This window comes from Homo sapiens, chromosome 10, assembly GCF_000001405.40.
Source record: "Homo sapiens chromosome 10, GRCh38.p14 Primary Assembly".
NCBI classification, from domain to species: domain Eukaryota; kingdom Metazoa; phylum Chordata; class Mammalia; order Primates; family Hominidae; genus Homo; species Homo sapiens.
This window is the reverse complement of record NC_000010.11, coordinates 37,724,867-37,941,637: the sequence shown is the minus strand read 5'-3', so window position 1 is coordinate 37,941,637 and position 216,771 is coordinate 37,724,867. Positions and strand designations below refer to the sequence as shown.

The 216,771-nt window shown below is 41.0% G+C and overlaps 1 protein-coding gene, 2 long non-coding RNA genes and 4 pseudogenes across 74 annotated transcripts, besides 5 other annotated features; 4 read left to right on the top strand and 3 right to left on the bottom strand.

Moving 5' to 3' along the window:
* Positions 43,887-44,415: an enhancer, noted in NCBI's record as "H3K27ac-H3K4me1 hESC enhancer chr10:38186151-38186679 (GRCh37/hg19 assembly coordinates)". NCBI's record gives its function as "activates a minimal SCP1, AML or CMV promoter by ChIP-STARR-seq in primed H9 embryonic stem cells {active_cell/tissue: H9 hESC(primed)}" and the evidence as "EXISTENCE:reporter gene assay evidence [ECO:0000049][PMID:30033119]".
* ZNF33CP (zinc finger protein 33C, pseudogene) lies at positions 44,703-47,043 on the bottom strand (annotated as a pseudogene).
* ZNF37CP (zinc finger protein 37C, pseudogene) lies at positions 57,540-58,018 on the bottom strand (annotated as a pseudogene).
* On the top strand, positions 67,705-68,678 carry LOC124902413 (uncharacterized). Its single transcript, XR_007062116.1, has 2 exons — positions 67,705-67,745; positions 68,439-68,678. It is a non-coding gene; the product is annotated as an uncharacterized LOC124902413 (long non-coding RNA).
* A 12,293-nt stretch (positions 68,679-80,971) lies between these two features.
* Positions 80,972-83,889, bottom strand: ZNF248-AS1 (ZNF248 antisense RNA 1). Of its 2 annotated transcripts, none has more exons than NR_186560.1 (2): positions 83,106-83,889; positions 80,972-82,560 (listed from the first exon to the last, which is right to left on the bottom strand). It is a non-coding gene; the product is annotated as a ZNF248 antisense RNA 1 (long non-coding RNA). The 2 variants fall into 2 exon arrangements; NR_186559.1 differs by having other exon boundaries at positions 83,137-83,889.
* On the top strand, positions 83,535-183,100 carry ZNF248 (zinc finger protein 248). 70 transcript variants are annotated; one of them, NR_147994.1, is made up of 10 exons: positions 83,554-83,873; positions 85,106-85,203; positions 85,301-85,342; positions 103,527-103,653; positions 103,926-104,021; positions 108,522-108,613; positions 165,063-165,372; positions 166,106-166,294; positions 181,573-181,790; positions 182,136-183,100. NR_147994.1 is itself a non-coding variant. In NM_001352494.2 (8 exons), the coding sequence occupies exons 3-7, from the start codon at positions 85,328-85,330 to the stop codon at positions 137,698-137,700; spliced, it is 336 nt and encodes a 111-aa protein (NP_001339423.1). In that variant the 5' UTR covers positions 84,028-84,453; positions 85,106-85,203; positions 85,301-85,327; the 3' UTR covers positions 137,701-137,805; positions 165,063-168,070. The 70 variants fall into 70 exon arrangements, 40 of the variants coding, with proteins under 40 accessions (NP_001339406.1, NP_001339407.1, NP_001339413.1 ...); NR_147995.2 differs by lacking the exons at positions 83,554-83,873; positions 85,106-85,203 and adding exons at positions 84,028-84,453; positions 110,326-110,406; positions 137,695-137,805 and having other exon boundaries at positions 181,573-183,100; NR_148007.2 differs by lacking the exons at positions 83,554-83,873; positions 181,573-181,790; positions 182,136-183,100 and adding exons at positions 84,028-84,453; positions 115,750-115,814; positions 167,392-168,070.
* Positions 83,536-84,085: a silencer, noted in NCBI's record as "silent region_2309". NCBI's record gives its function as "represses an Ori minimal core promoter by ATAC-STARR-seq in GM12878 lymphoblastoid cells {active_cell/tissue: GM12878}" and the evidence as "EXISTENCE:reporter gene assay evidence [ECO:0000049][PMID:35858748]".
* Positions 83,536-84,158: a biological region, named in NCBI's record as "ReSE screen-validated silencer GRCh37_chr10:38146408-38146784".
* Positions 83,782-84,158: a silencer, noted in NCBI's record as "fragment chr10:38146408-38146784 (GRCh37/hg19 assembly coordinates)". NCBI's record gives its function as "represses an EF-1alpha promoter that drives an FKBP-Casp9 reporter gene in an ReSE screen in phorbol 12-myristate 13-acetate-treated (for megakaryocytic differentiation) K562 erythroleukemia cells {active_cell/tissue: K562(+PMA)}" and the evidence as "EXISTENCE:reporter gene assay evidence [ECO:0000049][PMID:32094911]".
* Positions 84,476-84,535: an enhancer, noted in NCBI's record as "active region_3270". NCBI's record gives its function as "activates an Ori minimal core promoter by ATAC-STARR-seq in GM12878 lymphoblastoid cells {active_cell/tissue: GM12878}" and the evidence as "EXISTENCE:reporter gene assay evidence [ECO:0000049][PMID:35858748]".
* On the top strand, positions 120,651-123,232 carry TLK2P2 (tousled like kinase 2 pseudogene 2; annotated as a pseudogene).
* On the top strand, positions 146,463-147,700 carry ZNF33BP1 (zinc finger protein 33B pseudogene 1; annotated as a pseudogene). The gene has a single exon (NR_051997.1). The product of NR_051997.1 is annotated as a zinc finger protein 33B pseudogene 1 (transcript).
* Positions 183,101-216,771: the final 33,671 nt, after the last annotated feature.

The window sequence follows — 216,771 nt, the reverse complement described above, 5'->3', positions numbered from 1 at the left end:
GCCCTTCCATACATGATTTCAAAAGGTGAAAACCCAGCCCAGTAAGTGGTGTATCTTACTCTAAGAAGGGCTAAAGGAAGGAGCTTTACCCAATTCTCACTGGTCTCTAGGATTAACTTAGTAAGAGTACTTTTTATTGTGTGGTTCATGCGTTCTACCTGTCCAGAGCTCTGGGGTCAATAGGTGCAATGGAGTTTCCATTTAATGTTTAATGCCTTGCTGACTGACTGAGCCATGGACGAGGTGAAGGCTGGTCCATTATCAGACCCTATGGCAACAGGCAGCCCATGTTGAGAGATGATTTTAATGAGTAAAAGCCTAACTACCATGGTGGCAGTTTCGTTTCCAGTGGTAAATGCCTTAGTCCATCCCGAAAAGGTGTCTATTAGCACTAGGAGGTATTTATACCCTGCCCAGTGTGGTTTTATTTCTGTAAAGTCAACTTCCCACCTTTCTCGGGGAGAGCCTCCCTGGAGGCGGTGGACTGAGCTGGGCTTAGGACCTTGTTTGGTGTTTACCTGAGCACAAGCCATACACCAGAGAGCTGCTTGGTTAGTTAAGTCCTGAAGGTGGGGGATGTTGAAATGGCTCCTTAGAAGCTGGGCCAGTTTTATTCCTCCCAAATGGGTGGCAGAATGCAGATGATTGATTAAAGTTTCCCCAGGGGCTTGGGGCATAAAGATTCTGGAATCAGGAAGAATCCACCAACCTTCCTGATATTTACTGGCCCAAAGATCTGAAGCTTGTTTTTCTTCCTCTGGGGAGTATTGTGGGTGGTCTGGTAGGTCAGGTTGCGGAAAGGACACAGTGGGCAGCAGGGTCAAAGGCGTGACTGGGAGCCAAGCTGCCTCTCGAGCTGCAGAGCCTGCTTTTTGGTTACCACAGGCAATAGCCATGCCTTCTGTTTGATGACATTTGCAGTGAATTACAGCCACCTGCGGAGGAAGCCAAACAGCTTCAAGCAGGGCCAAAATTTCTTCTTTGTTTTTAATAGTCTTTCCTGGTGAGTAGCCCTCACTCTTGATAGATGGCTTTGTGTACATGTACAGTAGGAAAAACATACCTGCTGTCAGTGTAGATGTTAATACGTTTGTCCTTACCCCATCAGAGAGCCTGAGTGAAGGTGACCAATTCAGCCTTCTGTGCTGAGGTACCTGCCGGCAGTGCCTGGGCCCACAGTACATCTGTCTCCATAGTAACGGCTGCACCAGCCTTTCCTACTCCCTGTTCAAGGAAGCTGCTGCTGTCAGTAAACAGAGTGGAGTCCACCTCCTTTAGAGGCACATCTTGGAGATCAGGTCGGCCAGTTTATGTAGTCTCTAACAGTTCTTGGCAGTCATGGACAGGTGTGGTAAGGTCTGGATCAGGGAGAAAGGTAGCTGGATTTAAACACCTTGTGGGAGAGAAAGTTAACCAAGGCTGATCTAACAGTAAACTCTGATACTGCAGGATGTGAGCATTCGACATCCATTTGCCAGAGGCCCTTTGTAGCAAAGTCTCTATGGCATGAGGAGCCATAAGGGTTAAATTCTGGCCCAGAGTCAGTTTATCAGCCTCCTGGACCAGGCTTGCTTTTGCCGCTATGGCTCACAGACAACTTGGTCACCCGGAGGCCACAGGGTCCAGTATCTTAGACAAATAGGCCACCGGGCATCACCATGGTCCTAAAGTTTGAGTGAGTACCCCTTTAGTGACTCCCTGGCTTTCATGAACAAAAAGATGAAATGGTTCTGAGATATTTGGGAGGGCAAGAGCAGGGACCTCAGTTAATGCCTTCTTTAGATTTTGAAAAGCCTGTTCTTTGTCAGTCCAAACTAGTGGGCCATTCCCTCTGGTAGTGGTGTACAGGGGCTTGGTGATTTCTGCGAACCCCAATATCCATAAACGACAGTATCCCACAGCCCCTAAGAATTCATGTACCCATCTCCTAGTGGTGGGAGTGGGGATTTGCAGGATGGCTTCCTTTCGAGCAGTGGCAAGTGCCCTTTCTCCCTTGTTTATCTTGTATCCTAGGTAGAAAAGTCTGGGAAGACAAAGCTGGGCCTTCTTGGCTGAGACCCAATACCCGAGTTCCTGAAGGAGGTAAAGTAGGTCCCTAGTATGTTGCAGGCAGCTGTCAGTGGTTTCAGTAGCCAAAAACAGGTCGTCTATGTACTGGAGAAGCGTGCAGTTAGGGTGACTGGCTCAGAACGGTATAAGATCTTGTTGGAGGGCTTCCCCAAAAAGGGTGGGGGAATTTTTTAAACCCTGGGGTAACCAAGTCCAGGTTAATTGAGTGGTGTCTCCTGAGCCAGGGTCCATCCATTCAGAAGCAAATATAGGTTGGCTTTTAGGGGCCAGAGGAATAGCAAAGAAAGCATCCTTTAAGTCAAGAACAGTGTATGCTGTATGTTCTGGTGGAAGCAGGCCGAGTAAAATATAAGGGTTAGGAACAGTTGGATGGACAGTGACTGTCCACTTGTTAACTTCCTGCAAGTCCTGTACAGGCCGGTAATCATTTGTTCCAGGTTTCTGGACCAGCAAAAATGGAGTATTCCAGGCAGACTGAATATGGGGATTGATTCCCTCTCTAGCCCACTGACTCATAGGATATTGTTTTACCTGGACTGGCAGGGCAGTGGCCAGGAGTTCTACAACTACTGGCAGATGGTGCTTTGCCAGTCCTGGGGGGGTTTGACTTGGCCCAGACTTGAGGAAAGAGAGTCTGTAAATCCAGTAGGAGAGGATTAGTTTTATTCTCCAGCGGTTGTGAGGGTGAAACTAAGAGATATTCCTCTGACAAAGGGGTGGTTAGCAGGAGCTGGGTGGTAGAGGGTGTTGGGTCCCCTAATGTGAGGTGAGCTTATTGGGCTGAGAAGGAGATGGATGCCTGCAGCTTATGAAGCTTATGAAGTCCCTTGCACAGCCACCTTTTTTATTAGAGACACTGCCCAAGGGTGTTTGCAGTACCAAGTCTTCCGCCCCAGTGTCGATTAGGAAGCATACAGGCTGGGCCCCCACTGTGGCAGTCACCAAGGGCTCCTGGGGGTGAAGGAAGTGGCAGCCCCGGCCCTGTCAATCTTCAGATTCATCCACAGCAGGGAGGGTGAGGACCTTTTTCTTCTCTTGTTTTTCCTCTGGTTTTAATGAGCATTCTTTTTTCCTGTGTCCAATTTGTTTGCAATAAGCACATTGGTTTCTTTGTAGGGGAGCCTGCTCACCTTTTTGGCCTTTCTGGTGGGGACCTGGGGTCCCCTGGCTGGTGCTCTGTGATGGGGGCCCTGCCTTCTTGCTTCCTTGGATGGCAGCCACTAAGATCTTTGCCTGTCTTTTTGATGCTTTGTCAGCAGCCTTTTCAGCTGCCTGAGCTACCTGTTTTTGCCTTTCAAACTCTCAATTGTCAAAAACTTTCTGGGCTATTTGAAAAGTTGGCTGCTGTTCATTCCAGCAAATCCTTCCAGCTTTTGTAATTTTCTTATAATATCAGGGGCTACCTGAGTCACAAATGCCAAATTAATAGCATGGCTATTCTCGGGAGCCTCCGGGTCAAAAGGGGTGTAAATCTGATAGGCCTCCAGGAGGCGTTCTAGAAACACTCCTGGTGACTCATTAGGCCCCTGGACAGCTTCAGTTGTCTTGGACAGATTCATGGGTTTTTGAGTGGCTCCCTTGATACCCACAAGGACATACCAGTGAAAATTATCCAAAGCTCTCTTCCCACCCGAGGATTTTGTATCCCAATCAGGCCAGGTAGAGGGAAAAGTCTCCTCAAGGAGGTCCCGGGCTTCCTCCTCTGGTCTACCAGCTGATGTGAGGAAATACTTTCTGACCTTTCTTCGGATATGGTCCCTCTCTTCAGAGGTGAAAAGGGTTAAAAGAAGTTGCTGACAGTCATCCCAGGTGGGCCGGTGATTCCGGAGCACGGACTCCATCAGTGAGGTCAAGACCTGGGGCTTTTCAGAAAAGGGGGGATTATGAGCCTTCCAGTTGTACAGGTCAGAAGCAGAGAAGGGGACATAAACTAAAAATGGAGCAGAGCGCTCATTGCCCAGAGGGATTTGGGCCTCTGTCAGTGGGAGAAGGAGGGCCACCTCCTCCAGCCGATGCCGTAATTGGGTGGCTATAGGTGGAGAGGCCACAGGGGATGTAGTCGAGGAGACAAGGAAATATTCTGGGGCGGGGCGGGGGGTGGGCAGGAGGGTTATAGGGAGGCAGAAATGGGTGAAGAGAACTTTCCTCTTCTTCAGAAGGAGACTGTACAGGAGGAGCCGAAGGCGCTGAGGGTTGGGGCAAAAGTGTGGTCCAGCTCAAAAGGACCTTGGAGGTGGGATCATGAATGGCACGTGAGCGGAGCCATGGAGGAGGGCTCTGGACCAAATCTAGCCATTGATCAATGTAAGGAAACTGATCAGGGTGTCCGGGAGTTCCAGCCATGACCCGCCACACAGCCTGAACAGTTGTGAGGTTTAATGACCCTTCTGGGTGCCACCCAGTTCCAAACTGTGGCCATTCTACTTCACAGAGTGTCTGGAGTTTGCCTTTCTTAAGGTGGACTCCGTAATCCTCTGAGAAGCCCAGAGAGAAATTCTGCAACATACATTGGAGAGGGCTGTAATCTCTACGGGGCCAGGAAGAAGAGTTTCCCATTCTGGAGGCAATTAACAAGGTTTAAGCAGAAATATTAAACCCAGCACAGACAGAGATATTCATGGCCTGGGGGGCTGTAGTATTGGAAGAACAGAAGTATTATAACCAGAAGAAGTAGGAAAACAACTATAGCCAACATTTCTTGCCACATAAGATCTGTCTCTTTAAGCTTTGAGATCTAGAGAGAGGACAAGAGGTGGGTCTGAGGCCAGTGGGACCTATGTGACCCCCCCCTTCCTTTTTGACTTATAGCCAAATATCTTTGGTGTCTCCCCGACTCAAAGGCAAAAAGTTCAAACTCAGCCCTTTCTTTTAAGGGTTTTAGGATGGAGAGCAGAGCCAAGTCTTGGAGGTGCTGGACTTGCTGTGACACAGGAAAACGAGCTGTGTGGGTTAAGGGATGGGGGTAAGGAGGAAAGGGGCCACTCAGATCTTTCCTAAGGTAGGAGAGTAGCCACAGGGGGATAGAATAAGGGTCCAGACAGAGTAAAGCAGCACAGGCATAGGTTTCTCTACATAGTGTGTTATTTAAGGGCACTGGAAAAGTTATGGGATGACAGAAAAGGTGAGCAAGGAAGTCCGCAGGGTGGCTATTTTGGATCCATCACTGGTCTAAGGAGGAGGTAGACCAGTCATTGGGGCATGGTGTATGGCAATCTAAATGGCAGCAATCTTTATGATGCCAAAATCCCAAATGGGCGAATGTCTTCCACACCCCTCCCCATAACAACATCTGATTAGTTTCTGACAGAAAAGGCAGGACTGGGATGGCCAGCCCAAATGACTGATGAGAGACTTGACCTCCTGGGATAGAAAATCTGTACTGAGGACCTTGAAGAAGTCCTTGCCCAGTCATCATGGGCAGTATTGGCGACCGGACATATAAAATTCAGACAGACACAAAACAGGACAATAGACACTAGGGTATAAAAACAAGTATGACAATTTTTATACACAGACAAGGGGAGGGAGTCTCATGATGGGATAATCAGATGCCCACCTGGCCACTCTCCTTGCAGGGACTTAGGCTCCTCTTGGCATTGGCAGACTGGTATAAACCCCTGGCTCAGATCGAGCTATGCCCCATGCTGCCCTAAGGCTTATAGGTCACCACAGAACTGCAGGTGAGGGCCCTCTCGAACTCCATAGCTTTTGCTGTGGAGCTACAAACTGGAAATTCAAGCACAAGCCCTTGAACTCCAAATTCACTCACTCACTCACACAGAGTTTATTACAATATTTTTTATTCCCATTCTAAAACAGATCTCCTAGAGACCTGAACAAGAGAAGGAGATAGAGAAAAAGAGAGAGAGACAAAAAGAGAGAGAGAGCAAGAGACTAGACTTAACAGAGAAGCCTGACGGAAACCAGGACCCTGCCTTCCAGCATCCTGGAGTGTGGACAGAGTCTGAGGGAGGACCCTCGTCAGGGCCATTTCCCTCCCAGAGAAACAGAGTCAGATCTGACTTACCTTTCTGGGACCAGAGACTGAGCACTCAGGAGTTGGATTTGGTTGGGCAGTCAATCCCGGCAGTCAATCCACTCCCCTCCGGAATACAGTGGCCCACGGGGCCCTGGAACGTCTTCAGGGGGTGCCTCCCCTATAAGCCCTCCATCTGTCCAGGGGAGCCCGGAACAAGTCTGGTCTTCACCCGGTGGCGCATCTCGCTGGGGCCTCCAAATGTTGTAACCGAGTGAGTTGTAGAGAAACGCCACACTCTGAGACTAATTCAGGAGTCCTTTATTGCTGGTGACCGAGAGACGGCTAGCACTCAAAATTCTCTCGGCCCTGAGGAAGGGGCTAGATTTATTTTTATACCTTGGTCTAAATAGGGGAGGGGGAGTTTAGCTGAAACAATTTTTACAGAAGCAGAGTAGGCAAAAAGTTAAAAAATTAATGGTTACAGAGATAGTTGCAGAAACATAAACAGTTCCAGATGCAGGGGCTTAAACTATCATAAAGAGATGATGTAGGGGCTTTGGGTACCATCCAACAAGCACGTCCCCAGGAGCTGCTTATACAGCTTGCCTCTATATCTTATCAGCAAGTGCATTCCTGGATGTGCTTGGAGTCAGCTTGCATTCGTCATACCTTTAAGGAAGGGGGGCTGTAAGTGAAGGAACTAAAATGGAGTCTGTCTGGCTCTCTCAGCTAAGAGAAACCATCAGGTTAAAACAATGTAGGGTAACACAAGATGACCATTTCCTATATTTACATCCTTAATCATGAATAAATATGTTACAAGAATAAAACCATGGCTAAAAATTACCACAATGTGTGGTCCATTATTTATTTCTTACTTTGGAACAAATAATAAAACAAGTTAAATTGTAAAGGCCCTTCAGATGAAAATAAATTCATTGACTAAAGTAATCCTTAAAAAATGAAATTGAGGACTGTACTGAGGTGAGGGTCAGATGACTCTAGTCATGGACATTTTATAATGGTTTTACTACATAAGGGTAGAGGACTCCTGACTGATGTGCTACCCACAGGGCCCAGGGGACACCAAAGTGATAAAGAGTGCACAAGTGCGTTGACTGTCTTCTATTGGCCACAATTCATAGTGACATGAGATGCGTTGTGAAACGGACTCCCAAATGCCAGTGGAGATGACAAAATTCTATTAGGAAGCACTAACAGTCAAAAGCAAAGTGGGTAGAAATACTATAAAGGACAGCAGGGCCAGAGTGGTAACTATGGGGACAGGCAGTAGCCAGTGAGGACATTGCTTATGTGACTGAAAAAGATCAACAATGCTTCACTTGGGTGAAGAGCAATATATACTTATCGTCTTGTCCCATGACTATGTTAACTCTCCTTTTCTCCATCACAAATTATCCCTCAAGGACCTTATCATGCAATTTTTCAGAGCATCAGGATCCAAGTACTAATGACATTACATCAATCTGACCTGAGATACAACAAGTGGCAAGTACTCTAGATGCTGCAGACAGAAACAGGAGCAGCAGAGGGTGGGGAATAGATGCTAAATATAGTCTGGGGCTTAGCACATCAGTGAAGCTTTCAGAGATACAGGGTTCTAGGACCTGCTAAGACATCCATCCAAGGCAAAGGACAAGTCACTGCACCTGCACTGTCTACTACTAAGAAAGAGGCAGGGCGATTGACAGGCCGCTTTGGACTTTGGAAACAGTGTGTGCCACTCTTGGCAATACTGTCTCAGCCCATTTACTGCCTGCTATGAGGCAAAGAGGACTGTTTCAGAAAGGAACAGGCTGTGCTGTAAGCCACTTTACCGCTCAGGCCATAGATCCAGTGGTTTTGTTAGGTAAGAATGCTGTCTGGAATCTTTGGAAACCACAATAGGGACAGTCACAGTGCAAACTCCTAGGTTTCTATGGCTGGTTCTTTCCTCAAATGGAAAAATCTCCATTTGAAGAGCAGCTCTCGGAGTACTACTGGTACTCTTAGTGTTTGACCAAGACAAGAAGTGACGCTGCAATGACATGCCATCATGCACTGGATATTGTCAGAGGCACCCAGCCTTATGATAGAGCTCATAGATGAAGCAGTAATTTATTGTATGATGGAAATGGTACACTCTGGAGGACAATACATTAAGTAAAAGACAAATACCACATAATATTACTTACATGCAGAATCTAAAAAGTTGAACTCATAAAGTAGAGAATAGAACAATAGTCACCAGGGGCTGCAGTGAGGGTTGGAGTGTGGTTAGGGAGATGTTGGTCAAAGGATACAAAATTTCAGTTAGTTTGGAAGAATAAGTTCAAGAGATTGACTGTGGCTGGGCGTGGTGGCTCATGCCTGTACTCCCAGCACTTTGGGAGGCCGAGGCGGGTGGATTGCTTGAGGTCAGGAGTTCAAGACCAGCCTGACCAACATGGTGAAACCCTGTCTCTACTAAAAATATAAAAATTAGCCAGGGAGGCTGAGGCAGGAGAATCGCTTGAACCTGGGAGGCAGAGGTTGTAGTGAGCCAAGATTGCACCACTGCACTCCAGCCTGGGCGACAAAGTAAGACTTCGTCTCCAAAAAAAAAAAAGAGATTGATTGTAAAACATAATAACTACAATTAATAATATATTGTCTTCTCAAAAAATGCTAAGAGAGTAGATTTTAAGTGTTCTTACCAGAAAATAATATCTATGTGAAGCAATGCATGTTAGTTTGATTTTGCCATTCTACAATGTGTGTGGGTGTAAACGCACATATATAAACATATATATACACACACGTAAATGTATATGTGTATATATACACACACACACACACACATATATGTTTCAAAACATCATTTTGTACACTATAAATATATACAATTTTGGCCAGGCATGGTGGCTCATACCTGTAATCTCAGCACTTTGGGAGACTGATGTGGGTAGATCACTTGAGTTCAGGAGTTGAGACCAGCCTGGCCAACATGGTGAAACCATGTCTGTACAACAAATAAAACTAGCCAGGCGTGGTGGCACGTGCCTGTAGTTCCAGCTAATTGGAAGGCTGAGATGGGAGGATCAATGGAGCCCAGGAGGGCAATTTTGCAGCGAGCCATGATCACTCCACTAAACTCCAGCATGGGCAACAGAGTGAGACCCTATATTAAAAAAAGGGGCAGGCCGGGTATGCTGCCTCATCTCTGTAATCCCAGCACTTTGGGAGGCCGAGGTGGTCAGATCACCTGAGGTTGGGAGTTTGAGACCAGCCTGACCAACATGGAGAAACCCTGTCTCTACTAAAAACACAAAAAAATTAGCTGGGCTTGGTGGTGCATGCCTATAATCCCAGCTACTCTGGAGGCTGAGGCAGGAGAATCACTTGAACAGGGGAGGTGGAGTTTGCAGTGAGCTGAGATTGCACCATTGCACTCCAGCCTGGGCAACAAGAGTGAAACTTTGTCTCAAAAAAAAGGGGGGGGGAGGGGCCAGGCACAGTGGCTCACACCTGTAATCCCAGCACTTTGGGAGGCCGAAGCAGGTGGATCACCTGAGATCAGGAGTTAGAGGCCACCCTGGCCAACATGGTGAAATCCCATCTCTACTAAAAGTACAAAAATTAGCTGGGCATAGTGGTGGACACCTGTAATCCCAGTTACTTGGGAGCCTAAGGCAGGAGAATTGCTTGAACCCAGGAGGCAGATGTTGCAGTGAGCAAGATCATGCCATTGCACTCCAGCCTGGGCAACAAGAGTGAAATTCCATCTCAAAAAAAAAAAAAAGGGTGGGGAGGTGCTGTGGCTCGTGCTTGTGATCCCAGCACTTTGGGAGGCTGAGGTAGGAAGACTGCTTGAGGCCAGGAGTTAGAGACAAGCCTGGGCAACACAACAAAACCCCATCTCTACAAAAAAACACAAAATAGCCAGGCAAAGTAGCATGTGCCTGTAATCTCAGCTACTTGGGAGGCTGAGGCACGAGAATTGCTTGAACTCGGGAGGCAGAAGTTGCAGTGAACTGAGTTGGCACCACTGCACTCCAGTCTGGGTCACAGAATGAGACTGTCTCAAAAATAAATAAATAATTTGAAAAAAAAACAGTGTTAAAAACAAAAGCAGAAAAGAACTTGATATGGTTTGGCTGTGTCCCCACCCAAATCTCATCTGAATTGTAACTCCCACAATTCCCACCTGTTGAGGTAGGGACCCAGTGGGAGGTAATTGAATCATGGGGGTGGGTCTTTCCCATGCTATTCTCATGAGAGTGAATAAGTCTCACGAGATCTGAATGGTTATAAGGGAGTTTCCCTGCACAAGCTCTCTTCTCTTGTCTGTTGCCATGTGAGACGTGTCTTTCACCTTCTGATTGTGAGGCCTCCCTAGCCACGTGATACTGTGAGTCCATTAAACCTTTTCTTTTTTTTTGTAAATTGCCCAGTGTCAGGTATGTCTTTATCAGCAGTGTGAAAATGGACTGATACAGAACTGATCCACGTCCACAGAGTGCATTACGCAGAGGTGGCCCAGTCCATGTTACCTACTACTGCTGCCTCACCCCTATCTCACACTCACACATGTGGCCTGTAGGGGTTTCCTGTGACAGCTGATGGAGAAGGGACTCAGGCCTAATTTATGGATGGATGAGTTCAATGGAATAGTGAGGGTTAGATAATGAACTGTTGCTGTCCTACAATCCTCTGAGGGCTGAACCTGACAGTGGTGAGGAGATGTCCTCTCAGTGTGCATATCTTTCAACAGTAAACCTTGTTATCAACACTAGGTGTAGGAAAAATTGGTGGAAGTATGAATACACATGAATTGTTTGCTGACTCGGAGTGAAGGAAAAGTAAGTTTGGAAAATTGGAAACAGGATAGCCTGGGTGACTCATAGGAGTGGACACAGGTATATGGTTCTTTGTATCTTATGTCTATTGCCACGAGAAGGCACTCACCAGAGAGGAGACACCAAACAACTAGGTCAACAGAATGGCTCACCCAGTAGGCATCAGCCAGCTGTGTCATCAGCCACCCCAGCATTTGCACAATGAGCCTGTTACATGAATAGTAATGGTGGGAGAAATGAAGGCTGGGCATGGACCTGACAACTTGCACTCTCTCTCACCAAGGCTGATCTAGCCATGGCTGCTTCCATATATCTGACCTAGCTAGTAGCAGAAACCAAGCTCTCAGTATAGTACCATACCGCAGAGAGTCACTAGCTAGACAGTGGGTAGCAAGCTGATTACATCAGACCCCTTCCACCCTACAGTAATTCATTGTCCTTGACTGACAAGTATTTGAGGTATCAGCTTCCTTTTCTACTTGCAGCTTATTTACCGGTACACCTATTGAAGGGCTCACAAAGTACCTCATAGACTGACCTGGGATCCCATGTATATTTTCTTAACCATTGGGCCCATTTCAAAGCAAAGGAGGGACAACATTGAGTCCATGGCTCCATCATCCAAAAGATGCTTTCATAATAGAAGATTGGAATGACTTCTTAAAACCCTGGCTAAGTTACTAATCCCCAATGTTTTGGTATTTAGAGACAGAGTCTTTGGGAGGCAAGGTGGAGCCCTCACAAATGGGATTAGTGCTTTTATAACAGAGGCTCCAGAGAGCTCCCTTGCCCCTTCTATCATGTGAGGTCACAGCAAGAAGGCCACCTATGAAGGCAGTGGGCTCTCAGCAGACACGTGATCTACCAACACCTTGCTCTTGGACTTCTCAGCCTCCAGAACTGTGGGAAATAAATTTTGTTTAAGCCACCCAGTCTGTGGTAATTTGCTACAGCAGCCTGAGATGACTAAGATGCTCATCAGCTGGAGATGATACCCTGCAGGGTCTGTATGTGCTCCTTCAGAATGCAGGATATACATTTAACCTCTGCAACCTTGAACTCCTGGAGCTCAAGAGATCTTCCCACCTCAGCCTCCCAAGTATGTGGGACTACAGGGACACACCACAGCACCTGGCTAATTTAAAAAAATTTTTTTTGCAGAGATGGGGTCTTGCTGGAAAGGCCCAGGCTAACCTTTCTAGATTCGGCTCACCATTTTCTAGCATATCAACTGGTCTAGGTTGCTTGCTTGGTATGATAACCTAGAACTTCATTTCTGAGAGGCAGAGGGCTGGTATCATATTGAGTATCAGTGACTGTATATTTTGCTGTCAGGCTGAGCATTTGGCAGTGGCAGTAGCTTTCTTTGTTTCTGGAAATTTGTTACAGACATATGGGAGCTCACAGCAACCTCTTTAGTGCAAAAAGATTGTCTGATGAATTAAAAGTAAATGGATCCGGCCAGGTGCAGTGGCTCATGTCTGTAATCCCAGCACTTTGGGAGGCCGAGGTGGGTGGATCACGAGGTCAGGAGATCAAGACCATCCTGGCTAACATGGTGAAACCCTGTCTCTACTAAAAATACAAAAAATTAGCTGGGCATGGTGGTGGGTGCCTGTAGTCCCAGCTACTTCAGAGGCTGAGGCAGGAGAATGGCATGAACCTGGGAAGTGGAGCTTGCAGTGAGCCAAGATTGCACCACTGCACACCAGCCTGGGTGATAGAGCGAGACTCTGTCTCAAAAAAAAAAAAAAAAGTAAATGGATCCAATGTTACTAGCAGCATTATTGATTATAGTCAAAAACTAAGACCAATCCAAACATTCATCAGCTGTTGAGAGGATAAAGAAAATGTGGCATATTCATACAATAGAATATCATTCAGCAATAACATGTAATGAAGTACTGACACATGCTACAACATGGATAAACCCTGAGGACATTAAGCTAGTGAAGAAGCCAGACATAAAGTCCCACATATTGTGTGATTCATTTATATGAAATATCCAGAGTAGGCAAATCCATAGAGACAGAAAGTATAATAGATTAGTGGTTGCCAGGGTCTGGAGGCAGAGGGAATGAGGAGTGACTGTTAATAGGTAGGGGTTTCTTTTTTGGGTGGGGAAAATGTTCTGGAATTAGATAATGGTCTGGTTGCACAACTCTGTAAATACCCTAAAAGCCACTGAATATCACACTTTAAATAGGTGGGCAAGATAGCCATATGTGTGTCATACTTAGGGTACTCAACTCTGCCCAGTTTGCCAAAATTTCCCCAGTTTTAGCACTGAAAGTCCTGAGTCTTGGGAAAACGTTTAGTCCCAGTAAAAATGGGACAGTCATCCTAGGCTGGGACTTAGAAGACAATTCTAGAAAATCTACTTCTTGGGATGAGTTTTGCGGACCCAACTGGAAATTTTAGAACATAAAAATATAAAATATAAAATTCACTGGATAAATTTAATAGTATAATAGAAATGGCAAAGCAAAAAGTAAGTAAATTTGAAGCACAATCAACAGAAAATGCCCAATGTATAGATGAGATAGAAATAAACAATTAAAAAAATAGAACATTTAACTCTGGAACCAACCAAAAGGTCTAATTTATACGGAATTAGAGTTCTAGGAAAGGAGAGAAAGAATTGTACAAAAATAATATTTAATCCCAAACAAGATGAATGAATATGAAGAAACCCAAGACTAAAAATATGAGAGTTAAACTGAAAAAAAAGGAAAAACATTTAAATCATAGGTAGAAGACAGTGCAAAAACATATTTTTAGTTCTAAAAGAATGAAAGGTTGATCTAGAATTATATAGCCAATAAAAGTATCTCTAAAGAATGAAGGCTAAAAACAGACATTTCAGATAAAGGAAAACAGAAAATTTGTATCCAGCAGATCTTCACTATATGAAATGCTAAAGAAAGTTCTTATAGATGAAAAGAAATGATATTAGAAAGAGACTCAGATTTTAAAGAACTAATAAACAGCATCAGAAACAGTACATGTTTGGGTAAATATAAAAGGTTTTTTTCTTCTTGATTTCTTTAATATGTATATGACTTTAAAGCAAAGAATATAATATTATCTTTGGTTACTCCACACATTTTGATAGGTTGCATTTTCACAATTCAATATAGTTTTGAATTTCTCATAAGACATTTAATCCACATATTATTTAGAAGTCTGTTTTTTTATTTTTATTATTTTTTACTTCATGAATTTTTTTTCTTTTTTTGAGATAGAGTTTTGCTCTTCTTGCCCAGGCTAGAGTGCAATGGCACGATCTCAGCTCACTGCAACTTCGGCCTCCTGAGTTCAAGCGATTCTCCTGCCTCAGCCTCCTGAGTAGCTGGAATTACAGGTGCCTGCCACCATGCCTGGCTAATTTTTTGTATTTTTAGTAGAGGCGGGGATTCACCATGTTTGCCAGGCTGGTCTCGAACTCCAGACCTCAGGTGATCCACCTGCCTCAGCCTCCCAAAGTGCTGGGATTACATGCATGAGTCACTGTGCCCGGCAGAAATTTTAATTTCAGTTGCATATATGAACTTAGTTATTGTAAGATATATGTAAGAGAATGTAAAGTATATTTCTTCTACACACCTTTTTATTGTGGTAAGAACATTTAACATGAACTATACCCTGTTAATATTTTTTTTCTTTTTTTGAGATGAAGTCTTGCTCAGTCGCCTAGGCTGGAGTGCAGTGGCGGGATCTCGGCTCACTGCAACCTCCGCCTCCCGGGTTCAAGCGATTCTCCTGCCTCAGCCTCCCGAGTAGCTAGGATTACAGGCAAGCAGCACCATACCTGGCTAATTTTTGTGTTTTTGGTAGAGACGGGGTTTCACCATGTTGGTCAGGCTGGTTTCAACTCCTGACCTCATGATCCGCCCACCTCGGCCTCCCAAAGTGCTAGGATTACAGGTGTGAGCCACCGTGCCCAGCCGACAAATTTTTAAGTGTACAATACAGTATTGCTAACTGTGGATACAATGTTGCATAGGAGAGCTCTAGGATTTAATCATCTTGCATACATGGAACCTGCTGCATAGCATCTCCTCATTTCTCCATATCCCCAAACCCTGACAAAAAAAAATTCTACTCTTTGATTCTATGAATTTGACTATTTTAGATACAGTAAGTCCTCAATGTCATTGATAGGTTCTTGGAACTGTGACTTTAAGTGAACCGAGGTACAGAAGGTTCTTGAATAGTTGTTCCCCTACAATGTTGATGGGAAAAAAAAAAACCCAAAAACTGGCTTTGTTATACGTCCTTTACCTTAATGTTACATTTTCCAAGTACCTATCAATGATGTTAAGGGAAGACTTCCTGTACCTCAATATAACCGAAATCATGCCATATTTGTCCTTCTGTAACTGGCTTATTTCACTTAGTGTAATGTCCTTACAATTCATCCATGTTGTTGCATATGGCAGAATACCTTTCTTTAAGGCTCAACAGCATTCCATTTTATGTATGTACCATATTTAAAAAATTTATCTGTCAATGGACATTTAGGCTGATTCTACATCTTGGCTATTGTGAATAATGCTGCAATGAACATGGGAGTGCAAGTATCTCTTTGAGATCTTAATTTCAATTTTTTGGATACATACCCAGAAGTGGAACTGCTGAATCATATGGTAGTTCTATTTTAAATTGTTTTAGTAACCTCCATGCGGTTTTCCATAGTAGCTGCACCATTTTACAGTCCCATCAACAGTGAAAAATTGTTCCAGTTTCTCCACATCCTTGCCAAAACATGCTATCATTTTTTTAAGCTTAGTAATCCTAACAGGTGTGAGACAATATCTAATTATGGTTTCAATTTGTATTTCTTTGATGATTAGTGATACTGACCAGAAGTGTCTTAATTAATCACCAAATACTTTAGGATTTCCTACTTTTCTGCTATTGATTTTTAGTTTAATTCCATTGTGTTGTGAAACCATATTTGGATGTTTATCCTTTTAAATTTGTTGTATATTTTATGGTTCAGAATGTGATCTATCCTGGTGAATATGCCATGTGAGCTTGAGAAGAATGTGTATTTTGCTGTTGTTATATGAAATATCTTGTAAATGTAAATTAGTTAGTTCAACAATACTCTTACTGTTTTTCTGTCCACTGGATCAATTACTGATGAAAGAGCACTGAAGTCTCCAATTATAATAGTGAATTTGTCTTTCTCCTTGCAGCTCTTAACAGTTTTTGCCTCATGTATTTTGACACTCTTGTTAGGTGCATACACATTCAAAATTGTTATGTCTTCTTGGACAGTTGAACCCTTTATCATTGTGTAATGCCCCTCCTTTATCCCTGATAATTTTCCTTGTTCTAAAATCTACTCTGAAATTAATATACCTACTCCAGCATTCTTATGATTAATATTGGCATGACATAGCTTGCTCCATCTCTTTACTTTTAATTTATCTCTCTTCTTATATAATGTGGGCTTCTTGTAGTTGTTTCATGATCCACTCTGATAGTTCCTTAAATTGCTGTATTTAGACCACTCACATTTAAAGTGATTATTGATATAATTGGATTAATATATACCATATTTCTTTCTTAACCTTTTAGCATCAGAGGTACATGTACAGGTTTGTTACACAGGTAAATTTCATGTTGCAGGGGTTTGCTGTACAGATTATTTTCTCACCCAGGTAATAAGCACAGTACTTTACAGGTAGTTTTTCTTTCTTTTTTTTTTTTGAGACGGAGTCTCACTCCGTCACCTCAGGCTGGAGTGCAGTGGCACAATCTCCACTCACTGCAACTTCTGCCTCCGAGGTTCAAGTGATTCTTGGGCCTCAGCCTCCCGAGTAGATGGGATTACAGGCACATGCCACCACGCCAGGCTAAGTTTTGTATTTTTAGTAGAGATGGGGTTTCACCATGTTGGCCAGGCTGGTCTCCAACTCCTGACTTTAAGTGATTTGCCTGCCTCAGCCTCCCAAAGTGCTGGGATTACAGGTGTGAGCCACCACGCCCAGCAATGGGTAGTTTTTCTACCCTCACCCTCATCGCATCCTCTACCCTCAAGTAAGCCCTGGTGCCTATACTTCCCTTTTGTGTCCATATGTACTCAATGTTTAGCTCCCACTTATAAGAGCATGTGGTATTTGCTTTTCTGTTTCTGCATTAGTTTGCTTAGGATAATGGCCTCCAGTTCCATCCACGTTGCTACAAAGGACATGATCTTATTCTTCTTTGTGGTTGTGTAGTATTCCACAGTGTATACTGCCACATTTTCTTTATCTAGTCTACCATACATGGGAGTTTGATTCCACATTTTGCTATTGTGAATAGTGCTGTAACAAACATATGCACGTGCATTTTTTTTTAAGTTTTAAAAAACTTCTTTAATTTTTGTGGGTACATAGTAGGTGTATATATTTATGGTGTACATGAGATGTTTTGATACAGGCATGCAATGTGAAATAAGAACATCAGGGGAAATGAGGTATCCATCCCCTCAAGCATTTATCTGTTGAGTTGCAAACAATCCAATTACACTCTAAGTTATTTTAAAATGTAAAATTTCTTATTGACTATAGTCACCCAATTGTACTATTAAATAGTAGGGCTTATTCATTCTATTTTTTATTTTTTTTTGAGACAGAGTCTTACTCTGTTGCCCAGGCTGGAGTGCAGTGGCCTGATCTCAGCTCACTGCAACCTCCGCCTCCCAGGTTCAAGTGATTCTTCTGCCTCAGCCTCCTGAGTAGCTGGGACTATAGGCACATGCCACCAGGCCCCCGCTAATTTTTGTATTTTTAGTAGAGACAGGGTTTCACCATATTGGCCAGGCTGGTCTGGAACTCCTCACCTTATGATCCAACTGCCTTGGCCTCCCAAAGTGCTGGGATTACAGGCATGAGCCACTGCTCTGGGCCTGTTTTCTGGTTATTAATCCTTTGTCAGAGGGGTAGTTTGCAAATATTGTCTACAATTCTGTGGGTTGTCTTTTCACTTTGTTGATTGTATTTTTTGCTATGCAGAAGCTTTTAAACTTGATGTGGTCCCATTTGTCCATGTTTGGTTTGGTTGCCTGTGCTTGTGGGGTATTGCTTAAGAAGTCTTTGCCCAGATTAACATCATGGAGATTTTCCCCGATGTTTTCTTGCAGTAGTTTCACAGTTTGAGGTGTTAGATTTAAGTCTTTTATCCACTTTGATCTGTTTTTGTATATGATGAGAGATAAGGGTCTCGTTTCATTATTTGCATATGAATATCCAGTTTACCCAGCACGATTTGTTGAGGAGACTATCTTTCCCCCAGTATACATTCTTGGCATCTTTGTCAAAAATGAGTTTACTGTAGATGTGTGGATTTGTTTCTGGGTTCTCTATTCTGTTTCATTGGTTTAAGTGTCTGCTTTAATGCCAGTACCATGTTATTTTGGTTGCTATACCTCTGTAATATAATTTGAAGTCAAGTAATGTGATTCCTCTAGTTTTGTTCTTTTTGCTTAGAATAGCTTTGGCTATTCCAGGTCTTTTGTGGTTCCATATAAATTTAAAGATTGTTTTTTCTTTTTTCTTTTCTTTTTTTTTTTTTTTGAGACAGTCTCGCTCTGTCACCCAGGCTGGCATGCAGTGGCACGAACTCAGCTCACTGCAACCTCCGCCTCCTGGGTTCAAGTGATTCTGCTGCCTCAGCCTCCCCAGTAGCTGGGATTACAGGGGCCCACCATCACACCCAGCTAATTTTTGTATTTTTAGTAGAGACGGGGTTTCACCATATCGGCCAGGCTGGTCTCGAACTCCTGACCTCAGGCGATCCACCCACCTTGGCCTCCCAAAGTTCTGGGATTAAAGGCGTGAGACACTGCACCTGGCTGTTTTTTCTATTTCTATGAAGAAGGTAATTTGTATTTTGATAGGAATTGCATTGAATCTGTGGATTGCTTTAAGTAGTATGGACATTTTAACAATATTGATTCTTCCAATCCATGAATATGGGATATTTTTCCATTTTTTGGTGTCCTCTTCAACTTCATCAGTGTTTTATAGTTTTCATTATAGAGATCCTTCACTTCCTTGGATAATTCCTAGGTACTTAATTTTATCTGTGGCTATTGTAAATGGGATTACCTTTTAAATTTCTTTTGCAGATTGTTCACTGTTGGCATATAGAAATGCTACTGATTTCTGTATGTTGATTTTCTATCCTGCAACTTTACTGAATTTTTTAGTCCTGTCAGTTTTTTGGTGGAGTCCTTAGGTTTTTCCAAATACAAGATCACATCACCTGCAAACAAGGATAATTTGATTTCTTCCTTTCCAACTTAGAGGCCTTTTATATCTTTCTCTTTTCTGATTGCCCTCGATAGAACTTCCAATACTATATTTAATAACGGGGTGACAGCATGTGTCCTTATGGTAGAATGATTTCTATTCCTTTGGGTAGACATCCAATAATGGGATTGCTGGATCAAATGGTAATTCTGTTTTAATTTCTTTTAAAAATTGCCACACTGTTTTCCACAATGGCTGAACTAATTTACTTTCCTATCAGCAGTATATAGGTGTTCCCTTTTCTCCACAACCTTGCCAGCATGTTAGTTTTTGACTTTTAATAACAGCCGTTTAGACTATTGTGAGATGGTATTTCATTGTGGTTCTGATTTCTTTTCTCTAATGATTAGTGATATTGAGCATTTTTTCATATGCTTTTTGGCCACAAGTATGTCTTCTTTTGGAAAGTGTCTTTTCATGTCCCTTGACCAATTTATAATGGGGTTGTTTGGTTTTTGCTTGTAAATCTGTTTTAAGTTCCTTACAGATTCTGCATATTAGACCTTTGTCAGATGCATAGTTGGCAAATATTTTCTCCGTTTCTGTAGGTTGCTATTTGCTCAGTTAATAACAGAGTTTCTTCTACTGTGCAGAAGCTCTTTAGTTTAATTAGGTCCCATTTGTCAATTTTTGGTTTTGTTCCAATTGCTTTTGGAATCTGTCATGAAATCTTTGCCCTGTCTTGTGTCCAGAATGATATTTTCTAGGTTATCTTCCAGGGATTTCGTAGTTTTAGGTTTGTGTTTCTAATCTATCTTCAGTTGATTTTTGTATATGGTGTAAGGAAGAGCTCAAGTTTCAATCTTCTGCATATGGCTAGCCAGTTATCCCAGCACCATTTATTGAATAGGAAGTGCTTTCGCCATGACTTGTTTTTGTTGACTTTGTTGTAGATCAGATGGTTGTAGGTGTATGGCATTATTTCTGGGCTCTCTATTCTGTTCCATTGGTCTATGTGTCTGTTTTTCTACCAGTACCATGCTGTTTTAGTTACTGTAGACTTGTAATATAATTTGCAGTCAGGTAATGTAATACCTCCAGCTTTGTTCATTTTGCTTAGAATTGCCTTGGCTATTTGGAGTGTTTTTTTTGTTGTTGTTCCATATGAATTTTAAAACAGTTTTTTAAGTTCTTTGAAGAATGTCATTGGCAGTTTGATATGAATATCCATGAGCACAGAATGTTTTTTCCATTTGTTTGTTTCTTTGAGCAGTGTGTTGTAATTCTCATTTTAGAGATCTTTGACCTCCTTGGTTAGCTCTATTTCTAGGTGGTTTTTTTGTTTGTTTGTTTGTTTGTTTGTTTTAGACAGAGTCTCACACTGTCACCCAGGCTGGAGTGCAATGGTGTGGTCTTGGCTCACTGCAACCTCTACCTCCCAGGTTCAAGTGATTCTCCTGCCCCAGCCTCCCAAGTAGCTGGGACTACAGGCGCGCACCACCACACCTGGCTAATTTTTGTATTTTTATTAGAGAAGGGGTTTCACGATGTTGGCCAGGCTGGTCTCAAACTCCTGACCTCGTGATCCACCCACTTGGCCTCCCAAAAAGTGCTGGGATTACTGGCGTGAGCCACTGCACCCAGCCCCTAGGTATTCTTTTTGTGGCTCTTGTGAATAGGATTGCATTATTGATTTGGCCCTCAGGTTGGATGCTTGAATGTTGTGTTGAATATCTACCATGTTTCTTTTTTCTTTTCTTTTTTTTTTTGAGACAGAGTCTCCCTCTGTCGCCCAGGAAGGAGTGCAGTGGCATGACCTCAGCTCATTGCAAACTCTGCCTCCCAGGTTCAAGTGATTTTCCTGCCTAAGCCTCTCGAGTAGCTGGGATTACAGGAGCCCACCACTAAGCTCAGCTAATTTTTGTATTTTTAGTAGAGATGGGGTTTCACCACCTTGGCCAGGCTGGTCTCAAACTCCTGACTTCAGACCTCCCAAAATGCTGAGATTACAGGTGTGAGCCACCATGCCCAGCCTGACAGTGGCTGTATTATTTTGCATTCTCATTAGCAATGAGTGAGAGTTCTTGTTGTTCTACATCCTCAAAAGCATTTGGTTTTATTAGGGTTTTGGACATTGGCCATTATGTTTGTAGTGGTATGTTATTGTTTTTGTTTGCAATTCCCTAGGGACACATGATGTTGAGCATCTTTTCATATGCTCATTTGCCTTCTATATATCTTCTGTGGTGATGTGTCTGATCAGCTCTTTTGCCCAGTTTTTAACAATTTTGCTTGGTTTTTACTGTTGAGTTTTGAGTTCTGTGTATATTCTGGATAACCATCCTTAATCAAACATGTATTTTGCCAATATTTTTTCCAAATCTATGGCTTTTCTATCTCTTCATATACATTCAAAAATTTTTTGAAATAAATTCAAATGTTGTCCTAGAGTTTGCAACATACAGTGTAAACTAATTCAAGACCACTTTCAAGCAACACTATATAATGCTTCACAGGCAGTGCATGTAGGTACTTCGTAACAGAGTGATATGGTTTGGCTGTGTTCCCACCCAAATGTCATCTTGAATTGTAGTTCCCATAATCCCCACGTGTCATGGGAGGGACCCAGTGGGAGGTAATTTAATTATGGGGGCAGTTACCCTTATGCTATTCTCATGATAGTGACTTCTCATGAGATCTGATGGTTTTATAAGGGTCTTTTTCCCGTTTTGCTTGGCATGTCTCGTTGCTGCCACCATGTGAAGAAGGATGTTGTTTGCTTCCCCTTCCACCATAATTGTAAGTTTCCTGAGGCCTCCCCAGCCATGCTGAACTGTGAGCCAATTAAACCTCTTTCCTTTATAAATTACTCAGTCTTGGGTATGTCTTTATTAGCAGTGTGATAATGAACTAATACACAGAGTATCCCAACCTGTTCTCTTTCATCCCCTATAACGCTGCAGTCATTAATTTCATTTATCCATTAGCTATAATCACAAAATGCACTTGAACTGCTGTTAGATCAGAATAAGAAAAATAAAACATATTATTAGACTATTATTTATTCCTTCTCTAACTCTCTTCCTTTATGTATATCTGAGTTTCAACCCCATACCATGTTCCTTCTCCTGGAAGAGCTTCTTTTACAAGATAGGTCTACTAATGACAATCTCCTTCAATTTTGTTTATTTGAGAGTCTTTATTTCACCTTCACCAGTAAAAGATAATTTCACTGGATACAGAATTCTAGACTGGTTTTCTTTCGCCCTTTTAAATATTTCACTCCACTCTCTTCTGCTTGAATAGTTTTTGAAGCAAATTACAATGTAATTATTATCCTTACTTTTCTATGGGTAAGTTGTTACCACCCCCACCCCCACTGGCTTCTTTCAGTGCTTTCTCTTTATCTTAGAATTTTCTGTAGTTTGAATATGATAGGCCTAGGTGTGGGTTTTTTGGTGTGTCCTACTTGGTGTTCTCTGAGCTTTCTGGATGTGTGGTTTATGTTTGTCACTAATGTTGGAAAATTCTCACTCATTATTATTCCTTCAGTTCCTTTTTTCTTCCTCTGTTATTTCCAATTTACATGTGTTACACGTTTTGTAATTGTCCCATAGCTCTTACGTTTTTCAAATTTTCATTCTTTCTCTTTGATCATCAGCTTTGAAAGTTCCTAGTGACATCTCCATGTTCACTGATTATTTCCTCAGCTATGTTTTATCTACTGTCTTCATTTCTGTTAGAGTGTTTTTTATTTCTACCATTTCCTTTTTGTTCTTTTAGTTTCTAAGCCTTTGTTTATATTACCCATCTATTCCTGCATGTTGTCCACTTTCTCCATCAGAGTTCTAAGTATACTAATCACATAAACTTTAAATTCTTGCTCCAATAATTCCACAACCTCTTCCATATCTAAATTGAGATCTGATGCTTTCTAGTTAGAGGGTTTTGCTTTTTTTTTTTTTTTTTTTTTTGTCTCTTAGCATGCCTTTGATTTTGTTGTTGTTGTTATTGAAAGCCAGAAATGATATATTGGGTAAAAGGGATAGATGGATATGGGCCTTTAGTGTAAAGTTTCATTTAAACAAATTTTTTTAATCTTTGTTTTTAAAATTATTCCTGAAACATCAAAGTTTCATTTTATCTGGCTAGGAGTTGGGCTGCATTTACTGTTTGCTGTAGCTGTGGTGTCAGAAGCTAACATTTCCTCTAGTGTTCTTATTTTTATCTTCCCTGTCATCCCTGTGTTTCCCTATTCCTTCTTAAGGCCTGAGGCTTGCAGTTCTTTTACCCATAACTCCATTATTATACAGGCAGCCGATTGGTGTGTGTTAAGGTGTGAGGTGAGGGGAAACGTTCTATACTGATATCATTGGGTCTCAGTCTTTTACTGAGCATCTGTCCTTGTAGCTGATGTGGAAAATAGTTTGGTAGTTTCTCAAAAAGTTAAACATAGAATTACCTTATTGAGAGGTAAAAGTTACGTGGTTAGGGTGGGTCCTTGGTAAAACTCATTTTGTTTTGTTTTGTTTTTAGATTGAGTCTCGCTCTATTGCCCAGGCTGGAGTGCAGTGGCACAATCTTGGCTCACTACTACAACCTCTGCCTCCCAGGTTAAAGCGATGCTCCTGCCTCAGCCTCCTGAGCAGCTGGGATTACAGGTGCCCACCACCACGCCCCGCTAATTTTGGTATTTTTAGTAGAGACAGGGTTTCACCATGTTGGCCAGGCTGATCTTGAACTCTTGACCTCAAGTGATCCGTCCAACTCAGCCTCCCAAAGTACTGGTATTACAGGCGTGAACCACCGTGCCCGGCCAGTAAAACTTTTTAAAGGAGAAACAGCCTGAGAAATCAGGCTGCCGGCACAGGTAAGGAAACTTGCACAAATCTCCAGCCCACTCAGATGAAGGAACTTGTTCCCAACACAGAAACGCCTTTGTTGTTTGTGCCTAAAGACATGCCCACAGCTATCTTGGTAAGAGAACGAGACCTAAAACATAGAAATGCCTTTGTCCTTTGTATAACCAGTGGGCTTCCAGGAAATAGTCTCTTCGTTTTTGGGCATGTACACAGTGGGTTCCGGTGGGCACTTTCCTTTCCTTTTCTGGACATGCTTTGGATTGTGAGCCGAGCCACTGTGAACCATCACTTCAGCCTCTGATTTGTCCCAGGCCAAGCTTTCCCTTCCGCTCCTGATTGGTCCCAGGCCAAGCTGAGTAGCGCTCTCTTCAAGACTACTTAGCATGTCCTTTCCCTTCCCAGTCCATAAAAACCCCAGCCCCCAGCCTCACAGTGGGCAACCCACTCGGGCCCCCCTCTTTGCTGCAGAGAGCTTTCTTCTTTCACTTATTAAACTTTCTCTCCAACCTCTCCCTTTGGGTCCATGCTCCTTAATTTTCTTGGCCCCTGGGTGATACCTCATAATGAGAGACTGCTACATTGTGGTGTATTGGTAAGACAGCAACATTATGAGGCAGCAATTCCACTCCTGGTTAAAAATAAATGTTCGCACAACAACTTGCAACATAAATGTTCATAGCAACATTATTCATAATAGCCAAAAAGCAGAAAGAGCTCAAGTGTCCATGAACTGAAAAATAAACAAACTGACATATCCATAAAATAAAATGTAATTCAGCCATAAAAGGAACTAACTAGCATTTCTCTCAAATGCTAAAGAATGTTTCTTAGAAACATCATGCTAAGTGAAAGAAGCCAGAAACAAATAGCCACATAGTATATGATTCCATTTATATAAAATTTCCACATTAGGCAACTCCATAGAAATACAAAGTAGACGTAGCAGTTGTCAAGAATAAGGGTGAGGAAATAATTGGGACTAACTGCTAATAGAGATGGGACACTGAAACAGAAATAGGACATATAAGGAAAGTTTTGTTTTGTTTTTGAGATGGGGGTCTCACTCTGTCACCCTGGCTGGAATACAGTGGCACAATCGTGATTCACTGCAGCCTGGACCTCCCCAGCAGAGCGTGATCCTCCCACATCATCCTCTCAAGTAGCTGGGACTACAGGTACATGCCACAACATGTGGCAAATTTTTTTGTAGACACGGGGTTTCGCCATGTTGCCCAAGCTGGTCTTGAACTCCTGGGCTCAAGCAATCCACCTGCCTTGGCCTCCCAAAGTACTGGGACTACAGGCATGAGCCACCATGCCCAGCCCTATGTAGAGTCTGAAAGAAATCTCAAACTATGGACTTCAGTTAACAAAAATGTGCCAATATTGGTGTGCTAATTGTAACATACTAAGGTATGACATCAACAACCGGGGAAACAGTGTGAAATAATATATGAAAACTCTTTGTACTATCTTCACAATTTTTGCAAATCTAAATTAAAAGTTTTAAATTCTTGTAAATTTAAAATTATTCAACAAATGGTGAAAAGTATAAAAAGTGACCCATAAAAAGCAGCAAAACAGCAAACAATGAGAAAAAGTGATTGAGTTAAAGAAAAAACCTTAAATCACCAATTATAAATATGCTACATGTTTACCAACTAAAAAGAAAATGATTACAGAAAAGAAACATATAACATATGAAGCAAATGGGAATTCCAGAGATTTTCTTAAAAATCACTGAATGTGGCCAGGCGCGGTAGCTCACGCCTGTAATTCCAGCAATTTGGGAGGCTGCGGTGAGTGGATCACTTGAAGCAAGGAGTTTAAGACCAGCCTGGCCAACATGGTGAAACACTGTCTCTACTAAAAATACAAAAGCTAGCTGGGTGTGGTGGCACATGCCTGTAATCCCAGCTACCTGGGAGGCTGAGGCAGGAAAATCACTTGAACCTGGTAGGTAGAGGTTGCAGTAAGCAGTAAGCCTAGATTGCACTACTGCACTCCAGCCTGGGCAACACAGTGAGACTCCATCTCAAAAAAAAAGCAATTTCTAAAAATCCTATAAACAACAACAACAAAATGTTAAAAGGAGACAGAGAAAAAGCATACAACATATCCTGAGGAACAAAGATTTAAAAATTATCTTAGACTTGCATCACAAAGTATCCAAGCCAAAAAACAAAGGAATGAAACCTTTGGAGTATTAGAAGAAAAACACCCCTACCAATATAATCCTATAGCCATCTAAAAAATCTCCCATAAAAAGGCAAGAAATACCTTTTCATGCTCCCAAAAAACAAAAGCTGGGAACATTTATCACCAGGAAAATTGCATTACCAGAAATGTTAAATGGAATTCTGTTAAGCAAAAGAAAAAGAATACCAGATGAAAATCTGAATATCTACAAACGAATGAAGAATTTACCAAAAATGGTAAATAATGAGACAAATATAAAATATTTCTCATTCAAAAATTACTCTAAAAGGGCTGGGCACGGTGGCTCACGCCTGTAATCCCAGCACTTTGGGAGGCAGAGGCGGGCAGATCACAAGGTCAGGAGATCGAGACCATCCTGGCCAACATGGTGAAACCCGGTCTCTACTCAAAACACAAAAATTAGCTGGGCATGGTGCCTGTAATCCCTGCTACTCGGGAGGCTGAGACAGACGAATTGGTTGAACCTGGGAGTCAGAGATTGCAGTGAGCCTAGATCGCGCCACTGCACTACAGCCTCCATCTCAAAAAAAAAAAAATTCTTTAAAAGGTAACTGTTTAAAGCAAGCAAAATAGTATAATGCAGGATTTATTGGAAACACAGCAATGGGGCCGGGCGTGATGGCTCACACCTGTAATCCCAACACTTTGGGAGGCCAAGGCAGGTGGATCACCTGAGGTCAGGAGTTCAAGACCAGCCTGGCCAACATGGAGAAACCCCATTTCTACTAAAAATACAAAAATGAGCTGGGCATGGTTGTGCACACCTGTAATCCCAGCTACTCTGGAGGCTGAGGCAGGAGAATTGCTTGAACCTGGGAGGCGGAGGTTGCAGTGAGCCAAGATCATGCCACTGCACTCCAGCCAGGGTGACAGAGCAAGACTCTGTCTCTCTCAAAAAAAAGAAATGGAAAGTATGACAACAATAGTGCAAAACAGGAGAGGGGAAACTAAGTACACTCTAAGTTAAAGATCTATTATTATTTGAAGGTAGATTGTGATAAATTAAAGAAACTGATGTAAATTTCAAAGAAACACCTATATAATAATGTTTTTAAAGTTGATCCAAATTGTGAAAAAAATGGAATACAAAAATACATTTAAAAAGACAGATAAAGAAAAGAATAATGAAATAAATAAAAAACAATTAGTCTAAATAATATGGCATACAAACGTTTCTCCCTGTTCCTCCTTTCCTCTGGAAATAACAAGGGACAAGAAAAGGAAATTCTGAAAAGTGGTAAGAAAAAGGTAAACTGGCATATGAGCCCAGAACTGGAGGAACAATGCAACAGCATGGCACTTTATCTACACAGAATAAGGCATCCCAGACCCAACATTTCCTGACCTCCAAACTAGCAACAAAGCAGCCCTAGTAAGCTCATTCCTCTCCCTGAACTAAAGGGAGTCCCCTCTTACAGTCTCAGGCAAGCCTGAAACCCCTGGCAAAGGCGACTGACCTGGAGAATCCTCCAACAATAAACAGGCGGAGAAGTGCTCCCCTCCCCAACCAAGAGACTGAAGTAGGTGAGGCCCAGCCAAGAAAAGGTCTCATCCAGGAAGCCTCTTTGTATCCACAGGCCTAAGAATTCTCCATCCCCACCAACAGATACCTCGTGGAATGGCCTGGAGAAACTCCTTTGGCTCCTTCAGGCAGCACCAACAAGAACCAGAGGCAGGCCCATCTGTACTAGATAAAAGGAGTAGACTAAAATAACACCAGAAAGACTCTGAAAACTGTCACTGGAACCACAGCCCATAAAGGTAAGCCAAGAACTGCAAGCTGAAACCTAAAGAAGGTATCTGCCTGCAAAAATAAAAGATTGAAATAGGACTCACAGTTTCCAAACCTAAGTAGGAAAAATGTACAGGATACCTTTAAAAATCACACATCCTAACAAAAACCAACAACAACAACTTGAAAAAGAGAAGAATCAAATGACACTAACACTGAGATGGATCAGATACTGGAATCATCTGGCAGACTTTAAAGCAGCCATTAGAAATAATGCTTCAGGCCAGGTGCCGCAGCTCATGCCTGTAATCCCAGCACTTTGGGAGGCTGGGGGCGGGTGGATCACTTGAGGCCAAGAGTTCGAGACCAGCCTGGCCAACATGGCGAAACCCCATCTCTACTAAAAATATAAAAATTAGCCAGGGGTGGTGGCGCACACCTGTAATCCCAGCTACTCGGGAGACTGAGGCAGGAGAATCACTTGAACCCGGGAGGGGGAGGTTTCAGTGAGCCAAGATTGCACCACTGCAGTCCAGCCTGGGTGACAGAGTGAGACTCCATCTAATAATAATAATAATAATGATGCTTCAAAATCAATAATACAGGAGTGACATCACCAAGGTGGCTAAGCAGAAGTTCCTAGAGCTAGTGCCTCCCACAAAAACAACTAAAACAACTTCTTTCAATGAAAACAACTAAAGGAGATCAGAATAAAGCACAGGAGTCAAAGAATCTTGCAAAGCACAGAGACACAGAGAAACTCAGGCGGGCTGCACAGAGAAGGAAAGGAAATACCTCACCTCTGCCACCCCATACCCCAACTGGGATCAACTTGGAACCAGGAAGGACTTCTCCCTGTAGGGAAAAGTCATGCAGGAGGATGCCAGCAACCCCCATTACCACATGGACACCTGCAGTCTTTGCCACTGGGGACTCCTACAGGCCATACAGGTGCTGAGCCCACCTGAGGGAGCTGCTCAGAGCTACGCTTCACAGCTAGACCAGTGAAACAGCATAGACAGCCCAGAAAAAAACCAAACATATATGGTGAACTAATTTTCAGCAAGGGCACTACAAGGACACAATGAGGAAAAGGCAATCTCTTCAATAAATGGTTCTAGGAAAGCTGGTTTTTCAAATGCAAAAGAATGAAATGGGACCTTTTTCTTATATCACACAAAAATCAACTCAAAAATACATAATAGAACTAAAAATAAGACCTGAAACCATAAGACTACTTGAAGAAAACACAGAGGAAAAGTTCCTTAACAGTGGCCTTTGCAATGATTTTTTGGATATCACACCCAAAGGTCAGGCTACAAAAGCTAAAATAAATGGAACTAAAACTAAAATGCTTCTGCATAGCCAAGGAAACAATCAACAAAATGAAAAGGTAACATATGGGTTGGGAAAAAATATTTGTAAACCATATAGCTGATAACAGTTTAATATAAACAATTTATTTAAAAACTCATACAGTCAATAGCAGAAACAAATAACCTGGTTAAAAAACTGGACAAAGGACCTAATAGACATTTCTCCAAAGACATAAAAATAGCCAACACGTATATGAAAAGGTGCTCAATATTAGTAATCATCAGGGAAATGCAAATCAAAACCATATGAGATATCATCTCATACCCATAGGATGTCTATTAACAACAAAAAAAGACAAAAGATACTAAGTATCAGCAAGGGTATGAAGAAAAGGCAGCCCTTGTACACTGCTGGTGGGAATATAGATTGGTGCAGTCATTATGGAAAGCAGTATGGAGTCCTACAGACATTAAAAATAGAACTTCTGGCAGGGCGCAGTGACTCACGCCTGTAATCCCAGCACTTTGGGAGGCCAAGATGGGCATTTCACCTGAAGTCGGGAGTTCAAGACCAGCCTGACCAACATGGGGAAAGCCCATCTCTACTAAAAATACAAAATTAGCCAGGTGTGGTGGCGCATGCCTATAGCTACTTGGGAGGCTGAGGCAGGAGAATCACTTGAACCCAGGAGGCAGAGGTTGTGGTGAGCTGATATCACGCCATTGCACTTCAGCCTGGGCAACAAGAGCGAAACTCTGTCTCAAAAAAAAAAAAAAAGGAACTTCCATATGACCCAGCAATCCCGCTTCTGCCTACACCAAAAGAAGATGAAATCACCACCTCATAAAGATCTCTGCACTCTGATGTTCATTGCAGCATTACTCTAAGTAGCCAAGATATAGAAACAACCTAAGTGTCCGTCAGTGAGCAAACAGATAATGAAATTGTGAAATATTTATACAATAGAATATCATTTAGCCTTAAGAAGGCGGCTCTGCCATTTGCCACAACATGAATGAAACTGGAGGACATTATGCTAAGTGAAATAGGCCAGATACAGAAATTAAAATATTGCATGATCTCACATGCATAGCTTTTTTAAAAAGTCAAATATTGAGACAGAGAATAAAACAGTGGTTAACAGGTGTAGCGGCAGGGGCAAACAAATCAGGAGAGGCAGGTCAAAGCATACAAAGTAGCAGACATGTACGATGAACAAGGCTAGAAATCTAATGTATAATGTGAGGACCATAGTTAATTATACAGTGCTGTATTTGGAAAGACTGTAGCTGCTCTTGCCACAAAAAAAATGGGTAACTACACATGATGGATATGTTAATTTACTATTGTAAACATTTTACTACCTATATGTATCTCATAACATCATGTTGCATAACTTAAATATACAGCTGGCCCTTGAATAACACAGGTTTAAACGGCAGTTCATGTAAATGTGAATTTTCTTCCACCTCTGCCGCCCCTAAGACAGCAAGAGCAACCTCTCTTCTTTCTCCTCCTCCTCAGACTACTCCATGTGAAGATAAGGATGAAGACTTTTATGATGATCCACTTCCACTTAATGAATAGTAAACATATTTTCTCTTCCTTATAATTATCTCGGTAACATTTTCTTTTCTGTAGCTTTATTGTAAGAATACAGCATATCATACATATAACCTTCAAAATATGTGTTAATCAATTAATACTGGCAAAGCTTCTGGTGAACAGCAGGCTGTTAGAAGTTTTGGGAGAGTAAAAAATTATACATGAATTTTAGATTATGCAGGGGTCTATATTCTTAAACCTCACATTGATCAAGGGTCAACTCCACTTATAAAAGAAAAAAAAAATAGCTGTAAAACAGCCTTGAGCAGGTCCTTCAGGAGGTATTCCAGAAGAAGGCATTGTCATCATAGAAGATAACAGCTCCACCCAAATTACTGCCCCTGAAGACCTTCCAGAGGAACAAGATATGGAGATGGAAGACAATGATATTGATGACCCTTTGTGTACACCCTGGATAATGTGTGTGTTTAAGTCTTGGTTTTTAACAAAAGAGTTTTAAATGTTTAAAAAAATAAATTATAGGTCGGGCACAGTGGCTCACAACTGTAATCCCAGCACTTTGGGAGGCCAAGGCAGGCGGATTGCTTGAGCCCAGGAGTTTGAGACCAGCCTGGGCAATATGGCGAAACCGTATCTCTACCAAAAAAGAAAAATAAAATCAGCCAGGCATGGTGGCTCGCAGCTGTAGTCCCAGCTTCCTGGGAAGCTGAGGTGGAAGGATCACTTGAGCCCAGCTGAGACTGCATTGGGCCGTGATTGCACCACCGCACTCCAGCCTGGGCAACAGATGAGACCCTGTTCCAAAAAATAAAAATAAAAAAATTGAAAATAGAAAAGAGCTTAGAAAACAAGAATATTAAGGGGGGAAATGTGTACTGCTGGCTGCACAATGTGCTTGTGTTTTAATCTAAGTGTGTTATTACAAAACAGGCAGTAAGTTAAAAAAAATTAAAAGTTTGGTCAGGCACGGTGGCTCACACCTGTAATCCCAGCACTTTTGGAGGCCGAGGAAGGTGGGTCATGAGGTCAGGAGTTTGAGACCAGCCTGGCCAACATGGCGAAACCCCATCTCTACTAAAACTACAAAAATTAGCTGGGTGTGGTGGTAGGTGCCTGTAATCCCAGCTACTTGGGAGGCTGAGGCAGGAGAATCGCTTGAACACAGGAGGCGGAGGTTGCAGTGAGCTGAAATTGTGCCATTGCCCTCCGGCCTGGGCAACAAGGGCAAGACTCTGTCTCAAAAATAAATAAATAAATACATTTAAAAGTTTATAAAGTAAAAAAGTCCCAGAAAGCTAAGGTTAATTTATTATTGGAAAAATAAAAGTATTTTCTATAAACTTACTGTAGCCTAAGTGTCCAGTGTTTATAAAGCCCACAGTAGTGTACAGTAATTTCCTAGGCCTTCATATTCACTCATCACTTACTGACACACAGAACAACTTCCACTCCCACAAGCTCCATTCAAGGCAAGTCCCCTATACAGGTGCACCATTTTAAAAATCTTTTACAATGTATTTTTATTGTACCTTTTCTATGTTTAGTTACACATATACCACTGGGTTACAACTGCCTTCAGTATTCAGTACAGTAACTTGCTGTATGGTTTGTAGCCTAGGAGCAATAGGTTATATCAGATAGCCTGGGTGTGTAGTAGGCTATACCATCTAAGTCTGTGTAAACACGCTCTGTGATGTTCAAACAATGACAAAATCACCTAATGATACATTCCACAGAAGATATCCCCTATGATTAAGTGATGCATGACTATATACAGAAAATCTCAGGGATTCACAAAAGATATCAAAATTAAGTTTATCAAGATCAATGGAAATAGGGTCAGTGTACAAATATCAAGTGTATTTCTAAATACAAACAAGGGACAACTGGTAATTGAAATTAAATAATAATATTTACAATAGCACCCAAAACCAAGATATACCTAGGGAAAAATTTAACATGTGCAACATCCATACACTGGCAATTAAAAGCATTGTTGAGAAACAATTAAAGACCCAATTAAATTAAAGGCACACTTAAATGGAGAGAGATATCATATTCATGGATGAGTCAATATCAAGATGTCAATTTTCCCCAAAGTAATTTAGAGTAAATGAAATCCTAATCAAAGCAGCGCTTTTTTTTTTAAGAAACTGACAAGCTCATTCTAAAATTTAAGTGGAAATGCAAAGGACTTAGAAAAGTCTAAATGATGCTGGGCGCATTGGCTCATGCCTGTAATCTCAGCACATTGGGAGGCTGAGGAGGGTGGATCACCTGAGGTTAGGAGTTCGAGACCAGCCTGACCAACATGGTGAAAACCCATCTCTACTAAAAATACAAAAACTAGCTGGGTGTGGTGGCAGGCGTCTGTAATCCCAGCTACTCAGGAGGCTGAGGCAGGAGAATCGCTTGAATCCAGGAGGCTGAGGTTGCAGTGACTCGAGATTGCGCAATTGCACTCCAGCCTGGGCGACACAGCAAGACTCCATCTCAAAAAAAAAAAAAAGTCAAAATGATTTTAAAGCAGAAAACAAACTTGAAGAACTTATAGGACTTCATTTAAAGATGTACTTTAAAGCTAAGACAATGCTCTGTAAAGAAGATACAAAGGTCGATGTAATACAGTGGTCTCCAACATTTGGCACCAGGGACTGCTTTTGTGGAAGACAATTTTTCCAGACCAGGGTGGGTGGGGGAGGGGATGGTTTCGGGATGAAACTGTTCTACCTCAGGTCATCAGGCCCTAGTTAGACTCTTATACAGCACGCACAACCAAATCCCTTGTATGCTCAGTTTACAATAGGGTTTGCCCTCCTGTGAAAATCTAATGCTGCCGCTGATCTGACAGGAGGCAGAACTCAGGCAGTAATGCTTGCTTGCTCACCCGCTGCTCACCTCCTGCTGTGAAGCAGGGTTCCTAACAAGCCATGGACTGGCACTGGTCCGCTACCTGGGAGTTGGGGACCCCTGGTGTAAAATTAAGAGTCCACAGGTACATAGCATCCCCCTCCCATATACAGGCAAACACACACAAATAATTAACTGGATTTCAACAAAGGTACTGAGGTAATTCAATAGAAAAAGTTAAACTTTTCAACAAATGGTGACGAAACAACTGAATAGTCAAGTGGGAGAAAATACATCTCAATCCTTAATTTATACCATACACAAAAATTAACTCAAAATAGATCACATTTACTCAAAATAGATCAGACATTTTGAATAAATTTACTCAAAATAGATCTAAAAACAGAGTTAAGACACTGAGAAAACATGGGGAAAAAAACTTTGCTAACATTAAAGATTTCTTAGACAAGACCATTAAAGAAGAGCACATGCTTGTTGTCCCGGCTACTTGGCACGCTGAGGCAGGAGAATCGCTTGAACTCCAGGAGGTGGAGGTTGCAGTAAGCCAAGATTGTTCCATTGTACTCCAGTCTGGGCAAAAAGAGCAAAACTCTGTCTCACAAAAAAAAAAAAAAAAAAAAAAATTCCACAGACTGGGGAATAATATTCACAATGAATAGAGAATTCCTGAAATTCAATTAATAGCAAGACAAAAAACCCAACTAAAAAGTGGGGAAACAATGTAAGCAGACATTTCATAAAATATGACATACAAATGGCTAATAAGTGAAAAACGCATAACATCATTATTCATCAGGTGAATGCAAGTGAAAAACACAGTGAAATGCCACTATACACTGATTAGAGTAACTACATTAAAAACAGTGACAATGGCAAGTATTGGCAAAAATGTAGAATTAAAACTCTCAAACATTAATGACAAAAATGTAAAATGGTACAACCCTAGGTTTGCAAAGTAAGTATATATAAAGCCAAATGAAAGCTTTGCATGTACTTATCCTACAAACCTAGAAATTTTACATCAAGTATTCACCCAAGATAAATAAAAACACATGTCTACAGAAAAATACACAAGAATGTCCCCTGGCAGCTGTTTTAGTACATTTTGTGTTGCTATAAAGGAATATATGATATAATTTATAAATAAATTTTATTTTTAAAGAAAAGAGGTTTATTTGGCTCATGATTCTGATGTCTGAGAAAGCTTAAGATTGGACATCTTGTGAGGGCCTCAGACTGCTTTCGTTTGGCAGAAGAGACCCAGTGATCACTGTGCATGGAGATCAAATGGTAAGAGAGGAACCAAGAGAGTTAAGGGAGGTGCCAGGCTATTTTTAACAACCAGCTCTCATGGAAACTATTGGAGCGAGGACTCTCTCACCCTTGAGAGAGGGCATCATCTATTCATGAAGGATCTGCCTCTAGGATCCAAACACCACCTATTAGGTGCCACCTCTAACATGGGATCAAATTTCAACATGAAGTTCAGACAGGACACACATCCAAATGATAGCAGCAAGTATATTCCTTGCAATCAAAAACCAGAAACAACAGAATATATAAGTCAAAATATACACATACAATAGAATACTAGTTATCAATAACATGAAGGTGTTACTAACACATGTTAAAACATAGGTGAATCTCAAAATCATGCTGAATCAAAGCAGACAGACACAAATGAGTAAATCCTGTATAACTCCATTTATGTGAAATGCTACAAAAGATAAATCTAGCCTGGTGATAGAAAGTGGATAATTAGGGCCAGGCACAGTGGCTCACACCTGTAATCCCAGCACTTTGGGAGGCCGAGGCAGGTGGATCATGAGGTCTGCCTGGCGACAGAGCGAGACTCCATCTCAAAAAAAAAAAAAAAGTGGATTAATTGGTTGCCAGGGCCAGGAGGGGAAAAGGGGAAGTGAGTGACTGGGAAGAGGAATGGGAAATCTTTCTGGGTAATGGGTATGCTCTGTATCTTTTTTTATTATACTTTTTTTAAAATTATACTTTAAGTTCTAGGGTACATGTGCACAACATGCAGGTTTGTTACATAGGTATACATGTGCCATGTTGGTTTGCTGCACCCATCAACTCGTCATTTACATTAGGTATTTCTCCTAATGCTATCCCTCCCCCAGCCCCCAACCCCTGACAGGCCCTGGTGTTTGATGTTCCCCGCTCTGTGTCCAAGTGTTCTCATTGTTCAACTCCCACCTATGAGTGAGAACATACGGTGTTTGGTTTTCTGTCCTTGTCATAGTTTGCTGAGAATAATGGTTTCCAGCTTCATCCATGTCCCTGCAAAGGACATGAACTCATCCTTTTTTATGGCTGCATAGTATTCCATGATGTATATGTGCCACATTTTCTTAATCTAGTCTATCATTGATGAACATCTGGGTTGGTTCCAAGTCTTTGCTATTGTGAATAGTGCCACAATAAACATACATGTGCATGTGTCTTTACAGTAGCATGATTTATAATCCTTTGGGTATATACCCAGTAATGGGATGGCTGGGTCAAATGGTATTTCTAGTTCTATATCCTTAAGGAATTGCCACATTGTCTTCTACAGTAATTGAGCTAGTTTATACTCCCACCAACAGTGTAAAAGCATTCCTATTTCTCCACATCCTCTCCAGCAACTGTTGTTTCCTGACTTTTTAATGATTGTCATTCTAACTGGTGTGAGATAGTATCTCATTGTGGTTTTGATTTGCATTTCTCTGATGACCAGTGATGATGAGCATTTTTTCATGTGTCTGTTGGCTGCATAAATGTCTTCTTTTTGAGAAGTGTCTGTTCATATCCTTTGCCCACTTTTTGATGGGGTTGTTTTTTTCTTGTAAATTTAAGTTATTTGTAGATTCTGCTCTGCATCTTAAGTGTGGTAGTTACTACATGAGGGTATACTGTTGTAAAAACTCATTGTATTAGTCCGTTCTCACAGCTATAACGATACTACCTGAGACTGGTTAATTTAAAAACAAAAGAAGTTTAATTACTCACAGTTCAGAATGGCTGGGGAGGCCTCAGGAGACTTACAATCATGGTGAAAAGTGAAGGGGAAGCAGGCAACTTATTAACAGGGCGGCAGGAGACAGCAAGTGAGTGCAGGGGAAACTGACGTTTTTGAAAATATCAGATCTCGTGAGAACTCCCTCACTATCATGAGAACAGCACGGGAGAAACCACTCCCATGATCCAATCACCTCTTGTCAGGTCCTTCCTTCAACACATGGGGATTACAATTCAAGATGCAATTTGGGTGGGGACACAGAGCCCCAAACCATATCACTCATAAAATTGGCTAAACAGGGTATCTTTTACCATGTTTAAATTATACCTAAGTTGATTTATAAAAATTATCATACATTGTTTTAATAGTGAAACAAAATTTTGAAATTTCATAAACAGGAAAATGGACAATATTTTATAGTTACACAAAGTCATTTATTATACCTTATTAAAATAAGTAAAGCTAAACATATCAGCAGGTAAAAAGGTCAAAACCATGCATTTGAAGACAAAAGCTGAATAACTTCAACTTTTGCAAATACTTGCAAAACAACAAAATGTTATTGTACATACACAATAGTATATGTGTTATATGGAAAGAAAGAATAAAAGTAATGAGATGTGGTATCAATAAAAGCCAAGTTGAAAATAAGGCTTAAAGGTGGTAAAGGTTATAGGAAGTTAAAGGAATTTGGGAATGATATGCAGATGCTTAAACTACTTGTGTAATACTTTACTTCCAAGCTGCAATAAGTACACTGATGGTTATGTTATGAAATATTTGACTAAAACTACACCAGCCCACCTAAAAGGGTTCACTAAAATTGAGTCAATAGGCTTGGATTCAAAAAAAGTAAGCTATACTGAGCTTCCTGTGGCTCTGAATTGGAGACTAAGGTCACATGGGCTAGAGGTTTCTAGGTGGTCCTCTAGCTTTGTACACACACTTAATGTGGTTTCCAGTCTCTGCACCTAGGAAGAGGGGCAGATGCAGCCTCAAGGACAACGTATATCCCACTGCCTCTGGCTGGTCCCAGTGTACGTTCTGGTAAGAGGGTCGTCCATCCTGAGCTCCCCTAAGGGTAGGTCCACTAGGCAGAAAACGCAGAGGCAACAGTATAGTTGGAGGGCAGACTAATCAAGGACAGGAGAGGCTCATGATAGGAAGGGCCATGGGGTAACACTCTTTCCCCAAAAGTGGACTCAGAGACTGAAAAGGTTATTGAATTTATTTGTACTTTATAAAAATCTTCATACTCTACAGTTATTATTTGTATAGAATTCTATTTACAGTTATATTTACATTTAAAAATTTGGGGTCAGAACAAAACATGACTGATTTTTTTAAAACATGACTTTCAGTATAATATTGTATCTAGAAGAAAATTTCTATTCATTATTTCCTAAATTGACACATTTCCTTTAACACAATCTTCAGATATAATAAGGTCTGAATTTTTGTTAATGTCTTCACATTCAAAATATCTGTTATAACTTTAACTCAATATGAATTATCTTGCTCAGTAAAATGGCATTTCTTGATATAGGCTCAACAACATTTGCTGCATTCTTTGAGTGTCTTCCCTATTATTTCTTTAATACACAATGAGTAAAACTTGTGCATAAAGTTGTCACAAGAAAAAAAAAACCCACAGAATGTTGACGGTTTTTTCTAAATGTGGTTTATCTTATTTTTATTAATGGTCATTCTCTGGAAGAACATTTTCATATATCCATGTGAGTCATTAGATTATTTCCTATGTAAGTTCTTTAATAAACTCCAAATTATAGCAAAATATTTCCCCATATTCCCTACATGTATTAGTAGCATTTCTTCTACATGTATTCAGTTACTTTGTAGTTGTCTTTTACAGCAGATTTTCAAACATTCATTACATTATTAGGAATTTCCCCTATGTCTATTCTCTCTTTTTTTTTTATTAAGTTTTAGGGTACATGTGCACATTGTGCAGGTTAGTTACATAAGTATACATGTGCCATGCTGGTGCGCTGCACCCACTAACTTGTCATCTAGCATTAGGTATATCTCTCGATGCTATCCCTCCCCCCTCCCCCCACCCCACAACAGTCCCCAGAGTGTGATATTCCCCTTCCTGTGTCCATGTGATCTCATTGTTCAATTCCCACCTACGAGTGAGAATATGCGGTGTTTGGTTTTTTGTTCTTGCGACAGTTTACTGAGAATGATGATTTCCAATTTCATCCATGTCCCTACAAAGGACATGAACTCATCATTTTTTATGGCTGCATAGTATTCCATGGTGTATATGTGCCACATTTTCTTGATCCAGTCTATCATTGTTGGACATTTGGGTTGGTTCCAAGTCTTTGCTATTGTGAATAATGCCACAATAAACATACGTGTGCATGTGTCTTTATAGCAGCATGATTTATAGCCCTTTGGGTATATACCCAGTAATGGGATGGCTGGGTCAAATGGTATTTCTAGTTCTAGATCCCTGAGGAATCGTCACACTGACTTCCACAATGGCTGAACTAGTTTACAGTCCCACCAACAGTGTAAAAGTGTTCCTATTTCTCCACATCCTCTCCAGCACCTGTTGTTTCCTGACTTTTTAATGATTGCCATTTTAACTGGTGTGAGATGGTATCTCATTGTGGTTTTGATTTGCATTTCTCTGATGGCCAGTGATGATGAGCATTTTTTCATGTGTTTTTTGGCTGCATAAATGTCTTCTTTTGAGAAGTGTCTGTTCATGTCCTTCGCCCACTTTTTGATGGGGTTGTTTGTTTTTTTCTTGTAAATTTGTTTGAGTTCATTGTAGATTCTGGATATTAGCCCTTTGTCAGATGAGTAGGTTGCAAAAATTTTCTCCCATTTTGTAGGTTGCCTGTTCACTCTGATGGTAGTTTCTTTTGCTATGCAGAAGCTCTTTAGTTTAATTAGATCCCATTTGTCAATTTTGGCTTTTGTTGCCATTGCTTTTGGTGTTTTAGACATCAAGTCCTTGCCCATGCCTATGTCCTGAATGGTAAAGCCTAGGTTTTCTTCTAGGGTTTTTATGGTTTTAGGTCTAACGTTTAAGTCTTTAATCCATCTTGAATTGATTTTTGTATAAGGTGTAAGGAAGGGATCCAGTTTCAGCTTTCTACATATGGCTAGCCAGTTTTCCCAGCACCATTTATTAAATAGGGAATCCTTTCCCCATTGCTTGCTTTTCTCAGGTTTGTCAAAGATCAGATAGTTGTAGATACGTGGCGTTATTTCTGAGGGCTCTGTTCTGTTCCATTGATCTATATCTCTGTTTTGGTACAAGTACCATGCTGTTTTGGTTACTGTAGCCTTGTAGTATAGTTTGAAGTCAGGTAGTGTGATGCCTCCAGCTTTGTTCTTTTGGCTTAGGATTGACTTGGCGATGCGGGCTCTGTTTTGGTTCCATATGAACTTTAAAGTATTTTTTTTCCAATTCTGTGAAGAAAGTGATTGGTAGCTTGATGGGGATGGCATTGAATCTGTAGGTTACCTTGGGCAGTATGGCCATTTTCACGATATTGATTCTTCCTACCCATAAGCATGGAATGTTCTTCCATTTGTTTGTATCCTCTTTTATTTCCTTGAGCAGTGGTTTGTAGTTCTCCTTGAAGACGTCCTTCACATCCCTTGTAATTTGGATTCCTAGGTATTTTATTCTCTTTGAAGCAATTGTGAATGGGAGTTCACCCATGATTTGGCTCTCTGTTTGTCTGTTGTTGGTGTATAAGAATGCTTGTGATTTTTGTACATTGATTTTTTTTATCCTGAGACTTTGCTGAAGTTGCTTATCAGCTTAAGGAGATTTTCGGCTGAGACAGTGGGGTTTTCTAGATATACAATCATGTCATCTGCAAACAGGGACAATTTGACTTCCTCTTTTCCTAATTGAATACCCTTTATTTCCTTCTCCTGCCTAATTGCCCTGGCCAGAACTTCCAACACTATGTTGAATAGGAGTGGTGAGAGAGGGCATCCCTGTCTTGTGCCAGTTTTCAAAGGGAATGCTTCCAGTTTTTGCCCATTCAGTATGATATTGGCTGTGGGTCTGTCATAGATAGCTCTTATTATTTTGAAATACGTCCCATCAATACCTAATTTATTGAGAGTTTTTAGCATGAAGGGTTGTTGAATTTTGTCAAAGGCTTTTTCTGCATCTATTGAGATAATCATGTGGTTTTTGTCTTTGGCTCTGTTTATATGCTGGATTACATTTATTGATTTGCGTATATTGAACCAGCCTTGCATCCCAGGGATGAAGCCCACTTGATCATGGTGGATAAGCTTTTTGATGTGTTGCTGGATTCGTTTTGCCAGTATTTTATTGAGGATTTTTGCATCAATGTTCATCAAGGATATTGGTCCAAAATTCTCTTTTTTTGTTGTGTCTCTTCCTGGCTTTGGTATCAGAATGATGCTGGCCTCATAAAATGAGTTAGGGAGGATTCCCTCTTTTTCTATTGATTGGAATAGCTTCAGAAGGAATGGTACCAGTTCCTCCTTGTACCTCTGGTAGAATTCGGCTGTGAATCCATCTGGTCCTGGACTCTTTTTGGTTGGTAAGCTATTGATTATTGCCACAATTTCAGATCCTGTTATTGGTCTATTCAGAGATTCAACTTCTTCCTGGTTTAGTCTTGGGAGAGTGTATGTGTCCAGGAATTTTTCCATTTCTTCTAGATTTTCTAGTTTATTTGCGTAGAGGTGTTTGTAGTATTCTCTAATGGTAGTTTGTATTTCTGTGGGATCGGTGGTGATATCCCCCTTATCATTTTTTATTGCGTCTATTTGATTCTTCTCTCTTTTCTTTATTAGTCTTGCTAGCAGTCTAACAATTTTGTTTATCCTTTCAAAAAACCAGCTCCTGGATTCATTAATTTTTTGAAGGATTTTTGTGTCTCTATTTCCTTCAGTTCTGCTCTGATTTTAGTTATTTCTTGCCTTCTGCTAGCCTTTGAATGTGTTTGCTCTTGCTTTTCTAGTTCTTTTAATTGTGATGTTAGGGTGTCAATTTTGGATCTTTCCTGCTTTCTCTTGTGGGCATTTAGTGCTATAAATTTCCCTCTACACACTGCTTTGAATGCATCCCAGAGATTCTGTTATGTTGTGTCTTTGTTCTCGTTGGTTTCAAAGAACATCTTTATTTCTGCCTTCATTTCGTTATGTACCCAGTAGTCATTCAGGAGCAGGTTGTTCAGTTTCCATGTAGTTGAGTGGTTTTGAGTGAGATTCTTAATCCTGAGTTCTAGTTTGATTGCACTGTGGTCTGAGAGATTGTTATAATTTCTGTTTTTTACATTTGCTGAGGAGAGCTTTACTTCCCAGTATGTGGTCAATTTTGGAATAGGTGCGGTGTGGTGCTGAAAAAAATGTATATTCTGTTGATTTGGGGTGGAGAGTTCTGTAGATGTCTATTAGGTCCGCTTGGTGCAGAGCTGAGTTCAATTCCTGGGTATCCTTGTTGACTTTCTGTCTCGTTGATCTGTCTAATGTTGACAGTGGGGTGTTAAAGTCTCCATTATTAATGTGTGGGAGTCTAAGTCTCTTTGTAGGTGACTCAGGACTTGCTTTATGAATCTTGGTGCTCCTGTATTGGATGCATATATATTTAGGATAGTTAGCTCTTCTTGTTGAATTGATCCCTTTACCATTAAGTAATGGCCTTCTTAGTCTCTTTTGATCTTTGTTGGTTTAAGTTCTGTTTTATCAGAGACTAGGATTGCAACCCCTGCCTTTTTTTTGTTTTCCATTGGCTTGGTAGATCTTCCTCCATCCTTTTATTTTGAGCCTATGTGTGTCTCTGCACGTGAGATGGGTTTCCTGAATACAGCACACTGATGGTTCTTGACTTTTTATCCAATTTGCCAGTCTGTGTCTTTTAATTGGAGCATTTAGTCCATTTACATTTAAAGTTAATATTGTTATGTGTGAATTTGATCCTGTCATTATGATGTTAGCTGGTGATTTTGCTCGTTAGTTGATGCAGTTTCTTCCTCATCTCGATGGTCTTTACATTTTGGCATGATTTTGCAGTGGCTAGTACCGGTTGTTCCTTTCCATGTTTAGTGCTTCCTTCAGGAGCTCTTGTAAGGCAGGCCTGGTAGTGACAAAATCTCTCAGCATTTGCTTGTCTGTAAAGGATTTTATTTCTCCTTCACTTATGAAGCTTAGTTTGGCTGGATATGAAATTCTGGGTTGAAAATTCTTTTCTTTAAGAATGTTGAATATTGGCCCCCACTCTCTTCTGGCTTGTAGGGTTTCTGCCAAGAGATCTGCTGTTAGTCTGATGGGCTTCCCTTTGAGGGTAACCTGACCTTTCTCTCTGGCTGCCCTTAACATTTTTTCCTTCATTTCAACTTTGGTGAATCTGACAATTATGTGTCTTGGAGTTGCTCTTCTCGAGTAGTATCTTTGTGGAGTTCTCTGTATTTCCTGAATCTGAATGTTGGCCTGCCTTGCTAGATTGGGGAAGTTCTCCTGGATAATATCCTGCAGCGTGTTTTCCAACTTGGCTCCATTCTCCCCGTCACTTTCAGGTACACCAGTCAGACGTAGATTTGGTCTTTTCACATAGTCCCATATTTCTTGGAGACTTTGCTCATTTCTTTTTATTCTTTTTTCTCTAAACTTCCCTTCTCGTTTCATTTCATTCATTTCATCTTCCATTGCTGATACCCTTTCTTCCAGTTGATCGCATCGGCTCCTGAGGCTTCTGCATTCTTCCCGTAGTTCTCGAGCCTTGGTTTTCAGCTCCATCAGCACCTTTAAGCACTTCTCTGTATTGGTTATTCTAGTTATACATTCTTCTAAATTTTTTTCAAAGTTTTCAACTTCTTTGCCTTTGGTTTGAATGTCCTCCCATAGCTCAGAGTAATTTGATAGTCCGAAGCCTTCTTCTCTCAGCTCGTCAAAGTCATTCTCCATCCAGCTTTGTTCCGTTGCTGGTGAGGAACTGCGTTCCTTTGGAGAAGGAGAGGCGCTCTGCTTTTTAGAGTTTCCAGTTTTTCTGTTCTGTTTTTTCCCCATCTTTGTGGTTTTATCTACTTTTGGTCTTTGATGATGGTGATGTACAGATGGGTTTTTGGTGTGGATGTCCTTTCTGTTTGTTAGTTTTCCTTCTAACAGAGAGGACCCTCAGCTGCAGGTCTGTTGGAATACCCTGCCGTGTGAGGTGTCAGTGTGCCCCTGGTGGGGGTTGCCTCCCAGTTAGGCTGCCCGGGGGTCAGGGGTCAGGGACCCACTTGAGGAGGCAGTCTGCCTGTTCTCAGATCTCCAGTTGCATGCTGGGAGAACCACTGCTCTCTTCAAAGCTGTCAGACAGGGACATTTAAGTCTGCAGAGGTTACTGCTGTCTTTTTGTTTGTGTGTGCCCTGCCCCCAGAGGTGGAGCCTACAGAGGCAGGCAGGCCTCCTTGAGCTGTGGTGGGCTCCACCCAGTTTGAGCTTCCCGGCTGCTTTGTTTACCTAATCAAGCCTGGGCAATGGCGGGCACCCCTCCCCCAGCCTCACTGCCGTCTTGCAGTTTGATCTCAGACTGCTGTGCTAGCAATCAGCGAGACTCCGTGGGCCCAGGACCCTCCGAGCCATGTGCGGGATATAATCTCGTGGTGCGCCGTTTTTTAAGCCCGTCGGAAAAGCGCAGTATTCGGGTGGGAGTGACCCGATTTTCCAGGTGCCGTCCATCACCCCTTTCTTTGACTCAGAAAGGGAACTCCCTGACCCCTTGCGCTTCCCAAGTGAGGCAATGCCTCGCCCTGCTTCGGCTCGCGCACAGTGCACGCACCCACTGACCTGCGCCCACTGTCTGGCACTCCCTAGTGAGATGAACCCGGTACCTCAGATGGAAATGCAGAAATCACCCGTCTTCTGCGTCGCTCACCCTGGGAGCTGTAGACCGGAGCTGTTCCTATTTGGCCATCTTGGCTCCTCCCCGTCTATTCTCTTATTTACTTTGGAAGATGACTTATGGTAAAAGGTTTGCCAAATTCTTTACATTCACAGGGGTCATGTCCTATTTGATTTCTCCTACGTATTTTCAGGTATGAATTGCTTGAGAAAGATTTCTCTCATTTCTACATTTATAAGCTTTTTCCCATGTGTATCCTTGGATGTGCTATGAGACTTGATTTCTCAGAGGGTTTCCCACACTGGTTACATTCATAGGGTTTCTCCCTTGTACTTCTCTGATGTACTTTGAGGCCTGAGCTGCAACTGAAGCTTTTCCCACACTGATTACATTCATAGGGTTTCTCTACTGTATGTGTTCTCTAATGTTTAGTGAGATCTGACTTATGATAGAAGGACTTCCCTCATTCATTACATTTATAAGGTTTTTCCCCTGTGTGTATTCTCTGATGTACAGTAAGGACTGATTTCTCAGAGAAGGACTTCCCACACTCATTACATCCATAGGGCTTCTCCCCTGTGTGTGTTCTCTGATGTGATTTGAGGACTGAGTTGCAAATAAAGGTTTTCCCACATTTATTACAGTAATAAGATTTCTCCCCTCTGTGTGTTCTCTTATGTACTGTATAGTCTGCCTTATGGTAGAAGGTTTTCCCACATTTTTTACACACATAGGGTTTGTCTCCTGTATGCATTCTCTGGTGTATTGTAAGGTATGAATTCCTAGAGAAGAATTTCCCACATTCCTTACATTCACAGGGCTTCTCACCTGTGTGTGTTCTCTGATGTTTGGTTAGGTCTGATTTATTGTAGAAGGTTTTTCCACGTGCATTACATTTATAAGGTTTTTCCCCTGTGTGTATTCTCTGATGTACTGTGAGGACTGATTTCTCAGAGAAGGATTTCCCACACTCAGTATATTCATAGGGTTTCTCCTTTGCATGTGTTCTCTGATGTACTTTTAGGCCTGAGTTACGACTAAAAGTTTTCCCACATTGAGTACATTCATAGGGTTTTCCCCCTAGGTGAGTCTTCTGATGTTTAGTGGCATCAGACTTGTGGCAAAAGGTTTTGCTACATACCTTACATTCATAGGGTTTCTCGCCTGGGTGAGTTCTCTGATGTATTGTAAGATATGAACTCCTAGAGAAAGATTTCCCACATTCATTACATTCATAGGGTTTCTCACCTGTATATGTTTTACGATGTATTGTGAGAACAGAGTTGCTTATGAAGGTTTTTCCACATTGATTACATTCATAGGGTTTCTCCCCTGTGTGAATTCTCTGATGTACTGTAAGATATGACTTATGATAGAAGCTTTTTCTACATTCCTTGCATTCACAGGGTTGCTCTCCTGTGTGAGTTCTCTGATGTATTATGAGGTGTGAATTCCTAGAAAAGCATTTCCCACATTCCTTACATAGGGTTTCTCTCCTGTGTGGACTCTCTGATGTAGAGTGAGGAGAGATTTCCTAGAAAAGCATTTTTCACATTTATTACATTCATAGGGTTTCTCCCCTGTATGGATTCTTTGATGTTTGGTTAGCTTTGACTTTTCATAGAATGGTTTTACACATGGCTCACATCCACAGACTTCCTCTCCTCTGTGTGTTCTCTGAGTTACATTAAGTACTGACTTCTCGCACAAAGCTTCCCCTGATTTGTTACTTTCAAATATTTTCTCTCTTGTGTTAGGAAAGCTTGATCTGTTAAAATTCCTACACTTTCAATATGTTTATAGTGTTTCACCTCCAAATGAACTTTATGTTTCAAGAAAGGGGACTTCTCAAAGGTTTTTTCATATTCATTAAACTCATAAAAGTTTTCTCTTTTTTCTGACATTTTATGGACCATGAGAGTTGAATTATTACAGAACACTTTATTACATTCATTGTGTACACAAGGACTCGCTCCTGTGTAAGCTTGCTTATATGTAATGAAAACTGCCTTTCCATAGAAATCCTTTTCACATTCCTTATATTCAAAAGATTGCTCTAAATTTTGAATTCTCAGATATGAAATGAAGTCCTCCTTATGACTGAGACATTTTCCATTTTGAATAAACTCATAAGGTTTCTCTTCCATATGAGTTTTTTCATGGTTACTATTGAGGAATAGTTTTCCATATGCACTGAGGTCATGAGGCATCTTTCTTAAATAGTTTTTCTTACTATTAAATAAATCTGAAATGTATTGCAAACTCATACCACATAAGTCACATTTACAAGGTATTTTTATGGAAGGAAGTTGGTGTATGCTGAAATCAAACACTTTTCCTACTATGTTACCTCTCTCTATAGTCAGTGTTCTATTGTTGATATATGGAGCTTGCCAGATATGTCTGTCCTGGATTTCCTGACAGTGCTCTAGTTGATCATCCACTTTGCAGACTTCTAGAAATAAGAAAAAATAACCACAACTTATGAGTCTTGTGATATTTGTGATGAAATTACACTTACATACATACGCGCTTTTATATGTAGTTGACTTAGTTTCCTGGAATAAAGTAATCCAAAAAGTGTTAATCTCCTCCAGCCCTTTGGCTAGAAGAAAATAAACATGAAACCTTATAATGTGGAAAGTAGGGTGGAAATTTAGAACACACAATGGGCAATTTACAAATACGTACTTTGAAACAACACAGAGGTTACAAATAACCATAAAGCACAGTGAATATAGAATAGACACAAATAATGACATAAAACATTAGATATAAAAATGATACTAAAAATATATAAAATAAATAATATAAATATAAAAATGGCTAATCTAGAAATGGGACATGCAGAGAATGAGGGGGCAAGGAAAACTAGTAGTTAACAGTGTTCTAGAAAAATATCAGAGGAGGCCAGGCGTGGTGGCTCACACCTGTAATCTCAGCACTTCGGGAAGCCCAGGAGGGAGGATCACCTGAGGTTGGGAGTTCAAGACCAGCCTGACCAACATGAAGAAACCCCGTCTCTACTAAAAATGCAAAATTAGCTGGGTATGGTGGCACATGCCTGTAATCCCAGCTACTAGGGAGGCTGGACAGGAGAATCGCTTGAACCCAGGAAGTGGAGGCTGCGGTGAGCTGAGATCACGCCATTGCACTCCAGCCTGGGCAACAAGAGCAAAACTCTGTCTCAAAAGGAAAAAAAAAGAAAAAGAAAAAAAGAGAAGAAAAATGTCAGAGGAATGGTTTTATTTGTATGAAACATATCAAGTTTTAAATGGTGTTCTTCTACCACTTGAACCCACAAGGCAGGGGTTGTAATGGTTAGTGTTTCAGGTGGTATGAGTGAAAAGTGAAAATATAAAATATAAAAATATTTAGAAGACAGTTTACAAAAGTAAAATAGTAATAGATATGTTTTGTTTTGTTTTGAGATGGAGTCTGGCTCTGTCACCCATGCTGGAGTGCAGTGGCGTGATCTTAGCTCACTGCAACCTCTGCTTCCTGGGTTCAAGCAATTATCCTGCCTCAGCCTCCCGAGCAGCTGGGATCACAGGCACCCGCCACCTTGCCCAGCTAATTTTTGTATTTTAGTAGAGACATGGTTTCACCATGTTGGCCAGGTGGGTCTTGAACTCCTGACCTCAGATGATCCACCCCCCTCAGCCTCCGAAAGTGCTGGGATTACAGGTGTGAGCCACTGTGCCTGGCCTTTTTTTGAGATGGAGTTTTGCTCTGTCACCCAGGCTGGAGTGCAGTGGCATGATCGCAGCTCACTGCAACCTCCATCTCCCAAGTTCAAGTGATTCTCCTGCATCAGCCTCCTGATTAGCTGGGATTACAGGCATGTGCTACCACACCCGGCTAATTTTTTATATTTTTGGTAGAGATGGGGTTTCACCATGTTGGCCAGGCTGGTATCGAACTCCTGACCTCAAGTGATCCACCCACCTCGGCCTCCCAAAGTGCTGGGACTACAGGCGTGAGCCACCACACCCATCCCAATAACAGACAGTTACTTAACATCATTAAGAAAGGATGACGGAAAGACAAAAGTAAAATAACATTATGAGGGTCATTTGTGAGAGCAGCAGGCTTATAGAATGTAACAAATAAGATAAGTGAGGAAGATTTATGATTTGTCAGTAATGATTTTAGTTTCAGTTCTTGCCAATTTGCAGGGTATCAGAACATCCTCCCAGACTCCTGACCGCAGGTAAAACACTGCGTGAGTGGCCAAAGGCACTGGAAATAGAAAGGGGAAGGTCATCAGACCAAAACTTTGTATCATGGATATAGCAAGAGCTTATTATTATTTTTTGAAGATTCAATTTTATTGTTTTTCAACAGGTAATTTATGGTGATTACTGAAAACATATCAAGTTGTCTCCTAAATGTTAGTTTGTATCTTGTATTTGTCAGAGTTTTCCTACGATATCCACTGCACCTTTCTTCTTTTTGTACTTTGTTTTTTTGATATTTTCCCATTTTTTCTTCTTTACATCTTTGGAAGTTATACTATACCAGTTTCTCAATGGTTGGCTACCCATTAAATTTTACCAAGCTTTCTCACTCATCAAGATCCAGAGTTAGTTAACTAATGATACAATATCCATTATATGCCACATACCAAAGTGAGTTAATATCGTAAACCTCTTTTCTGAATTACAGAAGGATTTTGAAACACAATTTGATTATCCCCACCTCATTTATATGCAACTATTGTTTATTATATAATTGTGTCTTTTTTAGCGCTACAAAGTAAGTATCATTATTATTTTATACAAACATAATTTAGATTTACCTATGTTTCCTAAATTCCTATCACTTATTTACCAATACTCCCATCTCAAGCATTCTTTTAGGGTTCATTTTCTCTCTTCCTGTATTTGCTATTAGAATTTTACTAAAAAAATATGCAAAAGGTATGGTTTTTATAATTTATTGCAGGATCAATCCAATTTTAATTCTTTTTAAATGTTAAATGTAGTGTTCAGTAATCTGTACTGACAGACATTCCTTCTTCCTTACTCCTTTTATTTCCTCTTCTACTACTCTGAATGTGTCTTACATGGTTGTTTTATAATTACTAATAAATCCATGGTCTTAATTAATGGGTGTTTGAAAATATATTTTCCATTATTTCTGTTTACTCTCACAAATGACTTATTTCATCAGGTTTTGGTTTTAAGCTCATGTTTTGTTTAACTGTAAGTGAGAATATTGGGGATGCTTATCCTTGAGAGGAATTATTTTCCTTTCCTTAAAGCAAGCTACCAACCTAAGGTGACGGCCTAGAGTCTGGATCCCCTAGTGTGGGAGTATAGGAGAATAAGGGTGCAAAAAAGCCCTCTATCCCTACAGCAGGAGTGCAGAACTACATTGGGCCCAGGATCCTTTACTGACAGAAAAATAGAGGTCTCATAACACTGAAGAAGAAGCAGGTACAGTTATACCTCAGGCTCTGCAGGGGATTGTTTCCAGAACTTCCCTCAGATACCAAAATCCACAGATGATCAAGTCGCACAGTTAGCCCTGCCACACCTGCAGATACAGAGGGCTGACTGTACATGGTGAAAGCCTCCATGCTGAGGCCCAGGCACACAGGGCCTGCCTATGACTAAGGCTGTGTTAGAACAACAGAGAACACCCTTGCCCCCACCACAAGCATGGCATAGAGTAACAGGGAGCAGCAGCCTATTGCTGGCAGAGGGGCAAGAGCAGGGAGACACAGGCTTGGAGGGATAGCTAACAGCCGACACAGAGAAGCACGCGGAAAATTCTCCTAATGCAAAATATCTAAGAACTATGGGATAACAGACATATACAAGCAACTGGAGACCCAGGGAAAAAAGATGAAAAACATCAAACCACAGTTGTGAAAAGTGAGAGAACAGCAAGAAAGAAAAATACCACACACACACAAAAGGCAAAATCTATAAATATCATAGCCAAACAGCTAAAAACCAAGGATAAAAAGAAAATCTTTAAGGTAGCCAGAGAAAACAGGATATTAAATGCAGAAAAACAAAGATTTTTAAATTACAGCAGGAAATAATATCTAAGTCAGAAGACAACAGAATGAAATATTTAAAGTATGGAGAAAAAAAAATGTCAACCTAGAATTCTATACCCAGAGAAAAAAAAATCTTACAAACAAAGATAGTTTTTTTTAGACAAACAAAAGCTCAGAAAATTCACTGCCAACAGAGCTTTGCTTTATGAAATACTAAAGGAAGTTATTTACACAAAAGGAGGAAGATACACAAAGATATTAAGAATGCCTAAAATGTTTTCAAAATGGGGGGCAAATATAAAAGACTTTTAAATCATTATAAAAGACGACTGGCTTTATAGAGCAAAAATACTACTGATACATTGTGGGGTCTCTAAGTAAAAACATATGTCTACAATATCACATACAAAGGGAGGAAGACTTTAGCCCAGGAACTCAAAACCAGCCTGGGCAACATGGTGAGAGCTCGTCACTACTAAAAATACAAAACAACTAGACAGACATAGTGGTATGTCCTGTAGTTCAAACTACTCAGGAGGCTGAGGTGGTAGGATCACCTGAGGCCGGGAAGTTGAGCCGTGATTGTGTGACTGCACTCTAGCCTGGGCAACAGATCAAAACCGTATCAAAAAAACAAAAAAGAAAAAATGGGAGGACGGAATGGAGCTGTATCAAATCTTAAATCTTACATTGTTGTAAGATTCTAAGGTTATATGTGAAATAGTATAATACCACTTGAAAGGAGACTGATAAACTGATAATGCTTATTGTATATCATGGGGCAACCACTTAAAAGAAAAATTAAGAAAGAAGTACAGGCTGAGTATCCCTTACCTGAAATGCTTGAGACCAGAAGTGTTTTGGATTCCGGGTGTTTCTGGATTTTTTATTTTTTCAGATTTTGGAATATTTGTATATTGTCCTTTGAGGGAGTACTTGTGTGAGGGAATCTAGGTGATATGGTTTGGATTCGTGTCCCTGCCCAAATCTCATGTCGGATTGCAATCCCCAATGCTGGAGGTGGGCCTGGTGGGAGGTGATTGCATCATGGGGGCTGATTTCCCCCCTTTGGTGCTGTTCTCGTGACACAGGTCTCAAGAAATGTAGTTGTTTAAATGTGTGTGGCACCTCCCACCTCTCTCTCTTCTTCCTGCTCTGGCCACATAAGACGTGCTTGTTTGCCCTTCACCTTCCACTATGAGTGTAAGTTTCCTGAGGCCTCCGAGTTATGTTTCCTATACAGCCTGCAGAACTGTGAGCCAATTAAAACTCTTCCCTTTATAAATTACCCAGTCTCAGGTAGTTCTTTATAGCAATGCGAGAATGCATATAGCAATGCGAGGACTAATATACTATGCATGTATACAAAGATATATCACGGCTAAAGGGGGTTGAGAGAGTCTTTTTCCCTTAGGGACACTGAATAAACTATGTGTTGTGCCCCTACACTTTGTGCCCCATCACATAAGGTGTGGAACTTTCCACTTGTGGTGTCCTGTTGGCCCTCAAAAAGTTCTGGGTTTTTTAGCATTTCAGATATCAGATTTTCAGATTAGGGATGCTCAACCTGTAATACTAACAAGAATTCAGCGGAGATAAAACAAAATAAAAATTATCAATCCAAATGAGAGAAAACGAGGAAAAAAAGGAAAAAGAACAAATGAGCAAGGAGGAAACACTCAGCAAAATAATATGAATCCAAACATTAAAAAATTGTATTAAATATATGTGGTTGAAATATCACAGTTAAGAAGTAGAAGTAAGACTGGGTGCAGTGGCTCACGCCTGTAATCCTAGCACTTTGGAAGACCGAGGCAGGCAGATCACTTGAGGTCAGGAGCTCGAGACCAGCCTGGTCAACACGGTGAAATCCTGTCTCTACTAAAAGTACAAAGTTTAGCTGGAAATAGCTTGAACCCGGGAGGCGGAAGCTGCAGTGAGCTGAGATTGTGCCACTGCATTCCAGCCCAGGCAACAGAGTGAGACACTGTCCCAAAAAAAAAAAAAAAAAAAAAGTAGAAGTTTCACATGAATTATAAAAGCAACATCCAACCACATGCTATTTTAAGAAATTCATGGCTGGGTGCAGTGGCTCATGCCTGTAATCCCAGCACTCTGGGAGGCCGAAGTAGGCAGATCACAAGGTCAGGAGTTGGAGACCAGCCTGGCCAACATGGTGAAATCTCGTCTCTACCAAAAATACAAAATATTAGCCAGGTGTGGTGGCACGTGCCTGTAATCCCAGCTACTCGGGAGGCTAAGGCGGAGAATCGCTTGAACCCAGGAGGCAGAGGTTGCAGTGAGCCAAGATTGTGCCATTGCACTCCAGCCTCGGTGACAGAGCAAGACTCCATCTCAAGAAAAAAAAAAAAAGAAATTCACTTTAAATATAAACAGATTAAAAGTATGGAAAAAGGTAAATAAAAGACAACTGGAAGAGCTAAATTAATATCAAAGTAGTGTTTAGAACAAAGAGTATTACTAGGTATAAAGAGAGACATTACATAATTATTAAGTGGTTAATTCATGAAGTGGACATAAGGATCCTAATATGTACAACTTAATAATGCTCCAAAATTCATAAAGCAAAAACCAAAATAATCAAAAGGAGAAATTCAATCCAAAATTGCAACTGAAGACTTCACTGTTGTGTATCACTGACACAGAAAGTTTTTGAGTGTTAGACCTTGACCTCATTTTCCCATTAGTCCTATGATTTTTATTGTACTCATTTGCAAAGATCAGTGATTCTTAGGAATGTATACACTGCATTTTAACATAATTCGCTTTATTAGAATACCGTCATTCTTCCCACTTGTTTTTAGCCTCCACTTAATCAAATTAAATACAGTCTATAACGCCCAGGTTTTCAATAACACATTCTCACATTTGCTTTAGAATTAGTTCCTCAATTAAATTCAGAGGCTACCACCAATATTTTTACCATGCTTTTTGTGTCACTTCTTGGTTATCTGATATTCATCCTCTAATAAAAGGTCTTAGGGAGAAAGGGCCCAGAATTCTTGCCTATTCAAAAAAAGGTTTCCTCTTTTTTGTTAAAGAATCGCTCTTTAACCTGGTATAAAGTTCTTAATTTGACCCACCCTAATGATTTTGTAGCAATTGCTCTGCAGACTTTTATCAGTTTTTTTTAGCAAACTTTGTTATGGAAAAGGCTGAGATCAGCTGGACTTTTTTCTTATATTGACTGGCTGTCAAAATGATTCTTTATCTTTGAAGTCTAGTAATATTATTAGGAATATATCACGATGTTGATCATTGTTGGTCTGCCTTCCTGAGGGATGGTTTGTCTTTTTATGTAGATTCAATTGTATCTTCTTTTCCCCAAAAAGTGTTATTGGAATATTTTCAATATTGGTTCTATTTATTTCATTTTCTACTTTGGGGAATCAACTGTATGTAATAGCATATATGTGAAATATCTTTTATACTATCTTCTTTATGCAATATTCACCTTTTATTTACTTCAGTTTCTTCTTGCTTGAAAGGCTTTCCACATTTATTTCTAATCTACATTTCAGCAATGCCTATTCTTTGGGAATCCTCCAATTTGCTTTTATTTTTTTTGAGATGGAGTTTCATTCTGTTGCCCAGGCTAGAGTGCAGTGGTGTGATCTTGACTCACTGCAGCCTCTGCCTGCTGGGTTCAAGTTATTCTCCTGCCTCAGCTTCCTAAGTAACTGGGATTACAGGTGTGCCGCCATTCCCAGCTAATTTTTTGTATTTTTAGTAGAGATGGGGTTTCACTATGTTGGCCAGGCCTGTCTCAAACTCCTGACCTCAAGTGATCCACTGGCCTTGGCCTCCCAAAGTGCGGGGATTACAGGTGTGAGCCACCGTCCCTGGCCCCAATTTGTTTTCTTTACTGTGGTTCTTATTTTCTCTTCCAATTCTTTTCTCAGCCTGACATCCCAGAATGCATTTTATTAAATGAATTAAAACATTATACTGTTGCCTTAACATCCTTCTTGAACTCTCATATCATGCAGGTAATCAATTCAATTAGTCCTTTTTGAAATTCATGGTTTATTATTTGGCCCAATTATTTATCTACTTTATGTCCACTTTGATCAGGTGACATTTCATCACCTACTTTTTTTTTCTAATCTTTTTCACCTCTTTTTTCTTGCAGTAGTTTTGTGGGGCATTTTATGCTGGTTCCTTTTGGATTACTCAGCTTCAAAGGACATGAGCTTTTACACTCCATCAGTTTTACTAGGTAAAGGGAACAGAGCCATGTCTTAACCTAACAAGAGAGCTTCTTATGAACAAGTGTTTTGCACATACACCAAACTCAGTTTATGCATCAACCCAGATTGTCGCTCCTTTCTTGCCAGAGTAGCCTTAGTAATGGCTTGCTCTGTTATCACCCTCTTGTACTTTCTCTTTGTCCTAACCAGCCTTATTCCCCATTTCCTCACTTCTGCAGTAGGTCTGCCCATCCTGACCAATAGTTATTGAGTAAATTTTTATTTCAAATTGTTTGTAGGAATACAAGCTAAGATAGCATGTAAGTTTATTTCCCCACATACAGGTGTCTGTAACATTTTTTTTCTGAAATGGAAAGTCTCATCTCTTGCATTGTCACAGAAAAATATGACTTGTGTGTCTGTTTCCATACGTAACCCTACATCAGCTTCACAGAACCAAACTGCATTCAAAGGAGCTCCAGCTGTCCTGTGCACAGCACTGATGTTATTCCAAGAGAGATTTAAGCTTTGCACCTCAGAGTATGTACTTTATCTCTGTCAAGTATATTACCAGTTCCTTCAAGCACCAGAAATGTTTTTGTTTCTTTTCATCTGCTGGTACATATAGACCTCCTTAATTTTTCAGTGATTCTGGCAGCATTTCCACTTGTATTGATTTGGGGTTTCAGATATCCTCTATTGTCATAAGATAAAGTTGTGTTGCTCTTTTTCCTTATTGCTTCTGGATGATCTGTAGACAGAGACAGAGAAAATGCTGACTTTACACATCCTGCTTCAGAGAAGCTCACTTTCTCCATGAAACACTGTGTCTTCACTTTGCTGCAGGATACTACATTCTTTGTTTTCCACTCATCCCCAAACTGCTTTTTCTTTCTTCTTTGCTCAGTCTCCTCACTTTCATGACTTCTGAAAGCTAATGACCCAGGGGACAGCCTCCAGTCCTACCCCAAAAGAGAGGTTATCTAATCCATCAGCTTTAAATACTAAACTTAAAAACTGTTAACTACTGCCATAAGCTGATAATTTCCAAATAAATATCTTCCTCTTGGACTTGCCCCAAACTACCTGCTTATATGCCCAAATGCTTATTCGCCATGTAAACCTGGATATTTTATAATCACCTGAAACTTTATGTGTGCAAACTAAACACGTAACAATCCCTCCAAAACTGTTTCTCCTCAATATCCCCCAACTGGTACCCACTTATCCAACTGCTCTGGGTGAAATCTTTAGAGTCACTCTTGACTCCTTTCTTTCTTTCATGTTCCATATCCCACTCAATAGCAAATGTTACAGGTCCCACATTCAAAACATATTGAAAAGCCAACCACTTTTTAATTTTTTTTTGAGACAGAGTCTTGTTCTGTCACCTAGGCTGGAGTGCAGTGATGCAATCTTGGCTCACCTCAGCCTCTGCCCCTCGGGTTCCAGCAATTCTCCTGCCACAGCCTCCTGGGTGGCTGGGATTACAGGCGCATGCCACCACGCCTGGCTAATTTTTGTATTTTTAGTAGAGATGGGGTTTCACCATGTTAGCCAGGCTGGTCTTGAACTCCTGACCTCAGGTGATCTGCCCACCTCAGCCTCCAAAAGTGCTGGGATTAAAGGCGTGAGCCACTGTGCCCAGCCAAAAGCCAATCACTTTTAATAATCACCACCACTCCAAAGTGTAAGCTACTATTGCCTTTTTGCAGACGGAAATACTCTCCTGACTCATGCTCCTGCTTTCATCCCTCTGTCCCCAATAGTATTTTCTTTGCTTACCAGCCAGAGATATTCATTTAAAAGACAAATCAGAAAATGTTCCTTATTGGGTCAATAGCTTCTCATTTTACTCAAAATAAAATCATAGTCCTTATCATGGCCATATGGCCCTACATAATTTGGGCTCCCATTACCTCTCCAACATCAACTCATACCACTCTTGCCTCATTCATTCTTTTCAATCCACACTGATATTTGTGTGTCCTCAAAGACCACACGTGCACTCCTGCCTCAGTGCCCTGCACTTGATGCTTTCCCTGCTATCAAGACTACCCCCAACTCCAACCCTCATATCATTCAAGTTCACAGCATCCAAAAGCCTACCTTTCTAAAGTTTAACACTCCATCATTCTTAACCTTCTTTAATTTCCTTACTATTTTACATGACCACTTGGCATTTCTGTGCATGTGTGGTAGTGCTGCCATTTTTGATCCTTATCTTTTTCTCCCAATCAGAAGGTAAGCTCCATGAGGTCATGGATAAAATTCAGTTCACTACTCTATTTCCAGCACCTAAAACTTGAGTGACACACAGTAGGAATGAACATACGAGCAAACTCTTTTTTTTTTTTTTTTTTTTTTGAGACAGAGTCTCGCTCTGTCGCCCAGGCTGGAATACAGTGGTGCAATCTCAGGTCACTGCAACCTTCACCTTCCTGGTTCAAGTGATTCTCCTGCCTCCGCCTCCCAAGTAGCTGGGATTACAGGCACCTGCCATCATGCCCGGCTAATTTTTGTATTTTTGTAGACATGGGGTTTCACCATGTTGGCCAGGCTGGTCTCAAACTCTGACCTCAGGTGATCTGCCCATCTTGGCCTCCCAAAGTGCTGGGATTACAGGCATTGAGCCACTGTGCCTGGCCATGCAAATTCTTGAGAATTAAAATAATTCATACCATGTCACTGGCATCCTTCTGCTTAATACATGCCAATTCACCTGGGTATCTCTGGCCTGGGGGCTCTTCCTCTAATGTCTATGGCTGCTCTCCTTGTTCCAATTTGAAGATCACTTCTGGTTTAGGGATGCAATATCCTGTGAACGGGAAATGACATGGAAACTAGGTGAGGATAATGGACTTTAGGGCCTCTGAAAGAGGGAGAAAATGAAACTTCAAAAGCCAATTTCAACCGTGTGTGGAAACAGTAAGAAAACAACAACATTCTTTACAGCACCCCAAACAGTTCTTCTGCTTAATACTCTGAATATCAAGTTTAGTTTAATTAACCTTAACAAAACTTCCACAAGTTTCAGCAACCAAAAAAATATGTACACACTAGGAGTCTACATGAAAAACAGTTCCTACCTACCCACTGAGACGAGGTGGCTGTAGTTCTCTAGCATCACATCCCTGTACAGGGTCATCTGAGCAGGGTCCAGATGCTGCCACTCCTCCTGGGTGAAGCCCACAGTCACATCTTCAAATGACAAGGATCCCTGAAACAGTACATTCCATTCAAATTTGAGCAATCAAAATTTAAAGACATAAACGCTGTAAGAGAATTATTATAATGTTCACCATTCACAGTTAATCCAAAAACGTGTTATAGGATGTCTACTTTTGCACTGTACTTGGTTGGAAAAAAGAAATCATAATAGATATACCCCACCGCCATGATAAGTAATTGGTGTCCCACCATGTGCCTATGTGTCACAAAGAATTCTACTTTGGGGGAATATGAAGACAACTAAAACAATGTTACTGTTCTCAAGGAAAATATAGTCTGATAAGCACAGGCAAACCTATAATCACATAACTACAATAAGATGTTGCAGGTACTATAGTGAAAAGATGTAAAAAGTTATCTAAGCTTACAAAGGGGGAGAAAAGTTCTATTCCTGCTATTTGGTTGGGTTTCACTGCGGAGGTGAAGATTTGAATTCTTAAACAACTAGAGTGTTATTCATGAACTCAGGCAATAGCATAAGAATGGATACAGCTATCATATGTAGTTAAAGGAGTAACAATAAGCACATAGAATAGTATTGTTTGGGACGCTGATAAGATAAAGAGCTATAGAGGTATTCAGGGAACATCATTGAGTAATTTTGGACTTGTTCCTATAGAATTAGGGGTATCCAAAATATTTGGACATTTTTCAATCCTGGGTAATCTTTTTTTTTTTTTTTTTTAAGATGGAGTTTCGTTTTTGTTACCCAGGCTGGAGTGCAATGGCGCAATCTCGGCTCACTGCAACCTCTGCCTCCTGGGTTCAAGCAATTCTCCTGCCTCAGCCTCCCGAGTAGCTGGGATTACAGGCATGCACCACCACACCCAGCTAAGTTTGTATTTTTAGTAGAGATGGGGTTTCTCCATGTTGGTCAGGCTGGTCTCGAACTCCCAACCTCAGGTGATCTGCCCGCCTTGGCCTCCCAAAGTGCTGGGATTACAGGCATGAGCCACTGCTCCTGGCCCTATCCTGGGTAACCTTTTTGTTAATTTATAAATTATAAACTTATATTGCCAACCTATATATTAAATTTCACTCTTTTTCTTAGATTATAATATATGTAGGTAGGCATTTGAATATTTTCTTCTTTAATCCAGTGGACTGTTTCATCTAGCTCAGAGATGACTGACTGCTGCGGGTAGTGGGAAGCCAATAAGTAGACACAAACCAGCAGAGAGAGAAAGAAGCACCATTCCCAGGTTAGCAACACAAACAGCTGGTAAATGTTCATGGCATACACCGAGAACTGGAAAATAGGGGAAAAAATAGGTCAGAGCGTAAAAGTGAGTGGAATAAGGCAAGAAAAGATATAAAAAGTTATAAGAATTAGAAGAAATTAAATAAAGCTATCAGTATCTGCAGATGTCATAATTCTGCATGAAGAACATGCAAGGGAAGCTACAAATTATTGTAAGTAAGAAGTGAATTCAGTAAGTTTTTGGATACAAGATCAATGTGTAAAAATCAAGTGGAGGCCGGGCACAGTGGCTCACGCCTGTAATCCCAGCACTTTGGGAGGCCCAGGAGGGTGGATCATGAGGTCAGGAGATGGAGACCACCCTGGGTAACACGGTGAAACCCCATTTCTACTAAAAATACAAAAAATTAGCTGGACTTGGTTGCATGAGCCTGTGGTCCCAGCTACTTGGGAGGCTGAGGGAGGAGAATCGCTTGAACCCAGGAGGCGGAGGTTGCGGTGAGCCGAGATCGCACCACTGCACTCCAGCCCAGATGACAGAGCGAGACTCCGTCTCAAAAAATAAATAAATAAAATGAAGTGGATTTCGGCTGGGCATGGTAGTTCACGCCTGTAATCCCAGCACATTGGGAGGCTGAGTGGGTGGATCACCTGAGATCAGGAGTTCGAGACCAGCCTGACCAACATGGAGAAACCCCATCTCTACTAAAAATACAAAATTAGCTGAACGTGGTGGCACATGCCTGTAATCCCAGCTACTCCAGAGGCTGAGGCAGGAGAATCGCTTGAACGCGGGAGGCGGAGGTTGTGGTGAGCCAAGATTGTGCCATTGCATCCCAGCCTGGGCAATAAGAGCAAAACTCCAGCTCAAAAAAAAAAAAAAAAAAAATCAAGTGGATTTCTATATACCAGCAACTAATTGTTTCAAAGTACCACCTATAGTGCCATCAAAAACAAGAAATACCAGCCAGGCACAGGGGCTCACGCCTGTAATCCCAGCACTTTGGGAGGCCGAGGTGGGCGGATCATGAGGTCAGGAGATCGAAACCATCTTGGCTAACACGGTGAAACTCTGTCTCTACTAAAAATGCCAAAAATTAGCCGGGCGTGGTAGCAGGCACCTGTAGTCCCAGCTACTCGGGAGGCTGAGGTGGGAGAATGGCATGAACCCGGGAGGCAGAGTTTGCATTGAGCCGAGATCGCGCCACTGCACTCCAGCCTGGGTGACAGAGTGAGACTACATCTCGAAAAAAAAAAAAAAAAACCTCAGAATAAATCTAACAAATCATTTTTAAGACAATTACACAGAAAATTATAAAGCATTCTCAAGAAAAACAAAAGAATATCTTTAAAAAAACAGAATATCTTTAAAAATAAAGGAACTAATTATAGTCATGGATTGGACAACTCAATATTACAAAGTTCTCAATTCTCCCTAAATTGGCCTATAAATTCTAGGTAATCCCAATCAAAAGCTTAGCAAATATTTTTGTGGAAACTGACAAGTTGATTCTCAAGCTTATATATAGAAATTCAAAGAACCAGCTCGGTGCGGTGGCTCACGCCTGCAATCCCAGCACTTTGGGAGGCCAACCCAGGCAGATCACAAGGTCAGGAGTTCGAGACCAGCCTGGCCAACACGGTGAAACCCCATCTCTACCAAAAATACAAAAATTAGCTGGGCATGGTGGCGCGCACCTGTAGTCCCAGCTACTCGGGAGGCTGAGGCAGAATCGCTTGAACCCCAGAGGCAGAGGCTGCAGTGAGCTGAGATCATGCCACTGCACTCCAACCTGGTGACAGATCTCAAAAAGAAAAAAAAAAAATTCAAAGAACCAAGAATGTTCCCATCATCATCAAATGAAGGCAAAAGGCCCGGAGTGATGGCTTACGCTTGTTAATCCCAGCAAATCTGGGAGGCCGGGGCAGGAGAATCACTTGAACCTGGGAGGTGGAGGTTGCAGTGAGCTAAGGCTGTGCCACTGCACTCCAGCCTGGGCGAGAGAGCTAGACTGCACTTGAAAATAAATAAATAAATAAATAAAAATGGAGGCAACATTTTTAAAACTAAAAATAAATTTTTTTAAACCACCAAGAATGGCCAAGGCAGTCTTAGAGAAGAACAAAAAAATGTGTGAACTCACACTAATTGTGGTTGTCAGAATTCTAAGATGAGCCTCAATGACTTACATCGTTATGTAATCTCCTCCTGTTAGTGTGAGAATTTGTAGCTCCAGTAAAGATTATATTACATTATATGGCAAATGGATTTTGCAGTTATAATTAAGATACCTTAATCAGTTTATTTTGAGTTGATCAAAAGAAAGATTGTCTTGGTGGGCCTTACCCAATCAGGTGAGTCCTTAAAAAGAAGGTAAAGTGGCCGGGCATGGTGGCTCATGCCTGTAATCCCAGCACTTTGGGAGGCCAACGCGGGCAGATCACGAGGTCAGGGGTTCAAGACCAGCCTGGCCAACATGGCGAAACCCCATCTCTACTAAAAATACAAAAATTAGCTGGGTATGGTGGCGCGCGCCTGTAATCCCAACTACTCAGGAGGCTGAGGCATGGGAATCGCTTGAACCTGGGAGGCGGAGGTTGCAGTGAGCAGAGATCGCGCCACTGCACTCCAGCCTGGGTGACAGAGTGAGACTCTGTCTCAAAAAAGGAAGGTAAAGTATCAGAGAAAAGTTCCTACTGGCCTCTAAGAAGAAGCAAACTATTATGGGTTCTCATTTATGGGAAATGAATTCTGCCACATGTGTATGGGGGACTCTGAGCCTCCATTAAGATTAGGTGTCTCAGGCAATATCTCGGTTGTGGCCTTATGCCTGAGCACAGGACCTAACTAACCCATTCCCAGACTCCTGATCCATGGAACCTGAGGTAATAAATTTGTGTTGTTTTGTGGCAAACTGTGGTAACTTATAACGAAGCATTAGAAAACTAACACACTAGTGGATATAAGAATTTATTATAGAGTAATTTAAGACAGTGTGGTATTGGTGAAAGAATACATTGAAACACCAATAGAAGAAAAGTATGGTCTAGAAACAGACCTTCAAACATGGATACCTGATTTATTTTTAAAAGTTTCACAGCTGAGCAGTGAGGAAAAGGACAGTCTCAATAAACTATGCTGATTAAATGGGTTTAAATATGGGGAAAACTTGACTTCAATCTCACACAATATGTGAGAATCAATTCCAGATGAATTGTAGGTTAAAATGTGATGAGTAAAAACAACAGAACTTCAAAAACATAACATGAAACTATATTCACAAGCAAAGTTTTTTTTAAAGCAAGATACAAAAGCACTAACCATAAAGGAGAAGACTGAAATAAACTGGACCACATTAAGAATGTCAATTAATCAAAAGACACCATTAATGCAAAAAAAATGCAAATCAGAGAGAAAAAAATATTGACAACATATCGAACTTTTAAAGGGACTATACCCAGAATATATAAAATACTTCTAAAATCAATACAAGCAAGATGACCTAATAGAAAAATGGGGGAAAAGATCTGAACAGTCATTTCACAAAAGACAACACTAACATGGCCAATAAACATGCTAAAAGTGCTCACCCTAAATAGTCAACCATTGGGAAAGATTATTGGGAAGAGGATGTTCACATAGTCTCCATATTCCAGCCAAAGATTATTAGTTTAAAAAAAGGAAAAGAAAGGCTGCTTTTCAAATGGAGATATTTGGTACCATTACAAATAGTGGTACAAAGAGATCATATAAAAATTACATAATAAACTGGCATAAGATAAATGTATAGGCTGGGCGTGGTGGCTCACGGTTGTAATCCTAGCATTTTGGGAGGCCGAGGCAGGCGGATCACGAGGTAAGGAATTCGAGGCCAGCCTGGCCAACACAGTGAAACCCTGTCTCTACTAAAAATACAAAAATTAGCCAGGTGTGGTGGCAGGTGCCTGTAATTCCAATTCCTTGGGAGGCTGAGGCACAAGAATCACTTGAACCTGGGGGGTGGAGTTTGCAGTGAGCCGAGATCGTGCCACTGCACTCCAGCCTGGGCGACAGAGCTAGATTCATTCTCAAGAAAAAAAAAAAAGAAAAATGTATAATCTGAATCTAATTGTGAAGAAAAACAAATCAGTCAAATACAGATGTGCAGGCATTCTACAACAGTGCTTCTAAGCGTGGTTGCATATCTCCTGGGTATGGGAATATTTAAAGAGCTTCAAATGATTCTAAAGAGCAGTTAAATTCAAGAATAACTGTTCAACAAGACTCCTGACCAGGACTTATTTTAAATGCCCATTATTATGAAGGAATAAAAAAAACCATCTTTGATTGGCTCTTGGGCCCAGCAAAGCTACAGAGGACATTTTTGGGGAAAATGGAAATTTTGTTTTGTTTTTTGAGACGGTAGCTCATTCTGTCACTCACACTAGAGTGCAGTGGTACGATCATAGCTCACTGCAGCCTTGACCTCCCAGGTTCAAGTGATCCTTCTGCCTCAGCTTCTTGAGTAGCTGGGACTAAAGGTGCACACCGCCATGTCCAGCTAATTTTTAAAAATTTTTTGTAACATGGGGTCCCATTATGTTACTCAGGGTGGTCTTGTACTCCTGGGCTCAAGCAATCCTCCCACCTTTGCCCCACAAAGTGTTGGGATTATAGGCATGAGTCACTGTGTCTGGCCTGGAAAAATTACACATAGATAAAGACAGAGAGAGAACGTGTGGAAGAATACTTAAAACTGTTGAATCTAGGTAAACTGGTGTTTATTGTCCTCTAAAAAGGACAAACTGGGAATAAGTATCTGTAACTTAAGTGACAAAGAAAAGGCAAAGCGTTCCTAAAAATACAGAAGGGAAGGCTGGGCGCAGTGGCTCACACCTGTAATACCAGCGCTTTGGGAGGCCAAGACAGGCGGATCACCTGAGGTCAAGAGTTCGAGACCAGCCTGGTCAACATGGCAAAACCCTGTCTCTACTAAACATACAAAAATTGGCCGGGCATGGTGGCTCATGCCTGTAATCCCAGCACTTTGGGAGGCTAAGGCGGGCAGATCATGAGGTCAGGAGTTCAAGACCATCCTGGCCAACATAGTGAAACCCATCTCTACTAAAAACACACAAAAAATTAGCCAGACATGGTGACAGGTGCCTGTAGTCCCAGCTACTCACCAGGCTGAGGCAGGAGAATCAATTGAACCTGGGAGGCAGAGGTTGCAGTGAGCTGAAATCGTGCCACTGCACTCCAGCCTGGGTGACACAGCGAGACTCTGTCTTAAAAATAAATAAATAAATAAATATACAAAAATTAGCTGGGTGTAGTGGCAGACGCCTGTAATCCCAGCTACTTGGGAGGCTGAGGCAGGAAAATCACTTGAACCCAGGAGGCAGAGGTTGCAGTGAGCCAAGATCGTGCCACCGCACTCCAGCCTGGGCGACACAACAAGACTCCATCTCAAAAAACAAAACAAAACAAAACAAAAAACAAATGATTACCCTTTAAAGTTAAAAAAAAATGTAACTTAAAATTGCATTGAACCATTCACTCCTATCAGACTGGCAGAAACCCAAAAGAATAACACATACACTTAGTTTGGTTTGCTACAGGCATAAAAGCATACTCATATCCTGCTCGTGAGAATACAAAATAAGCAGCCATTATGAAGTGAAATATGGCAGTATTCAGTTACATTATATATGTATGAATTTACCACTGGACCTAGAAATCCCACTTCTAAGAATCTACCACAAAGACACATTAGCCAAAAATTGAAAAGATGGGGCCGGGCGCGGCTGCTCACACCTGTAATCCTAGCACTTTGGGAGGCCAAGGCGGGCGGATCACCTGAGGTCAGGAGTTCAAGACCAGCCTAACTAACATGGTGAAACCCCATCTCTACTAAAAATACAAAAAAAAGTTAGCCAGACGTGGTGGGCACCTGTAATGCCAGCTACTCAGGGGGCTGCGACAGGGAGAATCTCTCGAACCCAGGAGGTGGAGGTTATAGTGAGCCGAGATCATGCCATTGCACTCCAGCCTGGGCAACAGAGCAAGACTCCATCTCCACAAAAAAAAAAAAAAAAAAAAAATTGAAAAGATGTAGGCACAAAGCTAAAGCAGTATTTATATTGCAAAAGACTGGAAACAACCCAAATGTTGATTAGCAAACAACTGGTTGAAGGTATGTCGTACACTCACACTACAGAGTGCTAAGCGACTGAAACAAGACCTGAGGAAGACCTGCATATCCCACTGCAGAGTGAACTCCAGGTGCTATTATATGACCAAAGGAAGTCTGAGAAAATCAAGTATAATGTGGCAGCTTTTATACACAAAAGGAAAATATGTGTATCCCCATACAGATCTGCTTATATTAAAAATAACAATAAAAAGATAAGTCATAAAACAAAATAAATCATTCTTCATAAGGTGAGGAAAGGAACAAGGAACCAGATGGAGGGAAAGGGATGAATCCCAGACTGATCTCTGAATATACTTTGCTTTACAGATTTGTCTTTGGAAACATTTAAATATTTTTCATAATTATAAAAAATGATTTTCAAAATAAAAACTCTAAAAACAAACAGCAATGAAACAAATAAATCTAATTATATCTAAAGTTGATGCCGTACCACTCAGAGAATTATTTCTGCTAAATTTAAAACAAAGGAATCTAACTGTATGTCACAATGGGGCTGTGCCTTAAGGACAAAAGAACTGCAAAATAAATCTTAAACTGGTTTCAAAAATATTTTGTTAACAATAATATTGGTATTGTTATTTTGGTATATTATGCTTTACAGGATAAAGCAAATAATCATGTTAATGCCCTTTGGAATATAGATTTTCAAATTAAGAAAAAAGGCCAGGTACGGTGGCTCACAACTATAACCTCGGCACTTTGGGAGGCCAAGGCGAGTGGATCACTTGAGGTCATGAGTTGGAGACCAGCCTGGCCAACATGGTGAAACCCCCTCTCTTCTAAAAATACAAAAATTGGCTGTAATCCTAGCACTTTGGGAGGCCAAGGCGGGTGGATCACTTGAGATCAGGAGTTTGAAACCAGCCTGGCCAAAATGGTGAAACCCCATCTCTACTAAAAAAAAAAAAAAAAAAAAAATTGAAATTAGCCAGGCATGGTGGTTGGGCACCTGTAATCCCAGCTAATTGGGAGGCTGAGGCAGGACAATCGCCTGAACCCAGGAGGCAGAGGTTGCAGTGAGTCGAGATAGCACCATTGTACTCAAGCCTGGGCAACAAGAGTGAAACTCCGTCTTGGGGAAAAAAAAAAAATTAGCAGGGCGTGGTAGTAGGCGCCTGTAATCCCAGCTACTCAGGAGGCTGAGGCAGCAGAATTGCTTGAACCCAGGAGGCAGAGCTTGCTGTGAGCCAAGATGGTGCCACTGCACTCCAGGCTGGCTGACAGAGTGAGACTCCACCTCAAAAAATAATAATAATAATAATAAGCCGGGCACAGTGGCTCACGCCTGTAACCCCAGCACTTTCGGAGGCAGAGGCAGGCAGATCACCTGAGGTCGGGAGTTCGAGACCAGCCTGACCAACATGGAGAAACCCCATCTCTACTAAAAATACAAAATTAGCCGGGCATGGTGGCACATGCCTGCAATCCCAGCTACTCGGGAGGCTGAGGCAGGAGAATCGCTTGAACCAGGGAGGCGGAGGTTGCAGTGAGCAGAGATTGTGCTATTGCACTCCAGCCTGGGCAATAAGAGCGAAACTCTGTCTCATAAAAAAAGAAAAATAACACAAAGATTACTATAAAGGATTTCAAATTTATAAATTAGTAAGAAATATAGAACAAAATCAATAGAAAAGTACGTAAGGTATATGAACAAAAGAAAACTGAAAGGCTCAACCCTACAATCAGAGAAATTGAAATCAAAACAGTGAGATTTTCTTTATCCACCAGATTGGCCATAATTTTAAAATATGACTATATTAATTGCTAGGAAGAAGATAAAGAAAATGGTACTCTCGGCCAGGTGCAGTGGCTCATGCCTGTAATCCCAGCACTTTGGGAGGCTGAGGTGGGCGGATCACAAGGTCAGGAGATCGAGACCATCCTGGCAAACATGGTGAAACCCCGTCTTTACTAAAAATACAAAAAATTAGCCGGGCGTGGTGACGGGTGCCTGTAGTCCCAGCTACTAGGGAGGCTGAGGTAGGAGAATGGCATGAACCCAGGAGGAAGAGCTTGCAGTGAGCGGAGATTGTGCCACTGCACTCCAGCCTGGGCGACAGAGCGAGACTCCATCTCAAAAAAAGAAAAAAAAAAGAAAATGGTACTCTCATAAACGGCTGTGGTACGGTAACTTGGTAGACAAACTGGTAGCACCAAGTAACTCTGGAAATCCTTTCTCGCTCTGTTGCGCAGGCTGGAGTGCAGTGGCTCGATCATAACTCACTGCAGCCTTGAACTCCTGGGCTCAAGCAGTCCTCTTGCCTCAGACTCCTGATTAGCTGGGACTGGAAGCATGCACCACCATGCCCAGGTAAGTAAAATTTTTTTTTTGTAGAGACAGGGTCGCCCTATGTTACCCAGGCTGGTCAAAGACTCCTGGGCTCAAGCAATCCTCCCACTTTGGCCTCTCGAAGTGCTGGGATTACAGGCATAGGCCACTGTGCCCAGCCTGGAAATCCTTTCTCTTTATGCAGACAAAGTAAAGGATGTTTACTGAAGTATTACACACAATAAGGAAAAACGGAAATGACCTAAATGCCTTTCAATGAAAAAATGGATAAATGCAGTATGGTCTCAGAATATATGGAATAAAAAGGAATAAACTAATCAACTTGGATAGATCTTCTGTGCAATATTAATTTTTTTTTACAAGCTGTAGTAACATATATACCAAATGAGATGGGCTATATAATTCTAAAAAACATAATAAACAAAAATATATACTCTTCCATGATACAAACATACATCTCCACGTACTTATACAAAGAGAGTAAGAATCCAATGCATGTATGTAAATAGGATGGAACAGGGAGTCAAGGATCAAAACCCAGATGTGGTGGGCTGAACAATGGCCCCACAGATATCCACGTCCTAATCCCTGGAACCTGTGACTATGACTATAAATGGCAAAAAGGACTTTGCAGATGTGATTATGAAACTTGAAAAGGGGAGATTGTCCTGGATTATCCAGGTTGGCCATAAATGTAATCACATGTCTTTATAGAGTCAGAGGGACATCTGACTACAGATGAGAAGGCATTTTACAGACAAAGGCTGACTGAAGTCATCACGTGCTTTGAAAATGGAAGGGGCCATGATAACCTGAAATAAGCAAGAAAACAGATTCTCCCTTCACAGCCTCCAGAAGGTACCAGTCCCGCCACCACCTTGATTTTAGCCATATGACTAATTGCAGACTCCTGATTTCCAGAACGCTAAGATAATAAATGTGTGGTTTATGCTACTACATTTGTGATAATTTGTTACATTCAGAAACAGGAAACCAATACATGGGGGATATGTTATTTACCACGAGGTTGAAAAGATTCCTTGAATGAGATGTCATTAGAAGGAAGGTAAGAGAAGAGGGTGGTGTGGCGCCACAGGAACCAGCAGCACAGGCTGTGCAGAAAACAGGCAGTAGGGTCAGGTGCTGCAGAAAGGTCAACTAACTCAAAACCTGCAAAATACTGGTGACAGACCACAGTCTGGGAAAATGGCAGAGAGGGGAACGCCCAGGGTCCATCCCTCCACAGAAATACGGGAAAAAAAAGTCAGAGCAGCTTTATTAGAATTCTGGAATATAGACAAAGGTTTACAGCAAGTAAGCAAATCTTAATCAGGAGAATGGCAGCTGAAACCTGGTAGGAAAGATCTATGTTGTTTTAACTCACCTTCGCCCCATCCCCCTCACAAGCTGTATGAGTTTGCTAGCGCTGTCATAATAAAGTACCAGAGACCGGGCAGCTTGAATGACAGAAATGTATTTTCTCACAGTCTGGAGGCTAGAAGTCCAAAGTCGAGGTGTCAGGAGGGCTGCTTCCTTCTGAAAGCTCTGAAGGAAGGTTCTGTTCTAGGATTCTCTCCTTGGCTGGTAAACAGCCACCTTCCCCATGTCTTCACATGGTCTTCCTTCTGTACATCTCTCTGTGTCCAAATTTCCCTTTTAAAAGGACAACAATTGATATGGTTTGAATTTGGGTCCCCGCCTAAATATCATGTCAAACTGTAATCTCCAATGTTGAAAGAAGGGGCTGGTGGGAGATGACTGGATCATGAAGGCGGATTTCCTGCTTGCTGTTCTCATGATAGTGAGTTCTCACAAGATCTGGCTGTTTTTAAAAGCGTGTAGCACCTCCCCCTTCACTCTCTTCCTCCTGCTCTGGCCATGCAAGATGTGCCTCTTTCCTCTTTGCCTTCTTCCATGGTTGTAAGTTTCCTGCGGTCTCCCCAGTCATGCTACCCGTACAACCTGCAGAACTATGAGCCAATTAAACCTCTTTTCTTTATAAATTACCCAGTTTCAGGTGTTTCTTTATAGCAGTGCAAGAATGGACTAATTAATACACCAGTCATATTAGATGAGGGCCCACCCTCATGACTTCACTTTAACTTTATTATCTCTGTAAATAATCTATCTCCAAATAAGGCAATGTTCTGAGGTACTGTGGGTGGAGCCTACAATGAGTGAAATTTGCAGGAGGCACAATTCAACCCATAACACTGACTCAGTAACAGTCCTTAAGATGAAATCCCGTATTCCTGGTATGAGTTCCCAGTGCTTGAAGGAGCAGAATAGAGCTGGTTCTCAAACAATTGGGGTTGACTGTTTTGCTCTGTCTGGTGGTGGCCGAAAGAGTAACACACAGTGCTAAGAACTCTCAGACAGAGAAATGACAATGTGGCAGGCACCTATTGAAATCATTTAAAGGTAAATGAACCAGCTGTGGCCTTTGGGGCAAAGGATATTAGTTGGGGTGAACAACAGATACATAAAAATAAGCCTGGGAGGAAGAATGAGATGCTTTTGGGCTTTGGAAAAGCTTCTATATACTCCTGGGAATCCAGATGATGACACAGCAATCTAGGACAAGGCCCATGCTCAGAAAAGACCTGAGAAGGCCCTAATCTTTCACCTCTGTTAAGTGGTAAAACTATCTCTGCTTGTAGATGACATTTTCTTATGAACAGAAAATCCTTGAGAATCCACAGGGAAACCATTAGAGCTAATAAAGAAATTCAAGGCTGGGCGCGGTGGCTCATGCCTATAATCCCAGCATGTTGGGAGGCCAAGGCGGGCAGATCACAAGGTCAAGAGATCGAGACCACCCCTACCAACATGGTGAAACCCTGTCTCTACTAAAAATACAAAAATTAGCTGGGTGTGGTGGTGCATGCCTATAGTCCCAGCTACTCCAGAGGCTGAGGCAGGAGAATCACTTGAACCCAGGAGGCGGAGGTTGCAGTGAGCCGAGATTGCGCCACTGCACTCCAGCCTGGCAAAAGAGCAAGAGTCCATCTCAAAGAAAAAAAAAAGAAAAAAAGAAAAAAAAGAAATTCAATAAGTTATAAGACCAAGATTAACACAGAAAAATTAGCCATTTTTCTATAGCAATTAGAATCCAAGAAGTAAATTTTAAAAACAATTTATAATTTAAAAAAAATTCTAACTACAATAGCATCAAAAGAATACTTAGGAATAGATTTAACCAAGTAGGTCTGAGACTTATACACTGAAAACCATAAAACTTTTGCTGAAAGAAATTAAAGACCTAAATAAAGGGACAGATATTCCTTGTTCATGAATAGAATACTTAATATGGTTAAGAAGGCAGTACTTCCCAAAGTGTTCTGCAGATTCAATACAAAATCGAATAACCTTTTTTGCAAAAACGGACGTGACCGTCAAACTCATGGAACTGCAAGAGACCCTGAAGAGCCAAAACAATTTTGACAAAGATAAATAAATTGGGACTTACACTTTCTGGCTTCAAGACTGCTACAAAGCTACAGTAAACAAAACAGTATGGAACTGGCACAAAGACAGACATATAGATCAACTGAATGGAATTAAGAGTCCAAAAAGAAACCCATACATCTATGGTCAACTGATTATCAACAGGGGTGCCAAGACAATACAATGGGAGAAATAATAGTTTTTTCAAAATTAGTTTTGGGACAACTGGATATCCACAGGCAAATAAATGTGAAGTTGGACCACTTCCTCACACTATAAACAAAAATTAATTCAAAATAGGTCAAAGTCCTAAATGTAAGCGCTAAAACCATAACACTCTTAGGAGAAAATATAGAAGTAAATCTTCATGACCTTAGGTTTGGCAATGGATTCTTAGATATGACATCAAAAGTATGTGCAACAAAAGAAAATATACATTAACCAGACTTCATCAAAATTAAAACCTTTTATGAATTAAAGGATACTATCAAGAAAATGAAAAGAAAACTCATAGAATGAAATATTTGAAAATCATATATCTAACAAGGGTCTAGTACACGAGAGTACTCTTAACAATAAACCCAATTTAAAAATGGACAAAGGACTTGAATAGACACTTCTGCAAAAGAGATATACAAATGGCCAAGAAGCACATGAAAAGGTGCTCAAATGCATTAGTCACTAGGAAAAAGCAAATCAAAACCACAATGAGATACCACTTAACAAACACTAGAATGGCTATAATTTAAAAAATAAACAATAACAGGTGTTGTCAAGGATGTGGAGAAACTGTAATCCTCAAACATTGTTGGTGGAAATGTAAAATTATGCAGCGCTGTGAAAAAGTTTGGTGATTCCTCAGTAAAAGACAAAATATATGATCCAGCAATTCTATGTCTAGGTATATATCCAGAAAACTGAAAACAGGTGTTCAAACAGAAATTTATATACATATATTCATAGATGTACTATTCGCAATAGCCATTAGGTATAAACAACCCAAACATCCATCAACTGATGAATAAACAAAATGAGGTGCATCCATGTAAGAGATTATTCAGCAATAAAAAGGAATGAGGTCAGATACATGCCACAACTCAGATGAACTTTGAAAACATTATACTAGGTGAAGGATGGACATACAAAACACATATTGGCTAGGCACAGTGGCTCATTCCTGTAATCCCACCACTTTGGGAGGCGAAGGTGGGAGGACTGCTTGAGCCCAGGAGTTCAAGGCTACAGTGAGCTATGATTGAGCCACTGCACTCCAGTCTGCCCTGTCTCTATTAAAAAAAAAAAAAAAAAACAAGCAAAACCCATAGTGTATGATTACATTTATGTAAAATATCCAGAATAGGAAAGTCCATAGAGACAGAAAGTATATTAGTGGTTGCGAGGCAGTGCATTTAGGGGTGAATGGAAAGTGACTGTAAAGCATATACGTTTCCTTTTGGAATGATGAAATGCTCTGGAACTAAATAGTGATGATGGTTGCACAACATTTTGACTATGCTAAATGCCACTGAATTGTGCACTTTAAGTTGTTAATTTTATGTTATGTATATTCTACCGCAATAAACAAATATATCATTGGTGATGTTTACAGACAAAAGTCCAACAAATGGTAGGAAATAATCCATTCTGCATGAAGCATGGGTTGAAAATTTAATTAAGTGCAGAAACATTTGCCAGAAAATAATCTCTTAACTGAATATTCTACAGATTAAGCGACTTAAGAATTTTGGAAAGTTATTTTAAAGACATACCATCAATTTATTCTCTATATGTTTAAAGTTTTATCCAGAAAAAAAAAACAAAAAAAAAAAACAAGACTAACTGAAAGCCATTTACATGGTCTCTAGTAACATGGTCCCTAAAAAACTTCATTAATTCAGTGTGGCTGAGTACCTTGCTTTTTGCTTTCACTAAAGAATAATTACAGGTGTTTATTTCATGGTTGCCACCAGAAGGCTGTCCATCATTGTATAAAAAGCAAAAGAAAGGCCAGGCACGGTGGCTCACACCTGTAATCCCAGCACTTTGGGAGGCCGAGGTGGGCAGAGCACGAGGTCAGGAGCTCAAGACCAGCCTGGCCAGCATGGTGAAACCCCGTCTCTTCTAAAAATACAAAAAATCAGCCAGGCACTGTGGCACTCACCTGTCGTCCCAGTTACTCAGCAGGCTGAGGCAGGAGAATCGCTTGAACCCTGGAGACAGAGGTTGCAGTGAGCTGTGATCGCGCCACTGCACTCCAGCCTGGGTGACAGAGCGAGACTCTGTCTCAAAAAAAAAGGAAAAAAAAAAAAGCAAAAAAAAATATTTTTTCAGCTTTAATATCAGTCTTCACATATGTACCAAAAGGAACCAGGTAGCATCATTCTCATCAGCAATGAAAGCCATTAACAGATCATCTCTCTTTGCCATAGTTACCAGAAAGGTCAGAAATATTTGCAATTCAAATCTCATAACTAACTCCACATGATGTGTGTGTGTATATATATCAATATATACACATATATAGATATATACACATATATACAGATATCAATACCTGTGTATGTGTATATATATATTGCATATATATACACAATATACACACAGATAGGTGTATATATACACATATATACATACACATATATATGTGACATATATATGCCAACTTTGCCCTTGTGATCTGCTATTCCAATGCTATTGGCCTATAGACCTGAACCCTAGCATCATCGCCTGTAATCTTGTTAAAAATGAAAATTCTCAGGCCCTGTTCTGTTTTAATAAACTTTCCAGGTTACTTTTATGCACACTGACATTTGAGAATCATTGTGTTAACCCTGTTTCTTTGAAGTTCATTGTATCTATTTCGACTTTTCCAATTTGAGTATAAGGGTCAACCTGCTAAGATCCACTGTAAAGCAAAGTACAGAATTACTTCATCAACTCACATAGGATTTCTTCATTTTATGCTGATCCTGGAATAATGTAGAAATCTCTGAAGGTTTACCTGGGATAAAAAAAAATGAAGCAAGTCACTAGAAATATGAAATGCTTTGGATTTGCCTACTTAAAAAACTGCAAACATCACTGGGCGGGGGGTAGGGGGGTTGGTAAAACGTCTCTCTGTGGGAGAACATCCCTTTCAACCTGGAGAAGAGGCAGGAAGAAACCCATCAAGATGCACCCACGTGTATATTGGTGACAGTTACATGATCACATGGAGCTTGGATGTGTCCTTTTTTTTTTTTACTGAGTGGATATAACTGTTTTCGGCTGATTTTTTAAAACATGTGTACCACTTTGTGTTCTCAAAGAAATAAAACAATTATAACAAAAATGATTAAACAAATCACAACACACTAAATGCAGTAAAGCTATGTAAGCCTTCATCAGAAGTTTCATCGAACACGGATTTTTTTTCCTCGTTTTACTCCTTAAGTTAAAAGAACTCAACCAAAGCTATGAAAGAAGGATTGGAGGCACTTTAAGGTAAGGTCACTTAAGCTGTTTTTCTACAGTATATGTAGTTTCTCAAAAGACTGCCTTTTAAAGATGTCTGTTTTAACAGTGATAATGTGATTAGCACCGGCCTGGGTGTGAGGAGACTCAACGTCTACTCTCAGCTCTGCCACTAACACAAAGCCAGGGAAATTCACTTACACTCTCAGGGCCAATTTTTCCCAAGCTCAAACAAGACAAACAGAAAACCTTTCTTGTACTACTGTCGTACAATGTCAGAAGAAAGGAATTCATCAGCATATCTTTAGATGCCAGATTCATGGAGTGCAAAGATCTTGGGATCTGGGAAGAGGGAGTGAAAAAAGAGTGGGGGCTATACTGGGATTGGTGAAGACAGAATATGCTCAGCTCTAGCTCTAAAACAACTTTACCCACAGCACATCTCCCAAACTCCTCCAGTGAAGCTATATTTCCTGCATGGCCTAACCCTCCTTCATTCCTCTCAGCCCACTTTCCTACTCTCTTTTGAAATCTGGTGCAGACCTTCTCTGTGGCCTGTCTTCTGGATGTGGCAACATCATCCAAATCTTACTTATTCTGAGCCTTGTGTGCAAATCTAGTATCTGCTCCTTTCTGGGAGCTATTGCCTCTGCTCAGAAACTCCGATTTGGAGTGATTCTTTTCCACATGGATCTTGTTCCTCAAGATGTCTTATTTCACATGAAAGGGTCGTGATTGAGCAATCTAGGGGGTACGTGACAGGGGCTTCATGCACCGGTAGTCAGAGTGAAACAGAACAGAGCAGGGAGTTTCACAGTGTTCTTCCACACAATGTCTGGAATCTATGGATAACATCGGTTGCTAAGTCATGAGTTGATTTTTAACTACTTGGTTTAGGCCAGGCAGGCCCAGGCCTGGTTTCAGGTCTGGTTTTGGGTCTGGTGCCTGGCGCCGGGCCGCCTGCCTTTGGTTTCACTTCCTTGTTTTTTTCTTAAAACAGGTACTGAGTATAAAACAATATAAAACAATATGAGAGGGTCTCTCTCTCTCTTCCCTCACCATGATCCAATCACTTCCCAATAGGCCCCACTTCCAACATTCGGGGTTACAATTCAACAGGAGATTTGGTGGGGACACAGATCCAAACCATATTCCCAGTCAAAAGTATATTGCGAAAAATAAAAGAAATGAAGATATTTAAAATATCACATAATATACCATTATGACATCTAAGACTGGAAATCATTTTAAAAGTTATATGAAAAGCTTAATTTAAATACTAGGAAATATTCAAGCTTGATGTAGATGTGGGAAAAAATGTTTACTTCTATCAAATTGTATTAAGTTGTGTAAACTTTCTAGAAGCTTCTTGGTGTCATACTTCAAAATGAGAATATTCTTTAGCAATCTTACAGTTAAAATAATCCCAATAAAATAATTGTCAAGTGATTCTATACATTAGTCAGTTGTCAGAGAAAAGGCTTACATAAATATGAAGGCTTCCTTGGTTCAAAAATCTGCAGGGTAGGCCAGCAGGGAAGAGTTGCAGTCTGAGTCACCGTGCAGTCCACTGGCAGAATGCTCTCTTGCTTAGGGGAGGTCAGTCTTTGTTAATCTTTTCTATTCAACGTTCACCAATTTAAATGTTAATTTTATCCAAAAACACCTTCACAGAAACATCCAGACTAATGTTGACCAACTATCTGAACACTGTAGTCTAACGAAATTAATACATAAAATTAACCATCACATATACCTTGCAAATGAGTTCATAACAACAAACAATTGAAAGCAATGCAAAGACAAATTATGATAGAGCAGTAGATCACCATTAAAAGTATGGATGTGGATGTACTAACTCACAGTTGCGGGTGGTTTTCCACAGCATGTTTTAAAATCAAAATTGTAAGTTCAAACAAGAATATGTAAGGCAGGCTGGGTGCAGTGGCTCACACCTGTAATCCCAGCACTTTGGGAGGCTGAGGTGGGCCGATCATGAGGTCAGGAGTTCTAGACTAGACTGGCCAACATGGTGAAACCCCGTCTCTACTAAAAATACAAAAAATTAGCCAGGTGTTATGGTGTGTGCCTGTAATCCCAGCTACTTGGGAGGCTGAGGCAGGAAAATTGCTTGAACCTGGGAGGTGGAGGTTGCAGTGAGCCAAGATCGCGCCATTGCACTCCAGCCTGGGTGACAGAGCGAGACTCTGTCTCAAAAAAAAAAAAAAGAAAAAAAAAAGACTAGGTGTGGTGGCTCATGCCTGTAATCCCAGCACTTTGGGAGGCCGAGGTGGGCGGATCACCTGAAGTCAGGAGTTCAAGGCCAGCCTGACCAACATGGTGAAACCCCGTCTCTACTAAAAATACAAAAATTAGCCAGACATGATGGTGCACACCTGTAATCCCAGCTACTTGGTAGGCTGAGGCAGGAGAATCGCTTGAACCCAGGAGGTGGAGGTTGCAGTGAGCCGATATTACACCACTGCATTCCAGCCTAGGGGGCAGAGCGAGACTCCATGTCAAAAAAAAAAAAAAGTAGCCATGAAGCTCCTTTGAGACTTTGCTTAGAAATTTTAAGTTCAGGAGTTCGAGACCAGCCTGGCCAGCCTGGCCAACATGGCGAAACCCCGTTTCTACTAAAAATACAAAAAATTAGCCAGGTATGGTGGCGGCTGCCTGTAATCCCAGCTACTTGGGAAGCTGAGGGAGGAGAATCACTTGAACATGGGAAACGGAGGTTGCAGTGAGCCAATATCATGCCACTGTACTCCAGCCTGGGCAACAAGAGCAAAACTCCAACTCCAGAAAAAAAAGAAATTTCTTCCACCAGATATCCTAGTTTATTACTCTAAAATTCTGCCTTTCATAAAGGCCTTAGGCACAAACACAATTCAGTCAAATTCTTTGCCACTTTGTAACAGGATAGCCTTTGCTCCAGTTTCTAATAAGATATTCTTCATTACTGTCTGATACCTCATCATAAAGGCCTTTACCATCCATATTTCTAACAGCATTCTGGTCATGAACATTTAAGTAATCTCTAGGAAGACTCAGACTTTCTGTGTATCTATTCTTACATTCTGCGCCCTCACCAGAATTACCCTTAATGTTCGTTTCATAGCAACATAGACTTTTCTAACCTCTCTGCCAATTCTTCTGTCTACCCACTACCCACTTCCGAAGCTGCTTCCACATATTTTGGTATTTGTTATAGCAACACCCCACTCTCTAGCACCAAATATTCTGTCTTAGTACATTTCATACTTCTATAACATAATACCACAGACTTGGTGTATTGCACTGTTCTTGCATTGCAATACATAAATACCTGAGACTGGATAATTTATAAGAAAAGAGATTTCATTGGCCCACAGTTCTCCAGGGCTTTACAGGAAGCATAGTACCTGCATCTGCTTCTAAGGAAATCTCAGGAAACTTACAATCATGGCAGAAGGTGAAGTGGGAATAGGCATGTCACATGGTGAAAGCAGGAGCAAAAGAGAGAGAGTTGAGGGAGAGGTACCACACACTCTTACACAGCCGGATGTCATGAGAGCTCACTCATTATTGCAAGAACAGCACCAAACCATGAGAGGTCCGCCCCCCATGACCCCAACATATCCCACCAGGACCCACCTCCAACAATGGGGATTATATTTCAATGTGAGATTTGGGTGGGGACAAATATCCAAACTACATCACTGGGTAATTTATAATGAACAGAAATTTATGTGGCTCATGGTTCTGGATACTGGGAAGTCCAAGATCAAGGGGCTGCATCTTGTGAGGGCCTTCTTGCTGCAACATAACATTGCAGAATAAGCACATGGTGAGACAGGAAAGGAGGCTGAACTCATCTTTTTGAAAGGAACCTACTACCAAGTTAATGGTCTTAATCCAGTCATGAGGGCCCTGCCTCTAATTATCTATAATAGGTCCCATCTCTCAATACTGTTGCATTGGAGATGAAGTTTCCAACACATGAGCTTTGGAGAACACATCCAAACTGTAGCACATAGATCAACGGAATAAATAGAAAGCACAGGAATAAACCCGCACAAATGTGGTCATTTGATTTTTGACACAGGTGCAAAGACAATTCAGTAGAGAAAGGATAGTCTTTTTAACAAATGGTACTGGAACATTTAAACATACATATGCAGGCTGGGCGCGGTGGCTCATGCCTGTAATCCCAGCACTTTGGGAGGCCGAGGCAGGCGGATCATGAGGTCAGGGGTTCAAGATAAGCCTGGCCAAAATGGTGAAACCCCGTCTCTACCAAAAATACAAAACTTAGCTGGGTGTGGTGGCATGCGCCTGTAATCCCAGCTACTCCGGAGGCTGAGACAGGAGAATCGCTTAAACCCGGGAGGTGGAGGTTGCAGTGAGCCGAGATCGCACCACTGCACTCCTGGGTGACAAGAGTGAAACTCTGTCTCAGAAAAAAAAAAAAAAAAAAAGAAAGAAAGAAAAGAAAAATACACATGCAAAGAAACAAGCAAACAAGAATATTGACATATTTCAATGTCGTAAAAAATTATCTCAAAATGGATTATAGGCTTAAATACACTTAAAATTCTACAACTTATAGATAAATATGTAGGAGAAAGTCTTTGTGGCCTTGATTAGGCAAAGAGTTTTTAAATTGTATACAAACATCACAATTTATAAAAAAAATTACTAAATTGGACTTTATTAAAATTGAAACTTCTTGCTCTGTGAGGAGATACTGTGTAGAGAAAAAAAGGGAATGAAGGTTGGGTGCAGTGGCTCACACCTGTAATCCCAGTACTTTGGGAGGCTGAGGCGGGTGGATCACCTGAGGTCAGGAGTTTGAGACCAGCCTGGCCAATATGGTGAAATTCCGTCCCTACTAAAAGTACAAAAATTAGCCAGGCATGGTCGCAGGTGCCTGTAATCCCAGCTACTCACGAGGCTGAGGCAGGAGAACAGCTTGAACCCGGGAGGCGGAGGTTTGCAGTAGGACGAGGTTGCGCCACTGCACTCTAGCCTGGGTGATGACAGTGAGATTCTGTCTCAACAACAACAACAATAACAACAACGACAACAAAATGCAACCATTTGTCTTTTACCTACCTTTGACGTGGAAGCACCCTCCCTGCTTTCAGTTGTCCCGCTTTTGCCGCCTTTTTGGACAGAACCAATGTTCATTTTACATATGTTAATTGATGTCTCATGTTTCCTTGAAATGTATAAAACCAAGCTGTGCTCCGACCATCTTGGGCACATGTCAGGACCTTCTGAGGCTGTGTCACAGGCCTGCATCCTCAACCTTGGCAAAACAAACTTTCTTTTTTTTTTTTAAGACAGAGTGTCAGGCTGGTCTTGAACTCCTGACCTCATGATCCACCCGCCTTGGCTTCCCAAAGTGCTGGGATTACAGGCGTGAGCCATAGCGCCCGGCCGCAAACAAACTTTCTAATAACTGAGACCTGTCTCAAGTTTTCAGAGTTCACACAACAAATCACCATTTGGAACACCACAGTAGTAATGGTTGCAGCCAAGATCCACCAATGATAACTAAAATCAGTAGAAAAGTAGAAATAGGGTATTTGCATAGTCTCAAAGAATCTCTCCCTGAATTTACTAATCAGTGTGGTAATTTAAAAATATAACCACAAATTTAAAATGGAGCTTATTTCCTTTCCCCTTGAGTGTGGGCTGGACATGTAGACCCACTTCTGTATATAGACTGGAAAGGGAAAAATAGGGAGAAACCTATCAGACACCACCTTAACCAAGTGTTAAAAGACAAATTTTAGAAAATTAAGTTTAGCCGAGTTCATTTCAGCAAAGAAAGATTCTTGAATCAGACAATACTCAGAACTAGAAGAGGTTCAGAGAATTCTATAAAGTGGGCAGGGAGTATTTACAGACAGAAAACAGAAGTGCTCTACAGAAACAGCTTGACTGGTTACAGCTCAACTTTGGCCTTATTTGGAAATGGTCTGATTAGTTGGCAGCCTGTAACTGGCTTTAGCTCAGCTTCTGTAACTGGCTGACTCAGCCAGCTATAAAAGTTTAACAAGCTATGCTTTGTTTGTTTACATACCAAGGTAGGTTGCAGTCCTTACATCGGCCCTAAAGGTAGGGAGGCAGCCTCAGGACAAATTTCAGTTAATTTAATACATGTAATCATGGTCAATTAACCAGTAAAAAGTCATGTTGATATCATGCCATCTGATATCACACTATGAGAAAGCCACAACCTGTTTGTGGGGTGCTTCCTAAAAACTCACAACCTCAGTCTAATCAGGAGAATGTTACCATGTGGGTTCTTCTTGGCTGCTGCCTAGAAAAAAGCCAATAAACTGAGAACGACAGGATTGCAGCAGAAAAAGAGTTTAATAATTGCAGGGTGGCCAAGCAAGTATAAGAGATAATTCTCAAATCTGCCTTCCTGAGAATTTGGAGGCTACAGTCTTTCAAGGATGAAAAACTTTGAACCTCTCTAGCCTCCTGCCCATCAGGAGGCTAGAGAATGGGGAATGGTGATTGGCTGGGTCAGGGATGAAATCATAGGGCTGTTGAAACTGTCTTCTTGTGTTGAATCGGTTCTTGAAGGGGGTCACAGGATCAACTGAGTCCATTTTTTGCTATGGGTTACTGGTCCCAGTGGCACCAGTTGGTCCATCAGAATGTAAAGTCTGAAAAATAACTCAAACACTAGTTTTAGGTTTTACAATAGTGACATTATCTATAGTGACAATTGGAGATGTTATAAATCTTGTGACCACTGGCTATGTGACTCTGGAGTAGTAAGCAGTTACAAAAAGGCAGATTATAAAAGCAAAAACTGGTTAGAGTTTATGCCTGCATCTTACAGAATTCAGGTTCCTACCAAAATTCTAAACTTGTGGACTTCCACTAGTTTTACAAAAACGGTTTTTGTCCCCAAACAAGGAGGGGGTTAGTTTCAGGAAGGGATCATTATCGTTCTTGTTTTAAAGTTAAACTATAGGCTGGGTGTGGTTGCTCATGCCTGTAATCCCAAGCACTTTGGGAAGCCAAGGTGGGAGGACTGAAGTCAAGAGAGCGTGCTTTCATCTTCATAGCAAGGTCATGAAAGACAAGGTAGGAGCAAGAAACTATTACAAACTGGCCAAGGCTAAGACATGACAAGTAAATGTACTGTGATACTGAGAGACAGGACTAGCTGGATTTCCTAGGCCGACTAAGAATCCCTAAGCTTAGCTGAGAAGTTGACTGCATCCACATTTAAACAAGGGGCTTGCACTTAGCTCACATCCGACCAATCAGGTAGTAAAGAGAACTAACTAAAATGCTAATTAGGCAAAAACAGTAGGTAAAGAAATAGCCAATCATCTATTGCCTAAGAGCACAGCGGGAGGGACAATGATCGGGATAGAAACCCAGGCATTGGAGCCGGCAACAGCTACCCACTTTGGGTCCCCTCCCTTTGCATGGGAGCTGTGTTTTCATTCTATTAAATCTTGCAACTGCACTCTCTTCTGGTCCGTGTTTGTTACGGCTTGAGCTGAGCTTTCGCTCGCTGTCCACCGCTGCTGTTTGCGGCCTTCGCAGACCCGCCGCTGACTTCCATCCCTCCGGATCTGGCAGGGTGTCCGCTGTGCTCCTGATCCAGCGAGGTGCCCATTGCTGCTCCCAAGTTGGGCTAAAGGCTTGCCATTGTTCCTGCACAGCTAAGTCCCAGGTTGGTCCTAATCGAGCTGAACACTAGTCACTGGGTTCCACAGTTCTCTTCCGTGACCCACGGCTTCTAATTGAGCTATAACACTCACCACATAGCCCAAAATTCCATTCCTTGTAATCCATGAGGCCAAGAACCCCAGGTCAGAGAACATGAGGCTTGCCCCCATCTCGGAAGCAGCCCACCACCATCTTGGGAGCTCTGGGAGCAAGGACCCCCGGTGACAATATCCTTGATTGGTTGCTGGAACAGAAAAAGGGCATTAGTGGAAGAACTGCTTAAGTCTGAATAAACTCTGCAGTTCAGTTAATAGTACTTGTACCTATGTTATTTTCTTAGTTTTGATAAATATACCATGGTCATGTAAAATACTAACACTAGTGGAATCTGGGTGAAAGGCATATAGGAACTATTTTGCAACTCTTCTGTAAATCTGAAATTATGAGCAAATGAAAAGTTTAAAAAAGTGGACAATGACCCAGGAGTTGATTTTTTAAATGAAAAGTTGTAACACACGCACATGCTCATAGTGTGCTGAAAATGCCAGATGTGCACGTAAAAGAATGTACGTGTAGTGTAGTTCTGGGTAAAGTATGGTTGGTTTTGGGAAATGAGTGCGTGCTTTCTTCTTCAAATTTGTTACTCAAACGGCTTTTTTTTTTTTAAACATATAAACAATTTTATGTTTGGGTCTTGAATTGCTAGCTTCTGTTTTTCCTTATTCCAGAGAATAACCATACTGGTCACAGATTTTAGTTTTCTCTTCCAGTCTTTCAGTTAAACGTTACCATGCATGATCGTGAATGAATTCAAGCACACCTTTCCTTCTCTTGGCTTGTGTCTAACAGGCACATTGATTTGATCCACAACCTCTGGGGACACTGACAGAATCCTGGTTCCAAGCAGGAGTGGGTAACTGAGACAGTAATCTCTCAACCCACTATACAAGGCTGTTTTGCAGGAGAGCCTTATGATGACCAGCATGATATATAATTGTGAGAAATATACTGAACAATTTATGTGTCAGACACCGGTTTAAATGCTTTTACAACGTAAGCGCCTCCAATTCTCATAAAACCCCTGCTAGGTAGGCACTATCAGCCTCATTTTACAACTGAGGGTTGCGGCCAGAGCTGACAGGCACCGTCTAGCGCCGCTTCCAAGCCCCGCATCGCATCCACCAGCCTAACTCGGGCGCTCGGCCTCTCCCTCTGCGCATGTGCATCCCCGCCTCCCGCTCCAGGCGAGTCCTTCCCTGGACTCCAGTCCCTTGTGGGAAACAATCCCTCGCCTCCGGAGGCGGCGAGGAGCGGCGGGTGAGCCCCGGAGCACTGGGCGAGGGCCAGGGGGTCCCCGCGCTGCCCTGAAGGCGGGCGGGCGGCGGCTAGACCTCGGCGGTGGGGAGGGACCCCTGGCGCCTGCGGCGACGGTGGGACGAGGGCGTCTCTGTCAGAAGGGGATGAGGTCTGGCGTGGGAACGCGAGTTCCGGGGCTCCCGGGGGTCCGTATGCGTCCAGTCCCTGCGCCTGGCGCTCAGCGAAGTCCTGTAGCACGGGGTAGGCAATGCGCACTGGCCCGAAGGGGAGGGAACTGGCTGCGGGGAGGGGACAGCACGCGCGTGCGTAGCGTGTGACGTTTGTTGTGCGCGTGCGCATGGCGTTTGATGTGTGCGTGTGCGCTTTTTGTGCCCTGAGCCCGCGGGGAGGAGGCGGGGCTGCGGGGGAGAGCGACTGCGCCAGGTCCGCGACAAATGAATTAGACACAATTATCCACGGGAGACTCGGTTTTCCTCTCTGTAAATTACGGATATTAGGAATACTTGCCGCCTGGGGTTGTTTTGAGCACTTTCATTGTTTAGGTGCTGTATTTATTGGGTGTGCGTTCCCTGGGAGAGCCCGAGGGAGACGGCTCCTGCACCGGCCCCAAGGGCCTCTCTGCCCGTGGAGTGCAGGAGCGAAGGGGCTGGCCTAGCTGACCACCAGGGCCCCTGCTGGCTCTGACCGCCCTCCTATCCCAAGTAATTATTTACACGTTTCGCGTTCGCTTATGTATTATGTGTAATCATGGCACAGTATCCTGAAGCCGTCGGAGTCTGTGTGCTGGTGCAAGGTCTGGGACAAATTTAAGAAGAGAGAGGTGAGCTGGAGCTGAGGGGTGGGCGCGCAGGCTAACAGGAACGTCACCTCTGGAGAGTCTGAGGGCAGGGACGGGTGAAAGGCTCACGGCCACAGCGAAAGAAATGCTGTTATCACCCCTCCGCGAACACCGGGCACATCCAGATGAGCTGCTGAGCTTCCTCCTCTCTTGGCCTGATATCCCCGCCGGATGGTAGTGCAGTCAGGTCATACTTGGGTTATCTGTTTTGACCTTATTTGAAAGATGGAAAAACAAAATTGAGTTTGAGGAGGTGAGTAGTTCAGATCTTGTCATTCCTTAGAGGCAGAACTGAGATTAGAAGTCAAGTCTGCAGTTTCCCGAGCCACTGCTGCCCATTTTGTTACTCTATATCACAGTTTCTCATTAAAAGATCCTTTTGAGGAATTGTTAGCAAGTTAGAACAAACATTTTTAAACTTGCATTTAACATCCTATCCCTTTTTTTAGAGGTCTTTTGCATTATCTAACCTCAGGGCATTAATGGTGTTAACAGGTAAACAGATAAACAATATGGCCTCAGTTTTTTTTTTTCCCTACAAGGAATTTTGACAAACCCATAGTGTTTTTTCCTTCAGATTACTGTTAACTTGTTAAACTCATCTTTTCATGTTTTTAATTTTTCTGTGTCACAGAACCTAAATTGGTAATAAATCAATAAGAAATATTTACATTCACTCAGTGAAAAGTGTCATGTCTGAGCTCAGCATATATCGGAGCCACACATGGACACGTAAGTATCTTGTGTGTGGACCTGTATAGGCAGGTGAATCTCCGAACTGCAAGGCCGGCGAAGGCTCTCCTGACATTCTTCCTTTCTAATCCTTCAGCTCTCCTTCCTCCACTAAGAGCGGAAAATGAACAAATCCCAGGTGAGATTCTTGTTTCTTTATTCCCAGTTTGTTTAAAAATGGATTTCTGAAGTTTATAAGGGTTTATGTTTTGAAAATGGAAAAATAGAAATAGGCAAAAATTGACATTAAGGGAAATAAAACTGAAGTAGCAAATCCAAAATAGTGCAGTTGGCAAATTAGATGCAGGATTTTTAATTTTGCAGAATTATCCAAGTTATTGTAATATTATCTCTAATTGTTCTAGTAACAATTCTGAAATAAATGCAGTAAATTGTCTATAAGTATTTCTTTGTAGAAACAAAGAACACAGTTACAGAGCAGAACTCAGTGCATATGCTTTTCAGGAGAACAAACGCTGAGGTTTGATGGTCCTGTTTGATCCAGGAATAAAACCTTGACGATGTGGAGGAATGGAGGGACTGCATGTCCTCAAAACAGTTTTCCCTAACTGTTTGTGTCAGCTCGTTCTTATTTCTAGGTTGAATCACTGACAGTTCCGACTTGTTTCTGTGTTTCTCATTTATGTTTCAATCTGATGAATGCAACCTTATTCCCTCACCTAAACTCACCTGAATCAGTTCTGGCAAAGGCCACCAAATCATAGTCAAGGCTAGTGCATGTTTTTGCCTTTGCATTACTTGCCTGGTCTGCTGCATATATTGTTAACCATGGTCTTTGTTTGGAGAGTCTCCTCTGTTGGTGTCTGTAATGCCACCCTCTGAGCTGTCCTTTCCTAACTTTGATTCCCTCCCTAGTCCTCATGAAGGCATCTTTTCTTTTTGCTCCAGGCATTGCTTATGCGTGCATTTCCATCCTTAGCCTACTTAGGTTCTTCTCGGTCTGTTTTTCCTGACTGGTTTCATTTTTTTTCCTTAATAAAGTGCTTTTGAATTAATAATACATTAATGTAATAATACATTACTTTTACTTTTTTAAAAGTATAAGTGATAACAAAAGATGTACATATATATTCACACTCCCTTCCTCTGTTCATGCAGTTTCTCCAGGTAGGGTGACATTTAATCATTAAAACCGAGACATTTTCACTGAGAGTGAAAGAGGTTCTATAAATAATTATGCTGAGACAACTGGCATATATTGGGACAGTCCCAGACTTACTGGAATGTATGGTCAACCTACCAAAGATGTCTATTTTTTTTCTAGTTTTTGGTTTACTTTGCCAGTGTTTCTTTATCCAGTTTAAAGAAAATATGTATGTATATTCTTATTTGCTTCCTCAGTTTACTTAAAAAGGAATCTGTTATCTCTAGGGCTTATCAAACTTATATGTGATTGTGCATTCCTGGCATCTTTTTAACATGCAGGTTCTGATTTAGTAGCTGTGGATGGGGTCCTTTATTCTGAAGTTCTGATAAACCTCCAGCTTAAGCTGATTCTGATGGTTGACTTACACACTATTTTCCATTATTCCTTTTTCACTTAACAGCATACAGATGTTTCTCTGACAGAACATGAATAGCATTTTCTCTCTTTGTCACAATTGCCTAGTAATTCAAGTCCATAGTTCATTAAACTACTTCCAGCTGTTTGCTATGACAAACCATGTGGTAATGAATAACCTTGTACATTTATAATTTTGTGTGTATATGTTTATATATTAGATGAATTCCCAGAACTTGATCAGCTTAGTGGGAATGCCTGTCCTAGAGATAGTATTATTTTGTTTTCCCATTGGCAATGCATGGGAATGCTTATTTCTTCACAGCTCCTCCCATAGAATATGTGGTTCAACTTTTGGATTTGGGGCAACCGATAGGTAAAAAGTGGTATTTCATATAGTTTGCATCTGCGATTTTCTTCACTGAGTGAGGTTGAATACGTTTTCGTGTGTCTAAGGGTGTCTTATATTTATTTTTCTATGAACTTAACTGTTAGTATCTTTTGCCTATTTTTCTTTTGGGTTGTCTGGTCTTTTTTCCCCCCCAGTGTCTTTTACCCTTGTGTATTATATGAGTTGCAAGCCATTATTTTTTGGTATATCATTTGTCTTTTGATAATTGTTCATGGTGTTTTTCCCTATGCAGAAATATTTGGTTATTTTTGTTGTCCAGTTTATTAATCTTTTCCTTATGGTTTTGGACTGATAGCATTTGGAGACATAGTTAGAAAGTCCTTCCCACTTGATTATAAAGAATCTGCCCATGTATTCTAATACTTTTATGCATTTTATGTTTAAATCTTTAATCCATTTGGAGTTTACTTGTATGTAGAAACTTAATTAAATTACTACAGTATCATTCCATTTACTCCACCCCCCGATGTGTGCTGTTGTTTTGATGCTTTCTTCTCCTTGTGTTCTGAACCCCACAAGGTATCTTTAGTATTACGACTTTAGAGAGTGGGTAGGCTTTCGTATTTACTGAAATAATTGCCCTTTACTGTGCTTTTTCTTCCCTTTTGCAATATCATGCTTCATCTACAGTTATTTGCCTTTACCCCAAAGAAGTTTTATTGTTTCTTGTGCAGATCTTTTGGTGACAGATTCGTCATTTTTTTTTGTTTAAAGATGTCTGTGTTTCTTCATTTTGAAGGATATTTTCACTAAAGACAGAATTCTGGAGTGAGAGCTTTTTTTTTCTTTTCTTTTTAGCACTTTAAAAATACCATTCCGGTGGCCGGGCACCGTGGCTCCTGCCTGTAATCCCAGCACTTTGGGAGGCCGAGGTGGGTGGATTACCTGAGGTCGGGAGTTCGCGACCAGCCTGACCAACATGGAGAAACCCCGTCTCTACTAAAAGTACAAAAAAATTAGCCGGGCATGGTGGCAGGCGCCTGTAGTCCCAGCTACTCGGGAGGCTGAGGCAGGAGAATGGAGTGAACCTGGGAGGAAGAGCTTGCAGTGAGCGGAGATTGCGCCACCACATTCCAGCCTGGGCGACAGAGCGAGACTCCGTCTCGAAAAGAAAACAAAAAACCATTCCGATGACTTCTGGATTGTTGTTGTTTTTGTCTTAAATCATCCTCCCCCTTGAAGGCAATTGATCTTTTTTCCTCTGGTTGGTTATGAGATTTTCTCTTTTCTTTTGGTTTTCAGCAATTGTTACTTAATATAACTTGGTTTGGTTTTCTCTATATTTATCCTGTAGTATTTTGGCAGGGGTTGGTTCTGAGGTATGATATCCTTGTCATTTTAAAAATTCTCAGCCTTGGCCTGGCACGGTGGCTCACGCCTGTAAATCCCAGCACTTTGGGAGGCCAAGGCGGGCAGATCACGAGGTCAAGAGATCGAGGGTGAAACCATGTTTCTAGTATAAAGTACAAAAGTTAGCTGGGTTTGGTGGCGCACATCTGTAGTCCCAGCTACTCGGGAGGCTGAGGCAGGAGAATCGCTTGAACCCAGGAGGCAGAGGTTGCAGTGAGCCGAGATCACGCAACTGCACTCCAGCCTGGCAACAGAGCGAGACTCCATCTAAAAAAAAAAATTATCTGCCTTTTCTTTTCATCAAATATTCTCTACTTTCCTTTTGGTACTGCAGTTACACCTATTAGATCTCTGAGTTCTCTAAATTAAATAAAAACACAAAATGTGTGTACTGTTTCTATATGAAATATATAATTACATATATAAATACATATATTACATATATAAATACATATTTTACATATATAACATATATAAATATATATTGTATCTATATATCTATATCTATATATAGAGAGAGATAGGGTCTTATTCTGTCACCCAGGCTGGAGTGCAGTGACAAATTAGATTCGTTTATCCACTACAGAATAGCTGAATTACCATGAAGATCTCTCCTGTTGCCCTTTTTATAGCCACACCTACCTCCATCCTGGCCCTGTCATTCCCCAACCCCAGCCAACCCCTACTCCTCCCTAAATTAATCGGCAACCTACTAATCTGTTTCTGTCCTTTCAAGAATGCTACAGAAAAGGAAACATACAACATTAACCTCTTGGGGTTAGCTTTTTTCACTCAGTACAATTCCCTGGTGTTTCATCCGGGTTGTATATGTGTCAACAGTTCATTCCTTTTTGTTATTAAGTAGTGGTCCATGGTATGGATATATCACATTTTTTTTTTTTTGAGGTGGAGTTTCACTCTTGTTACCCAGGCTGGAGTGCAATGGCAAGATCTCGGCTCACTGCAATCTCTGCCTCCCAAGTTCAAGTGATTCTCCTGCCTCAGACTCCCGAGTAGCTGGGATTACAGGCATGCACCACCACGCCCGGCTAATTTTGTATTTTTAGTAGAGACAGGGTTTCTCCATGTTGGTCAGGCTGGTCTCAAACTCCCAACCTCAGATGATCCACCCACCTCAGCCTCCCAGAGTGCTGGGAATACAGACGTGAGCCACCGCGCCCGGCTGGATATATCACAGTTTAATCATCCACCTGTTGAAGGACCTCTGGGTTAACTTCCAATTTTGGGCTATGAAAAATAAAACTGCTGTGAACATGCCATTTTATATTTCCGCTAGCCACTGTACGCATGATCCAGTTTCTCTCTATCCTTGCCATCACTTGGTGTTAGCACTGGTTTTTTTTTTTTTTTTTTTTTTTTTTGGTCATTCTGATGGGTATATAGTGATTTTTTTTTGTTATTTATTTGCATGAAAATCTTTTCATGTGTATTTTCTGCCTGTATATTCTCTTCATTGAAATAGTCCTTCGTGTCTTAGAACTGTACTGGAAGAATGGTAATTTTTTTTTTCTTGAACCCCTGTAACAAGAGATAGATTAAGAAGAGAAAAGCAAGTTTATTAACAAGTATGTTTCATATATACATGGGGGACACCCAGAGAATGAGTGTTTCACAAAGAGGTGGCTTTGAATTCCAGCTTATATGGCATCTTCATCAAAGAACAGGAAATTTTTAGAGAAACGTTAAGACAAAGGAAAGGGGCTTGGAATCTCTAAGGCTGGCAACTTGGGGGAAAGCAAATAAATGGCCGATACAGGCTAGTTTGTGAAGCTAATTAATGTAGATTCCCCTGGTACCATCTCTAGGACCATCAGTTCTCAAGTTGTCTTCAGTTGTTAACCTTTGTTCTCCTTGATAGATGGGGAGGCAAGGATACCTTTTGTCTTCGTAAATCCATGTCCTGCTTTTAGGCAGATAGAGACAGGACAGCTTTCTTGTGTCTACTTCTTGCCTTCAGCTCAACAATTCTTCATATTTTGGGGTGGCATATTTCTGGTCTCCCACATTACTATTTTAGAATTGGATTTTTTTTAATGTATTGAGTTTTAATAGTTTTTTAAATTTTCTAGATAGTAATCCTTTGTCAGATATGTGGTTTGCAAATATTTTCTCCTTGTTGGTAGCTTATCTTTTCAGGGTGTTTCACAGAGCAAAAGTTTTTCACTTTGATAAAGTCCAGTTTGTCAATATTTTGTTACGGATGATGCTTTTGTTATCAAGTCTTAAGAACTCTTGCCTAGCCCTAGGCAAAGATTTTCTCTTTTTTTTTGTCTAAAAATTATATAGTTTTATATGTTATATTTAAGTACTTCATCTATTTAGAGTTAATTTTTGTGTAAGGTATGAGGTTTAGATTGAGGCTCAGTTTTTGCCTATGGATGTACAATTGCTTGCAGCACCATTTGTTAAAAATTTTTTTTCAACAAATTTGTGAAAATTTTACTGAACTCCTTTTGTACCTTTGTCAGAAATCACTTAAGTATATTTGTGTAGGCCTATTTCTGGGTTATCTTCTATGTTCCATTGGTGTATGTGTCTGTGCCTCTGCTAATACCACGCTATCTTGATGACTGTAACCATATAGTAAGGTTTAATATTGAACACAGTGATTCCTTTTACTTTATTCTTCTTCATAGTTGCTTTAGCTATTCTTAGCACCTATGCCTTTTATATAAGTTTTAGAATAAGCTTGTCTGTGCTTATAAAAATCCTTGTTGGGAGTTTGATAGGAATTTCATCAAGATACTGATTTTAAGGGTAAGATATTTTTTGACTGACTCTGCTATTTTTTCAGCAAATATCTTTCCTTTCCCTGAAGTTAGCATTTTTTATCTTTCTTAATCAAGTCATTCATTCATTTAGCAACTATTTATGACTGTTCTGTATTACTAAATCTTGTTGAATTGCAAACGCTGTTCAAAGAGAGTTGGTACAGTTTAAATTGCTCACTTGTAATGTGACAGCTATTTAATATACAAGGAGCTTTAGGCTCCCTTAGCTGGGCATTTGGGGTAGAGGAAAACAAGCCTGAGGTGCTTTGTTAGCCATTTTTTTTTTAAGACAGAGTCTCTTACTCTGTCACCCAGGCTGGGGTGCAGTGGTGTGATCTCAGCTCATTGCAACCTCTGCCCCCCAGGTTCAAGCAATTCTCCTGCCTCAGCCTCCAGAGTAGCTGGGATTACAGGCACCTGCCACCGTGCCTGACTAAGTTTTGTATTTTTAATAGAGATGGGGTTTCACCATCTTGGCCAGGCTGGTCTTGAACTCCTGACCTTGTGATCCACATGCCTTGGCCTTCCAAAGTGTTGGGATTACAGGCGTGAACCACTGCATCCGGCCCCCTGAACTTCTTTATATTTATTTTTATTTCTCTTTTGTACTGTCTTCCATGTTCATTCTATTTCTAAAACATCTTTAAGGGTTCTTTGAAAAATTTTTTTTTTTTGAGACAGTCTCATTCTGTTGCCGAGGCTAGAGTGCAGTGGTGTGCTCTCCGTTCATTGCAAGCTCCACCTCCCGGGTTCACGCCATTCTCCTGCCTCAGCCTCCTGAGTACCTGGGACTACAGGCGCCCTCCACCACACCCGTCTAATTTTTTTTTGTATTTTTAGTAGAAACGGGGTTTCACCTTGTTAGCCAGGCTGGCCTTGAACTCCTGACTTCAGGTGATCCGCCCGCCTTGGCCTCCCAAAGTGCTGGGATTACAAGGCGTGAGCCACTGTGCCCGGCCGTTTCTTTGAAATATTTAAAAAATTTTTCACCATTTGTGAAAATCTTACAATTTAACCATGTTTTTAAATTTCTTTCCTTTTTTTTTTTTCTTTAAAGACAGGATCTCACTCTGTTACCCAGGCTGGAATACAGTGGTGTAGTAGTCAGTAGTCATAGCTGACTGCAGCCTCAAATTCCTGTGCTCAGGTGATCCGCCTTAGTCTTTCAAAGTGCTGGGATTATAGGTGTGAGCCACCATGTCTGGCCTGTTGTTAATTTCTTACTGCTCTTTCTTTCTCCCTGAAAGCTTATCATGGCAGTGTGTTCTTGGTTTATGGAATGAATAGTTTTAAAAATCTGTTTGAAGATATTAGGATTAATTTTCCATTTCTATTTCTTATATTGATTTGGTTTCTTAGCATTCATTTCTAGTCATCTTGGTGAGTATGCTTTATGCTGTTGCTTTTCCTCAAATATCTAGTAAATCTTTATTTTCCATTCATATTTAAAAGTGAAGAACTAGTTTGATCAGCACAGGTAGCTAATGTGAATTCACTCAGCTGTTGAGAAGTGTGTCCTCTATTACTGTCTCCCACAATGGAAAGGCCAATTCAAGGATTGTAGATGAATTGGTAAGGAAACATAATAGGTAAGAAATCCAGCAGGTTTCCTGCCAGAACCTAGAACATCTCCAAGCTGGTGGCTGTGCTTGAAATGGACTTCATGCCTCTGACTTCTGTTTGATCTTACCATTCCGTATCTTTCAGAAATTACTCAAAATGTTTCTTCTGCTGAGGGGCTCCTTCCCAGGAGTATTCTTTTTTTTTTTTTTGAGACGGAGTCTGTCTGGCTCTGTCACCCAGGCTGGAGTGCAGTGGTGTGATCTTGGCTCACTGCAACCTCTGCTTCCCGGGTTCAAGCGATTCTCCTGCCTCAGCCTCCCGAGTAGTTGGGATTACAGGCACTGGCCACCATGAATGGCTAATTTTTGTGTTTTTAGTAGAGACGGGGTTTCCCCATGTTGCCAGGCTGTTCTCGAACTCCTGAGCTCAGGCGATCTGTCCATCTCAGCCTCTCAAAGTGCTCAGATTATAGGCATGAGCCACTGTGCCTGGCTGTATTCTGTTTTTCTTTTTTCTTTTGAGAGGGAGTATCGTTCTGTTGCCCAGGCTGGATGTAGTGCAGTGGCGTGATGTTGACTCTCTGCAACTTCCTCCTCCTGGGTTCAAGCGATTCACCTGCCTCAGCCTCCCGAGTAGCTGGGACTGCAGGTGTGTGCCACTATGGGCAGCTAATTTTTTTTTGTATTTTAGTAGAGATGGGTTTTACCACATTGGCTAGGCTGGTCTCAAACTCCTGACCTCAGGTGATTCACCCACCTTGGCCTCCCAAAGTGCTGGGATTACAGGCGTGAGCCACTGTGCCCTGCCTCTTTTATGTTTCTTCACTGATATTTTTGGAGTTAGGATAGATAAATATCTATTTCAGGCTAGAAATACCCATTCTTCTTTTAGCTTTTTATTTTGGAAAATTGCAAACTTACACAAAAGTGAGAAAGTAATATATTAACCCCCATGTACCTACCCATTCTCAGCTTCCCCAGTTATCAGCTCAGAGTTCTCTCACTTTTACTTTGACCCATTCCTGCTGAGATTATTTTGAATCAAATTCAAGATAATTTTTTTTTGTAAACATATCAGTAAGTATCTCTGAAAGTTGAGGCCTTTTTCTTAACTTTTAATATGAAAATTTTCCAACAAAATAAACACTTGTATAATTTTTACCTAGATTCAGCAGTTAACATTTTTGCCTTATTTGCTTTATCTCTCCTCTGTATATACATTTTATTCTGAAATATGTTTGAAAATAAGTTACCCACATTATAACACTTTACCCCTAAATAACTTGGTATGAATTTCTTCAGCATAAGGACATTTACTTACCTAACCACAATACAATTATCATGCTAAGAAAATGAGCAGTAATCCACACTGTTACCTAAATCCGTTGTACTTTAAAGTTTCCCAAAATGAGATGGTGTTTTAAAATAAGAAATAACTAGGATATTAGTGGAGGAGGTTGTGGTGAGGAACTATAGCCACAAAATATGTATGTGTATATAGTAATCTTGTGGCTGAGATTGAGCCACTGTACTCCAGCCTGGGTGACAGAGGGAGACTCTGTCTCAAAAAATAAATAAATAAATAAAAATAAAAATAAAAAGTTAGCTGGGCATGGTGGCTCACACCCAGCTACTCAGGAGGCTGAGGTGGGAGGATCAGTTGATCCCAGGAAGTGGAGGTTGCAGTGAGATGAGATTGTGCCACTGCACTCCAGCTTGGGCCACAGAGTGAGTCCCTGTCTCAAACAACAGCAGCAACAACAACAAAACACCACAATACAGTTACCACACAAAATTTGAAAATTTCTTAATGTATAATCGGTGTTTCCCAGTTTTTGCATTTTTTTACATTTGTTAAATCAGAATTCAAATATGGTTGAAATGTCTTTTATCTTTAAGACTTTGTGAGGTGTATGTTTCTTCTCCATATCTTTATTTACTGTAGTGTATTTATTGAAGATTTTCCTTGTTGTGTCACTGTGGTTATGTTTAACGTGTTTCTGTGATCCCTGTATTTTCTCTAAGTAGTTGAACTTAATCCTGATTGATGCTTATGTTTTGCTAAGAATTTATCATAGATTGTGTTGTGTACTTCCATCAGGGCCACATAACATCTCATTGTCCTCTCGGTTTGTTGTTGTTTGTTTTCTTGAGTCAGGATCTTGCTGTGTGCCCTAGGCTGGAGTGCATTGGCTCAGTCATGGCTCACTCCAGCCTTGAATTCCTGGGCTCAAGTGATCCTCCTGCCTTAGCCTACTGAGTAATTGGAACTACAGGTGCATGCCACTATACCTGTCCAATTAAAAAATTTTTTTTTTGTAGAGACAGGGTCCTGCCACCAGATCCTGTTGACCAAGCCGGTCTCGAACTCCTTGGCCCAGGCAATACTCCCATTTTGGCCTCCCAAAGTGCTGGGATTGCAGGAATGAGCCACCGCACCTGGCTTCATTGTCTTTTTGTAATGTTTGAAAGTCATTGATTATTGTCTAAATTTAGTAATTCATTAAAGATTGCAAAATGGTGAAATTCGAATTCTATAATTCCTCTTTCTGTTACCAAACCAAACTTGGGTCCTCTCACCAAGCACACAGAAAAAGCTAAAACTGACATTGGGATTTGCAGCAAGAGAAATGGAGGCATTTATTGCAGGGCATTGGGCAAGGAGAATTAGGTGGTTAACGCCTAAGACCTGTGATCCCTGATGGCTTATAAGCAAGGGTTTTTAAAGGTGATGGTACATTTCAGGAAAGCAGAAGTTACAGGCAAAAATCATACATCAGTACATGAAGATTATACATTGATTTCGCCAGCTGCCCAAGGTTTGTACCAGTTTACTTTGCCAGCAGCAGTGCGTGCATGTTCTTATTCCACATATTCATCCTGAGACTTGGTATTTTATTTTTTATTTTTGCTCTTCTGTTGGGTGTGTTGTGGTACTCTTTTGTGGTTATCCTAGAAGTTACAGGGAGCATTTTTGACATATTACAATGAAATACAAACTATTCATTGTACTACCTAAACCTGTAACTTTGAAACATGTTGACTCCATTTATCCCCCTTCATTTCTAGGCTTTTCACTCCTTCCTGCCTTTTCATAGTTCTAGTTTGGGTCATTTTTCCTTTTCATGAAAATTCCCTTTGATGTTTCTTATAATGCATATCTGTTGTTTGTCATTACTCTGTTTATGATTTCCAAAATCTTAAACTTTTATTTTTGCTGTATATAGAATTCTACCTTTGAGTTTTTGTTTTTTCCTTTTACTTTAAAGTTGTCTTTTCATAATGTTTTGGGTTTTTATATGGCTGCTTTTAAAGTTCTCTTTTGATTTTGTTTTAGCTTTTGTTTATTCTTATTTAAGATCCACTGAACTCTGTGAATGTGACTTAATTTTTTTCATGAGTTTTTTTTTTTTTTTAAATCCATTCTGCCAATCTCTGCCTTTTTTTTGGAAGAATTTAACCTATTTAGAATTAAAGGTGGCCGAGCATGGTGGCTCTTGCCCGTAATCCCAGCACTTTGGAAGGCTAAGGCAGGTGAATCGCTTGAGTCCAGGAGTTCGAGACCAGCCTGACATGGCAAAACCCTGTCTCTACAAAAAATACAAAAATTAGCCCAGTGTGGTGGCACGTGCCTGGAGTCCCAGCTCCTCAGGAAGTTCAGGTGGAAGGATCGCTTGAGCCAGCCTCTGGGAGGCAGAGGTTGCAGTGAGCCTAGTTGGAGCCATTGAACTCCAGCCTGAACCACAGAGTGAGACCCCCATCTCCAAAAAAACAAGAAAGAAAGAGAGAGAAGGAGGGAAGGAGAAGGAAGGGGAAAGGAAAGGGGAAGGGAAGAAGGAAGGGGGGAGGGAAGGGGGAGGGAAGAGGAGGGGGAGAGGGAAGGGAAGGGAAAAGAAAAGGAAAGGAAGGAAATAGTTAAAGTCGTTTCTAAGAAGGAAGGACTCACTTCTGCCAGTTGCTGTTTTTTTTCTGTCTTTCGAATTGTTTGTTCATTTCTTTCACTGCTCTGTTTAGCTGATTTTTTGTAGCATATTTTGATTTACTTCCCATTTCCTTTCCTGTATTTTTTAAGATATTTTGTTGGTGTTTACCATGGAGATTAACAATGAACATTCCACATTTATAACAATCTAGTTTAAATACCAGTTTTGTCTCAGTATCATACAAAAACTCTGCTCCTATCCAGCTGCCTTCTCCCTACGTTGTTGTTGCTACAGATTACATCTTTATACATTGTGCACTGAATGACATAGATTTATAATTACTGTGTATGCATTTTCCTAAACTCCTTTAGGAAATAAAGATTGGAGTTACAAACTACAAATTGGACTTACAAAATGCAAAATGCTGGCTTTTGTACTTACATTTTTTTTACTAGAGCTCTTTATTTCTTCATACGGCGTTGAGTTATGAAGATCTTTTAATTTCAACCTTCCATTTAGTATTTTCTGTAGGGCAGGGTTTATGATAATGAGTTCTCTTGGCTTTTATCTGGAATGTTTTAATTTCTCTTTCATTTTTGAAGGATCAATTTGCCAGGTTTACAATTCCTGGCTGGCAGGATTTTTATTTTTGTTTTTTCCCCTCTTAACACTTTAAAGATGCCATCCCACTGCCTTCTGGTCTCTATGGTGTCTGACCTCTGTGGTTGTTATTTGGCTTTTGATAGTTTGATAATAATGTGCCTCAGTGGATCTCTTTGGATTTTTCTTACTTGGGGTTTGTTGAGCTTTGTGGATGTAAGATTTGTGTTATTCTTAGAATTTGGGCAGTTTTTAGCCCTTATTTCTTTGAGTAATCTTTCTCCCCATTTCTCTCTCTTTTTTCCTTCTGGGACTCCTGTAATTGTATGATAGATAGTCCACTCAAAGGTGTCCCACAGGTCCCTTAGGCTCTATTCACATTTCTTTATATATTTTTTTCTGTTCTGCTCCTCATACCAGATTACTTCAATTTTTATATTCTCCAATTCATGATTCTTTCAGCTGTCTGTTCAAATGGGTTGTTAAAACCTCTAGTGGATTTTTAAATTTCGGTCATTTTACTTTTCAGCTTTAGATTCCTACTTGGTTTCTTTTTACAATTTCCAACTCAGTTCAGACATTGTTGGCCTCATTTCTTTTAGTTATTTGTCATTTTTGATGACACTTAATTTATTTAAAATCTTTGTTTAGTAAGTCCAATATCTGGGCTTCCTTAAGGAAGGAATTTGTTTTCCTTGAGTAGGCTCTGTATTCTTGTGTCTTTGAATACCTTCTACGTTTTTATTGGAAATTGGACATTTGAATATTTTAATATGGTAAGTCGGGAAATCAGATTTTTACGCTTCCCCAAGGTTTGCTGTTTTTCTTTTTTTCTTTTTTTTTTTTTTTTGAGGCAGAGTCTTGCTCTGTCGCCAGGCTGGAGTGCAGCGGTGCAATCTCGGCTCACTGCAACCTCTGCCTCCCGGGTTCAAGCAATTCTCCTACATCAGCCTCCCTTGCAACTGGGACTACAGGCATGCGCCACCACGCCCAGCTAATTTTTGTATTTCTTTTTTTAGTAGAGATGGGGTTTCACCATGTTGGCCAGAATGGTCTTGACCTCTTGACCTCCCAAAGTGCTGGGATTACAGGCATGAGCCACCATGCTCGGCCATATGCTATTTTTATAGTCTGGTTTCCTTGTTCTATATGTGACACTGAAGTCTCTGTTCCTTAGCTTGCTTTCAGCTAATGTTTTTACAGAGATTTCTTTGAATCCCTGGTGATAAAGACAACAAACATTTCTCTCAGTCTTTGCACATTGACTCTGCGCTGGGGTACTCTTTAACATTTAGCCAGGCTGTTTACAACCTTGCTTTAGCCTTCGTGTCCTGATTGCACTGAACCTCGAGAATAGCTGGAGGTGAAAGCTTATGATCTTCTTAAAGCTTGTATACATTCTGCCTTGGGTATGTTTCTGGATTTCTAATTTTCTCAGTATATATGGGGTTTTTTGAAAGCCCAAATTTCCCAAAGAAACCCTTTCCAGGTTTTCTTCTCAGGCCTTAAGTGGTATACTATATGTCTCAACCATAATCCTCTGCTGCAGACGACTGCAGATATTTTGTTCCCCTTACAGTGTTTTTGAGCAAGGACTATTTTTTTTCTATCCTAAATGAGTTCTGAGTTAGGTGAAACAGAGACAAGCATATTGCATCAGTCCTTCAGGTATTTCCCACATAGTTGGAACAGATAAGCAATTCCTTGTAAGTAAGGTCTGCTCTGGTCCCTCTAGAATCAAGGACCAGGACCCACACTTGGAATGCGGTCTGCCGTCTCAAGGCTGTCACCAAGCCAAGGAGGGTTGGGGTAAAGGCAAGTAGAAGTGCCACAAAGCTTTCCTACCATTTTGAAGTTGCCTTTTATTTTTTCTTTCTGATTTGGCATCTACTTGGTTGCGGTCAGCCTTTGACCTTTTCAGAATTCTGACGAAGTTTATTTTGACAGTTTCTGCTTGTTTTTTGATGTCTCTGAGGGGACCTGAGCTTGGTGCCACCTACCTCTCCATTTTGCTGACATCATTCCACTTCATTAATCTTGTCCTCTTGTATGTTTCTTTCTTATTATATAAACTTTCTGCTTTAGGAGAGTTTTAGATTTATGGAAAAGTTGTGAAGACAGTAGTACAAAGAGTTTCCATATACCTCCCATAGACACAGTTTCATTAACATATTAATGTAGTACATTTGTCACAATTAATGAAACAATACTGATATATTATTAAGTGATGACCACTTTATTGGGATTTTCTTAATTTTTCCCTAATGTAATTTTTCTGTTCCAGGATGCCCACATTCTACTTAGTCATCATGTCTCCTTAGGCTCTTCTTAGCTGTGACAGTTTCTCAGACTTTCCTTGTTTTTGATAACCCTGACAGTTTTGAGGGGTTCAAGTCAGGTGTTTTGTAGAATGTCCCTCAGTTGATATTTGTCTACTGTCTTCCTCATTATTAGACTGAGGTTAGGGTTTCTTAGAGGAAGACTACAGAGGTAGTGTCATTCAGTCACATCCTATCAAGGGAAAATGCTATGAGCATGATTTATCACTGTTGATTACCTGGTGGAGGTAGTGTGGTCATGTTTCTCCACTGTAAAGTTACTCCTTTGTCCTCCGTTTTCAACTGTACTCTTTGGAATGAAGTGGAGAGTTACGCTACACCTCCTTGATGGCAGAGTATCCATATAAATTATTAGGAATTCTGTGCAGGAGATTTGTCTGTTCTTTTGTGTTTACTTATTTAAGCATTTATTTATATTAGTATGAACTCATTGCTAGTTATTTTATACTTTGGTTATAATCCAACACTACCTTTTTTTTTTTTTTTGGTAGACAATTTTGTTTTTAATGCATGAAAGAAGGACAACAAAGTGGTCAGAGAAATTTACTCCAAAGGAAGTAGAGTTAAGTTAGGAAATAGAACATAACTTTAAAATAAATACTTTTAGTCATTGCCTCAGAAAGTTTCAGTAGATCATCATCACATAAAACAAGAGCAGGCTATTACTGAAAAACAAATAAGCATCAAAACATTCTTGGAAATTAAATACACATCTTTAGAAATGTGCACATTTAGACACATTCAGGTAAAAATTTTAAAAATCCACAGATAAAATTTTACTAGCTTCTAGAGAGGGATTATTTATAGCTATAAAAAATCATGTGAACATATGCCTTTTCATCTATGACACAAGATGCTAGAAAACAGAGAAGCTGAGAAGACAGTCTTAAAGAAGGATTTTCATCTGAATCTTCCTTTGGTTTAACCATATACCTTGTTATTTTGTTGTTCCAACTGCTTCAGCTTGGCCATGAGGCTGTGTTTTCAATTGGTTCCTGTGTCCCTTTGACATAGCCCACTATTGTGTTTTCATTTGAGTACTTTCTCATTTTCTGGTACCAGAAGTGATTTCAGGCTCATTATATACCTGCCAGACCTAGAAGCAGCTGGTTTTCAAAGGAGCACTGGTTTTCTTTTTTTCTTTTTTCTTTTTTTGAGACATAGTCTCACTCTTGTCCAGGCTGGAGTGCAGTGGCATAATCTCGGCTCACTGCAACCTCTGCCTTCCGGTTTGGGTGATTCTCCTTCCTCAGCCTCCCGAGTAGCTGGGATTACAGGTGTGTGCCACTACACCCGGCTAATTTAGATTGTTTAGCTTTGTAAGAAATTGCCAAACTGTCTTCCACAGGTGCTGTATCATTTTGCACTCCCACCAATTGTGAATCAAAATTCCTGTTATTCTGCATCTGAACTTAAAATTGATACTGTCATTGTTTTGAATTTAACCATTTTAATAAATATTATGGTATCTCATTTTTGTTTCTTTAATGACACATGATGGTGAGCATCTGTTCATATGTGTATTTGCTATTGGTCTGTCTTTGGTGACGTGACCATTCAGATCTTTTGCCTATTTTTCAAGTTGCATAATTTGTGTTCTTATTATTGAGTTTTGAGGGTCCTTTTGCATATTCTGCTTCTAACACCTTTTTAGGTAAGTGTTTGCAAATATTTTTTCTCAGTCTGTGGTTTGTTTTTTCATTTTTGTAGAAGCATCTTTTGCAGAGCAAAACATGAATTTGATGTTATAAATTTCTCTCTGTGAACTACTGTCTCTGCATCCCATAAATTTTGATAAGTAGTGTTTTCATTTAAAACATTTAAAAATTTCTTTTGAGACTTCCTCTTTGATCTATAGGTTATTTGTATGGTTGTTTAGCTTTCAGGTATTTGGAGGATTTTTCAGCCGTCTTGCTTATTGGTTTCTATTTAATTCCATTGTAGTCTGAGAACATGTGTTTTTTATGATAGCTATTGCATTAAGTTCGTTAAGGTGTGTTTTATGGCCCAAAATATGTTCTGTGTTGGTGAATGTTACATGTGAACACGAACAGAAGGATAGAATGTGTATTTTATTGTTTGGGATGAAGTATTGTATAAATGTCACTTAGATCAGGTTGGTTGATAGTGCTATTTTGGGTCATATATGTACCTACTGATTTTCTGCCTGCTTGATCCATCAGTACTTACAGGGGTGTTAAGTCTCCAATTATGGTGTATATTTCCAAGTTCTCCTTTTACTCCTCTCAGTTTTTGCCTTATGTATTTTGATAGTCTTTCGTTAAATGCATAAATGTTTCAGATTATGTCTTCTTTAATATGATTTTGAACCCATCCAATAAGCTCTTAATTTCAGATATTGTACTTTTCAGATCTAGAATGTCCATTTTATGTATGTGTGTGTGCATGTGTGTGTGTGTGTGTGTGTTTGTGTATACATGTATAAGAGGTGTCTTGAGACCACCCCCAGGTTATTAATGATGTCCTAGGATGACTCAGCATATATTGGAGCATGGCGTTAGAAACAAAAATTAGGGTGCTAGGTGTGTCAGTTGTTACTGATGTATTGTTTCTTGTAGACCCATAGTCATACTTATGGCTATGATTTATTGTAGTGAAAGGATACAAAGCAAAATCAGCGAAATTCCTAGAGGTTTCTCCCAATGGAGTCTCACAGAACACACTTAACTCCTCTAGCAATGACATGTGACAACGCACGTAAAATGTGTACCAAGGAAACTCACTAGACATTTGGTGTCCAGAATTTTTATTAGAGGCTAGTCACAGGTACTTCCTGCCTATCATGTACCAAAATTCTAGACTCCCAGGAGCAATGCACATACTGAGTATAAACCATATTACTTATGGTTATAGCTCAGGCTTAGTGAGCCGTTCTTATCAGAGAAGGTTAAGGTCAGAACCTTTCTGAAATCCAAGTTCCCAAATGCCCATCAACGGTGATCTTTTGTAGCAGACCTTTCAAAGGTTAGTAGTCTCAGGCTTGCTGTATTAACCTTTTTCTGTATAGCACACATACCATGTATGTGTTGAACTTCCCTCATTTTCTCATTTATTTTGTTAATATTTTCTTCTGTTTTGTTGAACATATTAATTATAATTCATTTTGAAGTTCTTGTTTGTTAATTCTACTATCACGGTCACCTGTGAGTTTGCTTTTTTTTTCTTTTTTTTCATTGTCCCTATCTCTTCACATACCATGAATTTTTTTACTAGATACCAAATATTGTATTTAAAAAAGAAACATTGGAAACATTGGTGGAAGCTCCAGAAGATGATCTCATTGAGCGGAGAGGATTCATCCTTTTCTCTGATGGGCATGTAGACTGCGGGGCAGTCACTTGAATCAATATGTGCTGAGCTTGGTCATATTCATTTCAATCCCATTATTTTAATAACAAAGTTTTACTTCCTTGATGACAGTTAACTTGATAATGTAAAAGGTAATATGAAACAACTAATATTTCCTCTGTAACTTCAATCTCCTTGGTACACACTGCTAGTTCCTGCAGTTTGCAACTTAATAAATGTTATTCTGTGTATCTCCTTTTCAGGTCATAAGCACTCTAGGAACAGGGACCATGTTTGTCTGTTTTCACCAGTAGGATTTGCAGCAGCTAGCACAATTCCAGACCCTTAGTAGAAACTCAATTTATACAAGATATTTTGTATTCTGTATAGTATAGCAGCACAGAGGGAGGTAACCTGTCATTTTTTAGTAAACTCTAAAGAGATTAGTTCTCTTAAATCTTTTCTGTATCATCTAGTTCTGACCATTTCATGTAAAAAGAGTATACTATTACAGGAACAAGTGTCATTCAAGGATGTATGTGTGGACTTCACTCAGGAAGAGTGGTATCTGCTGGACCCTGCTCAGAAGATTCTATACAGAGATGTGATCCTGGAAAATTATAGCAATCTTGTCTCAGTAGGTAAGGAGTTTTTTTCCGCACATGGCTATCAATAGCATGCATTTACTAGTTGATGCCCTGTAGTTTTCTGATGTAAAGCTTGAGATTGAAGGCTCTGAGATGACTGATCCCATTTGGCCACCATAAAGGTGCTCTTGCCTTGTCAGAGATTGGTTCATTTGTGCACATTCTTTGAGTAGCTGGTGAAGCTGTGCCTTTCTTCCCCATGATGTATTCAGAGCCCCTGAAACCAAGCTATTTAGCTCTAGTCCTGTGGTATTTTCTCTTAACAGGGTATTGCATTACTAAACCAGAAGTGATCTTTAAGATCGAGCAAGGAGAAGAGCCCTGGATATTAGAAAAAGGATTCCCAAGCCAGTGCCACCCAGGTGAGTTAGTGATTTCTGGCAGATGAAAGCCAGAGGAAATTAGAACTTAGGTAATTGGTTTAGGATTTGTCACCTTTGGAATATTTTTCACAAATGTCTCTTTTTAGCCCCAGACCTTTGGAAATGATCAAAAACAATTGGCCCACATCCCTGTTACCTTAATCACTCCTCCATATGTTATTCTCACTCATAAATGCTTTTCTTGGCTGGGTGCGGTGGCTCACGCCTGTAATCCCAGCACTTTGGGAGGCTGAGGCAGGCGGATGACGAGGTCAAGAGATCGAGACTGTTCTGGCCAACATGGTGAAACCCCGTCTCTACTAAAAATATGAAAAATTAGCTGGATGTGGTGGTAGCTGCCTGTAGTCCCAGCTGCTTGGGAGGCTGAGACAGGAGAACCATGTGAACCTGGGAGGTGGAGGTTGCAGTGAGCCGAGATTGTGCCACTGTACTCCAGCCTGGTGACAGAGTGAGACTCAGTCTCAAAACAAACAAACAAACAAAAAAAAACAAACACTTTTTTTTTTTTTTACATTTTAAAGTATTTTACTTATACCTATAATCCAAACCAGTTGGCTTCATTTTAGATATGTTTTCTTGGTTAGTTTGTCTTTATCTTTTAAAATTGTTTGCCTTCCTTCCGTTGTCTTAGACACCTTTTGTTAGCTGACAGGTATTCATGCAATCCTTCTATATATTCATTTAACAACATATGATGAGCACTCACTATGTCTGTTATGTTTTAGGTAATTAACAGAATAATGTCCCTGGTATCTTAGTGTGTGTATTAAAATAAAGGACAAAAAAATGCGTGTGTGTGTGTGTGTGTGTGTGTGTGTGTGTGTACATGTCTGTGTGTTTGTATATATGTACACACCCATGTGCATATGTGTGTGTATATAGGTACACACACACTGTGTTGGGTCATGGTAAGTGCTGTGAAGAGAATTCACACAGGAAAGGAGGACGAAGAATGACGGTATAGTCTGTTTGGCAGTAGGTTAGAGAAAACCTTTTTGAGGAGTTCCCACATTAGAGATGAGGCTTTAATATGAAAGTGTGAGCTATGTGGATTCAGTGTAGTCCAGGCAGAGAGAACATCAGGTACCAAACCTCTTAGACAGGTGTGTTCTTAGAATGTTTGAACAGTGTCAGGGAAATCACTGTGGTTGGAAGCTAGCGGGCATGGTGGAGACTGGTAGGAGATAATGTCAGGAGAAGAAACATGAGCTATGGTAGATACATAAATTTTACTTTTGGTGCTATGAGAAACTGTTTTGAGTAAATGTAAATCAGCTTAAGTCATCAGATTTGATTTACAGTTTAAAAGGATCTCTCTGACATCTATGCAGTGTATATACTGTGGTGGGTGGTTGTGGGTGGTATGAGTAGGGATAGGGTACCATTATGTGCTTCAGAGGAGAGAGGATAGTGGCTGAGACTGTTGGAAGTGCCAGAGGTACTGAGAAGTGGTAGGTTTGTACAAATATTTTGAAGATGGAGCCAAGAACATTTGCTTTCAGATTGGGTATGAGAGAAGGGAGAATCAAGTGTGATCCCAATAATTTGTCTCAAGCAGCTAGATAGATTAGGTTATCATTTACTGAGACAGAGAAAAATTAGAGAGGAGACATATAAGGGAGTTATCACAGATTTAATTTTGAACACCAGAAGTTGGAGATAACTCTTATAATCGAGTCTGTTTTTGACTAAGAGATTGGATATGTGTAAGTACATGGTTGAGGTCAGAACTAGAAGTATCCATTTGAAAGGCATCAACTTAAGATGATGTTAAAGGAATGAGGCAGAATGAGATCTTCAAGAGCAGAAGTCAACAGACTTTTTTTGTAAATGACCAGATAGTAAATGTTTGAGGCTTGGCAGGCCACATATGGTCGTGGTTGCAGCTGCTCCTCCTCATCTTCTTTCTTTTCCTTATTCCTTCTCGTTCTCCTCTTGCTCTTTCTCTCTCCTCTCTTTTCCTCTTCCCTCTTCTGTACTGCCTCATCCAGCTTTTTCCCTTCAAAAACTTAAAAAACATACTTAGCTCAAGGGCCATTGCCGTGCAGTTATATGCCAACCCCTTTTCTAGAGTGTGATTGTATGTAGGTGAGAGTAGTCTTGGGACAATAATGCTTTTAGTAAGTATTAAATTCATCCCTTAGAGGATATTGAGGAATAACAATCTGAGCTACACAAAAACCAGAGAGCCTGGTTTCCTGTAGTCAAATGAGGTACATTCTTCCATGTTACTGCTATCTTGAATGGCAACCATGGCATCACCGTACTAATAAACCTGTTAATATTTCCCACCAGTCTCTTTGTTCCTATTGTTATTTTTCATTTAAAGCTATCTTCTACATACCTTTATATTCTCACTTTTCACTGATATAACTCAAAAGCAAAACTATGTGTTCTCATTCCTGACTCAGTCTAATTGTTAGTTGTCTAATTTCTAATTCCTAGTTGGTTCTTTTCTCTTTTTTTTTAGCCTAAATTATTCAATTTATCTTCCTTTAGCTTAACAAACTAACCTAAAGTTGCTGCTTATTAATAAATTAAATTTCCCTTTCTTTTCTTTTCTTTTTTTAGTTTTAAACCTTTGTGTCAAGGGCTGACTTTCAATAGATTGCAGCAAGGGAGCTGCTCAGTAAATTTCCCTTTCAATGACTATAATAGTGTAGCCCTTGCTACCTGTCTTAAATTTCTTTGTTTCTGCTCCCTAAAATTTATGTCAAATCCCGTCCTATTCTATATCTTAAATTTTATTTGCAAATGTTTTCTCATTTACTGGAAAACTTCCGTTCTTGTTTGCCTTGCCTTTTTTCAGGTAATTCATACTGTGTTTGTAAAGTGTTTAGAAATTGAATAGTAATGGCTTATTATTTCACTTGTTTTAAGTTAGAACTTGATTTTTTGCTGAAACTTAAATAGCCCAGATTTTATGACATTAACTCACCAGTGGCTGTATGCCAAAAACTTAGACCTGTTCATATGGCTTAGGGTTGCTTAGGGTTTCTTTTTGCATTGAGATTTTTGTTCTCCAAAAGAGAAGGGCCTCTCTTACTAATTTGGGTATTTTGATAATTACTTTGTTGATTATCTGTGTAGCCAGATTTAGGAGAGATCATTCATTTTCATACATTCTGAAAGTATTCTATGATACTCTTCCTAAATACATATTCCCATATTTTGTCTTCGTGTATTATAGCTGATCAGGTGCAGGTTGGAAATAATTCAGTGCACGTTGCTTTATAAGAATAATGTACAGTTACATTATAGTAACACCTGCCAAGTTCTGGACTCTGGTCACAATAGGGGCGATAGCATTGAGCAAGGGATTTATTTTATGTTACAATGAATTATATAAACAGTAACTTCTAAAAGATGGAGCAAGTGGAGCCTTAAAATGGTAGAGATGTTATAGAGATTTTTGCTATCATTATTTTATTATTATTACTATTATTAGTTTTTGTTTTTAAGTTAAAGTAGCAGTTCACTGAGGGATATCCAGGATCTAAGGAGAGATAAGGATAAAATGTTTCTAGTTGAGTGGAAGGTATGTTATTAGGGATGAGCAATTTCTGAGAGTCTAATCTCTAGCCAAACTGCACAGAAATATTTTCAATAGATTTGCATGATGTTGAGAAGATGAGGGTGTAAACCATGCTTTACCTCTGCCAAACCTAATTCTTATGTTTCTCACTACCACTCACTCTATTTCCTTTTTAAAAAAACAACTCCCTTGAACTCATTCTCTGTGCATTTCCTGCTCTTTGAAAGAACAGCTCTCAGAATATCTCCATCTCCTGTTTATCATGTCTTGAGTTTATTTCACCTTCCCTAGTATGCTTTTCCTACAGCATTAAAAAAAACTATTTCTTCTCAATAAAACTTAAAGAAAACACTGGCTCTTGGGCTATATAGGACTGTTCTTTTGAATCCAAGGAAGTTGATGTTTTCAGAATGTTAATTTTCTTGCTGATTCAAAGATAGAAAGAAGCATGTACTCTGGTGGGAATTCTACCCCAGTAAACTGTGTGTGAGGGGATTAGGACCAAGCTCTGTTTTGTCTCCACCAAACCTAATGCATCCTCTGAAACCCCTTGTCTGCTAATCTTCACCATCACTTTATTCAGTGTTCATTGTCTCTGTTGGGTTCACCCCATTTTCTCCGAGTTTTTCTATTTCTGAATCAGCCACTCTGGTTCCCTGTGCTGTGAATTTTATTTCACCTTTTCTTTTCAGTTTTGAAGGTTATATTTATAAAGTGTTAAATATCATTGCCAATTTCTTCTCCCTGTTTCCACTGAAGCATGTTTTATGTTTTCCACCTAAACCTTGGAGGGTAAAGAAAATGTACACTTGAACTCAGTTCACACCAGGAAACTGAATTTAAAACAAAAGAATTGACTGTATGATAGTGCATTTGTGTAAAAGTCTGATTCCATCAGAAATGTATTAAGGTTCATAAGATGTGGTTATTTTTCTCATTTCTAGAAAGGAAATGGAAAGTTGATGACGTGTTAGAGAGCAGCCAGGAAAATGAAGATGACCATTTTTGGGAGCTTCTATTCCACAACAACAAAACAGTAAGTGTAGAAAATGGAGATAGAGGAAGCAAAACTTTCAATTTGGGCACAGACCCTGTTTCTTTAAGAAATTATCCCTATAAAATATGTGACTCATGTGAAATGAATTTGAAAAATATTTCGGGCTTAATTATTAGTAAAAAGAACTGTTCCAGAAAGAAGCCTGATGAGTTTAATGTATGTGAGAAATTGCTCCTTGATATTAGGCATGAGAAAATCCCTATTGGAGAGAAGTCTTATAAATATGATCAAAAAAGGAATGCCATTAATTATCACCAGGATCTCAGTCAGCCAAGTTTTGGCCAATCTTTTGAGTATAGTAAAAATGGACAAGGCTTCCATGATGAGGCAGCATTTTTTACAAATAAGAGATCTCAGATAGGAGAGACAGTCTGTAAATATAACGAATGTGGAAGAACCTTCATTGAAAGTTTAAAGCTGAATATATCTCAAAGACCTCATTTGGAAATGGAGCCGTATGGATGCAGTATTTGCGGGAAGTCCTTCTGCATGAATTTAAGGTTTGGACATCAGAGAGCTCTTACAAAGGACAATCCTTATGAATATAATGAATATGGGGAAATCTTCTGTGACAATTCAGCTTTCATTATCCATCAGGGAGCTTACACAAGAAAGATTCTCCGTGAATATAAAGTGAGTGACAAAACCTGGGAAAAGTCAGCTCTCTTAAAACATCAAATAGTACACATGGGGGGAAAGTCTTATGATTACAATGAAAATGGGAGTAATTTCAGCAAGAAGTCACATCTTACCCAGCTTCGGAGAGCTCACACAGGAGAAAAAACCTTTGAATGTGGTGAATGTGGGAAAACCTTCTGGGAGAAGTCAAACCTCACTCAACATCAGAGAACACACACAGGAGAGAAGCCCTATGAATGTACTGAATGTGGGAAAGCCTTTTGCCAGAAACCACACCTGACCAACCATCAGCGAACACATACAGGAGAAAAACCCTATGAATGTAAGCAATGTGGAAAAACATTCTGTGTGAAGTCAAACCTCACTGAACATCAGAGAACACACACAGGGGAGAAGCCCTATGAATGTAATGCATGTGGGAAATCCTTCTGCCACAGATCAGCCCTCACTGTGCATCAGAGAACACACACAGGGGAGAAACCGTTTATATGTAATGAATGTGGAAAATCCTTCTGTGTGAAGTCAAACCTCATTGTACATCAAAGAACTCACACTGGGGAGAAACCATATAAGTGTAATGAATGTGGGAAAACCTTCTGTGAAAAATCAGCTCTCACTAAACATCAGAGGACTCACACAGGGGAGAAGCCGTATGAGTGTAATGCATGTGGGAAGACCTTTAGTCAGAGGTCAGTGCTCACCAAACATCAGAGAATTCACACAAGGGTGAAAGCTCTTTCAACATCCTGAATGTTAGAAGCCTTCATACACTTGTGAAATTGGTTATACAGTTTCAAAAAAGGAGATCAGAGAAAGCCAAAGAATGTCAGAAATTTGTAGAAAATGACTTCTTGTTTGAATATGTAAAAGCTTTCAAGAAAAATTAAAACTTTTCATTAGAAAATTTGTACTGAGGGGAATTCTATTCATCTAAGTAATATGGTGAAAATATTTATCTGGAATTTATGTTGTTTAGTGTTATATTCCAGACGTGATACCAAAATTTTGTTGCAAATATAATGGACAATATTTATTTATACCCATATTCACAGTGGAATCTGAAGCTTATAAAAGTTGAATGACAGCAGCATTAAACATATATGTGAAGAGTCCCCGATGTTTGTAGACCTTATGTGAGTATGCAAATATATAAATTTGAGTATGCTTGATTTGTATATTGGAACTCAACATGATCATAAGGAGAAGATACGTACCCTTAATTGAGTAACTACTATGGTATTTGTTAATATTTTCTACACTAAATACCATTGGTGTCTTTATAGGTTGACATAATTATATATGTGTATGTACATATGTTTGTGTGTATATGTAAATATATTTCTACACACATACTTAAATATAGTGATGTGCTAGTATAACCTCATACTGACTTAAAAGTTCTGATTGTTAAATTTTAAGGAATTTTGTGAGCCAGTTATTAAAAGCAGTCATTATTTAAAATATGTAAACTTACAGTTAAAAACAAAGGTAATAAATACTCAGCACTCATCACTTCCTAATTATTTTGCTACATTTCACTATTACCTTTGCTGTTTTACTTATTTAATCTGTATGATGAAAATACTGTATAATAGTGTGCACTGCACATCTGTCTCTTCCCAGCTCCACATTCAGTGCTGTCTTGGTAGCTTGGACTTAGTGGGAGTGTTTACACCATGGAAATTGACAAACTATAAATCAGGGTTTTAATTTTCTCAGAGAACCTGCTGTCAAATATTTACAGCACATCACTGTGTATATATGAAAACGTATTTGGCAATACAAACCACATACCCCTTCTATTTCCTGACATAAATAAATGGCTATGGCCATTTACAGCTGAACCACGTCTTCAAGAAAGAAGCCAAAAATATTTCCGTGAGGTTTTTAACTACCTCTGAATCTGTCCTACTCTAAATACTACCGGAGTCTCTTTGTAGGTTGGCCAGTATATGTTTTTAGTGAAATATTATTTCACAAAGAACTATATCACGTACCTTTCCTCTGACTGTTTCCTGGCATATATGCATGAATATGGCCATTATTGAACTATCACTTCAGTAAAGAAGTTAAACAGTACTTTTCTGAGGTTTTTCAGCTACCTCTGGGTCATTCTGTAATGTAAATGTTGTTAATAAGAATGGTTTTTACATAAATTATGCAAAGGTTAACAAGCAGTAACACTGCACTCCTCAAAAAGTGGCGGTATGTAATGAAAGGCCCTTTTGATATCCTTGATTTTTCATTGTGTATCTGTTTGGGCACGGTCTATGTAACACTAGTTCTGCGTATTAGTATTTTAGAGTATCTCTGCCTCCCTTGTCCTGTTGTTTCTTTTGCCCCCTTGGAACACATTGGTCAGCAGTTCTAAGAGACACTGCCCACATGATGGCCATTCCCTACTTCATCCTTGCTGAGCTAAATTTTATATTTTTGTGCATCCTTCTCCCAGATGACTTAGGTGGTAAGTCCAGATTAGTCAAAGCTAATCATGGAAGTTCCATTTTAATGATTCTGTTGGGGTGAACTTGGGAGCAATGAGATGTTTGGGAAGTATTGTGTAGTACTTCTGGGAAAGATCTCCTTGATACAACATTGTCATGACATGAGAAGAGACTCTGCTGGGCTTTTTCATGTCTGTAACATGGTATTGGCTTATCGTTTTTATCTCTGAAGGGCAGTAGCCTGAAGATAACAGTGCACAAGGTGGGAAAAGCCAGCTCAGAGGTGACGTTGCCGAGCTACTCTGCTCTCTATACCTGTTCTCTACTGGGACTTTTTATAACCCTCAATAACTGTTTTTTATTTGGTCTTAGGGCTGTCTGATACTTAGAGCTGAAGGCATTCCAGCTGACACAGAGGAATATTTTTCTAAGTGTTAATGTTCTATATGGTAATTAGGGGGAAGAATTATTTCTTTTCACAAGTTAATATAGGGATGGCTGTTTGTATCAGCCATGGTTCTTTCTGGTGGAAAACAGAATTCTCCAACTAAAAATATTTTAATGGCAGACTGATTACAGTGGTGTGGGCCAGAAACAAGGGACAGTGAAACACCCAGAGACTTGTATCAGCAGGAAGCCATTGCCATTCTGAGCCTTGAAGGGCAAGGAGGGAAACAGTGTTACCAGAGCCCAGTAAGAACTGCTGTCATGAAGGAGGGGCCACCTTGTAAGAGACATCATTACTACCAGAACTGTGGTGCCAAATTGCTGGTGTCTCTCTTTGGAGAAACCAACCAGATACATCTGCTGGAGAGCCCAGGTGGGCACAGAGAAGGGTGGAGAGAGAATCTGGGAAGAGAAATGGAGAATAAGCAGCACAGTGTTATTCATTTCTGTAAATTCCTATGTAGAAGGCTCAGTGTTAGAAATAAAGTTATTCTACTAGTTGCAAGTTAAGTGTTTCTGTTTGTTCTGCTTTCCTGTTAGCATAAGTAAACTCCCTTTGGAACTACACAGGTATGTCTCTCCTTCAACATGTGTGAAGCAGACATTATATTAAATTACATTATTCATACCTCCCTGTGGTGTTTCTTATTGTATGTGGTGTAAGGTAAGCAGCTCTGTATTCTTCCAAATAAATAGCCAGTTGTCCCTGCACTGTTTGATTAATTCACCCTTTCTTGTGTTAGTTTGATACATTTTTATTATGTACTTAAATATGTGTTATGACTATTGCTTTTGACTGCTCAATGCAACTTTTCTGCATTCTTCTAGTAATAGAACATGTCATTGTGATCACGGGGTGGCATTTACCCCAATCCTGGCTCTGCAGAGTACTGTGTCTTCATGTCCTCCACATTTGTATTGATCCAGAAATGATAGTTTGTTGTAAAATAGGCCAGTGACAAGCCCTCCTAGAATATTTTTATTGGGAGGTCACTGTAGACCAGAGAGTTTGTGTCCTTATTGCTTCCAGCAGTCATATTGAGAAAGTACATTTGCTCTGTAATCTATTGAAAGTCAGTCCACAACACAAAAATGAAAAAAGAAAAGAAGATGGCTATGATAAGCGCCATAAAGAAAAATCAAAATAGGAAAAGTTGTCAGATACAAGGTTTGATTTTAGATAGGATGGAGAGGAAAAGACCTCACTGAGCAGGCTACATTGAGGGAGGAGTGATGTGGATAAGATCTCGAAGAAGAGTGTGTTCACATGTGTGTATCTAACACATGCATGTAAACCAACAAATTCTGTTTCGTGAGACCCTTACCCTAATTACCTGTAATGTACTTTGATATTTTCTCTTATACTGCATTCTATTAAAAGAAATACTTTTTCTCATACACTAGACTGATCTCACAATGAACAGTTTATCCCCCAGTGCACTCATGTTTAAACCAGGATGAGAATTGCTCAGTCATAGATTTGTGATTTCTGAAATGACTAATCACTCCCAGTCCCTGGAAATAGTTTTCTGGTAAACTCCTAAGAGCCTGTTTTTGGAATTGGGCCTACTTTCCATCTTGAAATTGCCCTCCTCTGGTCTAGTGGGCCCTGTCACTTCACACCCTACCTGTATTTAGCAGGGAAATGTGGAACTATTGCTTCTGGGAGGGTTCAGCCCTTGGGTATCCTTGATGCCTTCAACCCCTACCCCTGTTTGCTTCTGGCAACCAGAGACCGTGGCTGTGACTGCCCTGGATCCTTTCATCATATCTCTCCTTTTCTGAGGAAGACTTACCTATTCCCATTCCTATTTTTCCACTGAATCTTCATCTCTCGTCCAGTGACTGGACACTGCACACTCAACCTCCTCCCTTTATCTGAGGAACTCCAACTCCCTTTTCCCAACCTACCACTCTTCTCAGATCTTGCATTCCCAGGCTTCTCTTTCAGATGACAAAGAACCAATGTCTCTCCTAGACAGCACTTATGAAGAGAAAGGTCTCAGATACTTTGGTAGGTGAGAACTGATGACTAATATAAAGCTATCCCATGTTTGGAGTCCATACTTTGGTATGGCCAATACTCTCTGTTATTGGTTTCTTTGTCTACAGAATGGGGTAGTTATCCTCTCTACAAAAGTGGGCCTTACCGGTAAGCCTGCTTTCAGTAACAGCCAAAAATTCTCCCTTTACTGATCCCCTAAAGGAAGCTCAAGACCTCAGAAAAGAAGAGTTCAGAATTTCTTCAACTCAGACCCCTAGTAAAGGCTTGCCCTATTCTTGTGGATCTCTGATAACATCCCTTAAAACAGAAAACGAACTTGGAGAAGCTTGGCAGCCATGACTGGTGCCCATGACATAGTGAGACTTCCTTAGCTTTCTCAGGCCTAGATTCCCCTATGCTGATGTCTGCACCAGCTGCCATTACTGGGAGAATAAGTCTTCTTTGGCATTTGACAGATGAGTTCTCTTCAACCCACCTCACCCACATATTGGTTCACTTCCCTAAAGTAACTTGGTTTTTAGTTCTGTCTGGGCCTTTTTCCATGCACTGTAACCAATATATATGAGCCTGTAGAGAATTTATAATACACTGGAGTTTTATGGGCATTTGAGTATTACAAATCAAGAAATATGGTCAGAATATTAATCAAATGCTAGAATATGTACAAAATCATAAGAGATTTGTTGCCTGGAATTAGATCCAGGCATAGCCGGAGAGTTTTAAGTTGTATTTTTAATTGCTTCTAAAGAGAAATAAATAGTAGTATCAGCTCATCCACAGGAAATTAACTGTAGATGAATTGATACTACTATTACGTATGGTTTTTAGTTTTCTCAGATGATTTGGTGATTTGTACAGACATTATTGTGACATTATTACAGTTAAAAATATTTTAAAGTTCCTATAGAAAAGTTACCTAAGTTTTCAAACTGGTAATGTTAGTGGTAGTGATGAAAAACGTACCTGAACGTCCATAACTTTAGAAGAACAGTCAGATGCTATCAAAGGCTGTGAAAAACTTTAACCATGAAACAACATGGAGTTAGTTTAGTAGGTAATGATGAGGAAATAATACTCAGAAAATAGACATTAAAATCACTGACATGACTTTACCACAGAAGTCATACGGTTACACTCTCTGAAAATGTGTTTTTCCACTTATTTATATGAGAAAATTAGTGGGGAAAATAGTACTTTCTGTTATCTGTGTGTCATGATAGTTTTACCAGGGACTTTTGGTTTATATTACTTCTTATATTTCAGTGTCCTTTTAGGATACACACACACACTTACACAATGGAAATACAATATATATGGTGAACTCATTTACAATACGCGATTACCAGTTTTCCATGTTAGTTTTTCTACCCTTACCTGATCATTTTTACGACTACTTAAAATTTCTCTGCTGGATCAACAATATTTTATCTACATCCTATCAATGGCTCACTTTTAGGTAGCTTCCCATATTTTTACTCTTACAAATGAACATTATGGAGGAACACCTTTGAGCATATACCTTTCTACACTTGTCCAAGTTTTCTCTCTCTCTCCCCCCCTTTTTTTTTTTTCACCTGCAGACACAGGGCAACCAAGTTGTCGTCTTCAAATTAATTTCTCAGAGTCTACTCTCTGGATAATAGGGGTGAGTTTATTTTCAGTTCTAATGAAACTGACTCCAGGAGGTCTGTATGGATTTCATTCCCATTCAAAGTTTGGAAATGTGACGGCTGGGTGGGGTGGCTCATGCCTCTAATCCCAGCACTTTGGGAGGCCGACGTGGGAAGAATGCTTGAGCCTAGGAGTTCAGGACCAGCCTGGGCAATATGGTGAAACCCTGTCTCTACAGAAAATACAAAAAATTAGCCGGGTGTGGTGGTGCACACTCATAATCTCAGTTAACTTTGGAGGCTGAGGTGGGAGAATCACCTAAGCCTGGGAAGTTTAGGCTGCAGTGAGGTATGATTGTGTCACTGCACTCTAGCCTAGGTGACAGAGTAAGTGCCTGTCTCAAAAACAAAAGAAAAAATTTGGAAATGTGCGCCCACCATTGTCACAGTGGGTGCTGTTCTTTTTTTTGTTAAAAAAATTCCAACCTTACTAATATAACATGATAAAATATTTCTTAAACATTTTAGTTTCTAAATTTTCTACAGACATTGAACAATTTAAAAATAATTACCCTTCACTTTCTTAATGTTGGCTTATATCACTAGGCTCACTTTAATTGAGGTGCTCATCATTTTATAATAGCTAGTCATGGAAGATTATTAAGATATTTTCTTGGTTCATGTGCTCTTACAAATCTAAGTATATAGTTTACCTTTTTAGAGGAACAATGGAAACTATTGCTTTTTTCACTTTATGAACAACATATCAACAGGATAGTGTTTCTCATTTCTGGGAGATATACTTTAACATTTGTCTATGGGAATATTTTTTTTTAAGTTTTCAAATTACTTCAAGCTTTTAAGTAATTTTGGCTGGGTGCGGTGGCTCACGTCTGTAATCCCAGCACTTTGGGAGGCCAAGGCAGGCAGATCACGAGGTCAGGAGATCGAGACCATCCTGGCTAACATGGTGAAACCCCGTCTCTACTAAAAAAAAAAAAAAAAAAAAATCAGCTGGGTGTGGTGGTGGGCACCTATAGTCCCAGCTACTCAGGAGGCTGAGGCAGGAGAATGGTGTGAACCGGAGAGGTGGAGCTTGCAGTGAGCCGAGATCGCGCCGCTCCACTCCAGCCTGGGCTACAGAGGGAGACTCCGTCTCAAAAAAAAAAAAAAAAAAAAAAAAAATTTAAAATAATTTTTTGCCTCTGCAATTGGTATGCAGTCTTAACATTAAGATTATAAATGCTCATTATAATTTTTAAATGCTTTGGTAGTTTAAATTTTATATTTCCATATCAAGTATATTTATTATGTGAGGTAAACATTTACACGTACCATGTGATCTACAGAGAGAACCACTTACCCCAACACCATTTATTAAATAGACCTATTTCTCTCTACTTTGAAATGTCACTGTGATGGTTAATTTTATATGTCAACTTGACTGGGTCATGGGGTGCCCAGATGCTTGGTCTAACATTCTTCTCGGTATATCTGTGAGGGGGTATTGGATGAGATTAACATTTAAATCAGTAGACTAAGTAAAGCAGATGAGAGTGGGTGGGACTCATCCAACTGATTGAAGGCCTGAATAGAACAAAAATGCCAACACTCGTGAGTAAGAATTCCTACCAGTGACCTTCAAACTGGATATCAGCTTTTTCCTGCCTTTAGACTCAATTGAAACATTAGCTTTTCCTGGGTCTTGAGCCTTCAGCCTGGAATAACACTCTCAGTCCTCCTGGGCCCCGAGTTTGCTAACTCAACCTGCAGATCTTGGGACTTGCTAGCCTCCATAATCAGGTGAGCCAATTCCTTATCATAAAGCTCTTTCTATATATACATCTTATTGGTTCAATTTTTCTGGAAAACTGACATAGCCACCATTATCATATACTGAATTCTTACATCATCTTAGGCCTTTACATATTTTTTTTCAGACTCTAAAATACTTAGTTTATCGTAGCCATTAAAGATGCATCTTTGCCCTGGTATGGTGGCTCACGTCTGTAATCCTAGCAATTTGGGAGGCCGAGGTGGGTGGATCACCTTAGGTCAGGAGTTCAAGACCAGCCTGGCCAACATGGTGAAACCTTCTCTCTACTAAAAATACAAAAATTAGCCAGGCATGGTGGCATGTGCCTGTAGCCCTAGGTACTCAGGAGGCTAAGACACAAGAATCGCTTGAACCCAGGAGATGGAGGTTGCAGTGAGCCGAGATCGTGCCTCTGCCCTCCAGCCTGGGCAACAGAGCGAGACTCTGTCTCAAAAAACAACCAAAAAATAAATAAATAAAGACACATCTCTAGTCAAGCTTTAGTCTGTATCTTCACAAAATTCTTGACCCCCCTCATTATTTCACATAAAATTTACATTTGTTCTAGCTGCAGTACAGAAGATTTGAAAATATAGAACGTTGAGAATTTGTTTGGAATGTTGTGACATAATACGTTTCATTTTTTTGTTAAAAAATGATTAGTTCCTGTTGTTATTTGCTTTTTTTTTTTTTTTTTTTTTTTTTTTTTGGAGACGGAGTCTCGCTCTGTCACCAGGCTGGAGGGCAGTGGCGCAATCTCGGATCACTGCAACCTCCGCCTCCCAGGTTCAAGCAATTCTTCTGCCTCAGCCTCCCGAGCAGCTGGGACTACAGGCACGTGCCACCATGACCAGCTAATTTTTGTATTTTTAGTAGAGACAGGGCTTTACCATGTTGGCCAGGATGGTCTTGATCCCTTGACCTCGTGATTGGCCCACCTCGGCCTCCCAAAGTGCTGGGATTACAGGTGTGAGCCACCGTGCCCAGCCACTGTTTGCATTTTTTAAGCTGTCATTCAATAAACTTTTATAGTTTCCTTCACATAGCCTGCACATTCTGTATGTTTTTTAGAACATGTAAACATCTTGACCAAGTTTTATAGTTTCCTTCACATAGACCGCACATTAATTCTAGGTATTTTTTAGAACATGTAAACATCTTGATCAGGCTTGTCTAACCTGTGGCCCATGGGCTGCCTGTTGCCCAGGATGACTTTGAATGCAGCCCAACACAAATTTGTAAATTTTCTTAAAACATTGTGAGCTTTTTTTGTGTTATTTTTACTTTTTTTAGCTCATCACCTATCGTTAGTGTTAATGTACTTTATATGTGGCCAAAGACATTTCTTCCTTCCATTGTGGCCCACGGAAGACAAAAGATTGGACACCCCTGATCAAGATTGGACACCCCTGATCTTGACTATATTATTATAATGAATATAACAGAGACATTTTATTAATATGTATTTAATAAATATATATTTACCACTGAAGATTCTCATGGTACACAGTTCAGTGAAGAGATTATCACAAACCATCATGCCCTTTGTAGAAATGTCAGACTTTGCACTTCAAATGAACTGAGAGGATGAATCATTTCTTTTAGATTGTTTTCTGAATTTTTTTTCATTTTTGTTTAATATATATATAGTTTTTCCAAGTTGATGTATTTTGCAACCTGGGAAAACAGTCATGGAGATGACACTTTAATTGTTGTTCTCGTTTTCAGCTTTATTTAAATGTTTTTTTCTGTGTTCACAAGTGAAATTGATACGCAGTTTGTGGTAGCTTTCTATGTAGACAAGGCTGTTATTTAAGACCGCTCCAGACCATGTCCTTTGTGACTGTGAAGGGGCAAGGCCTCCAGGGAGAGATTAATTTGAGCAGCACCAACTTATTACAACTTTTGGAATGATTGCTACCGAGTGTCTACAGTGGCTCATGGGACACTAAATTCAGCAATGTGATGAGTTGGGCCTCTGACGACACCGGGAGGGGAAGGCATAGCCCCTTATGGGGGGCTTATGTTGTCTCCAGCCTCTGAGGGAGCTGATTGCTGAGGCTCCAGTCTTTAGCCTTTATCCTTTGGAGAACTGGTTCTGGGCGTAGAACTGGTTCTGGGCAGAGAACTGGAGAGGTAGTTTGTGCACTTTGGAATTGGAATTGGTTTGAGGGGAGTTCAGTGGTATTTGGTAGTTACAGAGAAAAGAAGGTGAGATTAGCTTATAGTAGATGGGATCCAAAACTCCAAATGACTGTCATTGGAATCCATTAGCGTCTTGTGTTTTCAAGCCTGTCCTGGATGTAGGTAAAGGCTTTTGAGGATAGGCTGTGCTCCAGGGTCAGGGTTGAAGAGGGAGTAAGGGTAGGGACTGGGACTGAGCAGTGGGTTGGCTGTGGTTGCCTTTGTTGCTTTCTTTGAGGAAAGCTCCCTGTGTAAGTGGCCAGGTATGTTCAGTAAAATGTGCAGGCCTTAATTCCAGAAGAACTGACCCTCTGCAGCTGTCTGTACTGCGGAGTGAGGCTCTTGAATGTGATTGAAGAGTTGTTAAAGGCCGTCTAGTAAGAGCTGGACTGAGGGGTGTGAGCAGTCCATAGTAAAGCACACTGTTCAAGAGCATGGACTTTGGAGTCAGTGAGGCCTGCATATACATCCACCACACTTAACAAATATGTGACTGGACAGGTAATTTAACTACTGAAAACCTCAGTTTCTTCCTCTCTAAATGCGAATGGCAGTAGTACCTACTTTGTGGGGTTATTCTGAGAGTTAAATAAGAACCAAGGAAATCCTAAATATATTCATCCAACCAATAGGTATGTCATTTTTGTAGTTGCTTAGGAGTTATTTCTAGATGAAACAGACAAAACTCTGTGCTTTTATAGAACTTATTTTCTAGTGGGGCAATAAATATAAAAAGTTACCATGACTTCCACAATGGCAGCATGAGGACCTCTGTAGACCTACTTCTCAGTGAAGTGAGCATAACTGATTAAAATTATGTAGGTCTTTGGGATCCCAGAGCACCTTTAGTCTCGGGAGACGCTCTGCCAGCCAGAAATGATGGAAGAATTGCATAGCCTGGACCCACGACGGCAGGAATTATTGGAGGCCAGGTTTACTAGAGTAGGTATTAGTAAGGAAAACTAGAAGAGGAAAAAACAATAAATATGCAAGAAGAAATAAATACATGCAAAACAGAATGGGAAATATTCAAGAGTTGGAAAATCAGGAAACAAAAGGCAAAATGAAGGAGAGTACATCAGATTTAACAAAAGGGACCACTTAATAGTGAGTCTTCCAACCAGAGCTTGTGCAGCATGGGATCCTTGAGTGATAAAGAAGTAGAGACTCCCGAGAAAAAGCAGAATGACCAGCGAAAGTGGAAAAGAAAAGCCGAACCACATGAAACTAGCCAAGGGAAAGGCACTGCTGGGGGACGTAAAATTAGTGATTACTTTGAGTTTGCTGGGGGAAGCGGGCCAGGGACCAGCCCTGGCAGAAGTGTTGCACCAGTTGCACGATCCTCACCGCAACATTCCTTATCCAATCCCTTACTGTGACAAGTAGAACAGCCCCTCTGTGGTTTAGATGGCAGCACTGCAAAGGAGGCAACGGAGGAGCAGTCTGCTCTGCCAACAGCCTCATGTCAGCAATGCTAACAAAACCTCGGCTTGACCCAGAGCAGCTGGCACAAAGGGGAGCTGGCCTGTGCTTCACTTCTGTTTCAGCTCAGCAAAACAGTCCCTCATCTATGAGATCTGGCAACACAGAGCATTTCTGCAGCTCCCAAAAACAGATCTCCATCTGGCACAGACAGACCCAGTCCGACCTCACAATATAAAAAATATCTGCACTAGAAAACAGTAAGAATTCTGACTTAAGAAGGAGGGAAGAATAGATGATTTATTAAGAGCCAACTGTGATTTGACACAGCAGATTGATGAACAGCAAAAGATGCTACAGAGATACAAGGATGATTAAATAGATGTGTGACAATGAGCAAGAAAGTCCTCATAGAAAAGTCAAAAAGAGAAGATGGCATGTAGAGATAAGAGCATGCAAGACCGCTTGAGATGGGGCCGCTTTACTACTGTCCGACATGGGGCCTCGTTTACTGAACAATGGGCAGATGGTTATGCTTTTCAGAATCTTATCAAGCATCAGAAAAGGATAAATTCACAGAGGGAAGAGATAGACAACGGAAAATGTTAGCAAAGCGGAAACCTCCTGCCATGGGTCAGGACCCTCCTGCAACCAGTGAGCAGAAACAGTGGAAAAGCAGGACCAATGGAGCTGAAAATAAAACGTTAACATTAGCAGAATACCATGAACAAGAAGAAATCTTCAAACTCCGGTTAGGTCATCTTAAAAAGGAGGAAGCAGAGATCCAGGCAGAGCTGGAAAGGCTAGAAAGGGTTAGAAATCTACGTATCGGGGAACTAAAAAGGATACATAATGAAGATAACTCACAATTTAAAGATCATCCAATGCTAAATGACAGATATTTGTTGTTACATCTTTTGGATAGAGGAGGTTTCAGTAAAGTTTACAAGGCATTTGAACTAATAGAGCAAAGATACGTAGCTGTGAAAATTCACCAGTTAAATAAAAACTGGAGAGATGAGAAAAAGGAGAATTACCACAAGCATGCATGTAGGGAATACTGGATTCATAAAGAACTGGATCATCCCAGAATAATTAAGCTGTATGATTACTTTTCACTGGATACTGACTCATTTTGTACAGTGTTAGAATACTGTGAGGGAAATGATCTAAACTTCTATCTGAAACGGCACAAATTAATGTCAGAGAAAGAGGCCTGGTCCATTATCATGCAGACTGTAAATGCTTTAAAGTACTTAAATAAAATAAAACCTCCCATCATACACTATGACCTCAAACCAGGGAATATTCTTTTAGTAAATGGTACAGTGTGTGGAGAGAGAAAAATTACAGAGCTTGGTCTTTCGAAGATCATGGATGATGATAGCTACAATTCAGTGGGTGGCATGGAGCTGACATCACAAGGTGCTGGCACTTATTGCAATTTAACACCAGAGTTTTGTGGTTGAGAAAGAACCACCAAAGATCTCAAATAAAATTGTTGTGTGGTCGGTGGGTGTGATCTTCTATCAGTGTCTTTCTGGAGGGAAGCCTTTTGGCTATAACCAGTCTCAGCAAGACATCCTACAAGAGAATACTATTCTTAAAGCTGCTGAAGTGCAGTTCCCACCAAAATGAGTAGTAACACCTGAAGCAAAGGCGTTTATTTGACGATGTTTGGCCTACCAAAAGGAGGACTGCATTGATGCCCAGCAACTGGCCTGTGACCCCCTACTTGCTGCATTATATCCAAAAATTGGTCTTTGTGAGTAGCCCTGCTGGGGCTGCTATTGCATCAACCTTTGGGGTGTCCAACAGCTGTTCTTCGAATTGAGACTGACTCCAAGGCCACAAACTGTTCAACACACACAAAGTGGACAAATAGCATTTAGCAGCAGGTTTGGAACGTAGAGAATCTGAATGGATCTGATGAAACCTGAACCAGGTGCTTATTTTGTTGCTTTTTTCCCATCCACTGAGCATGACAGCATGGATTCTCTTTAAGGAGAAACCATGGGCAGCTCCAGCCAGGCCTCATAGGAAAAGGCCCGGCATGAGGTTCTGGCGTCAATGGCCACTGTGTATGGCTGCTCTGAGTGAGGAAAAAACTAAAAAGAAAAACTGGTTCCATGTACTGTGAACTTGAAAACATGCAGACTCACGGGGGTTCCTGATGCAATGCTTCAGATGAAGATTGTGGACTTGAAAATACAGACTAGAAGGCCGGGCACAGTGGCTCATGCCTGTAATCTCAGCACTTTGGGAGGCCAAGGAAGGTGGATCACAAGGTCAGGAGATCGAGACCATCCTGGCTAACACAGTGAAACCCCGTCTCTACTAAAAATACAAAAAAATTAGCCAGGCTTGGTGGTGGGCGCCTATAGTCCCAGCTACTTGGGAGACTGAGGCAGGAGAATGTCGTGAACCCGAGAGGCGGAGCTTGCAGTGAGCCGAGATCACGCCACTGCACTCCAGCCTGGGCGACAGAGTGACACTCCGTCTCAAAAATAAATATATAAATAAATAATAAATAAAAAAGAAAATACAGACTAGGCTAGTCCAGTGTCTATATTTAGACTTGTTCTTTTAATAAAGTTTAGGTAACATCTTCTAAAAAGTTTGTAGCACAAAGGCTCAGCTGGGGATGGTGTTTGACTTCGGGGGGAAAAAATGCTGTTGCCTATTAAAGACACTAGAGTTAGTGTTTTATCCCTAAATAATTTCAATTTTTAAAAACATGCAGCTTCCCTCTCCCCTTTTTTATATTTGAAAGAATTCATTTGGTTGTAAAGTGAAACCCATATTAGCAAGTACGTGGCAATGTTCATTCCAATCAGATGCAGCTTTCTCCTCTCTCTGGTCTCCTGTTTGCAATTGCTTCCCTCCTCAGTAGGGAAAAAATTGAGTGGGAGTACTGAGATGTGTGGGTTTTTGTCATTGGACAAAGAATGAGGTTAGAAGACTGTGGCTTGGAGTCTCTCTAGGTTTTCAACTATTTCTTCACAATTTGAATACCTGATGGTTGTCCCTTTTAATTTATTTGAAGTGCTATTTTTTTTTTAAAAATAAAGGTTCATCCATGCAAAAAAAAATTATATAGGTCTTTGGAAGTGGTTCTTAGGGCATACAGCAACTAACCACTACTTATTCAAGAAAAATCTACTAAAAGTCATTAGGAACAGTGAGAGTCTGTGGTATTTGAACCACAATCAGTGCCCTCCCGTCTTCCTCCCAGGTCAATATGACAAACTCTAAGTGGGTGCAGCCAAGAAAACAGAGCTCCCTTGCCTCCCAGCTCCCATTTGAGGGCAGTGGCATCTACATGGGAGGGGCAGGCTGCTAGTATTTCTCATACATCTCCTGCAAGTTGTTTAAGAGGCTAAATTGCAGGTTAGTACAGCTGAGGAGAAATCCCGGACTCCCTTCCACCCAGACCCCATTCACATGACACAGGCTCTATCTCAGGCATGGTGTCCTGAGAATATAGGGGCCCAGTTACCCTTACTTTGACTTAGTAGTGTGGAGGTTCCAAGCCAGAAGAGGAAAGCCTAGAAGACCAGCACCCTCTTACCCTCCCTACCCAGCACCCTTCTCCTAAAACACGGTTCCTAGAAATAATCATTCCACTCTCTCCACCTTAGCCTCTGGGGCATGGCTCAGAGATTTCACCAAGTGGGGAAAACAATTCATAAAATCAAGAGGTCAAAAACTCTGCTAATGAACTGACCTTATTTGAATGAGTGTACAGGAAAGGTCAAATCTAAGGGTACTCAAAAACGAGATTTTGATGAAAAACAAGAAGCAGCTGACAGCTTCAGTGAGAATTCCAAGCTAAACATAGGCCACGTGTTTACCAGAGGTGAACCAACGAAAGAGACAACTAATAATAGGCCCCCCTTGTGTCAGAACAAACCTCCAGTACTGACCTCAGAAGCTGTTCCTGTAGGAAGGCTTGTATGGCAAATTGTGGTTACGTGTGGTTAATTTTAGCTCTGAGCATGGTAGTGGCTACCCATCACCCGTGCCAGCAGCTTTGTATGTGTTCCTGAAGCAGCTTGCTGAAGCCAGGATAGGCATTAAGGACCCTGTCCTGCAAATATTGGGGAACTGTGCTCTAGTCACTGATTGCTCCTTCTGATCGTGGAGGTGCAGACACGGAGGTGTAAACACAGAGGTGAGCGGCTATTGTAACTCATTGCCATTGTTGCAAGTCCTTCCCCTTATTCACTGGAGAGATGCTCTTTTGATTTAATGAATTGCTTCCCCCCTGGCCTTCATCCCCCCTTCCTTGGCAAAATTTCTGAGCCATTCCCAGAGCCTAGGGTGGAGAAAGTGAAATAGTTCTTTCTAGCACCCATGTTTTAGATGAAGTAAATTCCTGAGGATTTAAAGACTTCGTGCTTTCCCCTTCATTTCTCTCTCTCTCTCTCTTTTTTTTTTTTTTTCCATTATCGGAACCAGAAATGTAAGGACTGGGACCTTTAGCAACCACGTATACAGAGGAATTTAGAAAGTTGCCACACATGCCCAGGAAAAGGTCCAGGCTCAGAAGTGACCTCAGAAGAGCTTAAGTTTACATCTCAGTCTAATCTTTCATATGCAGACACCCTGTAACTATTTTTTAAAAATAAATGAATGAGAACAAAAAGCCTAGCAAACCTTGGGTAATGGGGAGAATCTGATCTCCAGAGATACCACACCATAAATTTCAAATGTCCACTTTTCAACAACAACAAAAAAATCAAAAGATGAACAAAGAAACAAGAAAGTATGACTAATTGAAAGCAAAAAAGAAAAGAAACTGTCCCTGAAAAAGACCAGATTGTGGGCTTACCAGACAAATTAAAACACTGTCTTAAAGATGTTTAAAAAGCTAAAAGATAATGTGGACAAAGTCAAGAAAACTATAAACAAAATGGAAACATCAATAAAGATAGAGAAAACAAATTCTGGAGCTGAAAAGTACAACAACTTTGCTAGAGGGATTTAAAAGCATATTTGAGCAAGCAGAAGAATGAGTGAATTTGAAGATAGGGTCATTGAAATCAAATTTAAGGAAAGAAAAAAGACTGAAGCTGAGCGCGGTGGCTTATGACTATAATCCCAGCACTTTGGGAGGCTGAGGCAGGCAGATCACCTGAGGTTAGGAGTTGAGACTAGCCTGGCCAACATGGTGAAACTGTCTCTACTAAAAGTACAAAAATTAGCCATGCATGGTGGCATGTGCCTGTAATCCCAGCTATTTGGGAGGCTGAGGCAGGAGAATCGCTTGAACCCAGGAGGCAGAGGTTGCAGTGAGCCAAGATGATGCCACTGCACTGCAGCCTGGGGTACAGAACGAGACTCCATCTCAAAAAAAAAGTCTGAAAAAAAAATGAAGAAAGCCTAAGAGACATGTGGGACACCATCAAGTGGATGAATATATGCATTGTTCGGAGTGCCAGATAGAGAAAGCATAGAGATAATTTGGAGAAATAATTGGTGAAACATTTTAAAATTTGATGAAATATATAAATATAAACCTAGAAGAAACACAATAAACTTCAAGTAAGATAAAATCAAAGAGGCCCACACTGAGGCACATTATAATCAAACTGTCAAAGGCCAAAGACAAAGTTTTAGAGCAGCAAGAAAGAAGCAGCTTATACATAACATACATACATACAAGCCATTCTCAATAAAGTTATTAGCAGATTTCTTATCAGATCTTGGAGGCCAGAAGGCAGTGGGTTGAAATGTTCAAAATGCTGAAGGGAAAAACAAATCTGTCAGCAAACAATCCTGTATTTGGTAAAATTTTCTGTCAAAAGTGAGGCTGAAATTAAGACATTCCTGGATAAACAAAAGCTGAGGGAGTCTGATAGCAGTAGACCTGCCCTGCAAGAAAGCTGAAAAGAGTCCTTTAGGTTGAAATGAAAGGACACTAGACAGAAACTAATGCCATAAAAGAAATGAAGATATCTGATAAAGGTAAATGCACAGGGAGTTATAATACAAAGATGTATTACTGTAACTTTGGTTAGTAATTCCACTTTTTGATTTTTACATGATTTAAGAGACTAATGCGTAAAAATGTTTTGTGTCTCTGGACACAATGTATAAAGAAGTCATTTTTTGACATCAATAACTTAAAAAGTGGTGGGGACAGTGCTGTGTAGGAGCGGAGTTTTTTGTATGTTATTGAGGTTAAGCTAGTATAAATTTAATTTATAGTGTTATGACTTTAGGATGTTAAATGTAACAAAACAGCTGTAGAGAACACACATAAAAAGAAATGAGAAGGGAATTAAAAGATTTTACTAGCAAAAATCTACTAAAAAGAAAAGAGCTGTAATTCAGGAAATGAGGGACAAAAATGCTGTAAGACATAGAAAACAAAAGCGCAATGATAGATGTAGATCCTTCATTTTTGGTTATTACTTTAAATGTAAATGGCTTAAATTCTTCAATCAAAATCAGAATGGATTAAATAAAACCAAATGTGATTGAACAGTACTGTCTACAAGAGACTCAGGTTCTAATCTGTGTCCGAAGACACTAACGGGTTAAAAGTGAAAGAATGAAAAGAGATATCCCATGCAAGTTGTAAAAAGAGCAGGAGTGAGTGCAGTTGATCCTTGAACAATTGGTGGTGGGTTAGGGGCACTGACCCCCAACACAGAAACACACACAAACACATGCACACGCACATAACTTTGGCCTCCCCCAAAATGTAACTACTAGTGGCATACTATTGACCAGAAGACTTACCAATAACATAAACAGCTGATTAACATGTATTATGTATATGTATTATATACTATATTCTTAGAATAAAGTAAGGTAAAGAAAAAAAAATCGTAAGGAAGATAAAAATGTTTATTCATTAAGTGGAAGTGGATCATCATTAAGGTCTTCATCCTCATTGTCATCACATTGAATAGGCTGATGAGGAGGAGGGAGAGGAGGAGTCAGTCTTGCTTTCTCAGGGGTGGCAGAGGCAGAAGTGGAGGAGATGGAAGGGAGGCAGGAGAGGCAAACACACGTGGTATAACTTTCCAGAACTACATCATAATTTCTGTCTGATGCTTTTTGCTTTTCTAAAAAGGTATCTGTACAGTAACAGTCCTATTGTTTGTTTTGATTTCAGCACCTGTATTATAAAAGGGTCCATGTCATAAAAGAAGTTAAAAGCAGTCTCAAATAATTGGAAACCTTCTGCCAGACTGTCTAATGGCAGTTTGTTTTACGACATTGTTTCTTGTACGTTCTTCTACGTCTTACGCCTCATGGTCGGGCTTTGGAAGTGCTCATCTCTGTCAAGTCATCTGTTAATTCCTCTGTTGTGAAGTCTATGAGATCTTGAATTTCTCCAAGATCCATGTATTGAAATCTTTACTCTCCTGCTTCCACCACCTTTTTTTTTTTTTTTCTTTTTGCCATATCCACGATCTCTTTTATGATTTCCTTGATTGGCTCTGTCATAAATTCTGTGAAGTCATATACAACATCCGGATATAGTTTTCTCCAGAAGGAATTTATTGTTTTGGGGTCAATGGCTTCTATGGCTTTTTCTGTAACAGTCACGCCATCTTCAGTGCCAGTGGTGTCATCCTTCCAGTCTTTCATGGTGTTCTATCAGGGTTCTCTTCCATAGCATTAACCATCCTTCCATGGAGTACCATTGTAATGAACCTTAAAGTTCCTTATGCCCTCCTCATCTAGAGGCCGAATTAGAGACACTGTCTGGGGGCACATAGACCACTTTGATGTCTTTGATGTTGAACTGCTGGGGTTCTGGGTGGCCGGGGGCATGCTCAATATCAAAGGAGCTTCAAAAGGCAGCCCCTTACTAGAAAGGTATGTCCTGACTTCAGGGACAAAGCATGGTGAAACCTATCCAGAAAAATGGTTCTCACTGTCCAGGCCTTTGTATTGTGCAACCAAAAGACTGGAAGCTGATGTTTATCTTTTCTCTTCAAGGCTGGGTGTTAGCAGTTTTATAGATAAAGGCAGACCTAATCATAAACCCAGCTGCATTTGTACTAAAGTAGAGTTAGCCTTTCCCTTCCTGCCTTTAATCTTGGTGTCCATTTCTCTTCCTTAGTAACAAATGTCCTTTGTGGCACTTTTTTTTTTCCCAAAGACACTTTTGTCTACATTAAAGACCTGTTCAAGCAGATATCCTTCCTCCTCAATGATTTTCTTTCTTCCTTTTTTTGAGACAGGGTCTTGCTCTGTCACCCAGGCTGGAGTGCAGTGGAGCGGTCATGGCTCACTGCAGACTTGACCTCCTGGGATCAATCGATCCTCTCACCCCAGCCTCCCGAGTAGCTGGGACTAGAGGCATGTGCCACCATGACCGGCTAATTTTTGTATTTTTTAGTAGAGATGGAGTTTTGCCATGTTGCCCAGGCTGGTCTCGAACTCCTGGGCTCAAGCAATCTGCCTGCCTTGACTTCCCAAAGTGCTGGGATTACAGATGTAAGCCACTGCGCCAAACCCTCAGTGATTTTCTTAATGGCATCTGGGAACTTGTCTGCTGCGTCTTGGTTAGCAGAAGCAGATTCTTCTGTTATTGTGACTTTTTAATTTTTATTGTTTACTTTTTTTGACACAACATCTCACTGTCAGCCAGGCTGGAGTACAGTGGCATGATCACAGCTTACTTGCAGCCTTGACCTCCCTGGCTCAAACAATCCTCCCACCTCAGCTTCCCAAGCAGCTAGGACTACAGGGGCATGCCACCACACCTGACTAATATATATATATATATTTTTTTTTTTGTAGAGACAGGGTTTTGCCATGTTGCCCAGACTGGTCTTGAACTCTTGGGCTCAAGCAGTCTGTCCACTTCTGCCTCCCAAAGTGCTGGGATTACAGGCACGAGCCACTGCGCCTGGCCTAGAAATTTCTAAAGCCAAACATCTTTCTAAAACTATCAAGCCGTTCTTTGCTGGCTTTAAATTGTCTAGCTTTAAATCCTTCATGGTTTTTTTTATTTTTTATTTTATTTATTTATTTATTTTTTTGCTCTAAGTTGTCATATAACTTCACTATTTCTCAGATTGCATTAGAGTCTGTAGGTGTGCCTTATGGCAATCCTGCAGCCACATAAAAACTGCATTTTCAATATGAGATTACAAGGTATTTTGCTAAAAGTGCAAAGTTTTTGCACCTGTGGCACAGCTGCAGTGACAGCTTCATAAATTTTCTTTTTCTACAGTGGTTCTTACACTGGATTCAATTATCTTGAAACAGTGGGTAACCACAGCTGCACACCTCAATCTAAAGTACATATTAAGCAATCCATCTTTTTCTTGTAATATCATGACTTTTCTCTGCTTCTTGGGAGCACTTGCAGCATCACTAGTGGTACTTCATATGGGTCCAATAGTGTTATTCAGTGTTTATGGAAATGCACTAAAAATGATGAAAAATATGTGAAAACTGTAAGAGGTTACTTTTACTGTCATATGCAGTTTACTGGAGAAATGAACTGCTCACACAAAGATGATTAGCTTTACATGATATTTTAAGCGGATACTTCAGCTCACCACAATAGCAACAGGACTTGGCTCTGAAATTATTATAGTAGTATAGTATATACTACAGGTAATTTTATGCCATTATGATTGAATACTACCTCTTCACGTCTGTTAACATTTCTCTTGACAGCTAATGGTACCATGTACAGTCTTTATTTGTGTATGTTTTAATAAATTTTAGCTTTTTATAGGAAATTTGTGTATTTCTAGATAGTAAATGATAAAATAGACTAGTATCTTCAGATATTTTATACATTTATTTCATACCTCTTTTGCTTAATTTTTTCAGTATTTCTAGGCCACATGGTTTATCTGCAAGTTTTTTTCAAATTGTCACATATCTCCAAAAACTTTTCCAATATGTTGGAAAAACTCCATATATAACAGACCCATGCAGTTTAAACCCATGTTGTTCATGGGTCAACTGTATGTTAACATCAGACAAAATAGGCCTTAAATCAAAAAGGTCACAAGAGATAAAGAAGGATATTGTATGTTAATAAAATTCAATACAGCAAGAAGATATAGCAATAATGAACATTTATGCACCTAATAAGATAACATCAAAATAAATGAAGTGAAAATTGACAGAACTAAAGGGTAAAATAGACAGTTCTACTATAATAGTTGGAAACTTCAATATGTCGTTCCAATAATGGATAGAACAACCAGACAGAAGGTAAGGAAACACAGGACTTAAAAACACAATAAGCCAACTTGATTTAACAGACATCTAAGTTAAATTATGTTTGCAGTTCAATCAAGGTTAAGGTTATTTTTAGGGCCTAACTGGCTTTGTCTGCTCTGGGATTATCCAGACCTGGTCTGCATTTAAAAATTTGCTTCAATACTCCCTTTTAGGATCAAGTAGTACACAACACTATATCCAACAACAACTACTACAGAATACCTATTCTTCTCAAATGCACGTTAGTTATTCTCCAGGGTAAACCATATGTTAGGTCACAAATTAAGTCTCAATAGATTTTAAAAGATAGATATTATACAAAGTATATTCTACGACCACAACAGTATGAAGTTAGAAAATAATAATAAAAGGAAAACTGGAAAATTTATAAATTTGTGGAAATAATTTAAATAATATACCTTTAAACAACCCATAAGTAAAAGAAAAAAATCACAAGGGAAATTGAAAAATACTTAGAGATGACTGAAAACAGAAACAAAACATACAGAAACTTATGGGATGCAGCAAAAGTTGTGCTAAAGGGGATATTTATAGCTATAGGTGCTTACCTTTAAAAAGAAGAAAAATCTCAAATCAGTTATCTAACATTACATCTTAAGGACCCAGAAAAAGAGCTAACTGAAGGCTGGGAGCAGTGGCTTATGCCTGTAATTCCAGCACTTTGGGAGGCCAAGACTGGTGAATCACTTCAAGTCAGGAGTTCAAGACCAGCCTGGCCAAAATGGTGAAACCCTGTCTCTACTAAAAATACAAAAATTAGCCAGGCATGGTGGCGGGTGCCTGTAATCTCAGCTGCTTAGGAGCCTGCAGTGGGAGAATCACTTGAACCTGGGAGGTGGAGGCTGTAGTGAGCCAAGATCATGCCACTGCACTCCAGTCTCAGTGACAGAACTAGACTCCGTCTCAAAAATAAATAAACAATAAATAAAAAGAACTAAGCTCAAATGTATCAGAAGGAAGGAAATAAAGAGTAGGGCAGAGATAACAAAGAATAGAAAAACAATAGAGAAAATCAACTAAACCAAGAATTGGTTGTTTGAAAAGATCAACAACAAAATTGACAAACCCTTAGCTAACTAGACTAAGAAAATGACTCAAACTACTAAAATCAGAAATGAAGACAGGGATATAAATACTGATTCTACAGAAATAAAATACAAGAAAGTACTAAGAACAACTTACTACAACAAATTGGATAACATAGATGAAATGGCTCAATATCTAGGAACACAATATCATTGACATAAGTCAATACTGACTCATGAAGAAATAGAAAATTATGTAGGTACATAATTAATAAGGAGACTGCATCAGTAATGAAAAAAAAACTCTTGACAAAGAAATGCCCCAGACGTGATGCCTTCCTTGGTGAATTCTACCAAACATTTAAAGACCGACTAACATTAGTCTTTTTTAGGCTCTTCCAAAAAATTAAAATGAAGGGAACACTTCCAAATTTGTTCTGTGAGGTTAGTATTACTTTGATATCACAGCCATACAAAGATACTACATGAAAATGAAACTGCACAGTAATATCCCTTATGAACCCTAATGCAACAATCTTCAACAAATGCTACCAAACTGAGTTCAGGAACATGTTGAAAAGATTGTGTACCAGCTGGGTATGGTGGCTACTGCCTGTAATCTCAGCATTTTGGGAGGCCAAAGCAGGTGGATCACTTGAGGCCAGGAGTTTGAGACCAGCCTGGTCAACATGGCGAAACTCCATCTCTACTAAAAATTAAAAAAAATCAACCAGGTGTGGTGGGGTGTGCTTGTAATCCCAGCTACTCAGGAGGCTGAGGCAGGGGAATCGCTTGAACCTGGGCAGTGGAGGTTGCAGTGAGCTGAGATCACATCCCTGCACTCCACTCCAGCCTGGGTGACAGAGCGAGATTCTGTCTCAGAAAAAAAAAAAAAAAGAAAAAAGGTTATATACCATGACCAAGCAGGAATAAGAAAAAAAGATTATATATCATGACCAAGCAGGATTTTTTTCTGTTTATTTCTGTAATACAAGGATGACTCAACATATGAAAGCCACCTAATGTAATACATCACATTAATAGAATGGAGGGAAAAACATGAAAACATGATGTCAATTGATGAAGAGAAACCATTTGACATATTTCAACACTCTTTCATAATGAGCTATGCACATGTGATAAATCAACATGTGTAAGAAATAGAAGGAAACTACGTCAATGTAATAAAAACCATATATTAAAAATATACAGCTAATGTCGTACTCGGGTAAAAGACTGAAAGTTTATATTCAGCATAATATGGAAGTTCTAGCCTGAGCAATTAGGCAATAAAAAATAAATAAAAGGCATACAGATTGGACAGAAGTAATTTTTTTTGTTCTTATATGATTTTATATGTAGAAAACCCTAAAGAGTCCATCCACTAAAAATGGTTAGAATAAATGGACTCAGCAAAGGAGCAGAATACAAAATCAACACACAAAAATCAGTTGTGTTTGTATATACTAACAATAAAAAATCCTAAAAGGAAATTCAGAAAACAATTTCAGCATCAAAAAAGCTACATCAAGGAGGCAAAAGACTTGTACACTGAAAACTACAAAATGTTGCTGAAATGCATTAAAGAGTAAATGGAGATGTGTAAATCCATTCATGTACATTGATAGGAAGACTTAATATTGTTAAGATACTATATAGCACTACCCAAAGCAATCTACAGGTTCAATGCAATCTCTATCAAAATACCAAAGATGTTTTTGCAGTAGTAGAAAAATATATCCAAAAACTTCTATGGAATCCAAAGGGACCCCCGATAGTCAAAATAATTTTAATAAAGAACAACATTGGAGGTCTCGCACCCCTTGCTTTCACTCCTCCTGATTTCAAGAGTTATTACAAAGCTATAAATCATAATAGTGTAATAGTGTGGTGCTGCTATAAAGACAGATGTATAGAACAATGAAAAAGAATAGAAAGCCAAGAGGCCCTCAAAAATATGGGTAAATGGTTTTAGACACGGGTACCAAGACCATTTAATGGCAAGGACAGTCTTAAAAAAATGATGCTGGAGGGTGTGGCGGCACATACCTGTAATCCCAGCTACTCGGGAGGCTGAGACAGGAGAATCACTTGAACCTTGGAGGCGGAGTTTGCAGTGAGCAGAGACCGGGCCACTGCACTCCAGCTTGGGCAACAGAGTGAGACTCTGTCTCAAAAAAAGAAAAAAAAAATGCTGGGAAAACTGGGTATTGACATGCAAAAGAATGAAGTTGGATTTTTACCTAACACCATGTTCTCAAAGTAACTCAACATGGATTAAAGGCCTACATGTAAGAGTTAAGATTGTAAAGCTCCTAGAGGAAAACACAGGGGGAAAGCTTAATGACATTGGATTTGGTAATGATTTCTTGGATATGACACCAAAAGCACAAGCCACAAAAGAAAAAATAGACAAATTTTACTTTATCAAAATTTATAACGCTTTTATGTTTTTTAAAGGACACTATCAACAGAATGAAAAGGCAACACACAAAATGGGAAAAAATGTTTGCAAAACACATATTTGATAAGAGATTAATATTCAGAATATATAGATAACTCCTAAAACTCAACAACAACAAAATGAACAAATTGATTAAAAAATGGGCCAAGGACTTGAGTAGACATTAAAAAAAAAGATATTCAGATGGCCCATAAGCATATGAAAAGATAGTCAACATCACTAGTTATTAAGGAAATGCAAATTAAAACCACAATGAGATACCACCTAATCCTCAATGGAATGGCTACTATCAAAAGAAGGAAGGGAGGGAGAAAGAAAGGAGATGGAAAGAAAAAATATCAAGTGTAGTTGAGGATGTGGAGAAGTTGAAACTCTTGTGCATTGTTGATAGGAATGTAAAATGGTACAGCTGCTATGGAAAATGGTGCAGCTATTATGGCAGTTGCTCATAAAATTAGAATTACTATATGATCCAGCAATTCCACTTCTGAGTATATATCCAAAATAATTGAAAGCAGAGTCTGAAAGATATTTTCACACCCATGTTTATGGCAGCATTATTCACAAAAGCCAAAAAGTGAAAGCAACCCATGTGTCCCCTGATGGATGAATGGATAAACAAATTGTAGTATGTTCACACAGTGCAATATTGTTCAGATTGAAAGTGTTAAACATAACTTTACTATCTTGCTCAACAATTCTACTCCTAGAAATATACGCAAGAGAAATGAAAACAGATACTCAAATGCTTGTACACAAATGTTCATATGTACATGTTTGTACTGCATGTATTCATATTTGTCCTGCAAATGCAAGAATCTGAATACTGTACCATATGTATGTATACACACATATGCATATGTGTGTGTATCTATATATATAATATGCTATTGGTGAATATTCTTAACATTGTGTAGGTAACCACCCAACACTTTTTTTAGAATGATGCAAAAAGAGTATTATTACGTTAGAATATTTTATATAATTTCCCTATCCCAGAGAATGGCTCCATCATGCACATTGACCCAGTGATCCCTTATATACTCCTCTTACAAGAAAAACAGACATGATGAAAAATTTTGGAGAGTTTATTTGAGCGAACAGCGATTTGTAAATCAAGAAACACCAAACCAAAAGAAGCATAAGGGACAGGTTTTTACAGAGTGAATGTGGAAATAAAGAAAATATTTGATGGGTTACAGTTGTACAGTTTCCTTATTTGGTCTATTCCATTGGAAAGTCCCTAATTATGTAAGTTAGTTGGCTGCTTCTGATTGGTTTAGTATATATCATATATTTCTGATAACCTGCTTTAAATTCTGCTCTATCTGAAATTAATATGGCTATCCCCAGTTTCTTTTCATTAGTACTAGCATTCAGATATTCAATTGTACCAGCATCATTTATTGTACAGATCATCTTTTCCTATTGAATTACACTGGCAACTCAGTAGTATACTCTCTGCCTAGGTTCAGCCCATGTGGAGAAATGGTAAATGACCTAGTGAAGAAAAAGCTAGAAATCCTCAGGGTGCCCAGGCAAGGCTCCTCCTCTCTAGAATTGAATTTCTGTTATCCTCATTACTTCTACCACTCTCCGACATCTTTGAAAATACAAAAAATACAACTGTTATTATTTGTCTAGTTTTTTTCTAGGTGTTGAAGTGGGTGCATTGGCCTAATACAACTTAGTAACTATATCTTCTTTTAGGAGTGGAACACAGAATGACATAATATGATTCCTTCTAAATTAAAATAAAATTGTAATGAATCAGAATTTATAAGCTGATATACAAAATAAAGTATAAATAATGTTTATTATCATTATACAATTATTTAGCTATTAAAGAAGAATGAACTCCATTGCTTTAGTGCTTGTGAATGAACCATACTCTTATTTTATGGACTTGGAAACTTCGTCAATGATTTGATAACCCATCCTTGATATTAAGATTCACATTATTAATATCAGGCTGGGTGCCGTGGCTGACGCCTGTAATCCCAGCACTTTGGGCGACCTAGGCAGGGTGAGTGGATCACTCTAGCCCAGGAGTTCGAGACCAGCCTGGCCAACATGGCAAGACCTTGTCTCTACAAATAATTAAAAAATAATTAGCCAGGTATGGTGGCAGGTGCCTGTAGTCCTAACTATTCGGGAGGCTGAGGTGGGAGGATCACTTGAGCCGGGGAGGCGGAGGTTGCAGTGAGCCAAGATGGCAACACTGCACTCCAGTCTGGGTGACAGAGTGAGACCTTGTCTCAAATAAAGAAATAAATAAATACATAAAATAAATAAGATTCACTATTATAATTCAAATAATCATTTTAATAATATATAACTATGTTTTCTACTCAGTAATTAAGTAGTAATGCTAGTTACAAGATTGAAAAAGTATTCTTGAAAATCCTCAGTTTATGAACTGAAGTTTGATGTTATAACAAGATACATATTCAAACCACCACCCTCAGGTACAGTTAATGTAGTAGACTGCACTCTGAAATATCGCTTGAGCCGGGGAGGCGAAGGCGACAGTGAGCCGAGATCACGCCACTGCACTCCAGCCTGGGTGACAGAGAGAGAAACCCTGTCTCAAAAAAAAAAAAAAAAAAAGAAAAAGAAAAAGGAAACAAGTTTAGAGAGGTGAAGTGACTTACCCAAGATCATGTAACCAGCAGCTGCAGGAACCTAGTTTTCGAACTCTGTTCTCCATGTCTTCTTGTTCTTTTTAATTATCCACCATGTCTAAAACCCAACATTGTTATTCACAGCATTGAGAACTGATGTGCCTTCACAGGAAACTTGGCCCGTGTGTTTCCAGGATTCTTGATGTTTCTTCTGAGCTCCAGGGTCAGGCAGTATGATTGAAGTTTCTAAGCCAGGTAAGCCTTGTCCAGCATTTGTCCTTGGGGGACTTTGTTTGAATTCATGGATGGCCCAGGCCTTGATTCTCAGGGAAAGTGTGTTATCTGAAGGTCAGATTGAAGGTTCCAACTAAATTTACTTTGTCCCCTTGTCCCAGCATCCTTGGAATAAAGTAGCTTTTGAGGTAATAAGGAGTAGTCCCTAAGAACCCACGTGGAAGGTCACACTTCTGATCTGAGACCTTTCAGCAGAGCCTCAGAGCAGAGTGGAAAAGGCCAGGAAAGAGCATGTCTGGAACTGCCTGTTCACTGAAGACATTCTTGGCACTCCTGTACAGTTAAATAACACTTGGTGATGTCAGCACATGCAGAAACCATGGCAGACTGTCCAGTGGATGGGCTTTCAGGAAGAATTAGGCTGCCAGCATGAGCAAGGGGCAGGCAGCACAGGAGAGGACACGTCACTGCCCACTGTGAGGACTGTGAGGACACAGTCTGGGGAAGGCATCGCCTAGATGGGGAACTTGTCCCTGTGCTCCTCCATAAGCCTGCTCCCTTCCTGTCTACTCACTGTCTTTGCAGCCTGTGGAGATGCATCATTGTTCCTATTCTGATGTTACAAAAATCAAGTGACAGTGTTGTATAAAGGTCAAAAAATGGGCCTAGAAAATGTGACTTATTTAATCATTTCATTTGTTAGTGGCATACTCAGAAAATAACTAATTAGGGCTGAGCTCGGTGGCTCATGCCTGTAATCCCAGCACTCTGGGAGGCCGACATGGGAGGACTGCTTGAATCCAGGAATTCAAGACCAGCTTGGGCAACATAGTGAGACCCGGTCTCTACAAAAAAAAAGTATCTGGCTGTGGTGGTGCGCACTTGTAGTTCTCCTACTTAAGAGGCCGAGACTGGAGGATTACTTGAGCTTCAGCCCAGGAGTTCAAGGCTGCAGTGAGCTGTGAATCATACCACTGTGGTACAGCCCAGGCAACAGAGCCAGACCCTGTCTCAAAACAAAAAACAAAAAAGTCTAAGTGCCATCCAGTCTTAAACAATTAAGCCACATCAAGTTTTTAAAATTAAAAGATCCTTTTGAGAAACTGCAACTGAGTTAAAATAAACAACTAAAGCACCTGCGTCTGTTTTCTGGAAATGTTGAGGAGGATTTTCGAACTGAAGGGACAAGTACTATCATTAGGAAGGCTGAGAAACAGTACAGCCAGGGCATTTTTTTCCAGTGTTTTAATGACTGCGCAGTTTTTCTTTTCTGTATTGTAATTTGCTTGATTGATTCTCTGTTGTTTTAAATTTTTCTTTTAGCCAATGGGAGGGGAACATGCATTTTTTATGAATTAGTAGGAAATATTTACAGTGATCTAATGAAAAATTGCATGTCTAAACTTTTGGTGACCTGTCAGAGTCAGCATGGACACGTGGGTGTTCCTCCACAGCGTCTCTCCTGTTCTTAGGGTTAAAGGGACATTCCCCCCAGGGACCTTGCATGCAAGTTTTCTAGGCAGGTGAGTCTGCAAGCTTCATGGCAGCCAGGTTGCACAGGATCTCATTCTCTTTCCTTCTTCCCCAGCTTTACCTTTATAATTCTCTTCCATTCTCCATGAGTAACAAGAAACGAACAGATCCCAGGCGAGTTGTTTATTCCCACTTTGTTTTACAATGGACTTTGTGAGATTTATAAGGGAACAGAAATTAAAATAGAAAAAACAGAAATAGATAAAACTCAACATCAGGGAAACTATAAAGTAGCAGGTCAGTAACTGAGCAAAGTCAGTTTTCAATACATGCAGGTCCTATAATGTCCCAGATTATCGAAGCTGAGCTGCAGATTTTTGATCTTTCTCATCAAAAATCCTCTGATCTTTCTGACAGCAAAAGAGAATTCAAAGAGAAGTCTTTCAGGAGATTAAAACATTGAGGTTCAAGTGGACAGTTTTTCAGTGGTCTTGCTTCATCCAGAGATAAGATTCAGAGTATCCAGAAGAAGGCTGAATGGTCTGCATGCCCTTAACATAGCTCTGCTTGAACAATTCCCTCCTTTCATCTGTGGTACTGCACATGAAACTGTCACTCACTCTGCTTCCTTGCTGACACTTGGTGTTGTCAGACTTTAGACTTCTTGCCAATCTAACTTCTGTGAAAACCCTGTCATTTTAATATGCATTTTTCAGATTACTAATGAGCTTATATATCCTATATTTATGGGTTTTTTGTAAACAAATTACTATTTTTGAATCATTTTTCTATATTATTTTTAAGGCTCTTGTATATATTTTGGAGAATAATTCTATGTGTATTATATTTGTTACCAACTCTCCAAGTTTTTCTCTTGCATTTTATTTATACAGTGCCTTTGGCTTTATGAGAATATTTTTATCTAGGCTGATCTGTTGATTTTTTTGTAATTGATTTTTTAAAATCTTAAAGTTCTTATTTAATTCAATATAATGTTTTTTTTTTGAGACGGAGTCTTGCTGTGTCACCCAGGCTGGAGTGCAGTGGCGCAGTCTCAGCTCACTGCAACCTCCCACTCCTGGGTTCAAGGGATTCTCGTGCCTCAGCCTCCTGAGTAGCTGGGTCTACAGGTGCATGCCACCACGTCCAGCTAATTTTTTTTATTTTTCATAGAGATGGGGTTTCACCATGTTAGCCAGGATGGTCTCGATCTCCTGACCTCATTATCTGCCTGCCTCAGCCTCCCAAGGTGCTGGGATTATAGGCGTGAGCCACTGTGCCCAGCAAATATAATGATATTTTTTTAAAAATGTTGTTTAGGCCGGGCACAGTGGCTCATGTCTGTAATCCCAGCACTTTGGGAGGCCGAGGCAGGCAGATCACCTGAGGTTGGGAGTTCGAGATCAGCCTGGCCAATATGGTGAAACCCCATCTCTACTAAAAATACAAAAATTAGCTGGGTGTAGTGGCAGATGCCTGTAATCCCAGCTAGTTGGGAGGCTGAGGCAGGAGAATCACTTGAACCAGGGAGGCAGAGGTTGCAGTGAGCCAAGATCGTGCCACTGCACTCCACCTTGGGTGACAGAGAGAGACTCCATCTCAAAAAAAAAAAAAGAAAAAATGTTGTTTAATGTTTATACACTGCTGGTGGGAATGTAAATTAGTTCAGCCACTGTGGAAAGCAGTTTAGCGATTTCTCAAAGAACTTAAAACAGAACTACCATTCTACCTAGCAACCCCATTAGTGGGTATATACCCAAAGGAATATAAGTCATTCTGCCATAAAGACACATGCACACATATGTTCATTGCAGCACTATTCACAATAGCAAAGACATGGAATCAACCTAAATATCAATCAACAGTAGACTGGATAAAGAATATATTGTACATATACACCATGAAATACTATGCAGCCATAAAAATGAATGAGATCATGTCTTTTGCAGCAACAAAAGGTGGAGCTGGAGGCCATTATCCTGAGTGAACTAACACAGGAACAGAAAACCAAATACTATATATTCTTACTTATAAGAGGGAGCTAGACATTGAGTACACATGAACACAATGAAAGGAACAATAGACACTGGGGACTGTTTGAGGGTAGAGGATAAGAGGAGGGTGAGTGTCAAAAAACTACCTATGGAGTACTATGCTTATTACCTGGGTGACAAAATAATCTGTAAACCAAATCTTCATGACATGCAACTTACCTATATAACAAACCCGTACATGTACCCCTGAACCTAAAATAAAAGTTTTTTAAATTTTCAAATTAATGTACTATGTCTGGTGTTTTCTTTTTTCTTTCTTTTCTTTTTTTATTTTTATTTTTGATAGAGACAGAGTCTCATTATGTTGCCCAGGTGTGTCTTGAACTCTTGGGCTCAAGCAATCCTCCTACCTCAGCCTCCCAAAGTGCTGGGAAAACAAGCATGAGCCACCACACCTGGCCTACTTCTAGTATTTTTTAATACTAGAAAAATATTTAAGTCTTGAATCAATCTGGAACTCATTATTGTAGATAATATGAGGACAAATCTAATTTTACTTTTTTCCACATAACACCAGTTGCAACCAACCCTAGTTATTAGCGTTTTTCTCCAGTGAATTATAATGCCACAGTTATCATTACATGTATTACTATGTCTGTGTGTATTTTTTCTTCCATTCATCCTTAATTAATTCTCCATTAGGTTCGTCTTGTCCTGTCTCACCCTTCTTACGAGTCTTACTGAGTGTAAGCTGGCATCCTAACCTTGCACCTGATTTTCAGAGATAAGTCAGGAAGTGTTAGCAAACACTGGAATTTTTCTTTTTTTGGAGACAAAGTCTCGCTCTGTCACCAGACTGGAGTGCAGTGGCGCGATCTCAGCTCACTGCAACCTCTGCCTCCCACGTTCAAGCAATTCTCCTGCTTCAGCCTCCTGAGTAACTGGGACTACAGGCGTGCGCAATCACGCTCAACTAATTTTTGTATTTTTAGTAGAGATGGGGTATCACTGTGTTGGCCAGGATGGTCTCGATCTCTTGACCTTGTGGTTTATAGTTTTTCTGGTTTTCTAATAACTCTGGTCCAATTTTGGATACACATTTATTTTATTTTTTCACATACTTATTTTAAAATTGTACATTTTTTAGGTTTTTTATTATATATTAATCTTTAAAAGGCATGATTCTTAAAATCTTTAATCTGTAGTTAATGTTAATTTTTCATTCCAGTTTTTATCAGTTATTATATTGCACTTTAATAAGGAAGCTGTTGATTAGAAAATGAAAACTGTCTTCTGGCTGGTCAAACATCTGAAGACCTAAAATGTTAGCATGTACATACAGGGTTGGCATTTTCAGATGGAGATGTCATTCTTTAAATACTCTGCAAGGAGAAGACATGTACACTTGACCTAACAGGGCCAGCTATTACTAGATACTATATAGCAAACTGTGATGATTTATTTTTATTTTTCTGTGTGTGCATATAGGTTGGGCAATGTACTTACATTTTGAAAAATTAATACAATATAAACAATATAAATCATACACAATGTGAATTCTGACTTCTATACCTGTTCCATCACCACCCTCCCCTTCTAGGGAATTATAGGGAACAAAGTTTTTACATGTGCATTTTTTTCATTTTTTTAATGCAGACAAGTAAATTAGGTTTTATATCAATCTACCTACCTGCATGTATATATGTGTATACATATATGTTTGTGTCCACACATAATATATATTTTTACCCCTTTCTTGTTATGTTTGTATTCATGTGAATATACATGTACATGTGTATCTGTGTATATATTTCTACACTCTTCTTACACAAAGGATAGAACACTATATACCTTGTCCTTTAATTTTTACATATAACAGTATATACTGGAGATCTTTCCAAATTAGTGCACATGGAAATTCCTCATTGTTTTATTAACATTTTTTTATTGAGATGAAAGTCACATACCACAACATCCACTAGTTTTTAGTATATTCATATAGTTGTACAACCATCACTCCTATCTGAATTCCAGAACATTTTCATCACTCTCAAAAGAAACCCCATAGCCATCAGCAGTCACTCCCCTAGGCAACCACTAATTGGCTTTTTGTTTGTGTAAATTTGCCTATTCTGTATATTTCATATAAATGGAATTATATAATTTGTCACCTTTGGTGTCCGACTTCTTTCACTTAGCATAATATTTTCAAGATTCATTTATTGTAGCATGTCTCAGTACTTTATTCATTGTTAAAGCTGTGTTGTATTACATTGTACAGATATACCAAATTTAGTTTATCTATTATCAGTTTGTAGACATTTGGATTGTTTCCACCTTTTGGCTATTATGAGATGGAAGCAATGCTGCTGTGCGTTTGTGTATACATTTTTGCATGAAAATATGGTTTTAATTCTCTGGATATATACCTAGGAGTAGACTTGCTGAGTCATATACTAACTCTCAAATTTAACTTTTTGAGGAACTACCAAACTATTTATTAAAGAGGAAGCACCATTTTGCATTCTAATCAACAATGTGCATGAGGGATTTAACTTCTCTACATCTCACCAATACTTGTTTTTGGTCCATCTTTTTTATTACAGCTTTTCTAGTGGGTGTGAAAGGAGATCTCATTGTGATTTTGAGTTGATTTTCCCTAATGACTAAAGCTGTTGAACATCTTTACATGGGCTTGTTGGCCATTAGTGTTATCTTCTTTTGAGAAATTTCTATTCATATCCTTTGCCTGCTTTTTAATTGGGCTGTCTTTTTGTTGTTGGGATATAAGAATTTTTTTAAAAATATATTTGGATACCAGACCCTTGTCAGATATGTAATTTACAAATACTTTTTCCCATTCTGTGGGATGTCTTTTCACTTTTTTGATGGTATCTTAGGAAGCACAAAAGTTTTAATTTTGTTGATGTTCAATTTATTCATTTTTTCTTTGGTAGCTCATGCTTTGGGTGTCATATCTAAGAAACCACTACCTAATCTAAAATTAATCTAAGATTTTGCCCTATGTTTTCCTCAAGGGGTTTTAAAGTATTAGCTCTTTCATTTAGGTCTTTGATCAATTTTGAGTTGATTTATATATGTATATCATGAGGTAGGGGGTCCAACTTCATTCCTGAAGCCTCCTGAAACATATCTAGATCTTTGTTTAAAGCGTAATTTACGTCCCCAGATACTTTGAATGTTTAACTTCAATTGCTTTCAAGAAACTATTCTTTACTACTCTAAGTTGTATGTCTTTAGACAAGTTTCTTAATCTTTATATGCCTTAGCTTCCTCATCTGTAAAACAGGGATAATAATATAACCTATCTCAAAGGGTTGTGAGGATTAAATCAGTTAGACTTAATTACTATTAGATGTTATAATTCTCTCCTTTCTTATCTTCCATTTGCAGTTAGGGGCTCTAGAAAAAAAAAACTATATTTGTTGATGCATGAGGTTTCTTTTTCTCACCTTGCTTATAATTCTGCTATATAACTGCCTCTATTTTTGTCTTCCTAATGTTTATGTGTAACTGATATTCTAATTGATTGATGGAGGAGCCAGTTGAGGGAGAGATATTTTTCTGTTCTCCCCCAAAATGGTAGAAACTACAGATGTGTGAACCAAGATGTAAAATCGAATTAAACAATATTATTTTACAAATACTTTTTTTGCAAAAAAAAAAAAGGTAACCTAGAATACTGAAAGGGGGAAAATGGGATTTGGTGATTAGGATTGGCTTATTACTAAACAACTCTGATAGACTAAGATGACTATATCAGCACTCATAAAAAGCTGTGAACCTAGTCTTGACACAACGATAGATCATCATTTGGTGTATTTATTCCTTACAAGTATTAAAGATTTGCCAGGTATTGTGGCTGATGCTTGTAATTCCAGCACTTTCGGAGGCTGAGGTGGGTGGATCACTTGAGGACAGGAGTTGGAGACCAACATGGCCAATGTGGTGAAACCCTGTCTTTAATAAAAATACAAAAAAAAAAAGCCAGCTGTAGGGGTGCATGCCTGTAATCCCAGCTACCCGGGAGGCTGAGGCACAAGAATTGCTTGAACCCAGGAGTCAGAGGTTGCAATGAGCCAAGATTGTGCCACTGCACTCCAGCCTGGGTGACAGAGCAAGACTGTCAAAAAAAAAAAAAAAGTATTATAAAGATTTGTGTTTGGAGAACACCACAGGTATTTCTATTTATTGCTTGCTTCCCCCCCTTTTATTATTACAAAATATTATTTCCCATAGTTAGATATATCAGTTAATCAAATAGACAGACTATAACCAATTAAGAAGAATTTGCATTTTCTTCCTGAGAGAAATGTATTTGAAGCCAAAGCTTAGCCACATTTAAGTGCAATTGTATAACCAATTCATAACAAACGTAAAATTCACCAGATGTGATTAATTTTCTTCTATTCTAGAAAAAGTCTGGGGACTCCAGAATATTCAACACCAGCAACCCAGACAGGTTATATTAATAAAAAACAAAATAATGATTAATCATAAAAAGACTTTACGTGGAAGGCATTTAATATTGGTATTAATCTTGTTGATTCAAGAAAAGTACTCTATCAGTAATATGATTCATATGATAAAAATTTGAAATATATTTCAGAATTAATGATTAGTAATAGAAACTGCATGAGAAAGGTGCCTCATGAATGTGATATATGTGGGAAGTGACATTGCATTTAAACTTGAGGAAACATCTACTGAAATTAAACCTCATGAATACAATCAAAATGGAAAGGATATCAGTCATAATGAATACTGTGTTCAGCTTCAAATTTTGGGGCCACACTAAGGATTTAATGAATATGGAAAAGACTTTTATAAGGCAGACTCTGGCAGCCAAAAGAGATCTCATGTTGGGAGAGGGGGAAAAAAAAACGCTTTTTGAATTTAATGACTGTGAAAGCACTTTCTTCCAAAAGTCAGTTGTCAGGATATATGAGAGAACTGAAATAGAAAGTAAGCGCATGAAAGCAATGAACATGGCAATCCTGCACAGTGTCAAAAAAATTATATCAAACAGCACATACAGGGGAGAGCCTCTTTGAATATGGTTCATTTGGGAAGACCTTTGGTTACTCATCAACAATTATTATACATCAAAGAAGTCAATCAAAGTAGACATCTCATGATTATCCTCAGTGTATGAAAACTATAATTGAACCATCACATTCTACTGTACGTACATCAGAGAGCTCCTACAGGACAAGAACCCAATGAATATAATGAATGTAAACAAGCAATTAAGATTTCAAACTTTAAGAGAATTGACACAGTAGAGAAACTTTATGAGTTTACTGAGTGTAGAAATGCCTTACACAAAAAGTTCCACTTTACCCATTATCAGAGAACTCACATAGAAATCTTGTGAAAGTAGTCAGTGTGGCAGAACCTTCAACAAAAAGTCTTATCTCACAAAACATCACAGGCTACACACAGGGGAGAATCCCTATGAATGTAGTGAATGTGGCAAAGCCTTTTATAGTAAGGTACATCTCACTAGACATCAGAGAATACACATAGGGGAGAAGCCCTCTGAATGTGCTGAGTGTGAGAAAACTTCCTGTGTGACATCAACACTGAGTGTGCATCAGAGAACACACATGGGAGAAACCTTATGAATGTACTGAATGTGGGACAATCTTTAACCACAAGTCAACACTCACTGAACATCAGAGAACACACACAGGAGAAACTATGAATGTACTAAATGTAGGATAACCTTTTTTGCAAAGTTAAAACTCATTGGACAACAAAGAATACACACTGGGGAAAAACCTTATGAATGTATCAGATGTGGGAAAACTTTCAGTGGTAATTCATGCCTCACAGTACATCAGAGAAAACACACGGGGGAGAAACCCTATGAATGTACCGACTGAGAAAACCAGTAGCAATTTAAATCTCACACTACATCAGAGAACAGATACAAGAGAGAAACCCTATGAATGTACTGAATGTGGGAAAACCTACACTCACAAATCAAGTCTCAATGAACATTGTAGAATATAGGGCAAAAGCTCTGTGAATGTAATAAATGTGACACATCATTGTGCCACAGTTCAGTCCTTACTAAATGTCAGAGAATTCAAAGAGGAAAGAAGCACTGTAAGTATAATGAATGTAAGAAATCCTTTTGCTAGAAGACAAACTCTGTGGTACATCAGATAGCACACATAGCGGAAAATGTCTTTTAAATGTTGAAAATGTCTTAAATATTGAAACTCCAAAATTAAATCCATAAACCAAACTCATTATATATGAGAGAACTGATGAAATGCAGCCGTGAACATCAAATAATCATAATCAACAAATCAATAAAAAAAACCTTGTATATATAAGCATAATTACTTGTACATCAAATTATTAGTCTAGGATTTAAACCTTATGGACAGTTGGTATTAACATTTGACAAGATTTAAAAAAATTATACATCTGAGAATCCATTTTTAGGGATCTTAACGTGGAAAAACATATTAAAAAGAAATGTCATCACAGTTTTTGCATCAGATGTGATGTGAAATATTTTATAGCATAAAGCCAACATTCTTATATGTATATGTGTACACGCATATATACACGGAAAAGTAGGAAATCCTTTAAAATTTGGATAAGTTTAATGATCAAGAAAATAGAAATAAACATATAAGGTCTCTGAGATCTATATGCATATGTTGCATCACAGGAATTATGCACATATTGGATTTGCATATGTGATTCCAGAATAAGTGGGTATAGAATGAATATATTTGCCCTTAATATAATCATTAGAACTAGACCCACTGAATTCTCCACACCACTTTGCCTTAATATCTTTCAACACTTTTATTTATTTTATCTGACAAATGTAAAATGTTATATTTGATACCCTTTCTTCAACATTTTTTTGGCCTAATTAGATGGTATTGGCCATTGGTATCGAACCACATCTTTAATAAAGAATCTGTGTTTATTGTTATTTGTGTTTGTTTATGTTTCCATCTGCTTTATTGAAATAAAAGTTTTATTTTTGAATAATTTTTTTTTAGACAGAGTCTCTCTCTGTCACCCAGGCTGGAGTGCAGTGGCGTGATCTCGGCTCACTGCAACCTCCGCTTCCCAGGTTCAAGCAATTCTGCTGCCTCAGCCTCCCGAGTAGCTGGGACTACAGGCATGTGCCACCATGCCTGGGTAATTTTTTTTGTATTTTTAGTAGAGATGGGGTTTCACCATGTTGGCCAAACCGGTCTTGATCTCCTGACCTTGTGATCCGCCTGCCGCAGCCTCCCAAAGTGCTGGGATTACAGGTGTGAGCCACCGCGCCCGGCCAATATTTTTAAATTCAGAGAAAGTTTCAATGATAATAGATTTCTCGTACACCTTTCACCCAGTTCCCATGATGTTATCATTATATACAACCTTGGCATATACGTCAAAATAAGAAATTAACATGGGTACAACACTATTAATGAAAAATTTTGTTTGGATTTCACCAGTTTCTGTTAATGGTGTTTTTCTGTAGACTGGCATCCAGTCTAGGATGCCACATTGTGTTTAGTTGTTATATCAGTTTTTCTGTCTTTTTCAAGACCCTGGCACTTACGAAGAATACTGGTCAAATGTTTTGTAGAATGTCTTTCAATCTGTGACTGCCTAATGTTTTCTTACAATCATACTGGGGTTATGGAATTTGGGGAATAATACCACAGAGATTAGGTACCCTAATTGCATCATATGATGGTGTGCATGATACCAACATGACTGTTGGCTGATGGTGCTAACTTTGATCACTTGATTAAGGTGGTGTCTGTCTGGTTTCTCACCTGTAAAGTTACAGTGTTTTCCTTTCCATACTCTTGTTTTTTGGAAGTGAGTTGCTAAGTCCAGCTCATACTCTAGGCATGAAGAGTTAAGCTTCACCCCTTGGAGTGGGGATAAATACATATATTATTTCTAGTCTTCCAAAAGGAAGGTTTGTTCTTTCTCATTTGTTTATCTGTTTATTCAGCCATTTATGTCAATGTGGCCTCATGGATATTTATTTTATTCTTGACATTACTCCTTTTGTTGCTCAGTTTGTTTCAGCTTTGGCCACTGGAAGTTTATAGGGAAACAGTTCCATGATGGCACCCTGGCAGTCTTACATGTCTCCATACATGGCCACATAGGACAGGCTCAACTGCAGGCTGACCTGTGTCTTGGCAGGTAGTGAGGAGCTATCATGAAATTACATCTCATTCACCTCCCTATCTTGTGGGAGGCAGTTTCTCATCTGCCTCTCTGGTCCCAGGCATGAGACTTTGTACCTTGTCACCCTCCTCCATGGGTAGATCTGCAAGCTATAAAACCACTTAACTGTGGTCTAGAATTAGCTCTTCTGCAAGAGAGTATCCCAGCTACTCATGCTGCCCATCCTATGGCCCTTTTATTCTTGGTATCATCCTGTGGGAGAGGAGATAAAGGCAGCTGACACTATGGTGATCTTGCGTATGTGGTCTATGTAAGGCATAAACTGTTTCAGTCCATTTGTGCTTGCTTTGTTCTTACCAGCCAATAGCTGCAGTAGTCACTGCTGCTTAGAGACTGCTTGAGAGAGCTCTTTCAGGTTGGCTTCTGGGTTCTTTCAACATGCTCCCAACCTTTTGTTGTTAAAGGAATTAAAATGTTTATTGCATTTATAAGGTTAATTTTTATTCAAATGGCTTTCTTCTTTTTGTCTTTTGTTGCTGCTTTTAATTATTTGGAGAAGGTTATATGCTTTTCATAATGACATCCCACTGAAATCCATCTGTCTCCCACTTCCCTGTTGTGGGGTGGCTATTTCAAGTTCATCAGATAAGCCAGAAGCTAATCTCCACCTCTTCAATTGGTATATGAAAAACAGAAAAAGTCCCATACAAAAGAGTATACCTGAAAACGAATATACCTGAAAGTAATAGTGTGCTAAAACTGCCAAGGCTTTACTCACATTTTTGTATCAGTGTATTCACATCTAGCATAATAAATGACCATTAACATATTGTGGAAATAAATAACAAAGGCCGGGCACGGTGGCTCACACCTGTAATCCCAGCACTTTGGGAGGCCGAGGTAGGTGGATCACGAGGTCAGGAGATTGAAACCATCCTGGCTAACATGGTGAAACCCCGTCTCTACTAAAAATACAAAAAAATTAGCCGGTCGTGGTGGCGGGTGCCTGCAGTCTCAGCTACTTGGGAGGCTGAGGCAGGAGAATGGCGTGAACCCGGGAAGCAGGTTCAGATCGCACCACTGCACTACAGCCTGGGAGACAGAGTGAGACTCTGTCTCAAAAAAAAAAAAAAAAAAAAAAAAAAAAAGAAATAACAAAGTATAAGAGAAACAAAAACATAGACCATTTTTCAGCCCCAAGGTGGGAACTTGACTGTTGTCATGTCAGAGCTAAACTACACTTCTAGTACACTTTTTTTTTTTTTTTTAAGATAATGGGGTCTCAGTCTCTTGCCCAGGCCAGACTGCAGTTGTTCAATCATGGCTCACTGCAGCCTTGACCTTCTGGCCTCAAGCAATGTTCCTATCTCAGCCTCCCATGTAGCTGGAGCTACAGGAGTGCACACTCACACTTGGCTAACTTTTTTTATTTTTTATTTTTATTTTTTTAAAAAATTATTTATTTATTTATTTATTTATTTAGAGACGGAGCCTCGCTCTGTCGCCAGGCTGGAGTGCAGTGATGCCATCTCGGCTCACTGCAACCACTGCCTCCCAGGTTCAAGAGATTCTCCTGCCTCAGCCTCCCGAGTAGCTGAGACTACAGGCGTGCGCCACTACGCCCAGCTAATTTTGGTATTTTTAGTAGAAACGGGGTTTCACCATGTTGGCCAGGATGGTCTCGATCTCTTGACCTCGTGATCTGCCCGTCTCAGCCTCCTAAAGTGCTTGATTACAGGCGTGAGCCACTGTGCCCGGCCTAACTTTTTATTTTGTAGAGACAGCGTCTCCCTATGTTGCACAGGCTGGTCTTGAACTCCCAGGCTCAAGCGATTTTCCAGCCTCAGCCTCCCAAAATGCTGGATTACAGGCATGAGCCACCATTCCCAGCCCTAGTTACTTTTTTTTTTTTTTTTTTTTGACACAGAGTCTTGCTCTGTCACCCAGGCTGGAGTGCAGTGGCGCGATCTCGGCTCACTGCAAGCTCCGCCTCCCGGGTTCACGCCATTCTCCTGCCTCAGCCTGCCGAGTAGTTGGGACTGCAGGCACCTGCCACCGCGCCTGTCTCATTTTTTTTTTTTTTTTGTATTTTCAGTAGAGACGGGGTTTCACTGTGTTAGCCAGGATGGTCTTGATCTCCTGACCTTGTGATCCGCCCACCTCAGCCTCCCAAAGTGTTGGGATTACAGGCATGAGCCATGGCGCCCGGCCCCAGGCAGGTTTTAAGTACAATTGAAAGAAAAGATAAAGCTTGTGGTTCATTCATCCACTTCCTACTAGAGTGGAAGTAGTGTCCTAAAACTTCAGGTGTTCTTAGTAAACTAAGCTGGAGGAATTTTTCCCTTGTTCTAGTCCAGAGCAAATATTTGTTTATTGAGAAATATATAACTCCTTCCCCTATCTGTGTTAGTCACCTGTAAAGAGATGAATACAGGCTAGTATCCTGTTCCTCTAGGCTTCTCAGTCAACACAGCTGATGTTATAGAGTTCATATTTTCTGAGAAGAAACTTTTTTACAATAAAGGTACCAGAGAGAGGCTGAATGCCATCAGCTGTGTGTACTTGGGTACATTTTTGGATGAGTAAGCTAATAAATTATCTGTTGTTCTATAATTATGTTTTACCTTGCCTGAGAGAAAAAGATCTTCATTGCCCTGTCCCTTGAAAGCACTGAGAAGGGGTTATCAAAAAAGACACTTCTGAAAATGGCTTATCTTTCTAGATTACCATAAAACACCATTTTAGTTGATACTGATATTCAGCAGACACCTTTTGAGCTCTTCCTGAAATGTTTGCCCTCTCCACCTAACAATAAGTTTATGGAGTCTGAAAAATTACTCTGTAGAGGGCATTTTTGCTCAAAGCAGTCTCCATTGGCTTTTTAGCAGTTTTTTTTTTTGAGATATAATTTATGTAACTTAACATTCATCCACTGTGTACAATTCAGTGATATATATTAAATTTTAAGAGTTGTGCAAACATCGCCACAATCCAATTTTACATTTATATCACCCAAAAACATTCCTTCACGCCAATATGCTGTCAGTCCCCACTCTAACTCCCAGCCAATCACTGATCTGCCCTGTGTCTATAAAATTGTCTTTCAGCCTGGCCAACATGATGAAACCCCATCTCTAACAAAAATGTAAACTTTAGCCGGGGATGGAGGCATGTGCCTGTAGTCCCAGCTGCTTAGGAGGCTGAGGTGGGAGAATCGCTTGAACCCAGGAAGCAGAGGTTGCAGTGAGCCAACGTTGTGCCACTGCACTCCAGCCTGGGAGACAAAGTGAGACCCTGTCTCAAAAAAAAAAAAAGTCTTTCTAGACATTCATATAAATATTTAGTCTTGTATGTCTAACTCCTTTTATTTAACAAAATGATTGTTTTAGTTTCATCCATATTGTAGGGGTTCCAGTTTCTCCATATCCTCAACATCATTTGTTATTGTCTGTTTTTATAATAACTATTCTAGTAATTATGTAGTGGTATCTTATTGTATGTTTAATTTGTACTTCTCTAGTGACTAATGATGTTTGCTTTGTTTGCATTTGTGTATTTTCTTTATTTTTTGAGACAGAGTCTCGTTCCATCACCCAGGCTGGAGTGCAGTGGTGGCTTCATGGCTCACTGCAACCTCCACCTCCCAGGCTTAAGTGATTCTCCTGCCTCAGTCTCCTGAGTAGCTAGGATTACAGGCACATGCCACCAAGCCTGGGTAATTTTTGTATTCTTGGTAGAGATGGGGTTTCACCATGTTGACCAGGTTAGTCTTGAACTCCTGACCTCAGGTGATCCACCTGCCTCAGCCTCCCAAAGTGCTGGGATTACAGGTGTGAGCCACCGTGTCTGGCCCTTGCATTTGTATATTTTCTTTGATAAATGTCTCATTCAAGTCTTTTGCATGTTTTCTTTTTTTTTTTTTTTTTTTAAGATGGAGTCTCACTGTTGCCCAGGATAGGGTGCAGCGGCACGATCTTGGCTCACTGCAACCTCCACCTCCTGGGTTCAAGCGATTCTCCTGCCTCAGCCTCCTGAGTAGCTGGGACTATAGGCACCCACCACTACACCTGGCTAATTTTTTATTAGTAGAGATGGGGTTTTACCATGTTGGCCAGGCTGGTCTTGAACTCCTGACCTCAGGTGATCTGCCCGCCTCAGCCTCCCAAAGTGCTGGGATTACAGACTTGAGCCACCATGCCTGGCCAAGTTGTAAGTCTTTATATATTCAAATTATGAGACTTATCAGAAATATTACTTGCAAATATTTTCTACTAATATATGGCTTATCTTTTCATTGTCTCAATGTTATCTTTTGAATCACAATAGCTGTCACTTTTAATGAAATCTAGTTTACTTTTTTTATATGAATTGTGCTTTGTTGTCTAAGAACTCTTTGTCTAACCAGTGGTCACAAAGATTTTTCTTCTATATTTTCTTCTATAAATTTTATACTTTTAGCTCTTATATCTGAGTCTTTGATTCATTCTGCTTTAATTTTCATATATTGTGTGAGGTAAAGGTCTAAGTTACTATTTTTTTTTTTTGGCATGGGGATATACAATTGTCCCAACATGATTTGTGGACATACAATTTGTTTTAATGCCAAATTTAATTTCCTCTTGAAGTATCTTGGCACTTTTGTCAAAAATCAGTTGACCAAAAATAAATAAATAAATAAATAAACCAAAAACCGAAAAACATACATACAAAAGCAAAACAGGAAAAAAGATCAGTTGACCAGTGACACATAGCATCCTGGGCAGTAAAAGTTTATTCCTGGACTCAATTAATTTCCATTATCTATGTGTTCGTACTTATGCCAGTGCCACACTGTCTTGATTTTGGTAACTTTATAGTATACTTTATTTATTTATTTATGTATTTTACTTATTATTATTATTTTTTTTGTTTTGAGATAGAGTCTTGCTCTGTCACCCAGGCTGGAGTGCAGTGGTGTGATCTCAGCTCACTGCAACCTCTGCCTCCCAGGTTCAGGCGATTCTCCTGCCTCAGCCTTCTGAATAGCTGGGACTACAGGCGTGTACCACCATGCCCGGCTAATTTTTTGTATTTTTAGTAGAGACAAGGTTTCACCATGTTAGTCAGGAAGGTCTGGATCTCCTGACCTTGTGATCTGCCTGGCTCAGCCTCCCAAAGTGCTGGGATTAAAGGCATGAGCCAAAGTGCCTGGCCTATAGTATACTTTAAAATCAAGTAGTATAAGTTTTACAAATTTGTTCTCTTTCAAGATTGTTTTGGTTTCTTAGACATGACACCTAAAACATGAGCTACCAAAGGAAAAAAAATGAATAATTTGGACATCAACAAAATTAAAACTTTTGTGCATTATCACAATATTCAGCCTTATTTAATCCATAAACATGGAATGCCTCTTTATTCAGTTCATGTAAATAAAAATTTTCATAAAATACACAAAGGTAGAATACAATTATTAACCCTACAAAATGAATTTTGAGAAAGAAAGCAGCTGTAAACTATATTATACTTTGAAATCCATAAAACAAAAAGTAGTACTGTTTAAAAAACTAAACTGATCTTTCATGCTCTTATTTTTTCAATGGAATGATTCATGTATAAACATACATTACATTAAAACTATGCAACCTCAAGATTATGTCTACATTTTTAATTATTTGCATTATATAGTCATATAATGCATATAGCACTTTTTTCTTGTTTTTCTAATTTTTACTGGGTTGTCTTGGAACTAAATAGTAGGCTATTGGAGCTGATGTTGTTGGTTGCCTACTCTACAAGTTATTCCACATTACTTCCCTGCTGTCAGCCTGGATGTTAACCCTCTCCCACATAATTTGGGAATGACATGAAACACAGAGGCACTGTGGGCATAAAAACAACCTATAATCAGAATATATTTGAATTCCAAATAGAACAATTCACTGTTTTTCCAGAGTAGAAGGATTCCCGTGAAATCATCCTGCCAAAAGAATCTGATTGATCTCTGCAAAAAATGGTAATATATTGAGTGCTCTGCATTGATCTCTACTTGTGAAAAGTCAGATATTTAGCAGGAGCTTGATCAGCCTTAGTGAGATAAAACCCATGTTGTCAGGCCCAGGTATAGTGCCCATTTCCTGCTGTCATGGCTACTCCATTCTTGGGCTTGTGTGAACACTCATGGGACCTAGGCTGACAGCCACTGGATAAATGACTCTGTCCACTGCTGCTTCTGTGGTAGCTGCTCTTTGATGGACATTAACAAAAGACTCAAAGATCTGCACAATTTGTGTGCACTACCAGATATCCAACCCCCTTCTTCTTTACAAGACCTCCTTGGCTCCAGTCTTCCAATCCTGTTCCAACCAATCAATCTATTTACCAATCTTCAAGAATCTGGGTATTACCTTAGCTCACTTTTCTTGCCACAAATAATAATAAACAAGTGTGTGATTTGAAGTCCTGTTCATTGGGAGGATTTCCCCATCATCACCATCTTTCAGGGACATTCCTGAGTGGAATTTTAGTGGCCATGGAAGACAGCAATGTGAGAGAACCAGGCCCAGGAGTTTCCTCTGATACTCTGTCACAGGGAATACTCCATGGAGTGTTCATTCTTGGCTGAGAGAGAAAGATCTCTATTGAACTCTGTACATGAATTGAAGTAGAGGTAGTCATATGACAGAGGTAAGTGCCATGGGTCACCTATTTATATAAATTACTAAGTTGCTGAGACCTGTTCAGGCCCAATTCCCAATGCACCATTTTTGTTGCACAATAAACTGTTGTTTCCCTGCCTGTTTTATGATTTGGTGTGAGTCTGACAGTAACCCCACATCATGGGCAGCTGTAGTCACATAGTCAATAGATTACACTAAGTCAGCTGCTCAGTTTGTACTAGGATCAAGTAGTACACAGGAGCTGCTTTTGAAACAATGAGAGGTTCTTTGCTGCAGATGGCATAGTTTTGCTCCAGAATCCTAGAGGACTGTGCTGTTACTGGTCTATTTTGGCTTGTCAGAACCCCACACAGTGTTATGTTATACCACTGAGAACTTCAGTGCCATTGGATGAAGGACAACAGATGGAACCTGCTATGAAACCCTTTCCTGCTGTGGGCCCCACTCAAAACTGGCCTTCCTCCAAGGCACCCAGTAAGTGGGACAAAACAATATTCCCAAATGTAGTAGGTGTTTTCCCCATGTATAAACAGACCTTCCAAATACCTTTCCTTTTTTTTGGCGGCAGGAGACGCAAATTGTATAATAACTTGATCTTAACGGTGGGGTAAGTGTCCAACCTTGTACCAAACACCAAAATGCTGACATAGGTGTTTTTGTTTGTTTGTTTTGTTTTTTGTTTTTCTCTCAACCTCTACCAAACACTTATCTTACCAAGGTAAGCAGAGTACTTGCCTCTTTCTCCTCACCGGGTTCCATTGATGTGCCATCCATGTAGTGGCCAGGATGATGTTTTGTGGAACTCACTGTGTACTACACTGTGACAGAGGGCAGGAAAATTAGCAAGACTAGGACGAGACAATATATGCTGCTATCTAGTCTAGAACAAAGTGAACTGCATTTGAGTCTTCTTCAGGGAAGTTGAAAAGGATCCTTTTGCAGTTTAATAGCTGCATATTAAGCTCCAGAGATTATTATTTTTTCTAGTAAAAGCACAATTAGCACAATAGCTATGATTGTTACCATTCTGAGATTGATATTGCTTCTGATTTACCAATTTAGCCAGGGAGACGGAAATCTTAATTGGCATCAGTGGCCTTAACTACAATTGGTGGCTCTTACTCCACAAGTCCAGGAGACAGCGTGAAGGCTCTGGCGCCTAATAAGTTTATCCATTCCAATTATTCACTCAAGGGCTGAGTAAAAGACCGCAGGACATATCTGTATACTCTGGACTTTAAGATGGACTTGGATGAGGACTCTAACATCTGGCCTTTGTACATTCAGAACATGCATAATGGTGGCATTTTGGGTTCCTTGGTTTCAGTCAGATTATACTCTAAACATTCCAAAGTTCTAATATTCCTTTTTTGCCAGTGTACTGTTGCTCTGGTAAATGCATAGACACCTCTTTGGGAGGCTGGGCACAGTGGCTCACGCCTATAATCCCAGCACTTTGGGAGGCCGAGGCAGGCAGATCACCTGAGGTAGGGAGTTCAAGACCAGCCTGACCAACATGGAGAAACCCCATCTCTACTAAAACTACAAAATTAGCTGGGCGTGGTGGCACATGCCTGTAATCCCAGCTACTTGGGAGGCTGAGGCGGGAGAATTGCTTGAACCGGGAGGCAGAGATTGCGGTGAGCCGAGGTCATGCCATTGCACTCCAGCCTGGGCAACAAGAGGAAAACTCTGTCTTAAAAGAAAAAAGTCTCTTTGGGAGGAATATTAAGGGACTAGCTATTGTATATAATTGCTATGGCTTTGGGAGGCCCTCAAAAAGATTCTTCCTTCCCTTCCATCCATAAACTCTGGATCTCAGAACTGGTTCAAGGAGGAAAACTGGGTGAGAGACTGTTAGTATTTTTCCATTACACCACCTAATGTCAACCCATCCATTCTTGACCTGTTTTTTATTGTGTAAGCCAAATGTTTCAGGAAGTGAATTGTCACTTCTCTTTCCACTTTCTTGATAACATCATTTGATGCACAAAAGTTTTTAACTTTGACAAAATCTTATTTATTTTTTGCTTTGGCTGGTTGCACTTTTGGTGCCCTATATAAGACCACACTGCCATATCTAAAATCATGAAGATTCACCCCTATATTTTCTTCTTAAAGTATTATGGTTTTATCTCCTATATTTAGATTATATATCCATTTTGAGGTAATTTGTGTATATGGTATGAGAGGGGTTCAGCTTTTTATGCTCTCCTTTAACAGTACAGTTTATCTCTTAATGGTTACTGCTTCCTGGGAATAAGATGGGGCATGATATGACCAGTGAATATCCAGAGAATTGTCTATTGCTAGGTATTCTTGGCTGTAAACTTGGCACCATTCTTTGACTAGATATGTTTGGAAATTTAAGCATGTGACATGGTCCACTCAAGAGTTCTTGAGTGGTATGGCCTGCATCTGCCACATAGATAGGAATTGTGCCATACCCAAAAAAGGTTTCTAGCACAGTCAATGCTGGTAGTATCCTCAAGAAGAGGGTAGATCATCTGTATGGTCTATTTGCTAGGGCCTTCCAGGTTTGGTGCCCCAAGGTGTATGCCCTGGAGTCCCTTTGCCATTTGTATTAGTTTCCTGGGGCTGCCATCACAAAGTACCTAAAACTGGGTGGCTTAAACAATAGAAATTTATTCTGTCACAGTTCTGGAGGCTAGAGTGTAAGCCTCCAGAATGTGGCAGGCCCATGTTCTTTCTGAAGCCTGCTGGGGAGAATCCTCTCTTGCCTCTTCCTAGCTTCTGGTTGTTGCTGGCAATGCTTAGCTTGTTGCTGGCAATTCCTTGACTTGTAGACACATCACTCCAATCTCTGCCTCCATATCAAATGGTGTCCTCCCAATGTATCTCTATGTCTACATTTCCATCACCTTATAAGGACACCAGTCATTAGAAAAGGGCCTACTTAATCCACTGTGACCTCATTTTAACTTGATTACATCTGAAAATACCCTATTTCCAAATAAAGTTACATTCACAGGTACCGTGTGTTAGGACTTGAACATGTCTTTCTGGGAGGACACAATTCGACCCACAACAACCTGCCCTCTGCCCCCCAACCCCCACCAAAATTCATATCCTTCCTATGTGCAAAATATATTCACCTTTTCCCAATATGCCCCCAAATCTTAACCCATTACAGCATTAACTCTAACCCCAGCATCTTATCTAAATATAATAAATTCAAAAACTCCTAAATCCAATCTTGTAAATCATCTTAATCAGTCATGGTCCATCCTGGGGTAAAATTCCTCTCTGTCTACAAACCTGTGAAACTCAAAAAAACAATCTGTTTCCAAAATACAATGGTGTGCAACATAGTACTAGAGGCAAGACCACAGTTGGTGGAGTGGTGGTTGGCTGCACATACTCTTGGTAGATTGACTTCATTGAATTCTTCAGGTGAGTTTTGCTGTTCCAGCCTTTGAAACTGAACCAGGTAATATTTAATGGACATCCATATACTCAAGTGTCTGTAACTGATAATGCTAAATCTATTATAAAAATTGATGTTTTCATTATGTGTAATACTTCTCCGAATTGTAAGGGATGTTCCCAGAGTAGAAATTACACAATTACAATGGATACTGGGACAAGTGCACAGGCAGTCTTCCCTAGCCCAGCCATGTAATGTCAGTCAATAAATGCAGGAGAAGATTAATAACCTTATTAAAGAGTTGGTAGAGACAGGAGTGCTTCACTGTTCAACAAGCTGTACAGACTGCTCTCCCACTCAGGCCAATTAGTCCTAATAAGCCTTTAGAGCTACAAATGTCAGTGCCTGGTCAATGTACAAACTATAGTCACCTAAGCCTCAATCACACCTTTCTCATACATAAAAAGGTAGCCAGTTACTTTCCCAAATGTGGGTAGCCCAGAGGTTGGAGTCTGTTGGGTGCTGGTACACTGAAGTCCCCGAGGAGGCCCAGACTGGGTTAACAGATTAACTGAATTAACGGCTAAGGGGTGTACTGAGGCATTATGGCTGTACGACTACAGGAAAAACTGTTACAAATTTTACATGAAAAAGAAAACTCCAACCAATGGGCAGAGTTGTGGGTCATGGGGCTTGTCCTGGATGGCACACCTTAAAATGCATCTTGCTACATTTTCACTGACTTATGGGTAACAGCCAACAAGATGGCAAGTGGTCCAAGACCTGGACGCAGGAACAAGTCCAAAACCCTGTCAGGTGGTACATTATAACAGCAGGTAGTCCAGTATGCTTACCTCTGTCACTCACGTGGGCTCCCATGGAAAAGGACCCTTCACAATGAATATCGTTGGCATCAACAGATGTTGGGTCCAGCTGATGGGACCTGAGCCACCCAGGTAAAGACCATAGACATCTGGATATACCATCACACAGGACATGGTAGTCCTATATTCCAGGACCCTTTTTGAAATAAAATCACATTCTAGGGTTCTGGGTAGACAAGAATTTTGAAAGCGCACTATTAAACCCAGTACATTACAAGGGTCGAATTAACCATCATATCCCCGCAGTTCACGTGTCCCGAATGGTCCCGAACAAAAACGTGTCCCGCACGGTCCCCAACAACTGTGCTCTGCGCCTTTTGCAATCTCCTGCAGTGCTTCCCTGTGCTTCCGTTCCTTGCAGAGACGCCCCGGAACCTTCAGCTCTATACACCACTCCGGGAGCGGATTCAGCCCGAGTGTGACAAGCAGGCGAGCTGAGGAGGTTTGGGCTAGGACCAGGGTCCCGCGCGGCTCGGGGGCAGTGGGAGCGGGGGCGGGGTGTCCCTGTGAGTCGGAGGGTGGCCGGGGATCGCAAGTTTGGGCACGTGCGCGCGCGTCCAGGCCCCGCGCGGGGTGCGCGCCTTGGCCCTGGAAGGGCGCGAGCTTTGCTTCCAGGCTGAGCTGGGTGTGAATTAGTCCCTACGCCAGAGGATGGACCTGCGTGGGACGAGGAGTCCTCACCTGTAGAGGGATGCTGTTAATATGTCTATCAAGAAGAGTCGTTTAAGTCTTTAATCCATCTTGAATTGATTTTTGTATAAGGTGTAAGGAAGGGATCCAGTTTCAGCTTTCTACATATGGCTAGCCAGTTTTCCAAGCACCATTTATTAAACAGGGAATCCTTTCCCCATTGCTTCTTTTTCTCAGGTTTGTCAAAGATCAGATAGTTGTAGATATGTGGCGTTATTTCTGAGGGCTCTGTTCTGTTCCATTGATTTATATCTCTGTTTTAGTACCAGTACCATGCTGTTTTGGTTACTGTAGCCTTGTAGTATAGTTTGAAGTCAGGTAGTGTGATGCCTCCAGCTTTGTTCTTTTGGCTTAGGATTGACTTGGCGATGCGGGCTCCTTTTTGGTTCCATATGAACTTTAAAGTAGATTTTTCCAATTCTGTGAAGAAAGTCATTGTTAGCTTGATGGGGATGGCATTGAATCTGTAAATTACCTTGGGCAGTATGGCCATTTTCACAATATTGATTCTTCCTACCCATGAGCATGGAATGTTCTTCCATTTGTTTGTATCCTCTTTTATTTCCTTGAGCAGTGGTTTGTAGTTCTCCTTGAAGAGGTCCTTCACATCCCTTGTAAGGTGGATTCCTAGGTATTTTATTCTCTTTGAAGCAATTGTGAATGGGAGTTCACTCATGATTTGGCTCTCTGTTTGTCTGTTGTTGGTGTATAAAAATGCTTGTGATTTTTGTACATTGATTTTGTATCCTGAGACTTTGCTGAAGTTGCTTATCAGCTTAAGGAGATTTTGGGCTGAGACAATGGGGTTTTCTAGATATACAATCATGTCGTCTGCAAACAGGGACAATTTGACTTCCTCTTTTCTTAATTGAATACCCTTTATTTTCTTCTCCTGCCTAATTGCCCTGGCCAGAACTTCCACCACTATGTTGAATAGGAGTGGTGAGAGAGGGCATCCCTGTCTTGTGCCAGTTTTCAAAGGGAATGCTTCCAGTTTTTGCCCATTCAGTATGATATTGGCTGTGGGTTTGTCATAGATAGCTCTTATTATTTTGAAATACGTCCCATCAATACCTAATTTATTGAGTGTTTTTAGCATGAAGGGTTGTTGAATTTTGTCAAAGGCCTTTTCTGCATCTATTGAGATAATCATGTGGTTTTTGTCTTTGGCTCTGTTTATATGCTGGATTACATTTATTGATTTGTGTATATTGAACCAGCCTTGCATCCCAGGGATGATGCCCACTTGATCATGGTGGATAAGCTTTTTGATGTGTTGCTGGATTCGGTTTGCCAGTATTTTATTGAGGATTTTAGCATCAATGTTCATCAAGGATGTTGGTCTAAAATTCTCTTTTTTTGTTGTGTCTCTGCCTGGCTTTGGTATCAGAATGATGCTGGCCTCATAAAATGAGTTAGGGAGGATTCCCTCTTTTTCTATTGATTGGAATAGTTTCAGAAGGAATGGTACCAGTTCCTCCTTGTACCTCTGGTAGAATTTGGCTGTGAATCCATCTGGTCCTGGACTCTTTTTGCTTGGTAAGCTATTGATTATTGCCACAATTTCAGATCCTGTTATTGGTCTATTCAGAGATTCAACTTCTTCCTGGTTTAGTCTTGGGAGAGTGTATGTGTTGAGGAATGTATCCATTTCTTCTAGATTTTCTAGTTTATTTGCGTAGAGGTGTTTGTAGTATTCTCTGATGGTAGTTTGTATTTCTGTGGGATCAGTGGTGATATCCCCTTTATCATTTTTTATTGCTTCTATTTGATTCTTCTCTCTTTTTTTCTTTATTAGTCTTGCTAGCAGTCTATTTTGTTGATCCTTTCAAAAAACCAGCTCCTGGATTCATTAATTTTTTTGAAGGGTTTCAATTCAATATGGATTAAAGACTTAAACGTTAGACCTGAAACCATAAAAACCCTAGAAGAAAACCTAGGCTTTACCATTCAGGACATAGCAATGACTTCATGTCTAAGACACCAAAAGCAATGGCAACAAAAGACAAAATTGACAAATGGGATCTAATTAAACTAAAGAGCTTCTGCACAGCAAAAGAAACTACCATCAGAGTGAACAGGCAACCTACAAAATGGGAGAAAATTTTCGCAACCTACTCATCTGACAAAGGGCTAATATCCAGAATCTACAATGAACTCAAACAAATTTACAAGAAAAAAACAAACAACCCTATCAAAAAGTGGGCAAAGGACATGAACAGACATTTCTCAAAAGAAGACATTTATGCAGCCAAAAAACACATGAAAAAATGCTCATCATCACTGGCCATCAGAGAAATGCAAATCAAAACCACAATGAGATACCATCTCACACCAGTTAGAATGGCGATCATTAAAAAGTCAGGAAACAACAGGTGCTGGAGAAGATGTGGAGAAATAGGAACACTTTTACACTGTTGGTGGGACTGTAAACTAGTTCAACCATTGTGGAAGTCAGTGTGGCGATTCCTCAGGGATCTAGAACTGGAAGTACCATTTGACCCAGCCATCCCATTACTGGGTATATACCCAAAGGACTATAAATCATGCTGCTATAAAGACACATGCACACGTATGTTTATTGCAGCACTATTCACAATAGCAAAGACTTGGAACCAACCCAAATGTCCAACAATGATAGACTGGATTAAGAAAATGTGGCACATATACACCGTGGAATACTATGCAGCCATAAAAAAGGATGAGTTCATGTCCTTTGTAGGGAAATGGATGAAATTGGAAGTCATCATTCTCAGTAAATTATCGCAAGAACAAAAAACCAAACACCGCATATTCTCACTCATAAGTGGGAATTGAACAATGAAATCACATGGACACAAGAAGGGGAATATCACACTCTGGGGACTGTTGTGGGGTGGGGGGAGGGGGGAGGGATAGCATTGGGAGATATACCTAATGCTAGATGACGAGTTGGTGGGTGCAGCGCACCAGCATGGCACATGTATACATATGTAACTAACCTGCACAATGTGCACATGTACCCTAAAACTTTAATTGAAAAAAAAAAAAAAAAGAGTCGAAGACCAGGCTGCAATGCAGTAAACCATGGCGTTTATTGAGGTTTTAGGAATTGCGATTCTGGAGACGCATTGGGCTGGAAGCCAAATTGTATTCCAAAAAGAGGGAGGGGAACAGGGAGGAAATCAGAAAGGAAGCTACGGGTGTTTATGCAAGTCCTGAAAGAATTATCCGTTGGTGGAAGCGGGTGGCTTAGTACCTGAGTCCATAGTTCATTGGTTGTTACTGTTCAGGAGTTGCAACGCTGGTGAAGTTCAGCTGTTTTACATAATTTTGTGGTCGTTGCAGTTTGGCCCACTTCAAAGGTTCAAGGCAAGTTCCTTTTTTTTGTTTTGTTTTGTTTTTCCCTGCAGGTTTGTAGAATGTGCAGGCAGCCCTTAGAATGACTTCCTACCTCCAGTTTAGAGCTCTCAATCAGAGTAAGCCCATTTTGTATAGCACATCCCATCAATAATATGTGCCATGCGGAGTGGTTCTGAGTTTCACATTTTTGGCATATGTAAAAAATTTGGCACAGAGCTTAGTAGTTAACCTCAGCTGATAAGGTATTTTGAAAATACTTTTTTCTTCTCATTAGCTCTTTTATTTAGTCCTTACAACAATCTTTATGTGACTGTCTTCCATCTTGACAAACAAGAAAACTGACGGTCTGAGGGTTCAAGTGAAATGGTGAAGGTCACATGGCCAGGGTAGACCACCCTACCTAAAACCATCTTGTATTCCTGAAATCATACTGAAGTGGGTGGGGGGCGGCTGAGTGTCACCTTGTAGTCATGTATTCTGGGGTTTCTTAGCATCTTGAAGTCCTTGGGTCAGGCTGCATGACTGTGTTGCTTGGACTCCTGCACCATCCAACCTTCAGCATAGTCAGTGCCTTCAGAGTTTAGACAAGGAAGTTCTTTGAGATTTGGAACCCTGAGTGAAGTTTCTGAGTAAAATGATTTTGTCCTTTAAGCTCAGGTTTCAGCTCCTCGGAAGAAAGCAGTTCTTGTGAAGTAAGAAGAAGGCGCCCTAGGAACAGGAATCCCACCTTGAAGATTGCTTCTCTAACCTGAACGTTGTCAGCCCAACTTCAGAGCAAAGTCAGGAAACTGCCAGAAAGGGCAGAGCCTGACAGTTTGCACAGCCTGAAGTAATTCTTCCTCCTGCTCAGAATGAGTGATGCTCTGTAAATGTTATCACATCCAGAAGGTCTCCCCACTATGATGAAAGGTTTGGACCACGTCTCAGAAAAGATATGTGACTGGACTGAGTGGTGGAAAGGGGTATGCTGTGGAAATATTAATCTTGGAGGGTTGGTGTGGGCATGGTCTGCAGGGAGAGATCACTGGGCATAGCTGGAGGAGTTCTATCTCCAGTCTTTAACCAACATGCCCCACATTCAGTCTCCATGGTCTTTGTCCAGATTCTGAGCTGCTCTCACGCCATGTCCATTGTGATATGGGCCCTCTAGAGATGTGGTGCCGCCTTACCTACCCTAATCCTATAGAGGCAGAGAGTAGGGGTGTCTGTGTCTGCATCATTGCAAAGCTGAGAAACCTTGACTCTTGGATGTATAAGTAACCTGTCCAGACTCATCCAGTTTGTAAATGGCAGAGCAGGAATAGAAAACACCCATCCATCTTATAACAGGTAAGTCACCTGCCAGGTTCTGTTGCAACTGAGTTAGAAGCAAACAATCTTAAAACAGATCTTTCCCCAAAGCACTCCCACCATTTGCTGCAGCATGATTTCCTTAAGGGTTAGCAACTCAGTAGGAATGTAAGTAAACAAATATCCTGAGTATTTCACCTACAGGAGTGAACATGGCAGGTGACAATTTGTCTTCTGATATAATATTATTTGTTGAATTAGTCCCGGATTAGTTCTGAAAGAAAAATGAAATTGACCATTAGGAAGTGCAACCCAGTGAAAAGTTGCATAGTCAACTTCTGTGACATCTTGTCAGATTTACATGTGTGAATTCTCACTCATCATGGCTCTTGCTGTCTCCTCAAGGGCCAAAGAAACTTTTTCCCATAGACGAGTGTGTAACCAGTTGGTGGGCAGCAGTTTTTAGGAAGCTGAATCTCAAAGGTCCGTAGCAGGCCAGATCTCGCATGACCACCCCTGTGTTCTTCTCCCGTAACTGTACATTCAGCTTCCCCTGCACTTTCCCAAGAGCAACAGAAAAAAAGCAAATGCCAGGTGAGTTGTTTATTCATTTCTCATGTTTCCATTGCATAAAATGATAAAAGATTAACATGATAAAAATTATCAAGGAATTTATAGTTAACAGATCTAAAATAGGGAAAAGTCAACATATTAATTATAAAGATATCAAGATAATTATAATAGTTTTAGTGTGTATATATTATACATTGTGTTGTATAACTGTAATTATTAGTAACGTGCAGACTTATCTCTGATACTCTGTGCCAAAGGACAGTGCTTTGTTTTGACCGTAAGAATAAACAAAAGAGGCCAGGTGTGGTGGCTCATGCCTGAAATCCCAGCACTTTGGGAGGCTGAGGTGGATGGATCATTTGAGATCAAGAGTTTGAGACCAGCTTGGCCACATGGTGAGACCCAGTCTCTGCTAAAAATACAAAAATTAGTCAGGTGTGGTGGCGTGGCCAGCTACTTGGGAGGCTGAGGTAGGAGAATCACTTGAACCCTGGAGGCAGAGGTTGCAGTGAGCTGAGATTGTGCCACTGCACTCCAGAGTCTGCATGACAGAATGAGACTCTGTCTCAAAAAAAAAAGAATAAAGAAAAGTAATTCTTCATGGAACACAAAGACTTCCTGGCCTGAAGTCTAAGAAAATGTCTTTAACTCTCTTCATGAAAGTGATGTAGTTGACACCCTCAGTCAACAAGCCTGAAATGCATGCTGCCTGTGATTGCCACGCTGTTTGTTCTTTAGTGGCACAGATGGCAGAAAGTCAAAGGACAGCTCAATTGATCCAGGTGGTAGATTTCTTCCGTCTGCTTCATGTTCTTGTCTTCCTGGAGTTTTATAGCCTAGCATATCCCCAGGTGTTTTATAACTCTTACCCTATTTTTCTTGACAGATTACATACTCTCTAGATTTTTAACCATATCAAAGGATAAGATAACCCCTCGAGAGCTGAAACACAAAAGGTGAATTTAGCGCTTTTAAAGTGATAGCTCTCACTGGTTAGATGTGCTCTCGCTGAGCAAAGCAAACTGTTAATTTTCTGTAGGATTTTTGCAAAATATTGGTGTATTAATTTCCTGTGACTGCGGTAACAAATAACCACAGTCTTTGTGTTCTGTTAACAGAAATGTATTCTCTCCCAGTTCTGGATCAGTCTGAAATCAAAGTGCCATCTGGGCCATGCTCCTGTTGACAGATCTAGAGTAGACTACTCCCCATTTCTTCTGGTGGCTGTCAGGAGAGAAGGAGGGAAATGGAATGGAGGAAAAACTTTAAGATGAAGAAAAATAACATGCCCTAAGCCCTGTGTCAATCACTGTTCTCCAGAGAAACAACTGATAGGATATGGGTGCATGTGCCTGTGTGTGTGTGTGTGTGTGTGTATTCATTTTCAGAAATTGGTTTATGTGATTATAGGGGCTGGTCGAATGTAAAATTTGTAGGGCAGGCCAGCAGGCTGGGAGCTAGGCAGACGTTAATGCTGCAGTCTTGAGGCATAATTCCTTTTCTGAAGCCCTAACCCCCTCAATGCCTCAGAATGTGACTGTATTGGAGATAGGGCCTTTACAGAGATAATTAGGTTAAAATGAGACCATTAGCATGGGCTGTGATCCAGTCTAACTGGTGTCTTCATAAGAAAGAGAGATGAGGACATGCAACCAGGGGGATGTGTGTAGAGAGGATGACCTTGTGAAGAGACAGTAAGAGGATGGCCACCTGTAAGCCAAGGAGAGGGGCCTCAGAAGAAACCAACCCTGTTCTGACACTAGGAGCATGACAAATAAATTCCTGTTGTTTAAACCACCTAGTCTGTGGTACTTTGTTATGGCATCCCCAGAAAATGAATGTATACATATAGTGATTCTATTTTTAACATTTTGAGGAACACACCATACTCTTTTCCATAGCGGCTGCATTGTTTTATGTCCCTCCAACAGTGACAAATGTTCCAATTTCTCTATATCTTCACCAACACTTACTTTCTGTTTTTTGATAGCCATTCTAATAGCTGTGAAGTGAAGTAACATTCTCTTGAGTATAATTGAGGATACTAATAATCTCCAATGTCTCCAAAAACAGTCTCTTCTGATTCTTGATACAGATTATTATTATTATTATTTATTTTTTAGACGGAGTCTTGTTCTGTTGCCCAGGCTGGAGTGCTGTGGTGTGATCCCAGCTTACTGCAACCTCCACCTCCTGGTTTAAGTGATTCTCCTGCCTCAGCCTCCTGAGTAGCTGGGATTACAGGTGTGTGCCACCACGCCCAGCTAATTTTTGTATTTTAGTAGGGACGGGGTTTCGCCATGTTGGCCAGGCTGGTCTCAAACTCCTGACCTCAAGTGATCCACAGGCCTCGGCCTCCCCCATTTTTTTTTCCTTTGATAGTCACGTCTTCAGTTCATATTGGTACATATGTAGCTTGTGTTACTGGTTCTCAAATTTGTAGTGAAACTTCATTTTCCATTTACATTTATAAGTGAAGATTTGGTTTGATTCATGTAGGTGGCTATTGTGAGTTTAGTCAGAAATGTGGAACGCTGTTACTTCATCTGTTTACTTCCCTCAATGAAAGAGCTGACTTCAAGGATCAGTAAATGAAATCATTGGAAAGATGAACAGGAATAAATTCCCTGTCAGGTTATCAACAGGGAGCAAATACGTGACTAAAGGGATTCTCCATGTCTAAAGTGCAGGTTTCTCATACTGTGGTGTTAGACCACTGTGACCTGTCTCATAGAAGACTTGCCTTAAAGCAAAATCTTTTTCTCTCTGGTTGATTTGGCCATTATCAGAGCCCCAAGTATTTACCCATATTTACATAATACATTCTTTTTATCTGCTTTATCTTTCAGCCTCCACTGTGCTTATACAGTAGCAACATCCCAAAGGGGTCTGATAGTCCTTCAGGTGTTTCCTCGGCTAGTCCATCAGCACACTGCCCACTTGGAGTTCAGCAGTGTCTGGTGGCAATATATATTATATATGTAACACACACAGACACACACAGTGCATACAGTTGGTTCTCACTTTGCATGATAGTATGGCGCTCTAAAAATGGCTGTAAATGCAGAAACCAGACTAGAAAGCCTTTTTTTTTTTTTTCTTGAGACAGTCTCACTCTGTTGCCTAGGCTGGAGTGCAGTGGCATGAACTTGGCTCACTGCAACCTCCACCTCCCGGGTTCAAGTGATTCTCCTGCCTCAGTCTCCTGAGTAGCTGAGATTACAGGTGCATGCCACCACGCCTGGCTGATTTTTGTACTTTTGGTAGAGATGGGGTTTCACCATGTTGGTCATGCTGGTCTCGAACTCCTGACATCGTGATCCGCCTGCCTTGGCCTCCCAAAGTACTGGGATTACAGGTATGAGCCACTGCAGCCGGCCTCCTTTACCTTTTAATCATTTTTGCAAAATGTCTTAGGGGTTTGTTGCTGGGAGATAAGGAGGCCCTACACAATTACATGCTTTGTGATTTGTGAATGAACTGAGTGACAGATGTGAGTGGTCAGCCACTGGCTGACTTTGAAAGAATGACATGATTAGTCATTGATCTTGGTGTGCATCGATTGTTTTTTTTAATTTTATTTTATTATTATTATACTTTAAGTTTTAGGGTACATGTGCACAATGTGCAGGTTTGTTACATATGTATACATGTGCCATGTTGGTGTGCTGCGCCCATTAACTCATCATTTAGCATTAGATATATCTCCTAATGCTATCCCTCCCCCCTCCCTCCACCCCACAACAGTCCGCGGAGTGTGATGTTCTCCTTCCTGTGTCCATGTGTTCTCATTGTTCAACTCCCACCTATGAGTGAGAACATGCGGTGTTTTGATTTTTTTGTCCTTGCGATAGTTTGCTGAGAATGATGGTTTCCAGTTTCATCCATGTCCCTACAAAGGACATGAACTCTTCATTTTTTATGGCTGCATAGAATTCCATGGTGTATATGTGCCACATTTTCTTAATCCAGTCTATCGTTGTTGGACATTTGGGTTGGTTCCAAGTCTTTGCTATTGTGAATAGTGCTGCAATAAACATACGTGTGCATGTGTCTTTATAGCAGCATGATTTATAGTCCTTTGGGTATACACCCAGTAATGGGATGGCTGGGTCAAATGGTATTTCTAGTTCTAGATCCCTGAGGAATCACCACACTGTCTTCCACAATTGTTGAACTGGTTTACACTCCCACCAACAGTGTAAAAGTGTTCCTATTTCTCCACATCTTCTCCAGCACCTGTTGTTTCCTGACTTTTTAATGATCGCCATTCTAACTGGTGTGAGATGGTATCTCATTGTGGTTTTGATTTGCATTTCTCTGATGGCCAGTGATGATAAGCATTTTTTCATGTGTTTTTTGGCTGCATAAATGTCTTCTTTTGAAAAGTGTTTGTTCATATCCTTCACCCACTTTTTGATGGGGTTGTTTGTTTTTTTCTTGTAAATTTGCTTCAGTTCATTGTAGATTCCGGATATTAGCCCTTTGTCAGATGAGTAGGTTGAAAAATTTTCTCCCATTTTGTAGGTTGCCTGTTCACTCTGATGGTAGTTTCTTTTGCTGTGCAGAAGCTCTTTAGTTTAATTAGATCCCATTTGTCAATTTTGTCTTTTGTTGCCATTGCTTTTGGTGTTTTAGACATGAAGTCCTTCCCCATGTCTGTGTCCTGAATGGTATTGCCTAGGTTTTCTTCTAGGGTTTTTATGGTTTTAGGTCTAACATGTAAGTCTTTAATCCATCTTGAATTAATTTTTGTATAAGGTGTAAGGAAGGGATCCAGTTTCAGCTTTCTACATATGGCTAGCCAGTTTTCCCAGCACCATTTATTAAATAGGGAATCCTTCCCCCATTGCTTGTTTTTCTCAGGTTTGTCAAAGATCAGATGGTTGTAGATATGCAGCATTATTTCTGAGGGCTCTGTTCTGTTCTATTGATCTATATCTGTTTTGGTACCAGTACCATGCTGTTTTGGTTACTGTAGCCTTGTAGTATAGTTTGAAGTCAGGTAGCGTAATGCCTCTGGCTTTGTTCTTTTGGCTTAGGATTGACTTGGCGATGCGGGCTCTTTTTTGGTTCCATATGAACTTTAAAGTAGTTTTTTCCAATTCTGTGAAGAAAGTGATTGGTAGCTTGATGGGGATGGCATTGAATCTGTAAATTACCTTGGGCAGTATGGCCATTTTCACAATATTGATTCTTCCTACCCATGAGCATGGAATGTTCCTCCATTTGTTTGTATCCTCTTTTATTTCATTGAGCAGTGGTTTGTAGTTCTCCTTGAAGAGGTCCTTCACATCCCTTGTAAGTTGGATTTCTAGGTATTTTAATCTCTTTGAAGCAATGGTGAAAGGGAGTTCACTCATGATTTGGCTCTCTGTTTGTCTGTTATTGGTGTATAAGAATGCTTGTGATTTTTGTACATTGATTTTGTATCCTGAGACCTTGCTGAAGTTGCTTATCAGCTTAAGGAGATTTTGGGCTGAGACAATGGGGTTTTCTAGATATACAATCATGTCGTCTGCAAACAGGGACAATTTGACTTCCTCTTTTCCTAATTGAATACCCTTTATTTTCTTCTCCTGCCTAATTGCCCTGGCCAGAACTTCCACCACTATGTTGAATAGGAGTGGTGAGAGAGGGCATCCCTGTCTTGTGCCAGTTTTCAAAGGGAATGCTTCCAGTTTTTGCCCATTCAGTATGATATTGGCTGTGGGTTTGTCATAGATAGCTCTTATTATTTTGAGATACGTCCCGTCAATACTTAATTTATTGAGAGTTTTTAGCATGAAGCATTGTTGAATTTTGTCAAAGGCCTTTTCTGCATCTATTGAGATAATCATGTGGTTTTTGTCATTGGTTCTGTTTATATGCTGGATTACGTTTATTGATGTGCATATGTTGAACCAGCCTTGCATTCCAGGGATGAAGCCCACTTGATCATGGTGGATAAGCTTTTTGATGTGCTGCTGGATTCGGTTTGCCAGTATTTTATTGAGGATTTTTGCATCAATATTCATCAAGGATATTGGTCTAAAATTCTCTTTTTTGGTTGTTTTTCTGCTCGGCTTTGGTATCAGGATGGTGCTGGCCTCATAAAATGAGTTAGGGAGGATTCCCTCTTTTTCTATTGATTGGAATAGTTTCAGAAGGAATGGTACCAGGTCCTCCTCGTACCTCTGGTAGAATTCGGCTGTGATTCCTTCTGGTTCTGGACTTTTTTTGGTTGGTAAGCTATTGACTATTGCCACAATTTCAGCTCCTGTTATTGGTCTATTCAGAGATTCAACTTCTTCCTGGTTTAGTCTTGGGAGAGTGTATGTGTCGAGGAATTTTTCCATTTCTTCTAGATTTTCTAGTTTATTTGTATAGAGGTGTTTGTAGTATTCTCTGATGGTAGTTTGTATTTCTATGGGATCAGTGGTGATATCCCCTTTATCATTTTTTATTGCGTCTGTTTGATTCTTCTCTCTTTTCTTCTTTATTAGTCTTGCTAGCAGTCTATCTATTTTGTTGATCCTTTCAAAAAACCAGCTCCTGGATTCATTAGTTTTTTGAAGGGTTTTTTATGTCTCTATTTCCTTCAGTTCTGCTCTGATTTTAGTTAATTCTTGCCTTCTGCTAGCATTTGAGTGTGTTTGCTCTTGCTTTTCTAGTTCTTTTAATTGTGACGTTAGGGTGTCAATTTTGGATCTTTCCTCCTTTCTCTTGTCGGCATTTAGTGCTATAAATTTCCCTCTACACACTGCTTTGAATGTGTCCCAGAGTTTCTGGTATGTTGTGTCTTTGTTCTTGTTGGTTTGAAAGAACATCTTTATTTCTGCCTTCATCTCGTTATGTACCCAGTAGTCATTCAGGAGCAGGTTGTTCAGTTTCCATGTAGTTGAGCGATTTTGAGTGAGTTTCTTAGTCCTGAGTTCTAGTTTGATCACACCGTGGTCTGAGAGACAGTTTGTTATAATTGCTGTTCTTTTACATTTGCTGAGGAGAGCTTTACTTCCAAGTATGTGGTCAATTTTGGAATAGGTGTGGTGCTGAGACAAATGTATATTCTGTAGATTTGGGGTGGAGATTTCTGTAGATGTCTATTAGGTCTGCTTGGTGCAGAGCTGAGTTCAATTCCTGGGTATCCTTGTTAACTTTCTGTCTCATTGATCTATCTAATGTTGTCAGTGGGGTGTTAAAGTCTCCCATTATTATTGTGTGGGAGTCTAAGTTTCTTTGTAGGTCGCTAAGGACTTGCTTTATGAATCTGGGTGCTCCTGTATTGGGTGCATACGTATTTAGGATAGTTAGTTCTTCTTGTTGAATTGATCCCTTTACTATTACGTAATGGCCTTCTTTGTCTCTTTTGATCTGTGTTGGTTTAAAGTCTGTTTTATCAGAGACTAGGATTGCAACCCCTCCCTTTTTTTGTTTCCCATTTGCTTGGTAGATCTTCCTCCATCCCTTTATTTTGAGCCTATGTGTGTCTCTGCACGTGAGATGGGTTTCCTGAATACAGCACACTGATGGGTCTTGACTCTTTATCCAATTTGCCAGTCTGTGTCTTTTAATTGGAGCATTTAGTCCATTTACATTTAAAGTTAACATTGTTATTTATGAATTTGATTCTGTCATTATGATGTTAGCTGGTTATTTTGCTCTTTAGTTGATGCAGTTTCTTCCTAGCCTTGATTGGTCTTTACATTTTGGCATGTTTTTGCAGTGGCTGGAACTGGTTGTTCCTTTCCATGTTTAGTGCGTCTTTCAGGAGCTATTTTAGGGCAGGCCTGGTGGTGACAAAATCTCTCAGCATTTACTTGTCTGTAAAGTATTTTATTTCTCCTTCACTTATGAAGCTTAGTTTGGCTGGATATGAAATTCTGGGTTGGAAATTCTTTTCTTTAAGAATGTTGAATATTGGCCCCCACTCCCTTCTGGCTTGTAGGGTTTCTGCCAAGAGATCTGCTGTTAGTCTGATGGGCTTCCCTTTGTGGGTAACCCGACCTTTCTCTCTGGCTGCCCTTAACATTTTTTCCTTCATTTCAACTTTGGTGAATCTGACAATTATGTGTCTTGGACTTGCTCTTCTCGAGGAGTATCTTTGTGGCGTTCTCTATATTTCCTGAATCTGAACGTTGGCCTGCCTTGTTAGATTGGGGAAGTTCTCCTGGATAATATCCTGCAGAGTGTGTTCCAACTTGGTTCCTTTCTCCCCGTCACTTTCAGGTACACCAATCAGATGTAGATTTGGTCTTTTCACCTAGTCCCATATTTCTTGGAGGCTTTGCTCGTTTCTTTTTATTCTTTTTTTTCTAAACTTCCCTTCTTGCTTCATTTCATTCATTTCATCTTCCATCACTGATACCCTTTCTTCCAGTTGATTGCATCGGCTCCTGAGACTTCTGCATTCTTCACGTAGTTCTCGAGCCTTGGCTTTCAGCTCCATCAGCTCCTTTAAGGACTTCTCTGTGTTGGTTATTCTAGTTATCCATTCGTCTAATTTTTTTTCACAGTTTTTAACTTCTTTGCCATTGGTTTGAATTTCCTCCTGTAGCTCGGAGTAATTTGATCATCTGAAGCCTTCTTCTCTCAGCTCGTCAAAGTCATTCTCCATCCAGCTTTCTTCCGTTGCTGGTGAGGAGCTGTGTTCCTTTGGAGGAGGAGAGATACTCTGCTTTTTAGAGTTTCCAGTTTTTCTACTCTGTTTTTCCCCATCTTTGTGGTTTTATCTACTTTTGGTCTTTGATGATGGTGACATACAGAAGGGTTTTTGGTGTGGATGTCCTTTCTGTTTGTTAGTTTTCCTTCTAACAGACAGGACCCTTAGGTGCAGGTCTGTTGGAGTTTGCTAGAGGTCCACTCCAGACCCTGTTTGCCTGGGTATCAGCAGTGGTGGCTGCAGAACAGTGGTGGCTGTAGAACAGCGGATCTTGGTGAACCGCAAATGCTGCTGCCTGATCGTTCCTCTGGAAGTTTTGTTTCAGAGGAGTACCCGGCCATGTGAGGTGTCAGTCTGCCCCTACTAGAGGGTGCCTCCCAGTTAGATTGCTTGGGGGTCAAGGACCCACTTGAGGAGGCAGTCTGCCCGTTCTCAGATCTCCAGTTGCGTGCTGGGAGAACCACTACTCTCTTCAAAGCTGTCAGACAGGGACATTTAAGTCTGCAGAGGTTACTGCTGTCTTTTTGTTTGTCTGTGCCCTGCCCCCACAGGTGGAGCCTACAGAGGCAGGCAGGCCTCCTTGAGCTGTGGTGGGCTCCACCCAGTTCGAGCTTCCTGGCTGCTTTGTTTACCTAATCAAGCCTGGGCAATTGCAGGCGCCCCTCCCGCAGCGTTGCTGCCACCTTGCAGTTTGATCTCAGACTGCTGTGCTAGCAATCAGTGAGACTCCGTGGGCGTAGGACCCTCCAAGCCATGTGTGGGATATAATCTCCTGGTGTGCCGTTTTTTAAGCCCGTTGGAAAAGTGCAGTATTAGGGTGGGAGTGACCCAATTTTCCATGTGCCATCTGTCACCCCTTTCTTTGACTAGGAAAGGGAACTCCCTGATCCCTTGCACTTCTTGAGTGAGGCAATGCCTCGCCCTGCTTCAGCTCACGCATGGTGTGCTGCACCCACTGTCCTGCACCCACTGTCTGGCACTCCCTAGTGAGATGAACCCAGTACCTTAGATGGAAATGCAGAAATTGCTCACGCTGGGAGCTGTAGACCAGAGCTGTTCCTATTCGGCCATCTTGGCTCCCTTCCAGTGTGCATCGATTATTAATGTGGTGATTTGTGGACTTAAGAGCTAGGAGTGAAGTTTGTATTTTATGCAGTTACAGATAATATACCATGCTAAATGAAATCTGACCTTTGTTGTTGGGAGACTGGTGTTACTTAACTGAATTGTCATAACTGAAATTCCTGCATATCAGAATCATGCAAAGTGTGGACCACCTGGAAATACATCTATATTCATACATACCTATCTATTGCTACAAATATGTGGATGCTGAAACTTTTTTCCTTGTAGGGTGAGTCATCAAATACTTTGGAGACCATTTGTTTAAAGGAATAATCCCCAAATCGCCACATAATTCCATTCCCTAAACAGCTCAAGGAATTTATATCATTAGAGCTCAAACTTGCCCAGGCTCAGTGGCTCACACCTATAATCCCAGCACTTTGGGAGGCCGAGGTGGGCAGATCACCTGAGGTCAAGAGTTCGAGACCAGCCTGGCTGACATGGAGAAACCCTGTCTCTACTAAAAATAAAAAAAAATTAGCTGGGCATGGTGGCCTGTAGTCCTAGCTACTCAGGAGGCCGAGGCAGGAGAATCTCTTGAAACCAGGAGGCAGAGGTTGCGGTGAGCCAAGATTGCATCACTGCATTCCAGCCTGGGCTACAGAGCAGGATTCTCTCAAAAAAAGAAAAAAAAAAAGGCTCAAAAAGTGTCTTAGGTGTTTTAATATCCACATAAACTAGTGCAGATTCATGCATATAATATATTGTATCTGCATGTCTTATGCATGAATTAGAAAATTAACTGGGTATTTTTACTGTTTTTCTTTCTCCCACAAAATATGACATAAAATAGAGAATATAGTAAACATCCTATATTAACTTTTTCTGATGATCTTAACAGTCAACATGGCAAAGAATTAGTTCCTACATATTATCAGGGGAACCTGTCCCCAGTAATTCAAAATGAGTCCTTTTCTATTTTCCCGGTGTCGGCCTATCTGAGAAATAAAGGGAAAGAGTACAAAAGAGAGAAATTTTAAAGCTGGGTGTCCAGGGGAGACATCACATGTCGGCAGCTTCTGTGATGCCCCCAGGCCACAAAACCAGCAAGTTTTTATTAGTGATTTTCAAAAGGGGAGGGAGTGTTCTAGTAGGGTCTGGGTCACAGAGATCACATGCTTCACAAGGTAATAAAATATTACAAGGCAAATGGAGGCAGGGCGAAATCACAGGACTGGGGTGAAATTAAAATTGCTAATGAAGTTTCGGGCACGCATTGTCATTGATAACATCTTATCAGGAGACAGGGTTTGAGAGCAGACAACCGGTCTGACCAAAATTTATTAGGCGGGAATTTGCTCGTCCTAATAGACCTGGGAGTGCTACGGGAGACCGGGGCTTATTTCATCCCTTATCTTCAACCATGAAAGACAGACATTCCCAGAGCAGCCATTTTAGAGACCTCCCCCTAGGAATGCATTCTCTTTCTCAGGGCTGTTCCTTGCTGAGAAAAAGAATTCAGTGATATTTCTCCTATTTGCTTTTGAAAGAAGAGAAATATGGCTCTGTTCCGCCTGGCTCTCAGGGAGCCAGACCTAATGGTTATCTCCCTTGTTCCCTGAACATCACTGTTATCCTGTTCTGTTTTCAAGGTGCCCAGATTTCATATTGTTTAAACAATTTGTGCAGTTAACACAATCATCACAGGGTCCTGAGGCAACATACATCCTCAGCTTATGAAGATGACAGGATTAAGAGATTAAAGACAGGCATAGGAAATGACAAGAATATTGATTGGGGAAGTGATAAATGTCCATGAAATCTTCACAATTTATGTTCAGAGATTGCAGTAAAGACAGGTGTAAGAAATTATAAAAGTATTAATTTGGGGAATCTTCACAATTTATGTTCTTCTGCCATGGCTTCAGCCGGTCCCTCTGTTCAGGGTCCCTGACTTCCTGCAACAACATATCTTTTCTGTCTTCTACTTTTTTTCATTGGAACCCAACAGAATCAAACTCAAACATTAAAATCCTTACTTTAATAACCATTATGACTTAATTCTTGTAAATCACTGTGTTCTTTTTTATATTAATACAGTCTTTTATGTGAAATAATATTTGATACATTTTAAGTATTACAGGTAGCCAAAGGCCTGTGGGACCTGACCAACTCAGCATTCTGCTGGAGGCTATATGATCAAACAGCAAACTGTTTCTCATGAATGCAGGATGTGGGCAAACTCACACTGCCCTGCCACCAAAAGGTTTGCTTAGGGAGATCACTCGCTGGAGCCAGGCTCCTTGAAGTTATCTACTGAGAAAATTAGCACCTATTGTTCAAAGGAGGCAGTCTTGCAAGCCTGCTGTGAACCAAATGGCTGACTGAAAATTACCCGACAATCATCCCCTCTTTCTTGCTATCTCTTTTGCCTAATAAATATGGAGAGCTGTGTAAAGCTCAGGGCCCTTGTCCAGTAAAGGCATGGTGCCCCCGACCCCTTCTTCCAAATATACTCTTCTTTTGTCTCTTGTCTTTTATTCCTGCATTCACCCTCCTTTGTTCAGTCCAATAGGTCCATGGCAAGTATCCTACTATAAGCATTTTCCTCTACCGTTTCCTGGCATATATTAATGGAAATGACCATTGTTATTGAGCTGCCTTTTCAATAAAGAAGCCCAACAGTGTTTTTGTTAGACACACATTTTTTTAAAAAAATAATTATTTACATGAAAAATGCAGTGATCAAGTACATAATTTTTACATTTAGCACAGCCTAAATTAGTTTAAGGAAACAGCTGAGAATGGTAATGCTCATTGTACTATCCCATAAAATGCTTAGTAAGAAAACCACCCATATTTCAATATCTTGAAATGTCTACATGGGAAGCCTCGAGTGTGCCAAGCTTCACTTGTATGTAACCCAGGAACTATTTGTATGTAGCATACCTGTGTTGTTATTTGCCATTGCTTTCTAGTACTGGCAACCTGGTATAGTACAGGAGTTGGCCAAAAACTTTTATAAAATGCTATAAATACTTTAACCTTCCAGGCCACATACTTATTTCTGTCACTTTTCTTAACCCCCCATCCCCCAATCTTAGCTCATGGTTCATTGAAAAACAGATTCTCAGCCAGATTTGGCCTCTGGTCCAAAGTTTGCTTACCCCTGATACAGTGGTTAAGAACATTGACCTTGAAACTAGACTTCCTGGGCTCAAATCCCAGGTCTGTTACATATTAGGTGTGTGATCTGGGGCAAATTCTTGAACATAAGTTCTTTAGTTTCCTCTTCTGCTAAATGATGATACTAATGTTACCTCCCTCATGGGGTTCTAGTAAGGATTAGTTAATTTAGTAAAGTACTTGACCAATGTGTAGAACATTCCAAGTGTTAGCACTATTATGAGGAACATTATTCCTTGCAACAGATTTGTAGGAGCTTTTGTAGGTTTTTGATTTGCTATTCAACAGTTATCCCCCACTTATTCCATGCCAGCAGAACCTTGATTTTGTTTCATTGTCTACCTAGAATTATTAGTTCACCCTAATTTTGAAAAATGTTTCCTGGCCAGTGAAATACTGAGAATGCTGAATGAGATTTGAGACAATACAATTTCATAATGATTAACAGATTTCATAAGACAGCCCTTTGATTTTGGTAGATGTTCTTATGTCTGCATGTGTGATTCTATCTTTTGGTCTTGAGGTAAGATCTGACAATAGCAGAACACAAAACTGGGAAGCAGTTGGATTGATGGTCTCTAGCAGGTAAATTAACCAACCTTGAAGCTTTATATGAGATAATAGTTTTTTTGGTCTCATTATACTGGTTTAGTTGGGATTTTCTGTTTCTTAGAGCTGAAGGTGGTTTAACCAACTCAGGCAACCTTTTTGAAGAATTATTAATTCAGAAATATTAACAGCAGTCTCTGGGGAGAATATGCTCTTAGGAAAAATTGATCATGGGTAGCTGTGTTTCAGCCCTAGAAATCTTCATGTGGCAAGCCTGATTCTTTGAAGTAAAGTTATTCACTATTCCATTGTAAGAAACAACGAAGCTCTGCTTCATTGCACTTTTTCATTGCATCAGCACAAGAAAATCACTTGGAAATTACCATTATCTCATGTATATCTTATATTTAAAATATGTTTACTAAGTTTAATTGTTCATTGATCTGTCCCTATGTTGTTGCTATGAGGTAAGGATTTAACTTTGTTTTCCCAAATGAATAGCCAGTTTTCTCTACACCATGTGATCAGTTCACACCTTTCCCACTAATTTGAAATACTATCTTCATGCTAAATGGTCATTTATGAGAGGTATTTCTCAGCACCCCATCCCTCTGTTCTTATAGTTACCAACCTGCCTTCATGACCTAAGGGATGGCAGATATTCCAGAGATTTCACATCCTTCTGGCTCAACATTTATTCCAGGGAAGGGCATTTAATCCAAGATGGGCCAATAAGAGTCTGTGGGTTTTTGTAGTAGGAGATCATCACATTCTGTCTGTTGGTGACCTTGGAACTGCCAGTAACCCTGTTGAGAAAATGTGTCTACATGAAAAAGTTACCATATGGACATTTGAAAGGCAGATGGAGTTGGGATGTTGCACAATCCAGGAAGCAATGACTCCTTTCTTCTAGATGCCCTAAAGGCCTGCACCATCATGCCATCTCGTTCTTGTGGTTTCATTATTAAGCCAACAAATACTAATATCCTGACATTTTATGTTTCTGACATTTGTTTCACTGATTTCTTTGTTTGTGCTCATACAAAAGGTAATGTTTTAGTATGTCTTTATAATACTTTTTTTTCCCCCAAGACAGAGTCTTGCTCTGTCATCCAGAGCTGGACTGCAATGGCATGATCTCAGCTCACTGCAACCTCTGCCTCTTGGGTTCAAGCAATTCTCCTGCCTCGGCCCCCTGAGTAGCTGGGATTACAGGCATGCACCACCATGCCAGGCTAATTTTTGTACTTTTAGTAGAAACGGGGTTTCACCATGTTGACCAGGCTTGTCTCGAGCTGCTGACCTTGTGATCCGCCTGCCTCAGTCCCCCAAAGTGCTGGGATTACAAGCATGAGCCACTGCACCCAGCCTATAATACTTTTAATAAAGAATAGCACTTTAGGCCAGGCACAGTGGCTCATGCCTATAATCCCAGCACTTTGGGAGGCCAAGGTGGGTGGATAGATTGAACCCAGGAGTTTGAGACCAGCCTGGGCAGCATAGTGAAAGCCTGTCTCTACAGAAAATTATCTGGGCCTGGTGGCTTGTGCCTGTAGACCTGGCTACTCAGTAGGCTGAGGTGGGAGGATTGCCTGAGCTCAGGGAAGTTGAGACTACAGTGAGCTGTGCATTGCACCACTGCCCTCCAGCCTGGGCAACAGAGCAAGACCCTCTTTCAAAAACAAAACAAAACAAAAAACCCAGCATTTTCTATTTCTTGAAGTTATTCCCCCCATATATTTTTGTTAAAGGTTTTATTTACTCCATTTGTTAGTTTCCCTCACCCCATACAAAAGTTTTGCATTCTGATTGGATTTGCATTACCCTGAGGTGTAAAAACTTTTCCTTGCTTTCCAAGATCAGGCCAGAATCCAGGGATTGGGACTCAGATTGCACCTGCTTTTCCCTCTTCTGGACAGCTCTGCTCCTCAGAACCACCTCAACATTACCAACTGGCTTGGGGTCAGCTCCCTGAGCCCTGATTTTGCCTCCTCCCTGCCTAGCGGTTCTTCCACAGCAGGTCTGTCTTCATTTCCAGCAAATGGAAGCCTCATCTGGACACCGATGCATCTCCAGGTTTTCTTTCTGTCTGCTTAAAAATGTCTTCAGGATGCCACAATTTGGGGTTATGTGTGATTCTATTCAGAGCAGATTTTCCCACTCTGAATGTGGAGACAATATTGAGCCTTTGGGCTCTAACCTCAACTCGGTATTTGCTTGTCTGACTGAGCAACATTCTAACCACTGCCTACCTGCCTACTAATCTTTACTAAAAAGGCTCTGTCTTGTTGGTTAGCTGACAGCTTTCACTAAGCCATCTATCTGACCATAGTTATCTGTGTGACTAACAGAGATGAATGGATTAAGGCCTTTTGCCAGGGTGAGTGTCTGGGTGATAATTTCTCTCCTCATTCTTCACAGCTCTGGAACACATCCCCTGCTCCTGCCTCCGCACCTTCTCCCATCTGGAACACATTAAGGGGTTTCATAAGCAGATGTAACTTAGCATACTTCCTGACCTAGCACCCAATGTATAGTTTCATGAACTTGTTCATATGTGAACTGCATGTTTCTGGGGAGTGTGTTGGTAGCTTCCATCATACTCTCAGAAGAGTCAGTAAACCAAGAACCACAGCACAAATGAGACCTTCAGAAAACTCTCAGATGGCTCAGACTGCCCCCAAACACCACTTTACTGCTTTTCTTTTTAAATTTATTATACTTTTTTACATGGGTCTAGCAACCAAAGGAATGTTTTACTGCTTTTCAAATCTGCTCTGAGAGCCAACTTTGAGAGTTGGAGTTGAGGATCAGGGCTGCATGTTAACCTTGTTGGCTGTGAGAAACCTGCACAAGTGGCTTCCAAGAGAGGTCCAAGGGAGTCCATCTGATCCTTCCTTGCCTAGTGGTCTCCTTTAGCACAGGACAGCAGAGCATTCTCTCTGTAGCTCATTCAGAACCCTTTCACTCTGAACTGAGAGATAAAGAATAAGATGTCAGATGTGTTTCTGCATTGGGATAAGTAAGGACAACGCATATCCTGTGGGAAGGATAGCTTTTACACCCAGAACTGTCTGAGATTTTACAGTTAAGCTACATCAAAAACATTAAAAACAGGGAAACAGAAATATCAAGTAAGAATGAATCTAGTAGAAATATCTCAAAAGATAATAACAATATGATTATATATTTGTACTTTGTGTTAATTATTTGTGAAATATTTTTCTTGCATGAGGCAATAGAGGCAACTCCTGCTTCTTTGAGCAGAATGAGAATTTAGTTTAAAGATATAGGGGAGAAAATAGAATAAGTACTGTGGCATTGGCTTGGAATAGGTGTTATTGTGAGTATATGACTTTCATTAAAATAAGAAATATGTAAAAGTGCAAATGTGGCTGCTTGTATGCACACATCCCAACTCTGTCCACTGAGGGGGCATGGTAGCGCTAATAAACTAGTAGTAATAAGCATAGCTGGTTTCTACATTTTGGTTCCCAAATGCCATTCTTTACTAAAAGAACCTGGTGTCCTTGAAGAAATAGCTGATTGCAGGACTGGGACAAGGAAATTACAAGATTAGCCTGAAATATTTTTTTGTGTGAAAAAGTAAAGAAGTGTTCACAGCATGATGAGACTGTCAAAAGTACACAGTTTAAAGCAACCTAAAGGGACCCCTATTGGCAGAATCTGGGACAGTGTAAGAATAATGATAGTAATGGACTGTAGAACATTGAGTAAAATAGAAATCCATAACTCTACACTAATACAAATGAATGAAGAGAAGAGAATGCTCTTCCTATCTGATAAATGCAGAAGGAATAATGGTACTAATAAATTACCATTTGGTTGTCATCACAGTAATGATTACTTCAGGCAAGAAACACGAGTGGATACCAAAATTAATGGAAGAAAGTGGAATGAGGAATCGTATTTGATATAGTCTCAGAGTATCACTCTACAACATTCTTAGTAATTCAAGGGTGAAAAAACAGAGTGGAAAACATAGCAAACACCGTTTTGATCAAGTGATCAAAGTTAATACCATCAGTAATTGATTAAATCAGCATCATGGTGCCTCCTGAGAGGACACAGTGGCAACTTGGCATCATTTCAGTGGCAATTCAGCCACAGGATACTCTGGGTCTACTTCTGAGAAAACATCAGACAGAGGAAAACTGAAGTATATTCCACAAAGTGACTGAGTTATTCTCAAAAACATCAAGGTAATCAAAGTGCAGGAAACTGAGGAACTGCTCCAAATTGAGGAACTGCTTTGGTTGTCTGATCTGGAGGAACTGCTCCAAATCAGACAACCGGGTAAGCCACACAACCCTGGATGGATTCTTTTCCTATAAAGGGCTTTATTAGAACAATTGGTGAAAGTTAAATTTGGTTTAGTATATTCTTGAGTTTTTTTGTGCTGTACTTACTACTTTCCTGAAAGTTCAAAATTGTTTCAAGGATACCACGGCAACTAGAAGGTGAAGGAGGAAATCCAAGAAAAAAGATTCACAGAGGGTGGAGTTCCAAATTCTGTACATAAAATCAGCTAGTATATCTAGCTGACATCTGAACTGCAAATTCCAACCAAGCCATCTTAGGCTGAAGAGATTTCAGCTGCTTTCCACGACCTAGTAGAAAGAGCTTGGAGTTTGAATCCAGACAATAAACTAACTACTGGAAGAGAAACTATCAGTAATATTTAGAGGAACAATATAGAACCCAGAGTCTCTACCATCTATCATACACAACGTCCAGAATCACTTTGCATATGAAGAAACAGAAACACATGAACCACATCAGAAGAAAAGACAATCAATGGAGACAAGTTCTGAGATGACCAAGATTTTCATGGAAAAGTTATTTTTTTGTTTGTTTGTTTTCTGAGTCAGAGTTTCACTCTTGTTGCCCGGGCTGGAGTGCAGTGGCATGATCTCGCCTCACTGCAACTTCCACCTCCCAGGTTCAAATGATTCTCCTGCCTCGGCCTCCCGAGCTGAGATTACAGGTATGTGCCACCACGCCTGACTAATTTTTTATTTTTTATTTTTAATAGAGACAGGGTTTCGCCATGTTGGCCAGGCTGGTCTCGAATGCCTGACCTCAGGTGATCCACTCGCCTTGGCCTCCCAAAGTGCTGGGATTACAGGTGTGAGCCACCACACCTGGTCAGAAAAGTGTTTTTTTTTTGTTGTTGTTGTTTTTTAAAGTGGCTTTTTTTTTTTTGGATGGAGTTTCACTCTTTTTCCCCAGGCTGGAGTGCAATGGCACAATCTCAGCTCACCGCAACCTCTGCCTCCTGGGTTCAAGCGATTCTCCTGCCTCAGCCTTCCGCGTAGCTGGGATTACAGGCATGCGCCACAACACCGGGCTAATTTTGTATTTTTAGTAGAGATGGGTTTTCTCTGTGTTGGTCAGCCTGGTCTCAAACTCCCGACTTCAGGTGATCTGCCTGCCTTTTGGCCTCCCAAAGCGCTGGGATTATAGGTGTGAGCCACTGCGCCCGGCCTAATGTGGCTTTTAAAACTGTGCTCGGCTGGGTGCGGTGGCTCATGCCTGTAATCCCAGCACTTTGGGAGGCTGAGGCGGGTGGATCACGAGGTCAGGAGTTTGAGACCAGCCTGACCAACATGGTGAAACGCCGTCTCTACTAAAAATACAAAAATTAGCCGGGCAGTGGTGGCACATGCCTGTAATCCCAGCTACTCAGGAGGCTGAGGCAGGAGAATTGCTTGAATCTGGGAGGCGGAGGTTGCAGTGAGCCGAGATTGTACCACAGCGCTCCAGCCTGGGTGACAGAGTGAGACTCTTGTCTCAAAAAAAAACACAACCCAAAAAACTGTGTTCAAGAACATATACTCATAATGTCATATATGACATATGTTCATAATGAAGGAGAAAATGAATGGGAAGTCCCAGCATAGAAATATAAATTACAGAAAAAACCACATGGAAATTATAGATCTAAAACATAAATTACCTAAAATAAAAAATTCACTAGATGTGGCCAAGTGCAGTGGGTCATGCCTATAATCCTAAACTTTTGAGAGGCTGAGATAGGAGGATTGCTTGAGACCAGAAATTCAGGGCCAACCTAGACAACATAGTGAGACCTTGTCTCTTAAAAAAAAAAGCCAGGTGTAGTGGTGTATACCTGTAGTTCCAGCTGCTCAGGAGGCTAAAGCAGGAGGATTGCTTGAGCCCAGTAATTGGAGGCTACAATGAGCTATGATCGTGCTACTGCACTCCAGTCTGGGAGACAGAGTGAGACCCTGTCTCTAAAAATAGAATAGGTAGGGTGCCAACAGTGGAGGAGTGTGCAGCTGCATAGAGGGGAAGCCTGACCCTTTCCCACCCATCAGAGTCAGATTTACCCAAAACACACGAGGCCATGAATACCACAAAGATCTGCATGGTGACAGCTCTTGGGCTCTTGTGCTGCTCTGGGCCACCTTTGTATTTGGTTTGCCTCGACCCTCTCCTCCCAAATTCTATCTGTGGAGGTCGCAGCCCCACATCTAAATAAGGACGGAAACATGTGGCATGCAAAACTGACTCGTTTCTATCAGTGCTGAGACACAGCACTGGATGAGAACTCCACAGAAATCATCTTTCTTTCATCTTGGCCTTTGCAGAGTCTCTGGCTAAGTGCAGACTCAGACCCAGCCCTACAGTGCAGGAACTGGGTCTGTGGGTACATCTCAGGGCTTGGAATTATTCCTGGCACCTAGCATGGATGGATCCTGCCAGGGAAAAAGGAAGAAAAAAAGCACACATCTAGTGACTGCTGTAATACAGCTTCTCAGGAGATCAGCTATAAATTTCACCCAAAGCTTAGGGGAAAATAATGGCTAATGGTAGGTAACATGGAGTACCTGCAACACTCTGTTATGGAACAAAGCTAAAAGGAGACTGCATGGTTAGCTTTCTTCTTAGACAGCTTGAGAGCTGAGTTCCTACAAGTTCTCCCCTTGATACATAACCTGCAGTGGGCACTAGAGGGCACAGCAGTGTCACTGTTCTGCTGCCTTCTGGACTTTCTAGAATGACAACTACAGCTCTGGAGAAAGGGGCACCCAACGTGGACCCAGATCCAGGTTTCCCCTGTGAGCTTTCAAGACCTGAAAAGGGTCTGAGATTTTACTCTCCTGCAAGCTAACTCCTGAGCCTGCCAGTTTCACAAAAGCTGGCAGAAGACATGAGACACCTGTGTCAGAGGACAACAATGTTATTACACACAGAAGCTGCCATAGTCAGAGTATCTGAATTTTGTGATGCCAGTTTGTCAAGCCCCACATGGTGATGGAAAAGACCAGATGATGTGGATGTGCAGTGGGTTGTGCTACAGGAGAGAAGCAGCGACCCTGAGCTTAGAGAACCTGGATCTTTTACACTGGCAGGAGGCATGACTGCCCTTTGCTCCTAGGGACACACTATCTCCACCTTCTAAGGCTGTTTGCTGCACAAACATCCTGGAAAAGAAAAAAGACTTTGTTCAGACAAGTCCTCAACAAAGACTTGCAGGAGACATGAGATATCTCTATCCAGGAGATGAGTAAAACACAAGAGATGCAGGCAGCACTGTCTTCAGACAGTGGCTGTGCTTGGAAGCAAAGGCCTTAGGGATAGTGACCCACTAGTGCACTTTATAGGAGCAGCTAAATGGCTCAGGCATTAGGAGCCCAAAAGGAGCCCAACCAGCATCCATGCAGTCACTCATCATTCAATAAACTTTGCTTGAGCACCACTGTGTACCAGGCATACAGCCCTGGTTCTACTCAAATTAGAGTCTTCACCTTACACTTTTGATGACAGCCTTCACAGTTATCTTTTATCTTTCCTCAAATCCTCTAAAAACATTCTTAATCTTTTTATGCATTGGGTCTCTTTGATAGCCACGTGAAGCCTAAAGACCCTTTCTCAGAATATTTTTAAACTATTAAAATACCTAAGAAAATAAAACACCTAAATTAGATAAAATAAATATGAAAATAAATAAGGAAAATATCTAATAAACTATTACTATTATTAAAAACCAGTTGTCAAATATTTTAAAAATATACAAAGTATATAGAATATTTTTAAAAACTTATTTGGGAATAGTCTACGTGCTTCTCTGAGCATTAAAATAAAAAGATTTAGTGGTGGGTCTGGTAACTACTATGACTTCAAAGTCGTGACGAGCATAAAGGATATTTAGAGGTCTGCTACACAACGGTAACTCCCGACTCTAGACTGGCCTCCATGTTTTGGAATAATGCCAATATTTCAGACAAATGTCCTCATTTGGGGTCTAGAGAATAAGACCCCTGCACATATGTAGAATCCCAGAGGATAGAGACCATCTAGGAAGAAGGTGGAGCTCGGCCAGCCTCTGTGTCACACCGTGGGAACAGCAACAGAAGTGTGCATGTGCACTTGGGTGAAGAAGGCAGCATCCGCATGGCCCAGCCCAGACCAGTGAGCAAAGACCCCATGAAGAAGGGTATGTCTTAGCAGAGGCCCCAAGGGCACATGAGGAGGAAGGGGGTGAACTGGACAGAAGGCGGGAGGCCCCAAGAGAAGAGCAGGAGTGGAATGGTGTGACGTGCCTGAAACTACAAGCTGCTTCAAGTCGCTACGTGGGAAGTGGAGGCTGGGAAAGGCCAGGGCCTGGAGTTGGACAGACCGGGCAACATCAGTCATTCCAACGGAGCCCATTGCCTGCTTTCTAGAATGTGGAAAGACATGGCCAGGCGCAGTGGTTCATGCCTATAATCCCAGGACTTTGGGAAGCTGAGGTGGGCAGATCACTTGAGGTCAGGAGTTCAAGACCAGCCTGGCCAACATGGTGAAACCCTCTCTCTACTAAAAATACAAAAATTAGCCAGGCGTGGTGGCACACACCTGTAGTCTCAGTTACTGGGGTCAGGAGGGGTGGGGACTGAGGCATGAGAATTGCTTGAACCTGGAAGGCGGAGGTTGCAGTGAGCCAAGATCGTGCCACTGCACTCCAGCCTGGGTGATAGAGCGAGACTCTGTCTCAGAAAAAAAAAAAAAAGACTTTCTTACTGGTTAGTAAATAGCAGCTGCCCCAGGGTCCCTATACTAACCCCACTTGCCCAGACAAGCACACTTCTCTCCCTGGACCCCCACCACTCCCAAACTCAGAAATTAAAAGACTAACTCCCAGGCCATTTGGGGACCCCTATGCTCTGCCCCAGCATGCATCTGCTCTGATTGATGAGTCTTCATGCTGCAGTGGCCTGCACACCCGGGGACCAGATGTGCTATGGAAGACAATGCACAGTCAGCTTTGCATGTTCAGGAAGTCACGCCAAGGCAGTAGGCTCACTTGGAGCTGCTTCCTTGGTCTTTAGCTTGAGCAGAAGGCTCTTAGCTGTGAGGATGGAAAGGCCCTGGCTGATGGAGTGTTCAGGAGTGTCCTCTGGTGGCCCTCCTGGACCACTGTAAGTTGTTCTCTGCTGTCAAGCATTAAGTTCAGCCTAAAGCTGCCTCCTTATGTGGTTTAAGCTCACTAAAAGATTTCTCCATGCACAGTGAACTGTAACCTAACAGGATGTGTAACAGGCTGGCACCTACAATTGTGATTGTACCAATCAGAGCTTCGGCCAATCACAGGTGGCTGACTGCTCAATCTGTGTTCAAAGAAGGCAGAGGTGGAGCTGTGACCAGTCCAGCTGTTTCTGTGCCTCACTTCTGTTTTCTGTCCCTCACTTTCCTTTTTCTGTCCCTAATATTATCCAACCATGGGGCAGCCGCAGAGTCTCTTAGAACCCCTTTCAGGTTCTAGGGGCTGCCTGGTTTGCAAATCATTCTTTGCTCAGTTAAACTGTTTAATTTTTCTAAAGTTTTTATTTTAATAGAAGTCAAATTGAAGAGCCAGCCTGCACACCCATGGTCTCCAGCATTTTCATGGTTCACTGCAGGACCGTGGGCTGACTTTGCCCTCCTGATCCTGCCCCTTTGCAAGGCTCAGATGAGCTTTCGTGAAGTTGGTGGGGTGGCGACCCTGCTGGTTCCCTTCTAAATGACAGCACATCTGCTGTAGCTGGGTCTCCCTGCAACAGAAGTCAACCCTTATCTTGGATCCCCAGCAATGAGCGTGGCCCGGGACTCCGGGTACTTCTGAGAACTCATCCAGGAACTACTTACCAGTTGGTTTCCCTGTGCATGTGATCAAGGTTCTGGCTTCAAACAGCCTCTTGGTTCATGTTTAAAAAACAGATGGAGAAGGAAATACCATTGAAGAGAAGTAGCAAGGGAAGAATAACCCTAAAGTAGTTGCCCTTCCCAGGGTAATGCAATAAGTGAAAACCCAGATAATTCAAGTATTTTATTTTAGTCAACATTAATTGAATATTTCTTTCAGACAGGAATTTGAGATTTTTTAGTTTTAAGTTTTTATTTTAGTGTAACTAGATTTGATGCAGTGCCTGGCATATAGTAGGTGCTCAATAAATTATTAAGGATAGTTCCAATAAGTTTACTGCACCTGTAAGTTAATAGAATTCAAGATATTGATATAATTATCATTAGATATCTTGGTGAAAAAACTGAAAACTCAGGTGTCAAGCAAAATCCTCAAGAGACTCTATACCAGCAACAAATTGGAAAGCAGTATTTAGTGAGAATAAATTTTCTGTGGACAATATGCCTATTAATAAATGTGCTAAGGGTGCATTTCTGTTTTTAAATGAGCAAAAATGTGTAAATGCAACTATTAGAAATGTAAAATGAATTGAAGAACAAGAAAACAGATGAAAGGAAAATAACTGCTATTGAATTAATAGATTGTATACCACTCCTAAAAGGAAACTATGTGTATCAGCCTGAAAATTTCCTTCAAAAATGGAAATGTCTCCTAAAGGAAACAGGACCAGGTATGCTGGACATCTGACCAGGTGTGGTAGGCACCTAACTCTGTATGCTAGACACCTAACCAGGTATACCGCACACATGACTAGGTATGCTGGACACCTGACCAGGTGCAGTAGACACCTAACTTGGTATGGTAGATACCTGACCAGGTATACTGCATAACTGACTAGGTATGCTGGACACCTAAGAATGCTTTATCCTGACGGACAAGAGATCATTCCCTGGAGTCAATCTTCCTTCTCAGGGCATTTAAATTGTGTTTCTAAGTTGGTAAGATATTTTCCACATAACTTCAGAAAAATCTCAAATGATAATAATGGCTATTATTTATTAAGCATTTGCTATGTGCCTTGCTCTGAGCTAAATGTTTAACATACATTCTTTTGTTTAATGCTCACAATACTTATGTGGAATAATTTTTTTCAAATGGGGAAACAGATTTAAAATTGGAAAATAATTGCTTAAATTCCCATGAATAATAATAAGTTCATCTGAGCACAGGTGTGTCCCATGTCCGACTCTTAGCTCTGTCACCTCCTGTCCCAAACAATGTCACTGGTTTGAGCCCACAGTTACTTACACCTGCGTAACAAGACCATAAATAAGAATATCTTGAAATATACAACAGCAGGCAATCTGGGGGGCTTGTGTAAGCAATTCTGCAAATACTTGGAGTGAAGAGGCAGTAGTCATTGGTGGCATCATGCCACAGGTAAGCATTTAAATGTTAGAGATGCTTTCATTTGATTGGTAAAGCAATATTCTCAAACTTGATCTCATACACCATGCTAATACATCTCTAGATCAGTATACCTGTAGGTCAGTGGCACAGATGTCCAAAGTGTGCTTTAATAAAATGCAAACACTGAGTGTATTTTTGAGGCTGGAGTTGTGTATTCCTCTTTGTGAGAAAAGCAGGAATTTTTTTTCTCATTAGTGCTTGAGGCAAGCTTGAAATACAAGTTAATAGGACTCAAAATTATCTCCATCTAATGTTTTTAAAGGCAATCTTCTTTAACGTAATCAGAGGAAAATAGTATACTTCGGAGACCAAAAAAAAGTGGCATATCTTAGATCAAAGGTTTTTCCTGGTGATTGTGTTTGATTATCTTTTAAAAATATGCATAAGAGTTTCTAGAATGCAGCAATTGGATTTTTTACTTTCTATACTTCTAATTCTGACTTTTATATCATAAGACAATTGGTGTGTCTGTTTATAATGATGGTAATCCAGAAGGGCGAGACTATATTTTCTTAATTTTTCATGAATACATTTATTTCTAGAACTGTAACTAAGGTTTTTCAATAGCTTCACTGAGAACACAGCATGCTGCTGGCTGGTCCCCAAGTTTCTGGTGCCTTCTCAGTCTCATTTATGAGAAGATAAAATGAGAAGTCCTACGCACCCAAGCATATGATCCTGGTGTATGTGTGCTTTGAAGAACAGCAAAAGTCCAGGAAAGGTAGGACTTTGCATACAAATGTGGAAGGTCTGTTGAATGAGGCTTTTCTCTAGGTGGTACAAAGAAATCCCCTGTGAAAATACCTGATATTCACACAAAGGGCTTGGTATGGGCCCAGCCTGTGGTGCACCTGGTAGGGAACAGTATTACTGTCAATATTGCACCTGAACAAAGTCATGCACTTCCATAGATGGATGTCTCAGGATGGCTGCTGTCATCTACACAGAGCAGAACTTGAATAAAAATAAGACACGGAAATTGAGAAGTATCTGTGGGCATGGCTTTGGGGCCAAGGGCAGTGGGGTCTGAAGGATGACCATAAAGATGGCTGCCTGGGAGACAGACTAAGTAATTAATAAGCTCGCCAAGGTTGCCCCACATGCTACAATGATTTGCTTGATTTTGAGCTGTAGGAACAGGAGGCTGCCACGATGAAATGCCACAGGCTGGGTGGCTTGAACAACAGAGGTTTATTTTCTCACAGCACTAGAGGCTGGAAGGCCAAATCAAAGTGTCCTCTGGTGATGGTTTCTTCCTGGCTTGCAGATGACAACCTCAATGTGTGCTCACATGGCAGAGAGAGAGAGAGAGAGAGAGAGAGAGAGATGGAAACAGAGATAGAGATGGAGAGAGACAGAGACAAAGATGGAGGCAGAGACAGAGAGACAGAAACAGAGATGGAGACAGAGAAAGAGAGAGACAGGGACCAAAATAGACAAAGACAGCTAGATGGAGATGAAGATAGAGATAGGGAGAGAAACAGAGAGAGACAGAGAGATACAAAGATGGAGAGAGACAGTGATGAAGAGAGGAGACAGAGCAATCTCTTCCTCTTCTAAATACTCCAGTCCTGTGAGAATTAGGGCCCCACTCTTAGGACCTATTTACCCTTAATGACCTCTTTAAAGATCCTGTCTCCAAATACAGTCCCATTGGTGTTAGGGCTTTAACTTATGAATCAGGGGGACACAGTTCAGTCTGTAACCAGGGGCAAGGGGACACAGCCATCCACACTGAATTCCTTGTTCTTCAGCACTGTTCCTGCCCCCAATCTTGATAAATTGAGGACCCTCCCACACAAAAAAAACACCTTGAATGTCACAGAGAGACTCTTTATGCTGCATTATATTTACTAAGTGGTAGCTCCTTTTGAAAGGAATGATTCACTCTCTCTGTGGGAACACCCTAAATACACAAGGGGCAGAGCCTAAATACAAGAGGGAAACGGAGAGAACAGGCTGGTGTCAGCTTCCTCTGTATGGTGTCCAAGGCTGCCGCTCTGGCTCTGGCCAGCTCATCAGAATTGGGGCCGTAGCTTCAGAAAGATGAGACGTGACTGTCCCCACCTCTGTGCTGGCCCCAGAGTCCTCAGGATCAAGCCTGCCAGCTGTTGCTCTGCCCCAGCAGAACCACGCAAAAGGGCATTGTCCACATGCTCACCATACACAGAGGATGTGGGGGTGCTGAGGGTGAGGCACGACTAGGAAAGTCATGCCCTCAGATGATACTGAGTCATGAGACCTCGATGGGACCCAGGGCACCTGTCAGAGGCTGATGCCCTGAGAGAGGAAGCAGCGTACCCACGGGAACAGGGCCAAAGTGCTAAGGCTTGGACTCACTAGTCAGGCCCCTCTCACAAGGGGAAAAGAAGACCCATAACAGGGCAGTGTAGAGCAGCAATGTTATTTCTAAAAGAATAAGTTCAGGCCAGGCATGGTGGCTCACACCTGTAATCCCAGCATTTTGGGAGGCTGAGATGGGAGGATCCCTTGAGGCCAGGAGTTTGAGACCTGCCTCAACCACATAGCAAGACCTCATCTCTACAAAAAAAAAAAAAAAAAAATTAAAAAATTAGCTGGACGTGGTGGTGTGTGTCTGTGGTCCCAGCTACTCAGGAGGCTGAAGCAGGAGGATCACTTGATGTTGGGAATTGAAGGCTGCAGTGAGGATGATTGTGCCATTACACTTCAGTCTGGTTGACAGAGTGAGGCCCTGTCTCAAAAGAAATAGGAAAGCAAAGAAAAGAAAGAGTAACTTCAGGACCTTCAGAAAGCTTTCAGATTTGGTCTTATATTCAGCAACCAGATGGGCACATTGCAGTGGCATCACACAGTTTTACCATATGTGTTACTGACCTCCCTGGCCACATAGGATTATGTGAGCAGTTTTGCTGGAATACAGAAACCCAATCTCAACCTGGTAATTCAATCCTGTTAAGTGGGGCAATAAGAACAATGACAGATGGAAATTGATTCAGCAAGGATCTACTTTACAGTGAAAATGCTGGGCATGCAAAAACGCACTCGGAGGGGACCTGAGGTCAGTTTATTAACCACGGCAACACGTTTGTTACAGACCTCATGACACTGATGCTGCTCACAAAGGTAAGGGACTCGGAAAGAGCAAGGCTTGGGCAAAATGATAATAGGGAGAAAAACAGGCTTCAGAAGCTATGCCTATCCTTGACTGCAGACCTTGACAGTGTTTTCTCTAACAGGCTGACTTAGAGTAGTGTTTTATGGCAAACTGAAGTTGAATGGCAAAACAAGTCAACAAAGTGATGGGCGTCAGACCTTAAGAGGCAGCAAGTGGTAACAACACAAAACAGGCTCCCACTCTGGCACAAGACCCAGTGAACTGTCAGGGAATCCCAGGTGCCCCTGCAGGATCTGTCTCATGGCAGGCAGAGCACATCAGCGGGGCCAAGGCCCAGGTGAACTGACCAAGGGGAGGTATGGACTTTCCAGGGATAGGGACATGGTTAGGACCCATCCATTGGAAAGATAAATGATGGAAGAGCACTCGAAAGAAGTCTCTGAATTGTTCAGAGTGTAAATTTGGTGAAGGAGGGAATTTTAGATTTAAAAGCGAGGTGGGTAAATACCTTTCTATGCCATAGAAAAATGGTAAAGTTCATTATTACAGGTATAAGATAAAAGTACAGATATTCTTAAAGTGTGTTTGTGTAAAATAATGCAAGATTACTCCACAACAGATTCTCATGACAGTGTTTAGGATTTTGAAAAGTTAGGAGAAAGAAAATGTAATCAATACAGACAGTTCTTGATTTATGCTGGTTCAACTAGCAACTACATCAATAAATGACTTGAGATGTTTAACACCTTATTATAAAATAGGCTCTGTGTTACATGACTGTGCCCAACTGTATGCTAATTTAAGTGTTTTGAGCACGTCTAAGGCAAGTTAGGCTAACCCATGAAGTTCTATAGATTAGGTGTATTAAGTGCATTTTCAACTTACCATATTTTCTTTTTCTTTGTCTTTCATTTTTTTTGAAACAGAGTCTCGCTCTGTTGCCCAGGTTGGAGTGCAATGGCGCAATCTGACTGTATGCAACCCCCACCTTCTGGCTTCAAGTGATTCTCCCTCATCAGCCTCCCGAGTAGCTGGGATTACAGGCCTTCATGCCCAGCTAATTTTTGTATTTTGGTTGAGATAGGGTTTCACCATGTTGGCCAGGCTGGTCTTGAACTCCTGACCTCAGGTGATCAGCCTGCCTCGGCCTCCTAAGGTGCTGGGATTACAGGCATGAGCGAGCAAGCCCAGCCTTCAATGTACCATATTTTCAATCTGCAATGGGTTTATCAGGACATAACCCCATCATAGCTCAGGGGCATCTGTTCTGGACTAGACTACCCTTTGGTTGCCATGACATCCTGAGGCCCCCTTAGCATCACAGCAGAAAACAAACTACTTTAACTGGGCGTTATATCCAATTCTACAGTAAGATGTGGCCAAAGTGTTAGAACCAAAATGGTATGTAAATTGCATAATCCCATGTGCAAGACAGGATTCTAAGAACCAGCTTCTAATTCATCAGTGACACATATGGTAGTCACACAGATGTAGATTTATGATCAATTGGGGATTTATGAAATACTTCTTCTTCCATAATCTTTTTTCTTCTGCAGTGAGCCTCACTCTCTTCATTCATCCTTGGGTTGTACATTCCTTTTTCTCTTAAAGAAGTTCTAATATTTTCTTTGTTGTCTTCATAATACTTTTAACAGAACATGACCCCAGAGTTGAAGGCAGTAAAGAGTCGGTCAACATCTGTCCTAGGGAAGAATGACTGGATTTCCCTGTGCTAGAATTTCTATAGAAGGGGTCCACCTGGAGAACATGCTCACCCTCTCCCATGGAACCTTTGATTCTGTGGCAGTGCCCTGTGTGTATGGGCCACTCTTCACTGCCACTCCAACAAGCAGCAAGGTTTCCAGGGCAGCAGATTGCTTCTAGCAAACACCACTAACACCTTCCCAGGACTCCAACAACCAGCAGGTGAAACATCACTTGCTGCTGCTGCTGCTGTCCCCATTGTCCTTGCTGTGGTTCATCTGGGGTGAGCAGCAATCTACTTAGGAAGTTTGTTTTTGTCTCACTGTATGAAATTCTCACCAGAATCCCTTGTCTATTGTTAGCTACACACCCTGGTGGGTCCTTAGAGCACTGGTTTCTGACAATATAATAATGTGATTAAACCTATTTGACCCTCTTCTCAGAAAAAATCAATACGGATATATACACATGCAATAAAAATTTGCAGCTAATGTTAGGAAGTTTAAAATCCACTGAAGCTTGAATGATTCTAAAGATTTCTGCACTACAAAAATTTGGGAAATAAAATTTAACCCCCTACAAACACTTTTGGAAATTTTTTTCTAAGGCGTTTGTTTGGACTAACAGATTTCAATAAGCTGGTTGCTACTTATGTGTCTATCTTCACTCCCAACATTGTCTTGAGGGTGTTAGAACCACCTTCTGTTAAGAATTACATCTGTGAGCAATGCACAACTATTGAAATATTGACTATGGTTGCCGTCATACATGTTATATTGCTCACAACATTGATTTGACTTTGGAACATGTTTGTGTCCCAGGGAACAGGTCTATGCCTCCTTTGGCTTTGGCTTTCTGCAGCCAAATCTCCATGGCCATAGGGTTTTCAGGCCTCTGCTTATATCCTTAAGATAGTCTCAGGCTGAGAGCCAAAAACTTTGTGGGGGAAAGTTAGGTCATTAACTAGCAGGAGTTTTGAAAACAGTTCTCCCAACCTAAGAAAGTGTGATTATAAATACTATTCTAGAACAGTTTACATGCCTGCATCCTGATAGAGATTAGGCCTTTGTGTGTTTTTAAGACTACAGTCTCACTTAATGATATATTTGTTTTTAATAAAACTCGGTAAATATATTATCTCAGCATCTCCAGAGGATATTATTTTATAATTTGCTGCATTTGGATTCTAAATATTCTTCTTATTGTCCAGAAGAACAACAACAAAGAAAACTTTTATTAGCAGAGAGAAAATAAGACGGATAATCCTTGCCTTCCTGGAGGTTCTGTAAGTCAGACTGGCCTGCCCTGTGAGGACAGCATTCTTTCCTCTTTATCTTCTTTAATGACTGCTCTGCTAATCACACCTGACTCCTGTTATCAATCCTGTGGTTGTATCTTTTCAGGGTTTTTACTGTGGTCAGAGGTTTCCAGATACTCTATTATTATTATGAAAAAGAAGCATTGTCATTATCGGACCTAACTTGGGACACAGAACAATGAACAATTTTTCAAAAGGAAGGAATCTAGCAGATATTCAGCTCTTGTATCTTTTTACTTTGCATCCTGAGAAAAGGCATCTACCTCGGTGACAGGAATTCAAGGGAAAAAAAAAAAAACCCTGAAAAACAGACACAGAGTCTTTGGGACACTGAGAGGTTGGCCACTGTGTGTCTTCAGTCATGCTTTGCATTATGCCACACCAGGACTCTTGCGTCCTTCTGGATCCATTTGGATGTCACGTAATTATTTGCAAGGATCAAGGTTGTCACACATGGGCTATTCACTTGGAATCTTTTGAAGAGCAGAGCAATATTGCATTGTAGACTTCATGGCAAATATTTTTCAAAAGCAATGTGTAGGTTCATCTGTGCTTATATATCCGACACTTTATTCACATATGGGTTGAGAGCTTGTATACTACGTTAAATATGAATTACATGAGGGATATATTCAAGGTACTTGAGAAGCTTGCTCTGCTGCTGTCTAATAAAAGGCCACTCCTGACTTCTTATGCAGGACAGTGTAGATGTGGCTTTCTATGAAACAGCATGTAGGTATTGCCATGTCTGTGTGAATATCAGCCATTGCTACAACCAGGAAGTTCATAAGCACATGCGCTTTCTGTAGGAGATTCAGCTTTGAGCTCTTTTCTCTGCATTAATCACAACCTTCTCTGGGCTTTCACAGCACTTGACACACATACTAATACTGCAACAGTTAACAGTTTCTTAGTGATTATCACTTTTTACACAGCGACTCTCTCACCCTCCTGCTGGAATGAAAGCTACTGCAGGGCAGAAACCAACTTATTTATGTCTGCATTTTCAGAGCTCAGCACATGGCATGCCACCCCCCCCCCATTCCATGTCCTCAATAAATGTTTACGGAATGAATTAACACAGAAACGGAAAACCAAATATCACATGTTCTCATTTATATATGGGAGCTAAGCATTGAATACATAGGGCATAAATAGGGCAACAGTAGACACTGGGAACTCCAAAAGAAAGGAGGGATGGAGGGGTAAGGCTTGAAAGACTTCCTATCAGGTACTGTGCTCAGTGTATGGGGATGGGATCAATAGAAACCCAAACCCCAGCATCACAAAATACACCCTTGAAACAAACCTGCACATGGATCTCCTGAATCTAAAATAAAAATATTTTTAAATTAAATTAATATATTTTAAAAATTTATATGGCCGGGCGTGGTGTCTCAAGCCTGTAATCTCAGCACTTTGGGAGGCCCAGACAGGTGGATCACCTGAGGTCAGGAGTTTGAGATCAGCCTGGCCAACATGGTAAAACCCCGTCTCTACTAAAAATACAAAAATTAGCTGGGTGTGGTGACTGGTGCCTGTAATCCCAGCTACTCTGGAGGCTGAGGCAGGAGAATCACTGGAACCCTGGGGGTGGAGGTTGCAGTGAGCCGAGATTGCACCACTGCACTCCAGCCTGGGCGACAGAGTGAGACTCCATCTCAAAAAAATATATATTAAAAAAAAAGTATTCTAGGACGGACACAGTGGCTCATGCCTATAATCCCAGCACTTTGAGAGGCCGAGGTGGGAGGATCACTTGAGTCTAGTTTGAGATCAGCCTGGCCAACATGTTGGAACCCAGTCTCTAAAAATACAAAAATTAGCCTGATGTGGTGGTGCACCCCTGTAATCCCAGCTACTCGGGAAGCTGAGGCACTGAGCACAGGAGGTAGAGGCTGCAGTGAACCGAGATTGTGCCACTGCATGCCAGCCTTGGCAACAGAGTGAGACCCTGTCTCAAAAATAAATAAATATTCTGAAGCATAAAAATCCTAAAACATATCATTCTTGACAGAAGCAGAGAAAGTTCCCAGGAACAAAAGGTTATCATGAAAACAATTATTGGAAGAATGAACAAATAAATGAAATGTAAACTGTCTTCCTGTGGTTCAAAACCACACCTGCCCCATGTCTGTTAGTTAAGCGTGGGAGGTCGGCACATCCTCTAGGGCCACTCACTGGTGCGAGCCTCTTCTTGCAAACTGTGCCACAGATCAGGCTGGCATCCACAACAGCCCGCCTGCCCTTGGATCCTCTTCTCACCCAGTGTTGCTCTGATTTTCTGGTTGTTTATTTGAATGTTTCTGGGATGCTGTATCTCCCTCATGGTCCCTGCCCTCCCCGCCCCCACTGGCTTTGCCTCCCCCAGTCCCCGGGGTCCCGGCACAACTCTGTCTTCCAAGTTGTGATGGGGAAATCGAGTAGAGAACTCAGACTGAGCTGTGTCCTGCAGACCTGATCTTCACCCCGAGTGATTCCAGTGTTGTCTACGTGGCCGTGGGGGCTCCAGGTATTTGCCTGCCACGCAAATCATGACGGGGGCCACCTGCCTTTTGACCCTGAGTCTGCAGCTGCTGTCCCCTCTCCCCAACCTTGCTCCGAGGTCACAGTTGTTTTCCCCAGGCTCTCGGAAGGAAAGTCCCGCTGATGAAGTGAAGGGACTGTGGCTCATAGCAGAAAGAAAACCCCTAAATGACGCTTCTTGATGCAAACACGTTCCATGTGGCATGGCTCACCATGCCAGGATTCCATCCCAGAATGGTGCGTCCTCACTCGGCATCACTGTGAACTTCCCACAGGCCCAACCCAGGACCCCTGGCCCCAGCGCCTAACAGGTGCTCCCTCTGCAGATTTCTCCACCAAGAGGTGTAAACTGAAAAAATAAAATTCTAAGCTCCCCAACTGACCGGGCAGAACCCCTCTTGGCCAAGGGTACCCCAGGGAAACCTTAAAACTGACTTCCCAGCCATGTTGGCATGGAAGGTGGGACACGCCTCATTATACCTCACCCTTTTGGGGTTTAGACACAACTGACCAGGAGTAATGTCAGAACAAAGACAAGACTGATGGAGGAGACTCTGTGGCAATAAGATACCAAAATTATACACAGGGCCTAAGGCTGCACCAGGCAAGGGTTAAGACATGCACCCTACACTGTGCATGGAGTAAACTGTGTTCTAACTCTCACAAGATTTTTCTATTTCTCTGGCAGCTAAACAAGCCCTGGCCTCGAGATAAACAGTGTTGCAGCAGCAACAGCTCACCAAATAGCAGACGCGGCCTAACTGAACCCCATTCCACTAGCCACGACTACAGCTTTGATTTAGACAAGAGACTGAGTGACTTTCTCCTGATAAAAAGACCCCCAACCATGGACTGGCTCCAGCCACTTTACCAGAGGCTGTGCCCTTGAGTGCTTTGGTGTCCTGAGACCTTTTGATGTATATAGCCCAACTGTAACACATTTAAGTGTTAGGTTTCCATCCCAAAGTGAACTTGGTTTATATGTAACATGCATGTTTGTCCATCATGCATGTCCAGGACCCCATTCCTGAGTATTCATAGCTCCTCCTGTAATGCGTTGAATATGTGTGCTTGAATCCATTCAGCATGGATCCCTGTGCCACACTCCCCTCCCTCACAGTTCTGCCTAGAAGGCTCTGGGGTGGGCTACGCTTCCCAGCCTATAGGGATGGCCACCTTGCAGCCCATAAACCTTTGAGGAAAATTTCCTTTTTAAATATGTAGGTTGTGTGACTTTTAGTTAATGAAGTTCTTGAAATCTCTCTTTCATTTTTTAATAAACATGCTATTCCACGCAAGGCAGTAGAAGAAGTGAACAAGACCTCTGTCTTATTTAACATAAATTCTTTTATGTTAAACTTTAAGGAACATTCAATCCAGTGAGGGTAAACAGGCAGAGAAGCTGGCAAGTTCACAGGCAGTGCTAAGTGCTAAATAAAAGAGCCCTCCCTCGGTCAGACCCCCTGTAATGCACAGGGCCAATGGACAGCTGGGGCCAGGCACTACCCAGTGCATCTGGCTTCCTGGAAAGTGGGCTTTATGCCTTGGCAAGCTACAAGGATCCTGTGCACAACCAGCTACCTGGGGCCCCTTCCCTCCAAAAGAATCAACTATTCTGGTTGATTAAGGATGTCTTATTCACGTCTATGCTTTCAACCCCAAACAAGCCACCGGGCACACAGTAAGTGCTTGTTATTATTTATTTATTTGAGATGGATTCTCACTCTTGTTGCCCAGGCTGGAGTGCAGTGGTGCGATCTCAGCTCACTGCAACTTCCGCCTCCCGGGTTCAAGTGATTCTCCTGCCTCAGCCTCCTGAGTAGCTGGGAGTACAGGTTCCTGCCACCACGCCTGGCTAATTTTTCTACTTTTAGTAGAGACGGGCTTTCACCATGTTGGCCAGGCTGGTCTTGCACTCCTGACCTCATGTGATTCACCCACCTTGGTCTCCCAAAGTGCTGGGATTACAGGTGTGAGCCCCCGTGCCTGGTCTTTATTTTGTTTTTTAAGACTTGCAAGCATCAGTTTATGATCAGATGGGACAAAACTCCAATTAATCAGTGCCTCATTAGCAGGATGGTAGCCTTGAGCTTAGGGAATGAGGCTGCAGCCATGAGTCCTGACAACTGGGGACCACTTGCCACTAGGCCCGGAGAGTTTCCAGTGGGCTCTTAGAAGGTTATAAGGGAGCCAGAAGCAGCTAGCCTCCTGGGCCAGAGTGAGCATCTTTGACTCAGTGGGTGTCCTGAAGCATAGTTGAGACCACACGCATGACTCATTCATCCTCAGCCTTCCAAAAACAAGCCCCACATATGCCTCTGTGCACTGTGATTTGCAGCCCCATTTACTTTTCTGTCTTTGCAGTTCTCTGTCTGCCTTACCTGCTGGTCCCTGCGAACTGCCCTCACCTCCCTGCCCACCTGCTAACCACTGCAACCTTAATCCCCACTCCAATCCCAGCCCAAACACACACACATGCCTGACCTTCCCTGGCTGCAGTGGGGATCCTGCAGCCACACTGGGCAGGCTAGGCCCGCATGTGTGTTTGTGCTTCACTTTGCCCCTTGACATTGATGCAGGCGACTGTCTATTCTGTGTGTTTGCTGCCTGCATGTCTGTGAGAAAGTTGCCCCAGTTTCTACTAGAACTAAACCCAGCCAATTTCCCATCAGGCTGGGAGAGGCCTCCAGGTTCAGGAGGAGCTAAGGGGGTACAGAAAAGCTGTGGGAACTGGCTTGATACCCACCCCACATCTGCCTGCATCTCTGTGGTCTCTCTGCTGCTGCTTCAAGGCCAAGCCATGCTTCTCCAGCCTGGTACAGCTGTACGTGAGGGCTGCCATCACAAAGCACCACAGACAGGAGGTTTAAACTGCAGAAATGTCTTTCTCACAGTCCTGGAGGCTGCAAGTCTGAGATCACGGTGTGGGAAGGGCTGGTTCTGTGTCCAGAATTGGTGGGTTCTTGGTCTCACTGACTTCAAGAATGAAGCTGTGGACCCTCGCAGTGTGTGTCACAGTTTTTAAAGGCGGCATGTCCGGAGTTTGTTCCTTCTGATGCTCAGATGTGTTCGGAGTTTCTTCCTTCTGGTGGGTTCGTGGTCTTGCTGGCTTCAGGAGCGAAGCTGTAGACCTTCGCGGTGAGTGTTACAGCTCTTAAAGCAGCCCGTCTGGAGTTATTCGTTCCTCCTGGTAGGTTCGTGGTCTCGCTGGCTTCCGGAGTGAAGCTGCGGACCTTTGCGGTGAGGGTTACAGCTCATAAAGGCAGTGTGGACCCAAAGAGTGAGCAGCAGCAAGATTTATTGCAAAGACCAAAAGAACAATGCTTCCACAGTGTGGAAGGAGGCCCCAGCGGGTTGCCACCGCTGGTGCAGGGAGCCTGCTTTTATTCTTTTATCTGGCCCCACCCACATCCTGCTGATTGGTCCATTTTACAGAGAGCCGATTGGTCCATTTTACAGAGAATTGATTGGTCCATTTTACAGAGAGCTGATTGGTCCGTATTGACAGGGTGCTGATTCGTGCGTTTACAATCCCTGAGCTAGACACAAAAGTTCTCAACGTCCCCCCTGGATTAGCTATATACAGGGTGTCGACACAAAGGTTCTCCAAGTCCCCACCAGAGTAGCTAGATACAGAGTGTCCATTGGTGCATTCGTAAACCCTGAGCTAGACACAGGGTGCTGATTGGTGTGTTTACAAACCTTGAGCTAGATACAGAGTGCCAATTGGTGTATTTACAATCCCTTAGCTAGACATAAAGGTTCTCCAAGTCCCCACCAGAGTAGCTAGATACAGAGTGTCGATGGGTGTATTCACAATCCCTTAGCTAGACATAAAGGATCTCCAAGTCCCCACCAGACTCAGAAGCCCAGCTGGCTTCACCCAGTGGATCCCGCACGGGGGCCACAGGTGGAGCTGCCTGCCAGTCCTGCACCATGCGCCCACACTCCTCAGCCCTTGGGTGGTCGATGGCACTGGGCACCTTGGAGCAGGGGGCAGCGCTCGTTGGGGAGGCTCGGGCTGTGCAGGAGCCCATGCAGCGGGGAGGCTCAGGCATGGCAGGCTGCAGTTTCCAAGTCCTGCCCCGTGGTGAGGCAGCTAAGGCCCAACGAGAAGTCCAGCACAGCAGCTTCTGGCCCAGGTGCTAAGCCCCTCACGCCCTGGGGCCAGCAGGGCCGGCTGGCTGCTCCAAGTGCAGAGCCTGCTGAGCCCACGCCCACCCAGAACTCGTGCTGGCCACAAACACCATGCGCAGCCCTGGTTCCCACCCGTGCCTCTCCCTCCACACCTCCCCGCAAGCTGAGGGAGCCAGCTGCAGCCTTGGCCAGCCCAGAAAGGGGCTCCCACAGTGCAGTGTCAGGCTGAAGGGCTCCTCAAGCATGGCTAGAGTGGGCGCCAAGGCCGAGGAGGCACCGAGAGTGAGCGAGGGCTGCCAGCATGCTCTCACCTCTCAGTTCCTCCTGAGGCCTATCCCTGTGGCTTGACACGGCATCTTCTCCCTGCGTCTTCACAGGATTGGCCCTGTGTATGTCTGTGTCTGAATCTCCTCTTCTTATCAGTATATCAGCCCTATGGATTAGGGACCAGCCAGATGGCGTCATTTTACACTAATTATCTTTTTAAAGACCGTATCTCCAAATACAATCATAATCTGAGGTCCCAGGAGTTAGGGCTTCAAAGTAGGATTTCCTGGGAAACACAATTCAGCTGTCAAATGATCCTTCAGTGTTGCCTTTGACATGGACTAAATGTTTGCATCCCCCCAAAATTCATGTCAAAGCCTAAACCCCTAATGTGATGGTATTTAGAGGAGGGGCCTTGGGGAGAAAATGAGGGTTAGATGAGGCTAACCTCATAAGGTGGGGCCTCATGGTGGGATCACTGCTCTAAAAGGAAGAGGAAGGGGGTAGAGCCCTGACTCATACTCTCTGTCCCTCTCTCTCCCACCTCCCTCACTGTCTCTCTTACTCTCTCCCCTTGCCACTCTCCCTCTTTTTCTGTCCCTCTCTCCCTTGAACTCTCTCCCCCCTCCCCCTCGAACTCTCTCCCCCCTCCCCCTCACTCTCCCTTCGACACTGTCTCTCTCCCCTCACAACCCCCTCTCTCTCCCTCCTCTCTCTCTCCCCCTCTGACACTCTCTCTCCCCCAACCCCCCTCTCTCTTCCTCTCCCTCTGCCATGAGAGGACACAGTGTGCCATGAGGGCACACTGAGGAGGTGCCCTCTCTAAACTGGGAAGGGGCCCTCATCAGGAACCTAATCTGCCAGTGCCTTGACCTTGGACCTCAGCCTCCAGAACTGTGAGAAATCCACATTGTTGTTGAAGTCACTCAGTCTTTGGTATTTTGTCATGGTAGCCCGAGCTGACCAAACCAGCCAAGCACCTCTTAAGTAATGATTTCCACACAGAAAATGAGCCCTTCTCAGAGCCCCAATTAGCCCTAACATGATTCACCTGAAACATTGGTGATTCCAAACCCAAATAATGAGAATCAACTGAGCTTCAGATTGTGTTTAATTGCCAAAGAACAAACAAGAAAATGAAATATTCAAAAAGAAATTAATGTTTGAATTATTTTAATAACTCATGTATATCCAATTAGCTAGATTTTTACATTTTCAAATAAATGTTTACTGCATATGCACCCAATGGAACTATATTCCTAATATTTGGGGAGTTGTATACAAGACAATTTTAAAAGATCTCTTTAACAACACCTCATTTTAGAGAATGTGTCACATAATTAAACAATATCACTGTGCTGGGGGCAGTGTGGTTTGCCAGTGTCACAATGACATGAGAACAAGTTCATCCTTATTTTTTAATTTTTAGTGTTTTTGAGAGTGAGTCTCACTCTGTTGCTCAGGTCAGAGTGCAGTGGTGCGATTTCAGCTCACTGCAACCTCCATGTCCCAGGTTCAAGTGATTTTCCTGCCTCTGCCTCCAAGTATCTGGGATTACAGGCGCGTTCCACCATGCCTGGCTAATTTTTTTTTTTTTTTTTTGAGACGGAGTCTCACTCTGTTTCCCAGGCTGGAGTGCAGTGGCGTGATCTTGGCTCACTGCAACCTCTGCCTCCTGGGTTCAAGCGATTCTCCTGCTTCACCCTCCTGAGTAGCTGGGACTACAGGTGCGAGCCACCATGCCTGGGTAATTTTTGTATTTTTAGTAGAGATGGGGTTTCACCATGCTGGCCAGGCTGGTCTTGAACTCCTGACCTCGTGATCCACCCACGTCGGCCTCATCTAGCCTAATTTTTGTATTTTTAGTAGACACAGAGCTTTGCCATGTTGGCCAGGCTGGTCTTGAACCCCTGACCTCAAGTGATCCACCTGCCTTGGCTTCCTGAAGTGCTGGGTTTACAGGTGTGAGCCACCATGCCCAGCTGAGAGCTAGCTAATTCTGAAAGCCATTTTATAAGCTTGTTTTTACCAGTGCCACCAAAGCACTGATCCCTGTCCTTGATAAGCCTTGTTAGTCACTATGACTCAACCCTAAGAAATCCACAAACAGAAGAATATCTCTTGGCTGGGTGCAGTGGCTCATGGCTGTAAGCCCCGCACTTTAGGAGGCCAAGGTGGGTGGATTGCCTGAGCTCAGGAGTTCGCAATCAACCTGGGCAACATGGTGAAACCCCATCTCTAATAAAATAATAAAAAAAAATTAGCCAGGCATGGTGGTATGCGCCTGTAGTCCCAGCTACTCAGGAGGCTGAGGCAGGAGAATCGCTTGAACCCGGGAGGTGGAGGTTGCAGTGAGCCAAGATTGTGCTACTGTACTCCAGTATGGTTGACAGAGCGAGACTCCATCTCAAAAAAAAAAAAAAAGAAATTTAGGCAGATAATGAAGGTAAGGAAGTCCTCAGTAAGGTTTTCCTTTTAATAAAAAGCAGCCCCAAAATAATTCCTTTTCTAACAAACAGCACCCTGTAAAATCACGCTATAGACACAGATAAGCTTACACAGGTGAATGCCAGCAGCTGTGCCAATAGGAAAAGGCTACCTGGTAGCCAGGCATGTTCAACACGGCCAATGAATGTTCAACACAGTGGTTCCATCTTCCCTTTTCTTTGTCAACCACAGGTACAGTAAGGAACGAACAATATGGTGCCAGTCAGGCAAAGACCTCATCTGCATAATACAAGATTGGGGTGGGATGGCCAGCTTCTTTGCATGCTATGCGAACATCACACCTGGTCCAATCAATCTCTCCAGCTCTGTGTAAGTTAGACACCACCTCCTCGAGTTCTTCTATAAAACCCTGTGCATGTCACCGTGAAACTGGAAGACACACTCGGGTGCCCCTCTCTCTCTGGAGGACAGAGAGCTATTCTCTTTTCTTTCTTTTGCCTATTAATCCTCCACTCAAACTCACTTCTTGTGTGTCCACATCCCTGATTTCCCTGGTGTGAGAGGATGAACCTCTGTTGGGTATTACCCCAGAAGAATGATGCCGCTTCAACATTCTTTCAAATTTCAATCCAACTTCATTGTTTCAAGAAAAATTGTTCAGGGATCAGCAAACTACAGCCTCCAGTCAAAATCTGGCCCACCACTTGTTTTTGTAAATGAAGTTTATTGGAGCATAGCTCCACTCATTCATTGACACATTGTTTATTGCTGCTGTCTTGGTATGACTTCAGAGTTCAGTTGTCAGAGACCACATGCTGAGCAAACCTGAAAATAGTTACTATTTCACCCTTTACGGGAGAAGTTTTCTGACCTCTGAATTTGACTGTAATTTTCCTGTATATAAAATAAAAGATTTATTTTTGTTCTAAAACAAACTATTAAATGCATCCTTAAACTATCATATATTGAAAAGGACCATACATTTTATAATAAACATACAGGGAATGAGGCAAGCTAATGTGAGTTTATAACAAGATTGCTTTACATATAATTAAATAAGAAGAACATTTGTTACAATCTAAGGTAAGAATTATAATTTTTAAAATTTACATGGGATGCTGGTAGAGTAGGATTATTTACAGAAGGACACATGAGTAGACTGAGTCTTTGTAAACATATAAAGTGCTCAAAGGCTTTAGTGGTAACTAGCGCCAGCAATGCATTATGTTCTGTTTCACTCTAAATGATAACCTTGTTTCCCAATTGACAATTAAGAGGTTGTTATTTTGCAATTAATTTAACCATAGTTGGAAAATATTACCTACTTTTGTTTTTAATTTCTAGACCTTTTCTACTTATCACAGTGTTGGGTTTGATAATAGCAATATTGTGTAATTCTTCCAGAAAAAAAATTAAAGAATGTCGTTTTCTTGCCACAAAGTCTGGATAATGAAGAATATGAAAATTACCAATGTAAATTCCTAACTAACAGTGAATTGTTGCCCACTGATAGCTGTGTATCTTATTATGGCATTTCAATGCCAAAGAGTTTCTACTTAGAATGAAACTGCAGTTCCCATATTTGCATGCAGCAGAAACATTCACAAGTGTTTTTAATCAAAAGGCAACAAAAATTGAGTAGGTAGGCACTGGTGGTTTGAATGCAATTCCAATGCATAAGAATTGCACGTATGATCCAACCAGCACAGTATCACCAGTGAGTGAAGTTTCAACTAAGAATCATGCAAGTAAACATTACTGACAGATTTATCATCTATGAATGTATTCACATTCTTATAATGAACATTTAGTGCAAGATAACTCATTTGGGTGTAGCTGTTTCCCTCTGCCCCCTCCAGAGTATGAACACATACAACCCTCAGCTTCAAACAGATAATCTAGTGAAGGAATGAAATTGTTAACTGCAAAGTAAACCAAGAGTATGGGTCATCAAGAAATTATCTTCACAAACTTTTGGAAAATGATAAAGGATGAAATAGGAAGCCACTGTCTGGATTAGTCACAGGAGACAGGAGTCCACTGTTCTGAGTAACCTCTGAAGGACTCCAGGCCCAGAACCAAATGTAAGCAAGTGATGAAAAGAGGGTGCTTTTTAACAGCTGAGCCTTGAAAGACACAAATCATCATTTATCTGAACAATTCCTCATTGATAAACATTGATGTTTTTACCAATGTTTCGCTGCAACAAACGATGCTGTGATGACCACCACGTACAGAAAACCCTTGCCTTACTTTAAAGTAAATGTACTTATGAATACTTTCATAAGGTTCTTCTCCACCGTCTTCTGAATCTGAGTCTACTAATGAAATTTCAGGATACTATGAAAAAGGAATGCAATGCAAGGAGAACACAGTTGTGTTTTAATATAATAGTGAAGGGGTTTGTAGAAATTTTAGATGTAAATATTTATAACTGAAGAAATAGACAATAAAGTGGAAGGGTACCTGCATTTATTGTATCTAACATCACTGTCCTTTTATTTTAGTCAACTTGCTCACACAGAATTCTTTCCAAAGTTAACTTTCATAAACCTTCTGTAGCTTGCTTAATCTTTGTTTTCTTTCAAATAAAATAATTCTTAAACTTTCTAAATCAGATGAAACTTGGTTTTATAAAAAAACATATTCCCATGCCTTTTAAAAATTAAAAAACACAAATTTTTCTTTCCAGTTTAAGAAGGTTTAATTATGTACCAGGTGCAGAGTCTAGGATACAAGACAGAACTGCAGATAAAGTCTGACTCTTTCTTGCATAGCTAGGACACATGGCTAACTCCACCTGTCCCCAAGCCTTACCTAGAAATCAAATGGCTCTAAACCAGGTAAACTGAAAAATCGTCCAAAGTCAAAGCAGTTTATGACATTAAAGCACTAAGCAAATTTAAGCTGACTTAATTTAGACCAAACGTCTAAATTTTGAAGACTTTTTTATTTTACCAATGATTTTGAAACTGTCTTCATTTCCCAAAGATTATTAAAGTCATGTGAAATAAAAGGCATTAGAGTTTCTATTGTTTTTTCATAATACTTAAGAGCTTTCATTTTCTTTCAAGCCAATTAATTAGAGCTCCTTTGTACAAACATCACACACACAACACTTCTAGACAGGAGAACATCTAGCAGTTGTAAGATTTTCTTTCCCATCACACCTTTCAAAGACCAACTATGACAAACTTGCACTTTCTGACTTCTTCTATGTTCCCCTCTTTGCTAGTCATTCTACTTCAGGAAAAGAATTTGCCACACAAGATCCTCTCTCATATAAAATTTATTTTCTTCATAACTTTTCTTACCATAAATACATGTTCAAATCCATAATTTTCTTTGTATCTCTCTTCCCTACTAATTTCTGATGCTCACCCAAATCAAAAAGGTCAGCTAACACAAGAGCCTTAGATTTTGAGAGGGACCTGTCTGCTTACAGTTCTTGGGGTTCCATGAGGAAAATAGGCTTCTCCTAAAATGGGGTTTGTGACACCTTTGATTTCTCCTAACCTGTCCCAGGCTGTCAGAAATTACCTCAGGTCCTCTCATGTGGGCATCAAGAGGGGCAACAAGACAGACTAGGGAAATAATTCAGTCAACTGAGAAGAAAAAGAAAAACTTAGTACTATTTCCATTGGAACGATGGATAAACTAAGGCACCAATGCAGTTTAAAAATTTATGTTCTCATAGAGTTAGGCTCCACAGCTCCCTGTCTTAAAAATCCTGTAATTCTGCCAAATTTATGCCCGCCACTGATATACTTGTGTGGTAGCTCATGGACCCCTTAGAGTTTGGAACCTGGGTTTCATTTCCTGCTCTACAGCTATATAATTTAACAATTTTCCTCTGGGTTTATTGGATTATAACTCTATATACCTCAAATTTTATTAATATTACTGAATCTTAAAGGGGGCTGTGATGTTATTAGTCTTTAGAAATATTAAACAACCTATAAACAAAGAACTATACGAGGTTAAACAATATTCAAATTTCTATATGCTTTAAAATATTGAGACAATGTATTGAGAAACACACCTAAGAAACAGCAACCAATCTACTCTGGACAAAAATCTAGACAGTATCTCTTCAATATAAGCTATCTAGTGGTATTTATACATATTTTTACATATATCGACAGTATTTTACAGGCTCACAGCCTTAAAAATAATTAAAAAGTGTCTAAATTATAGGCCTATGCATTTCTGTGGGCTTGAAAAGTGATACAATACGGATTGTTTCTTTAGTCAATAAAATGCATAAACTTCTACAGTAATCACTAAAAAATGTTCATACCAAAGGTAATAATACTAGGAATAAAAGAGGGCTCAACACTGCAGGCTCTTAAAGGCAAAAGTTAATAAAGCCTTGTTTTTGGTTGTGAATGTTGGCCTTAAAACATTATACACATGATCCTCCCCTTCCTTTTCCTGTTGCAAAGATGCGATGATGAACCAGGTTCACCATACAGATGACAATACTCTTGAAAATGGTGGCAGAAAAATAAAATGAAGGGATTATGGTTCACTTAATGATCTCAAAAATTGGAACTTAATACTTCCATGACTCTTGGATATCTCCAGACTACTATGTGAGAGAAATGAAATGGCTGTTTGCTACCAATATTTGATTTGATGGTTCCTTGTTTCCTTGAATAACTACTTACAACACATTACAGGATCATGAAAGCATAGCTATCCAAATAACTAAATAACTATGGAACTATTTTTTTCTCATCTCTAAAAACATAGTAATGGGCCAATTATTTTAAAAATACAGCACACAGGTAGTTTATTTTTAACTCAATTTTGGTTTGTTGTTTTGTTAAGGCCACCGCTCGGGATAAAGAAAACAAGAGGAGGAGGAGAAACAAGAATAGAAACAAGAAATAGAAGCAGCAGCATAAGAAAATGAAGAGGAAGAAGAAGATGATGATGATGATGATAAGAAAAAAGAGATGGGAAGAAAGGAAAAAACAGGTGAGGAAATTAGAAGGTCTATTAAAGTGACTGGGTGTGGTGGCTTATGCCTGTAATCCCAGCATTTTGGGAGGCCAAGGTGGGTGGATAACCTGAGGTCAGAAGTTCAAGACCAGCCTGGCCAACATGGAGAAACCCCATCTCTACTAAAAATACAAAAATTAGCCAGGTGTGGTGGCAGGTGCCTGTAATCCCAGCTACTCAGGAGGCTAAAGTAGGAGAATAGCTTGAACCTGGGAGGGAGAGGTTGCAGTGAGCTGAGATTACACCACTGCACTCCAGCGTGGGTGACAGAGTGAAGACTCTATCTTAAAAAATAAAAGCCTATTATGATATTTTCTCCTCCCCAATTCATGAAATTTGAAAAAATCCAGGACTATCACAACCAAAACAAGTAGAAAATACACAAATAGTCACCCCCTAAATTTTGTTAAGAATGAGACAATGCTACCACTCTCACATGGCTCAGGCACCAGCAGGAGGAAGAGACACTCCAGATTCTGCAGGAGAAGGGGGAGGGCTTCTTGCCGTGACTGCACCTTCACCACTGCCACCAAGGCCCACAGTACAGCACCTGCAACTTCCTCCCCAATCCAGGCTGGACCAGGCCCCACAGTGCTCCTATTCCCCCTTCCCAGCCCCCAGACTTGCTGTTGCTGCCACCACTAGCACTGACGCCAATACAACCACTGCTGCTGTTACCCTCAATGCACCAGCCCACCCTGTAAGGCTCCTACCACCTGGCCACCACTGGCCCCCTCCTACCGCTCCAGTCGAGTTGCATTCTCTGTCACGGCCACCAACCACAGTGAGGCGAGCCACAGAGCCATGCCATCTGCAGGCTCCAGCCTCCAGCATGCATCTGGTGCTTCCTGCTTCTCCTCCTCTAGCTGGGTATGGAGCAGCTGGACAGGCAAAGCCAGAAAAGCCTAGAACAGGATGCAGGGAGTGGTAGCATTAGAGCCTCACCTTGTCATGCTGGCCACTGGGTGGCAGGGGCCAGTTTCAGCGAAGGCACTCACACCCACCCTCCAAAGTTCAGCCTCTCCTTTTGGCCCAAGTTGGTCAGGAACTGGGGCCTGGGGTGGGTGTGAGTGTCTTCACTGAAACCGAGTCCTGGCCAGGTCCAGCTAGACAGGAACCCCCGGGCCCACTGGGGCTGCACACCTTGGGGAACAGGAGTAGCAGAAACTCAGACCCAGCCACCCCCACACCCAAGTGCTAGTTCCTGTTCCTGACCCCTGAACCCACAGGGCCCGCCCTGACTCTCCCCTGACCCCCAGTGCCAGTGTGGGGGGGGTCCCAGGCGGTTCCTGCAACACAACAAGAGGGTGTAGGCCTGGGGACCATGGTGGGTATGGGGGCCCTGCCTTACTCAGGATTCCTGCAGAAACGTTGTTCATCTCCAGTGCTCCAGAACGAGCAGAACAGGTCACCCTCTAGAATACAGAGTCTAGGAAGAGGAGAACGTACCCTTCCTTAGAGACCACCGCTGTCGCTGCCACCTCTGCCTCCTGCCTCCAGCAGTGCAGGCCCTAGATAGTGCCCCCAACATCCCCCCACCCCTGGCAGGCAGTGTAACCCTTACAGCACCCCCAAACTGCCCCCTGCCACCAGCAGTGTAGTACCCATATTGCTCACAACCCATCACAGCCACAGGCGTTGCAAGACCGGATAGGGCCCCCACTGCAGGCAGTGCAGCACTGGATAGAACCCCCAAAATGCCCCACTGCCCCCAGCAGTGCAGCCTGGGATAGCACCTTCAACCAGCCCTCCGCCAGGGGAAGTGATGCCCTGGATAGTGCATCCAACGAGCCCATGGCTGTCTGGGGTTGCATCCCCAATCTGCCCCACACCATGGGCAACACAGCCCTGGATAGCTCCCCCCAAGAACCCCACTGCTGCCAGCAGTGCAGCCCGGGATAGTGCACCCAAACAGTGCCCCCCCCACCCCACAGGCAGTGCCATCTAGGATAGTGCCCTCAACCAGCCTCCTGCCAGGGGAAGTGATGCCCTGGATAGCACACCCAAGCAGACCCTGTCCATCCAGGATCATGCCCCCAATCCCCCCCAACACTGTGGGCAACACAGCCCTGGATAGCTCCCCTCAAGTGCCCCACTGCCGCCAGCAGTGCAGCCCGGGATAGTGCACCCAACCAGTCCCTGCCATGGGCAGTGCAGCCCAGGATAGGCCCCGAAACTGCCCCATGCTGTGGGAAGAGATGCCTTGGTTAACACACTTGCCACCATTCTACCACTTTGGCCACACCACAGTCTCCGTCATCCTGTTGGCAGTGAGGTGAGCTGAGGTGCCACAGGCTCCAGCCTCCAGCCTCCAGCGTGCAGCAGGTGTCTCCCTCTTCTTGTCCGCTAAGTCTGGGAGGAAAGAGCTGGGTGGGCAGATACAACAGAGCCTGGAATGGCCTGACTCACTGCAGCATGCTTTATATAATGAGCTTAGGCAATGGGGGTTCCTGGACTACATGTTCTGATTGGATAAGATGAACCTCTAGGCTTACTCTGACTGGACTTTATTTTCATGCTGTGACTGGTTGTCCTAAGACTTGCTCTCATACAATCAGAACATGATAACAAAGTCCAGTCAGAGTAGACCTAGAGGTTTTTCTCTCATCCAATTAGAACATGTAGTCTAGGAACCTCATTTGCATAACCTTAGTATATAAAGCATGCTGAGGTGAGGAGTCAGGCTGCTCCAGGCTTTTGTGTGTCTGCCCGCCCAGCTGTTCCGTGCTATCTTAGAGAATGAGTAGGGCCCATGTGGTGGCTCACACCTGTAATTCCAGCACTTTGAGAGGCTGAGGCAGGTGGATCACGAGGTCAGGAGATGGAGACCATCCTGGCTAACAGGTGAAACCTCCTCTCTACTGAAAAATACAAAAAATTAGCTGGGTGTGGTGTCGGGCACCTGTAGTCCCAGCTCACCCAGCTACTCCGCAGGCTGAGGCAGGAGAATAGCGTGAACCCGGGAGGCGGAGCTTGCAGTGAGCCGAGATAGCGCCACTGCACTCCAGCTTGGGCGACAGAGCCAGACTCCGTCTCAAAAAAAAAAAAAAAAAAAAAAAAAAAAAAAAAAAAAAAAAAAAATCAATCGGGAGAAGGGAAGCCACCTGCTGCAGCCTGGAGGCTGGAGCCTGCGGCACTGCGACTCGCCTCGCCGCGCTACAGTTGGTGGTGGCGACAGAGACTGCAGTGTCGCGGAAGCGGTAGGAGGGCCACCCACAGCGGGAGCTGCTCCTGTCCGGCTAGACGACGAGAAAGGGGAGCCATCTGCGGCACGTTGGAAGCTGGGGCCTGTGACATCGCACCTCGCCTGGCTGCGGTTGGTGGCGGAGAAGGAGACTGCTGCGCAGCTGGAGTGGTAGGAGAGAAGAAAATAGTTTTGGGGTACATGGAGGGATAAAGAGGGTGGTGAGTGCCAAAGGGAAAAAAGGATGGAGAGCAGGAGAAGGCGTTGCAAGAAGAGGGTGGGGGGAAAATAAGTTTTTGGGTAGATGGAGTTTGAAAAGACAGTGGTGAGCAGCAGGAGTGGGGAGAAGGCTTTGGCAAAAGACGGGGCAAAATGTTTTCGGGTAGATGGAGGAGAACAAGAGGGTGATGAGAGCGTGAGAGGGGAAAAGAGGGTGGCCAAGGAGAAGGGGAAAAGTTGGTGGGGAAAAGGGTTGTGAGCAGCAGAGAGGGCTTTGTGAAAAGACGTTGGGGGAAAATGGTGGGGAAAAAGTTTTGGGCTAGATGGAGAAAAAAAGGGTGGCGAGAGGGAGGGGGCTGAAGGCAGTTGGGAAAAGAAGTTGGGGAAATAATGGTGGGGGACAAAGTTTTGGGGAGATCTTTTTCTGATTTTTAAATTAGATTATTTTCATTTTTGCTTTTGAGTAGTTTTGCTTTATATATCTTGTGTATTAACTGCTTGCCTGAGGTAAAGTTTGCAAATACTTTCTTTCAGTCTCTGGATTGTTTCTTCTTTCTACTGATTGCTTCCTCTGCTTTGCAGAAGCTTTTAAGTTTAATGTAATTCCATTTGTCTATTTTTGCTTTTATTGCTTGTGCTTTTGATGTCTATTTGAAAATTCCTTGTCCTAACCAGTTTCATTAAGCATTTATCCTATGTTTTCTTCTCTAGTAGTTTCGTAGTTTCAGGTCCTACATTTAAATCTTCATTTTGAGTTGATTTTTGTATATGATAAGATAACGGTCTAGATTTATTCTTCTACATTTGGGTGTTGGGTTTTCCTAGCAAAGTTTATTGAAGAGATTGTCCTTCAGGAAGATGTGTTCTTGGTGCCTTTGTTAAAAATGTGTTGACTGTAAATATGTTAATTTATTTCTGAGTTCTCTATTCTGTTTCATTTGTTTATGTCTGTCATTTGTCTGTCTCTGTCTCTCCCTTGCCCCTTTTTTTGAAGTACCATGCTGTTTTGATACTATACTATAGATTTGAAGTTACTATAGAATTATAATATATTTTGTAGTGTATTTTGAAATCAGGTAGTGTGATGCCTCCAGCTTTTCTTTTTATTCAAGATTCTTTTGTTTATCTGAGGTATTTTGCATTTCCATGTGAATTTTAGTATAGTTTTTTTTCTATTTCTATGAAGAATGTCTTTTGTAATTTAACATGGATTGCATTGATTCTGTAGATCACATTGAGTGATATAGATATTTTAACAATAGTCTTCTGGTGCATGCAGATGGGATATCTTTCCATTTACTTGTATCTGCTTTAATATCTTTCATCTATGTTTTATAGTTTTCATTGTAGGGTCTTTGACGTTTTTGGTTAAGTCTATCCTTAGGTAGCAATTTTTTTTGTGGGGTGGTGGGCAGCTACTGTAATGAAATAGCTTTCTTGATTTCTTTCTTATGTGTTTCACTATTGGTGCATGGGCCTGGTACTCATTTTTGTATATTGATATTGTATTTTGCAACTTTACTAAAT

Coding starts and splice junctions, on each gene's coding strand:
- ZNF248 (NM_001352469.2), top strand. Junction 103,654..103,925: donor TAGCAATCTTGTCTCAGTAG/GTAAGGAGTTTT, acceptor TTCTCTTAACAG/GGTATTGCATTACTAAACCA. Junction 104,022..108,521: donor CCCAAGCCAGTGCCACCCAG/GTGAGTTAGTGA, acceptor TCTCATTTCTAG/AAAGGAAATGGAAAGTTGAT.